Source organism: Tauraco erythrolophus, chromosome 3 (genome assembly GCF_009769465.1).
Source record: "Tauraco erythrolophus isolate bTauEry1 chromosome 3, bTauEry1.pri, whole genome shotgun sequence".
Taxonomy (NCBI): Eukaryota; Metazoa; Chordata; class Aves; order Musophagiformes; family Musophagidae; genus Tauraco; species Tauraco erythrolophus.
In genome coordinates, this window is record NC_141467.1 from 60,017,011 (window position 1) to 60,305,368 (window position 288,358).

Sequence of the window (288,358 nt, forward strand, 5' to 3'; positions counted from 1 at the left end):
TTTTAAAAGGAAGAAATCCCAGCAGCCTGGTCAATATTAAATCTCTTTCTGTTGCATACAGACGTGGAAAGTCAGAGAAAGCGTATTTTCTACAGTATCGTTCTTTTTCCTGAAAAGAAATCCGTTGTCACATGATAAAGACCTTGGGAAAGGTGAATGAAAGATTTAATGTGTTAAGTTTTCTGCATGTTCTACTGGCAGTGCTATTTTCAATGGAGAAGAAGGAAGTTAGGAAGTTTTAAATTCTTTCTAAATTTGGGAAGACAATAGATCTGAAAGAAACACTGTTAGTAATTCTGTGGTCTAGATTTTGACCTTTACAGTCATACAGTTTGCTATTTTTAATTTGCATTCAAGTCATTTGGATTCCGTTTTGAGGACAGAAAACAGATCAGAAATACAGTGTGGTTTCAAAAACTTCTTTGAAGTGAAATTTGACTCGTGCAATTACTACTACTGGTTTTGTCACTTGAACTGTCTGAAGAATTTCCTAACTAGATTTGTTGAAAATAATTTTTTAAAACCCAGTCCTTCCTAGAAAACCTATAAAAAAAACCCCAGAGGAAATAAGTATTAAGAGGGAAAAATAAAACTAAAAAATCTAATTACACTTAATAAGATAGAAAGTTATGGAAACCATGTTAATGGTGTCATTTCCAGTTATTTAGAAAGGAGAGATCATTGTAACCCAATCCTGTTATTACATCAGGATTTATGGCTAGTTGTAAGGGGAAAAGAAACGGACTTTTTAAGAATTGGGAGAAAAAACCACATCTTATTCCTGAAAATAAACTAAAGCTACTGACTGCATTGTATATGGTAGAACAATAACATGGTGCGGGACATTTAGTGAAAGACAACAATGTAACAGGATGCTTGTATGACGTGTTGATGCTGCTCCCTTGTCTGAAAGCTCATGGCCCAGCAGTACCTTGACCCAGGAAGGGACAGTGCCATTTCTTGCAAAATATATGACACTGGTAAAATTCTATTTGATGGGACTGTTAAATTCTGACTCTGGTATATAAAAGCAAAACACTTATACATACATTTTAACTTGAGTATTCAATTTCTTCCTCGCTTCCTTCACATGGAAAGATATATCAGCCCACTCTCTCTTGAATCGAGTTTGTCGCCACATTTTTTTCATTGCTGGAAAAAGGAAATCAAAGTCCCTGTCTAAATTTAAGACTTTCTTGACTTCACTGATGGCTTCTCAGTATAAAGAAAGTCTTTGCCTCCATGTATGTTTACCCACAACAAGTAAAAAATTCCAGAAAGATATTTTTAAGTCTGAGTGTAGGAACTATGTTAGTGTGGTTCCCTGCTTTAAAACAGTTGTTTAACATAAAGGCTAAGCTAAGCTTGAAGAGCTTGCGTGGCTTCTGCAAACTACAAAGACAGCTTGGTTCTCCACATTACACAGAGAGGAAGCAACACCACTGATGTGGCCAGGGGAAGAAAATAGGCAGGAAACAACAGGAAACCCAGACAAGAGAAATTGGGATGCTGTAAAGCCAGATAGATTTCAAGGAGTCCTCTGTCTTGCATGCATGATCTAAACTGATTGCTCCTCAGATTACTGGCACAGCCTGCCCTGGCCCTGCTACGTGCGGGAGGTGCCCCAGGGTCCCCAGAGATGAGGAGCAGCTCCAGCCAAAGCCAGGGTACCCAGCAGCACTGGTTGGATGCTGCAGAGCAGCAGTGTTAAGTCTGTCCCCTGGCTTTTTCCACCAGAAACTGCTGAGGGACTGCAGTTCTCACCTGCACGTGTACATCACCTTCTCCTCTGGGCTGGAGGATGGACGTGCCGGGTACCGGCTGTGTGGAGGAATGAAATGAGGTGGCCAAGTGAGTGACCTCAAATGTCTGTCATACATCAGCAGAGGTCAGGAATGTGGGGGGAATTAAGAGCAAGCTCAGGAAAAGGGGTTTGTTCCAGTGACATTTTATAGGTGTGGCAAAATGCTCGATTGTGCAGTCCAGCAGCAAGAAGGGGAAATGCCTCAGCTGGCAGGGACTACTCCTTCATAGGCTAACAGAACTAACAACCAGCAGAATTGTCATGATCAAATGCCTAGGGAAATCTCTAAAAATGGAAGTGAGTATTTGTATAGATCCATACACACATTCCATTTACTTTACTTTTTTTTTTTTTTTTAAAAGTACATGCCGTATGGACGTTTGAGTGCTTCTTACTAACGGTATGTATGTGCTGCCTGGGATCATTACCCTGGAACAGGAAAATTGGAACTTAGAAAGGATTTTGTTAATAAGCCTGTTCTAAATGATACTTTTACAGTCCACCTCTCAAAGGAGTACAGTGCCAACTTTGTTGTGAGGCAGATGGTAGTGAAAAAGGTGGATGTGACTCTGATCATTTAGCAGGGAAATTAATTTATGTGATACTAACCAGCCTCCAAATTGGGTTTATTGGCTCATTACAGTTTCTCCAAAATGCCAAAGCTTTATGTTTTAAAGAAGCTGAAGGTTATTTTCAGGGTGTATTTAAAAGAGAGAGAGAGAGAGGATAAAATTTACTGAATGACTGAGACTCTGTATTGAAGGTAAGATGATAACTTTTATGCAACTTTGGCTTTTCAGATCAGTCAAGATATTGTCCTGTCCGGTGGTAAAATGTGTCTTTATCCATCCTTGACTGCTCTAATATGAATGTTCTTAGCTTATTAGCATTGCACTTCTGACATGGATATACCTTTCATTGAAGAAAGAAAACTAAATACACTATAGCCTAATGTTACAGCATAAGGTGTTTCACAATTTCTATTTGTAAACAGGTTTTTTTATGCCCTTATAGCAGAATAACTCTGAGTCTATTTAGTTTACTAAAAAACGGAAATTCAGGATGAGAGTTGGACAGCAAACTGAAGAACATTCTCTACATTTCAGTGTTTTATGTCAGATGAATAATCCTTATACAGCCCTAAAAAAGTTCATTTCTGGATTTGGAAAACATTAGAAAGAATATAGAAGGTAACTAATAGGCATCATTTATAGCATTAATTTTCCTAATTTCTGCTTGGGAGTAATAAGTCAATGTCTATCATATTTCTCATCCCACATTGGTGTGTTGACTTTTTTTCCCGAGTACTATGTTATAGCTCATCAACACAAGATTGTGTATTTTATCACTACTTGTTGCAGTCTATGGTACACTGTTGTCCTAAAGATGAATAGATGCCTTTAGTACCAGCCTGCCTGAGGAAACAATTAATAGTGTTCCTAGATCTGGTGCTTTAAACTTCATTGCTTCACTTTCTTCAAACTAGTTATTTGTGCTTTGATTTTATGTAACGCATTACGATATGCAATCTGATGGAATTTGTAAAGATTCCTTAAAATTTAGTCCTGAAGTTTTATTGGGCTGCTGTAGTCAACTGTTATCTTTAATAATTTTCTAAAATTTCGTGTAATATGTACACTGCAACTACAAGACTAATAAAACACTAGTCTGTAATTTGGTTTCAGATCTCTTTCCTCAGTTTGTGTTTACCTTAGTATAAATTATTTTAGTGATATAAAATTAATTTGCAATAAATTTTTAATGAACAAGTGGTTTTTTAGACTTTGTATTTTTATTGCAATCATTCTTTCTAACTTCATGGAGCAGAGGCTTTAAAAATACCAGCAGTTTGGATCCAGGCACACCTGCACTGAAGCACTAGTCATGATGTTGGTAATACTTTCAGATTAGACTAACTCTTTCATATCTGTTGGATGGGCTTTTTATGCACATGATTGCTCTAGCCACCTGAAACAGGGGCACTCTCATGGTTGCCTTGTTTTCATGTAGTGAGCTGGTATTTATCAGCAGATAAAGAATCATATAAAATTCCCAAAAAGGACAAGATGCTGAGAGCTAGAAACCAGTTGTTGAGGCTTTTGAAAGTTTTGGAAAGGGTTACTTATATTCTCAGATGACCTCAGGTTCCTTTTAACATAATGAGCAAAAATTTCTGATGATTTTTGCAGATGGAAATGTTTCACAGACACTCAGATGTGTCTCCTATTACATTTCAGTCCTGTACTAATACTCATTTTCTCCAGAACAGATTGTCTGTAATTAGTTGAAATAAATACCTGGTATGGAGTTTGGGAAATCCTCCAGAAGGACTTGGCTGGAATGAAGGGTTCCCAGATCTCAAATTGAGACCTAAAATAGTCATCCCTAATCCTGGAGATATTTGTGTTTGATAGCTGCAACCCTGTTTGACTTAGAAGTTTTCACGGCACCTAGAGCTCTGCTTCCAGTCCCAGAAATGCTTTTGATTGTGCAATGCAGTGTGTCTTCTGTTAGGATCCAAAAATTAAGTTCAACTTCACCCCGATTCTGCCAACCTGACTGATATTTTGGAAAATCTTGCGTGCAGGATGTCCCCACAAAAACAGCTGTCATCACTTCATGCAGCAAATGGGGGGCAAGCAGTAAAAACTGTGCCAAAGCTTGGAGATCGAAGCATCTCCATAGCTGACAGACACATCTTCTTTACAGGAACCACCCCCTCCCCTGGCATTATGAAGATAAAAGCTTTTTCCTCCAGACCTGCTGCAAGTGACGGGTGTAGATCAAAGTGGTAGAGGTGGTCAAGACACATTGGGCTAATAAGAACAAGAATTTCCTCCCTGTTGATTAGGCTTTCCTTTCAATTACAGCCTAATTCTTCCATAATTTATGCTGGCGACGCTCTATCTCTTCCAGTTGCCCAACTTCCTCCAAAAATCAATATGGTTGTAAAGTTTTAAAGGGCAGTTAGAGACAAAAGAATTACATATGAAAAAGCCTGGTGAAATCAAATGGATCTTCTTATCAAACATTTTCCAGTAGTGCCACTGGATTGTGGAGTAGCTCACTGTGAAAAGCTGTAGTAGTCCAGTGATCTGACTAGAATACAGTTGTGGTGAACAAGGGCTGCATGAGCACATCTAGCAACATTAGTTAACCCTGGCAATGAGATGAGTGAGAATTATTAGGACTTGAAAAAAACTAATGCCTTCCTGCATGCCCAAGACTCACCACAAGTGGGAAGTAGAAACAGAGTCGGTTTATGGCTCCCCACAAAACATTAATCCAAAGCTTTATAAATATGAACTACTCATAAATCTCCCATGCAGTAGGCAGCTACCAAACTAGAAGATTCTGAGGCTAGGTTTAAAATGTATCTTAAAAAAATTATTAGTGAAAAAATAATTGTTTCAATAACCTAGGTTGGTGGGCCCCAAATGTTTCTCTTTTGCAATCCTACTTTTGATTGCTGATCCTGCTTTCCATCAAGCTAGCATAGGTGGCTGCGAAGTAAGTGGTGCCACTTTCTTTAAGGTCATAACCTCCAGCCTGAGAAGAACATGTGCTACTATCCATAGCCCAGACTTCTGGAGCAATAACTCTATTTTATTAAAGATTTAACTAAATTTTCAACAACCTACTCTAGTAGTACTTTGAAGGAGAATAGGGAGTGAGGACAACACTTCTCTTTTCAAGATAGAGACCTTGTGGGCCAACTGTCAGACTAGAGTTATCCAAAAGTGCTATCAACACAAATTGTGTCACAGGACTAATCAGTGTCCTGGTTTTGACTGGGACAGAGTTTTGCTTTTTAGCAGCTAGAAGGGCTCTGTGTTTTGGGATTAGTCTGGGATTTGTTATGAGAACAATGTTGACAGCGCACTGATGCTTATAGTTGACACTGAGACCTCAAGGACTTTCCAGGTTGCCGTGTTCTTGCCAGTGTGCAGGAGCACAACAGGCTGGAGGGGACCATGGCTGGGACAAAGGGCCCATAACTCCCCTTATGATTTGAACTTAGACAGAATTGAGGGCCAATTTGGCCAATGAAATATTCCATATCATGCAATGTCATTCGCAGATGAGGGTTGACTGTGAAGTTTGGAATGCTCTGGCTTTTCTGAGGGCTCTTTCTGTTCTGTGGGACTCTCTTGGACACTCGGTCTCTCGGAGTGCTCTCTCTCTCATTCGCTTTTCAGGCCTCTCACTCCTCCAAGATTGCAGTGTCGGGGCTGATCTGTTGTGGGATTATTTGCTGGGATGGGATGGGTGTTAGTCGTGGAGAGGTGAGCAATTATACTGAGCATCACTTGTTTGTATATATTATTATTATTATTATTATTATTATTATTATTATTATTATTATTATTATTATTATTAAATTGTTCTTATCTCAACCCTTGAGTCTCCTTCTCTTTTCCCCTTTAATTCTCTTCCCATTACCCAGGGGCAAGGGAGGGTGAGTGAGTGACTGTGTGGTATTTAGTTGCCAGGTTAAACCATTACCATCAGAAAGCAGTTTCCCTCCACATCAGCTCACAGCAGGTAGCTTCATTTCTCTTTTCCCAGGTCAGAAAGTTTTCATCTTGCCTTCATCAAAAAACATGCAAGATGAGGCTTGAAAAAGTAACTTCTTCCTCCAAAATAAAAAATGACTGTAAAGTAGAAAATAGGCGATTTTCAGTGCAGATCAGACTTCTCTCCTCCTTACCTGTGAGATAATTAAGGACTGGCTTCGAATGCTAAAGATCTGAGTCTCCAGGTTTTGAGGTGGGACTTGGAGGAATCCAGTAACAGCACCCAAAACACAGCAGATAATGGCTCACACTTTACGGTGGAAAAGATGCAAATGAAAGGGCCTGTTACATGAAATTCTGTAGGCTTTCCGTTCCCAATGAATCTATGGCAGTTGCCAGTGTTCACTGCCTAGAAAAACTAAACAGACCTATGATATCATACTCTGAGATCCAATGGGAACATTTTGGGGGACAGCGTAATTGAATCGGTACAGAGTGTGAACCCTCTGGACCGAAAAGTCTACATACCTCTTCCAGATATCGCTCCGTTCCTGTTCCAATGCCAATCTCCACTTGCAGTACTATATTCTCATTTGACCAAAAAAAAAATCAAATACTTTAAAACGGCTTTGAAAAATCCTATGCACCATATTCTGGATGATCATAATTTTAATAGATTATCTGTTAGTTAAAAGGGTATGGCATTTCATAAAGTCCAGGCTATGCTTCTGAGAGTCATCTAGTAGTTACCGCCACTCCAGGTTTTAAGTGACTATTTGAGGCACACTAAAGTCAGACTTTCAGAAAATGGCAACCTTTTGTTTAAGAAGTCAAATCTGTTTAAAATGGGTCACTTTAGTTACCCCAGAACATTTTCAGTGAGATTTCAAAGTAGCTCAGTGACAAGTGTACTCACCTTTTCGCATGACATTGTTTAGGCATATGCTCCAGCAAGGTTTACTCTGTGGCTGCAGAAGACCTGTGCTGATAACTCACAGAATTATTATTTCTTTTTGTGCTTTACAGTGTTGCAGATCTGGGAGCATGAACATCCAAGGAAGAGATGCAGAATGAGGTGGGTTTCTTGCTAGTGCTGTAGGGAGCCCTGTGCAGACACATCAGAGCAGCTGTCTGCAGAGTCGGACAGTGTCTGCTATCACTGGTGAGATGTTAGAGCTGGTGGGATGAGGTGCATTGAACTACCTGATTCCCACTGGATCAAGTCTAGTTCCTGAAGGGTCTTTGGTTTGCCTTAGCACTACAGTCCATCCTGTCACATGTTCTGGGAGGATTATTCATGTCAGGGCAGTGTGTGATTTGAACTGGCTCCCTGTAGAGGTGCCAAGCTTCAACAGCACCTGTCAGTCTACCTCTGAAGGTAAAGTGTCGGCTGCTACGGGAACCACATGCAAAAGTAGCTTCACAGGACCCACTGGTGTCCCGAAGCGCTGGCAGTGAGCCAGCACTAAAGAGCCCAGCCAGCACCATGCTGGTTTTTTTTTTTTTTCCCCCAGAAATTCTGCAATTTTTTCCAGAAATACTCTTCCTGGTATTCTGCTGTTCTGCTACTATAACACTGCTCTAGTAGTCTGTGATCCCTTGTGCTTTTTGCAATATCCCCATTAACTCTTCCGCCATCCCATTACTGCTTGTGCCTTAGCAGCGCTGACAATAGTAGCTCTAAAGTTAATTTTGCTTCTTTAACCCCAAGAAAGAATATTAACCATGTTTTTTCATTGTCAGGGACATATGCTATCAAAGTCCTTAAACTTGAGTATTTATTTACCTTGGTATATAAGGTTGACTGTTTGCTGATGCTACAAAAGACATGGGAGTCTATTCATTAGTGAGGGTTTTTTTTTCATATGTATCTTGGCTTCTTTTAAATGGGCTAAAGCCAACTAAATTCTTGACTATCAGTCACCCATTGTCTTGATTTATTACACAACCCATTTCTTAAGGCTCGCCACAGCAGGAATTGTTTTCATTTTTTTTTCTGCTAATGGAACCTGATTTGGAAAAACTCAATGGAAGTAATTTAAGGAGCCTTAGCTTCAAATGAAAAATATGAAGCAATTTACTTCCCAGTGGGGAAAAATGTGGGTTGGAGAAAGAAAAAGGCAGTGAAAAAAGAAATGCAGATAGATACAGAATCACAACTCAGTCCAGAGTGTGGGAGCCTGAAACACTGCAGGAGTAATCCATGTAATGAACCAGCACTCTGAGAAGCCCACAGGGAGTTTCCAAAACATTTTACCTTTGGAGAAGATAAAAATAATTTCCATAAGAATTATAGTCAGTGGTTTATAACCAGGACAAAGATGGTATACTATGTTTTTAGCCAACTGTTTCTCCACTGGGGCTGAAAAGTTGGTAAAGCCCTGCTTCTGCTCTCAAATAATGGACTTTGTTCTGCAGCTCACACAGCAGAAATATCCTTGTTTCAAGTCTTGTTGTCACCTTCCTAAAAGGGTTGCTGTCTCTCTTTCTATCTAGATATCTTGACATACTTGCATATATCCAGGTGACATAATACCACTATGTTTTTTTTTTTGTTGTTCTGAGTACAGCATGACAAATCATTCATGGCATCTTTTAAAAGTTCTAATTCATATTTTTCTCTCTTAATAAATTTTCCACAAACAATTCTGTGGGGTTTTTTTTTGCATATTCTTTTTATTTTAAAATATTCCTTAGCATATGAGTTGCAGCTGAAGCAGGACATTCACTGTTTGCAATTCACTTTCTCTAACTCAATAACTAGCTGTTTTCTTTAGATTCATGGATATTCAGCATTGCGGTATCAAAACACCTCGTGTCAACAAATTTTTGCTTTCAAGGGTTAATTCTCAGAAGAAAGTCAGGAAAACATCACAGTTCTTAGGATTAGAAAATTGTGGTTAAATGGTTGCATTATTGCCAGTGAGAACAAAGTACAACATTCAGTGTAACTAACTAGGTTGTAAAGAGCTTCATCCATATTTCTTGTGAATTCTGTGAATTACTATGGCTTTTTAAAAAAACAATGGTAGCACTGGAAATAGCATGTAACATAGCCGGAACTTAAAAACTAAACAGATGGGTCAGCTAAAGCCAGTGTTAAAAGCAAAGCAGTGAGTACTGAAATATTTGAATTCTTCTCTTAAGATGGTGGTTGGAAATCATGAGGAAAAAAGTTTAAAAAAAACCCGCAAATCAGACCCTCTGTACTGCTTTCTGACCAACCCATTAAAGGCCAAGCAGGAATTATTCCATGCTCAGAAAAACTGGGAATTTCTTCATGTCCAGCTCCACCACTGCACTGGCAAATCTGACGCTGAACTTCCACTCCCTTGGTGAGGGCCCTCTTGCAGCTCCTCATATTGGGAAAGGTCCTTCAGCGTGTCTTCAAATCGTGACACCACCACCATACCCCCCCCCATCAAGTTTCTGCATGCAGCAAAATCCAGATGGACTCATGAGTCAAGAAAATGAGGTAATTAACCTTGAAATCTGTTTCCGTCCTCTTACTTTGAAGTCCCTTATTCCCAATTGTCAAAAAGTACAGGCAGAAATACTGCTGAAAACATGAGCAAATACTTTCTGTGCTTGATGCAACCAAGGTCGTTCACTATAGAGTACCTGCTGTAACCGTGGAAGGATACATTGCTTTGAACTGAAGGAGAAAGAGTTTGCAAAACTCAGTTATATTGGTATTAATAGAATACAGCCAGATGGTGCAGTCATCAATAATCTAAAAATATCCCTGGTGCATAGTCAAAAGCAAAGTAGCATGAAAATTAAAATAAAAAAATTGCACTCACCAATATTGTCCTAAAATACCTTTAGTGGCAGCTCACCCTGTGTTTACTGAAAGGTCAATGTGTAGATACAGTGAAAGCCTTTTGCAAGGGGATTTGTTTAGAAATGCAGCTTTTTGATATGAGAAATCATTGAAAGAGAATTTTGTCATTACCTGACTGACATAACTTAATGTTATGTTCTTATGCAACTCAGTTAGAATAAATACTTTGTACAGTGGCTTTAAATCACACCAAATTTTTATTAGAAAAATGCACTCGTCCTCCTGTATGCATGGTCTACTAATGAGATAAAATTCCTCTGACAAGCCTGTTTTGTCGTTCCTGTGTGAGTTTTGATATTGTTCATACACCCTTGTGCAGAATGGGTAAGAATTTACCATTTTGATCCGGTCCTATTTGTGCAACTATTGACACGGCTCTAAGGTACAGTGGTAATCAAAGCAACTTTTGTTTATATCTATAATGATATATATTTATTTACATTTATATATAAAGATATGAAACTACCATAACTGATATATGTATGATAGTTGCCCAACTAATATATACATATGCATACATATATTTGTAAGCAGTGATCCACCTTGCCATCTAGTTCTAGTCTGCCAATAGTTCTAGTCCTCAGCTGCTACATTGATGACCTCTCCATCTAAGACCATGGCTGACAGCTGAATGAAAAAGAGTGAAATAAGCAACTTAGCAAACATTTATTTCAATACTAATAAGATGTTTAATACTTTTACAGACACACACGAGAAAATGGTACATATGTAAGACTTAGCAATTAGTTAATGCAAAGTTTAAATTTAGTGATAATAACTAGAAAAAAAATATTTACACATTTACACATATTTTAAAATCCTTACCTGGGCATAATTTGGAGTTTTGTTTTTCCCTAGGCCCAGGGGAGGAAATGCCACCAAAAATAAATCAATTTTCTCTTCACTGTGATGCTGATACAGCACATTTTTATTTTGTGCGCATAAGCTATTTGTCACTAACTCAGTCTTTTTGTAGAACATGTCAAAAGGCAAGTAGGATGGGGATTTTTTTGGTGTTTCCCATGCTCTCCACCCCCCCCCTCCCCAGGTGTTCCCAAGGAATTTGGGAGCTTTTGTTTACACTAAGCCAAACATCTACTCTATGCTTTCAGAGATCTACATGCACAGACTTTGTAAAAGACAGAGTACATATAGAATTTCTTAGGGCATGCCAGCTTTTATGAGACCGAGCATCTCTTCAGGAACAAGAGAAGCAAACAGAACAAGACATGGCAGGAGATTATGCTTGTCAAGTGGAGGAAGCAGCACAAGTGCCTGCCACAAAGCCACCTCAGCCCCACGACTGCCTGTATGTCTCAAAGAGACAACAACGTAGACTAACAGTGCTTAAAGTGGTGAAGTATAGGAAAGACTCAATAAATCTTCAGAGCAGGAGAAGATCTAAGAAAAATTTTCTTCTTTTGTGTTGTTTTGTTTTGTTTTGGCTCATTTTGCCTCCCTGCTCTGCACTACCTGCCTTCTCACAGATTCCCCTTCTCAGAGGAAGCTCTGACTTGGATTGCTGAGAGCCACGTGGGCTGCAGAAGAGAATGGAGCACATCGCTTTGGTAGTGGTGGCTTTCCTAAAGTGTCAAAAATGATCTTTTTAAGGGGAGTAGACACCATAAAAGTGGGATGTGAGTTAGAGGTTTGGGATGTACAGTATGGGGCATGCTAGTGTTTACAATACAGGTGGATATTCACATACATGACCGTAAAAGGGGCCCAAGTTATTAAAGAAAAAAGCCCAGTTTTAAAATGTTTGAGAGCTGCTAAGAAAGGCATTTGAAGGAAATGAGTGGATATGCAAAGGCTACTTTTGCTCAAAAGAGCAGGCAAATGCTAAACAATACTAAAACAAGTTGTTCTGCTTAGCCTATCCCACCGCAGGTGTGTCTTATGGAAACACAGCGACATCAGAAGCATGTACAAAAATGAGAGTTGTGCTGATTTTTTCAGTGGTTGTAAGTAACACCTGAATCTGCTTCAAATTTATCCAGTTCTGTCGGTGATCCTCAACAGCTACTTCTGAGGCTGATACTTCTTTTCCTGAAAACTATTCACTCCTTGAATCATTTCAGAGTAGGACACATCATTGAACACAAAAAAACTAGCATCACCCAAAATGGAGGCAAAACACATCATTTTTAGAAACCTTTATTATTTTTTCATACAGAAGTAAAACTTGGGGTGTTGGGAGTGTTCTTACAGTAAAATACTTCAGCAGTTATGAAACACGTGAAACTTCTGTTTGGCATCACTCAAGAAAACAATTTAAAGGGCCAAGATATCCTCATTACCAAGATCCTTTAATCAAATAGCCAAACTACCCATCAGAGGTACTTAGAAAATATACTGGGTTTATATGTTAAAAAAATTAGAAGAAACACGCTATGTTTTTTTCTATAGCCAGTGAAAACATATTCCTTTTAAAGTGATTCATTGGAAAACCCCAAATACCAGAATGGTTTTGGGCCTGTTTTATGCTTTCTTTTTATTTAGACAGATGGTGATACCCTAATTTCTATGAATAATTTTTATTTATGCACACTTCAGGAATAATTTCACAAAGTTAACAGTGGTACTTGGGAAGGAAATCACTTTCCAGCATCCTCCTTTTAAGGGTAAATTTTTCAAAGGCACATAAGTGACTTAGGATCCTATGTAATTTTCAAAAGTGATTTAAGCCCCCCCTTGCCTAGTTCCCACACAGCCAGAAAGATTTAGGATTTGAAGGGATTTATTTAGATGGTTTTCAGTGTGGTTTGGCAGAGGAGCACACAACTCCTCGGCTGCTCGCAGCTTGGAATTTCAGCACCAACTTGAGTGCCTGTTCACAGCTTGGGATGCCTACACGGGAATTGTTAAGCTTGTAAGAAAGGGATTTTCAGCATTTTAAGGCAAACAGCTGAGCAGGGAGCTGCCTAAATTAGCCAATAGTGCAAGGCTGAAGAATGGGGCTTATGTGTCTAAGCAACTGATGTGATGCCAGTTTAGAGGTGGCTCCCCTCGCTCAGGATCCTTGGCCGCGAGCTCTCTGCCGGGTGCGGGCACCTCAGCCAAGTCAACTACTTAAGCAGCTTGTGCCCTAGTTGTCAAAACCTCTGCCTGTCTTGAAGGCCATCTCTGCTGAGCTTATTCTATTGTTCTTATTATCCCTCAGCTGTCATGTATGCTGGAGTTGGGCTTTCCTTCCATCTAGAGGTGGCCCGTATTTATTTTTCTGCCTGTGGTCCTGAGAGAGAGCATCTACCAAGCATGCTGAGGACACTGCTGGATGGGTAAGAAAGACGTTGATGAAAGGACTGTTTTGGTACCTGGGCTAAAACCTCAACATCAGGGCTTGCAGGACCTCTGTTTGAGGCAGGATGTGGAGGAGCTCATTACTGCGGTGCTGAAGTTATGATTAGGCTGATTTGAGTGCATCTGTTAGCAGTGGGTGGGAAGGTATTACTGCTGATTTGCACTGATGGTTTCACTGTGATGTGATTTTAAAACTCAGTGAAGCTTCTTCAGGTGCTTAACTCGCTCTTACAATCTGGTTTGAAGCAAATGAATTGTTTTTGAAATTGGGATTTAGTATCATAACTTGTTTATCCTGAGATACCTAAAGGTGATCGGTACTATGTCAGCATAAGTATATTTAGTATCTAGGTATTCCTGCAAATCTCAATCTTACATGCTTTAAAAATCAAGAGTGCCTATCAGCATCCTCTAATACCTAAATGCCCTTACACATCTTGCCCATAAATCCCCTGAAACTTTGTTTTGTTTGGTTAGTAGGAAGTTTTTGTGAGTATCTGAACTGCAGTTCACAGACTGAACATTGAATAACTATAAACATGTTAAAAGAACACTAAAAGGAACTTCTTCTGAGTTAGCTGTTACGCTGAGACAGCTGCACTTTCTATTTTAAGCTTCGTTATAGTGGAACATGGCTTGATTATTTCACAGTTCGCTTTGAAGTCCTGCCACCTATTGGTTTTTCACAGCAATGATCAGACCGGCTGGATTTCTCCCTGTGAAACCACAAAGGAAAATGTGTCTTACAACATCAAACCCCTATGCAGTAAGAAATCTAATAAGTGATCAGAAGTAGTTTAGCCCCTTTGCCATTGCCAGATAATTTTCTAGTGCTGTATTAGCAGCCCATCTGGACAAGGCAATTGCTAAACTTTAGTTTTTGTCCATTTAAATTTGGAAAAAAATCCAACCCTCTTCAAAGATCGAAACATTGAAGCTGGAATCTTATTCAAAGCATTTTCAGACTTCCCTAGAAAAGAGTACATATGTTTATTGATGCAAAATAGATTTAAATATACAGATATGCGTGCACTACATTTACTTGTTTCAAGCCAAGTTGCACATAAATAACTCATTTCGTAGCTGCAAACAGATCAATCACTCTGCCTTTATTTGCAGATGCATTCTTCTACATCACTACACTGTGAGAATATTTTAGAATTCTCTTTTAGCTTATGTTATCCTGGTCCTGCATTACTTTCAGAGTCCCTACTACAGACTCGAAAACTGTGTAGAGTGTCAAGAGCATTTGGGGAATGACAGCAGAGCACAGAGAGAAGCCAGGAGGTGCATGAGCAGGGCAAGATAAAAGTCTAAGTAGTAAGGAGTGAGCAACAACTGTATGGAAGCAGAAGTAAAAACTGAGCAAGAAACTTTATTTCTAGGCCTTCTGATACTGAGATTTTTGAAATTTTGTTAGGAAATTAAGAATTTTTCGAAACATAGCTGAACCTGCTTCTAACTTTTGCTTTCCTTAAGGCTTTGTTCAGGAGATGCGTCACTCTTGGATAGTTACCTTGTTGCCTCTGATACTCGATTTCTGCCTGGTGTCCTCCAGGACAGAATAAAACAAATAACCACCTGAGGAGAAAAGCTTTGCATTTAATGAGGGTTAGCCAGCCAGCCAGCCCACCCTCTGCTTTTCCTGCTCATAGTGAAGCAGCGTAGGCAAGGAGGGTTGTGCAGAGGAAGCAACGATCAACTTGTCGCAGCTGCAACATAGGCTGTATAAAATAAGGCGTCATTGTCAACGTAGCTTGCCCCGACAACTCGAGCAAGTTGTGTTGTGATTATTCACGCAAAATGGTCTGGATGGAGAAGACAAAATATTTTAAGAAAAGGGCTTGAAAAATCTATCACCAACAAGAAGCTTCCAATCTGTTAACATTTCTTTAAATATTGGGGACATGGAACTGCTTAATTCACAAGCCTTGCTGTCTTCTGTTCATTATTTTGTGTACCCAAAAGAATTCACTAAAGTGCACTCCACACGATGACAGTGTGACAAGGGCCAATTTGTGAATAACTTGTCAACAGCTTGAATGAAACTCTAGAAATCCATAACAGGTGCTCGATAGCTATAATCGAGTGACAGATGGATTAGATACATGAAACCACAACAAACTGACTGAATAGCAGAGGGAGAGAGAATGAGGGTGAGAGTGGGGGAGGTTCATTAACTATAGAAGAGAGCAAAAATACATGAATTATTAAAGAAGCGGCGCGAGCCAATTTGCATGGATGCTTCCTGCTCATCTTCAGCAAGCCTGGGAAGAGGAGCTGCAATGCCAGCTACTACACACAGCAGCAACGGTCTAATATCTTGACTCTAGGCAGGGATGTAGCAGAGCTTGGCACTGGCCTTGATTGCAGAAATCACTGTTATATTTTAGTAGACACACAAGAGCTGATTCAGCAGTGTACTTCAGCGCGCGCCTTGCTGTACGCGTGTGAATAGCGCCATTAAGGTCAGCAGAACAACTGTGTTCAACCCGCGCTAACACGCTTAAGCATCTTGCCGAATTTTCCTTCTCTGTTTTGGGATTTAAAATACGATGAATCCCAGCTGGTATAAATTGTTACAAGCCTCCTGAAGCCCTGGGGACTGCTGCCATAAGAGTCTTGAGCGCCACGCGGGGACACATCCAGGTCCACGAGCAGCGATGGACCAACGCTTCTCTACAGGCTATATGCGAGGGAATTGCCACACGGTCCAAACCTGGGAACTGCAGATCTGTCCCTGTGCCAGAAAACCCACCCTGCCTCTCTCGGGAGCCAGAGGCTGCCCACACCTACCCCGTAGGCTTTTCCCAGCGGAGGGCGTGCAATGCCATCCATGCTGGATATCCTGTGCTTTAAGTACCCAGTGTCATCAGTAGGTGCCTGCTGCCCACTCACCTTTGTGCCAGGTGTGTCAGAAAATTATATTTGAGCTCAGCAACAACCAGTTGTCCTTAGTCCGTGCCCAGCCTGTGTCTTTTATCTGACCCGGACTCCAGGCAGAAGTGAGGCTCCCGTTACGGCTCTTCAGCTCACTCCCTCTCCCTCTCCAATGGGTTTTCCTTTAAATTAAATTTTTTCCTTTAAATTGAACCTTCCATTTCCTTATTTTCCTCCTGTGCACATCGTGCAATGCCACAATCCCAGATTTGCAATCATTCTATCCAAACAATGCCTTTCCATAGCTACCTATTAAGGGAACAAGCAAAGCCTTGACAGCTGGTTTGCTTTTATAGAGTGACCTATCATTTTTTTTTTTCCACGCAAATCTTACTGTGCCTAGTATCTTCCCTCAGAGAAAAATTTGTGAAATTTTGGAACCTGTTTAGGTAATGAATAAAATGCTGTTACTGAATATTTCAGGTGCAAAAACAAGACGTGCTGTTAGTAGAAAAACACTAGCAACTTGATTTCTATCCTCTTCACCACAAATGTCATGTAATCACATGAACTAAACTACTGCTTGGAAAAGGAATTTGCTGTGTGGTCATTATTGTACCAGAAACCCCTGTGATAATAAAATACAGCCATTTTGCAAAAAGATACAGGATTTGAACTCCTGACATAGTTTAATCTTCTTGTACTTTGGCATAATTCTTATGTTTTATGATATATTAACTCCTGCCATAGTCCAAGCTGTTCTGTTTACCTGGGGTGAGACTGTGCTCTCTGGGTGCATGGACAGTGATCCCCAAAATGTCACACTAACACACTCATACTCAAACAACAAATTTGAAGTGTCAGAATTAACCCAAGGAAGGCACTGTTTCATACTTGAATGCCTTTTAGCTCCTAGCAATGAAGAGCAAAGTTGAGCTCATAGATCCAGAATGTAGGGAAAAGGCAGTCCTGTACAAGCACACAGGGCTTGTACGTTAATTAAATCCCATTTTATCTCGTTTCAGCTCAACTTCATCGGCTTTCTGTGGTGCATAGCTGCTTGCCTTGGGTGATGGGTGAGAGAAAGATTTAATTGTAAGCTTTTTTTTCTTTTTTCTTTCTCCTTTTTTTCATTTTTCTTTCTCCTTTTTTCTTTTTCTTTTCTTTTTTTTTTTTTTTTCCCGGCTGCAATAGTGTTGATATAAAGATATGACCAAGAGGCTGAAAGAGCGTAAGATAAGAGATGAAAAGATCATGAGCTCCGATAAGGATGCTCAGCTGTCACCACTAACCTGGTGGTAAGTAATGATAATACAATGGCTAATGCCACTGCCTCAGATAGAACAGGCAGGCACTTGTAGTGAGCAATAAAAGCATACTAAAACAAATTGCGAATCCGTAGAGAATCAATTATATTTCAGTCTCTGGAAGAGTTTGGGTGCCTGGGGTAGTCCTTAACCATTGCTTCTGTTTGCTAGAAGCAAAACTGAGACTGGAAAAACTGACCTTAGAAATAAGTTTCCTGCTCAGTAAGTGAATTTCCTAATCTCTTTCAGATCTGACTAAATGGTCCTCTGTTTTAACTGACAAACCTATTTTATGTATATTAGCCTTGGATCTAGCAGAGTTGCCCTGTTCCAAAGTTAAAAAACAAACTGATTGCATGCTCTTATGACTATGCCTCCTTTGTAATGCACGCTGTAATTATCACCACATAGAGAATTTTGCCTGTCTACTCCACAGCTGCTTGTGGGTGAAACAGCAACTCTACGTGAGCGAGTGCACAGATGTTCAGCTATTGAATCACTTCTTTGTAATCCAGGCCTGACAATAATTTGGATGTCAGTGATCTTCAAGCATCTGATCCAGCCTTGATGTTCTTATTTTGAGAAATCAAATCAAACTTTGGCCTTGCGGATTTTAAAGAACTGAAAGAAAAAAATGAACCCCCATGACAACTGTGTAGACTGGGAGAGATTGGCAGTTGCAGCTTGGAGAATGGAGAGAGTTGCACATTGGAGAGATGTTTATTTTGAATCTCTCTACTTTGCTTAACCTTTTTGAGGAACATCAAAAACACAAAGTAGGCAATAGGGTGCTTTCACTGGAATGAATGTTTACTGAACAAGCACTGCATAATGTTTGTTGGGTTTGGTGTGGGGTTTTTTTTTTTTGTAGCTGATAAGCCAGGTACCAAAGCTCTGTCTGAACTCCCCAAGACTTTGCGAATGGCTGTATCACCAATTTACACTTACGATTTAATTGAGAGCATCCTAGAAACAACTGCAGACCTTGCTCAAGTCTACTGCTAACAGCAAGATGAAAGGAACATTATTAGTCCCCCATTTTACAGATGGAAGGTGAGACAGAAGAAGCACCAACTTGTTCACAGTTGCAGATTCATGCACTTGTGTAAACAAATGGCAGACAAATGCTTGCACAAATCTTTCACTTCTCCATAAACAGAAGTGAGAATTTGTACATGCACCATTTGCACATAGTAAACCGTTTGAAGTGTAAATGGTGTTTAAACCATGCAGATTTGTTTTTCAGACTCATCCTGAAAAGAAACTTCCCCAAGATCTGTAGATTGTAAGTGTTGGAGTCAGGTACAGCTGTGAGGAGAGGGCCTTTTCCCTGGCATCGTGTGAGCAGTTGTTGAAAGAGAAGGTGTTCTCTTGATTGGATACTATAAACAGAAACGAGAGACAATCTGAAACGCTTCACATTCCAACTTTTGCAAAATCCGCTCACGTAGATGATTAACCTCCTAGTAGCTCATATGAACAACTGAAGGACTTTAGAAAGCTATTACTTTATCTTAAATAAGTTTTTACTTTAGCTGTTCTGACCTGAGGACATCAATTTCTCTACAGTTTGATTTGGGTTAGTGCTTTCAGCTTGAGCCAAAAGGGAAAAGGATTAGAAATGTCACAGAAAAAGTTTACCACATAATTCACAATCTTCCCAGCCAATTCGTGTATACAATTTCTATGTCAAAATAAAAGAAGCATGACAGCAGTTTTCACCCAAATAAATTTCCTATAGAAGTTGTGTCTTCTGGGCAGAAAAAAACAAAAACATTGTAAAATCTTCCATTAAAACACTCATTCTTTATTATTAGCATGTGTCACTGATGTAAGGATTCACCCTAAGTAAGGACTGGGTCTAGGTTCCGAATTTACAAGAGTTGTTTTTAAAAGACCATGAAGCCAACCATAATAAGTGTGACCAGACATCCTTATATTTAAATCTGAAGCTGAAAGCTGCCCTTAAGCAAAAATCCATGTGTAAGTTGTAATTTCTAGGTCAGTTTTAGAATAGGAATAGTCAGGGAATAGCAATGCTTTGCTGGATCCTACATTTCAATGTTAGACCTGTTCCTGTGTTAGTGGGGTGCACGTGCAGAAGTGCATGAGAGTGTATTAAGGGAGGTGATGCACAAACTTCATGCTAGTTTGCAGCTCTTCTGCATCTTTCTGGGATACTTTAACTTACTGACTGGCTTTGATATTACAACTCACTCTGAAGTGGACAAGAAATCTAAAAGATGAAAGACCTGAATAAGATTTCAAAGATAAGTATTCATTCCATAGGGGAAAGAGAGAGATAGCATTAACATTTTGGAGGCTGAACTCTTGTGCCCTCCGGCCGACACTGTACATTTAGCAGCAGGCTGTCACACCCTAATTGCTAGTACCCCTTTGTGAATCAACATCTCTGAGAAGCCAATTCTCCGAGATGCTTCTTTAATATACATCTTCTCATCTGCCCCACGTATATTTCAGTTTGCCATCTGATAATTGGAATTGTGTGGGTAGCAGCCAGTACCATCTGGCTTGTTAATAAGTGGAGGATAAAAATGTCTAATGCCTTGCTCTACATAAATACAAGAATTACCCTACAAATAAACAGCTCCCTAAAACCTCAACTGATGAGAACAAAAGAAAATAGTGTGGTCGTAGCTCATTAAAAAACACTGAAGAGAGAATGAGAGAGCAGTGGGAAAGCCTCGTCACTTCCCATCTGAAGTTTTAATGTAGCTAAAACATATGGGAAAAATAATGCAAAATTAAACGTGATAATGCACTTTTCACACCAAAACATATTGGGCCACTATAAAAATGATGCAATTAAAACTGCTGCCTTCAGGAGCCAAAACCTAAGCTGAATAAGTACGGTACAATTAAAGTTTTTGATTTAAAACCAGTGAAAGATTTATCATAATGAACCTCAGAACTGAGATAATATGACTTGGGGGCATCAAAGCTGAGCTATAGAAAGCCACATGTCCTACAACTTGGAGTTAGAATTGGAAGACTGACATCAGCAGATTTTAGGGCACAGAAAGGCTTACACGATCATTTGCATGTGAATGGCCAAGACCATGGAAAATCTTGCATGTAAACAGCGCGGTATTGTAATCAATACTTTAATTAACGGGAAGGCAGCGCAAAGCTGTCTGCATTGGGGAAATAAACTCTGATCCCGTAGGCTGAATGCGAAAGCCGCGCCGTTGTGTTTGGAACCTGCTGGAACTTGTACAGCGCCTTATCTGAAAGGCCTCATACGCATCGCCACAATGTCCCCTAATCTGGTAATAAAAAGGCCAACGAGAACGGCGGCAGCCACGCCAGCCAGCGACGGCTGCGGCCACGCTCTGCTCCCGAGACAGGGAACGGAGATTTAAGCCTCTTGCAGAAGTTAAAAAAAAAAAAAAAGGTAAGGCTTGTATTGCCTACACCCTTTGACGCTGCACCGGGCACAAGAGCGCGATTCTCTGGCCGACCTTGCGCTAGCTCTTGCTGCTGGTCTGGGCTGTGCATCATGCTGATCAGGAGCCGGCCCTTGCCAAACGGAATCCGTGACAGCTGAGCCTCCCTCCCCCTCCCTCTTACGGTGAATCATAATTTTTTCTCTCGTAGCAAACAGCTGATTTTTCACAAAATCTGTAGGAGCTCCGTTATCTCCATAAAAATGCTTCTGCTTTTGTAGCCTTTGCTTCTGCGGTTTCGAAATTTAGTTTCTGCGTTTCGAAAATTTAGTTTCACACTGACCAGCAGCGTTAACTGGAAAACATCTTGATGAGAAACAATGTAGGAAGTGTAGGAATAAAATGAGGACTGTAATAGTGCCTTAGGAGGGGGAAAAAAAACCCTCTGAACCTAGATAACAGGCTGTGCATAAGTACCGATAATGTTTGGAATAGGAAAGGTGAGCATGTCTCATGAAGCTGTGGCATACAGAGCGGAGCCGGTTCTGACAGGCAGAGGAACCAAACCAGGGGCAGCAGATCCGCGTGCCGTAGCCGGTACCACGCAGCACCTCTCAAACGCAGCGGACGAAGTGATTGCATCAGAGTTATAACGACTGACATCATGACACTTCATACGTAGTGTGGTATTGCAGATATCTCTCATCAAACACAGCAGTTACTACTGTGAAACTGATAGTGTGCTGTTAGTCGTATATCAACAGCTACTATATGCTCTTACACATGTTCTGTGGCTCTTTCTCCCTCCTGTACTGCGTGCTCCTGTGTAACACTGGCATTGCTCATTCTCAAAACACTTCAGAGTAGGTGACTCATTTTCTCATTTCACAGATGTGAAAACAGAGCTCAAATCAAGCGTCTTGCCCAGAGTTACCCAAAAGGCTGAGCAGGGCCTAGAGCTGGGTTTCCTTGAGGTGCCGTTTTGTCTCCTGCCCTAAAAGATGTCCTCTCACAGCCTTCAGCACTGACGCTCTACATGCGGTGCCTCCGCCACACGTGTCTGTGCAAAGAGCTCAGCTCTTCGGTCTGTGAAGATGGCACTGCATTTTTTTCTGAAGGAATTCAATGTACACACATCTTCTGTTAAGCTTTTATGAGCTTTTTAAAACCTTCATTCCTTCCCTAAAATCTTTTTGACCAGACATCAGGATTAAAGAAACTGACTCTCTCTCCCAGTTCTAGGCAATTCCCTCCCAAGGGAACTAAGCTCATCCTACTTCTAAAGGATCAAATGAATTTCATCCCGATAAATTTGAAATCAGCATAGAACCTGGCTCATAATACAGATTTTGCTTATTGTGTCAGAAGTAAGCAGGGGGTGCACATGAGATGCTACATAGGACTGTAATTAAAGAAGATTGCAGGCCAGATACCTTAAGCCTCAGCTCCAGCTTCAGCAGCAGTGACAGGGAATTGTTTGGGCAGATGATATCTTCAGTTAAATAAAGAATGAGGTTCGATCCTTTGTTTTATCTTCCTGTTCTATTTTCTGTCAGAACCTTAAAAAAGATGTGCATAGACAATAAAAGAGGAGTTTGGTAAGTGTCAGAATTAGGCTTCGATTAACATCAATGGTGTGTTTTTCTTCAAGAACTAGGATGGGTACAAGTACCCACCTGGAATTTTATGGTGCACTGTACATGGAAATAGGTGTTAACAGGATAAGTATAACAATTCAATGAAATAATAGTATGAAAACTTAGTAGCAAGTCATTTGGATTGGCCAAAGAAAGGAATTTTGAAAAGACCCTGCTTGGCAAAAATAGCTGTGCATTTAGCTTCTAAAAATGAGGCCCCTTCAAGGGATGTGAAGCTGGGCACCAAAATCTGGTGCTGGGCACCAAAAGCTGGTTTGGAAAAATCTTGTGCAGTAACAGTTTTATGAGCTGATAGCAGCAACCTAAATAGTAATTGTTATCACATAACTGAAAAGTCCTGAGATTTACTTGGACAATGTCCCTGGGAACATTCGTTAAGAATGAAATGCGGTTGAAGCAATTTGTACCATGAAGTCAGACAGGAAATCAGACTAATCCTTGATGAAATTATGTGTAAGCTTGGCTGTCTAAGACTTACTAGAGCAAAAGAGGCAGAAGAAAACCAAGCCAGAATGAGATATTGAAAGGTACTGAAACTAGGTCACTGTCCTACATTACACAAAAGCTAAATGGAGCTCTATCATCCCACCGTATCCCGAGCAAGACAAACAAAGGACTTTGTCTGGTGCAAATCTCTTAGCAGCGCCTAAATTATGCAGCTGCATAAATCATAAAGAAACTTTAAGCACAGCAGAAATGCCAATACAGGTAGAACGTATAGCACTGAAGGAACACGGGAGGAAATGAAGAGGATGGCTTCTGTCATAACTCCGTGTCACTGCGTGATAACAAATTCTCATCAAGAAATCCTGTGATTTATTTATTTAAAAAAAAAGAATAAAAGTACAGTATGAGTAGGATGAAGGGCCACTGAGTGGAAAAGCCATGGTATAATTAGACAGATCCACTAAGCCAGCAGGAGATAAGAGGTGCTTAATTAGTAAATAGAAATAAGATTGCAGTAGAAAACAGAATTTGTTTTCTACATCGTAGACTCAAAAACCTTCGTCATCATTAGTTAAGAGACAGGATAGACTTCCTGAGCCGATAGGCAGCAAATATTGACTGTTCTTGCTCCCCTTCCTTCTCTTTGATATTTAAAGCTTCAGTGCATTCAAGTTAATTCAATCAATGGAATTTATATATTTTTACTAAATGAAGCACTTTCCCCTCTTCTATAAGCATAGATACAGAACAATTATTAAAAATGGAAACATCAGAAGATGGAAATAGTTTGAAAGGTTATTTCAAGCACAATGTTTTTTGTTGTTTTCTTCCCCCCCTCCCCAGCTTATATTAGTTTAGTAATGAATATGGCTTAATCGTTTACATTATTCTTTTTTAATGGAGAAAGATCGTCATTTCAACACTGAAATAAACATTATCAGAGCAAGTTGTTTAAAGATGGGTGCAGGAACAGTCTTCAGATAATACTAATTTAATCAATTCACTGTGGTGATCATGTTTCCTATAAAAAAACACTAGGAAGAGTGTTTCTTTGCTCACAGTCGCTGTCTCAGATTGTTGGAAACATTTGAGAACACCATTGTTTTCTTAGTGGTATGTAGACCTAACATCCCCATATCACTGCCCTCCCCCAATCTTATAAACAACAGATAATCAGAATTAGTACAGATCTTTAAAAAATGAGCTGTGGGGAGCTGCCTATCTGACAATAAGGACTTCTAAATTTGTAATTTGAATTCAGGTAGTCAGACAAAATGAAAATGTCGGCCTTGGTCTTTATCTGTTTAGCATTAAGGCACATTGCTAAAAGAGACTTGTTTCTGCTTCGTCTGTGATGTGTGAGAAGAGACTATCCCATTAGCGTCTGCTGACCTGAAGGTCTACAGCTGAGGTTAAAAGTAATCTTATAGGGCGCTGAAAAAATACTATTTTATATTCATTAGGAAATATTACTAAATAAACTATTAATTACTTTAGAACCAGTTCATGCTGTCCTTGGATAAGTGTCCTAGAGCGAACGAAACTCTGAAGCCCAGCAGAGCAGAGCTTCCCAGGACAGGTCTGTCTCCATCCCAGCCCTTTGCTGACTCTATGGTTTCAAACTTGGCAAGATTCATGAGTATCTAGGATTCACGTCATGATCCAAATGTTAAACCTTTGCTCTATTCATATGCAGAACATGCCAGTTTTTCTAGCGTGAGAGTCCATTTTGATTTATCTAAACGTCTATTCAAAAAAATAGTTGCCAGCTACCTTATGGGCTTTAAATTTATCTTATTTTCCAAATGAAAATTATTCTTGGTCTATCCATGGGAAGTTGGAATCTGAGACATGAAATGCTCCTGAAGACATTAGCATGCATCCTAATAAAACTGTCCTGGTTTTGCTACAACGAGCAGTGAGAAAAGAAAGTCCATTAGATAGTGGAAATACTGTCTTTCTAAAACCAGCAGATTTTTATTTGTGCAACATCTAAGCACTGCAAATCTCAGCAGAAAATTGCACTGGAACAGTGGGCGGTTCCAAATTGCTGGAAACTTTACAATGGCTTTTATGTTTAAACATCATTTAGCAGCTGTTAAAGGTCAGCACAAATCCTGTACTTTATCAGTATAAATGAAGTCTGCAACTGCCAAGAAAGGAATGCATTAAATAATGCAGTGATTATTATCTTGATTTTTTTTTTTCCCTTCAGAAGTGAAAAGGACCTCTTAAGCAGTTCCATTTTCTCCTCCTTATTTCAAATTGATGAAGTAAAACACTAATTAAATTATTTATACCAGAAATTTACTTACAGGGATGACACATTTTGTACACAAAGCAAGGAAAACATCTGACACATTGTATAGTGCCAGGTGCGGTTAAGAAAGTGTAATACAAGTCGGCATCTAGAGGCTAAAAAACCCAACAATCTTGCTGCAATGTTTCATTATCAATTTTATTTCCTACCATACACCAAATGTACAGCACAGAACACAATTTTGTTGTTTTGATGTAAGAAATATTAATTGTATGAAGAAACAGTATACAAACTACTCCAAATTAAAAAATGCATACATCATTGCTCTTTACAAAAGGTCTAATTTACAGGATAGCTCATCAATGCATTTAAACACAAAAAAAAAGAAAAACAGAAAGAAAAAAAATCAGTGCACGTTACAAAACACATCGAGTACAAGGGAGGCAAATAAATACAAACATACTTCACAGAACATCCTGAGCAAACAACCAAACACAGATAAATTAACCTGAAGCCATAGTAAATCATAATAATAAATACATAGGTCAGTAAGAGATTTTTTTTTACTTAAATAAAATATATAACAAATTTGTTAAAATATTTAGTAAATTAAATTTTAGTCTTTGTAATGAGTGAACTCACTTTGTATGCATTTAACAAGTATAACAAATGTTTGCTTTTTGCTTTTTTAGCAAGAACAATAACTTTAATAGCAAATTTTGTTTGGTGTCCTCCTATTTATATTAGACAGCACATATGGTAGCTTTTGAAAAATTGATTTAAAAATAAACACAGCTTCTAAGAACATACATTTTCCCCAGTCTAAACTAAGATCGGAGAGTTGAATCAACCCTCAAACAAAAAGCAAGCCCCACCTAATGCAGAACAGTGACCACAGTGCATGAGAGTTGAATCACTTTTGAATAGTACTTTTGTGCAGGAACAGTAATAATATAATTGTATATGTCAAGCCTGTGAATGCCATCATATTCAATCTAAATATAAATGAGGCTAATAAAAATAAACACTTTCATTATAGCACGGAAAAATTAAACACACGCTAGATCCATGTATACATTTACACTGAGGCACATATGCACATGAGGTGTGTGTGCATACAAAAAAGGCAGTTTAGCTGGTTGTTTATACCTTTTTCTTAAAAAAAATAAATATAAAAAAAACTTTTGAAACAATGCTTAATTACTTACAATCCCTGAAATAGACATTGCCTCTGTTGTAGCAACCGCTACTTTCTGACGGATGCAGAAGCTCCACAGCCAGGCTAACCAGGTACCGAGGCGCACGCCGGCACCTCCGCCCAAGTGCTCGTCTGTCCGCATCTCCGTCTGTCTGTACGCTCTGTAGCACCTGGTACCCTACCAAAAGACTGGTAACAAATTCAGTATCAGCCTCGTCTTCGGGAGTAAGGATGGGAGAAACCAGTCACGGTGTTGCTACCGTTGGTTCAAAGAGAAAAGCAACCACCGCTGCGCTGGAGCGGTATTATTCCTCTCCAGACCGCTGCCTTCTCAGCTGCCGTTAAGTTCAAACCAGTATTAAATGCCATTTCAGGGGAGATGTGTTTGATTTGTTATGTACAAAGCCATCAGCTTGGGATGTGTTTGCGTTTTTCAAATCCAAATCCATAGCAATACTGGTCACTTGGTTAAAACCTCAACGCCTTGTACTAAAAAAGTACCAGTCCTATCAAATTATCCTTCTTGTTTAGAGATAATTGTCGTTTCCCTCCATGAGCTAACTCTCAAAAAAACTGCAGTGGTAAAATAAATCTGAAGTTCTCTTGAAACATTTGAAATAATCATTCGCATAGGCTAAATCACACAGCCAAGTCAAGTGCTTTGCTGATTGCTATATTTCATTATTGCTAACATATTCTTTAACACACTGTTTTCCAGCATACTGTGCTTTTAAGAGCCCGCATTACCCACTAGTGGGCACCATTTATCTTCTCATTCCATGCATCTTCACATCTCATGTTACCGCAAATCCATTTCTGATACAAAGCCATTATAAAAAAGCAGGATGTGAGGAAAATAAAACTAGAACCATGGTTCAGTCATTTGTTACTTTCATAGTTTTTTTTTTTTTTTCTTCCTGTACAAACCCAGCAAGTTATTTAATTTACAGTATAACTTTTCAGTCTATTTAAAATCCCATTGGAAAATAAATTAATAAACACATTTGTAAAAATATGGCAGGCCGCAAAAATGCTGTTAAAAGATAAAAAAAACAACTCTTTGATTAGAAATAAATAAAAAATATAAAAAATAGTCGCACACACTTTTTACATTCACTTTACAAAAACTGAGTGCAAAAGAAGAAAAAAAAAGGAATTGTACTGAAATAAATACAATATACTAACAGAGTGCATTGCTGTTAATACAAATAGTCTGTTGTGGTTTTATTTTTTTTTTATGTCAGCTGGGAAAAAATTAGTGCAATGTTGCAATTGTAAATGCAGCATGGCAACCTACACCCCTTAGCAGTACATGAACTCCTAACAGATCCATCTGGAGTTTACTGCTGTTAAGTAATTTCTGTTGCCCAGCAGCTTTCACATCCTACACATGGATGCCCTTCACTGCCTGTTTGATACTTTCCAGCAGAGCTTTGCATTCGGGGGAATAGTCCCGTTCCAGATTGCTGTACATGTCTGTGAGTGTATTTACATATGCTTCGAAATTCTGCTCACTGATTGGCCCCTAAATGAAGACAAAACAGATTATAATTGTAAGAGAGAAAATTAAGGCCAAAAAAACCCAAACACCCAACCCCAAAGCATGGTAAAGAAGCGATATGGCAACCGGGGAGAAGCCATAGACAGGGCAGCCATCCAAATTAATGGAGGGCTTGTAGAAATGAAGGGAGTTGCATCTGCTGGGGGAACCACACGCTCTCCAAGCAAGGAAAGGGGTTGGAGATATTACTGTCAGTGTAACTTGCTTTTTTTATTGTGGCCTGTTTGGCTTGGGGATTGTGGCTGACATCCCCGTAACTTTTCTCACCTCACCTCACCTCACCTCCTAGCGGCTCTCTTAAGATTGGGAAAGGGAACTCTAACTCTGGAGATTCAAGTGCCTTTGTGGATTTGGCCTGCGTTTGCAAGTGAGACATCAAGGATGTGAAGTTTTTGAGAAGGTAGAGCTTTGTTGGCTCCAGAATTACCACCTGTATGAAACAGGTTAAAGTTTTGATCTAAGAGCAGATTAGATAAGGATTCTTGGTGTGAAGTTTTCACTCTTTGTGCAGAGTGGGCATTCAGATAAGGAGGCACAGTGCAGTACAGGGCACAGATACCAGGGCTGGCACAGGCAGATTTCATAATCTAGCATCTCTGCAGAGCGAATTAGGCTAAAAGAGCTCTCTGCTAATGCAGATCCAGTGCTCCTGTGGGTCTCTGAGCTTGCTCGTCTGCTTCAAGTGCTGGCAAAACAGTGTCAAAGAAGGTGCGAAGCTGCTGGCTGTGGTCTTACCATCTGTGGAAGCTGAATGTCAGCAAGGCTGGAGATGAGGGCTTGGCTTAAGCCAGCTAACTCCTTCAACAGGCTCTCGTTGTTCTGCTCTATGAGTTTGTTCTCTTCTTCTATGGTTTTCAGATTGCTCTCCATAGATGTGATCTAAAAGACACAGGCAGGCACAAACATACAAATAGACCCTTGGCAGCATTGTAAATGCGATTTGAACCCAAAATGGCAATCACGTGATTGTGAGAGGGGCCACGATGGATCTGAAACTTAGCTATATGTTTCTTGAGGATAGACATAACTTTTCCACAGAATATTCACAGTAAGGACAAGGTCATGTTTGCTCTGAACCAATAGATTTTGCTGCTGGTTTGTGGGAAAACTCTACGGCAGTGAGACACTGGACGGTTCCTCGTGTTGGGAGGAGGGAAATGAGCTCAGGGAGGAAGGTCAATGTGGAGCTGGGATGGGGAGTGTGGCCCCAGGGCTGGTGGAGGGAAGGAGAAAAGAGGCTGATGTTTACACTGCTGTCCTGCTCTTACAGCATCCCTGCTGATCAACCACAATAACAAGGTCACGGATATTAGCTGTTGTGCTACTTTCCTGCCCTGCTCCTGAGCAGAGGGTAGAGCTGTGGACCGGCTGGGACTAGTGACAGGGCTGTCACTGGAAACAATAAGAGAAAAATGGAGTGGAAAGAATCTGAGAGGTTGAGCACACAACGATCATTGCAAAGACCATCTCTGACCGACAGCATGGAAATGAAGGTTTTGGAAAGTGCAGGAAAAAGCATCCGAGGTAAAAAAATGGTATCTTTTTAGCGTAAAAGCGCTGGGAATATACTCAGCTCCAGAGGTTTCTATGCCAAAAACAGTGCTGAAAAACTGAAGGCAGCAATGGCAGGGCCTGGTTCCCCACAGCCCAGCTCCTCGTCTCGCAGTGGGGCAGCAGGACAGGGCAGAACTGAGGGCTGTCAGCCCCGTGCCTGGCCCTGGCTCTGCAAGGCACAGAACGATGGAGTCACGTCCACAGATGATATTCCCACTCTCTCCTCATTAGGATGCACATCTCTGCACTACTTAAATGTCTCTTGCTGTGGCCATGCCACTTCCTCACACACCGTCGCACATCAAAACTATCCCTGGGGGGAAGAACTGGTGCTATCTATCCCTTTTTGGGATACCAAAACTGCTATCCACTGCCTGCCGTCCACTGCAGCCTTTCCTCTCCTGTGAATAGGTTGTCCAGAGAAGCTGTGGATGCCCATCCCTGGAGATGTTGAAGGCCAGGTTGGATGAGGCTTTGAGCAACCTGGTGTAGTGGAGGTTGTCCCTGCCTATGGCAGGGGGGTTGGGGGGTTGGAGCTAGATGATCTTTGAGGTCCCTTCCAACCCTAACCATTCTATGATTCTCTGATTCTCTGGAGGATTCTCACAGCAACCTAACACCTGGCCAGGCTAGATTAAAAGGAGATAGAGCAATCCGTGTAGGGGATGTGTTGCTTCAGCTGTAGTTCAGTTCAGACTTTGCTGGTCAGACTGCCTTCACCAGGGAGTAAGTCGGAGGAGAAGAAATCTGACCATGTAAATCGGTTGATCTCTGTGCAAACAGCACAGTGATCACCACAGACAACTGAAATAAGTGTCCTGAGACACTAAGCACCACTGCCACCCAGGCCCTCACTGCAGTGCAATTGGGGATGGATATCCCCACAACCTTTGCAGTGTAAAGCCAGATCACTCAGATCCAGCACAGGTGGCATAAACTTCACCCTTATTTAGACCATGCAAGTGATGACTGTTACAAAACCTGCATGAATCAATAGATACATTCCAGTGTGGTACAAATACAGAAGGGTACGGCGACACTCAGTTTGTTTTAGATCAGTTTAGACTTACATTCAGTTCCCAGATCTCATTTAGGAACCTTTTTCTTAAACTCTTATTCCTAAAAGTTTGAGCAAGCTTCTGCTCTTGCTTTTACCCAGCCTGCCCAGGTTAACTCCCAGGTGCATAGAGGAGTCTCTGTAGGGATGAACATATTCAGCTCACTCTATAGAACCACTAGCAGCATCTTAAAGTTAATTTAATCTCTCCAGTATACAAAAGAATAAAAGAGAATGACTCTTTTCCATGGCTCCTGTCAAACAAATTAGCAAAAGGGATCCATTCTTTAGCAGGTGTTGCCTGGAGGCAAAATTCATACTATTTGAATAACTGACAGTGGGTGAACTGAACTAGGGAGATTTTCTTAGGTACATATAAGAAAAAAGTCAACTCGTGTTAGGAGTTAAAGAGTGCTGGTAAGAGGTAATAGCTTCTCTAGAAACTGCAGTCATGGGATTCTGCACAGTTTGGTCAACAGAGGTTTGGTCAACAAAGGAAAATGAATGTTTTGTTTGGTAAATATGTTTTTTCTGCTTGCCAGGATTAGCTCCAAACTGCTTTGAATTTGTCATTCACCAGATCTTTAAGACAATACCCAGGAATCTGCTGCTTATTTACAGAAAATAAACAAATGAAGACTTGACAAAAAAGCATTTAGGATTTTGGTACTTTTAAGTGCCACAGAGTGATGGGAAAACTATTGTGCAAGAGATTAAATGTGTTAAACATAGCATTTACACCACATTTATTTATTGTGCTTAAACATAGCATCAGAAAAGGTAAAACTTTCACGTCGATGTCATACCTGGGTTTGAAGTTTCATCATGTCAGCTTCAATTTTAAGATTGGATTCATTCAGTTCTTTTATTTCCTCATCCAAGTGTCTGATTTCTTCATCACTCTCAATACCTGCAAATAGTTGAAAATATCAATATCAGGTTTAAAGTGTCCACATGTAAATGGATGCATGAGTAATACGCTGCATTACCTGTTACTGAAAGAAGAAGATAAAAGGCTTTTGTTCAAATGATTGATTCTTAAATTGCCTCTTTGCTTTTACTGTCAAGATAGTTTCCTAGCTGTAAAACATCTATATGAGCTGAAACATAGAAGGGGCTTTCTGAGTCTTTGTCTTTCACAACTCTTTTTTTTTTCCAGTGCAACATGCAACTACAAGCTAGAGGGTACAGAAAGGAAAAATTGCCCAGAAAGAGGAAAGTGTGTCATAAAACATGATGGGGTATTTACAACAGGGATTATTCCTTCTAAAAGAAATACAACAACAACCTTTCTTTTGCAGGGAACACCTCAGGGTAACATCTCCACTAATATAATTGCTGACTTTAGTAAGCTCATCTGTACCTGCTTCTGATCTTACAAGAACTTCTGTGGATGCAAATATCTGTGCAGAATAACTTCAAAAGGCACAGCCTTAGTTACATGTGATAAATAGTGAAAGTTAAGTAATAGCAAAAGGGAAATTGTCAGGAAGCTAACAAGCATTACAGAAAAAAAAAAAAAAGTAAGGCTTTTACATTTGCACAAGTCAGATAGCAATGAAAAAACCTTCAGGTCTTTAATGAAAGCCTTGTCCTGAAAAATAGTGAGCAGCTACAGCTGCTGACAATACATGTCCCTCTTTCTGCTTAGTATCACTCTGAGACCAACTCTGCCTAGAGATTTGTGTCACTGTTGTTACTGCTTTAAACCTGAAGCCCTGAACTTAGTCTACTGGGGAGCCAGCCTGGGGAATCAGTAAGCAGCAGTCCCTGCCCCAGTGAAACCATAGACACAAGGAAGTAAACATATTTGCTTAACGAAACACAACCGTTTTGCTCAGCAGTTGGAGGCATAAGGGCTGAGATCCCTGAATCCTGGCTCAATGCCCAACTTTCTAAAGCACGCTGTATAAGAAAGGAGACTCCTACATATTTCCCCCTATAACTGTTTGATAATTGTTCCTTCGCACTGGAGTTAGCAAAATTGTCTAAGTACTACACAGATAGTAGACCACGTAGTATTGAAGATAAGAAGAAGAGTCAATTTCTGTACATGATGTTTATCCCTTCTTACCTTAGTCATCAGATAGCTAAGTCCTCCTGATCTGTAACTGATAATTTATTAGTAATAACAATATTGAAAGCATCTCCAAATCAAAAATAATGCTCTGAGATGAGAGCGTACCCTCAATGTCAAGTTATCATGATATAAATGAGAATAATTTTATAATATCTCATGCTAATAGTTTTTTTATTCAAGATTTGTTATTGCTAGAGACAACTGAAAGGAGTAAGAATTAATGCCAGAACGGCATAAAGGGGCATAAGTATAAATGGGAGTCAGGGCCCTTCTATCTAAATAAATGTCATCATCTTTTACAAATCTCCTTACCACCACTTGCTTTGAGCTTGATAGTCATTAATTCTTCCGAAATTTTGCCCTTTTTTATGGCTTGTGCATTCAGAGGACAACCAGACAGGCTGAAACAGATCGGAAAAAAAAAACATTAGCACCCACTTGAAAATGGCAACAATCCTTTCAGGCAATATTATCATGCACTTGGACAGACCTCTGTACCTAAGGTCACGTCAGTATCTCCATTATAGCATAGCTTCGGGGAATGACATAACTCATAAAGAGCCATTTAGCTGTATATTCCAGCTTGAAAATTGGTGTGGAAATCTCAACCTATAAGTAAACAACTCTTAAGCATATTTCAGAATAATCAAAATAATAGTGGCAGCTACTGTTAAGTTATGTAAAGATGCATTTACAGAATTCTTGAAGTTCCAACATTTATAAATAAAAACTCTCGATTGTTTTTATAGAGGACTTGTGCTCCAGAGGAGAGGAACAGTATAGTCTTCTAAAATGGCAAGTTTACTATCCTAAAAAAAAAAAGGTTAATGGGATGATTTCAATGGTGCACAACTTTGTATCATTTTGTTGATACATTATAATGATCAATACATTAATAACTCTGGATATACCCTATAGACTGTAATAGCTTTTTTGAATGGTTCTATTATATAGTCAGTTTGCTTTTTAACCACTGTTCACATTAAATTACGTTTCGCTATTTCAAAGCTTACAATTTCATCAGCTGGTAATTATCTGAGGCAATTTTTATAGCCCACTAAAGGGCTAAGATGAATTGCACTGTCTTAATACTATCTTTATAAATAACAAAGAAGAAATACACATATGCTGAAGAACTGGCAGAAGGATTTGATTTCAGATCTAGCCGAGTAAGGAGTGAAGGAAAATTTTATTCCACAGGAAATGGTTGATTTTTGTGTGTATGTAAAAATTAAAAACAAAAATCCTAACAGACGTGGTGTTTCCACATGGGAAAAAAAAAAAAAGCTTCCGTGGGTTGAAGTTAGCTTCATACTGGCATAGCTAAACACTGTACAGAGAAATACAGTAGTTCTGCAGTTCTAAAATGCTGCTTAGTATCTCTGCCCAGAGCAGATAATTAACTAGAAGAATGTCTTAAAGCAATGGGTTACATGTTAGGTTTCAAATATCCTAGGAAAGGATCTAACACAAAGCTATATTTATTACCTCATTTTAACTAACATGATCTTGAGTGTGATCCAGCGTATGTAGGACAGAAATTATCTGTAGTATGAGTTGCAACCAACTAACATAGTTATTTGTTATTTATTTAAATGTAAATGTAAATGTAAATGTAAATGTACATTTATATTTATATTTATATTTATATTTATATTTATATTTATATTTATATTTATATTTATATTTATATTTATATTTATATTTATATTTATATTTATATTTATATTTATATTTACATTTACATTTACATTTATATTTATGTTATTAGCCAAAATTAGTAGTAGTGTCCTAATGTAAAGACTTTAACATGGGATGTAGATCCTAAAGTTAAGATAACACTGGAATCTGACTGAATTTGTTCAAGTCACCTTGGACATTCTTGTATTGGAGAAGTTGGTCTGGAGTGTTAGAAAGAAAGCAGAGGTACAGAATATAGACTTAGTAGTTATTACAGATAGAAGACCAAACTTTGCCAGATATTAATTCAGAGCCTATAGACAGATTCTTTGAGTAATATTGATTGAATGTAATCAAATTATGCTAGTGTTTTCACAGCAATGTATAAAAGCATAATGTTTATTGTTGTTGCTTATATGTGTGTGATTCTTGCTTTGTAAGGATGGTTTGCTTTGTAAGGTTGTTATAGCTTCAAACTAGTGTAATCCATGAGTTCTACAAAGTTTATGAAAACAACTTTTCCACTAGTAGAAAGATGAAATGAATGCAACTGTTGCTCTTGCTGAATCTTTTCTAGTGACATTTCAATGATACTTGCATTTTCTCTAAAAGATATACAGATACAACTCCATATTTGCCTAGGAAAGCATTCTATTAAATTTTAAATCCTATAGAAACTGTGCTAATCTGAAGAAAAGACTCTGGAAAGTCACACTGCAATGGAAACACAGAAAAAGAATAAAAAGTTGATCCCAATGCTCTGAGAGTTATTCTGACCCGTATTTCTTCAGCTGCAGTGTCGACTATATTGCTACTTAAAAGACTTCAGCACAATTTATTCAGACTGTGACCTCACATGTTGCCAATTCAACAGTGGAAGGTTAAGGGAAAATAAAAAGAGAAAACACAAAGTTATACCTTCTGTGGGTGACAAAAACATTATTAACATGACCCAGTCCGTTGCAGCCTGGCAAAGGACAGTGTGGCAGCTCTTGTTTGTTCAGTTTCCAGGATAGTGAAGACCCATTGACAGGACTCTCCTTCTGTCTCTTGGCAGCCAAAGGACAACCAGAAGCAGTGCGATGAGAAGTGTATTTACCTGATATGTGACCTTGGCCATCACAGCCTATCACTGGACATCTACAGAAACACAGCAAAAGAACCCCTGTTTTCACTGGAGTGAGCAGGCGAAGACAGTCTCAAGAAAGTCTGAGAAAATAATTCCAGCTGCCTGTGCCATGTTGCATTAAGGGATTAAGACTCAGTCCCTGGAAACACACTGTACCTGAGCATCCAATCCATGTCAAGCTGAGCTATGGGGGTTCAACTGATCCTAAGCTTAGGCAGTTTAAAACACAGTCATACAACCTAAGAAACTAGACCACTCATTTAGATATTATTTTACAAGAAAAGAAAATTGTTATTCTATCACAGGCAATAAGTCACACTTCTACAAGTGTGTAGAAAGTCAACGTTTTCTCCTCTCTATCTAGGTTTCTGGCATGAAGCAGAGGGTGGGTTCCTGTACCTGGAAAACTTGTATTTTTATATAAAAATATATAAAAATTATTATATATTATTATATAATATATAATTATATAATATTATATATAAGATTATATATAAAAATCTCATGCAAATATTTGCAGAGAAAGGTTTGGGACTTTTTTGCAATCCTCTGTCAGTGTTATGCAGCCTGTCATATATCATTAGCAAGTATTAAGAACCAGATTGTGTGCAACTAAATCTTCATACCTATATTCTGGCAGTTATCATTTACTGATTTTAATGGAATATGAGTACAAGTCAGAAATGTGGTGAATCTCTACTGAGTTTCCAGTTTTCACTTCAAGTGAAATTTTAATTTATTTATAGAGGAAAGACATGAGAGATATATTTAAGTTCTCCGGGACATATTTTTAAGGTGTCACTCTGATTTAATTAGCTGATGTGTTTAGATTTCACTACAGGCAGAAATAGTTTATTTCCCTTCATTTTGCCAAATTTTTCAACCAAGTGGCACTTTCATAGCACTGTTTAAAATAATTGAACCAATGCAAGCGAATATAGAAATCCTTCCTCGCTGTTCAAGCTCCAACGTGATGGGCTCCACGAGCTTCACTAGAAGAAGAAACAATTGGTTCAGCTCCAGCTAAAGTCCTGAGCTCTTACTGACTTTTTTTCCCCCTTAACTGGTGGTACAACCGTGCTTTTGTACTCACTTAAGTTCAGGGTCTTCTTTTTCTTCCTTGGTAGGAGTCACTTTAATACCCCCTTTCCTGGCACGAGGACAACCAGACAAACTGAAAGAAGCACACAGAGGAAAAGCCACCTCTTTCTGCTGCTGCTTGCCGAGAACCCCGAGCGCTGCAGCCCCATACTGGGGCTGGGGTGGTTTTTACCTTCTGTGGGATGCGTAGTTCCCCGTCACGTGGCCAGAGCCATCACAACCAGGTGTTGGGCACCTATAAAGTAACACAGGAAGCTTACAAAATACAGCTTCAAAGGTACACAGTAAATAACCTGTACCTTCTGTGTTTTCTCTAGGGTGGAAGAAAGAACAGCAGAGATTTTGTTGAATAATTAAAATTAGTTCTTGCTTTTTTTTTAAAAAAATGAGCAGACTCCTTTCATGTTATTTTTTTCTTCTATAACAGAGTTTTAGTGAGGAGTGTGAAATATATTGCATATGATGTGTAGATTTAATTAGTTTATAACACTATTTGCACCAAACATTTTTCCTTGTACAAGATCAACATTACAAAAAAAAAAAAAAAAAAAGGCAGCTTGATATAGATCTGTTTGTAAATTTACTGTTATGTGTGTGTTTGTTATTCTTCTGATGTTTTCAGGTACAGATATAAATAAACACTCTGCCAGTATTTACAGAAAGGGAAACAGAAGCAAAGAAGCAATTTTACTTTTGGGCATCAATAGATGATAGCCAGAATTTGAATTTAACAATTTGTGTATTCTAGCACTGTAAGCATACAACAGGACCATATCTTGCTAGCACTAGATTCACTTGGGTATTCAGCCTGGCGATTGGATTACGCTTATGTCTCATAGTTAAGGGGTTATTGTGTGTGTATGCAACAAATAAGCCTTTTCAAGTGTGAATGTTTAACACTAAACCATCCATAAAATAAAGAGAAATAAAAAACCTGCCTGTTACTGTGTTTTTGCCAGTGGTCTGAGAGGGCGGGCTTCTTACATGCTGGTTGTACTTGAAGGATGTGCTCCAAAAGCCTACTGGAGTCAGTAGGTCTTTTCACTGACTTCTGTGGGGTTTGGAGCAGGACCTTGCTGGCAGCACCTTCTGTCTCAGAATTTCAGATATTGTTTCATTTTTTATTTCATTTAAGGGTATTGTATTACTTGTGTGGTTTTCTGATTTGGTTTGGTTGTTTGGTTTGGTTTAAGAGAAGAGAAACACACCTCAGCACACAAAGCAGCATGAGCAAAATATTTTCTTTTAGAAGTTGTGCCAGCCATTTCTATGTTTCTGTATTATACAGCACAAAGTTCTTATGCTAAGCATCCCTAAGGGGTTTTTGAATGCTATGATTTTTACAGAGTTTTAGAATTACAGAAAGAGTTGTGCCAAATAATGTACTGAACCACTAAGGAAACTTGCATTTTTTAATAGTCTCTTAAGGGTCTCAGTTGTTACTGAATCTTTCTTGAGGTGAGGAGATGGATGATTTAATCTAGTGAATGGTAGGCTGCCATGGAAAACACCTACAAATAGAATTGTAATTCACAATATCACATCTGAGTGTGCAGGTGTATCTCTTCACAGAATATTTAAAAGTATTTGTCTGTGAACAATTAATTTGTCAAAAATGTGATTTCTTTTGGATATGACCAAATTTATTCACTGATTCAAGTAGAATTCAGCAAATAATTTCAACTGAAGAAGGGGGAGACTTTTTTTTTAAAGGCAATGTCAAAACATTTCATGATGACATTTTCTGAACAAAATATTATGACAGAATGACAGGTCTCACATTGACAGCAAAGGTAGAGGTGTGAGGTGCAGAGAGCCAGATACACCCGACTGTGTAGAGCTAAATGTTGACCTGAATGTGGGACAAGGACTGGGCACAATGTCATGTGAGGCAGGCAACAAGGGCAGATGCCTGGAGAGTGTGAACTCTCATAAGTAAGTCCGGAACACCTGCCAAATAGTATAGGTATTAATTTTGGCTACTTGTTTTATCAGGTGATCATAGATGGAAGAGCTGTAGACTGGATGTGGATTTTAATTCAGTAAGAGCTCTTTGTAAGAGACGTTCCGATCATGAGTCTGAGAGTTATGGTCTTGAAAAAGACACTTGACTAAATTTAAATCTCCCCATCCATATTTATCACTTCTGGCAGCAGTTGATATTTCAGGTGGCCTACTGACAAATTAGTAAGAAGCTTCACTAGGAAGACTTCTAAGCTTGACCACTGGGTTGGGTTTTCCGAATATTGGTTATATTTTTGCATCAGTTGTGAAATTCCACATACAAGATACACTAATGACGTATTATCTTACAGTCAGTAGTACTGTTGATCTTCATCAGCTTTTAACTGGCTGATGAGCTTGGACTGGTGCTCCTCCGTTATGGATTCCTGGTGCAGAGCCAAGGAAATTGGATTTACATTGGAGGGCCAGAGGCCTCCGGAGCTCAAGCGAAAGGATGTCAACTCTCAAGTGATTGTAGGTTACAGACGCTTTTACAATTCATCAAGGTTTTTTTTACAATTCATCAAATTCTTGTAACTGTCTGTCGAACACCTGCTATTTTGTTCTGCTCTCCAAGAGAGTTCTTTAGGTAGATGAACTACAACTGCTCATAAAATTGATGCACTAAGCTGCAGATCTAGGAGCGTTTCTGGTACTTTCACTCCCTAGAAAGCTCACAGGGATGGTCAGATATGAACTGTAGTTAAAACAAACTCACAGAGGTCAGCTGAGAAAATTGTTGACTGAAATATATCATGCTGCCTATGGAATATTGATCAATATCAACCTGTCATGTGAAACCTATCTAGAAGAACTGCTAGAATCTCTCCTAAAAAATTGACATTTAACCACTGCAACAACTTGTCTAAGAATAGGAATGACTACATATTCCTTAAAATTTCTGAACTGTAAGTAAACATATTTCTAAAGTACGTTTTTAAAATTCTTTAAGGCTTGATAAGTAGCTCTTTGACGAAAGAAGATAATAAGTCATAATTCTCTCTTATAGCTTCAAAATCTATGAGTCATCATCAAGTTTAAAACTTTGGTTTTAATTTGACCACCTTAGACTGATCTGTGCAAGCAAGAATCCTCAGATAAAAAAATTCTTGAATCTGACTCAAAGGCTCACTTTCTCAACAGATCTTCCTTATTTCCAAACTGTAGATCGCATGGAAGCCTTGTATCTTTGCTGGCTTAGAGTTTCATAACTGAAGCCAAAATCATATCTTGATTCTGGCAAATTAAACATGAATAACATTTGGAAAAAATACACAGCTTTTTCATATTCATGCCTAACTACATGAGGGTACTTTCATGGCCTGATTCTATGAGCATTTATGCCCTCTGCTCACACAGCAATAGTAAAATTAACTATTGATATCACTGTACTATACCATTGCAGGCACGATTGCAGTTTTTGGCATATAATTTCATTTAGCCAGCACTTAATAAAAGCAGAGGTTTGTTTAAAATTTCACCTGAACAATGTTCGCAGGAAGCTAAAATAAGGTGGTACGTTTGTGGAAAATAATTTTATGTAGCCCTTTTTCCTTTTGCAAATTGTCTGTGAACAGATTTAGATTTTTGCTCTTTTTCTAGTTAATTGAAATTAAATGCTAAGTGCGTTATGCAACATATTTCTGTCTGTGAAATGTTCATGAACTTTGACTTTGTCTTTCACAACTCACTTATTATACATGGCGTACAGTGTGCAGTTTGTCATTTAAGTCATATGCTGTTGCTCCTCTTTCCTTATGGCATGACCAAAACTCTAGAAGCTCTAGTGGAAAAATAACCATATTGGTATGCAAATTTCCTTATTCACACATGAATATGGGAGGGGAGAGCTGCATGAGGAGCAACTATTCAAAATATTTGTGTGAGTGTCTATGTATGGCAGAAAGCCAACAAAAGCAGGGACAAATATATATGACTCAGCAAATGATTTCAAATTTGTCAGCATTTTTGCAAGCCAGTTCCTTGCTTCTTGTGCTGCTCTTTTAAAACAAACTAAACCTAAGTTTTATACTTTTGAGACTCTGAGATGGAAAAACTGAAGCATTGCGCCAGTGTGTCAGTTTACCTACTGGCTTTGGGAACTGCTTTGAACAGTTGCCCATATAAATGGCCTTTCTTTGCCATTTTACTGCATCTCCAGCAGGTTCAACTCTGTAACTACCACCAGTTCAGCATTTGGTTTGTAATTCAAGTTGTCAGACTAGAAGATGAGACCGCTAACATTTCATCTGAAGAAGCTAACTTGTGACTAAACACTGAGTCAAGCCTAAATGTAGTCACTCCTACTATTAATGCCATTAGAAAAGCATAATAGTGCCATCATCAGATTTTATTTTCCTTTATCTGGACTGGGGATGAACCTAAAGGACAGAAAGGACAGTCACAGGATTCTCCCCATTTACACGCATTCATGAGTTTTTCCAAGCCATCTATTACAGGATCCAATTTACAAGTTGCAGAGGGAAAGCTATGAAAGAACTCTAATTATCCTTTCCTCTTCCCCACATCCTTATTGACAAAGCCAATTCAACAACTAGATGACTGGTTGCCAGTGCCTCTCTTGACTACAGATTTTTGAAATATTCATATGTCCCTATACATCTGTCTATATAGCAGAGCCTGCACAGTCCTTTTGTAAGTGACATTTCATGGTGAGAATTATGCCAGCACAAAATCGTATGACTTGATGTCTGCTTCAGTGACATTAAACTCATAGTATGTGGTAATGAATGACAAAAAATTATTTGTGGGAGTTCTGGTCTCGTTTTTAGATTTATTCTATCTAGATTTATTTCTAACTAAATAATTCTAATTTATTCTAACTGAATCAGACTGAGTTATTTGCCAGATCTGTTCTTACATGTTAGACATTTTCTATTTCTCCCTGATTGCAAAATACTGTGAGAGCAGCATCTCTTGGTGTTTACAATTTTTTCCTCCAGGTCCTGGTTAATTCATGAAAATGAAGGGGTACAAAAATGAAGAAAGACAAATGGACAAAAGTAAACTATTTCACTCAAAAGCTTTCATACCAATTCATTTCAAATTTTGGACAAAGGTTTGATGTAACTCAAAGCAATTCAAATAAATGACTGCATTAATGTAGGGAACATGTTGATCAAAGATAAATAATAACATTTGTGCTGTTATCAATACTTACTTAAGCTCCTGAGAGTTAGCAGCCATAAGGGATTTTAATGTCTTGTCAGCTAATGGGCACCCAGAAACACTGAAAAAAGAATGATGTGAAATGTTTTACTAAAACAGAACTTTTTTTTTTTTTCTTAAAACAGCAACCTCCAGACAATTTATGACTTAGGGAAAAAAAGAGATCCTCAAATATTTGCTCTTGGCAGAGTAGGAACAGCCAGTATCAGGCTGTAGTTCTTAAATTACTGGAAAGATACACAGTCAGGGCCAAAGGTTTCTAAGCCCCTGTAAAGCTTTGCATGGGGAGGCAGTTGTACACAGAGTTCTTCCTTTATATTGCCTACATGAAGGACAGGTAAAGCATCTCGTCCACGTGGCTGGGAAAAGGCAGAAACTGCTTTTATCCTGCTTCCTAAAGGAAAGGCAGCTTTCAACCCTGAGGTTGACAGTAGGCTATTCTGAGAAAAATATCTAGCATCCTCAGATTGTGTTCACAGATCTATGAATTTCAAAGCCATTCATAGAGATATCTGCAGAAACTTCATTAAAATCTCATGCATCAGCAACTGTATAGTGTGTGTACACTTAGGGAAATGAAAACTTTACTAAATGACTTATATATACATCTCAGATAAGACATGCAGCTGTAGTAGTAAGCATATGCTGCTTAACTCCATCAGTCTATCGAGCCCAAGCCTCCACAAAATAAAACAAACCCATGAAAACCAGTCACATTTCTGTAGGGATTATTTTCTGCAAATTACTTTTTAATTCTTATCTGTGGTTAGTATAAAAATGTTCGAAGATGACAATAGCTAAAAGTAGCTCTATTTCCTGCTTTAGGCTTCCTGTTGATTCTTACCTGCGGTGTGATGCATAGTTTCCTGTTACATGACCGCTACCATCACATCCTGGAGTTGGACAGCTGTGTAAAGATGATGCAATGAGAAATTAGAGTATGTACAATACACCACATAGCTCACTGTTCTCTTCAGTGAATTACATAATGATCCTTTGGGCAATCATATCCATCATTATAAATCTCAAAGCTATCATGACATTACAGAAAACGAGCAAAACTTACACGGTACTTCTAGTTTACAATCATTACTTGAAGCATAGATGGAAAAAAATTTTCCTATTTCCACCAAGCAAATGAGTCAAAACCTTATTTTTTCTTTTTTTAATCTATATAATGTGAAACCAGCATGCTTTGCTTAGATTTTTAGACTTGAGTGCTTAAAAGGACAGTTTCATTACTGGTACCAAATTTTGACAGATATTCATAAATGTTAGGGATGAAGTTTCTGATCTGACCTCCTGTATAACACAGGCCACAGAAGAGTAATATTCAAAACAATTCCCTTAACTTCTGACTAAAATAAGGCACCTTCTTTAGAAACATATCCAGTCTTTATTTGCTGACATAAGTCAAAAATTGGGTGTTACAGTTGCTTGCAGAACAGAAAGCATGTCAAGCTCCCACAGCTTAAGTTCAGAATGAGCACAAAAGTTTCCCAAGATGTTTCTCAGCCGAACTGAGAAGCGATACAAAGGTGCTGTACATTTAGCACAACAAATATGTCCCTTTATGCCAAGAGATGGAAATATATTTGACCCGGAGAAGATGTTATAACTTCTGTTTTTCCTCAACCCTTCTTCAGTCATAGCACTGAATTCATTTATCAAATTGGGATACAGTCCTCTGCAAAAGGGCAGATATACCAAGAAATGCAATTTGTGCGTGGAGGGGGAGGGGTGGGTGAATTAAGTATACTTTTCTACAGTATTTTACAACACTAAGACCAACCCTTCAGAGTCACCTTGTTAAAGGACTGTATCGTCCTTCACTGGACGCATGGATAAGAAGGGCAAGCAGAAACTGTACAAAAACTTTTAGTTGGTGCTCCATAGTAATGAGGAAGGGGTACCTGAGATCCTCACCTGACAAATTTCTCTGAGCTAGCAGAGTGCTAGGAACTTTTTCAAATCTGTAAAGAAGCCTTAGGAAGACATCAGCCTCATTTCCACAGCCCAGTTCAACCTGAGCAATGTAGTTATGAGCAAGAGAATTAACGTGAAAAACTAGAAAGCACATGCTAGGAGGTGGTTTTTATAAATTAGTTCACTGCAACTGAGCTAAGCATGTAAGAAGTTTTTTTGCAAGTGATTATGTCATTTTAAAAACTTCCTCATGATGGAGCCACCTGTATTGAATTGTTCTGTACAAGTTCTGAGCTCAAATAGATCATAGAAGTGCAGTCTGTTCCCTATATTACCATAGATTCTTCTGATAAATTAAAACTTTTTCTTAATGAATTTTCTAGACAGCTACATTTTAGATACTTGTTTCTATTCATTGTTTGAAAATAATACGGTAAAACCACTATAAGCTGATCATTGCCCTTGTAAATACTCTGGAAATTATTATTTAGGACAGTAGAAAAGTATTTTGCAGACATCTCAAAACAGGTCAATATCACAAAGGAATAAATATTACAAAAGAAAAGCCATTAGTCTTCAGCAAATAAACTCTCCGTGATTTTTTGTATGCATTTGTTTTAGAAGAGGCATAACAAACCTGACCTGTAGCAATTTAGGTCATGAACTACAACTGCAGATATAATGTGGAGAGTAGACAACATGCAGACGGCACGACATTAGGAAAAAGAATCACTTTTCACAGCAGCTTGCCCCAGGGAAATGTAGTTTCTAGAGACAAGAGGCAGACCTAACTGGTTCAATGCCACTGAGTCTGGGGACCAGGACATGAGATGACAGGATGAGACTCACTTATTTATGGGTAAGTCTGCAGTGATACATTATGGACTATCATCACTAACTGATACAGAGTGCCCTTGTCTAGAGAGACCTACTCTGGTTTGGAACAGAAAGAAAAGTGATATAAATGCTTGCTAATTCCTAGTTGACTACTACAGTGAAAACACTCTATTGATGTTATAAGCTGGTTGGGACAATTTTACTGAAAGGATTCTAAACTGAAACAAGCTGCTGCATGCAGAAAGATTTAACAGAATTATCCTGTTTCCTTTGTAGTTTTTGATAGTAAAGTTTTGGAGCTTAAGACAGAGCGAGTGAGTCTCTGTACTTGGGGGAAGAGAATATTATTCTGTTCGTCAAGAGTGTGAATTTGTGCATCCACTGAACTTTCAGCAGGACAGAATAACTAACTCGCTTTGAAGGAAGCAAATGAAGGACTTAAACACAGATTTTGTACAGGTTGGAAATCCCTAGGGCAGCTTCTGTCTTGTGTTTTATATTTTTATGAACTTTGCATGTTTCCTATCTGAGAAATTCTCAGCATTTTTCTTCAAACTATCTATAGTTTATAATGATCTATAACAACGATAGTCCAAATAAAGTTCATTTAAATATCTGAACATTAGTACAGCCAGTCTGTAGCACACTACAAAACTGTGTGTTTTGAAGAAGGAGCTGTTGCCTATTTGTTACCTATCTGTCTGAAGAATAAGGAGTGATACCCAGTGTAACATTTGTCATGAATCTGTCCAGACCCCCAGGCCTACCCTGGCTTGTTTCAGCTCCAAACTTCATGTCTACCCGGTTGCATAGACACAACAGAGACTTAACTACCGGAAGTGAACTGACTCTTCTCAGCTCTTGTAAATCTACTCCAAACCAGCCCTCAGAAAAACGATGTGGTCAGTCTTTAGCAGCACAGAGGAAAACATGGCATTTTTTGTGACTCACGTGATGAGTTCCTTTTTGAGATCTCTTGAATGGAGCTTGGGTTTAGGACTTGGTATGGAGACATCTCCTGGATACTTCTTTTCCTCCATGTTTTCTGGAGAGCTCACTGGATCTTTCTGAAATGTTAGACGAGAATGTGACAAAAGGTTTCTCTCTTCAAGGCCTCTCATATATTCAACAAATAACTTGCTGCAGCAAGAGGAGCATCTCTTGGAAAACATTAAAAAAAAAAAAGGTCTTAAGAAATGATGGAGATCAAGAAAGTTTAGTACATCATAATTTCAGGATCACATAGGTAGACTTTTAAAAATATTGAACTATATATTTGTGAAAGTATTTCAGAAGGTGGATGCTGTTTTCAGCTGTACATAGGGAAAATTTGGTTTAGATTTATAAAATAGTGATAACACTATTTATACACAAATAAAAACAGTTGAATATATAGAGCAAAACAAGACTTCAACAAGTATACTCTTGTTTTTTCTGTGCAAATACACCACTGAGTTTTGTATACAGTTGAAGTGAGTACCACTGCACAGTGAATTACAAAATTGCAATCATAAATTAAAAAAACTTATTGTACATAAACAGATGTAAATACAAATCTTTTTAGGTCTGTAGAATGGAATGACTTATTATTTTATCCAAAGAGCAGAGTCTTGTTAAAATAAAAATCATAAAAATAAACCACTTTAAAGTTTTCTTAGCAGCATGCTACTAGGAGTAGTTCTTGCTTTCTGCTATTTGTAGATTAAAATCTTCACTGCTACAGTGCTGTTTGGTGGATGGTATGGACCATGAGTGTTCACTGCCTTGGGAAGGCGTTTTGGAAATCTGAAGTCCTGAAAGGAAATCGCATATTTGTTTTCTGAAAAATCTTCTTTGATCACTTCAAAATAGCTTGATTTATACTGTTTTGAGGATTAATGCCTTCGATTATTATTATTATTATTATGAAGGATAAGTATTTCCTTTCCAGAGGGATGCTCTGTGGACGCTGAATTCAAGAATTCTCCAAAGTCCATAGCATCAATTATCAAATCTCTATTAATCCCTCCTGGGACTTCATGTTGATTTCGGGACTCCATTCCAAAACTCATGTAGGTATCGCCCAGAGCTTACTGTCTGTAGGAACAGAAACTGTTGTCTGTGGTTGAGGGGAGAAGCTCCCAGCTCCTGCTAAACTCATGGGGTTGGTGCCATAGATGCTCCAGGCTTGTGCAGCTGATGAACGTGCCAGGACAGAGGGACAGGGATGTCTGCAGAGCTGTTAACACAGAGCGGAGGGCTGAGGAGAATCTGGACTGAAAATGGAGATTCTGCCTAACGGGACTTGTAAGCTCTGCGGGGGTGTTTCTTCTGATAAAGCTTCCATATGGTCCTCAATTCTGGCAGCTCATCTTTGCCTGTTTGGAGACTAGATCCTCAATATGACTTCCTTCTGCTTTCTGGTACTGGCTACCTACTGCCTACTGAAACTCACACTACACATTCATATAGAAACCATGCCATATTATTGCTATATCAATTACTACGGATTTTTGCAACCATATTTGTGGGGTTTGTTTGGGAATAATCTCATCTGCTACAAATATAGAAAGAAAAAATCCATGTATTCAGCTTTTCTAAACACTGTCATAGTAATTTTCAAGTAATTATTTTAAATTAAAAAAATCTCTGATATATTTCAGGCTTTAAAAATTTTATTTCTAAAGAAAAATTTCAGATAAGGAGTAAGAGAGAAAATTAAAACCCATCATAGGTATTGCTAAAATGTTAGTACAGAAATAATAAATAGTTGAAAGTCCTCCAAACATGGAAACTAAAATGCTAAAAAACAAAAGTGGAAAAATTAGTGCCAGCTTTGTTCAAGATTCAAGAAACCTCAAGGACTATTTTCCAACATTGAGTTAAATCCTGGTTCCAGTGGCATATGGGGGTGTTTTTGCCACTGCAATCTGCAGAACGAGGATTCAAATTCCTGACTCTCTCTGTCCACAAGTTCTGACTTGCCTTTCTTATATACACATAAATGCAAGTTCCTACAGGAATCATCACCAGTGTAAGTCACTGTAAAATCAAAAGCTCCCAAACGAAACAATAAAATGGTGACCCTCTGTTGCCAGCTGGAAGGGGTCAGATGTCAAAATAACTTCAAAAAACCCCTCTGGCACTACACTGGGATCCTGAGCCATGTGATGCACTTGCAGCAAACAAGTGTATCTGTAACTGTTCATGCTGCAGGACTTGTTAATATTTTCAAATACATAGCTTGTGTTCTTTATCTTAAATGAAAGATATCTCTTCATCTTTTGCTAGTGATGGACTTGCTAGAAATTTATGTGTGTGAGTTATTCATCATGTCACAGTCTGATACCTGCTGCACAGAAAGGACTGACTGAGAATTATGTATATCAAGACTTGACAAAATATTACAGTATTGCAGTTCACAGCTTCATTTAATAACATATCACTGAATCATTTAACAAAAATAAGATTGCAAGATGAAGGTTGACATGAGTACATCTACATCCACCAGCACAACTGGTAGCAGACAGTTTAGAATTGCAGAATTTTCATTTTCTATCTTTGAAATAATTCTGTTTTTGAAATCTCATTCCTGAGTTTCCTGAATTGACTTTTACTCAGATTTGCAATTTTTTTAAACCAGTATCTGTATACACACGTGCATAAACAAACACCTACAATTTCATAGTAACTGCTCTTTCGACAAAGAAAAGATCTAATAAGCACCAAAGTGGGAATACAGTTTGTTTCCTACTTAACATCCATTAGTATATTTCCCAGGAATGAGTGAGACATATAGGCATTTAAGCAGGTGATTTCTTCAGCATTGTCTTAGCACCTTGTGGAACTCTTGGTATTATTCTAAGAGCATGAAATCTTCAGATGTGTAGAAGCCACAAAAGGAAGACAGTGCAAAGCGAATGCAGGCAAAGGAATACTGAAATTTTGCCTTTCTAGGACCTTGCATCGGTATGTGTGGCCCAAAATGGGCCACATCTGTCTGAAATGAGTAGGTCAGCTGTAAAGACTAAATATTTTTTGGTCCTTCGCGCTTAGGACTGAGAGCAAAGCATCATGCCTTGGCTTGTGTGTTTCTCCAGTGATTTAGCTTTACAGGGGGAAATAATCCTTTGGGAAAACTACTTTAGCACTTCTCACTGTTTGGTCCGTTAGGTGATGACCATCACGGCTAGTCAAGTCCAACCGTAGGTATAATTTTTCCTTTCCTATCTGAACAGATTTATAACTAAATTTTATCAAAATTCTGAAGAATTCCAGACCAAAAGGAAAATCAGAACCAGCCCAATAAGTCCAAACACTACTATTTTCTGCAACGAGCATGTGTGTATTCACGCATGCACACTACAGAAAGCAAGCAAGCAATGAAACTCCGTTAATGTACAGATGGAAGTTTATATTGGTTTCAGCAAAGACCAGAACATAATGGTAACATGAATAACAGATAATAGCATCTGGCACTTTTAACATTTTTAAGCCCTGAAATCTTTGGAGAACTGACAGTTGAACTAACTGACAGCTCTAGTTATTTCTCGGCGCTTTCCTTTTGGAGAGATTTTGAGCTTTTTCCAAAATCAGGATTTTTTTTTTAAGGGGGCATCTGGACAGGCTATTTCACTGAGAGAGAGAGAGACAATATTTTCTGAAAATTACCACCAAAATTAAGCAACTGTTGTGCATATGAACCAGATAACAATGAATTAGAAATAGATATAATCACTCATTTTCTTCGCATGAGGATAACTGCCAGTCTTCGATTTGCAAAACAGAGCCTCTGGCCCTGAGATCACTGGACACGTCAGCACTCCCTGGGATGGCAAAAGCTCACAGCAGAAGTCTGGGGCCAGATCCTCAATGATAGACGAACGGCACAGTGTCAAAGCACCAAGTGCCAGGGGCGAGAGCGCGGACCTTTGTGTCCTGTCGGGTAGTCCGCTGATGCCTCCAGCTCCCTGCGCTGGTACGTCACGGCCTTCTGGAAGCCGAGCAGGGACCGGGAGGGATGCGGAGGTGCTCCTGCCGTAGCTCTTCCACGGAGCCACAGCAGCAGCGGGGAGGAGGAGCAGCAGAACAGGCCCCCTGCCAAGTCTGCCACATTGACCGATCCCCTGCAGCAAGGCGGTTCTCTCCAAGCTGGGTGTGCTTGCTCATTATGCGGCATGAATGGGGAAGAGCCTGAGTAGCCTCAGCCTACCACCCCATGTCTAACCTGCACCAAAACCCTGATACGGTGCTCTTGTTGCTGAGAGGGAACAGTAAAGTGCCCTTCAGGGCAACCCAGCCTCCGCGGAATGATCCTCCATGGTGCAAATTCTCTCAGAGGTCTCATTACCACCCAGTCCTGACAGACGTTTTTTTCTTCACACAACTGAACTATCTTTTATTTCCAGGTATTTTTGGAATTGGAGGCTTGGATCCTCTAACCTCAACCCTAAACGGATTTTACCTTTGTCTAAGTCTTCTTGAAGTGCCAGTCTCAATATTTGAACAAAAGATAATTTTGTAATAAATGTAATTTTCAAATGCTGTTATTTGATATATAAAACCAAATAGGGAGTAAATGTATTTGAAGTTGAATAAAATCTCCAGATTGGGAGATCTTTTATTCTGCTGGAGAAAGCTATCACTCAGGCTTGTCTATGTTAATTACCAAGATTTTATCTAATTAGCCTTTAAAGGTGCTGACGGCCCCTTCTTGATTTCACAAAAATGCAAGCGATCTATATTCTGACAACTAGAGAAAAAAGTAAAAGCAAACTAGACAGCAAAAATAGAAGTATATGAAAGAAAGACAGTAGGAGACTATGCTGCCATGTTGCCAAGATAGGGGAAATGAATATGAAAGAGAAAAACAGAAACAAAACTAAAATGAAGACAATTATCGAGTTCGAAGTGGCAGCCTAGAAGATCAGCCATAAAAGTTGGAAAGTTACTAAATAAAAGTATTTGATGAAATTTTAGTTCCTCATCTTTGTTCCCGCAACTCTGTTTTCAAGTTTGGGATTTACATTTCCTAGGACAGGTAGAAAAGGGAAGACACCTGTACATAATCATCTAGTTTTTCTATGCTGTTTGTTATGGAATAAAAAATAACACAATTGGTGGAAATTATGTACATATCTTCTTGTGCTACTTGTTGTAGCCAAAACCTTCAGGAATTCCTAACAATTTTTTATTTGGGAATTTGTTATCTGAGACTGATTTCTGGACCATGGACTACTAGACTCACTTGTCAGATCTAAGACTCAGTGGCAGAGAGTTCTTGAAGTTTGTTAAATATAAAATAAAAAGCTTTCCACTGAAAGAATATTGCAGGTAAGGGTCTAAGTATGGGTTTAAATACTTACATAATGAGTTATGTAGAATTATAAAGAGTTGGTGTGGAAAAATTACTTTTTGTTTCAGCATGAAAAAACCTGTCTTGATTTGGTTTTATGGGGTATGTGCTACAGGACTGAGCCATTAGGAATAAAATATAAAAAGCAGTCTCTTATGGTGAATACCTTTGATTTTCTTGTCTTAGAGACTCTGACATTCACAAGTAGGCTCTGAGAGCAAAATTTTTCAAAAAGTGAGTTGTGTTTTTTTTTATGCCATATCCAAGAGGTCGTTAAAGCCAGCTCAATGTTCACAAACCTCTGCCTGTGGAAATTGATTCCCTTTATACTGCACTAGATTGGTTATCCCAAAGGGATGGCCACTCATCCAAGGGAAAAAGTCGCTCAGAAACTGAAAAAATACCTCTTTTTCTTCTTCTTTCCTGCCATGGGTTTTGCTGTAGTTGATTGGTGTATCCCAGCCTTCCTGTTCACAAAGAGCTTGGTAGAAGGCTGCATTTACCAGGATGCTGCTCGTTTTGAAAGGAGAAGAGGAAGGAGTGGGAAGTGCTGTGCTGGAAGAAGTGAGAGGCACAACTTTGTCTTGGCTTCGGTTCTTTTTCATGCTCAAATCCAGAGTGCCATTTTCATCCACTTCTATCTCAGTTCCCTGACATGCAACAGGAGAGAGAGACATGTTTAGATATGGACATGGTGAGGCTGCTACATAACCATGTGGTGCTTTTAAAGGATAAATATAAATGCACGCTTTTATTTAAATTTATCTGAATCTAAAACCAGCTTTTCGATTTATATCAGTTAATGTCCAACTCTTAGGCAGACTTAAGAGTAGCTTCAGTAATGGTATCCCTGCATCTCAGCTTAAACATAGTAAGTAGAATTTAAATAAGATGCCTGTAAACCGTAACCTATACAATCTAAATCTAGTTTTATTTAAAAAAAGTTTAGCTTTAAATCTTCTTGATCTTTTCACTCTTACAGAGAACTATGACCCCAATTCACAGTTAAAAGCATTAATGCATTGTTTAGGTCATCAACTGCATTACTATTACATATCCTCCCTTCCCCCCACACCCCGGAAACATTACAACATCTGCATCATGAGGGGGGAAGAAATATGCCTAAAAGAAGCACAGTAGGAGAAATTTTCACTAAGGTTTTGTATATCACTCAGAATAACATCTTTCCTTAATCACAGTTTAACTTGGAAATCACCTTTTGGAAGATTTGGCACAAAATGAGGGCCCAATTAAGCCACTAAGGCACAAGTTTGCACCAAGAGCACTAGACTGGGAGCCACAGGAGGGTCTTTAGGAGGTTCTCCCTGATGGGAGACCCTCAGCATGAGTTAACAAAGTCTTGGCTACCTGAGAAGTACAGCAAACAGCCACCTCTGATTGCAGGGGTGTCTACAGTTTGGAGAGAGACCCAACTTCTCTTTCCAGGCTGGGAGAAGCTCTCAGAGCAGCTCCTACTCACAAAAAGGGGCAAGCGTTGCTCAGCTGTACAAGAGCAAGGAAAGGAATGTGGAGAAATTTTCCAGCTGCTGCAGCATCCTGTGAAAGTTCTTTCCCCATGCAGGCTGGCTGAGAAACACCTGTAGCTTGTTACACTGGGAAGGTTGTTTTGAAATATGTGCTGTAGCATTCAGCCAATCACTCTGGGAGGTGGATGGTCAAGCAACCAATAGCCTTAACCCATCTGGTGAACCACATGATTTGTAATTAATTAAGGTGGGCCATTTCCTCCTAGAAGGTGGGGTGTTTTTTCCTAGAAGCAGGGCATTTCTCTCCTGGGTGCTGGAGGTGCATTGGCCTGCGTTGGAGCTGCAGCCTGAAGCCCTCTTGTTGCGACAAAGGAAAGCTCACTGTTCTGCCTTACACTATCTGATCACAGAAAAAGAGTACAAACTCCTCTTCTTGGATGAAAAGCTTCTGAAAGTGCAGCTTACTAACAGAAGCAATAAAAAATTTCCCCTCATTCTCTATAGCATGTTGTGAGGGTTCACCCTGAGCTTTTTCTGCACTGAGGGACAGTATCTTTCTTTCTGCTTCTGGGCACAGGCCTGAGTAGACATCTGTCCACATCATCCTATAAGAAGCTGATAATCTCACAGTCACCTATTGATGAGATCCTGTTCCCTTGTCCTCTCCCCATAGATAGAAATCTAGTGATCTACAGCTGATTTTACCACTGTGAGCTTCTCTGTGGCCTTTACAGTTCCAGTCTACAGCTAATTGTCTGAGGTGATCATCATCTAGGAGGGTTTTTTTAAATCATTTGCTATTGCTATTTCAAATACAGAAACACTGTCTGGAATTAATGTATTAGGTCGTAAGCAGGGAGCAACACTGCATATCAATATATTGTGTATATAGCAATGAGTAAAAGACTGATCCTTGATATTGCCAACAGTTATTAAAGTCAAGTAAGGAAAGAAGTGAAAGAGATGGCTTCTGGAAGAGCGCTTGGTAGTCTCACACTATATGTTGCCCTGAATAAGCTGGAAACCATTCAGAGGCTATAGGGATAAATGACAAATTCATAGGATATACACATGTAAAATGCTATAATTAACACTGCTCTGTGTTTTCCTGTTATTGTCATCATTACTATTTTTCATTTGCATCACCATAGAGCTCAGAGACAATTTGAGAACTTGTGGCTAGATGTGTTAGATGCTGTATAACTGTAGGAGGCAGACATATAAACCCAGATTGAGCCTTCCTAACTTGAGTAGTATAAAGGTAAACCTGTAGCATAAGTGAATCACCTAGACCCTCTGTTGTAAATAGAAAAGACAGAAATATGCCCAGAAGGCAAGTTTTCCGTCTTTCTTAGGCCTCTTCCTTAGGCAGAGGTGAGACACTGATGAAACGAGTCCCTTCCTTTTTCTTCCCATTAACTATTGCTGGAGCTTGAATGATTAGTCAACCATTCAATGGTTAACTGTGGTAAGGCAGTGAAACTTATCCTTGCTCGAGGATCTTAAAAACAGTTATGGCGAAACAGAGAAGTCTTTCCCTGTGCTGAAAGTGTGACATGGCCACCCTGGTTGGACTGAAGGCAGAAGCTTCTTTCATGCAGCCTTGTCTTCTACCATTCCCATTGGCAATTCATTTAGAGGTAAAATATATCCAACAAAATCTTTTTAATTAGAAGGAAAATGTTGATAGAAGATGAAAAATTAGGGCCCAGCAATCTTGCCTCACTCAGACATTCTGACTCCGGTTTATGTCTAGGGGCCCAAGACAAATGCCCGCATAGACCAAAGCCATCTGCTTGCCCTTGGTTCAGAAATGTAGGCACCTCTTGTGTTTGTTTCTCCTGCATAGCAAAGTTCACGTTTTCAATCACACAGCTTAAAGAGAGAGATGTTTTATTATATTTATGGGAAGTAAATACACTTCTAATATGTTCATACTAAGACGCTTTGGTTATATCTTTCTGCCCCTTTTTAGTAAATAGTTTAATCTCCTGTGATAGTTTTAAGCCCTGAATTTGACAGTGCAGCTTATCCTGGATAATAACTTAGTAACCACAACATCTTATGCCATCTGTATAATATCAAATACATTTTTATACCGGCATTAATAAACCTTAGTTACAAAAATCCGAGATATTAACTATATCAGTGCCAAGCACACACTCCAGGATCTGACAGTATAGCTCTGCCATGATCGCCCCAGTGTTTTTTGGCTTCATTGTTGATAACGTAACTATAGCAATGAAACAGAGCTACAGTAATCAAGTTTAATGACCAATGTAAAGTAAAATGCTAAATATTGTAGTTGCTGACATTTTTCATAATAAAAAAACTTGGGTTAAGTCTGCACAACCAACATTCACATAAAATTCCAGACCTCTGTGACAGATGGCTTCGGAAAGGAAGCCATGTGACTGGGCTGCAGTAGTTTTATAGTGCAAAACCCATAAATAGTGCAGATTCTCTGTCACTGACAAAATATCAACTACTCAGAAGGCAACAGAGACAACAAAAAGGACCAAAATCAATCCAGGTCCCCTCCTCGATGACATTGTGTGTAGAAACATATCGGGAAATATATTGTCTCTGAGAAACAGATAACGTTAGCCACAACAAGAAGCTCTAGCTGATAAGCAGAAAATTTACTAACATGGATATTTAAATCTTCCTCAGCTCTTTCCTGAAACTCACGTAGAAGTTGGATTGTCCAACATGTACCTAATTCCACTCAGGGAAGGCTGGGTTGTGTGTTTGTGAAGTAGCGTACAGATGGGGTTTAAGTGAGCTCACAGATGCACACAACAATTAAATATAGTCATGGAAAAAATATCCCCTTTTGCCCATCGCAGGATGGATCACACGTTTACAGCATGGCGTTTTATTCAGAATGGTATAAAAGAGCTATCACTTCCTGCCTTTGTAGCAAACTCCAAATGGCAGAGTAAAAAGGGAGGATAGTCAGAGATACTGCTCCAGTTTTCATTCCTGCTCTCATCCCACCCTCCTCTCAATATGTCTCCTTTGCTTGTTTTACCACGTTTATTTTTACATTAATTTTAAAATGGAACTAAAAAGACAAAAATGGCAAATAGCAAAAAACACTAGAGCAATGCTATGACATGCTGACAGAAAATGGCACTTACTATGCTTAGCTCAGACTTGTAAAGGCTGTGTTCTTCACACTGAAGGCAAGATCTTATTACTGTCAACTCTACTGCACGTGAGAACGGGCCTATATTTACCCATTTATCATTACATATTTAAAATACGGCTACCAAAACAATGTAAACTGTTCTGATTCCTCCTTTAAAATGTGAGTGAAGTAAAGATGCAAATGTATCTCTTTTTTTTCCTGACATATTACTTTGCTGCTGTGTAACTCTTTGGAGCCTGATTTTGATCTTATTTACATTTATATTTACACTGGTGTAAACCAGGAAAAAATTCACTGAAACAATTAAAAAAAACCAATGAGAGTGAGGAATACACAGTGATTAAACTCGGGTTACTCCTTAACTACTCCCACATCAGTGACAGTGTAATCACCCCCACAGGTTTTGCAACCAACTGGAAAAAGGATTCCAGAATGAAAAATGAGAGAAAAATGACTGAAGCATATTTTCTTTATTCCAGGATCTATTCAGTGAAAAGATAAGGTACAAGTAGTACTCTACTATGAATATCTATCTAAAATGAAGATTAATATGAATATGTACACACAAAAAATGGTCTCGATCCTCTTTAAGTGCTATGTACTTTAAAGTCAAGCTTATTCAGCCTCCTGTATTTTATGACATAAATATTACAGAATATTTTCTAGTACATTATTAAGTGTTTTCCTTGGAACCGAACTACATCAGCTAGGACAATAAAGGATGTTTTTTGGGATAAATTGCTCCTCCATTTTTTCATACGCTTTTGGTCCATCTGATCACTCACGTTTAATACTCCGCAGTGTGTCTCCAGTAACGATTACAAGTTAAGCTTTATCTGATAGCTGGATCCAAAAGAGTGAATTATTGCATTTGCATGAATCTTATTTCAAACCTGTGACATTAGGGAGGTTGTACCATTACATATAAGGAGCTTTATGTATTCTTTGGTTGACACCAGCCATACAACTTAATACTAAGTAAGTCAAAAGAAACATTATCAATGATTTTGCATTCCCACTAACAGTTCAGTGTAGTTTGGAAAGATCAAAAGAGCTCTTCAGTTCTGGTATTGGGAGTAACTCTGAAGTTAGTATCGTTCCATGTGTACAAATACTATTCTTAATGCAACTCCGTCCAAAGGAGTACAACCTTTTCTATTCCTAGCCAATAAAAATACATGCACCTGGCCCTCAATTCTTCAGGTGAAATTTAAGCAAGTCAGTTATTCTGCAGCAAATTAAAATACTAATTTGAGTCAACATAAGAAAATTTCTAACTGCCCAGCAACATCTGAGGCACAAATGAAGTCACAATTTCAGCCCATATCAATTCACAAATTAAAAAAAGCCAGCCAAGAATGTACTCAAGGAGCAATATGCACAGCAGTATAACAGGATGGTACCTAGTGATATTCTTGGCTGATTTTTCATCATGTATTTAGGCTTTAAGGTATTTGGAGTAAACGACTGCCTGACAAACGTGCTGAGCTCTAACTGCATTGTTGAAATAATTGATGTAATTATCACCATCGTCAATACTCAAGAATGGAGAGATGACATAATTTTGTTCAAAAGCAGAATTTGAACTTTAAACATTTTTAGCAAGTGTCATTTTTTGTTTTCTTTCAAGGCATAGTGCGCATATGCCATTTTGTCTAAACAGGTGGGAAAACCACCAAAATAGTCAACAAAACGTTTGGCAAGCAGTAGTGATGAGGATACAGATAAACTGTATTGCTTGCAGCTACCTCTGTGAGATGTGAATGTGGTGAGGGCTGTAAACAGGGAAGATCCCTGGATGTTATGATGATGTAGACTCTTGAACTGTGCTAGAAACTGCAGGCTAAGCCTTCTAGAGGAATCCTTCTGTTGACTTCAATGAGAGTTGAATGAAGCTACATAAGCTGCAAAGCAAATGCAGCTGGAGACTGGTTTGGGTTACTGACCACAAGAGAACTGGCTGATCAGGATTATATTCAGGGGAAGAGTTTACTACAGTCTCAGGTGGAGGTTGAATGGCTCAGACAATTTAACATCAGTGTGGTACTAATTATTCTGAAAACAGTATTATCAAGGTATCTGATGATTTTAGTATTTTTTATGCAGCTGATAAATAATTTATAGAGAAAGCTTAGGATCCATTTTACTGCTCATTTCAGAATAAATTTTTTCTTTAAATTGCTTGATTTATAAAGTAATAATTTTAATCTTGAGATATTTGGCAGATCATCTTTGTACATTAGATCTCTTCGGAAGTTTTGCTTACCAATAGTGCTGTTAATGTGGAATCTGATTTGTCTACCCTTGCTACTCTTCTCTTTCTCTTTTTTTGGTTTACACTTTCCATTTTGAACTGATATATAGAGAATGTGAGATATATGTTTGAAAATCCATTAAATTAATGAAATTTGGAACCGTGCTGTAAAAAACATTTACTTTTTCATTTGTTACCTCTATTTAAAGAAAAGTGGTGAACATTCAGGGTAAACATCCAACTACAAAACAGACAACGCTCTAGAGGTCAAGAAATAAAATTTGAGAGAGAGAAAGAACAAAAAAACCCTTCAGGAATACGCTTGAGCTAAAAAACATTCTGGTGTTTTCCTCACCTGTTTAAGCAAGGCGACATTTGTGATGACAAGAAAATGACACTTGCCTGAAATGTTTGAAATTCAAGTTCTGCTTTTAAAACTTAGAAGCACAATATTTTTACAGCTCTGACAATTGCGTAACTTGCAAAGGATTTCCTGCAAGCCCAGGAAATCCTCTGCAGTCCCACTGGTACTTGATCTACCACCACACTGTCTCCGTTCTTCAAAGTGTCATGGCTTGGATTGCTGGGAGGCTGGCTGATGCTCATGTAAGAGCAAACACCTTTACAAGTCAGGAACTTTGATCTGCTAAACTATGGACTATGCTAATCAGATTTTCTTAGGCAAAGGAACGAAGGAATGTGGCAAGGGGCAGGGCTAAGCGATCTGATACTATGGGCCTCTCAACACAGCCATGTCACACATGTATTTTCAGACCTGGTGAACATATGTGCTATCAAGAGTAGAAAAAGGAAATCATTAACTCTGTAGTTGTCTGTTGATGCTGCATTATTTGAGTCCAAACATTGATAAAGTCTCAAGAGATGCTTTTTATCATCTAAAAATTTGTCAGATATTCCAGCTGTTAAACATTTGCCTTTGCAGTCAATACCAGCCACAGAACAGTTCAGAAATATTGATAAATAGATAGTAGTCTCCTTAAAAATAGCCTTATTTTTTGTTTCATATTTTAAAATAGAAAAGCATCTTCATTGAAGAGAGTTTGGAGATTTATTTCCACAATTTTTTGTTTTAATCCTGTATGATGAAAATAATAAATAGCTAAAACCAAATAAAATTGGGTTTTATGTGGTTTTGGCTACCAAATCTGTTTGGGGCTTACTTGCCTGTGTTCTGGCCAGAAGCTAAATCTGATTCTTCTGTCAGATGTTTTGTAGCAGTATGCCCTCCAGAAAGTCTGGCAAAAGTAGAGGCAGGCAGATAGCAAGGTACGCAGGTGATTTTCTTTTAGGCTGGATTCCTGGCTGTGAGAAAGGAGTAAGCTATGTTCCCCAAGTGTCCCTCCATATCGTTACTATTATGTTCCCTTCCATTCAAACCTTCCCCATGATTTGGCAAATGTGAAGCAGGTATGGAGGAGAAAATCTTTGGGTTATGCCTGGTCCCTTTACTGCTCTTCTCTGGCAAGAAGGTCTGTCGCTGAGGTCAGCCAAAGGCTGCGGCAGTAATTTAATCCAGCCATTGGCATCACTTTCCATTTTCCTGCTAGAAGAAGCCTCTGCTGAAGACCGATTGAAGGAACTTTCTGCAGCAGATATCAGAGAAGGATCTGTTATCTAGGAAAGTTTCTGTGAGCAATTTTTGGGATGGGTAATGTCTATGTTACAGAGGATGCATGTAGGCACACTGTAAAAAGTCTACTCTAGGGCATCTCACAAAGTTGACTTCAAGATCCAAGACTTCACAATTGGAAATCAAAGGAAGCAAACGGGTGGATATCACTCTGCAAAGAAGCAAGGCTTGGAATACCTAACAAGGTTTTACGCTGGTGGTAAAATATGTGATTCCCCTCAAGGAACAATACCTAACCTATTAACAATGATGAATGAAGGCCCAACCAAACTGTAGACCAAGAGCTGTGGAAGCCATCTCTAGCCAGACTGAGCCTGGTGCTACAACAGACAAGGTAGAGTGACACTGACTGGCAGAGAAATAGGTCATCTGTCTTTTGGAGCACATCATGACTCAGAGTCCCACAGCAGAAATACACCTGTGTTTTGATAAATATACACCTCTCTTCACTCCCCACGGATTTCTTCTCAAGTTCTTGTAATGGCACCCTCTCAGCTACACAGAGCTTTCAAAAGTTTTGTTGCAGTGGAGCATGTGTGACTTTAATACAAATAATGAACAACAGTGCTCCCACAACCACGATCATCAGAAGAAAATCTTGCCTATTTTCATCAGCAATATAATACTATGTAATGGCACAAAAAATAAGGCTCATAGCTCACACAGTACCATTTGTAAATCATAAAGATCTGTGAGGAAACGCAGAGCAGAAACCAAAACATGAAAGCCTCACAAACATCTATGATATTAGGCAGCTTTCCATTATGACAGACTTGCCCAAATTATCTATCTCCAAACGCTGTGGGCCTGATTCTCTTCTCTTGCCAGCACAAAGGAGAATTTTACCAAAGTCAGTTGTTATTTCCCTCCCTACACCTTGTCAAACTGTCATGAGCTCCAAACACAACAGACTCAATAGGTGTAGTTCTGTTCCATTGCTAGAGAAATACCACCTTGATGAATCACATGATTTTTCTTTTTTTTTAAATCAACCTCCAAAATGATCGCTTATGGCAGGTTTCAGAGAGAGGAAAATTCCCCCTTTAAGCAGATCGAACTCATTATCCACTGCAGATTGTTGCTGGATTTCAAATAACCTTTTTTTCCTCCCACAGAACTCCCCCCCTGTATTTAGGGCTTAATTATGAGTTAACAACATAATTCCTGCTATTTATTTATTTTTTGTCAGAACTGGTCACTACATTACTGATTTTTTTCTCTGTCTCTCTTCAAAAGAGCATGCAAACAGAAGTCTCCTTTTTGGGGATTTAATGCAGGCACTAACATGAAAGACAGTTTATTCGCACAGTTCAGTAGCTAGCACACCCTCCAGGTTCTTGGACTACCCTACCTTGGCAGACAGACTCTGTGGTTTGTTGGAGAGGATCTCTGCTGCTTCCCTGCAGCGGGTGGAAAGGTTCAGGATAGCAGCAGCTGCTGCTATGTGGGTGTCTTCACTACATTGACCGTAGCTATAAGAGTTGGCATGGCAAGGGCTCTGTGTGTGGGCGCTAGCACTAGGCAGTCGATTAGAAAATTTCACTGGATTTGAAAAATGCTTTGCTGTTGAAGAGAGATTTGATTAGCAATTGCACGAATGAGATTTTTCCCATTAAATAGTTTTGTTTCTCAGACTACAATTTCATACATTAAAATATTCAAAGAATACATTTTAAACAATCCATTTCCTATTGGCAGTAAGGGTTTGCTGTAAAAACGGCTTCAGAAACACGACGATTTAATTTTTACCTGACAAATACACATCTTTCAACAAAGCATCCAAGCCTTTTACTCAGATATTACTCATTCTTTACTCAGGCATTAAAAGCAATGATGTCCAAGGAAAGACTGAACAAGTGTTAGTGTGCTATCTGTCGTGATATGACAACACTGGTGGGCAAATGCAATTGTAAATGTATCCTTATAAAGGCTTTCTCTTGAAGCTCTATTGTGTGAAAAAACCAACAGTGACTTGTCCAGTCTTAGCTAGAACAACACTGCTTACCCTTACTTAAATGAATAAGTCTGTTACTTAAATAGCTTTGCTTATGTGAGTAAGGAGAACAGGACCAGCCTCTTGAATGAACCGGAGCAATCAGATAAGAACATTACCTGTTAGGAATATTCAGTCCTGATTCTGTGGACATTTTTAGAAATTTAAGTCTACCCGTTAATCAATTAAAAAAAAATACAATGAACATTCAGAATAAAACTGATCTTGTCTCACTGTCTTATGTCGGCTGTCATTTCGAATAATACACAGATTTATCAGGCACAAAGAGGTGAGTTGAGAATGAAAAACTAACAGGTGAACAGAAAAGCACTTTAACGGACTAAAGTGGTTTGTGTGGTTCTTTGTTTTCTGCTCCATCAGCAGCACTTACTCTAAAACAGGTAGAAAGAGCTCTGCTCTCTGTTCTGGATTTTGGAGCTTGAGATGTCATTAACTGGTGCAGAGAGAACACGGCACCCTGATTTCAGCTCTAAGGAAGCAATAATCACTTCTTTCGTCTGTAACTCTCACAGTGTCCTACAAAGATAAACTAAGCAAAATCCAATTTCTCAGCCTACGACCAGATACACCAAGATCATTTCTGTGTACAGCCATCTGCTCGCTCCATAAAGATCTGAGCCCCAAGACTCTGGATCCCTTTGGATGTAGAGCTTTGGCTGAGTTCATTTTAATGCTAAGACCTACACAAGACATTGAAGAACTCATCTTTCCTCAAACTTGAGATTCTCTAAGAGAAATGTTTGTTTATGTGCACTGGCTGTAGCTGAATGCCGTATTCAGTTTTTCTAAGTACTGGAGGCATTTCAGCAGAGCAATACATAAAAGCCTCACGATTCAGTTCTCCCTTTCTCCGGTGCAAATGAAAAAGGATTTATCTACCCTGCTGTAAAACTGCGACACAAGCAAGAGGGTTTACTTTTTTCGCAGTTACTATAGCTAACTTCGAATTATATTTAAAGAGCAAAAAAGAGCATTTTCCATTATCTACCCTAAAAGATTAAGAAAAAAAAAATAAAGCAGGCTATGAAGTTTGCATGTTTTGTTAACAAATCAAGATTATAAGTGCAGAATCCCCAGAGGGCTAATGATGGGCTTTTGGCTAGCTACATATTTACATAGGACATTGAACCAATTGCTACATCATCAGCTTCTTATTGCCAACTTCTGTATATCTGCATAGTTAAAGCACTCACCTGCTCTTACTTTCACCTTTCCATTAAAATAGTAGCTGCACACTGCAATCTTTGCAAGAACAACAGGCTGTAAACTTCAGCCCTGATATACATTATACATAAATTGCTTATGTATGTATTTGCATTTGTATAAAAACATTTCAATCATTTTTTCCTTGAAGTGAACCTGTGAAATAGACATACATCTGTACAAAGAGACAGCTAATAAGGAATGCTCAATTTTACAAACAAAATTGGAAAATCTGCCACCCAAGAAGCTGGCAATGCACATATTTGCTTTCATTTGAGCAAGCCCATTTTCCAGGCCAGATAAATATCTACTTTTCATTTGCAATTGTAAATAGGATATTTATATATACACACAAACACATAGATACCTACAAACATATATGTGCGTGTGTACTCAGACACATACACAAATAAATATATAAACATGCATTTTTATGAATATATAAACCATATATAATATTATTTAGTATTAGAAGTATAATATCTTATAGTATATTATATATGTATATATACCTATGCAACATTTTCTGCTTTTCTGTTCACCTTTGTAGAATGAATGTTCTCCTTTGTTGGGTGTTGTGGTTTAACCCAAACAAGGACAGTTGGGACAAGTGAGATGCAATTTATTTTCCTTTTTTGTTTTCCCTTAATAAATATTTTCTCATAAATGAAAGAAAAAACAACTAAGGAGTCTTTTGTCACATTGGTTTGGATCTATTATCTTCTCAACCCAAATATGGTGCAATGAAACTTTTTTCTCCATTTCCATCAGGGCAACAGAATTTTTTGCTTCTTTGAACTAAAGAACATTGTATGAGGGTCAATATAATGCCAGAATCTTGCTGAAGTTTCCCATGCAGATTGTGAAGAGCATCTGCAGTAAATAATCAATGTTCACACTGTGGTACCTCGTTTACAAAGAGTAGTACCTCAGCAAATCTGTAAGTGATGCAAGCAGAGGAATCTTGGTGACAATTTAATGCATTGGATATGTCTGTGCTACAAATATGATATAGTACAGAAATATGAGATATCGATCCTGATCTTGCAGCCAAGGCATATGGTCATGTAGGAGGAATAATACCTATATAGATGCATCTAAAAGGTATCTGAAATGCCTTTGAAACCTAACTCGGATTTCTCTGTACTACAATTCATTATGTCTTGTGCAGATACATTCCACGGGACTTCCCAGGGCAGCATCCTATCACATAAAGATACCAAAATTTAGCCAGGGAAGAAGGTAATAGATAAAACATAAACCATTCCTTTTTACTCCTCTTTTCCCCTGAAAATTGCTTTTAAAAGAAACATCAAAAAAGTAAACCTTATAGTGATGATACTTTGCATTCTAGCATTCTATATTTAGCAAACTAGTGATTATATTCAGCATTCTGGCCACAAGCAGTTAAAGATGCTTCCTACTGATATTTTCTGAATTCTAGATATTTGAAAGCAGAACAAGGAAAAAGGTAAAAAAAAAGTAATTAACATTTTGCCCATTTTCCAAAAGATAATGGAATTTCAAGCTTACTTTCAAGGAACTGGGGTGTTTTTCGTCCTTGTGCCACAGGTGCTGTTGTGCGTTTGCCAAAGACTTGTGCATCGAAGCTGGCATAATCGAATGGTACTTTCCCAAACTTCTCCTGTTCTTTCCCCAGAATGACTCTGGAGGAGATGACTGGCTGTGAAGTTCTGTAATTGTACTGAGATCCCTCAGGCTGCTTCGCTAAATTAGTCCTGCAGAAAGGAGGAAAAGACTGAATCAGAAAGACAAGAATATCTTTAAATAACCTTTTCTTGAAAAATAGAATACAGTTGCATCTCAGTATCAGAAAGTGTGCTGTTTTCACATTACTGGGAGGTGTATGCAGGAAATAAATAACATAAATACGGCGACTGACCTAGTAGTCAAAGAGTACTTTGACTTCATACAAGTTCAAAGCTGAGAATATAAAAAAATCTAGTATTCTTTAGTAACGGTGTGAGCTATTAACAAGAAAGATACTGACTGACTTCTATATTACCACTGTAGCATGATGCTTCCTTTATTTCTAAAAATTGTCTTGATTTTTGCTAGTCAAAGGATAATTGTTCTCACTTTACTGTGAATGAGTGTGGTGTAAATACAATATAAGATGATCCAAAATAATTGCTTCTGTTATTTGGGAGGAACAAATGATTTATGGTGTGTTATTCCATTTAGTTACTGTTCAGTAACTACTTGTCTTTAGTAATTTCCTAAGGACTTTTCATATGTAGAGTTAAGGCACGTGCAGTTGGCAGACACATGGACATAATATTCTGTAATGGCTCTGAAGGAACCATTAGAGCTGATCATGTCAATAATCCACAAATTAAAGTGTCCCCAAATAGACCTGAATATAATAGGTTGTAATGGTCGTGGTGCCAATGATGTGCAAATTATGCATGTCTGTAGGGTCCATATAACTCTCAAACAAAATACAATTGCAATAAAAAATGTTTCTCCTTTTTGACGCCATTGTATATATAAAAAAATTAAACTAATTAAACCAATAAACTTAAAATAAAGAAACTCAAAATACGAATTATTCAATGGTGGGGAAACAGAACGAGCAGAGGTCTCAACACTTTCAGATAACATGCTACTCACTGGATCACTGGAAAATCCTCTCAAAAGAATCACAAAATAAATGAAGACTGACCTGATAAAAGCGCAACAGAGTCAAGGAGATCCTTAATCAAGTTACACTCACCAAAACATTGTAACCAAGGAACACTTCTTAAAAATTGTTTAAAACGTTTCGATAGGAGGCTTGGTTTACAGGAGAAAGACATTTGAAAACCATGAAGTTATTTGTGTTGAAGTAAGATTTAGTAGAATATATTTGATTGCCTTTCAAAAGATCAGCCCCGTGCACAAGAACCAGCAGAAAACCGCCTGTTAATTTTGACATATGGACAAGTTATTTAGCTTTGCGCAGGTTCATCTTGGAAAACTGAGTTACCCCTGTAGCTGAAATCTGAAATGAGAGAAAGACCTGAGGACTGATGAACAGAGTTTGTGCAGAAATACTTTGGAGAGACTAGTTTGCGAGGGCTCCTACCTGTGAGTCTGATCATGGCATTGCCCAGCTTTTGGAGACTCCAGCTGATTCTTTTCCTGGGACATTGCCAACTTTTCAGCTGCAGCAATCGGGCAACCAGAAAGACTATTTAAAAGCAAGGTGAAGAAAAGAAACAAGAAGAAAAAAAAGAAGTTAAAATAAAATCTTAAGTAAAGGCTGTGAAACCCAGCGACTTCAAACTCTCTGCTGCCCTGTAAATCCATGGGAGCTGCTGCTACTATAGCCCAGATTCATCTGTTTTTCAATCCTTAATACAAAACTGTGAAATCTGTGTATTTGAGGTGATATATCTGGAAATGGAATCATGTAGGAGTTTTCCACAGTTCAGCTTTGATGTTTTGTGGCTGGCAAGTCACTAGTAAATTTTTTGACAAATGACATTTACTTTATCAGCTAAACCATGCATATAAGCCTCCTGCTGATTAAAAGGAAAGTGAATTTGGGAAAAAACAGGGGTATGTGAGTGGCTGTTACCAAAGAACACATTTTGTCATTTCAAGTTGTGCTTGCTTTTTTTTTTTTTTCTATTTGCTTTATTAGATTAGAATATGTTTTCTCATCCTATTTATGGCTTGCTTATGTTACAGCTGATGTGCTGCAAAGATGGCCAGGGATTTAAAACGGGTAACACAATTTAAAAATATTTACTGATTCCTTATATATTCTTGTAGAGGATCTTGTAATCTCTCTCTGGTAAAGACTAACTTTTCGTATTAAAGATAGTAACATAGCATGATCATCTTTGAATTTGATGTGCTCATACAATAACCAATCAATCAATCATCAGCAAGAAAAAAGAAAATCTCACAAAAATTCTGTTCAACAAAGAAAGTTGATTTTGAAATTTTTATGTCCCAAGTTTGATTATAAGATTGACGTTACGTTTTTCCAGAAGTGCTATGATGGAATATTTTGTCTTGCTGGCTTCCAGCAGAAAGCAGTACTGACAAGAGCCGTGCCGACAGCAGTGGCTTGCTGGAGACAGAGCGCGTCGGCTCTCTGCCTCACCTGCATCCCAGCTGTGATTCCCCAGCTGCCTGTCTGGAAGGCTTTTCTCAATTATACTTTCTCCCTGCAGGCAGCAAGTTAAACAGATAGGAGTGTTCCAAGCGGGAAGATGACATTCCTGAGGGTAATAAATTGAGTTAGTTTTCACAGGGATTCTAAAATATTCCACTTAAAATTTTCTGTTTTACTAAAAGAGAATGTGCCTGGATGGGAAGTTCCTGCCAAGGACTGCCATGTATGCAGTGCAAAATGAAGAGGCTTTGGTTTCCACTGGATTTTCCAGTTGTAGCAATAGTACTGTATTTCTTCACTCCTACCCCTTTTACATAATGATGTTTCACTGTGCAGATTGTGATGAAATTGTAGTTTGAAATCTCATCTGTGAAAAATATTAGTGGAATTTGCCATCCTCTGTCCTGCAGCCATTTTTTTATATAATGAAATTAAACACAATTATTTGGTCATAAATAATACAGAATACCCTTGCAGATTATAGGCATTCTGAAGTGTAGTACATAGCATCTAATTCCAAGATGTGATAACAATTTGCTCCCAAGGACATGTTAGATCTTAAGCAGACAGGAAATTTTCTGATCTACCTTCTGTGCGTGTTGCGATTGCTATTGACATGTCCTCTTCCAGTGCATCCTGGGGTGGGGCACTTTAAAACATTTTCATGCATGGCAAGAACTAAATGGGAGTAAAGAAATAAAAAAGGTGATAATAACATGCATCAATTAAAAATATATATATTAAAAAAATATGAACATTTCTTTATTGGACTCAGATTCTCAATTCTGTCACATTTTGACCACAAAAGAAAAAGAGAAGCAAAAGACCTAAAACACAGCAAGGCTGGTGCCTCCAGCATATACCGGTTTATCCCTATATTGCTGTAGTATGGCTTCCCACAAGCACATCGTTGTTTCTAGGGACTTTAAAAGAGCAAAGGTGGAAGTTAGCAAGGATGTTACATCATGAAGCACTTTGCCTTCTGATTCATGCTCCACAATCTAGAAAAGACGTGTGATAGAGGAACCCTGGGCCACACACGTGTTCTGTGTAGCTGCAGTCTGTCTCAGGGAGGGCAAACTCTCAGATACAGGAAGGCTTGTTATGCCTTGCACGTGAGTAAGATGATCTGATCTGAGTATATCCCCTTTGAACTCTGATACCTTCTGATCATCCGAGCTAAGCTGAAACTACTTTAGACCAATGGGTCATGATCCCAAGCAGCAGCTTACACTCTCAGCAGTGGTTACAACCTCTTGCATGTACATTTCTTACGTCCTTTGATGTGAATCATCTTTACCAAGACTGAGATGTGTGCCTGTGTTAAAGAGAATATGTCTTTGTACATCTGCCCTCGTGACTTCAGTACTGCGTTGCCCCTTTGGGTGCACAGTGCTTGAAAAAAGCTGACTGTTCAGTCAGCTGGTTTGTTCTGTCAGGAACGAAACTATGATTTATTTATTCTTTTGCCAGCGGGACAGAACGCATCTGACTGGAAGTTTGATAATAATACGGACTTGTTAATTTTAACTTTTTAGAAAGTTAATGCTGCTACGGCCTTCCAAATGCAGCAGCCTGTGTAACTCAGCAGATGTTTCCATAAATACAGTTTAGCACCAGATTTTAAAAAAGAAGAGAATTACAGTTAGGAATAGTATGTTGGTAAAGTGCAAGTATCCTTTTAATTTTTTGTTATGCATGCTAACAAATGCATGCATAACAAAACCAATCTGACTAGGTTGTTTAAACGAATAGTTTCACTTTAGGCTTTGGCTTATTATGCATCATTTCATTGCATCACATTGCAGGATTATACACACACACACACAAACCAATGTAATCAGATCAGCACAGTTAGAAATAAGCAAGGAAATTCAGGCTAGACTGGGCAAAAGGCTACGATACAGCAAGATACAGTCATATGAAAGGGACCTGCTGTGGACCAATGCTGGGATGTACTGATGAAAGTCATCTTTTTGAGCTTGGTGGTAAGGGGGACGCTGGAAACATCTCTGAACAAGCATGCCCGGGCCACTCAGTCATTGGCAATGAAAATCAGCAGCCTGGGTGTGTGATTACGGCAAATCAGGTCGCAGCTCTGAGACAAGCAGGCGATTTCTGTGCTGCATGCCTCAGCAAAGGCATGGGCAAATGAGATCTTGAAGATTCATGAGACCACAGCATGCGGGTCTGCTGGCAGGGTGGGGGTAGTTTGGCTCTGATTTTACTCTTCCCAGGCCACCCAAAGAGCCTGCTGCTGGTTGTAATGGTACTGCTTAGGAGTACTTGAGCTTCACAGGAACTGGAAGTAGGGCTGTGACAAAGAGCTGGAGGGTAAAGAAAGTGAAGGCTCCTCTCAGCCTCGTTTGCAATCTCACATAGAAAAAGTGGGTTTCTCCTCCAGCATGAGCACACACTACCCACAACACTGGGCTAGATCCAGTTGTTATTCTGGACTGCAGGGAGTTGATACTCACTTTCTAGTGGCACTCTAACTTTATGTGGACAGCCTGAGAGACTGCGGTGGTGAGGGTACAGCCCAGTCACGTGCCCTGTGCCATCACATCCTGGGATGGGACATTTGGTTTCTCTCTTTTCAGGCCTGGGTGAATCTGCAGAGAAATCAGATAAGGATTTTGTTTGTGTTTAGCCCCTGTCTGCACTCAGCTGAGCGATCCTAGCAGCGTGATACTCTCTATTTTGTACTTCAGATGTAATTCCTAAACAAAGTTTTAAGAGAGACATATGTGATTTAAGCATCGCCTTAGATTTTCACAGTGTCCTTTAAACAACGGCTCCCCCCTCCCAATATGCCATTTATGTGCTAAACTACATAGCTTAAGGATTGTGATGTCATTTATTCCATTCAGAGCCTCAAACAGGACAGAAGCCACAATCCAATAAGCCAGAAAACTGGCATCATCAGCCAACAGCAAGATCTATAAAGGAATAAATAAAAAAGCAGAAACAATCTTTTACTCCTTTAATGTCAGACTCCAGGAAGCTGGGACAACCAAATAAAAGCTGAGGTGTGAAATAAACAAACAAACAAACAAAAAGCATTTCAACCAGAAGCCATTCCTTAAATATCGCAGATCTCTAGGCTGTAGGTTCTTTGTTAGGAAACTGAATACATGCCACTTTACATTTGAGAGGCAAGGCAAGCAGCTCCCTCTGGTACACATGGCAATGCCGCTTTGTGGAGCAGCCCACAATGACAGTGAAAACATGGAGCAGCCGATACCCTTTCAAAGGCGAGGTCTCAGCCCAGCCCGACAGCTACCACTCTGTAACGGCCGCAGCGCATTCCCAGTTTTTATTTCAAGCACCTAGAATTGTGCAAGAAGCACTGGTCAGAAAGCCTTTATTCGATTTCCAATGCAGGATCAAAAGTCTGGGCGAGAGAGGAATGAATCCTGGTCCAGAAATTCTCTTGTGAGAAATCTGGAGGAAGCGGCCGCATAAATTGCTGAGGATGGTTTTAGCTCCATCTGTGATTGGCTGCCAACAGCATTCGGCTCTGGGGGAGAAAACAGCTGCAGCCAGCACAGGGAGCAGCCTCCTTTGAGCTCGTTTTGTTGGACCGCTTAGGGACAGGATCGCCAGAGACAGCTGAGGGTTAAACTTCCTGGCAAGACTTTAAGTTAATAAAAAAAAAAAAAAAAAGAAATAAGGAAGGAAGAAAATAGGCTGAGTATCTACAGGAGACCACATGCTTTTTTAGAGTCACTGCAAATGGAAAGTGCTGCAATAGTGGACAGAAAATAAAGAGGGACTCTGAAATAGGACTTAACTTTCCCCCCACTAATTGGAAAGGTTTATCATTAAAAAGATCAAAAAATACACATTTAAGGCATTTTTTTTCTGATGTAACATCTAAATAGAAAATTAGGAGCTGATGGATTTGATGGTTGATTTTTCAGAAATAAAACCCAGTTAATTATGCAAAGTGAAAAAATTATGTGCCTGATACTATATTGACTAAAATCATATGGTGCTTGTACAATCTGAACAAAGCCTAGTTTGTTCCTCCATGAATGTTAACGCTAAACTCACCTGCAAACTGCAGCTAATAACAATATGAGGCAAATCAGGAAGGGCCAAATTCTGCTGTGCTTACTTACTATCACTGCTCCTTCCTATGTGTGCTGTGAGAAAGTCACATTGACTCCAATGTGAACCTGGTGAACACAGTTGATCTCAGGACAAGAAAAGGTATCTGTAAAATTCCTGCATATACCATAACCATCTGAGCAAATAAAGATTCACGTAGTTTAGCAAGGAGTTAGACTAATACTTTGCACGCGCAGCTTAAGACATGCTAATGCAAATGAGCTGCATGCATATTCTTCCCAAATGCTACAGGAAATATTGTATAGTTGCAACTCCTAAAAAAATTTGTCAGTTATTGTATAAACTAAATGCTTTAGATAACTAAACTATGATATTTGCAATGTCCACAGGGGCTACTCTGAAGTAACACTAGAAATATCAAAGTAAATCTTTCATCAAAAGCAGAAATTTCAGCAATGCTGAGGTGACCTCATTATATGTAGAAGCCTAAACGGAAAAGTCAAAGGACAGATGAATGTATTGTTACTTACTACAGCAGCCAGTGTGCTTATAAAATGACATCTTTTGGTGTTCTGTAATTATTCTCAATTGAGAAGTTTCATACGAGACAGCCCAGTTTACAAATCAAACTCAAATCTTTTAGATCTCCACTTCTGGAAGCCCAAGTATGTACCGAAAATGGAGCAATGCTCCTACAGGTTCATAGGATGCTGCAAATCATCAGAAACAATAAAGATTTTGGAGCTTACTGATAATTCTGCTGGTGGTGAATGAGGCAGAAGAGCACGGCTTGTGCTTTCCTGGCTCAGTAGTGCTGGCTGTAGCAAAATGTAATGTTGATACGTGAAGCAGACTGAACTCGGAAAACGCATGGCTTAGGAATTAGGTGGTATGTTTGGAAGAGGCCAATTTTTCACCCTAACCTTTCCTTAAGCACCATTTTAATGCTTTCCCTCTTGGCTGCTGAAATTTAGGAGGTACGTATTAGCGCTCTATGGAGGAGGAGGCAGAGGAGGAGGAAAAGGAGGAGATGGAGCATCAGTGCCAGCTACGCAGGCCTTTTAGTAGCCGTTACTGATCATTTCGCATAGCGCTTTGGCAGAAAGCCAAGTACCTAGCGCTTAACCTGGTTAGCTGTAAGGCACTAGTGTGAAGGTACATAATTAACAAAATTACCAGCTAAATTCTAGATTCTTTACTGTTGCAATAAAACCCAGCTCAGAATCCTCTATCAGTCACAGGATAAATGCTTAAGCCAGTAAGAACAGCCAATTATACTTCCTTACGTTTGTTGCTAAATAGCTGTCTCCCACCAAGGTCAATAACTTTGGTTTGTCTCCTTTCCCCTGCTAGGTGCTCCAGGAGAAACCTATCCAGTTCCTTGTAGGTGCTGTGAAACACGTGCCCTTGCTCTGCCTGCAGAGCGATTGCTTGTTCTAGCAAGCTCAAGTTCCCTTTTGTTTTGTCCAGCTCAACTGACACTTCTGTGGTTTCTGACAGGCACTCGTTGTCATCTTCTTCACTTTCAGGGAAGGGATTCTGAATTCTCTTCTCGAAAGGATCTGGGTGAGACTCCTGGGGTGCTCTTAACTCTGTTTCTGAGTCACAAAGTGTTTCACAAGGGCCAAATTCTACTTCTTCCTTCTTAATTTCTGGGACTTCCAGGATGCTAGGTTGATTACACTCTACTATATACTTCTTTACATGAGGCTTTACACTAGTTTCTTCTGACAAATTTGAGGAGCTGTCCCACTCGTCCATAATTTCAGAGTTACTTTCATTTTCCTCAGATGAACAGTATTTTGGGTCAGAAATAACAGTCTTTTCCTTTTCTTCAGATGAGTTAATCATGTAACATTCATCAGTGTCATCACTTTCTGTTTTTAAGGATTGAATGCCGCTATCATTTAGATTTTCTGTCACTGTTTGACTGGGTGCATCTTTTGCTAGTTTTCCCATGTTCATCAAAGATTTGGCTACTGCATCTTGATAGCTGGAGTAGTTATCTTTTCTTTGACTGGAATTTTCTTGCCCACCTAAATGAAGGGTTTCCTCAGATGATTTTGGAGTACTTTCTTCTGCATGAGAAAAAAGAAAAGAAAAATATGTAAGAATAACTGTTTTTTGTGTCTTGCAGAAGTGATATGAAGATATTTACTTACCAATCTGTTTCTTTACTCAAAGGTACTCTGAAATGATTGAATTCACCAAGACTGTGTTTGAAATAACTGCTTGTAGCATCAGGAAAAGCCCTTCTAAGATTATATCTACTTTATATTATAGCTCCAAAGCTATGTGAGAAATAAACATGTTGCCTTTTTTCACTGATGGTGAAGACATGTATTATTTTAGGACACATACACATTCATGTAAGTTCATATAGTTATAATGTGCCATATATAGATAGATATTATATATACACACTTTCTATATAATAAATGCATATATATATACAAGCATGCACACATACAATTTTAAAATTCCTCTGATGTATTTTCACTTTTCTTTCATATAAAATTCCCAAATATTTTCTCAAAATAGACCCTAATTACTTTTCCAATCATCCCAGATCCTATGAAAGACCTTAATGGAAAAAGACTCAATACTTCACAAAGGGCAAGCTCCTGGTCACCGTTGCAATTGCCACATTAAGTGATAGATCAGGTCATGCACAGGCAAACAGAAATGGTTGTTATGTACGGACTCATAAAGGACTTGTTAAAGACACCACTGAAGTGCATCCTGTCTTTATAAACATCTTTCTTCAGAAGAAAAGCAGCAGCCAGCAGGTAATAAAGGCTGCATGTACGAGAGGTTGTCGGTGTGGAAGACAATATGTCTTTTGTATCTCATTTAATTTTTTATAAACATTTCCTCTGACAAGGACACTCAAAAATACATCTCCATCATCTTCCTTTCTGGTAATTATCTCTCTAAAATCAACACTGGTTTGCCAGGATCAAGTAAATATTGCCATAGTAACTAAAAGCATTTTTGGATGAAGGGAAGAATTTAGTCACAACACTAGCCCCTTCAATAATGCTGATTATAGGGTACATTCTTTTGTTGGGATCTATTCAACATAAACTGAAAAATTTAACATTTTACTTCCTAGAAAGGAGGACGAATAAACAAGCACAGACTGTTTCATAAGATGTGTCTGTCCTCTCCTGATTCAGAAGAACTCCAGGTTTAAATAATAAATTAAGCATAGTCTAAAATGCAAATGAAGTTTCTCTCAATAACACAGTGAGCTATTAAGAGAAAGTGTAAAGGGTTATGATAATTTTAAAGTATTATGAACTACAGAAAACAAATAAAAAGCATTTTCAGTGAATATGTCCAATTCATTGAACTATTCTCTCAATCCACTTAACTACCCACATGTGTACAATAATGATTTATAGACATTATACCTAATTATGCATATTTGGGCTGTGTTAGAGTGCCTAACAAAAGCTCTAGAAAGCAACAATTACCTCTGTTGCTTAGCTACATAGTTTAAAATATTCCTATTAAGTGCAGATTATTGTGGAGGGGAAAAGGGGGACAAAAATGCACATGTGCACCACAATGCATTTCACTTTACTGCTGCCAAACTGTTAGCATTTTGGGTCATTTCCAGTTTACATAATTGTTTGGTTCAACTGTTTGTTATATGTTAAAAGAAAATATTGATTAATTCTTATTCTCCTTCAGAAAATTGGACTCATGCAGGGAGAGGTGGCCTTGTGTACTGTGTGCGTAAAGTTGTGTTTAAAAAAAAATGTCTGTAAACCTTAGTGTAACTTTTTAGCAGCTGGTCTAGTACCACACACATTGCAGTATTCTGAATAAAGAAGTCTGCTGTCTTTTCACATCTCAGCAAGTAAGAATGATGATTTGACTCTATAACCAGCTTTAGTCAAATGAGTTTTTATTATTTGCTCTTCTGCCATTTGGAAAATAATAAAATCCCATTGGTGGGTTATTTCAGAAAGTAAGAAGTTCTAATTTGAAAAGAAATCTCCTGCCCTTCAAAACAAAACAAAATAAACAAAACTTGATAATAGTAACAGATCTTTTCTGTCCTTTTTCTGTGTGGAAGGTGAAAAATAATTGAAATTGACAATAACAGATTTTAGCTCTTTAAATAATCAGCAATGTTTAAAACGCAATATTTAAAAATTTGTTGTTGAACCAGTCGTAATGGTTCAGCTGTCCCAGCTTTGCTTTTCACTTCCACAGGCTGTAAATTTACTTTAAAAATAATCAAAACTCAGCTTAGTTTACAGTTGCATCAATCCATGAACTGAAGCATTAACTGATCAACCAACATGAATCATGAGTTCATAATAAAATAAGCAATATTACACTAAGAAATTACAAATTAACCTACATATTCAGTCCAACTGTATGTTTTAGCAGAAATTTGTTTTGTAGCTGGCAAAATTAATGTAAAAGGGACAGGTTGTATTACTGCTGACACAAACAGGTTGCGAGAAATCTCACTGATAGCAAATAAATCTTTTTGAAATAAGGAAGCTTTTTTCTTTTACTGAAGGACTAGATGCAAATAGGGTTCCCCTACATTTATATCAATGGACTTCGCCCAACACTTGCCCTTTTTTTAAAAAAAAGAACCAGTTAAATAACTTAGGTTCATCTGTATAAGCCACAATTTCTACCTTTGCACCCATCATAGTAACTTTTCCCTTCATCAAATTCTTCAAGCTGTGCAGAGAATAGACACAAAGGAAAGAAAAACACGTTACTGAAGGAAGCTCTGGATGGTCAGGGACCAGGCTGAATCAATACAAGAAAAAATAGCTAAAATCTATATATCTCAAAAAACAACCAACCAATGAACGACAACAATATCAAAAACTGAAAGCCCAAACCATACAAGAACTCTTACAGAATCACAGAATCACACACAGAATCATAGAATGTTACGGATTGGAAGGGACCTCAAAGGATCATCTAGTCCAATCCCCCTGCCGGAGCAGGACCACCTAGATCAGATCACACAAGAACGCGTCCAGGCGGGTTTTGAACATCTCCAGAGAAGGAGACTCCACAACCTCTCTGGGCAGCCTGTTCTAGTGTTCTGTTACCTTTACTGGGAAGAAGTTCTTCCTCATGTTTAAGCGGAACCTTCTATGTTTCAGCTTATATCCATTTCCCCTTGGCCTGTCATTGGATGCCACTGAGAAGAGCCTGGCTCCATCCTCATGACAATCACCCTTTACATATTTATAAACATGAATGAGGTCTCCCCTCAGTCTCCTCTTCTCCAAGCTAAAGAGACCCAGCTCCCTCAGCCTTTCCTCCTTTACTCAAACAGCTTCCCTTTAGATTTCTGGTCTTAGGAGATGGAAATGCTCCTTGCAGGCTGGACAGACACTGAGAACCATGGAGCTTTTTTATTAATGAATTTAGCTTAGTAATGTCAACCAAAAGACAGAGACACTGGGTATCATCTTGTTAATTAATGTTCTGTTTGAAGAGGGAGTTCCCTTCTAGACTTTCACACTGATGGGATGTAGATCCCTAGAAGACACTCCTCCTAGAAGACTTACAAGTGACAATTGGCTGAAATCCTTGCTGTATAGAAATGACACGAAGACAACCACTGATTTTGGTAGAAGCAGGATTCGACTCTTCAATCTGAAAGGCAGCCACTTTTATACTACTCTATAGTATTTGTCTGTATAAAGTCTGGGGGTTTTATTTTGTTTTGAGGAAATGCTATTTGGAGTGGATAAAGACAAAAATTCCTAGTCTCAGATCATTGCAGAATCATAGAACAACCTAGGTTGCAAAGGACCTTTAAAGATCATCTAGTTCAACCTTTTGTGGGAGAGGGAGCCTAGACAAGACTATCTAGCATGCTGTCCTTCCAAAATATTTGAGAAGTTGGTACAAGAAACTGAGTGAAAAATAAATTCCCTTTAAAATCCTGTAGCAACAAGCAACTAAGTGGAATATAAATTCATTCTGTTTTCATAGTACTTATGACTACTGAATTCCCAGAGTCAGATCATGTTGCTTTTATCTTGACCTTTACTATCTAGTGCTCACTCTTCCCTTTAAAACATATGCAGAATGTATTTAATTGATTTCTTCTCACTTGCTTGATTAACAAATTGTGCTGGACTTCTTAAATAATTATGTGACAGCCAGTTTAGTTTGATATATTTTGTTCATCCTTAATATTTAGAAACATATATTACAAAGAAAAAGCAATGAAGACATACTGTGGCTGTATCTTTCTGTCTCCCTGTTCTCTTTCATATTTTGCAGGACACGTGTTGTAGAAATTTCTACAAATTGTTGGACAAGTTTGGCTCAGCAGAGTTGGAATAACAAGTATAAAAGTGCTGAGTCTAATAATCGTGTTAAACAGAACACATGTAGCAGTCACATGCATGAAATTGCTTTGCTAAATGTTAAAGTCAACAACGATTTGCTAAGCGTTTTTTTGCTCTTCATTAATGTGTTTTTTCTCAGTGGTGGGCTTAACCTTGTTCTTTGGCAGAGCAAGTGGAGAAGCAGACGCTGCTCCATATCTGACCTGCTGCAGTAGTTGTCTCTCTGTGCGACCTACAAAGCATTTACTAGACCCCAGGATGAGTTATTGTAGGAAATAATTGGAAATATGATGGTTAAACCTAGACAGAAATGCACCATTATAAGTCTGTTAGAAGTCAAACACATTCTGCATCCTTTTGGAAAATACTGCTTCATACCTCCCTTCCTGTGGAATTCAGATTCAAGTGGAGCCACACTGTACAACTACCTGGAGTTGAGCCACTTTCGAGGACACCGATCTCTTCTTGTAAATCCGTCCTGTCTTCATTTTCTTCTTTGCATTCCAAGCTGGGGCTGTAGTGACGGGGTTTCATTAACAGGGACTTCCTTTTGTTGACTGGAACGCCTGACACCTGTTCTTCGGCTTTTCTCCTCTTAGCCATGGAGCATTTGTAGGCACTGTAAGGATCAACCGCCAATTACAGAGAAAAAAGCAGAGGAAGTGAGGGATAAATTGTTTAAAAAATAGCACTATCCTCTAGTTTAATTCTAAGTATAAAAGTGGGGACTGACAAAACATGAAATCACTTGCAGTTTCAGCAAGTTGAGTTTAGTGGATATTTAATTTTAGCTCATATAAAGTTCAATGCAACGGCAAGTCCAATTTCTTTTTGCTGCTGCCAAAATCTGCTTAGGGGAAGGAGGAGGAAGACAAAACCAAAAAAAACACCATAATGCAACATCCTTAATCCTAAATAAGCATCTGCTAATCTAATCCCTGCTCTGCAGTAAAATAAGTACAGCCGGGAAAGGATGAACAGAATTGTAGTCTAGGTTGATAATCCAGAGAAACAGCTAAGGGGAAAAACACATTACCAGTTATACTACAACATCCTAAGCCTTTGGCTCCATTACCTTTACATCAGTATGGATATCCAGTCACACACCTGGAGTTCAACAGCACAAAACGTGTGAAACACAATGTACCCTCAGAAAATTTTGCAGTCTAGGTCCCACTTTCAATATCAGTCTCAAGCGCCGGTTTCATTTAATTAACTCCAGCCATAAATGCCTAGTTTAAGCTCTTCTCAGTTATCTATATCGACTCTGGAAAAAGGCTCCTCCAGAGAGCAATTCATCCCACTTCAAAGTAGATCTATCTGACAAACAGGGTGGGCCATTCCCTGGGAAAGGCCTTGCCCAGTCTGGATACCTAACTTTCAGATGACCTACATGAGAAGAGAAGGCAGTATCTTAAAGAGGAAGATTTTTAGCAAATTTTATATACTTCTTTGAGCTCCTGTAAGATCCACATTTTGATCTGTACATTAATTTGCTTCTACAGATATTTCACAAAGCCCTTGCTGCCATGCAGCTGATCTGTATGATGTATAGATGTCCCATCACATGATACCTCGCTGAAGAGGCCTGGACCTTCGACCCTCTTTTTTAGATAACATTTTGTATAAGTGATTTGGCATGATTTTGTTGTTCTCTCACGCACAGTATTCTAAGAAATGTATGTAGTACAAATAACATTGCTTATATTATATCTGTCAGAGATGAAAAACCTACATATATGAATCTGTGTAATCCACTCAACAGTTTCTTGACCTTAGAAACCCCCCAGGGTGCATTACAAATCTACACAATGCCCTTAGGTGTTGGATTTTACATTTGGCTCATTAACTTAGCTGCAAGATTTGCAAAAAATCCAAGTATGCAGAGAACTCTTATTGGTTACACATATTACAAGCTCAACAGCATAAATTAATCCTTCCAAGGTATCTTATGTGCACTAAATTGGCTCAGGTTCCGATTGTTTTGGATGAAAGCATATGACTAACTTGAGCTTTTTGTTAAAAGAAATATCCATTTTTGGCTAAGCATCTTTTTGGCAATCCATCATTGCAAACATGAAGGACATGGAAATACGAAGATCTGCATTTTAGGGAGAATGTTAAAATTCTACCATATGCATCTTAAACACAGTGGATATTCTTGATCTTCGGAAAGCTAAAACGCCATGGGCATCAGGAATACTGGACGCTAAGCACCTGCTGTAGTTGAATATATTATGGCTTCTCTGTTATTTCTCTGTTTATGCATAAAAAGGATAACATGAATATCATATTAAAGGTCAGAATCACAACAGTACAAGAGTCCCCTTGGAAATGATGATGTATAACAGACATCAGGGATGGATGTAGAGTAGACAAGTATGCACCATTTATTTCTAAGAAAATATAAGAAATTTCTTAATTCATATTTGTGAACAGCAGTTCATACCATTCACGTTGTTTCAGGAAAATTGAATAAATGGCAAATATTTGAAAACCCTTCACACACAGCTGTTTTTACAAACCAAAACCTTCACCAAGTTTGCTTTTGATCTTTCTCACTTATTTGTCAAGCTTCAAGTTTACCTCTAGTAGCTACTGTGAGAGTGTTTAGGACAAGATGATTTTCCAGTGTTTAATTCCCCTTTGACGAAGCTGCAGCTGTTTCTTACACAAGCATAATTAGTAATTTTTTAGAACAGAAGATCCAATTATATCACCTAGTATGCCCTCCTGTGCAACACAGGTCGCAGAACTTCATCTAACTCTTCAGCTTTAATCCTGTAACTTCTCTGACTGTTGTGTATCTTCCAGTCAAGTTAAGGAAAAACATGATAAGATGGGAAGATGATGGCTGTATTCTTGCTCACTAAGCACAACTTTTTCTAGTGACATAATGTTATAAGCTCACTGCTGTGAGCTGGCTCAATAGCTGTTAAAAACATTGGTGTTTCACCACAACTGTGAAAGATAGCCAAACTCAGATGTTAGCAGATCATGGTCAAGACCAGTGAGGGGCTACTGCTGCCACCTGCCACTGGCAGATCTGCTATGGGAAATGAGAGCACAGGAATTCCATGTGTCTGTAACTACTGTAACTACCACATGTTACAGCAGTAAATCAAAAGCTGCTGCGTCGGTGTCAGGACCTGAGGTCCATAAATCTGCCTGGAAGCACATTGCCCATGTTAGAAAGTTTCTCCTCTATGAAAGACTGATGCATTAGCTTGTCCTTAGCATATCTTTTTCTATACATGAGCGGCCACTCACCCAGATTTCCTCTATAGTTCTTATCATTTAAAAATAAATGAACACATAGATTCAACTTTAAGTAATCATTCCTGACACCTTCCACTTTGATTACAGGAAGATGACAGAATATGGTTGTTGTTTCTTTGCTAGGAAGTGCAAATTGCTCTTCATAGTCTGGGAAGCAATTTTTCGACTCCAGCAGAACATACTCTTGCTTTTACTGGCGACTTTTTACGCTGCTGGGTTTGAGTTTTCACTGGAATCTATTACTTTGCAAGAGTCAGTTTAAAGATCTATCATGTACCAACAATTCCCCTTTTTTTCTTCCTTACAGTACTTAAAAGTAAAAACGACACTAAAACCAGAAAAACAACTTCACAAGTGGTAGCTTTTTCAAGTACTTTTGTATGATTTGTTAGTGGACACTTGAATTTAACTACTATGAAAAGAATTTACTTATGACTTTGTAACATTGATGGCATGTTGATATCACCTTTGTCTTAAAAAGTTTCTATTTCTCTCTTTTGCTTATGTACGTTCACACATACACACATGTGCGTTAGCACAGATTTGTCAAGCTGTAGTTTGTCAAATGGTAAACCTATAATTTAGCTTCTCTATTACTCATCTCATAAATTCAACGTCTAATAGTTTTGTTGCTATTTATCAATGGCCTGCTTGTTGTCATGGAACACTGATTCAGCTGTCAAGGTTATTTGGTAATCTGAGGCTCATAAAACAGGAGAAGCTCTTTTCGTTATGAGCCTAAAGCCAATACATGTTTTTTTTTTCCCCAATTTAACTGTACTTAAATTTTATGAATAATAAATCATTTTAGTACTATCTATAATGAACAGATTTTTTATTATTTTTTTTTTAGTCAATGACTCCCTTACCAAAACCAATCTTGTGTCCTTTACCATAGTATGAGCCAGGAGGCTAAAATCTAAGACATGTAAGACCTGGTTGCATGTGTTGAAAAAAAAAACGCATGATAAATCTTTCATATGTATTTCATTTGTAAATACTTTTTCTTTTTGGAATTTACTGGGTCCTTCTCTTTCCTTTATTTCTACTCAGAATATATCTGGTATGGTGCGGACAGACGCTGATAGGATACAGACAGAACAGTGCATTGGCTCCCGACAACAGAACAACGCCTCAGGAGAAAGAGGGAGGTTTTAAACAGTCCTAACCACATACAGCTTTACTTACTGCTAAAAATTGTCATGCTCGTCTTTTTTTGTAATTGGTTCATCTAAGTGATGTATTTGTCAAGCATTTAACCTGACCTTTAACCATTTTGTAGCCAGCAAGGATTTTTTGTTGTTAATCTGTTGTTAAGACTTGCAGATCTCTGGGGATTTTTTTTATTCACAACAGCCTCCTGATTGGTCAAGTGTGATAACAGAGCGAAGAATTGCCATAGTGGGTAAAACCAGGGGTACATTCAGCCTGACAAGTGATGTTTGCTAATGCCTGTAATGGATGCCATGTAAAATAGTAAGAACAGAACACACTGCATCTCATGTACACTTCTAAGTATCAACAAAGAAAATAAATGTCTTTGAATATCAAGACACTTTCACTTATTGTCTAACACTATTTAAGGAGCCGCATGTGAGTTTGTGCAAGAATAATTAGTGAAACATTTTACTTTGTGGAGAAAACAATTTTAAAATCTCGACCTGAATTGCCTGTTCGCTTAACTATACCCCAAAAATAAATATTATATCATTGAATTACAACTAAAGGAGACATCATCTTCTGATCTGCAAAACCATTTAACTTCACACCAGTAGTTAAAAGGAGAAGGTTAGCCTAACTACTCTGTAATCATATTGTGAGTGTTGCCTGCTGCTTTAGGCCATGATTAGATTTTGATCACAAACTTGCAGATGTCATGAGTCATTATGTAAGTCAAATACTATATTTTCCTTGCAGGAGGGAAAAGTTGGTATTCAAAGATTCAGGGACACTTATCACTCACAATTGAACCAGTAGCTTATAAATGTCTGTCATGGTTGGGCTTTCTTCTAAGAATTTCAAGACTGTACTGAATCAGAGGTACTTAAAAGGAACAAAACTTCTGAAGGTATCCCCACCCTAGTCCTCTTCTACGTCTCCTTGTTCTCTAACAAACAGATGAGCTGGGTGCTGTCTAACTCTCTAGCATAATGGCTTCCGAACTTTTAGGCTGTGGCTGAAAGTATCTGATCCCCAACAATCACAAAAAAGTCCTGAGCTCCTCATAAGCTGATGATGCCCAGGAGAAATTACTAGCACTGGGTATAGAAAGGGGATGATCTACTCCTAGGGTGGATCACATGTCCATTGAAATGACATTGGTGTTATTGTTTATGTCAACCATGAATGCTGAAAGTTCACGAAAAGATCTGGAATGTTGGGAGCCCAAGGAAAGAGAGCATTGGTAATGTGATCATTGTAATTGAAAAGCCAAATGAGTGCTGTTAATTACAGCAACTTCAGATGAACAACAGCGGTTGAGGGGGAAGGTGGAGAGTGTATATGACTCAGTTGTTTACTTTGTCTTCAGGTAAAGACAGTCAGATTTATGTTCCATTTCCTTAACTAACTATGTTCTGTTTGCAAAGAGTGCATGTAAATTTTATAGCTCAGTGGAAGTGAGAGTGATAATGTTCTCAGCTCAGGTTGCTCTAAAAGCAAGAACAGACAGAAAGATGATATTAACGCACTGTCTCATCATAGCCAGACGTTGGAGTCTCCACAGAAAGACTGAAAATTCACAACATCAGTCAGGTCTGCAAGAACTATTCAGCATCCATGGATTAGGGTGGTGTTTCCAACATCATGAAATGACTTACTGAATATGAAAGAATTCACATATTCTGACTATATACAAAGACAAATCTTACATTCAGAAAACTAGAGAGAAAGTACTTTTAAGACACATGGATTAGTCCTAGATTTTATACAAAGGAATAGAAGGTTTTCTAAAGGAAGAAAGTAAATTTCATCACTTCTGACCATGGATACTGGAATACAAAATTTATAAGATTTATGCCCTTGAAAAAACAACAGCTAAAAATTAATTTAATCACTGCATTCCATTCTAAAATCCATTCTAAAATAGGAGCTAGATGAAAAACTAAACAAAATCTCTCAAAGGAAATAAAGAAAATGTCTTGTGTATTACATAAACACTTCTTGATCAATGGCTTTTTTTTTTTTTTTTAAAGGAAGGTAGAGAATGGCAGTTCAGGAGAAGGCTCTAACGACTTCACTCAGTCTCTGTACCCTTTAACTCTCATTCTTAAGAAGATCTGTAAGTTTTACAATATCTTCTATCTTGTCTGCTGTATGACTACAAACATTCCCAGGATTTCTACAATATTGTATTCTGATGCTCCATCCTGAAATATACTTCCCATTTCCAAACATTTTTCTTCTCAATGGGGTATGAAAGTATGCTTACAGATGTTTTGTTCGTCCATTAATATCTCCCCGAATAGTAGAACATGTTGGAGCACCGATTAAATGAAATGACCATTCTTCCCATCTAAAAATGTAAAAGTGAGAAAGATGTGTGCATTGTCAGGTGTGGGGAAATTGTACATATCCAGAAGCAACTGCTTACTTTAGAAGTTATAGGTGGCAACACACTGACCAGCTGAAGAACTTGAAGGAATATGACTGTGCAATTGAGAAACTTGTAATCAAAAGTTGAGCTACGCTTCATTAACAGTCTGAGTTAAGACTGAGTTAAACCAGAAAAAAAAAAAGTTTTCTTTCTAGTTCTTTTAAATAATTCTTATAAATATCAAAATATTTTCAAATATTATGCCAATGAAAACGTAAGGCTTGTGTGACTTTTTACAGATAAAATTTTGCAGGCTAGTCCTGGAAAGGACTGCTGAGTTCTCATCACTGACAAGAAGTTAAACATGTATTTGCCTGGATTGCTAATCTGAAGTCAGAGCTATTAACATCAATGTTTTCTTATATTTTGTAAAGTAAGTTGAGCCAAAGTAACTTTTAAACAATCTACAGCATTTGGACTCCATGGCAGAGTGCATTGTATTTCAATCAGCCTAGATGATAAAAAATAATCTGGAAAATAGCTCCAGCTGGTAATTCCCAAAAATTATTTGGGAGACAATTCATCAGGTAAAAGTAATTTCCTTCCATCAACAGTTTTAAGCATTAAAGTTGGAAGAACTTAAAACAACAAAATGTGTCAAAAAAATTGCTCACCATTTAGTCCTAGTGAATCAGCTGTAATAGAAGCTCAGAACTAGCATGACTTACTCCAATGATAATTTAAGAAAATCTGTTTCTCACTTTTTGCCATCACACACAACACAAAAAATGCGTTCACCCCTTTCTAACAAACCCATGCACTTGGCTTACAAGTTGTATCTGTGAAAGGGACAAGGGCTTTTCCTGTGTGCTGTAGCAATTGTTCCAGGGTTAAAGGGCCTTCTACAAATAGAAAAGTTTACTGCCATACATGGGCAGTCCTCTTTTTCTAAAATGTCAGAGTCGTGAGAAGTTCAGTCCAGGGCTGAACCAAGATGAAAGGAATGCACATGGGGTATAGATGGGAAGAAAGATAAAAAGGAAATTTGTATTTATGAGCACTAATGTAGAGAAAAATAAGCTCAGTAACTTGGGAGTATTAAAGTATTTGTCTAAATACATAAATGAAAGATTTAGCTAGGAAAAAAGGAACAGAACTGGACTGATAATAATGTGGAGAAAATATAGTATCATAACCAAAAGCTGTTTGGAGCATGATATTAAAAGATATATCTTATTTTAGAAAGACACATAAGAAAAGCAAAAGAGCTGCCATGTCCTTGTTGGTGAAAGAGGATTTATTAGTCTGCGTAAGAAGAGGCTGGGGAGAAATAGGTAATGGTGTTGAGTCATTATGTACTGAGCTTGGAGATGTTTCAGACACTAAACTAAATGTTATAGGCCACCTGACCAAAAAGAACAACTGGACTGTGAAACGACTGAGCAAATAAAAAGAAGCATGTAAAAAGAGTGGAGCAGTGGTAAGTCAGCAATAACATTGGAAAACCCATACAGTTATGGCAAAATCTACCCATGCCTCAAGCGTTCTGTGACACCTGAGGCTAAAGGACAAAGATTTCAGGCTGCAATTGGCTCATGAAATGAGGGGGTTTTTTAAACCTCTTTTTCCGTTTTTTGTTTGTTTGTTTGTTTGTTTGTTTTTTACCTCTAGTTTATTATTTTAGCAGAGTTCTTCCCACAGGAAAGGCAACTCATAGGACAGCAAAGATTTAAATTCTCTTCTCTGGTTTTCTTATTTGCGGTTTACCAGCTTGTAGCATCACAAGGATATTCAGTTCATATAAAAAATCACGCATATAAACCCTCTAATTGAAATACTATGTTAATGAAATGGATGACTTCTTCATGGCATCATTCTATAGCTCATAGATCAAGAACTCTGTATGTCTAGAATTGTATATTTGAACCCTTTTCTAACAGGTAAGTTATTTTAGTAAAAGCCAGTTTGGAGGAAACTTAATTTTTGTTGTGTGGAGCTCAAGAAGTTCTTAAACTCGGTAATATGAATGAATGGCCAAGAGCTGGGCCAAATCCAGCCTCCCTAGCCTCCTTTTCATTTACTCACTCAATCTGTCCAGGTTCAGTAGGTCAATAAATTCCAGTGGGACCCAAGCCAAGAATTTGGCTTAGAATGGATTAAGTTTCTAGGCAAATCTACAGATCATCCACACAACCTTTGCATCCAGAAAGCCTTGCACATGAGTGATCAGCCTGCTAACACCAGTAAGTGCTTGAATAAAAAGCATACTGGTTTGAGAGTACGTAAAAGAATATAAGCTTTTTTTTTTTTTTTTTTTTGACAATAGACAATGGGACTGTAAGCAACTCATTGTCAGGAGTCAGTATCTGCTTTTAATGTAGCAGGAGGTCCCATGGCTGCATTCTTTTCAATTCCTTGCTATCTCCAGCCTGTCCACAGTCTGTTTCGGCATGATTTTGCTTGGCTGAATCCACCCTTGACATCAGTCAGACAGAGCAATTCAGCCAGCTTTAATATTTAACTCATGATTGATATATGAGGCAGAAGTCACCGGTTGGCCTTTCAATCTCTATATGGCTTGTGGTCATCTACAGAGAAAAGATGTGCCATACAAGGAAACAGCCATTTGGGGTTATGATGTTCTGATGCATTCTGTCACCCAGCAGAAGGCATTAAGGCATATGAAACTCTAAATTCCTGTATGGGGTTGGGATGATAACATCTGCTGTGTGCTGATGAGCACAGAAATTGTGATAGAAGACAACAACTCCTGTAATATATTAAATAATGTACAAGTTTTAGTTCAAGGCAAGGAATGTTCTAAGATGCAGCAAGCTCTCAGGTAGAAAAAACCTGCAAATTATTAACTGCCAGTCTAGGAGCCACAATTAAAGTGATATGGATTTGACATACACTATAAAGCTATTACAGAAAAGTGTACGTTGAAATTAATTAATCATTGGGTTTTTCTTAAAATATATATTAAAAGAAAGCTTTAAATAGAAAAAATTTAAAACCACAATCAAATAAAATAACAAAGAGAAAAAAAACAGACTGAAGGTGTTGGCCAGAAATGAACTTTGTAGACATTAAAAGAGGCCTGTAATATGCTAGAAACTCATCTAACGCATTTGTTATTGAAGAAAGCTATAAAAATAACCTATAAAGCAAATGCACATGAAGTGTCAACTAAAGCAAACTATAATGGAAATCTGAACATGAAATGCAACTTTTAAATATTCTAATTAAACCCAGGAGGAACAGGTAGAGGTCACAGTGCATATATCAAAAGGTTTTAATATGTACAGGAGTTAGGCAAAGGATTCATCGTAATTAAGAACTCCAACCACAGGTGTCTCAGAAGAAGTATGAGAGATAGTTCCTATTTCAACCGTCTTAATGGTTATTCAGAATAGTTCATTCAATAGTTAAGTCAAATAACTGACAACCTCAGGGTTACCTGCAGATGTTAAAGTCACTACTTGTGGTCATTCAAAACTGTATGGTATTACTTCTCTTCACATAAACAATGACAATTTTTTTAAGAGTGGAGGTTCTTATTGACTTTTATAATCTCATTCAAAGAATGACGCTTTAATGGAAAAAAATATTTTATTTGATGTTGTCTATACACTAGTTCCAAACAATTTATGCAAGCCTTAACGCATTCACATGAATGTTTGAAAGTAGAAAACTTCAGGTGGAAAATGTTTAAATTTTGAATTTATTTCTGTGTTTATTTGTTTCTTGTTTGCTGTTTCTTGTTTACTGGTTTAACAGTAGTGAAAGAACAACCTGTTTCTGAAATATGAAAGCATATTGAACTATAGAAAGGCAAAAAAGCCTGTGGTCTATCAACTCATCAGAGCTCTGGGAAAGGGAAAGGAGAAGAGGAGAGGAGGGAGAGGCAAAGTGAAGGGAGAGAACTGCAGATTTCAGAGTTTCATGGCTAATTAGAGGGGGACTGGAAGATGAAGGAGGAAACAAGGGAGGAAGATAGACACTACAGACCTATATATAAATTTGATTGCCACTACAATTTATATTAATGCGTGTTTTATTAGTTATGATGAGAATGGTTGGCATACAGGATGTAATCATAAGGTCAGGTGAATTCCAGCACTATTATTCTATTAGTTCTTTGCACATTATATACTTACCTTTACCTCACAGTAAACTGCACCACGTACTGATTGTTCAGTGTTTGTTTATGCTTGACTGTTCAATGTTTTCTCTCAAACATTAATTACAAAATTATTTTTCCTTAGCATAAAACGGATCTCCACAGATACTTTGAGGAGAGTACTGACTAGCACGCCAGTCTAAATTCCTTAAGAACCTAACAATGTTGCTAGAAAAGAGCAAGAAATGAACAAAATTTATTGGGAATTTAAGAAAGTATCATTGATGGCGACATGACAGCCTTGATTATACTGGAAATCATGAAGTAAGAGGCAGAAGTTAATATTTTCAAGCCCCGTAACCATTTCAATTTCTACAATGGCTAAAGCAGGGAGGAAATTCCTTTTCCAAGCTCTTAACTCATCATTCTGTTACCAGACCTTGGGAAAAGGTACTTTTAAGATTAATACCGATTGTTTAACTGAAGATAAGTTATCAATAGAAACAGCATGACACAGATCTTTCCCTCAGGTCAAAAGCCTAATCTAAATGTATCATGGACAAATATTTGAATAACAAGTTAGCACAACTCTGTCCCAGCTGATTACCATCATAGGGAACACTGGGGAGGAGAGCTGGGAATGTATGCTGTCAACATCCAGTCTTCAACTGCAAAAATACTTTTTGTCAAGTTCAGACACGTCTGCACAAGATCAGGATAAATATCCTGGTAGTAGACATAACTATTGACCATGTTCATTTAGCATTTACTACTAAGTCTGTTTGAACTCAGGGACACACTTTGCTTCAGCAGAGCACATTGAGAACTGTGAGGGTCCCACACTCTCCACCAGTGGGAGACAAATGAGTCACCAGGAAACACAAGAGCCCACCTCAATTCTATTCCAAATGTGCTTATACAGGATTATGAAAAATGTGCTTTTTTCCCAGCAATTTCCAGAATATTTTGAGTCTATGACCAACTCCTGTGGAAACAGAAACCAAGCCCAAAGGGCAAACCTGACCGTTTTTCCAGATGCAGGCTAGGAACAAACAGATTTCTCAGTCTCATTTTGAAACAGTGCTGTGGGATAAGAGTACTGTGAAGGTGATAGCGACACAAATCAATCATAATCTCAGTTCTTACTGAGGAACGTCTTTGAGCCTTTTTGTGTGATTTTGTTGCATGTGCCCACTTCTTCCACCATCTAAACACTGCTTTCACCTCTTTCTCAGGTTATCTGCCAGACTACGGCTTTATTTTCCTACAAATACTTCTTAAAACCTGCTTATTTTGTGACACTCGCAAAAAGAGTTACCAATGAATCATTCCTTTTTAAATGCAGCTAGGCATGAATAGTCCATTTCTTTTATGCTATGAACTTTTCCTGAGTGGTCAAATCATCTTCTGTCTACCAAACTGTCTACTATCATTCCATTACTGTCTGAAACTAGAGTTCAGATATAATTGGATACATATCATATACCAGTACTTAGAAGAAGACAGCAAAATATTCAGGATTGTAGAATAAGTAATAACTACAGTTAGCAAAGCGTTTTTTAGTATGCTGTCAATATTGTTATTTGGATATTTATTTATTATTTATTTGGATAAAGTTAAGGAATACATTTTAATAACATAAACCTTCTGAAATGCTTCAGTACCATTGATCACAGGGTTGCTTTACCGGTTTCTCACCGTCCTAATCAAGAGACAGCAGCAAAGGGTGGACTGTCCAGTTACTCCTATCAAGAGACATCCAGACAGCTTTGCTCTATCACTTCTCTCTCTGCTAAAGCATTCAAGATACTCATGTCTCTATACACTCACACTGAACAGTTCAACTTATTGAATATCTAAAATGTCACAATATCTGGAACAAGAGTGCCTAATAAAAAGTAACTTTCCTTACTTTTGAAGAAATGATCCAACACTACAGAAAGTAAGGGGAAGTGTAACGACTGTTCTCCGTGCCTTGAAACACCAGTGCCTTGTGGAGTCTTCATTGTTAGTGATAGAAGCCAGAAAGTCTTAGTTTCACCTGTACTTAACCCAGAAAAGGTATCTTTTCTATTAGGATATGGATTTAGCCAAACTGATCTATGCTTTTGTAATCCCATGCTTGGATCAATCCAATTTGCTCTTCCTTGGTCTGACCCAGATGCCACTCCATAACCTACAGATGGTTCATCGTACTGTATCCCATCTGTTAAATAGAACACAGTAATGAGAATACATCACACCAATATTCCTCACTTCCCTTTGGTTTTCATTCTAATCCTGAACACATCTGAAGGTCCTGGTCCTTTCAGTGGTCCATGACTAAATTATCTAAGAGAAGACCTTTTGTTTCTACTTCTTGCAGAAGATGGATACAACAGAGACGTTATGCCCAGAAGGCGTCAGATTGAAACTTAGATGTATGGAACAGAGATCTCCTGGCTTCAGCACTCACGTCTACCACATACTGTGTTTTGCTATGTTTAGGTTGTGATAAAAGATTCACCTGTGAGTAGTTTAGCTACTAATGAAAATCACCACAGCACTACATTCCTAAATGAATAACTAAACCATGTTGTTCATAAGTAAATAATTAAGACTGGAAGGAGAAACTGTTCTGTTTTCAAGAACTTATGTGAGTATATTATGCTTCAACACTACAGCATATATAGTAGAGGTAGTAAAAAAATAATCTTATAAATCTGAACTAATAACACAGCAGTATTAATATTCATGCATAAAGAAAATGATTTCGTATGATGTTCAAATTTGGTCTTCCTTAAGGCATACAATTACATTAAATCAGTGCAAGTTTGACACTTAAATAGAAGTTGTGAATAGGCAGTCAGTATCTGGAAGAAAAGCATTGTCCTCTGAAAACTCAGTGCAGTGCAAGAGAATTTTTAGTTATTTTACTGAACAGAAAAAAATTAAAATCCAACTTGGCCCTTAAGGTGATGTTTTTCTGAAAATATACTTTTTATGCAGCAAGGTGGTCCTATTTCTCAGGAAAAGATGGACGATAACAAAACCATTAGCCAGAATACTGGGTAAAATCTTGTCTTTCTTGAAATCAGTAGATTTTTTTTGCATTGAGAGAAATTGTAAGCATTGTTGAATCTAATTGGTGATTGCAACTCTTTGTTTTGCTTTTCATTTATTTCATTCTCTACTTTTGTGAAACACAACTTGCAGAATAAGAAAAGGCTAACAAATGCTCTAGAACCAATCAATGTTATGAAACTAATAACAATACAATATGAGCATGTAAGCTTATGTAGTGCCTTTCATGTAGAAGTATCCCAAGGCACTTTGTAACAGAAACTCAATAAGGAGTGCAAAAGTGCTTTGTCAGATAGGATAAGCCAGGGGAAAAGGGGAAATTAATTAAGCATGGATTTAAATTTCTCAGCCAACATAGCATTTAGAACCTCGGTCAGAAAAGACAGTGGTTCCAGTATCTGTATCCAGGGAACGCAGCAGACTATTTCAGTCTTTAATTCTTGAGGAATGTTTAATAGTTTTTTCACAATAATATGGGTGTAAGTAATAAAAACGCAGTTTGTAGGCTACATTTTCAAAAGGGATCTCTTGCCTCTCTTCCTCTAGTTTCTTAAAAACAAATAGATTCATAAAAGTTGATCATCTGACTTGTAAACCAGTAAAGCCACTTGACTATGGAGATACCCAATATGGAATTCAGTCCTGTAGAAATTACAAATACCAAGTTAAGGACTGGAGAATGGCTCTTCTGGCTGTTTAGCTCACTGTTTTAAACCAAAGCATGTTTCTTTATGGAAGTAGTCCACACCTCTGATGGAGAGAGTAATCTGTAACACAGTAGTTCCTAAAATAGCACATATTTCGCAGGGAAAAGCAAAATTGCTTAGGAAAAGCTATAGTAATTGACAATGCATAAATTACAGCTTCCCTGATGTTGCAGAAACTTGCACATCCTCTGTTTTTCAAACATTTTTCTCTTAGGAACACATGGACCATCCTCATTTTTGGATGACTGCCTCTTCGGATTAATGCATCCTTCTGGTACATAAATTAGGGATGCACGGAGGAAAAAGGAGAAGCACTAAATCTCAGGAAACTGAAGCCATACAGAATAATGAGGTTCACAGTAGAGCTGAATGAGTGATCCACCATGAATAATTTATACAAAAAGTTAGCCTTCACTTCTGTTCGTGGAACATCTATAAGAAGCTTATAATTTCCTCAGTTTTATTATAAAACAAAATCTTAAAATATTGTATATCTTCACTGCAAATAACTTCCTGTAAATATTTCATGTCCTATCTTAAGAGACAGTGGCATTCTGATTGATCAAATAAATCACATGATGATGTTTCTATTCCTGAGATGGATGAACCCAGAAGAACATACTTCAGATTCCTGCTGTGGTTAAGAAAGCTGTTCAGTAGCATGTGATGAAAGGCGAGTGTAGGCAAAATAAATTAAGAAAAACTCTTAAGAGTTTTCACAAAAATGTTTTCAGTATTTATATTGTAGCTGTAGTCCATTGTAACTTTCATTAATAACTCTAGGAATTTGTAGCTACTTGTAAATATTTCCCTTGCAGAACATGAAGAGTGAACTTGTCCCAAGGAAAACTTGAATTCGACGACACGTGTTCTTTTTGAAGATTTGGTCCTGAATAATATACCAGTCTTTCCAGGGTTTGTTCTAAGCTCTTGGACCAGTTATTAGGAGTTGATGCACACATTAGTGAAATTAAAGCAGTAATGTTAAAATTTTACTAGATTATTGGTGACCTGAAATATCCTTGCAGAATTTCTGGTTTTGAATGGACTGCTATGCTTTACTCAAATTTGAAAAGTACTCTCTGCTCCTTCAATAAAATATGGAACCTCAGCAAGTACTTGAGGCAGAATGAACCATTAATGCATTTAGAATTCACAGTACTATACAGAGACTATCAGTTTTATAAAAGCCGTCTAATAAAACCTTGTAAAGGTTAATATCCCTTAGAATGCTCAGATGTTAAAATACTATAATAATTATTACAGGAAAAAGAAGACGAAAAACTGATCAGAAGCTATACTCTCTTGTTTTGTGCCCTGACACAGGCTGTAGATAAAGACAGCATACCAGAATCCTGCCCACTTTGCATTACTTTTGGTTATGCTTGCATAATTAATGCTAAAATTCTGCTTTTATTTTTGGTATATCTAAAAAGTGAATCTGCATCAAGTACCTTTTGTCAGATCTATGCTAAATCTCTACATAATGCATTATTTGCTGAGTCTCTATTTCATAGCAATACCATGAAATTATCGATATAATAGAAAATAAAAATGAAAAAATAAACAACGTGAGTTCTTACCTGAGCTCTTGAGCTATAGAGTCCACTTGAACTGTTAATAAAAGCAGGAGAGAATGAATTAGTTTACACTTTCAGACTTGTGCTTCCTACAACCTTGCACCTGCCTATCTGTGATGACAGAGGAGCGGCCACCAAAACACAGGTGATTATTTCATGCCAACCACAGGACCGTAGCTACTAGTGGCAAACATTAACTGAATGTATAATTCTCACAGTCATTTTAGGGTGCATGAAGCCTGAAGTATCATGTTCAGTGGAACAATAAGAAAAATAATAAGAAAATATAAAAGTAAAAGAGAACACACTTGGTTTTATTGAAAATAGAATGACAAATATCTGCTTTTTAAAAAATTTTAATTCAATTTGGGAATAACAAAGGCTGGTGTTTATAAATATCCGCCCACACAATGATATACAGCGTATTGACCAAGCCAACAGGTGGTTCTAAGGATTACTCATATTGCACAGGCAGCTTTTGTTGTTTCCACTTCTGGGAAAATGTTCCTGATCTGTTAATTTCTATAGATGTGTGTGCATGTGTATAAAAAATATAGAGAAAGAAAATCCCTAAGTTTTAAAAATGTATTATTAGCTTTTTGAATGAAAAGTATGAATCCCCTATTAAATACAATTAAAGTCTACTAAGCCAGCCAGACTGTTTTAACTCACCAAAAAACTTTGATCAAAAGAGAAGACACACTCTAATGCTGAGGTGTGAATAACTTCCTTATTCAATAACTTTAAGTCCTCTGATCTGGTACTTTTGAAGTATTTAGGAATTTTACATTAATTTCAGAGAACATTACTCAGGGATGCATCAAATATTTGATATGACAATGCTTATGGCTTTTCGAAAGGCTTGTCTGTATTTAAGGCCTTGTCTGTGGGCAGTTTGTGGCACTCTCAATCCCTTCCTTTGTCTTTTCCTAAGTGAACTCTAGTACTTCTCACCTCTTTGATCATTTGAAACTAGAATACTAAGTCAAACCACACTTTAATTTTTCATTCTGACCACAACTTGAAGCTGAAGGCACAGAATTAACAATCTAGAAATCCTGAGTTGTGATGATGAATCAAACTAGTCTGTTTTGCACAATCCCGAGCGTGCACGATTCACATTAAAATCAGAGTGAAGGATGGGTGCTTTGCTCCTCTGAAAATAGTCATAAGCAAAAATACTCACACGGCAGGCAAAACTTTGACATTTATTTTTAAGTATCTCCATTTCTCACTCATTATCAAGAGTCACAAAAAGTGTTATGAATTAAAATAAAAAGTTATTTTCCTGGAAGGGCTGTATTGCTAGTCAATCATGTTTTCCAGATGTTGAGATCATTAAGGGCCTGTTTATCTCTCAGTACTGCATTTCCATCTGTTCCTTACGAAAAGAAAGGAATAGCTGGGAAATACAACTATATCATAACTTTGCAAAATAAAACACAAGTACCAGTACTTAATAAAAGCACAGGGTGTTCTTCTGCCGAACAAACCTGCACCTTTTGATTGAAGCAAATTTACTTCTAGACCATTTACTCAGCTAATTTACAGATAATTAATGGCAATAGACAGAAAAACATTCAGTTGGCTGAGACAAAGTTTTGTACATTATTTTCAAAGCATCAGTTCAATATTGTCTAGCTCTACTTCCTATGGAAAATCTTCGTTTGGATAGTAAAAAGTATAACTTTAATTTTCTTCAAGAAATAACTCAAAGAAAATAGCACATAGTAGATTTTTTTTCTACTTTTCTTTAAACCATAGCTAATAACATCGTGCCTCTTAATGCCAGCAGTCTATGCCCTGCCTTGATTAAAAAAGCAGCCCTAAGGAAGCTACACACTCTCTTACTGCACATTAGGGGCTGTGCACAGGAATATTTCATGGTGTGTTGGGCATAGGGTCATGGAACGTGCTTGCGAACTCACCCTTGGTTCCTTTTGAGCGAGTGCGCAGCTTTTTATTTTCCCCATCTGCATCCATCTGTAATATTAACACAAAGTCTTTAGTTCACTCCTTTTGCCATTGAGAAAAAAAAATCTCAAATGCTTTTTTTTTTTCACATTTCCAAAGGCTAGACAGTAATAGAAAGAAGAATAATCATGCCTTATTAATCTTGTCAAAGAGATAAAAAGCCATCTGTGAATATCTAGTAAATACCTAGGAGATACCTTTAATGATACAGATTTGTTTAACAAAGTGATGGTTATGAGTGACTCTGTAAGGTTTAATGACAAGGTCTACAGGTGTTAGCTGAAGGCATGAGGTGAGAAACAGCAATGCTGGATAAATGCTGCTTTCAACACCCACCTCCTGGAAGAAAAGGTCCCAGAAAGCCACAGTGCGTACAGGCACTCTGCATTGTTGTTGTAACTGAAGCATATCTTAATAGCTGCGTTGGAACCTGCATTTCTGACCGCTTCATCCTTTAAGTGTGAAACCCTCTTGCTTGAATGTGCATAATTGCATACGTATAGCTTTGAAATACTTCACTACTTAATCAACTACTTACAGAAGTTTTGGTCAAAGAGATGGTTACAGATTTGTATGAGTTTTTGGAAGAATTCATTGTCCAGATTTGTATTTCACATTAAAAAGGAAACAAACCAACAGCCGAAAAATTCCACCGAAAAATTCCAAAAAAGTCAGCCTTTACTGTAAGGTTTCTAACTGAAATAGAAGACACCTTTCAAGATCAGTTGTTCTCATGACACTTTCAGCTACATCTGAACCAGCACTGGAAATAGGCACCTTCTGGTCTTGGATCTGGCCCAGACCCATAATTGTAGGGGCAGGTTTTCAATCCATGGATTTTATTACAAACCCTTGAAATTCAAAAAGGATTAAGATTTCGTACTCTGGTGCAGAGAGTTGCAGTGACATACAGCAGGTTGCACAACAGTGTAATTTTGACCATGTCCAGGGAGGTAAATTCCTCTTCTTTCTGAAAGTAACTCTTCGTTTTTATGTAAGCAAGACTCTCTCACAAGGAATTTTTGTCTAGGCAAAATGTCAGGAACTCTGAAGTTATTTTCAGTCTATGGTAGTATGTTACTATCTCTCTTTGCTTTGAATTTCAGTTTCTGTATTTGCAAAATGGTGATGATCAAACATACTGTAGATGAAGTAACTCCCATGTGCTCCTGCAGATCAATATGCAGGAACAAATGCAGACATTGGCATCTGATTTATATAACTGTGTTGGGCAATAGGTAGAAAGGCATTCTGGGGATACCAGAAGTTGCCTATGTCTGGCATCTTTCCCTGCAAAAGGTCACAAGATAAAAAATCATGTAATCAGAAGATCCTGTCTATTATTTCACTCTTCCTTTCTGAGGATCAGTGCAACTGATTTGCCTCTCTAAGGGAAGGTGCAAGAAGGTCTGTTTCTGCCTTTTTCTATTTATAGAGTTTGAAGATCTGAGAATGCTTTATTTTTAGCTTTATATGACTCAGATAACTCAGATGTTTTGAAGGTCTTATCTGAAAGAACATGCAGAATATGACAAAATTGGCCTAAGAAAGGAAAAGAGTAGAGTAAAGTCAGCCTTTCTAGGGGAAAAAAAAACATTTCTCTAATTTCCTGTTTTTTTTTTTTTTTTCCTGTTTGTTGCTAAATATGGTTACGCATTATATACAGCTACTGGAATCAAAATACCTATTTGCAAGAGAGAACACAAGCATCTGAAAAGGGTATTTGAGTACTTGAAGAAGTCTAATTCTAGAACACAGGTTAGTGATATCTGAAATGAAAGTATAAATTGATCGAAATGCATCTCAAAGCCAGACAATGATATCTTTTCTTTGTTTAAATTTACATCTGATGTTGATTATTAGCAAGAAAGGAACATAAGTGGCTTGTGTTTACATAGCGGGGCTGATGGCAGCCTTTACTTCTTACTATCCTTAAAACCTGGAGAACGAGTTTTTGCAATGTGACTGCAATGGTAATGGGAAACATGGCTCTGTTCTCTGATGCTGAGTTGTGATTGAAGGCACTGACCTGCCATAGACTTATAATAGGGGAGCAGGTGTGGCAATGATGGACTTTAATTTCCTTTAATAAACCTTTTATGTGCCACACTTTTACTGCCATTCTATGCTCTCCAAGGTCCTGCACATAATAGGTTCATTACTTTTGATTACTATAGTCTATTGAGACAAACAACTCCAGAACACACTATATATTATGTTCAGTTAAACCAATATAGACTATTTATCCACTGTGCATTATTTCACCTGCAACTCTACAGACAAAATTAACAACAGCTCCTGTAAGCTAAAACTATTAAAACCACTGGTACTCCTTTGTCATCATTTCATAATAAATACCACACCAATCACAGTGCTGCTCTTTTAATTATGAAACAAAAAATGTCCACTGCTTCTACTGAACAGCAGTTACTTTGGTCTAAATAGCACATTGCATTGTGATGAATATTTAAAACTGCACAATGAGTGAAAACCAACAATAAAATCAATGCAGGTGATTTTTTCTATTGATTTTCTTTCCTGGTAATAATTTGAAACTACGAGGGATGTTTAATCAACTCAAATCTAAAATTTATAGGACTCTTTAGCCTGGTTCATACCACATATTAAAATAATCATTGTGTCTGTATTGCATAAAAACCACCTTCACTTACCAAAAGTGCCATGCATTAATTTGAAAATTATACAAAAGTAACTGAATTAAATTTTGAAATATTTTAAGTGCATCAGCACAAAGACCTCTCTTGCTCAAAATTTGACTGTAATATCTTTGGGTTTTGATAGTTGCTTCAGAGACTGCCTGATACTGAAAAAAGTGAACTAAGTTTCTAACTTCTGATTTTTATCTACATAGTGATTTACATGAAATTACAGCCACAGATGATCAGCAAGAAGTAGTTAAACTTTTAAATCACTCATGGAACAACAAAATAATTAAACTCTAAGCGAGAAATTCCATCCGAAGTTTTTAGAACTAGTTGTTATCCAGGTGCTAGTTTGAGAGACACATCTTATTACCGCTGTGTAGTAAAGATTGGAAGGATTCTGGAAGGTGCTTCATGCTCTCAAAGCTGGGGATGGTCAGCCCTCCCTCCCAGTACATATGTTATCTTAAGACAAGAAGCCATAAAAGATAAATGGAATGGTCATAAATGCACAAAATTCTCGCACAAAGCTAATGCTTTTAGCCATCGGGACCATCAGGATAATATGTAAGTGCTTGCCAAGAAAATTTTATTGGGAATTGAAGTCCCATGTTTTTAAGGGCAAGATTCATAAAAACGGCAAGTGAACAGTGGAATTAATTCCATTTTATCTTTATATCTTATACCTAGATTCTCTGATTTGATGGGGTTTTAGCCCCTCTAAACATTTTATTTTCAAAATTATTTGAAACTAGTTGATAGACTCAGAAAGAATAAGTGGGAGATATACAGTCATAAACACAGTGACAGAGGGACAGCAGTTATCCAGTCCCAAATCATTAGGCAATCAGGCTAAGAAATAAATGCTTGCCTTGGAATTCCTGCAGTTATGCTATATTTCTGTGATGTGGAAGTTTACTGAGGATGTTAATGCTGAATTATTTTCTGAAAGTATTTTCCAACAATTCTCACTAAGTTTATAAACGCTCTCGGTCTCACTTCAAGAATTTCAATATGATCCTCTATCCAGCTTTCCTTCAATATTATTTGAAACTTGAGGGTAAGTCAACAACTAGATCTCAGAAAACTGATTGGACTCACCAACGATACTACAAATTCTGCTTGGCTGAAAATGGAGTAACTTGCTATGTGACTGCTACAGGGTATTCATGTTTCTCCAGATGAATTTACTGGTGGAATAGCAGCAATCATGCTTTCTGAGCAAACTATTTCAGAGTTCCTGGCTGCAGAAATCAAATGTTACTTCTGTTTGTACCATTCCACTGCAGTCAGCGGACTGGAGAGCAGCACCTGGAAATACTTCCCTGAGCGACAGAATCAGGATTTGGCTCCGAGTTTAGTTTTTTGTGTGCCTGGAGTCTATCTGTGCACATGTGCATGTACAGATATTATAATGGGATCCAAGAATATGACTAACAGCTGAAAATAGGGCATGTGCAAATAAATGGTAATAATAATAATAACAACGACTATTTCAGTTTACTTGCACATTTTTAATTCTGAATTTCAGAAACTAAATTGATACTACTATCTTGGTAAAATAGTTTCACAGCACATTATTGTGAAGTAAACTACAACTTGAGGAAGTCAGTACTGCTGACATAGGTAAAAGTGAAATGCACCTCCTGGAAAGAGCTAATGTAAGAGCAGTACGTTTTCTAATTTATTTGTACAAGCATGACTTGTGTGGATTTCACACTCTGGGAATGGTAATCTGTTTCCTTTTGAAAAACTAGCTAGAGGAAAAAAAAATATCGGTTTATCTAGATACAAGGAAGATAAAAGTTGACATTTCGTTGTGATTCTCCAACTAAAAGTTACATTTGATTTTCAAATTGAAACTTGGCAAACAAATTCCCTAGGACAAACCTTAACTGATTTTGAGAGGTCTGAAAAGAAAAGTTTTTCTCTACTATTTTAATTTGTAAACTATTTTAGTTTTTACAGAAGCAACAGTTACATCTGTCACTAAACTAAAGGAACTTATCCAGAAAAAAAAAAAACACCTCAATGATTTTTAAAGCACACAAATCCATCCTCAAGTCTCAAAAACAAGTCACAAACTTCAAAGTTGGAGTCAGACATTGCTAAGCACTACAAACACATCTGTGCTGCATTGTGCCCCAAGGTGACATGACACTGTGGGTGTCTCTCCCTACAATACCCTCACAGCAAGCTTTTCAGTGCTTTTTGGTATTCATGTTTTAATGTTTCATTTCAATAACTCATATAAGAATCTAACACATAAAAAAGGAATACTGTCATAAAGAAAAAGACTTTTTAAAATAAATCTGAAAGCAGGATTTCTTACAGCCTGTCCAGAAGTATGGAGCAGTATGGCTGTCTGTGCATGTTTTTGTACTCACTACATTTTTCTGTCACTCTACGGTACCTTTATTTAGTATGAAGTATTAACGGCAGATTGATAGTGAGAAGTACAGGGCTAGGAGAAAATGTAAAGTACACATATAGCAACCTCTAGATAAAGCTTGTATATTCCGAGTGCTGGTAGCAAAAAGATCCATAATCCAAAGACAAAATGTTCAAGAACATTGCTAGTATCAGGTTAAAGTTTCTTGTTCTTCTTCTTTTATTTTTTTTTTATACAATATTTACAAAGTAGATGCTTTAAGGACTATTAATGAAAATGTGCCTTGTTTTGCAATTCTGATCATTCTTAACCAAGGCATCATCTTATCTTTATTTTTGAAACTTTTACTTCAGTTTGCACAATGCTATTCCTCATTTCTCTAGGAGAAAGTTGAATAACATGGAAATAATTTGTTCAGATGTATCCATTTCTCAGAAATTAAAATAAGCAAGTATATCTACTGAATGCAAACTTTAAAGTATGTTTATAACACATATAAACCATGAACAATTTGGCATTTTAGAGTGTGGTTGAATGGTATACGTTTTTGAGAAGTAAATGTTTTTTATATTGAAGTCACTACTTGAAAATATGCAGAGACAAAATAAACCTTAAAGCAGAGGCAAGCTTGAATAGATTTGTAATGAGGATGATTTATTTTGATTCTCACTTTTGATTTCTGAGTTGTCACTGCTGTTGTATACTTCATCCATGCAACTTTGCACAACTGGCAGTGCTGAATATAAACCAAAGCCATATGTTTATGTCCTTTTGCCAAACGACTACAGCAAATAGTTCTATTATTCCCTTAGGTAACGAATGTGTGCCAAGTATTTCTATTAGTCTGCTTTACCAAGGCTTTAGAGGGCAGAGCCACAGCTTTATGAAATTAAGGGGTAACTGCTAGCTTTTTAAATTTAGAGAAAAATTACATAGTCTACCATGCTGAAATGCAGCTCAATGCAAGCTGATGTGTGATCCTTCTTTCTAGTTTTTTTTTTTTTTCTGGATTTTGAATTTTGACATAGTTCGACTTCTGTCACTATTTCCTTGGCTACTGTGTACTAAATATAATTTTTTAGAAGAAATAAAATGTCAATCTTCAAAAAGAAAAAAAAGCTTTGACACTTTGAGATCTTTTACAAATACGTCAAAATTTTTCATCACACTCAACTGAGATCTAGCTAAAAAAACCTCAATAAGCATTATATATAAAAAAATCATAAATAAGCTATCCCTCACAGAATAAATTTAAGCAGTGCATTCTGAAAAACATTCTTCCTCCCAGAGTCAGATAGATTCAAAGATAGTTGTGTTCTCAGTATGTAATGCTAAAGCAGTGTAGTTCTGAAACTTAAAAACTAGAATTTCTAGGTATTTGCAAAGACTTATATCTTTTTCAATTGTTCAATAGCGTTATACCTGAATGTTGAAGACTGCTGTTCTTAAAACAGTAGATGCTGTGCCAGAAAAATAGTTATAGTCATGAGACACTGCACATGAAATGACATAATATTTTAGTACTAATACAGATACATATTTTGACTCAAATTCATTTTTGCAAATAGATTATCCCACCTTTGCGTGTTTCCAGGTGAAAATATGTGCAGATTCCAAAGGATCAAATTCCTCTCTCAGCCCAAGATGCCTTGTCTGATTTAACAGATAACCCTGAAATTCATTCTCTGAAAAAAAAAAACAACAAAAGAAAAACAAAACCAGCTGTACTAAACAAAATGTAGATGAAACAGGACACTCTTTAAATCAAATGAGCAAATAATCCAGAAGCATTTTTATCTTGTGTGGTTTTTCAAAGATGTGATATAGAGGCTTCAATTATGCTTCTAAAAGGCAGAAAGAAAAGTTTCTTCTTACACAGACGAAAATTCAGTTTCTATGTGCAGAAAACTTCAGCCAAATGTTTTTCCTGCATCAGAACCCCATTGATCAATGGTTCAGTACATGATGTGAAATAAATTAGAAGCATTCTAAAACCTTTTGATGATAGTAGAAAAACTCTTTTTTTTTTTTTTTTTTCCTAATTTTGAGTATCAGAGCTTAAAGTTTGGTAGACTCACAGCTTTCTTATCAGAAGATTTTTATTCCTTTCTGTGAGAAAACTCCCGGTAAAACAACAGTAACAGTGAGGGAAGAAGAGCTGCAGAAGTTTATATCTAAGTGTACAATACTGAGGGCCTTGTATTCAGAAATAATGAATGCCTAAACCCTTAGAACACTTAAAGTTGTAGGCAGATGCAACCTGGGAAAATCTGGCCGTGAACAGTTATTATGGTCAGGCTTTATTTTAACATCACTCCTGCCAGTAGTGACCAAAACATAAAAATTTTTCTATCACTTGGGACCTCTCAGAGAGTAGCCGGTGTATTTAGTAAAATAGATCTATTCATTCAGTGTATTCCAATTATGACAAAGTTTGCAGGTAAACTTTTGGAACTTGAAGGTGAAACTTTAACTATTCATTTAATGATATCTGATGAAGTTTTATGAGTAAAATTTGTGATGTTACATTTCTGAAATTGGAAAGACTCATTCTAAACAGATTCTCAGGGAAGCTGGATTTTATTGAGTGACTAATTTCTGCTTGAGTCCCAAAAGATAGAATATTAGTTGCATCCCATCAATAACTTTTAATTAAAATAAACAAGCTTTTATCAAATAGCAAAACGAACAACAGATGCGAGATGATAAAGAAGGGAGAAAACTCAGAACAGAACAGCCCAGTACCAAAAAGATTTTTTTAAGCAGTTTTCTAACCAATATGTTGCTGGAAAAAGATGTTTATCCTCAAAGGCCTCTTTCCCCATTATTCTATTTCAACATCCATGGAAAAAAAAAAAAAGCCAAAAAAAAAAAGCAGTCTTAAAGCTTTCTACCTGCCTCTTCCTCTTTGTTCAAAATACACTATCCTAAAACAAAAGATCTCTGAGAATAGCTACCATGGTGAACAAAGCTCTTTCTAAAGCCTAAACCTTAGCAGCTTTTGTCTAAAATCCTATCATGTTATGTACTTATTAGCAATATATTTTTCATTTATTTTCTCAAAGATTGTCAATAAAGAACTAAATCACATAAGGGAGTAGCTGTAAACCCTTTGAGTTCCCTAATGTCAAACTCATTAGCATCCGAATAACCACACAGCAGCACATCATCTGCACAATTGCAATTTTTTACTACTTTTAATAGCGTTTCTCAAAGGGCTCATTTTCAACTTTCTTCAGTGGTTAGTTGGTTCTCTGGGGAAAAGGAGCTTCCTGACGCTCACAGCTTCCACTCAACTACCAGGCCGTTTGCTGTCAGAAGCATCAGCCCTCTGCCCTAACCCCATCTGCTGTCTCTCTCATCCTAAGGGACCGAGAGTTAAGACAGCACAGCTGAGATCCACTTGGAAAAGTGCACAAAGGACAGGAAAATACACAAAACTTTTCACATTTAACTTTACATAATAAGCTAATACATTGACAATCCTCCTTTTGAGAAAAGAAGTCTGGGCTGGGTCGGGGCTGGGGGGTAGCTTTTAAAATTGTACTGGAAAACTACATGCAACAGTGCCATTTGCTATTTTACTCCCATCTGCCTTGCACACGACATCATCAGCTATCTTTGTAAAGCAGAGAGTGCCATAGTAGGACAAAAGCGAGACTTTATATAAAGCACAAAACCTGAACCCCTCTTCTGTGTGTAATTACAACAGAAGTTTTTAGTTAGTAAGTTTAAATGTGCTTTTTTCTATTTCTTTCACATAACAGGGTGCTGGCTGCCATACAGCTGATTCGTGGGTGAGTACCCACATTTGAAGATATGGTGTTTCATAAAAAGTGAAATACAATGTCATGCTTCTGTCATCTTATAAACAGGGTGTGTAGGATTATGCTGTGTCATGGGATGTGACATACCCCTAATGCAATATAAACTATGCGTCATCCCTGTCCACACTCCAAGAAACGACTTACATTTCAAATATAAGTGCTAGGATCTGATACTTCAGGTAGCAAAAAAGAGTTAATGCTGATTTCACATTAACATCAAGAACTTATACAATAGTTATTGAGAAACACTTTATTTTAGTATATTTTGTGAACTATAAAATTAATCATGGGCCAAATTAAGAGGCATTGCAAGAAGTGAAGATAGCAGTCTGCAATGCCAACTGGAAAAATTAAGACCTCAGCCTCAAGAGCCCATAAAGAATATTCATCTAGGTTATCGGCAACTTTGATGATAAGATCATTGCTGATGGAAATCAGGTAGAGCTAACTTACTTATTTGATCACCAAGGTTCTTTGGTGGCATCTCTCTCCTTAGGTCCAGACATATTTTCATTGGGCCCAATCTATTCTTAGCTTCCATTAACTTATTTGTCCATTTTAGTAAAGAATTCAGAAGGATTTACAGGCTGCAAATTATACCTACATTTCAACTCCTTGTATTTCTGAACAGAACTTTTTAATCCTGAAGGTGAAGTCTTCCTGCCTACGAAGAAAACCTCCACCCTTTTCAGCCAACACCTCAATTCAACTAGAATAATAAACTTTATAAACCTACAAAGATGGAATAAATGACTTGCTTGATTTGTCAATGTAATGGTTCAGTGAAGTCACCTGGAACCTTTGCAACTGATTCTTTGGTTTATAGCCATTTCCAGTGCAACGTGATTTTGTACTGACTCCGAAGTGCCATCCTACTGAGATCCATGAGTCATACCAGGATACTGATGTGAATCACCGTTTGGGCCCTGATCCTTAACATCATATGTGTGTGACAAATCCCTTCAAGCAACCATTCTCGTTGACCCATTGTCTGTGGGTAAAAGTCCACTGATTCAGGTCAGATTATGCGAGAGTTCCTTAGGATTTAATAATGAGAAAAGACATATTCTGCAGTTAAATTTATCTCACCAAAAGTCCAAAGTTGTTTTCTCTGTCAGAATTGCAGTACACAAGGCTGTAATACATCTGTAAACAACCCCTAAGAACTTTTTTTGAGCACAATGGATATCATTTCCAACAGATGAATTTGATTTTCTCTCATTTACCACATCACTAGTTGATACATTGCAAATATGAATATGAAAGATCACAACAGTTTACGATTTGTTAAGTCAGGATGGAAGTAACAGATAAGGAAACAAAATCCAGTGTGTTCACCATTATGATCCCTAAATATTTCTCGTGCTTCTACAGTGACAGTGATTCCTCTGTCTCAAGATAAAATGACACAAACTATTTCGTATTTGAGAAAAAAAATACGTGAAAATGAAGGATGCCGTTACAAACAAGTGAGGATATATCAAACTCTTGACTGCAGTCAGATCTTTATCCCACACAGGCTGAAGTACATAACTTTACACATTAAGTTCTGCACCAATTTACGGGTCACCTCAATGAGACCCTTAAGAGTGCGTGTAATGTTCAGCACATGAGTAAACAAATGAATTTCATTTGGCCTTCTGATGCTTCACTTTAACGCCCTCACTGCAGTACACATGGGCAGTCTTGGAAATCTGAAGGAGTCTACTTGGAAACATCATTTTTATATAACTTGGGCTTCAGAAAAGAATTTCCTTGGGGCAGAGTACTGCTCTTTTCACTTGTTTTATTAAGCTCAGAATACACAAGAAAGAACTACTGCTGTTTCAACTATAGCATTTTCTTTCCCAACTATAAGGCTAAACTTTATCTTAACTTAGTTCTACCCTGAGGTGAACAGGAGGCCACATTACCAGTACAAGACAGCCTTGTAACACAGTCAGTTGTCCTTCCAGTACCTGTAGAAACACATCCCTTGCACTCATCCTCCCTTTTAAACACGTCAGTAATTCCAATGCCATGTGCAAGATCGTATTTCGCCTGGCAGAAGGGTTTAACTTTCACCTGATTTAAGCAACAAACTATCTCTCAAAGATGCCTGAGGCTTTGCTGTAATTAACATAACTGCATTTAGATGCTATTCATGACCGATAATTCCAACACCTTGTGAAAAAAAAAAAAGGTTGCATGCTGTAAACATTATAAACATATTCAAATAAGCTTAACACAATCTGCCATGCTTATTTCTGCCTAGATCATGGACCAGCGAAATGGTTAATGCAAATGGATTTATAATTTGCTTTGGGGGGCCAGTTTCTTCTCCTTATTTATTAGCCCAGCTGATGGGGCAGATTTGATGAGGCACTTCTGGAATAATTGAGTCATCACACAAAGAAGGCTGCTAGCATTCAGAGTGGTTTTATCAGCAGCAAGCAGGCCTGATTACTGACAATTACACTCTGATCCGGTGATGGAGGAGAAAGAGCCAACGAGTGGGAAATGTCCGTGTTTCTATCCAGGAATAATTTCTACATTCATTTTACATGCTAAGTGTTTCCTATCTCTGCATAATAAACTGTAAACAGGAATAGATGGCACAATGTCCCTTAATATTTCCTGGTAATGAAGACACAAATGTACAGTGAGTGCTGATAAATATAGATGAAACATAAGCTATTCTCTGAGTCTGTATTGTTACCTTTAAAATAAATGCATTTTGGTGGTAAAAGCATAATCATAGCTAATGCAAAAAAATGACAGAAGATTGAAGCTGTCCTTGTAACTACACAGAAACTTTGTAAAAGTCCTGTTAATCACTGCTGCTCTAGAGGCTCATAAGCTGAAGGTGATATACTGGAAAGAACATCATTTTGTTTCTCAATAGTCAACTATGTAGGAACTCCTTTGCTTTGACACAGTAAAGGAGAGCAACAGCAGTGACCTCCATTAACACTTCAGGGATAGAACACATCTCAATGCTAAACTGAAAAACAATGAAGCTGGTCCTAGAAGACATCTTCACTATGATAAATTCTCGTTTTCCCTCTCATCAGCCTTAAGATAGTGTTTCTAACGAATAATAGAGCTAGACAATAGATTTCATGAGTTGTGTTTAGCAATGTATTATTGCCTTTAGGACATTATTTTTTTAGCAACCAAGAGGCTGTAAAATGTTGGTTAGTAACAAAATACTGAAAGCAGAACTTTGGAAAAATCTGTTTCTTTGACTCAGGAAAAAACATGGAAACAGACATACTGAAGAGTTGAAATGTAATTTTGTGTTTGTTGATGGGCAATTACAGATTTCAGCTGGAAAATGTTAATACCCTAGTCTAGGGAGAGTTCTTTTTTAGAGCTGATCAGGCATGAACACTGAATAATAAACTTCTGCATGCTTGTTTATTCCTTTTCCTCTTTTTAAAACTAATTCATAGCTTCAAAAGAACTAAAAGTTATTCTCTGTTCTCCTGCGGTAACTATGGTAACTATGTTTCATTAAAGTAGCCACTTAACTTCAAGGCTTGTGTTACAATGATATGCATTATTTTGAGTAAAACTACACCATAACAACCTTATGATTTCAGACCAATTTCAAAAGAAAGTTCAAAGAGCATGCGTCATTGACTCTGGAACACAGAGTTTGTTTTCTTTTAAAACGTGTTTACTCTTTTTCAGCCTCGATGACTTTTCCTGCACGGAGTCATCTCTCTTGTGCGGTACTGCGTGGGGGGACTGCTACTGACTTCAGCAAGAGATGACCATGCTCTGCTAATCGAAGGGGTGCTTAGTAGTTGCAGAATCGAGGCCAGCGGGAGACACCTGAGCACACAGATCCATATAACTAAGAGCAACAAAATCGTCTTGTTTTGATTACTCTGTTATAGCCTCCTTCAGCACCAGGAAGATTCTGGTCCAGCTCTGGTATTGCTACACACTTGGTGTTTAGCCACTGCTGTTACAGTCCATATAATGAACATGGTTTCCGGCAAGTTGGTTAGGAATCAATAGGTTCGAAGGGCAATTTTATGGAGGTGCTAATTATGATTTCATTGAATCTCTACAGAAGTTATGGAACCGATTAGGTTCAGTAAAAGTGGTCACTTCTCGAATGCTTACACACTTAATCTAGGTTACTATATGCCTTCCCCGTGATTTCTGACTGTTCCAGCCAAATTTTTTGGGACTGGCTTAGTAGCAAGAATTAGGACATCATAATTCTTATGCTGGACAAAACCCATGGCTAATTAGCTCATAGAACATTCTCTGACATGGAGTCAAAAGGAACAATGAGCTTAAAAATACTCTTTTTACAAAAAGAAATATAACCACCATTCTGCTATCTTATGCGCTCTTCCTCCCCTTTCTGAACAACAAGCTCCCTTCATTAAGCATGACAGACATGTCCCAAGAAAGGGAAAGTCACACAAAGGGAAGAAGTGTGCCTTCCCTCAACATGCAAATCACATATGTTCATTAACTTCAAGAGTGCCATGTGAAGTACAGTCTGCCACCATCTAAAAGACTTGTAATGACCCTAACTACTGAAGATAATGGGTCTTGCTTGCACTACTGCACTGCCCTGAAGATCCTGGGAATACACTGAAAAGCTCCGGAAAAAACAAGTCAAGAACAAATTACCGCCTTGAAAATCAAGCTAATAAAAAATAGGCAAAAAATATTTGTCAGATACCAATATGTGCACGTAAAATGATTACTAGGACAGACTTTCTATCTGAAAAGGTTTTGCTCAGCAAATATTTGGATCAGGTGTGTGGAGCAAGGAAAAGGGTGATCAGTCTGTCTGAAGTTAAAGAGGTTAGTGGCACCAGGGATGGCAGTTTAAATTATCTTTTTGGAGCCTTTTATGACTCTAAGGTGGAGCGAAGATTATTTCCTAAAATGGCACCTGTCTTCTGTCATAGACATAAACAGAAGACACCATGATTGAGCAAATAATTGGGAAAAAAGAGATTCTGGAACTCTCTTCCTGCCTCTGCCACTGATTTATTCTGTGACCTTCAGTAAGTCTCTTAACCTTTCAGCTACATGTGGATAACCACATATAGTGCTGTGAAGTGCTTTTGTGTATTTCTAACCATGGTTTAAGGTAGTGAGCCTTATTTTCATCCTCATGCGTTCATCAATTTAATAGCCTGTGCATGCTTCACTTCCTCTGAAACTCAACCTTATACTTCAAGTGCATTTTGTTACTTGGGATTTCCAAGAAAAAAAATGGTTCCTCTTTCTCTACAAGTTTTTTATTAAAAAAAAAAAAAAAAAAGAACAAATAAAGAAGGACAGTTCCGAGAAGAATAGGTACTAAGTAATGTATGATGAATGGCAAAATAATTTAAAACATATTTCTGTTCTCTCTCAATATACTAGGCCATCCAGAGGTAACTGTACTCTTGGCATGCCAGATCTTTACCTTAAAAATCTATTTCACTTGTTTTCCTGTAGAAAGAAACTTTCTTCTAGAAAATACCTTTGAATGTTTTTGCTCTCAATGTTGAAAATGCCAATAAGGTGTGTGTATATGTATATATCTATAAATTTAAAAATGCGTGTGCATATATATATATATATATATATATATGTTTGTGGTAATGTTAAGTCGAAATAGTGTACCCAGCAAGCACTGTATTTCATTTAAAAGAAATTGAAAGAGAAAAGTTTCTTTCAATGTAAGCATATGAGGTATGTGGTAAGAAAATGGTCCAGTGTACCACTAAACAATACTGAGTTAAAAATAACACTACAGAAACATATATTTGTAATATTACTTTATATTTATAATACAATACTAATCCATTATTTCTTCTATTGCAGCACCTTTGACTTGAGCAAGATGAAAAATATCATCCTATGGAGAGATGTCTTACAAACTTTATCGCTTTAAACATAGTTATCCTTCAGACTCCCTAGTGCAAGCCCGGCTCCGTTGAAAACAACCAGAAAACTGTCAAGGACCTCGATAATGCATGTGATTTGCATGTGAAAGCACTCACCTATACTTGGCATTAGCCACATAGGTATACAAAGATACAGTCCTGGCCAGAAGATCTTACAAAATAAGATGATTAAAAACTGTTTTGGGTACGACAGCTGTAAATAATCAACTGCACTTTAGAAATTCCAACCGCACATTACTGAAATTTTACTATTTTAGTTGATAGTTATGTCATTCTTGATAAGTAGACTTATATCAGGTGACTGAATATATATGTGATAGGCTGTCTTGTTGTTTGGATGTCACCTTAAATCATGGGTTCTGCCTCTTCTGTTGGCACTTCAAATGCCAAGATGTGTGAAGGAAAAGGGATGGGCTGACGGGCAGCTTTCATGCTCAGGGCATAAGCCTTTTTTCATATGCTGTGCTCACCTACCCCAAGAGACAAGTTTTTGTTTTCTTTTGAAGAGATCTGCATCATTTTGCATCAGAACTATGATACAAGGAGTAGTAGTTGTGACTTTTAAATAGCCTCACTAAATACGTTATTATGGCAACCAACAATGTCCTACCTTAAATCATTTTGACAATGCATTGTCTGTGCTGCCCATGGACTTGAAGAGTGTCCTCAAAACATTCAAAGCTGAGGCAATATTCGTGGTTAAGAAAAGTCCAGAAGCAGACAAACAGGTGTGTACTTCTCTCAGAAAAGGCTTTTTTTTAGATAGAAGACCTTTTGTACACTAGTTCTATCCTAGGCCCCTTTTAGAGGCCACACCTGAGAGAGAAAGTGAATTATCAATGACATTTTTTTAAAGAATCACTGGTTTAACACTAATTTCTAATCAGATCCTACAGAAAGGAACAGCTCGCATGGCAGCTGTACTTTTCCCAGGGTTAATTACCTTTCACTGCTCTCTACTAATGAGTCAGCTGTTCCTGTCATCACACAACTACACTGTGTTCATCTGTAGCTCTCGCTGTGGACAAACACAGTAGCTAGAGCCCTGTTTACATATTGGTGAGGTTTGTTGTGCAAAGAATTTGCAAAGCAGTTTAAAAAAAGAAACACGTAAAACTCCTTCCATTCCCATGTCTCTTTTCATGGCAACAACTGTATTTTTCAGGCCAGCACTGTGTTCTCAAGGTTACTGAATTAATCAAAAAGACTAAAAATCTAAGGACATGAAAACTAATAAAAATTCATTTTTGAAATATTACGCAATAGTTTATATAAGGAAGATTAGATCCGTGTACCTATCTAGCTTGTCTTACCTGATTGTTGGGTGAGAATGATTATTTATAATTTGCTGGTCTGTGAACTAGAAAGCTTCTTTATAAAATATTGTTTTAAGTGGTAGACAGATAATAGTGCAAAAATTAATGCACTTAAGGAAAGAGTTTGTATTATTTTATGACAAACTAATAAGACAATGATTTAAGGCTTTCAGCAACCTGCTGATGTTTTTACATAATAATTCTAGAAGGTAATGCAATTGCAAGTAAATAGAACACATCATTTTCTAGCTGCAGTGAACAGGATGTATTCTTTATAGCCATGTAAGATCTAGAGTGATCCTCATGCATCACTTTTATATGTCCTCTTAAGGACTGTATAAAACTTGGGGAGTATTTAGCAAGGCTAACTTTGATAGAGGGCACTCACACCTGGCTTTCTTTTACTGTCAAGAAAGTAAGGGCACGGGTTCCTCCACAGCAGCAGCGAGCACCTACAGTTAGTCACTACTAGTTATTCCAGCTTTCTTGTGGGACGCTACAAAGACTATGGCTAAAGACAGGCAATGTGGCAGAGCTTCCAAAGCTCAATTCCTGCAAATCCTGTTTGGTTCAACAATCAGAAAATATTTGCTTTTCTTATAACTGAGGGCAGGACTCTAAGCTAGCATATTCATTGTCTTCAAAACATGATTCTATGCTAAAATTGTCAATACAGATCTTACCCTGATCTAAGCAGATTTCCTTGGGGTAAGATCTGCAAGTGTTAGCAGAGAAAGTAAATTTTCACCATACACCAAAGGGACACCACATAATACATGTTTTGTGAGAATGAGCTCAACTACTCATAGTTGCATCTGCAACAGACCTGTTCACAAAGATATTTGGCGCTGAACTCCTTGCTAGCTGTCACATGACATAATGGTAATTGACAAATGTAAGGCAGGAATACAGTAATACGATCTTCTGAATATCATGACGGAGGAAGAAAATTAAGCTTTCCAAGTCTGGGTTAACCTTGCAGGACTGGCAGCTGAAAATATGACAAATTTGCTTTTGAAAATACCAAGTCAAAAGCACCATGGGATTCCAAGGGATCACTTGAATGGAAGTAATCATTTCCTTTGAATATGATTGTAATGAACCACCTTTTTCTCTCAGCCACCTTAAGTTGTGCAAGCTGTATTGACAACCTCGGACACTCTGAGCCATGAGAAAATGTGAACTGTGTGGTTATGGTCTTTTAACAGACACATATTTATTTATTACTCTATTAGAAGCAATTCTCCTGCTTGGTTTTGGAATTTTATGCGAAAGTGAATTTCCTGAAGGTGCATTAACTGGGCTTAATGCTTCACAGAAACATCTGATCACTCAGGTCAGGCCAGGGAAAACTGTTGTCGTGTAATGCCCATTTTGTCTCAGATTCCCTCTCTGCTCAAGAGATTATTCCTTCTTCCCACACACTGTATCCTACTCACTCTTAATGTTAAAGAAAATATTCTGAGGGATAGCATGGTATTCTCCTTTTGCTCGAAGATCTTCACATGCTACTGGGTTGTCTTTTCATGAGTTCTCAAAAAGGGACACTATGCCTTCTTCAATCCATGGACAGGAAAACCAGGAACATGTCCTCTACACTTGGTGAATAGGAAAACTTAGCCCTTTGAACTGAGCTTTACCCTTTCCTGAGACGCAACCCGCTTAACTTGAACTCAGTCAGTAACAAGGTTTACTAGCTCACTATTAGAAGTAGACTTCATGCTGTACACTGAAGAATTTGGGATGCTAGAAGACAGCTTTTCTAAAGAGTCTATTGGGTTGATGATAGTCATACCGTGGGATGCCTCTTGCAGGTTCACGAGGGAGGAGACGTACCAATGGCATCTCTGAAAAATGTAGGGCCAAAAATCATGAGATATTCTGTACTGTGCCTGCTTAAAAACTTGACTTCTTTACTTTTAAAATATTCTCAAAATAGTCATGCACTTCTAAATTTAAAAGACAGGGATCATCATGCAACCACAAAGAAATATCAAACCCCCATAATAAATAGGAAAACAAGCTGTATGACCTGAAAACATGTCCACAATGCTTAACAAGCTTTTTGAAGGCTGCCATTCATTGACTGAAAGCAACTTACACTTCTGCAATATTACAATATTATTCCCTATGATCACAAAATAGTAGCACATTATTCACATTTGATAACGATAAAACAAGTGGTATTACTAATGTTGCTATAAATAACTCTGGGCCCAAAGCATACAGAGATAAAGCTATTTATTCCCTTACACTATTCAAAATGAGTTAGGCATTTTTAAGAAGACACTTTTTAATGACAGCCACGACAATGTGATTGTGAGGGAGAAAACTCCGAGAATATTACATGTGAGCAGGTTAAGCTTTTCAGGATAGTGTTAAATCAGAATAAGTGTTACATTTATTGAACTGATGTCAATTTATACCGTAATGAACTTTTGATGTCCACAATTTTGGGCACGTTTTCATTGACTTTGAGTCACTTCTGTGGAAGTGCTACTGGAGACACATTGTTACTAAACCTTTGTAAAACTTACTGTTACAAAATTAGACTAAGCTGAGCCTAATCTAGAGCAGAGTTTCCTTCTGTGGCTAGCCTCCCCTCAGGGAAGAGTATGAAAAGTCAGAGGACTGTCCAAGACCTAGCTATGATTCCCTGCCTCCAAGGCCAACCTGTGCAATGTATAGCCACATGCTATTCTATAGGGACCATTCACTACATGAGGGTTAGAGAAGCTCAGTGGAGCTTCATCCAGCTCCGATACCTGAAAGATTCTGAGTTGCCTACTTAGAAATACGATTTAAGCACTTTGCCTCAATGTGAAGAAACTTTGAGAACCTATACCTAGAGATTTAAAGGATGAAGATTTGTTTGAAAAAATCCCACATGTATATGATAAAGGCTGTAGGTATTACAATAATCCTCTAAAAATCAAAATTTGTGTCATCGAATCTCTTTAAACACAGAAAGAAATAATTGACATCTATGCAAAGTGTCCACAGTAACTGAAATTTTGAACTGAAAGCTTGCTTGTAGTTTTGCGATCACATGAGAAACGTTGAATCACTACAATCACCCACAGAAACAGCGCAATACTGTCATCTAATCTATCCTTCTATTATCTCAAGCTTGAGAAACAAAGTCATGAAAGCCTGAGGAGAGAGGTAATCACAGAGGCACCCCTGAAAGTGCCTACAGACTCCTAGTAGTGACCAATGGGAGAAAGAAAATGTGGAGCTGAGTCTGGAAATGCTTCTACCAGCAGTGCTTAAAAAATCCAAACGGTTTAATGTAGAAACCTCTGCTGCATTTTGCAATGAATGGATATTGTTAAATCTTTATCGCGTCATTTCTTATTTTTTAAAAACTAGTCTTGAGAAAATAAATCCTTTTCTGAAAGGAAATAGATTAACTTCTAAGAAATAAAGCAGGAATTCCCTTCCCTTTTGTAAATATCACATTTCAGGGGCAAATTCCATCCTCTGAGCTCCAACGGCGATACTCAGTTTTGCTCTCCATTAATATCTTGAACAAGCACCAGATTTCATCAATGCCATGTATATGCAAGAAGAAACTTTTGGTCTAAGATATTCTTCATATCATTGCCTTGTAGGAAATTGTGAGAAATAGTAAGTTTATGTGGAGACAAAATATGAGAAGAAATCAAGTTCAGTTCGAAGGCTGAACAGAGAAGACAGGATTCATTTCCCTAACTATACATGCTTGAAATGCAGATATATATTTCTGAGGTAGCAACCTCTGGCTTCATATAGCATCTGGGTAGCCTGTTGGCAACCTGCAGGCATTTCTGCTGCTGTGTAGATATGTGATACATCTTACTTATCTCATATATCTACTCTAGGGTGAGATGAATTGCACCCAAGAAATGACTCTTTCTTTCCCCTGCCTCTAAAGGGAATCTGGCTGACTGGCTCAGGTCTAGACACTTCCGCTGTGCATATAGACTTTCACTGGAGGTTTCCTAACCAAAGAACCTATGGCAATTGCTGAGCAGCATCCTACAGCTTAAATAATACCTATGCTATGTGGCTCTGAGCTGTATTTTAAAATAGGGATGAAAAAGTAAGAGAAATAAAGTAGGATACCATACTCCAGGAATAAATACAGTGCCAGTCCTTCTTGGAAAGAACTGGCAAACACAAACAAAGCTGATGAGCAAATTAAAGTGAGAACTAGAGGAGGTGTAAATTAAAGAAAAGAAGAGCTAGCTGCAGCTTTGATATAAGCAGTGTGGCTTCAGAGTGACAGCAGAATCCAGCATCAAGAGGCAGAGAAATAAAAAGGTCAACACAATATGGCAAATATTTTTTATCTAGATATAGAAGAACAAAGACAGTCATGTTATAAGTACAACAGACAGAAACTCAACTCTAAGAGTTGATATGGACTGAAATACCACCTTTTAATATTTGGATTGGACAATATTTTATGAAGGAATAAAAGTTCTCCTCATAAGTAAAGGTGTCATATGGATTGGTGTCTGATAAATGGCAAGTGTCTCTCAGCTTGAACTATTATGATCTGATACTGAATACAGTAGTTTTCTCAAACATAAGTTTGCTGTTTAAGCTTAACTGTTTCTTCCTTGATTTATTATGGACTATTGTATGCTTGAGAAACCTCATCTCACCAATGACAGTGGCTCTGCATTTAGTTCTTTTTTTGGTTTGTTTTAACTATACATAATGCCACATGCCCTGTTCTATCTGGTGTCTTCTGTTAGTGCCAAGTTTTCAACCATGAAATTAAAGAATTAGAAACCAAATTCATTTTAGCAACTTTTGCTGGCCTTTGAGAGACAACAACAGGAGCTAGATTTCAAAAAAATGATAATGTTATTGTGCCTACATGGCTTGCAACAAAAATGCCTTTTTTTACAGCATAAAAGGTGAGTGTTTAGGCAAAGAATTCTTAACACAAATGTTTGTCTGATTTGCAAGTGCCAAGCAGAGCTTTTTCACATGCACTGAGTGAAACCTAATTTAAAAAAAACAAAAAAAGCCTTTATGTCTTTTTTTCTTTATTTTGTTTATTTACTCAAAAGAAAAAAAAAGGTCTTGTGAGTAAAATTCACCATATCCAAACAAAAGACTGGCAGCCTAAGTAAGTCTATGAACAGGGGGAAGGGAGACTTATTTCCTGAGTTTCAACAGATGTCATACTTAATTGGTTGTGAAATAAACCAGAGCTACTCTCGGCCTGTTTCCCTAGTTTCAGCTGTGAAGACACTTTCAAACATGTGCATTTCCCTCCTGCTTGTCATAATGAGGGTGTGGGGTGAGAATCAAACCTCCAAAAGGAGTAAAGCAGCATGCATGCTGCATACAGGCCTTCACATACACTAATTAAGCAGAAGTGAGAGTTGCATCTTTTGTTCCTGCGAGATACGCGTCAGTACAGCATTAAGCAAGACAGTTTTGTTGAGGGGTGATTGTCTTTGCCTTCTGCTAATATCAGGAAGTCAGTGGACTATCCCATTCTGCACCACGTTTTTCCACCTTTATGTATTTTCTCTCCAAAACACCCTTTTACCTAATTCAGAGTATTGAAAATATCCTACAACTTGGTGAAATGCAATCATTTTTGTATTATGACAAAGAGAGCATCTCCTAGATATCTTTTTCCATTTTTTTCTGCTAGAAGTAGCAGAGCAACACCACACATAACACAACAACAACAACGACGGTTAAAAAAAAAGAAAGAATTGTCAAGCATGAAGTAGTTTGGCTAAAGATGGTGAAGGACACAAGAAAATAAGGAACAAGAGTTCTCATAGGCAAAAAGCCCAAACATTTGTAACTGTGGCTAACCACCAGTCGACGGTAGGCTAATATAAATAAAGGACTATGGCAAAGAATGTTAGCCACTCGTTTTATGCCTTATTGTATGTAGCCCTCTAAATTAAAATACTCTTATGAGCTTCATGGGAAAAAGCTAAACATATGATAGGTGCTTTCTGTTGAACTCAGTACGACCAAGTTCCAAAAAAAAAAAAAAAAAGACACTAGTGTTCATTAAACCATTTCAAATAGAAATGCAATGAGAACTGCGTAAAAAAGAAAATTAAGGCCAAGGTCAAATATGTTTATTTCACCTGTGACAACCAAACTGAACAATATTTGTTCTTTTAGTTTAGACTTGGAACCCAGATCCCAGGAGTGCGAGGAGAGCTTTAATCCCTAGAAAAAATTCAAATTCCCAAAGTGCGTGATGGAAACCAATATAATCCTTCCTGAAGTCAGAAATAAAATAGAAAATACTTTCTTTAGTATTAAAGCAAGAGCAGTCATCACGATCTTTATTCTTTTAATGTTTTACAGGTCTGACTTTCGGCAGATGACCTCTCTTGTTTGTCCCTACATGTTTTCCAAAATATAAAAGTGAAATAGAGTCCCAAGGGCACTGTACTTGAAAGGTTATGAGAGTTAGAGAATTTTAACCATGCCTGCCAAATCAGCAGATGGCTTGTGATTATAATTATATGCATCAATAAAACGAATAATCTTTACAAAATTTGAATTTCTACTAAAGTAAGGGATTTAGTAAGCAGATGCAACAGAATGCATTTTCTTTAACCCTTTTTGTAGACAGTACTGTTTCTCACAAAAATAATGGGAAGGCTCTCCATAAAGTAGCTTGTCCATACACTTAAGCCTTAAATATATGGGTTTTTTTACCAAGTGTCAAAGTTATTTAGAGTGATTTATGCGTTCAGTTGCACTTTGTTCACTAAATGTTGAATGCTTATATATAGGATGATTCCCATCAGACCCATACTTCAAAATGATGTTTAATTTTATAAAAAGTTAGAGGTACAATGAAAATGTCATGTGCACTCAGTCTCTTCATTTGTATCGCGATGGTAGTTCTTTCAGTTTAGGATTTGGTGACTTTCCACACCTTGCACGGAGGCCAAGTTAACCATGTTGTTTAGGGAAGAAAATATTTTTCCCAAAATATAGGAAATTTATTAAACGTTTTGTGGATTTTTTTTTTAAATGACAAGAAATTGAATTACATAAAAGAAAATCAATTAATACAAAAATCACAACATTGGATTTCTATGACTACTGTCCTTACTTTCAAACTTACTTTTGTAACAAGATCTAGATTATGTGTGTTAGATTGTGTGAAACTTCTGCCTGAAGTAGGAGAAAATCACACAGTAGAAAAATTCAACAAAATAAACAAAAGGCCCCTTAGGCCAATCTATTTCTGGACTACATCACAAAAATGCTATTTGAAGACATGGTGAAAATATCCTATACTTTTCTAATATAGCAAGGAAGAAAAGATTTGAATACAATAATAAATATGTTTTCACAAACGTCTCAATTTGGAACACAGTAGCTGCCTAGCTACAGTATTTTAACGTTTATTTTATTCAAACATTTAAATATCAACTTTTTTTGAAGAAGGTATATGTGCTTCATTTTTTTTTTTTTTTTTTTTTTTTTTTTTAACTACCATAATATCTTTGATGGGAAGACTGTAAAACAGTATTTTGATGCTCATTAAAAAGTGGATTTTTACTTCAGAAATGACAGAGCCATTACTCTGTATCATGTAAATCCTTCTTAGCATAAGGATTATTGACCTGGTAGTCCATAGCGGTGCCTTTGGAGCCATCACTACTTTGTTGTGCCAATCCAGCTGCTGTACGTGTGCTCTAAGTTGTGGTGGGAGCAATGAAGGTGTCGAATTTTCCCTGAGATTTAAGGAACTGATCTAGTGACTTTTATTGTCACCTGAAGAAACATTGTTAAGGAGAAGCTGGAATCTCCAATCAATCCTCACATGAAATGATGTTTTGCGAAAGTTCTAAAGCTGTTTATTGTTTTTTAAATCTAATGCTTCATGGAGCAGAGTTCAAATGCATGTCTTTAAACGAAAAGCAAGCTCCTTTTAACCAAAGTTCCATAATGGAGGGAAAAGCTAACATATGAAGTCAAACCTGAAAAATGAGCTAGCAAATGTTACCCAAATCTATTAAGGAAATCAATAAACCTCTCATCTTCAAACACTTGCACACCTGCTTTACTGTATTGAAGTGAGTCATCAACCTCATCTCAGTGGAATCACTCAAGGGTACAAATGCTTTTGTAAGTGTTCACCTACCCAAAAAGGTAAACTCCGTTTTCATTGCAAAGTAACTTTTACTGTTCGGTTGTCAACTTTTTCGAACCAGAAATCTGTCATTTAGAATGGCAAAAGTTGCTAGTATTATTAGAAGTCTTCTACAAATATAAATGAAAGCAATTCTCCTCCAATGAGATTTTATGTAAGTACTAAAAAAAGTTAAGAGCAAGACATTCTTTTTTACCACTAATTAAACAGTATCTTTAGTCTGAAGTGATTCAAGATAATTAAAATTCAGAGGTACTGATTCTGCTGATGCAGTTTTTAATAATCCCAAACTATGCACACATAAACTACCAGTGACCTAGTTCCAGCTGTATATGTGTACTTCCAAAATTAATGAGTTAAGTAACATATAGATTTTTGTTTAGATGCTCCAGATAGATATGGATGGAGTAGAATATAAAGTTTACTTTGTATATTATTCACTATGTATCATTTTGGAGTGACTGAGCCAGGCCTTCAGGAGGACTGTCTGTGACTGACCTTGGAGATACTTGTTTATCAGGAATATCAGATATTTTGTGATTACTGGCTCAAAAATCTATAAGCATGCGAAAAAAACTGAATTAGAATTATTCAAATCAACTCTGCAATGCCATAAATTTTTTCAGATCTGCATGCACTGCTGACACCTGTGTCACCTGGAACTGAGCACAAAGGTAAGTGCAAAGGCCTTATGTTTGGTTGTAAGGTCCAAAAAGTCTATAGAAAAGCAGTTTCTAAAAATCTGTTGTGTTACATAGTTTATCAAGAGATCAGAAGAACAACAGTGATTATCAGAAATTAGGTTTTCTTTGCCTTTTCTCTTCGATCTACCAAAGAAACATGAGAAAAATAATAATGAAACTATGAAAACCTACTGAAACTTATTGTGATTCAATATGTCAGATTACAGTGGAAGTAGCATGATTTTTGTAACACTGATTTATGTGCATTACACCTATGAAATCACTCTCTACTTTTAAGATGATAAAGGACAGCTGAACTTATTCATTCATGTGGTGAGTGCTGAAATATCAAATACTCTCTACTGTCATCCACATAGGTATATAGAAGGCATGATGACTGTGTGATAGGGATGTGCTCATTTTTAAAAACTGTGGTGATGCACCTGAATATGAAATCCTCAAATCTTACCTGTTAAAATGAACTGAAAACTTAATCTCGATTAGCAAAGTTTAAAGCAAAACTGCATCGTAATGCTGTAGCTTACTAAATCTCTGCTGATCTAGCAATTAGGTATGAATTATGAGACTTAGCTAAGAAAGCAAGCTTGTTTTCTGATGCCTACAGATCTCATATTTTCTGGGATAACATAAGAAAAACATGTTTTTCTTGAGTTTGTTTACTTCCTCATTAAATTTCCTAAGTTGGAAATATCAGGCAATGCAAAAACAGACGTAACTGTTACATATAGTTTCAACAAACTGAAGTACTATATAGGTGAACATAGTTTTTTGCATATGCACACTTTTTGCATAAATATGCACATGCAGATTCATATATGTGCATGCACACACACCACCCCTTGCAAGGAATCACCAAATACATATGTTAAAATGCTATTTTATTTTGGTTTCTATAAGCTGTGATGATACTTCTATTGTCCATGCAGTAAAAAAGACATCCCAGGGTAAGCAACATATTGTAGTGAACAGACTTCTGTGACCTATGAAGTTTTAAGTGAACAGGTTATCCTGACATGTCTAAATACACATATTTTGACAAATGCTTTCCCAAATTAAATAACCCTTCCAAAAAACCACAAAAAAAACAAACCAAAAAACTAACTGTAGTGCAGGCTGATCTTTAAACTCACTTCTTTAACTGTCTATATTTGAGAAACATTCTTAACCTTAATTTTTATATGGTTTTCAGTGGGGGGGGGGGGGGGGGGTGGGGGGGGGGGGGGGGGGGGGGGGGGGGGGGGGGGGGGGGGGAGTGGGAGCGTGCAGGAGGGAGAAGCATTACTTAATTCACGCAATAATCATGTTGTTTGAACTTAATGTGTCCTGAGCCTCCAAAGAGCAAAGCAGACAGAAACATTTTAGCAATGCAAACAAGACTTTCTGGCAACTTCCTGTTGTCATTTTTCATCAAATAAAGGGTTCTGAGATACTAACTGAAACACTGCTAGAAAAGATTTTATCATTGGATACACAGGCGTGCACCTGCTATTCTAAGATATCAGCTGAATATTTTGCTGCTGTGCAAAGAAAATAAGTAATGACTGTGTACTGTCTAACAGCAAGTCTCCAACTCTTTAATTTCAGCTCACGTAAAAGACAACACCAAGAGTCATCATGTAAAATCTGTTTTTTTTTTTTTTAAAAAAAAACACCAACCAACCAAACAACAAAATTGTAGTAACAACTTCATTTATACCTACATAGTTGTAAAACTGTACCAGGTATTAGGGATGTAAGTTGCTGGCTAGTGGCTTGAAATGGGTATTCATAAACATACAAATTTCAGCAGATTTTTACAGAGAAGTATAAGAAACTTTCTGTCTGTAAAGTTCATCAGACGTTAATGTACATCTGAGGCGGTGCTTACTGTGTGGCAGTTCTTACAAAGAATATTCTCTCCTTACACTACAATTACAATACTCAGTTCACAAAACTACTGTTCCATGCTACTTTTGGAATTCCAGAAACTTTTATAAGCCGGGAAATCAGACCGAGAGAAAAGGAAACAAACAAACAAACAAGAAACAAACCCACCTTGATTCCGGAGACATTTTCTCCCCTTCCTGAAGTGACAAGAGGGGGGGAAAAAAATCCCTTCATTATGACCTACTTGTCTAGAAGCGGACTTTCAACCCCATGGTTAGGCTAAGATTTGCTCTACTTTCTCCCTAGGGCATAATTGTCAACTGACTTACCGTGGTGCCTTTAGCCTTTGTTCTGCCTCTCACGCTGACATCAGGGAAGCAGTGATGTAGTAAAGCAGGTGGGCTAGTTTAGTCCATGTTTGTGTCGTTGTGTGGTGTGCAGGGACACTCTGTGATACTCTAGTGAGCTGCTAAGCTTTTTTTGTAGGCTTTGTGTCATTTACTTAACGACCAATCTCATTAGCTGCCAGGTACAATGGGCTGATGCATTTCTATGTACATACTCTACACAGTGACCCTCAAGGTTGCCGAAGGTCTATTTAATCAGTCAAAATGCTGATATATTTGCAGTAAATCACTAAAAAATACGGACCACAGAAGTATCTCGTGAGTGTTTACTCTTTTCTGGGAGTTATTTGCAGGTAATAAAGTGGTAGGAGATATAGGCAAAAGCAAGGGCAAAGAAGGAAAAGGGCACTCTCTGGTTTGCACTGGTCACCTTTAATTTAGGGAACCTTGGGGCCCTGCATATCCCCGTGTCTCTGCTTGTTAATTTCTCCGTGCAGTTCATGCTTCAGTGTAATCATGTTATCAGATTAAACCCCTTTAAATAAGAAGAGCCGCACTAACAAAATCACAGCCTTTCGCACATTGGGGAGGGGATACGTGTGTGTGTGGGGGTGATATTTATTTATTAACTTCCTTACTACAGGCAACCTCAGGCTGGCATCTTTGCATTTCTAACCTCTCGTCAGTTACAAGGTAAACCCTTTTAACTCTTATGAAAAATGAAATGCTGAAAAGCCCTATGAATCCGACAGCTGTTCATAAGTAACAGGGAGTTCTATTGTCCAACTTGTCCCTGGATAAAATGATACTTTCAGCAAGGCTGTTCATGGCTAAAGAGTATGGGAGAAGGGAGAGGTCACTGGAGATTTCGCACACTAATTTAATCTGGGAAAAGGACAGGCACTGCATCTCACTTGAACAGACTGGCGGCAATCTGGGCTCCCACAGAACTATCTCCTTTTGCCTGTGCTCTATTTATTCCTTATCTCTGTTTACCAACCGCTAGGTCCCTTTCATTCACACCACGAGGCCGTTCTCCTACTATCAGTCAGCAGCTGACACTGTGGAAGAGCCTCAAAGGCAAAAAAAAAGGGATCAAAACTAAACCAAAGCTGTATAAACATGCAACAGTAAAGTAAATGCATAAATCCTAATCTTAACCCAACCCACAGGGTGCGAACAGAACCTTTATAGTAAATCCAACAAACCCACCACAGTGAGCTATGGGCTACAGAGGAAATGGGGAAGCCAAATATCATTCATGAATCACCATCTCGAGCAAAACGTTGAAAATAGGCATTGGCAAATATTTACTGGTTTCAGGATAACAGGTTCATCATCCTGTGTGTCCCTCAGCAAATAATGATGCGCACGTTTACCTGTGTGCCTGTTGTAAGGTGAATAAAAGCCCTTGCCACTTGACCGCCTCACAGTTCAAAGCCTTAGATAACTTTGTACTCACTGCTTGTGATTTAAATTGAAAGAAGTAGAGGCAACCACTGTTTAAAAAATGTGTAGCTATATCGTGATATCATTTGTATAACCTTTGGATACTTCTAGAACTTAAATGTCAAAATATTATTGAAGCATTTCACCAATAAATTTTGCCTTTAAAACTCTGGATATTTCAATATTTCCTTTCTCAGTCCTTAATCATATTTTCCCCTCTTACCTAAGTTTTAGCCTTATTATGGAAGAAAATGGGTGAATAAGAAAGAAAAGTGAAGCTTGTGACTCTAATAGAAAGTAAATGAATAATAAACTCTTTACGTTTGACATTCTGGTTTTGGATTATTATGGTGACTGAATCGTGAACAAGTTTATTTTCTATTTTAATAGTACTTATTTTATATTCCAAACTGGCTGAATAGGAAAGAATTGCAAATCCGTAGAAGAGTAACATTTTCAGTGAAACTTTACCTTTTTAACTTGCATAATCTCTAACCCCAAAGTAGGGATGTTCCTCCTGGAAGAGGGTTATGTTTTTCAGAACCGTTCTCAACTTTTTGAGACATATCGTTTAAAAGGATATAGTCAATATACTGTCAATCGCCTGATCAAGATGATTATAACAATAACAAAGAAAATGTCCTCATTATCAATATGATCACTGGACCTATTTCAGTTTTGATTTCCACTATGTGCATTATGAGCAATGAAGTCTTTACTACTTGGATCCTTTTTCCAATGAATTAATGAATAAATTTATCCTTTCACCAGCTGCTAGGCAGCAGATGGAACCATTTCTGAAGCCTTGTTGAATTCAATCCATAAAACTCATTTCCTAGGATTAGCAGTCCAAAGTTTCTTTTAATGTTTATATACCGCTTGGGATTTTGAATTTCATGATGTTAAACTTTCAATTTAACTATTTTTTTCATTTCATATCAAACATATGATCGTTTTGATTTCTATAGCTTTGTACTACACTTTCCGGTCACATAAGACAAAATTCATTTCAAAAGCATCAAGTAATGCAAGATTGGGATCTGGGGTTTTTTTTGTTTGTTTGTTTTTGTTTACATTGTGCACTACCATAGAACCATTTGTGTTATACTCACAGATTAATTCAGGCTGGAAAGTTTTATTGTCTGTATCTCTACAAAAATCTTCTCATAAAGATTTCGTTTTAATTAGCAATTTGTGAAAGTTATTGTGATCTGACGGTGTATTTGCTAGTCACAGAAAATGGCAAGCTCTGAAATAAGTTTTTCATACACACATTTTTTTATAGTTATGTCAAAATAAGGTTTATCTAGTTTGGGGCGGGGGGGGGGGGGGGGGGGGGGGGGGGGGGGGGGTGGGGGGGGGGGGGGGGGGGGGGGGGGGGGGGGGGGGGGGGGTGGGGGGGGGGGGGGGGGGGGGGGGGGGGGGGGGGGGGGGGGGGGGGGGGGGGGGGGTGGGGGGGGGGGGGGGGGGGGGGGGGGGGGGGGGGGGGGGGGGGGGGGGGGGTGGGGGGGGGGGGGGGAGGAGGGGGAGGGGAACCGTAGCAAATGGTGGCAGTTTTGTGAACACTTCATAAACTTTTTTTTTTTTTGTGTACCGTAACAGGAATTAATAATCAGCTGCAGTACCCTGGACAGCTCCTTTTCTTTCATTTTCGTTTTCTTACCTCTGCCACACACCTCTGAAACAATAACCAGAGACCAGGGGACTTTAATTTCATTCACAAAGGTCTCTATTTACAGATCTTTGAACGAACCACTTCAGAATTTGAGCAAACTTTTGACTTACTAGAGACCACAAAACAAAAAGCAAAACAAAAATATGCCCTCTCCTGCTCAAAGAATATTAGATTAAAGTCTCAAGAATAAAGCCTAATGATGTCAAAGTCTTCCTGTTATTCAAACAAGTAAATAAAACTAAAAAAAAAAAAAGTGATTCGTTGTTGTGTATAAACAGTGATTTCCCTCCCCGCTAATTTGGCACAAGAAATCTATATTAATATAATAATGCAGTAAGCCAAGAAGGCCACATAATAATTTACCATTGAGTAATTGCATATTTAGAAGGAGGAAAAAAAAGGAGAGACTGGTAATCTTAGCCTGCAGGCAGAAAGAAAGTACTATAATACGTAGATGATATTTACAATAAAAATAAAATGTTCCAAATTGGGAAGTTGTGAGGTAAAGTCATATTTAGAAATTCTCATTCTGAATCTGGATTATTTGTTATACACCTTATAGCAGAAATATTATTGTCTCAGAGAAAGCTTTCATCACACACGCTGTAATTTTCCCCCGGAATTACAAAACCATTGCACAGCGAAACCAAAGAAGACACATCTATGCAATTAACTTAACTAATTTAATTGACAAAAGAGGTAATAAATGGTTGTTTTGAATCCTAAAAGATCCTTACTGACAAAGTTCACCCATACAGTTTAGGGATAAAATCTGGGATTTGTGCTTTTTATAATCTATCAAATTAAAAATTCACAGCACCTTGCAGAGATTGTCTGCTATTTACATATGAACGAAGACAAACATCTGAACTAAGTGCTTTGTAAAGACAAAGAAAGTCAGAGAGAGCGAGAGAGAGCTATAGCTGATCAGTGTTAAAAACGACTTTCTCTCTATCAAATGCTATTTCATAAAAATCATCCTCCTGCAAAATGTTGTCCCAGAAGGTCCATTTCATTCCTTCAACCTGCCTGATATTACTGTCATTTAACTTTCTAAAGATTTTCCTGACACAGACATTCATTCTGAAGTACAGTATTCGCTTTTTAATCAGGAGCTCTCAGTTCACTCTCTGAATCCCAAAAATTTAAAGGACTGAAATGTCACACTTTGAAAGATCCTTTTTCATTTAGAGTAATGCTATTAAATATATTGATCAACAATCTTCATTTAAAAAACATTATGCCTGATTTTAAAGCATTCTAAAACATCACAGAAAGCTCTTTGGTGTGTAATAAGAACGCAAGTGAACCTGCATCATTGAACAGTTGTTACAAATACACTGGTCCCACTCTCTCCTCTCTCCCGACTCGTTTTTTTTTTTCCCCCTCTCTTTTTTCCTATGCTAGTATTTTAAGTTCAGTAACTTTTCAAAATGAAGGAAAAGTGTCCTTGTGACCATTTCCTCAATCAAAATAGCTAGAGCTGCAATTTTGCACGACTTCTAAAATGTATATGAACAAAGGCTTTACTGAGCAGTATAAATGCAATTACACCATGACATTTTATTCAGAAAGCTTTCTCAAAGCAGTTACAAGTAGCTATTTTTAATTGAGGCCCAAAATTGCATTTAAGATGATCACCAAGCATACATTGCAGAAGAAACAGCATTAGAGTCATTTAAGCAAAAAGAAAAGTTTGCAGAGAACATTTTAAACATGGATTAAAAACATCAAACTTAATACAAATCTCTCAAGCTTTCAGCATTGATATATGGACAGGTTTTTTTGCTTTTTGCAAAATAAGAGCACAAACAACAGAGAAAACAGAAAGTTACTAATCGTACAAGTTGCTTAAACATCAATGTGTTCAGAATAGTGTTAAAAAGTTGTTAAACTTACTTTATTTTTGTTTCCAAAACTTATATGTTTCTCCTCCCTTGTGTGCTGAACTGTGCACTAAAGCTGTGTCTTTGAAAGGTAGTTCCCATGATATGACATCCAGTGCCTTTGACTGCCTAGAGATAAGCACCTGCGTTTGTGTCCCCTCTTTACGTCACACCTCCCTATTCAAACCTTCTCAATATGATTCACATTTGCACATCAACAGCCTCATGCGCATACACAGATTTTTTCGGCTCTGGGCCCAAAACTTTCACTTTAATTTTCATCACATGATTGCTGTGGCATATGTCCTTCCAAACCTCCCATATATCATCATGCAAATGAGATGGAATATCACTCCTCTGCAGCAGATGGCCAGGGATGATAACAATGGCTCAACAGAGGAGATTCAATGTCCCTGACTTTATCGCCACGGCAACAACAACCTAAAATATATGTAATGGAAGTGGTGCTTATTAATTTTGCAGGCTCGAGTGTTCTGATTTTGTGAGTGAATGGGCTGAGTTAAAAAGGGGGCTGTGTCCTCCTGCCTCTAGAAGACTATCTATAAAAGCCAGGGACCTGGAAATTATTTTCAGTGACTAAGAAGGCAACAGCCTAGCAATTATTTGAGTAATTAGGTGTAATTCCTCCCTGTAGGCCTTGTACCCTCCTGTGCTTGTTTCACAGAAGCTCACGAATTAGACAGGCACAGATACCGAAAAGAAAAGTGCCTCAAGATATAGCAGGAGAGCTTGCAGGAACTAAGCTTCAGTGATATGACACTTGGCCTCCACCAGGCTTGGTAAACACAAGCCCCAAGCCATAAGTAAATAGAGGCCCCACTCCACAAACACAGACCAATTAAAATTACAAAGGCAGCCACACTTCTGGGTGGGGTTGGGGGAAGCTTTATTCGGTTGTGGTGTCACTGTGAGTTGCACACATAATGGCCTCTTAGTTCCAGCACCATGTACTGTACTTCCATCGCTATCTGTCACTATCAAATCCAAGCACAAGGCTCTCTCCAGGCTGTGAATTTCTGCCTAGGGATTTATCATGTGCCTTTAAGGAAATGTTTCAAAGTGAATTTTCTTTGTGTCGTCCTCTAAATGCAGACCAGGGAGAAGGAATAAATGCGATGATTTGTTATTTATCTTCAACAGATTAACAGGAAGGAGTGGAGATCACCACTTTACCTCTGAGCAGACAAAATATCCACAGCCTTCCTTCACTCTGCTCATGCCATGACTTTCATGTCCTTTAATGTTTTGAACATTTGACTCCTCGGAAATAAAGTTCAGCTATGAACTGCGTGTTCAACTAAGAAATCAAATGTACAGAAACTGCATGTGTCTTTTGTTCTTTTCCCTAAGGGGCACCTTAGAAAACAGTGAATCCTTTGTCTCCCTCTGCAGTAGAGGGGAGGATGTTAAGTAAAACTGATGAAACACTCTGGGAAGTGGCGGCTCCATCATGTGCTAGAGATTTGCTGCAGCACTGGACCGAGGAAGCTTGCTACCCCTCACAGAGAAATTTTGAGAAATTCCTCAAAATTGATGGATTGTTGGAAGTAATTTCAATCCTCTTCTTGGAGCCCGCACATCGTGAACACAAGTGGCATGCAAATTTGAAGCCAGAGAAGAGACAATCAAATGGCATTATACCCCCCGGAGGAAAATGAGATGGTGAGAAAACACTTGAAGCAAGTGATACAAAACTCCAGAGGCAGTGCTGGGTCTGTGGATCCTCCTCTGGTTTTGGCAGGGCTCAACACCACCTCGGCATGCTTGTGTCCTGTTTAGCATTTTCCAGTGGTTAATTTTACAAAGGTAAAGCTTCAATCTAAAAAAAATGCAAGCACTTTTCTGTTGCGCACCAATTTTGTAAACTTCCAGAACTATTATTTATCTATCATATGCTTGTACAGCACACAGCACTCACCTTCTGCCCTAGTAACAGATGCTACCAGAATATGAATGTTCAGTAATGAATGACCTTTCCTTTTTCATTACGAAAAAAATATTCTGAAGGTGAAAATAGTGCATGGCCGGTTTAACCAAATGAAAACCAGAAGTGTTTCTTTTCTTTTTAGTATTGCCAACTACTTACTAGCTACCAAAAGAAGTGTTCAAAATACAAACAGTGTAAACTGAAGCTTACTGTTCATCTTTACCTCATACCATGGTGTGGAGTTGTGCAGTTACATTTTCCAGATACAATGTTACGGATGAGTTTTATTTTCCTGTTTCAGAAAAGCTTGGCTAAAATGAAAACATGGATTTTTTTTTTTTTTTTTTTTTATGATGTGTGTCTGTGTGAACATGCATGTGCAACAGGATTCTAGAACTGTGTATGTTCATGTTCTTTACTTCTGTACTAAATTCTGTACTTCTTACTTCCCTAAGGTGTCCCCTTAGGGAAAAGAACAAAAGGCATTCTCCACTCTGCTAATTTGAGAATAACCCATGAATGTGGCTGTTATGGACGGCTGAAGAGAGAAGTGTGGTCCAAGCCTGTGCAAAGCTATGAAGCTCCTTGTAGTGGATCTGTAGTTGACAGAAGGCCAATACACAGAGTATTATAGGAATGATGTTTTCCTGACAGCTTGTGTTATTTATGGGACTGGCCACTGTCTTCTGAACCAGATGGAGCTTTTTTCCTAGTCGTCTTTTTTTTTTTTTTTTTTTTTTGTGATCTGCTCTACAAGGCCCTAATAGATCATGCAGTAAGATTGGCATTTAGGCTACAGTCTTTACGTTTTCCAGTGTTAATATAGTCTTGGGTTGCGAACTATCTCATTTATCTTAAAGGTACAGCTCATTTAACAAAGCTGTTCGATCCTCTCACATCATGGAATGAAGATGATGGGATGAGGGGATGAGAAAATCTGTAGATACAGATTATCTTTTCTTGTCTGATTCTTATTCGTATGGTTGTAGTGCCATGATATTAAGAAATGCCTGCTGAAAAAAGGGGTTTGCAAGGTATTTATGACATTCCACTGAGATGCATAAGTAAAAAAAAAATAAAAATCTTGTCTTTAAATCAATCCTAAGTAAGTTTCAGATTTGTCATGGTTTACCCCAGCCAGCAACTAAACACCATACAGCCACCAGCTCACTCTTCCTTTGGTGAGATGGAGGTGAGAATTAGAAGAGTAAAAGTGAAAAAAGTCATGGTTGAGATAAAGACAGTTTAGTAGGAGTTCAGTACGTAAAGCAAAAGCCACGTGTGCAAGCAAAGTTAAACAAGGAATTCATTCACTCCTTCCCAATGGCAGACAGGTGTTCAGCCATCTCCAGGAAAGCAGTGCTCCATTATGCCTAACTGTTACTTGGGAAGGCAAATACTGTAACTCTGAATGTCCCCCTCCTCTTTCTCCTTCTTTCCCTCAGTTTTATTACTAATCATATGGTGTGGAATATCCCTTTGGTCAGTTGGGTCAGCTGTCCCAGCTGTATCCCCTCCCACCTTCTTGCACACTCCCTAGACTACTCGCTGGTGGGTGGCGTGAGAAGTAGAAAAGACCTTGACTCTGTGTGAACACTGCTCAGCAGTAATGAAAACATGTCTGCATTATCAACACTGTTTTCAGCACAAATCCAAAATGTAGCCCCATACTAGCTACTATGAAGAAAATTGACTCTATCCCAGCCAAAACCAGTGCAAGATTAACATAACTTTGCTTTTTGCATAGTTTACAATCCAGTAATGACTAAGTGAAAAAGACTGGATTGTTTGTGTTGAGAACTCATTTTAAAAACCAAAATATGTACTTAGGATGTAAGTGCTTCAAAGTTAGTAAAATTTAAGTTGCAGCAGTCATCCTATTTTGACCCTCTAAGCAATAGGAGACTCAAAGTTTACAAGAATAACAAGGAAAGGATAAAGAAAGGGTTAAACTATCCCTCAAACTGCTCTTTTAGGAAAAAATAAAATCTAATAGGAGAATGATGACTTGTTGCAGGAACACAAATGAAATAAATGTGCATTGCAATATGCAGTAGCTACCATTCATACTCATAGCGGTAAGAAATTGTGCAGATTGAATATGAATGCTGGGGTACAAGACTATTTATAGTCTTTTATAGTCTTCTATTGATAGATAAAATCCTCTTCAAAGAGGATAAACAAAATTGTATATTAATGGTTGTAGCATGTTAGATAGACCACAGCAAAGACTGACAGAGAAAACTTCCTTGTAGACTGTACAACAGTTATTTGGCTGCTCTTCAAGTTCAGGAGAAACCTCAAAATCAACACTTTATATTAGTACTATGAAAAGTTTATTAAATAGTACTAAATTTTTCAATATTTTTACCTGAATTTAGCTTATCTTCACAGTTAGGAAGAAGAGACTGCTACAATAAAAAAAGAAAGTTTTCATTCTTCTGCAGAAATACATGTACTCTATGTATTCCTACATCTTGTCAAATAATATTCCAGATATATTTTAAAATGACAAAACTTGTTTATGATGCCTAAAAGACCCCACAAGAATAAAAATAAACAGTGAAAATTATATTTAAAGAAACTTCAACATATCAGATATATTTCCATTTCTAAGAACAGCTATTAACACAGCAGGACCATAACTGAATATTCTGGACATGAAGAGGTATCAAAAAAATCAAAGAGATTACATGAGACATACTGGATAACAGGCAGTACAGGAGATGAAGTTTGATTCTTCATGAAGAGATAAGGGAATGAAATATTCTCTGCTGGTGCCAGTAAGTTCATTGCACACATTGACATAATCAAGCATCGAGTGCAGAGTCATTATAGACAATAGCATTATCAAAGTTGCCAAACCCATGTAGCACCTGGTTGAATAAAAATAATAAATCAGCCTGGAGTGAGCTATGTTAGCAGGCTCATCCTGAGGAAAACTGCCAGTTATATACATAGCAGAAAAACTGCAAGTCATTAAGCATTCAACTTTGAAATGACGTTTCAAAAATATATTAACTATGTTTGTACAACATATTACTTCGAAAGTGTCAATTTATAGTAATAAAAAGGATGAAGAAGAAAAGATACCTGATCTAATATTAAGAAGGGAATGATTATCCAAATAAAATTATATATTTGTTTATGGGAGTGTTAAGGTTTTCAGCATGTTCTCTATGAATATCCTATTCACTGAAATAACAGAAAATTTCATCTTCTCTCTAGCCACCTTCTTTCTTAAATGTTTGTTTAACAGTACCCTAGAAAATCCAGGAAAATTTGAAGTACTTTTCTGCAAAGAGATTCTATCATAGAAAGCTAGAAACAGACTTTTCAGGTGAGTTTTGTCATTCTTAATGGGTTTTATTGTTGGGATTGTACCTCACCGAAACAGAGATTATAGTATTACTGTTTTGAGTTACAGTTTTATGAAATTCAGGCTGATCTAAAACTGGGAAATTAAAATATTTTCCTCTTAGCAGTCTTATTTACTTTAATATATAGCCTTAATAAGTAACTGAAAGCAGTTATTTAATAAGCACTGAAAATTAGATGTAGGTGATGTCAAATATGGATTAAGCCTTTCAAAAAAAATCCCATAATAATGCTAACTATTAAGAGTAACAAATTTTCTCAGCTCTTGCAGCTAATTAAAAAAAAACCCCTCAAACACATCTTTCTCCAATCATTGTATTATTAAATGCATAAATAAAAAAAACAATAATCATAATGCTGTTATGGTAAGAAACTTTCTATCATGGATATCGCTAGATTTTCATTTGCAATTTAGATAGCTGATCAGCTGGGTAAAATTCTTTTGAGTCACAATGTCGGGTCATGCAATAATTTAGTAGTTTTCAAGTTATTATGCATCTTGACTCAAAAAGCAAAATTACTCTCTTTAGGTCCAGCTTACTTTGGAAAACTTTCAACTTCTAAATTATTGATCTGATTGCTGCCTATTTTATGCATTTGTGTCTGTATGAGACATTCCTGCCTTTCATACATCATCACAAAATAGGGGTGACACCTCTAACACCTCCAGTGTCAGTCTCTGAAAACTTCACAGTAAATATTTGTAGCATCAGACTAAATCTTGTTTGGGAAAATAATTCTTTTCAACAGAGCAAATGGATCCCGGAAATCTTAACACAAAGCTCACTTATCTCACTGTCCATGTAGTCCTGAGAAGTAAAAACCTCAACACAGTTGTATAAATATCCTGAGCTTTCCCTCAGTTCCCGTCGTATCTTTCCCTACAGCCTTTTCACTGAAGCCTGCTTGTGGCCCTCAGAGGATGAGCATTCCAGGTTCTCTTCAGGAAACATCCCTTCTCTGATTTGTACTTGTCTGCAGGCTTCTGCTTTTGTTTCTGTCTCTCACATACCACCAGTTTCCAGAATAGAGACATCAACAGGTAAACACTCATCTGCTGAACACCTGCTTTTCAGCCTAAGTTCTTGTTCTCAGATCTCCCTAGGCTTCGAGCTGTGGTTCTTCAGAGTTTTTTATTCTGATAGTCATGTTTAGGAAGGTGCCTACACAATCTCTTCTGCTGCTGTCTCAGCAACATACACAAAACTCCAGCAAGCTATTGCCACCAATGTCTTACCTGATCCCTAACAGCTGCTTCCTTCAGGGAAAGCCTGCACATCGGTTTTTGTTTTCCTCTATGCTTATGTGCAGCACATACTTACTATCCAAAGAAAAGCCTAAGGACATTGTAGAAACAGTGATCTTGGTGTTCCTAGGTTTTAAGAAGTCTGAATGGCAAAGCAAAATTCAGATGGATCTGAACATTAATTACCACAAGGAAAACAGCCAGTTAAAAAAAAAGAATTATTTAAAATATCTTGTGTGGCTATAAAGAGAGAAAACATTGACTTTTTTTCCTCTCTTTCACTCCCAAGTATTTTGGAACAGCATTAATACTTTTCCTGCTGCTCCTAAATTTTTAAGATTTATTTTATAGATATTGAAAACTGTCTGATTTGTTCAGAGCCATCTTCCTAATACAGATTTTTCTTACATATAAGATGTTTAAAACGCTGTTGAATGTCATTGTTTGTTAAAATCTCTAAATTAATAGTGTAATTTTTTAAATAATATTCCATTAATCTTTTAAACTTTACTATAGTATGTTCAAAGAGTCAAGTTATACCATAAGACACACAGTGATCTCACATGGACATGTTAAGCATTGCATGAAGAGAACTCCAAGTCAGATTCAACTGTGTATGCAGTATTATGTGTATACAACCACAATTGGATCTAAATTTACATTCTGATGCATCTTATCAGCATTTTAAATACCATACTAATACACTAAAGAATTACAACACTTAATATTATAACACAGTTATACAACAAACTTCGGGCTGTCCAAACCACTATAAATAGGTATATGCAAAATAATCTCAGGTTTTACATATCTTTACACAAATGTGTATTTTATATATAAGCATAAGCACACATATGCAGCAGGGAAGAAAAACCTTATTCTTTCTAACGCTGAAGAGATGATTTGAATAGAATGGAAATAGTACTATAAATCGTTTCTAAACAGTTTGCACAAAAGTAAGGGAAAGCCATAAGATTTGGGTTTTTTTAACCTCAGTAATCAAAGAGATCTGCAAGAATGCCAGATCTTTAATCGTAAAGGCTTTAAAATGCTTAGATTCAGAACGGGATAACAACTATCTGAAAAAAGAGGGAATTTCCATGGACTATGCTTGCTTTCTTTTCTTACACAGTTTGTTGAACAGCATACATGGCCAGAGGCTATTCTGGATCTAATCCTAGGAAATGAGCCAAACATGATAAATAAGGATGAATGCTGGGAGTGGCTAGTGTTCACCACGCTGTCATTAGGCAATCTAGATTGCAGTCAGTAGCCCTCAGTATCTAAGTATGTATTTTCTTCTGGCCTTTCTAAAAGCAGTCTTTTAGCTTAACACTCAGTCACTCCCTCTGTGCTGGAAATTTCAAGAATATGTGGAGATCTCTAGAAACTAAACACTTGTTCAAAAACTCCAGGTAGATCAACATGTACTCTATACTTCACATTGAGGTATGTACCAGGCTAACAGATGTGAATTGCTTTTGAAAATGTTGATCAGACTGCCTAATCCTATGCCCATACGAGTCGTCAGCAAAATTCTCTTATTGTAATCATCAGTAGAAAATTAGGCCCATCCCTCCTAATAGAGAAAAGGCAATGGGACTATCTTGCTAAAATATTTGCAAATAATTTCAACTAATAAAGACAGATAAGATGGCAACATAAAAAGTGAAAATTTTGGATCAGGTTAATTTTTTCTTTTTGACTTAACTTTGTAACTATTGAGCAGTTTTTCCCCAATTTTGGAGAAAAAAGTAAAAATAAAACCCAAGCCTCCCACCTCACCACATAAACAAACAATCCTCATCTATTCTTCTTTTCTTTCGGAGAAAATATGCCAATTTGTATTCCAATTTTTCAAGCCAAAGTTACAGGGGGCTAAAATAGGGCTTATAATGGATGTTGATTGCAACCCTAACTATAGAGGGGCTACTGCCTTTCCATAATAAAGAGCTGCACATTTCCAAGGAGAGAAGGAGAATACTGCTCTGTGTGACTTGTAATTTTTCTTCTTTAAATTAAGGTTGTGTCTCAGGAACTTTCTTAGTTCTTTTAACATGAAGTTTGATATTTCACTTCATGTGGTTTTAATTTTGATCTAGCACACTGACATTTTACAGTTGATCCATTTTAGAAATGGGGAAAAATATGAAGCTTTGCACTTTGTTAGAGCTGTGATCTTAATTTAGTTTGGAGTTTTGTTTTTTTTTTTTTCTTTTTCTATGAAAAGGCCATGCAGGCTAAAGCAGCAATTTAAATGTATTTGGATTTAGCTTGCTTGCTTTGTGCTGTCTTCTTGCTTAACAGTAGAATGATTTTTGGCTGTTTAAATTTCAATCTGGAATGAGCGCTGGCTGTTTTACCTTTTTCTAGGCATAAAACGGAGGAAACCGCAGAGACAGTGTCAGGAATGTAAACTGTGGTCATGATAACCAGTGCCCAAGTATGAGATGATGAGCCTCAGTTTCTATCACACAAAGGTTTAACTAGCATTAAATGTTTTTCAATTGACTGGATGCTTCACCACCATTAAAGACTGCTGAGAAAAGAGCAACAGGAAGTAAAAGAATGAGATTATGTAAGCATAAATTTAGATTTTTAAAAATATTTAAAAATCAACTTTTTTTTCCAGGTGTCTTCAAGAGAGTGCAAAAGATATAAGATCTGGTAAAACGGACATCCATGGAGCAAAGATTTGAGTACATATAAATCCAGACACATTCCCTTGTCTCTAAAACTTTGATGTAGATTCAACTCCATTTTTAACTGTTGCTCTATTGCTACTAATATCTGCATAAACCCGTCAAGCTAGCATTTGTATTGTGTTTATGATTAGTGAACTCAACTCTTTTAAATGCTTTCATCATACTGATAGGTCAGAGTATCCTTCCTAATTTAAGAGCTTTGCATTAAGGCATTAAATTTACGAGCCTACCATACTTACAAGCATACCTACTGAGTATAAAGTATTTCACCTTTTTAGGTACAATAGGCAAAAAACTTGTACAAAAGAGGAGTTTTTTCCTGGTAGATTGAAAACTCTTTGAAGCAGAACTATAATATACCAATGAGTATTGCTAAAAGACTTGTGCATTTTAATTCTTTCCTGCAGTATTAACATCTTAAGTGACTATGGAGGAAATTAGTTTGAAAATTTAATTCTCACACACTCATATAATAATTTGAATGATGGTATAAAGAACTGTATCTGAAGACAAAATTTACTTTTTAGCATCTAAAAGGTATGAAAGATAATCCACACTGCATTTTGACACCTGATTCAATAGTAATTATCTCCTAAAATTACTGCCTAAACATATAACACATCTATTTTGTTAGCAGGTATTCATGAATATTCCCTTTCATGCTAAACTTATCCTTTCCAAATATTACTAAAAACAGTAATATTGTTGCTCAAAAGTATTGTTCAGAAAACAAGAGTGTGGCATTTCACACTTGAAAAGGGTGCTCTTACATTGCTAGAGAAGAAAACTGGAATCATGTTTTTCACGTATCCAGGAAGAACATTTTCTTTCTGTTTCAGGCATTTGAAGTGAAAAAAAATCTATCAAGTCTTGAAGAAGCAGTAAAACTTGTTTTTATCTTCAAATTTATATGTGAATTAATGAGTGAAAGACCATTTACTAGTCATAAAACATTAAACCACACATGGACCACATTATACCTTTTTTTTTTGTTTTATAAATTAGTTTTCAAGGCCAGGTTGGATGAGGCCCTGAGCAACCTGATCTAGTTGGAGATATCCCTGTTCCTTGCAGGGGGGTTGGACTAGATGACCTTTGAAGGTCCCTTCCAGCCCTAACCATTCTATGATTCTATGATTCTATGATTCTATATACAAAATGTTTCAACACTTTTTATAATGTATCTAAAACATAATTTTATGCAGCAAATGTAAAAGCAATGTCTGATTATATATGTACCACATTGAATTCCATTTCCATGCAAAACCAGCGTGACTCAAATTATGAGGGTAAAAATTTAAGTCCCTTAAATAAAAAATAAATACAATTTTCCCTTTTCAAACAAAATGCACAAAATACATAACTGAAGAAATGTACATTCAGATGATATTATTTAAATGTGAAGATAGTGTACCTTCCAGGTTGTCAAAAAGAAGTAGCAAATGTAATATAAGATTCACGCTAGTTGAAAATCCGCTTCTTTGCATTTGTACCTTGCATTAAGAAAATAAGTACAAAGACAATTCCTTGAATTAAGATTTATTGCTCATTTATTCAAATGACAGTAAGAATTAGAGATTTAAATCACTATGGTTTGCATCTATCCATACTCATCTAGGTTCTGCAAGAGTTGCCTAAAATATCATGAATTAAGCTATATAGATCTCTAACTCCACAGAGGTTACTGATATTAGATTAAAATTGAGTAAAGCCAGAAAAAATTATCAAACTGGGAACAGATCAACTGATATCTTTAATTCTGCTTAGTAGGTGTGATTCACTGAAAAACAAAATAAAATCACAAACGCACTAGGAATGATGTAAAAATGGAGCATTTGATTATCTTCCTAATTAACTTACTAAAGATATGACTAATTTTATAATGTTTTAAAATATACATATGCATTAATTTGCATGTTGCTTTGTTTAGAAAGTCAGTTAAGTACAGAAATTCTGGTGAGTTAAGCACTGTCAAATACAGAACAAGAACCCAAGAGCCCGTAAGTACCAGTATAATGACTTCTTCTCTAAAAGTCATCTTCAGATAAATCTGTGATTAAAGCCAGAAAGTGCATATCTAGGCCTCTGATGTCTTACTCACTTGCTTAATTACTTAGTTCTGTTGAAAGTATTCTGTTCTTTGTCTTGGAGGCTTAAACTTTCCATAAAAAACTGTACATCCAGGAGTTTAAAACACTCCTACCTTATTCATACAACCCCACTAGACCTGTCACTAGCATGAAGCCTGTCACTGGGACTATAACACATCTCAGTGTGGCTGACAGCATTCCTAGGGAAAAAGTGCAGTTCATTGTCAAGTATCGACCAGGAACAACACACCACTAACTCTTAATGGCTAGTTTGAGTGTTATAACCAGTCTGAAATGAACTTCCCAAAGAATAATAAACACAAAGTAGTCGCTTTCTATTAAAAGAACAAAATAATTAATGGTTTAGGGGACAGTAGCAACATCTTAACAGTTTTTCCAAAAATCAGCGGATAGCCACTGCTTGTTAAGGAGAACAGGTTCAATGTGCTAGCTGTGAGTCTAATGACTTAACAGTCATTTACTTCTAAGTTCCCACATGAAACATTGCAAAGGGCTAGCTATTCAAATAGCAATGCTGAGACTCAGTGCAGAAGTGATACCTAACAAGCTCAGAATTTATTTTCTTTCATTAACTTTAGACCTTAAACATAATATGACATTTTTTGTGGCTTAAAAGTATATAAGCATCTGTTAGCAGAAGCCCTTTATTTCACATAACAAGAGAATTCTGTTTATAGTGTGTCACCAGCTGCTCAGTCAAAATGGATTCTATTAGAACTAATTTAATTTTACATAAGTTGATCTATTTGCATTCTGAGTCTCCAGTTAAACGGCTAGGTACTATTTTGTAGACTGATCCCGCTTCAAGCCTTAGTGTATGGACAATGCTTAATCAGTGTGTACATCAGGAAATAAACATAATCAGCAAGTGCACTAATTACACCAGGAAAATTTTGCAACATGCATACACTGTATGGATTAACAAGGCAATTCATTAGAAATCTTAATTATGGAATATTATACTTTCCGTACATTTTATTTTATGATGCTTCAGATGAGTTTTCTCTACATACAGAAGCCATTCACACTTCTCAAAGTAGACAGTGAGATCGTTTTAACTCAGGCACATCTGTGTAGCCTCTAGTCTGGAAGCCTCTATGGAAAACATGCTTTGTTATCTCCAGCCAGATAACCTGATATGCTCTCTTAAACAAGTAGTTGCTAATCAAACGTTAATGTGCGGATGATTGAAAAATAAATACAAAATAAAACATATAGATAAAAATGTCATTTGGTGATATGGAGCTTCTCCTCATCCTTAAAACCAGTTTTTATTGTGTTTATTTCTTAAAAGTCAACAAATAAACACCCAGGGATTGAGACACAGCACTCAGGTTTTAATGAAAAAAGATTCCATTGAACTCAGCATGCTTCAAGCTTTTAGTGTAAACTGCCTGCAAAACTCCAGTCTGAAGTAGAGACGTCAATAAATTCCAAAAGTGCATGATAGTAAATATATGGGCTCTTCTTCTCTGGCAAACAATCCTGGTTAGTTGACTCCCTGTCTAACAAAAGGGAGCATCTTATTATACAACCTCACGTAAACTTCTTTCTGAAGGGGTTCTGCATGCGGAATAAAGGAGTCTGGTCTCATTGGAAGTATAGGGAATCAGTCAAGCTGTTTGTATTGACACTAAGTGAACTTATACAAAGCACTTTATCTGTCAGGCAGAAGTACTATCATATAACTGACTTCGTCTGAAGTTGTTCTGTACCGATGGAGGAGGCCTCCAAAGGTTATCACAGCTTTCTTCTGTGTAGCCAAGAAATAGGTTATTTCAGAGCTGCACATTAGTAAGCTCATTGTATTATTTCTGAGTCTCACACGTACAGCTTTCATTTTACAGAGAAGACTACCATGATTTTAAATAATGCTGAAGTGGTTCCTACAGCACCTTCTGAAGAGGGAGACTGGCACTGTTTCCAACAGTAAAAGAACATGTAACTATGCTTAGGAAATAAGAAATATTTAACAGGACAGAAAGCTTTTGTAACTCTGCTCGTCTGTCAGGTTGTCCTGGTTTCAGCTCCACATCCAGATCGTCCAAGAACATCCCTTAGAGCACGTGTACATTTGACTCAATATTCCAATGTTTGAATGGGAGAAAAATAAGAGTGGAAAGTCCCCTAGCACATTCTTTTTAAACTGCTGGTTAGCATGCTTGAGAAGGAGGTTTATACACAGGCAGAAAAACATGGACCATCTCCTCTCTAACATGACATAAGGCATCCTTGTTGCCCTTTTAGGAACTCTGTGCTCCATTTCCATCTTTATCTCAAAATATCTTGTGGGACGTGCACATATATTTTCAGCTCAATAGATGCAATCTGCATAAACCATCAGCAGATTCACCATTGGGAAATACTTTAGCCATCACAAGAATGGGCGAAATGATGTTATGAATCTTTGCCATTACCATAGTCTAGTTTATTTCTCAGAAAATAAGCGTGTCTGAAGTCTACTGTTAATTTAGTTTAGGTCCAATGGAAAGGATGATGTCTGAATAGTAGCAAACGGGCACACTTACATGTTTTCCTTTTGCCACAGTACAGGACAAATTCTGTTCTTCTTTATACTGTGCTTTGGATCTAAAATATTAATTCGAACTGCCAAGGTTGCCTACCCTTTGATATCTGTAATATTAAGTGGAATAAGTCAGTTGAAACTTTAACATCACCTTACCTTAAGATGAGTAAAGTCTATGGGCTTTAACTGTAAACTTAAAAAATGCTGTCAAATAAGAGTTACACTCTGGCTTGTTGCTAGCAGAAATGCCAAGCAGTGCCCATATTAGGATGGTCCCTTGGCATCTGCATGAGTCATAAACGTGTCTTTTGGCCACTGCTTCATTTGTTGCTCATTATGTTTGTTGTGGACTGGTAAAGGCAGATATAAATAGAAAAATGCTTACGTAATATGACGGACAGATTTTGTTTAAACATTTTCAATAGCCTAGCCAAAACCTGACAAAGTAGCTATTATTGGCATCTGAAAATTCCCATCCCATAAAGGATTATTCATGTATATTTAGGCCACAATTACCATTTTATTTGTGGCAACAGGCATGACAAAAAAAAAAAAAAAAAAGTAGTGAAAAGCAGGGGCTAATATATTCAGTGAAAGCACTTAGTAGATATATGAAATATTCATGTAGGGGACACAGGGCTTAACAGCACAATAAAAATGCATTCCCAAAACAGAAGCCAGATCACTTAAATGAGATGGAAAAGGATATGTGACAGCACCAGACCCTTGTCCAGAGTACTGGCCTAAAGGCAATGAAATAAGTGAATTGACGATTTGGGTAAAGCTTTTGTTGTTGAGAGTAATAATTCACATATTCTTTGTATGAACATGACAAGAGAAAATTACTTTTGCATTCAGTTCTTCCTTCTGTCCTAAATCGGCCTATGATACAGCTCAAGTTTCTTAAAAGGACATTGGTCATCATCATAGTCCAACAGTATAGAAAATATAAGATTAAAGTTCTCAAACTTCCCTAATCCTGCAGTAATACTTCTTTTCACTTCAGAGATGATTGTACTTATTGGTTTCTTGAGACCACTAAATTATCATATTGCCTGGCTTTTAATTTGAGTCAAAAAATAAACTAAGATGCCTTTTTATAAGTTCACTTGAAGTATAAATTAATTTGCATTAGTTTATCAGTTACAAAGTATATTTGCCTTTGAGCAATGACTTTGTCACATCATCAAGTCATGGAAAATTCAATCTGTCATAGGCTGAAGGGCCGAACTATAATAACTTCATTACAGCATCACAAAGGGAGATACAGGAAATTATATTGACGGTAAATTATTTCTCTCAAATCTCAACAGTTAAAGGACTTTTCTAATAATATCAATTTAGAAGAATACAATCCTATGTCATTGCTGATTTCACAAAGTGTAGAGGTCATACTGAGCAAATGTGGACAAAACGGTTATTCCATTTGACTGTATGCTATAAAATATGAGATCATCACAGGCTTGGTTCAGGGAACCCTTTTCTACTGTTATCACCTTAGATCTGAGTTATCAGCAACGGTGATAAACAGCAGTTACTTGCATTTAAACAATACAAATTGTCAGATTTGTCAGAATTGTCTTAAGAAATAATTGTTAACATAAGCCTTCATAGGGCCCAAAGACTTTGTTCAGGACTGTGGTATTGCTAACTGGGTTTATATATAACTACATATATATATAATTGCTGCACAATAGATATTATCCTGAACTACATAGCTAGTCCTAGTAAAATGATACAGCCAGGTAGAAATGGCTATCGATGCAGTTGTGAATGAAAAGATTGCAGAAGTAGTTTAAGCTGGTACCTGAACTTAACTCGAATAGCTAATCAGCGAATTTTTCAATTGCAGCAGCTTACCTATCTCACTCACTAAAGCATCTTATAATCACCCATATTTGCACATATAAATAAATATTTTGCATGTGCAAGATACAGTATTTCCAGATGCCAAGTGCCGACATTTGAAAACGTGGCCCTAAGTGTCATATACTACACTTGATTGATGCACACAAATCAAAATGACTTCAGAGAGAGTTCTACACACAGATTGAGGGTAAGATATGGCGGTAATAAAATGAACATTAATCTATGAACAGTGTTGTTCTCCACCACAGGGCAATGATAGATTCACTGTAAACCTTTTCCATCTGTCAAGTGCACTGCAGCGTTCTTGTGTCTATACTAATATTCTTTCATATTTATGGCCGTGCTTTTTTGAACACCAGTCAAATTGAAAACAAAATATACTAAATAATGATACAGGTGGAAAAATCCAGGAAACTGGCTTGGGGAAAAAAAAAAGACATAACTTGCAAATGAATCTGTCTTTAGGCTGAATGACGAATTCCAACTAATAGCATTAATATAACTAAAATACAAATATTGGGAGTCTGTTTATTGAAATGCTTGTCTACAGTTCTTCGCACTGGAGAGAAAAGAGCATATGCTAAACCACTAGCAGAATCATGGTTTAGAGGAAATGGTCAACCTCCGCATCAGCAGTGGAGGAGGACTGCAGTACTTCTCCAGCCCATTAGATTTATTCCTCAACCTGAGTTTACCTTAGTGTTAAATTGAAGATGAAACATGATGTGAATGTACAAAAGATTTTACTTTTACAGAAAACATCTCAAAGCAGGTTCATGCCATAGATAAATGCATTGAAGCAAATAATGAAAAAACAATACTCTAATACTTATTGCTTCATTTGCCTATAATAACTGAATTTAACTTAATAATATTATTTGATCATTTAAAGAGCTGGTTGAATAATGAAAACAATTACTCATGAGTATTTTAGTATCAACTGATGGAAAAATGTGAATAGGTCACATAATTAAACATTATTTGACTATCTATACAGCTAATTGAATAATGGAAACATTTATTCACAAATAATACATTCATCTATCTACAGACGAAAGGAAACAAATAATTTGTAAATCAGACATATGTTCAAAGGATCTGATGAATATCTGTAATATTGTCCAAAATTTTTGTTATTGTTACAAAGAATATGAAAGCTTGTTGAAATAATATTGTCATTTACAATGACAGAACCTCAAAAGGGAAATAATTTGGCTAGAATGCACTCGTATCATTAATCCACTGTATATTTAACTTGATGAATGGGATGACATTTCAAAGCACAGAAGCAAGAATAATCTCATATTTTAGGTAAAGGACCGAGAACTAGATGACCTGCTTTCTACCTGTAGTCCTATCATCAATTATTTTCACCTCCCTACCTGGAAATTACTTGTTTCTGAGCTAATTACTTTCACCTTAGGAAAAGCTATGAGCTTTATTCACAGTCTAGTGAATAACTGAATACTCTTAACTACCTTTGAGTTAGGGTGACTACAGTAACAGGAGTATAATTAACTGAAGCTCAGAAGAACAGAATGTTTGAAAGAAACAATATTCTTACAAGGAATCTCAGTTTGGCTTCTCAAGGGTCCTTGTGAGGGGAGCTTTCACCAGTGGGTGAAATCAATGATTAAGTGTGAATAACTTCAGCTATTTTTGGTGTTACTTGACACTCTACAAAAATAATTGGCTTGAAACACATGAAACCAAAGTGGTTGGAAGCACAAACATAAACCATGAAAACCATCCTCAGCTGGTGTTCTATGCAGTCTTTGAGTTCACTTAGCTAGTGCAGAAGCTGAGGTGATGAAGCAGCAGGGAATAAATCCCTTCCTTCAGGAATCTCTCTTTATTGAAAATGCCAAGTTCCCAATGTCCTTACCTATGAGCAAACACCAGTCTTTGGAAGATGCAGTGGGCTTTCATTATGAACATTGTCTGTAGGGACTTGGAAAAGCGGTGAACGACTTTACCCTGGATGAGCAGCATTCAGCTCTTATCTCTGTGCTTTGTCTCCAATTATTATTAGCCCACTTATTCATAAGAAAGGCTTTCCAGGGCACGGTACTGGGTGAACTTTATAAAGGATTCCTGCCTGATTCTCTTCAGCAACCCCAGTTCTATTCTTGTTTTCTGCTCCTGAGCAGAAAGCAGACTTAAAGGGTGCAAGGTATTTGCTGGTACTCAGCAGAAACAGGATACTGAAACCACAGCAGAAAACTTGAATTAAGAAAAGGGAACATTGTTGTAAAATAATAAAAAAAAAAAGAAATTGTTTTTCATGCCTTGAAAAGAGACCAATTTTATTCTTGTAAGGTCAGATGGCTGTTTATTTTCGTCTGAAGAGGTCACTTAAAACTATGTAAATAAGTCTAAGACCATAAATATAGCTCTTTCTCAAACTAAAGCAAAGGCTAACACAACCAAAAACTCAAATGCTAATTTCTGATTATTCAGAAATCAGGTGAAACTGTGTTATTTTGTATTAAGGCACAATACTAAATGTCAACAAGAAAAATCAGCTTGAAGTTAATTTTTTAACCTTTTCTGTTCTGTCAGAAATGGAATTTCCCCCATACTTTCCTCATTCAAATAGAACTCATGCACTTTAGTGAAACATTTTAACTTTGACAGAACTGCACATTCTCTGAGCAGCAACACTGGTCAGCCTTTAGCTATAAAGCTGCATATAAATGAGTTACTTGAACTAGCTTGCAAAGCCAAAACCTGAATTTTAATATAGTTCTGTACTTTTTTCTGTACCGTTCTCTTCAGAGTACAGTATAATAAAGTACAGGTGATGAATATTTATTCAACCCTGATTATACTTGAGCTGCATTAGTGTACTTTAGATTAAAGCTCTGTTGTTTCTACTGCCAATTCTCATGCATGGTAATTTTTTACATTTTAGGTCTTTTGATTTACACATAAAACTGTACTTATTATAATGTCTGCCTTATTAACCTTCTTTTCTGTTCTACATTCTATTCATAGTGGTATTGTATTCATGCAGTGGGTTATTATATTTACAAACTTGCCTTATTTAGTGCAAATGTAGAAATTACTATTATTGACTATGTATTCAGTACAAAACTTGGCTATTAAGACTGAAAGTAAGCTCTTATTCTGCTTAAAATATTCCACTACCAAGAATCTGAATACATTTATTTTTATTTTTCAATTAACAGAAATGAAGCTCTTGCTATTGTGCAGTAAAAAGTGGTGGTGTCTCCACACACAATGCATATCTTACAAGATACTAGCAACTGGAAGCCTGACCATGCAGCACCTTTAGATACCAAGAATACAACTTACTGAAGCCATTAATTTAGTAATGCATCTGGGAAGGCCACCCAAATGTCATCCATATCATTCAAGACATTGTTTCCTTAACCAGTCCTTTCAGAGTGTATTTGACTCATGGACTTGGTTCGTAAGATATTATTGAGAAGGAAGTTTCCCAGTTAGACACAGTCTGGTCTGACTAGGCAAGAGACATGAATTATACAACTAGGTAGCTGTTATATCAGGTAATGCCTCATGAGCTGGTGCTACAGGGAAGTAGCAAGAGTAAAGTCATCTAAGTCCCACTGTAGCGAGTTTGCTTATGATTATCTCTTGACAGCACCAACATCACAAACCTTGGGTGTTTTTTTTCCCAGCTTTTTTTTTTTTTTTTAATGGCATACTAGAGAGAAGAACAAGCCTCTCTTGATAGACATTATCATCTACTAATCTGAACCAAACTTTAGCACTCACACATCTAAGACCTGCAGAAAAGAAGAGACTCATCTACATGTACCAGTTCAGTGCTGAGGGAAGCATTTCTTCCCAGTCCCAATCAACAACTAGTGTAATGGCAAACAGTAAACATAAAGCTCACTGTAAACTGAGTAAGAACAGAGCAGAGCAAAAGCATTGTCTCTACTCAAGTACTCCATAGTTAAACTATTTTTCATCCTTTTCATACAAGTTACTGGATAGGTGTCAGCATTTTACTCTATCACCATAACCAAAATCTTGGGGGAAAAAAGCAGAGAAGAAAAAATGGAGAGGAAAAAACACACTGAAGATGTTATCTCTTCTGCTGGCTTTATATGTGCTTTTTCTTCTTCTTCTTCTCTCCATTTCTCTTCCTTTCTCTTCACACGGTGAGGTTACAAAGACTATAAACATATAAGGACAAAAACCCAGAGTTGGGCATATACATAGAAAAGTCTAGGTAAGCATCCTGAAGCCAGACAATAAATGTCATGTCAGAATCTCATAATCCTGCAAGATCTTACTTTCAGTGCACGCAATAAAGTGCTTTCAAGATACAAGCATATCTCAGTCTATTGAAAACCACATACATGTTTGCTAGACTGCCACTGCAAATACTGAACATTATCTATGGTTGTGCATCTCTCTGCCCATGGCAGGGGGGTTGGAACTATATGATCTTTAAGGTCCCTTCCAACCCTAACCATTCTATGATTCTATGATTCTATCTGTGAGCGTCAGTTCCTTCAACCAAATTTATCATGGTGCTCTACAGGACCAAAGAAAGAAAGTAACAATGTTAAAAATCACAATATCTGAAAATGGAACGATGTGAGAAGTGAAATGATATATGAAATGAAGAAAAAGGAAAGGACTGAAGGGAGAAATTAGATAGCTCATTATTTGTTATTTAGAATTCTACATTAACACCTATTTTTCTCTTTCTGAGAACATCTTGTAATGCCAATTAGTCTGTGTACACACACACAAGCACACGCACATTTCCTGATCGAAGGAACTAAGAGACAGTCAAAGAAAAAGAAAGAACAAAGCTGTGGCAAAGAAAGTGATATAGTACAAGAAAGGCAGAGTGCAACAATAATACAGCCACTTAAATAAAACTCAGGTAGAACCTATGCAGGTTGTTTTGATCTAGGCATTTGTAGGAGGCAATCACTTTCTCAGTTACATTTCTTAATGAGATAGAGTAGAGGCAAAGTGAGTAAGTACTGCCATACCAGGGGGCGTGTTTCTGAAAAGTGGATTTCAGCATTCCCTCAAGAGAGCTGTCACCTCACTGCAGCTGAGCGACTTAAGAGCACAAGTCCATTTGGACAGTCAGTTTGTCTTAGAACAACAAAAATGACAGATACACAAATGTCAGCTTATAAAGAACCTGGAAGACCTTGAACATCCTCAGAGCCAACCCAAGTAGTCAATTATCATCCCCCAAGAGAAAATTTCCTTCATGAGAAAAAATGCAGAGTAACCAACTTGATGATGATGTACCTTAATGACAAAGAGCTTCAGAAACTCACCAAACATGAAATATTAATGAGGCAGTAGATCCTAGAGAAATCAAACAGTATGCACTACCAGAAATTAAATTGTTAAATATTTTGGCTAACTGCCATTTCAGTGATCATTAGTCTGAAATATTTGGCTAGTAAATTCAGTATCTTTAATTTTAATCAGATTTGAGTGTTTGCAAATGATGCAGCTGTTGCTATAAAGATAATTAAATAACGAAATAGCCAACAACTTTAATTTTGGTAGTTTTTTTTGTGAGATTTGAAGATTAGAGTTATTTGCAAACTCCTCAGACCCCACTGCTCTCAGTACTGAAAAAGGAACAATTTCAATGCATGATCTGTGAAATATATTTGCAGTTTTAGTCCAGTTCCAAAGTATGACAGATCCACAAATCTCACCATAATAACAGGCATCTTTGTTTCCAATCTCATCAGACAGCCAAAAGAAACCACAGAGATGTAATTATGCACCTCCCCTCCTTACAATTGGTCCCACTATGTGAAAAGCAAGCTGATGGCATGGATCAGGAAGAAGGAATTCACAGTTCTCGCCATCAGTACTGTCTGGTTTTGGTTGTTAGTAGTGGACAACACATCTGACTTTAAAGCTACCATCATGCCTCTACACCAAGTTGTGGAATTATAAAAAAGCTTGCTTTTCTTATTTTGATTATGATGAATGTACTGAGTCACATTCTGCTCTCACTGCAAATCAATATATATTCAAAGGAAATCAACTGACCCCAATTGAATTACCCTAGATTTGTCTTGGCATAGTAGTAGTGATCATCAGCTCTACAGGTTGCTGCTGACCTCTGGCTTGGAAGGCAAGTTTATGTTTAGTCTTTAGCATCAAAGGCAGCAAAATGATTATTGGAAAATAACACAAAATACAACTCTCTCCTCAACTTTGTAATGTGTTGCTTTTACTATACTTAAATCTAATATCTTGAAATAAGAGTCCTATAATGGACTTTAACTTTACCTGGAGGGATATTCTATCAGGGAGAACTCCAGGAAGCATTAAATCCTATGAAAAAAAAGAGTTGCTCATGCAATTGTGGATAATGTTTCTAGTCTCCAAGTACAGTTGCCTTGTTTGCACACCTATGACTTCAATGAGTATTCACAATCAGCCCACAGTATGGTAGCCCAGAAAAGATCCAATCTTTAAAAACTCTTCATTTTTTTTCTGTAAAGTAGCACAAGGCACAGCATGAAATATTCCAGGAAGTGTAGATACAACCTGACTCAGTGGTGATGGCATTTTGGTTCCAGCAAAACAGGAGGTTTTTATGCAAGAATCACGTTCAAAATCACACAGAATTTCTCACTGACACTGACATGAAAGTCAAAAACATGTCCTGGGTGTCACCAGGGTAGCCACATTTTTTTTTTGTTGCATTTATATGCTAATCACATAAGAAGCAAAAATAGGCTTAGATTGGAAATCAAAGATTGGTTGTATACAGGTAATAGAGTGCTCGAATGCTTTATTTAAAGATAGAAGGCTCTTGAACCAGGCTTTATTATTGAACTAAGACTATCTATCCTTTTTGACACTTTTTAAATTAAGTTCTTCCTCTAATTTATGTTTTTGTCAGCTTTCCTCCCTTACCTGGCTTTAAACTGATTTTTTTCCTCTCAAAGTAATAAACTACTTCGGAGAGGAGAGAAAAAAATTTTAATGACCCTAGGAATTCAGATTAACAAAATGGATCATTTGTATACAGCTGCAGAATTATGAAAGCTTTTGAAGCAGAGAGAGTCTATAGCATTTTACCAGCAATATACTGCTTCTACGCATTGTCACAAAATTCTTGCTCGCACTCCCTACATTCTCAATTCTCGGCATGCTTAAGCGGGACCACATCCCTTTGGTGCAAAATTAGGAGGTCAAAGTTAAACCAAAGGGATAATGTTGAGGTCAAAGCCATCAATGTACCCTTTTTTTAATGCTGTGATGGATAAACCCCACCAGTCCTTGTATCGAAGCAGCAAACAAAAGCCTGGGTGAGCCTGGATTTGCACCACCAGTCATGTTTGACTCTTTACTGGCTGCTCAATCTGCTTCCTTATTATTGCTAATCCAACTTGCTTCCCGGCACGGTCTGCATCCCGTCTGACTTCAGCAGAGATATAGGGAGCTGGTTCAGACAAACAGAGCAGGGTAGCAGCTGCAGCCTGATGAGGGGTGGCAGCCAGATAATCTACTGTGATGTCTTGTTGGAGAAAATTTGGGACAATGTAATTTCCCCAGTTTGACATGAAACCCTTGTCAGAGTAAGAGGAGACTATACGTAGCACAGCCAGCCTTCGGCTGCTGTAAGCAATGTTTGTTTCTCTCTTACAAGAATTAAGATGGTACATGCTTGCTTAAAAGGTGGCTTCAAATTTTTAATATTTTTTGCTTTAAAGATATGAATACAGACTGAAAAGATGAACTAAATTTTCAAGAGGAGAATGATAGCAGGTCACACTTCTTCCCTGTTTCACTTCTCTCTCTTTCCCTGTCTCCAACGTGATCTTAATTCTTCCTATCACTGAGTCATGCTACAGGCATTTTTTGAGACTCCTTTAAAAGTAAATAAAGGCAAAATGATTTTTGAAAAAGCAGTTACTGATGTGAAAAGTGATCTTGTTTTCCTCCATTAAATAGAGTTACATTCACTAAGTTGTGCGAACATCCACTTCTCGTACTCATTCACTTTTCAAAATGGCATCTTATTTTGGCACATCTTGCATGGCTCGTGATTTAGTTTGAGAAAGAGAAATACAGGTTTCAAGAGCTCTGAATTCTTAAAGAACAAGGCTTCATTAAGGCAATTTTGCTCAGAGAAACATCCAATAATGGCTTTAATGGAAATAATATTTCCAGCCAGGACTCTCTGTGGACATTCTCTTTCTATATTAGAATGTATATTTTCTATATTAGAATGTATTTTCAATATAAAAAATAAGTATACTTAACTAAAATTAAAGCAGCAATGAGACAGGATCTTAACTTGCCTTCAGAACCTCAGTGTGTCCTTTAACTTTAAATAAAGTTTCTATGATGGGCTGAAACTCATGTTCCCTACCTAGATTTTTCAGCAGAAATTAATTTAAACTAATTTTTCAGATTTATTTTGTACTGATGTTGCATGCCATTTTCATACCAATTTTCTTCAGCTTTGGCCTTCAGAATTTAGATAAATATAAAACAATGCTTCAAGTGAAGAATATGAATGTCCTATATGATTCATTATTGCAAATGATGTTCACATGCCTGATTATTTCTAAAAGTTTCTCTGTGAGTCCACTTCCATAGATACAATTCTAGCACTGGTATTTTTTTACTTTCTAATATTGCAGCAACACTATCTGACTCTGGTATGGCATAAAACTAACCTGTCCCATGGGTCCAAGTTTCTCTTCTGTAGAAGCTGGACCATGAGGATGGATGGGAGAGCTGAAGCCCACTGTGATTTCACTCTGGACCTGGCAGTTCATAAGTCTGGGTCTGATGTTGTGGAAGCAGCCTAAACTCACCATTCTCATTTCTCTGTTTATACCCACATGAAAATAGAAACCTAAGTATTCAGAGAATGATCCTTAAATGCCAGACACACAAATAAAGATTTAATAACCTGTGTAAGTAGCTTAATTTAAAAAAAAAGTGCTGAAAGTGTGCAATGCCCGTTACAAGTAATGAAAATTCGTGAGTGAGAATTAAATGTAGTTTAGGTACCACAATCTAAAACTTAAGTAATCAATGTTAGCTTCTGAAAGTTGTGTCAGCTAAAAAAGAATACGTTCAAGTCATCTATTTGTCTGTAGAACAAGTAAACAGTGATTTCAGAAGCTGCCTAAGCTTTTCCTGGCTACATGCTTCAGATGTGTTTTACCAGCATACCACTCAGTCTGTCCTGGGTTTGGATTTGATGTTTGAGTTTTGTCAGTACATGGATGTTGCCATTTTGGTGGAAACAGGAACATGGAAGTAAATTAATACTGCATTTGCAGTGGTGAACAAAGAGCAGAAAGTATTGTACATTTACAGCGGTCGCTACAATGAATGGAAAAAGAAGAGACAAAAATGAACAAATGCAGATTTCTTTGTTACTATGCAGTTACTAGTAACAGAGTTCCACTTCTTTTTTTTTTGTATGCCATCCTTTACCTCATTTGTCTAAACTAAATTAATTAACTTTTAACTACATTTGTCACTAGATTCTCCTTAAAATACTCAAGCATGGAGTCAAGCCAGAGGGGAGCTCTGACTTAAAATCAGATTTCTCCTGCAGAAACAGTTATCTTTGAGAAGAAAAGATTGGAACCCAATATGACTTCATCAGTTGTAACAGCACTTTTAGATAACTAAGTGTTTACAAAGAAAGGACTGTGAAACATGCTTATGCGTTGTAGCTGCTGTTCTCAGTCTCCCCATGAGTCCTGACTTCTGAATGAAATCAAAGAGTCTGGTGTTACTGAAGCAATTGAATTAATACTTCTGGGGCTGAACAGATCTGTCAGGAAGAGAGACAATGCCATAGAGTGTCATTGTCTTTTCCACTTCATTATTGATTCTCTGTCAGCATACAGTGCCCCCGCCTCACTGCATGGTGTGCACTGGTGTCATGTGCCATGTTTAACACCTGGGCTCATGATAACTGAAGAAATGCAGCTCGACAGTCCTGTCATTGCATTAGCTGTACCAGAAATATCATTTATTCTTTCCTTACAAAAAAAAAAAAAAAAAAAGAAGGACAGGGGAAGCATGGGGTTGGGGTTTTTTTTTAGAGCCTTTACAGTAGTTAACTACAGATATGATCAATTTGCTTAATTAGCATTGATCTCTAACATGGCTGATGGCAAATTCTACTGCGAATAACATGCTAGGCTATTTTATATTATATTGCACCTATATTATCTCCTGTGCAGACAAGGAAGCTCTCAGTTGAATTTTTGAGGCAGATTATGTGCCACACTCACATACAAAAACACACAATGCAGAAGTATCATTACTCAGCAGAAAACATGACCTTTTACCATTGTAGAAATATTTACATCAAGTGTCATACATACAGAATGCCTAGTGAGGCCAAGAGAAATTACACATCTGATCATAAACAACCAAGTCCATGCCCTAGCATTATAACTGCAAGGCAGCCTTGCTGTGTGACTCTGAGATGCTAGCTACTAGGCATGCATGTGCTTTTGGAATAGGTAATAGTATATTTTCAGAATAACCTGACATGCAGTATATGATACTAGGGTAGATGTTTTAAAAGTGTTAAAAATTTGTCCAAGCTAGATGGGAAATATCCATGATACATCACTAAATACCACATACCTTCAGATAATCACCAGTCAGGCTCCTTCACATCTATGTTGCTGGGCAAAGTGCATTTGAAAATAAAAGTGCATTTTGCTCAGATCGTGTGCAAGTCACCACAGAGGACATCCTCCATCGGCACATGAAGGAGCTATGCTTATGTCATTGAGCTCTTGATTTGTATTCTATTCAATATGTTTTCTCAGTTCCACAGTTATGCTTCATGTTCATGAAATTGCAATGCCTGGAATATAGAAAAGCTAGGGTCTCATTTTTCTTTCATATAGTATAATGGGAGTGGTGATGGCAAAGTAATTACGCTTCTGGGTTGCTGTGTAGATATCATTAGTATTAGTAACAGAGATACAATGTGTAAAGCTGCTGAGGTACTTAATGCCATCTCTGTTAGTGACAGCAAAACAGCAATACAGTTGCATTCAGTTTGTTCACACACCCAATTATTACAATGTAGTGCGTGTCACAGTACGTTAGAGTAGTTCAGGATTTTCATTAAGGTTTCTCTTTTCAGTATGTTGCAAGGTGATCCTAATCATTTGCTTTGGTCTCGAAGCAGATACATGAAATCTCAATTCAAATGTGAAATTCATTTGCATGAGTGAATATTTCCCAGAATAATAAGTGCAAACAAAAAGGTAGATGCCACTCGCTTTACTGCAGTAACTAATAGGTATCTTTAAGAACTTTTCTTTGGTGGATTTTCCAACATGAGATCACCTAGGGCAAATTTGGGTGTGAGGAACAGTATCCAGAAAGAAGTATGACTCAAAGGAGCCACAATTCCCTGTCCAGCCATGCATGTATGGGGAGAAAAAAGGCTGGTAACTTGTAAAGGCCTGTTGCCATATACTGCTGATCAACTCTGTCATATGGAGGAGAAAGAAGTCACAGACCTATGCGCTCACAGGTAAATGTCTCTGGGCGGAACAAGGTGTGAAGCCAGTGGGAAAACATATGTTACAGAGTACACTATTTGCTCTTCCTCCTGTGTTCAGGACATAGTCAGGCATTTGCAATATGAATCAGGAAGTTAGAAGAGCTTTGGGTTTTACAAACCTACCTTTTCACTACATAGTTCGCCAAAATCTAGCACAATGAGACCGAAAAGGTTTGAAGGAAACTCTTCGCAGAGTTCACATCCACACTTTTTATCACCATTTTGAAACACAGCTTGTGGGGCTTTTGTATTTTAATTTGTGTGTTTCATAGATTTTTAATCAAGATGTGTGAACAAGATAGAATAATAAAAGTGGTGGAGTGGTTACTTTGATTAACTCCACCTTATTTTCTTTTAAAGTATGAATTACAGTGTTTGCTTCTGTCAAACAAAAAAAAATTACAGTGTTTGCTTCTTTTGCCACAAAAAAAAGGCAAAATATGCAATTATTAAAACCAGACATATTTGCAAAAAACCTGAAAGATCAGTGAAATCAGCTAAATGGCTTCAACACTTTTGAACAATTTCGGACAAAAATCTCTTTTAATCTGAGAATGTGGTTTTAACTAAAGTTAATGAATTAGTTTTGTGTTACCCAGTCCTCTCAATACAGTTTCATCCAAGTTATTGTCCCTTTTAAAGGGGAAATTAGTCCTTCTACTGGTTCAGTGGGAGAAACGTGATAACACATACATGTCTTGTTCATCCACCTGTAAATAGCTACTTCTTTAGAGAGGCACAAATTAATTTCAGTGAGCCATCTTTTTATAGACCAAAAGTATAAGATCACTTACTGCTTGTTGTTAGACCAGTTTTAAAACATCTGTTTTAAAACATGGTAAATTATTTTTAAATAGTAAGTGCTTTAGATGTGATTTTAGAAGCAAATATTTGCCAGTAGCTGTGAGATATAAACCTGTCATTTCATGAATACACTGAGAAGAATCTCATCCTTTACCACCATCCACTGAATCATGTTCAGTAACTCAGATTGACATCAGAGGATTGTGATTAAAAAATTACTGTTATGATCACCTAAGTTTAAAGACCATGTCTATAAGTTAGATAATGAGGGCTTGTTACTCACCTATACTGTTGAATAGGTTACTATGTCTCTTCTTTTATCTATGATGAGACTAAAAGTGGAGAGTTATCATGATAACTGTTATCGTGATGTTCTGTTTACAACAAATGCAGAAATGCTTGTTTGACACGTTAAAGGGATTAGATAACACATGCATTTGTAGGATTATAATTACTGAAGAATCTCTCAAAAAGTTTTTTTTTCTGTTGACATTAGTTTAAAAAACAATAAAAATGTTAACCAATGCATTAAAATACAAAATTGTACCAGAAATGAGCCCATAATAAAATATGTGTTAGAAATCTTCAGAGAATTTTGCATTCTAAAGGATTTTACAAGAAATTATTTGTTAAGGCTAAATACAATGGTTTGCAGCATCATTTGTTCTAAAAAGTTGAAAATGGCCCTAGATATATGTGACTGAGTGACTACATGAGACTACAGTATGGATCCACCTACATATGATGTCCTGCCTTATCTATGACCTATAGCCTTTACACCTAAAAGAGCTCAAACATTTCCGTAACTTTGTTAGTAAAATATTTCATCAAGGAAAATCTTTTGGAACCCTGACAAAGTACTTAACAAGGCCCTGAAGGATGAGACGTTATTAACTACAAACCACTATAGTAACTTCCACAGCAGAAAGTCTTATTAAACCTCCATGAACTCCTGTAGCTCATTCCTCTCCTAGAACACTTTTACAGAACGCATATTACATGAGGTTTTCAGACCAGGTTTTATAGGAATCTTACTCTTGATCCCAGTAAAATATTTTGTTACCTTCTCAGTTACATAAAGGCAAATCCTGCAACCCTTATGTAAATTAAATTTCTAAAGGAAAGGTCTAGATAAATACAAAAGAGTAATTAGTTGACCCAAGATTACACTGCAAAAAGTAGCATGAAAAATTAAATGCAAAGAAGAGTTGTATACAGAGTGGAACAACTTGTCATTTGTACCCTGAAACAGTAGAAGGTCATAGTTAAAATGAGGAATGACAACTGAGGTAAAATACATGCTATCATTATCATCACCTTGGATTAAAATCTGCCAAGAACTGTTTAGCATTAAAACAAATGCAGAAAGCTGGAACCCAAATTAGCATTTTGTTGGTATTCACATGACAATTAAACAAAAATTGTATGAAACATATTACGCAAAATCCCTACTGAATCAGTAAAACGTAACACAAAAAGAGACCTCTGCATGTGCTTGCGTAAGAGTCCAACAGCCAAAGCATGTATTTTGCCCCGTGTTAAAAAGTGGGGAAAGAATGATTGACTGGAGGTAGAATATGTGCATTATCTTTGTTTAACAGGTTAGAATATTCTCCTGGCTGGAAGCTCCCTGACATATGTGAGGGTGAATCAGGACATGTAATTCTCAGCAGTTTCACAACTTGGTGGCACGCTGCCAGAAGAGCCAGCAGGTCATTGATTGTTATTGGGGAATCCCCTGACAGTTCCAACCCCCAGGAAAAGAGAGGGAAGGCTGGGCACCCAGCCAGGACTCCACTCCTGCAAAAACCCCAAATGCTGCTCTCTGACTAGTTATGCAGGAACCACTCAAACCTTGGGTACTGTTGGCACCCATGATAAATCGTTTAGAGGAAGGCCACACAGTTTACTTAAAGGTTTAAATTGTCAGCTGGTGTTAAGACATGAATCTTTACTTGACTCAGAGCTATACTTCATTACACTAACAAGAATACTGCCTCAAAGGGGCATGATAATACCTTCTAGTACACACCTTCTAAGGCGTAAGTATATACTGTTATATGTTACCTGAACCTCCAAACCAAATTATTGAATAATCTGAGTACATTTATGTGACAGTAGGACAAGTGATATAGTCAGTGATTGTCACTCTGATCATTTCAGTGCTACGTGATGTAACCAACGGGCATGTGAAATGTATTCCTCTGATGCAGGTGGATGTATAGGTTACTGTACATTTTGATATTTCATCCAAATGAATGATCAATTTATTCAAAGCTGTGGCCACTGCTAAGTTGTGCTTCTATCCTCACAGCACTGGAAAGGTTAACAGTGGTTTTTCATGGAAACAACTTATGCACCGTAGAAATACAGTGTCATGCGTCTCCACATAAACAGCAGCAAGTAGAAAAGTCAATAATTATTTTAAAACATGACTGAGCAAAAAGAGCACTTCCTGGTTTGAATAACACCTTGTTTGCTCAGTGACTGTAAAGAAACAAAGAATTACCCTGTCTAGTTCTTCAGTCGAACTTCTTTGTCTTGTCCTTTTAACATACTCACTTTTCTGAACATATTCAAGTGTCCAGTTCTCCACACAGAACTCAGAATAAAATGCTAAAACTTTCCATATAGCAGCATTTCAAGATACATCTCCAAGAGCACAGATGGGAATTGTAAGAAGATAATAATCTGGCTAAATGATTATGAGATCAGTATTTGGGTTGGTGGTTCTTAGGACTGTACTGCCTGGGAATGTGGTCCACAAAGTATTCCTTAAACTGTGAATGAACGCAGAAAACAAGATGAATGTTACTTTTTAAGAATGAATTTCTTCTTGAGTGCTTCTTTACAGTTCTGAAGTATCTTGGGAGAGATGATCTTCTCATAAGGTGTTTAATATCATCATCTAAACCAGCCAGTTGATGGACTTTGGACTACTAAACTATCTAGTGATGATTGATCTGAAATCACTGGACTATGGTCAGCAGAATTATTAAATTTTCAGGGAAATACAGAAATAAAAAGAAAAACAGTTACTAAACATCGAAAAATGATGGGTTATGATTGTGTATTGCCACGGAAACACACTAATTAACAATGTCTTGCAGCTAAAAATCAATGCTTAGCACAAGAGTATGTGTTTCAGCTCAGCATTTCATTCCATTCAACTCCCTGTTGAAGGTAAATAATAAAGATTTCTTTTGAGGTGGTGTAACTCTATTCACTTACAAGGCAGTGATGGGCAACCAGAGGTAACAAGGCAGTGGTAGCTTCTTCACCCACAGCCAGCTGCAGACAATGGAGCACATCTAGACCTTTGACTATTCAGAGATCCAGATTCAAAGTAAGACTGATTGTTTCTGATGAAAAGTTTCCTTCAGAATACTTGTAAATTTTCGGCAAGTATTGGACTCAATATGCCAGAACCCTTCATATTTTAGTGATGTGTTTTTAAAGTAGTGGAATCAGAAAACTTTTGAATAAGCAAGCTTTGTGTTTATGCTTTATCTAAGCTAGTTTCCTAAAGTCTTGCCATTAGATTGGCATACAAACAAATCCCCACCTCCCATTTTATTAGAGGTTTGTATAGCATGGAAAGAGTGACCAATGACTGTACTTTTCTAAAGATGTCTAGAAATAATTCTACTTCAGAACTTTACACTGAGGATCTATTAAATGTTTATTATGTGCATTAAAAGCAAATTCCCAACACAGTCTTTGATTTCATCTTCAACATCAGTATCAGAATCTGCAGGTCTACTTTTTTCTTCACCTAAACTGTAACTGAAATAGGTTACTCTCCTTACTGCTTTAGAAATGTTATGCCAGAGAAAAATCATGGTAACACACTTTGCAACATCAGTGTTGGAACTAAGAGACCAAGCAGAAAAAGAAACAGAAAACATAAATCCTACTGCATTTTTTCTATACCTAGTACTCAAGTCTCTCCCATTCAGCAGTTAGCCTCCTCTTTCTTTCCTCCCCCTCCCAAACCCTCTGCATCGAAGTGATACCAAAACTGCGGTTGGCATCACCTTGGCAGCTGATTTCAGGCTTGAGCACGCGTAGCAGAGGAGGAGTCAGACAACGATTCCAGGTACAGCTGCGGATGGCGAATCAGTCCCTCTCTATAAAAGCATTTAGTCGACTCACATGATCCACCAAGTGCCAGTGAAACCAGACGATAAAGGACTTGGCCTTCTGCAGATTTTCTGAGAGTCATCTGAATTCCCTGATAAAGTGACAAAATCAGCTTTCTCCGAGATGTAAAGTCGAGGACAAACTAAACTCTCTGGTGGAAATACGAGGGAGAAACCTAGAAAAGTAACCTATGAAGGAATAAACAGAAAGTGATCCCCTAGAAAAAGAGAACATTGGAATGTAAAATATCCTACAGACAGCATCATGTAGCCAGTCCTGTTTACAATGGTGTGCAAGCACAAAAAAAAATCATGTAGCCCACTTATGCAATTAAGGCTTGGCAATTTGATGAAAATATCACGGAACAGAATTGATGTGAATTTGAGCCCCCTGCCAGCTCATTGGGATGGAATTGGCAGTCAGGGGAAGAGACGGGTGGTGTGATGTGCACGCATAAGCCTGCAAAGGCAAACTCTGGGCTCCAGGGCAATTGCCAAGAGTTGGTTATCCTGCAGGAAAACAGGGATTTTAACAACAGTTAAGCTCTCAAGGGAGAAAGGTTTTTCCAGGCTTCAAATAATTAAAGAAAAAATAGTGGGGGGATAGATGTATTACAAACCTCTAACAATCACAGTGCCCACATAGAATTAGAGACATTGCTGTCACACAGATAGTGGCAAATTAAGTGATTTTTCTTCTAGAAGAAATTTCATTTAGTTGCAAAACTTTATATGCTTCACAGTAATGATTACATCTAACTCAATATCAAATAAAAATAAAATGCATCACACAGCACTTTGCATATGCATGATTTTCTTCAGAGATTTCAAATTTATGCTAGATGTTAAAGGAACTACTGAAGTGATTAAATCAGTTGCATGTCTAAACATTTTCAGAAATTACTCAAGCACATGAAGAAAAAATATTATAAAGCAAGAGACAAGTAAGATTTACGAAATGCTTCTTTAGGATTTAGAGTTATAGCATTGTGTTTCAGAAAGAACAAGGAAGTCTCCCAAATTACAGAACAATTATTATAATTATAATAATATTTTCTAACAAATCTTTTCTCCACTACAAAGCTCTTTACTCCACAAAGAAGCAACAACTGACCATTCCTGTAACAGATTTGGCACAGCACACAAAGACAATGAAAAGTTAATTATATGCTGATGTAATAAATGTTCAGGCATCCTGAAAAATAGTCTTGTACTACATTTCATTTCAAAAAGGAGTCTATTTTATAAGGATATTTTTTACTAGGATTCATTACTTACTGTCAGATAGCAAGCACTTACTGTCAGGCCTCACATTGTGCATTTTACTGTATGATAGCAGAATGGTCACAATTCTGCAAAAGCTTATAAATTGTGCCAATAACTGGACTTGCTAGTCAAACCCAATTAACTTCTAACACCAGTTTGCCTAGTAAAGCATCCACTTAGTCAGAATTCATTTGTGCTTTAAAACTGATGCATCATACATTTTTTGAAAAGTATTTTTTTCCATATTCCATTAGAATTAGAAAACTATATACAGCAGGTTAGAAATTCTAAAGTTACAAATAAAATTAAGCTGCATACTTAGAGTTTACAACATTTGAATGTGCTGTAATATACAGTATTTTGAAGCATCAAGCAGTTCTCAGCTTCCTGCTGTGTCCCATATAGAGTCTCCATCACTATCATCAGTCATGCATAAAATAATTGTTTTTCTGCTCTTACAATAGGACCAAGAAAACCCTGCATTCTGGTTGAAATGAAAATGAAGGCAACATGAGTAATCACATCATGATGGGTCAGCTGCTGAGTACCGAACATCCTTAAAAGCGGTTCGATAATGGTACCTTTAACAAAATGTTTATTTACATAATCACATAGGTAAAAATGTCTAAGTGAAAAAAAAGGCATAACATTTTAAAAGACATTTTGAATTAATTATTCAGAAAATCAGAGATGAAAATAAAAGCTTCTTGACAGTGTCTATAAAAATTGTAAAAAGATATTTACAAAGAAGAAAAAAAAGACAATCAAATTTACACCCCTGAAACAGGATGAATCAAGAAATGAACAATAAGTATTAAAGTATCTATTAATGACTGAATTGCATACTTTTTTTTTCTGAAGCATATCTGAAACAAATAGACTTTATTTGAGCAATCCATTGTTGCTTATCTGTTACCAGAATATAAGAAACATTTCTGTAAAATTTTTAATTGGTAGTCTGCTTTCACTCTGACTATAGAAATGTTGCTGTGTATCTTAATAAAACTTTGCAAGTCAGTGAATCAAAATATATTCCAGTTATTGAAAAAATAAATGAAAACTGGATTAGATATAAAATCATTTCCCTCCTCTCTTCATGAGGTGACAGCATATCAGTGATGCAGAATATTAATATTACAGGTTCTAGTTCTTCATACAACGGTACATTTGGATCTCACATCTGAAGTGTAGATCAGGAAAGATTTCATTTCGTAAGAGAATTCAGCTATCGGCTTACTGTGCGTTTGACTGAAGTTGGCTCTTCAGTTTGGTTTATAACAAGTCCTTGACAGCAATATTTGGCCTTAACCCTTGAAATGCTTAAGTACGTGCATTGCTTTACACACGTGAATTGTTCTCTGAAATGTAAGTCAATTTAAGCATGCAAGTAAGTGTTTGGAGGATAAGAAATTAACAATTTTTAAAAGCACCTCAGTGGCATGAAGAAAAAAGCAAACATCATACTGTGATATATAAATACAATGATGGAGAGTCAGTGTACAAATAGGAGTGTCATGTTAGATTCATGAAGTCATCCTTCCACTCTACTTGGTTCTGGCTGTATCACATGGAGTCTTTGGCAGAGAGATGTAGATCAATTGGAAAGGATCCAGAGGAAAGCAACGGCGATGAATTAGGTTTAGAAAACATGATTTAGAAATAAAGATTGAAGAACCTGAGTTTGCTTAATCTGGACAAGTGAGAAAATTCAGAGAATGCAGGTTATTTGTTAGACTTCTACAGGCTTTATGTGAGACAATACTGTCAGAACTTCAGTCTAGGTCATTGATGTGTAGGTTCACAGCTATAAGGACACATGACACATCTTCAAAACCGTTCTCTACCTATTTTATGTGTGAAGTCCCCCACAAAAATCCCACTTACATGCTCAATATATTAGAATAAAAGTGTCCAAAGAGTTTTTGATTTTGCTTTTGACTTGTCAAAATTCTATAATCCATCAATTTCTCCTTTGTGATAGGTTCCCAAATAACATTCAGAATTACACTTAGATTTGTTGTTACAAATAGCTGTTTTTCAGGTAGACTGAGGGGTGGGGGAGGGGGGAATATAAGGGGAAAAGAAAGGCAAATCAGTTATTTTATTTTCCTTTTTTGGATTGTTTTTCTAATTTATAGGAAAATAAATGCCTCTGAGGTAAATAATTTGATCACAGTACACAACTGTGGTGAGTCACTCCCACCATATTATCTGTGGATTACTGAAGTTTAATATTCTTACTTAGAGAGATTAGGAGGAGATCAAAACCCAACAGAATGGGGATGCTCATTCCTAATTATCTTTATTATGACAGAGAATCATTGTTTCAAGTTGCAAGGTTATAGCTTATGAAATGGTTGTGTATAAAATATTGATATTACAGGGATACTGTATTTTGACTGTTAGCATGGTGCATGCCGTCTGTATGAAACATAAGATCTGGCAAAACAAAAATGTTTTTCTAAGAGATTTACAAAGTGACAAGTTTTTTTTTTATTATTTAAGCAATCTTAAAGATGGAGTAAATACATATTTTCTTGTAATTTTATTCCAAGAGTAAATGCCTCTGTACCAAAATTAATCAGGAAAAATCTGTAATCTGTACTATTTATCATGTAATTAAAATGATAAAAAGCCGATAAATAGAAGGGAACTGACTGTCTGAAAAGAGCTACAAGTAGGCAGATATCCAGCACGTCCTCCTATGATGGAAATCATAAATTAATGCATTTAATAATTTTAAAATTCTAAAAGCAAAAATTCCTCAAACAGTAAATGTATCTGGAAATATCTTAAGGGTTCCACCTACTGATTTTTCCTTTTGCAGTTCCTGCAATGTACTTGGGTGCTATCTGGGTTTTATTCTAACCTCTGTAAATCACTGTGCTCCAAGAACAGTTCTATCTTCCTTTCTTTTGTTGTTGTGTTCCTCCTTTAGCTCAGTATACATTGCAGGTTATCCTATTATCCTACAGCACCTCGCTGTCCATCTTTTATGCTTCACTGTAGGAATGTATTCACATTTAACCTAGATTAGTTAAGTGCTCTGAACCACAAAGTAGAGTTACCCTTCCCCAGGCAACTAGTGGAGAGTGGTCAGTCTTCAGAAGGTGACTCAGAGCTCTTCAGATGTAATATGAAGACTATCTTTGGTATGGCCTACTTGGAAAATGAAAATTTTCTTTGATATTAAATGATGGCATGGAATTATTTTCAACCAGACAAAGAAAGAAAGAAAAAAATAAATGAGGAGAGACAGAGAGAACGGGAAAATACTTCAAGAAACCTTAAGCTGGTATCTGATTCAGGTCAACAATTTGAAACTGTCTTTTACAAGTCAGGCACAAAACACACTTCCTAGACAGCTTTTCTGTAAGTGGCTGAATATTTAACTATTTATATCATGCTTATAATTCTAGTTTGGTGGTGGTGGATGGGAGGGGGCACAGTAGATGTTTCTGAAAAAGGCAGACAGGGTATTTCTACATTAATATATGTAGACAAATTTCTGGTTTAGGAGTTTCGCTGTTACCATAGCACTCTATAAAGCTGGAATGAATATATCTTCTCTCATACATTAGCAAACAGAGAGAGGAGCTCTCATCTGTTTATATGTTTTCACATAAATATATATATTGTAATCACCTGTTAATGATATGCTTGAAACATAGAACTACCCAGGTCCCAGTCCCCACTCAGATTAACCAGTAGGGAGGTTCTAAATCTGATACTACACATCCATGAGGAACTCTCTAATTTGGGGCATGTTAGGTATTTGAGGTTGACAGTCTGCAGCATCTCCACTTTTACCAGAAAGTTCACTCCTGACGAAAGTAGTATTGTCTGAATTTTGCCCCCAGCAGAAACATTGGTTACAAAAAATCCTTGTTTTGCAATTGATCCATTCTGGAGAAGTCCTGATGGTCTCTAAGTATGGTCCTGCTCATGCTCAGTGAACTCCATGGTGGGACATTGTGGCTCACACGAAGACCCAGAGTAGTCAGTTGTCATTATTGCTCCAATGCAGTCAATGACAAATTTTTTTCTGCTATACTACATACCCTTTCGGAGTATACTTATTAGGGGTGTCATATTGAGCTGTGGGTGTATTCAGCACAGACATATTTCAAACAATTTCTTCTCAAAGTTCTGAAACTCTTTGAAAAAGTTTCTATTAATACCTTATTATTAATTTCGTTTCTTCTGCTTAAATCCAAATGGTAGGGGACCAAAATCCAAAACTATAGGGGACCCTATATATCAAGGAAACATTCAATGTATCCTCAAGATTATATCACAAGCTGCAAGGCAAATTACAATATAAATGCAAACAACATATTTTATAAGCAAACAGGAAACTGCCAGAATTATAGTAATTCATGAAAATAACAAGCTATTGATCTGTTGAATCTAAGTAAAGAGCCTAACAATTGACTAACCATTTGGTATCCCATTTCAATCTTTTTATGAACAGAGTTGTCGTTAAAACTTATTTACATGTACCCCATTTTAATACATAATGTATAGTTAAATAAGAATGAACATTTCTAGGGAGAAAATGGAAAAAAATATATGTTTTTATCCTTACTTCAATGGAATAAAGTAGAAATATGATTGGGGAAACACAGGTCATTGTGGGTGTGTTGTCATGACTGTAAATGACCTCCCTCTTCAGACTGTACCATAGTTGTGGGGTTTTTTTAGGAGAGAGAAAGAATGAAAGGTGGGTGTCAAAGGATTATATTCAAAATAGGAACCACAAGAAACATCCCTGGTTCTTAAGCAGTATGCTAAGGAAGTGTTTGCTTACACAAGCATGCACTATTTTAAATGGAAGATTCAGTTTTGCTGGCCTATATAAGACCAAAAATGCAAAATCACTGCTTAATTCTGAATTTAAAAGGTTAAGGCAATGAGAAGGCACAAGTTATACACAGTAGGAGTAAAAGATGGTGGTTGTTTTTGAATAAGTAGGTATGTGGCTAATTGCATATCTATCCACATGCTTCTAAGATAAAAGTTATTGTAAGAAGCTCAAAATGTTTTCAATGAATTAAACCCCTCCATCTAGCACTGGCCTAGGGATAGACACTAGAAGTGAATATATTATATGAAGAAGTAAAATAGGATTTTTTTAAACTGCCAAATAAAGCTTCAGGGAAGTCTAGTTTTACTATCAGATTTTACAAAGCACTATGCCTTAAACTAGCCCCAGATGCACAGTTCAGGTTCATGCACCTCATCTCTCCTTCCTACTTTATATGAGGTGATAATATCTTTTATTCACAAAGTGCGAAAGATGTCCTTGAACGTACCAACCATAGACATTTATGTCATTAAACCTCGATTATAAAATTCTCCCTCAAGATCTGATAGACAGGGACCAATCCAGCTTTATAAAAGTTTCATCAGCTCTGGAAAAAGCAGCCAAAATAACTTATTTAGAACCTCTGCACAAGGGCAGTATTTATTAGCCATAATGTAAAGGGCAGATTTGATCTATAGATTTTTGTTTAAGGTAGATTAAAACCAGGAACATGTCTCAATTGAACACAGTTATTTTTGTATTGTAGTAGAGATTAGAGATCTCAGCTGTGGGTGGTGCAGTCTGGGAGAAGCCCACTTAACGAGGCGGTATGCACACCATTAAAAGACAATCCCTGTCTGTAAAACCTTGTTGTGAAGAACCCGATCGACAGCATATTGTACTCTGATGGAGCTCTGCGCTCGTCTTCTATAAAGTTTTTCTAAGTGCCTATCTAGCCACATATCTGAGAAGAAGGAGCTATACTTACACCTAGAGCTAGAGAGAATGAGGTGATGAGACAGACAGATGGGGGAACACTGTGGCATCAGAGAGATTTATGACAAGTATAACACAGAGTAATTAATCAATTGAACATACATTTCTGGGGAAAAAAATGTTAATAGCAAATTTTCAGTGGTACAGTCCAGCTTTTCCAACCTGTTTAAATACTTATGATTTAAAATTAGCAATCTGGTTGCATTCATAAAGGTCATGAAAATATTTATAGTTCAGGCCTCTTCACATTAACTGCAAGGCAAGTTGGCACTGCTGTAAGGAATGCTTTCGTAACAATAAGGGACTCTTAGGCACTACTACTAGACAAGTATGATTGTGCTAATGAAGTATCTGCAGGAGAAGGAAAACTGCCATTTCATATAGATGATACTATAATGTTTCTGCTTAAGCCAGTGAAATAATTTCCTCATTTATTACAATAGCTGTAATTATAATAGCTGTATCATCATTAATAGCTGTATAATAGCTGTGCAGTTATTAATACTGAGGTACAAAATCAATTTAAATTGTCAGAACTTTTGTTATTATCCAGCAGTTATTAAGACGTCTTTTACCTAGCACTTTAATTTGCCCCCTAAGGGTACTGAAGAGTTGGGCTTGTCGATATAGAATGGAAGATAATAAAATCACTGAAGTAAATTCTAATTTTTTGGAAGACTTAAGAATAACTTCAGCAAGTAGTTTTCAACTCTTTTGTATTACAAACTCACATGAGTTCAGCAAACCTGCCTGTCTAGTCATTACAAAAGACAAGAGTTGAAGTTGCAGTGATTGTCCCAATGGCCACATCTAGAAATCTGCCTGTTCTGCTATTCTCCCCTCTCCCTTTGCAACTTTCTTCTTTAGTGAAGCTGTTAGGGTCTTTTATTCTGGCAAATAGAATCTAATGAGGAATGTACTATCTGATTTTCTCCATGAATCAGTAAACTACTCTACCATGTCCACCTACCTCCTGAGGCAGAGTGACTTCACTGTCTCTTATGAAGGCACTGGATGCTCAGATTTCTCACCTGTCACATGAATATAAATTCATCAATCCTGTGCACAAAATGCTGGTATTCAGTGTTACTGGAAGAGAACATGCCCAGTCGTACTGTAAAAAGGGTCTGTATTTTGGACAAGTGACAGGTTGCATTCAGTTGCATAGAAAAGAACACGGCTCCAGCCATGAGAGACCACAACACCACCATTACATATCAGGAACTCTTCTTTGAATGAAAAGCATGTAGTTGGGTCACATGAGAGACATACCTTAAATTCATGCGTACAGGTAGGCATGAAGAACTTTGGAAAAAGGAGGCCAGAAGCAAATACCCATAAAAATTAATCCGGATAACAATTTGCTCTTTGCCCCTCTCTGAAGAGATCAAAGGAAAGAGAATGGTGACGAGTACGCTGCAAGCCAAGTGGCTTTTTTTTTTCTAGTGGCCTACATCCAGTATATGAGAGACATTCTCCCAGGGAATGGATCAGATATGTTTATACAGATAATCTTTTAGAAATCAGAACCGTATCAAGGGACATAAATATCTCCTATCATTAAGTCTCATATTTAGCTTTTACCTTTCAGATTATGACCATGATCTAAATTGACAAATATGATTTTTTATGAATCATAAGTCAAGTCATTTACATTCCTTCTTATTCTAAGACTATGCAGTGAGTGTGTCTTGGAATAAAATCTATCTATCTTAACCACATCTCAAGGACAGTACAATCTTATTCTCACATGTATTAAAGCAGGAACAGACGTGTGTCATGTGGTTGGGACTGGCCCCGTGAATTATGGGACCTAAATTGGAGCAAAGGATTATCACCGAGCGGTGGTATCTCACACCACAAGAAAGAAGTAGTTGTGCAAAGAGTAGTGCAGGTCAGAAAGTAGTTTGGCACGAGGCAGAGAAATTTGCTATGCTGGGGGTGTTATGCTGGCAATTTAATCTACTTTTTATTTAATTCACTATGGTTGTCTTGTCTTTTGCCTTTCGACATCCAAGATTCACAGGCCTGTAATGACATGCATTAGTTAATTAGTTAATGTTTCTAAAGCACTTTGAAAATGTAAAGCACTGTGCTGAGTACTACATATGAGAAATTGATATGAGGATACATTTAACTGTGGGAGTGGGAAATATACTTTTCAGATATGGTAATAGGGGAGAGATAAATATTTTTGCATAATTAAACTAGACTGGATTCTGCTCCCTGTAAATATACAAGAGATATATTTGTGTCATACCATATAGCTACAGCATCACTTAATTTACATAAGAAGAAACGCACTATTCATTTGCTCATTGGAAAGAACATTACAAATCTGTGGTTATGTGTAAAAGATGCACAGGTTTATGAAGTATGAGAGCAGAAAATTGTTACGAGACTATAGCCCATATACTATACATATGCTATATGGACATAATATGAGATCGCAGTTGCCTGGCTTTTCTTTTTAGTGCTATGAGATAGTACTTACTATTCATTTTGTGGTAAGGAGAGGGTTAAAGGGGAACAAGAAGAAAAGAAAGGGAAATTTTGTATAGATTTATGTTTCCTGGCTGCAATAGTCTTTATGTTACTAAGACTTTTTAGGAAGATCTAAAAAGTATCACCTGAGCTAAGGTGCTCCGAGGTGGAGCATTTAAGATGTAGACACCTGCATGCTGGAAACTTGTACAAGAACCTGCTCTGTCCAGCAATTTAAAGACATGCATGTCGCACAGTGCAGTGATGTGCCTGAGTTAGATATGGAAATTGTAAATGAGGGTGTGACCAGCAGGTACATGAAGCAACATGAGTGTACTATCAGCCAGCATCAATCACACTAATATAGGGCAGCCCATATTCAGTCCAGAGTCCAGTACTAGAAAGTTTTGACAGCTCCATGCAGGATAGCAGCATGTCATGTAGATGTAGTTTAAAAAAGAATTAAGAGAGCTGCTAAACATTTATCAGAGTTTCTAGTACAGAAGTAAGTCTATTAATATGCATTTTTCCCAAACAACCACCTCTGTGTTCTAGATTTATCAGGCACTGTTAAGATCAGATAAGATTTTTTTTATGTTATTGCTGAAGATAAAAAGTGTAACTGTTAGGCAATTGGTAAACAATTTACAGCAGTTGCAGTAGAATGGGCGCACACATAGTGTTACCAACACATAGTTGGGCTACCCAATCTCATATTCTGCTTGAATGTCCATGAAGAAAAACAAAGTTGGACGCTTGTATCCACAGAAAATAGTTTAAGCAGTCTTCTAAGTGAGACTCTGACCACTCTTAAAACTCATAATCTTGTTTCTCACAAAACACAGTTTGCTCTTAAACTGACACTGCAAGGAAAAAAAAAATCCATTTATGAGAAAATAAAAGAGAAAGAAGAGGCAGAGTCAAAACAAATAAATAATAACCTGGGAAATGTCAAAGATAGTAAAGTATTCTTTCGTTACAATCAAAATATTTTGATTCTATTTTTGTGAAATACTATCTCATAATCTGGAAAAAAATACTGTGCAGGAACAGATCAACGTCTTGATTTAGGTAAATTTAGCTGGCTTGTATCTATCTATCCACTGATGTTCTTCAATTTCATTAGATGAGCAGCTTCTGATGGAAAAACATTTGATTTTTTTTTCTAACAGATCAACTCATCAAAACTATTTTATATTGATAAAAAATTAAAGTATATCACAGAGCTTTGTATTTGCAATAAGTAAGTATAACAATGCTAGGTTCATTAAATGTTTTTTGATCCTGAGGGCTCTTTAGTGTCAAAGTGAATGTACAAACGACACTGACTCATGCTACTTCTTCCTGTGTATCATTAATTGTACCATCTCCTTACACAGTTAAAGTTTGATGTTTATTGCAAACAGTGTATTCAGTCCTCACTTTCTTTAAAAGCTGAAGATGGACCTCATCTTTGTTAAGAAGTACATCAGGTCTTATCTACATTTTCAGTTCACTTTTTGCTAATGAGAAAGGAGTCAGACTCTACAGCATCCAGGGGCTAAGTTTCCATTAACTTCAGTGAGATCAGGATTTTTCCCTTTGAACTTTTGGTATTATTATTTTTTTTCCAGAAGCATCGATGCCTTCCTGTGGGCATTGTTAGAACTTGATTTTTATATCTGGTAGAGGGCACGACATGTTAATCTAGCAGGAATGAGTGTGGTCATATTCCAGGAGCTATAGATGCTGCTTCATACACAGTCTACTCCAGAATCACCACCCTTCTGTAAAACAGTTTTAGTCATCTTGCCATAAATATGTCTTTTCAGATATAAGGAAACTATTTTGCAATGTTAGGAGCCTCTCTTGATAGTCTATTCTTTCCAGTTTTCTTCATAATAGTGGTGGATGTAGCACTTTCTATTTCCTCTTGTGCTGTTTCAGAACAGGATGTTGCTTGTTACCCTTTCCTACAAGTGCTGTTTGCTCAGTGTCTCACCCACACAAGCGTTTTCAGTCTTCCCTCAAGTTAAGAAGAAATAAACCGATGAAATTGCTAATACTGAAGAATATAGGAATGAAAATTACATTCTTGACTGAGGAGCACCAGCATAAACCCTTTTAAAATAGTTAATATATTTTGTCATCATTTTTCTTAGTGCAAAAAGTTTGCTCAGTTTTACAAAGATATATCAATTGATAAGTTGACAGTGTTTAAATAAAGGACATTTCTGAAAATGAATGGTAGAAGTTTCTTTCTTAGCATTTTTATAGCAAACAGTTAAAATATAGCAGACACCTACGGCTACTCTGAGTCACTTTTTTCTTTTGAAAAATTTTGAAACAAATGACTGTAATCATCTAGACCACAGCAATAAATGTTGAACTAGGGAAAGAATGTGTAGCCAAACCTGCAGTTTTCCACAGTCTTTGTGACTAGAGCCGCTTTATTCCCAGCCCAGCAAAGCTGTTTCAGAGTCCTCTTCTCCAAGTGAAACCACGTCTACCTTTCTCTTCTTGCTGTGAACCGCTACATAAAGTCAATCTGTATATTTGTGAAAAGAAAGACACTAGCCTTCCAACTGTGATATATCGTATTTTATCCTGTGCTTTCCCTGCACCACTCACTTTGTGACATCTGTTACAGTTCATCCACAATTGGAGATTGTAATATATCTGCTACTTATCCTTGGGCAGATATCCATTGTAAATATGCTGCCAGATTCTACAAAGATATTCTGTAAACATATCTGGAACAAATAAAAGACTTCTTTTCTGGAGGCAATCACATTCTCTGTCTTAAGGCTATTCAAGCTTAGTTTTAGTCAGACATTTCCTAGAAGGTATTAGGATGCAAAGCACTGTCCTAAACATTTTTTATGTACCTTTTTGATCTGATGCTGACCCAGACTGTAAAAAGTCAATTTACAGTAGCAAACATTTCAGCACGTATCTGTGCAATAAGGGGGAAGAGGGTTAGTGTAAAAAAATAATAGTTGAATATCACGGACCAGTGATGCTAAAGAGTGTAATGTACAAGAATGATACCACCATTGTGAATTCTGAGAATGCGTGATGCTCATGATATGAGTTTAAGTGGCAGACTCTGTAGCAGGTGCTCTTTAGTATGGCATCGTAGACAATGGTGGTGAAAAACCTGTTTCAGAAAAAAACAGTGGCCAAGAACATTTTGGGATCTATAGTATCATACAGGCAGCAATGCACAAGTAGTGCATTATTAACAAAGGCCCTTGATGATGACAGTCTCGTTATGTAAAATCTACTCATCTCTCTTCTAGCCAATTGCTTACTCACTCTAGAGATCCTTAGTAATCTCCATTTTCTTCACTGTAACCAATAATTTCCCGTACTTCTCTAAAGGCCTGACAAGTTAGGCTGACTTGCATTTCTCTTATCCAAGTAATTAATTATCTTACCTGAGATAGATAACAGATTGATCTGAACATGATCTATGAGCCCTTTATTTTATGCTGTTTACTTCCATCTCTTCCATATCTTCAACATTTTCTAAATTTTTGCCTGATTGAGTCACACTGCTAAGCCTGTATTAGCCTAAGCTGCCTATATTCTTTCCTGTCTTATATGTAGTTATTATTTACAACACTCTGCAATTTTATGGTGCCACTCAGATTTGTTATTACATTCTGTCTATGATTTTATATTCCAATATTTTGGGCATTATGTTATCTTCTTCTCCCCCTGTCTCCTGTACACGTGTACATTAAGCTCAGTGAGCTTGGTTTCTATCTATCTTTTAGAAAGCCTGCCTTTGCTTTTGTGCTCAGCATTGGTCCCTTTAAAAACTGAAATAGATATCAATTTTCAATCTCTTCTAGGTAAAAGATAATATTAAGCTTATGACAATCCTCTTCGTTCCTTGTCCTCTGTTAAGGAACAAAGAACTTTCTTTCTAAAGCAAAACTCTGATTTTAAGTCTTGCCTTATCCCAGTATTTTCTATTCACCAAAGCACAGAATTCTTTGTTGTTTTATCACTCTCCCATTCTTTACAGGTTTTCTACTTAATGTTCTTTTTAAATTCATTATTCAGAACAAAATTTGGAAGCATTCCCAACAGTTTTACTTCTTTGGCTGGAGTGTGAATTCTAGGAAATTTTTGCACCTTTGACTGGGAAAACTTTAGCTTCTTGGAGACATAAGTTCCTGATCTCTTGATTCCAGCTGATTTATCTTTATTTCATAAAGTTTTCCCCTTTTAACTGAAAATATATGCATAATGAGGCTAAACTAAAATTGCAACAACGAATCAAAATTTCTGAATGGTTATTTTGAAAATTTATGCTTTAAATGTTTAATATTTAGCAGAAAAATAAGATATTCTGTGTGACCTTCTGGGTTTGTGAGAAATTAGAAGTATTGATAGTACATGCTTTTTCTACTGTATCTTTCTACCGGAACTCCTTGATGGGATTATCTTGCTGTCACAGTTCATAGTGAACACATGTGCGTGTTTTCTCTTTAAATAAGAGTTAAGCATAGATGTCCTAGAAATCAAAATCTTTCATTTGTAGCTTGATCTAATAAAATACAATTACAATATCATCAGGATGGAGGAATCTCCCACACAGCCTCGTAAGCACCCTGGGGGGTATGTTTTAAGCGTGGTACACAGTAAATTAGCCGCTAAGCACCCATTAATGCTAATGAGAGCTCCATGGTTAATTTCCTGAGCACTGTGCTGAAAAGGTACCTGTAGGTATTGGTTTTAAGCCTGGCTACCATGCATTTAGACTAATAAAATGTACTGTAAAAAAGGAACAGACCATCTAATTAAACTATTAAAGCTGTCCTTACAGAGTAACTTACACAAAGCAAGTTAGTCAATTCGCGAATTAAAATAAGATCAATGTGGATTAATAGGAGACGCTTTTCAAATATAGAGTAAATATAATATTTGCATGCAAGAGACAAATGAAGTATGCAAAAGCAACCAAAAAATATGTTTTAAGACTGTGATTAAAGCTTTTCTCTCCTGCTGGACAAATTTCTAATGCACAGCATAAAGTTTTTATAACTGGGTCTCTCAGTTCAACTGAAGATGGATATCCATCATTACTTTTATTGTTAATTCAATTTCAGTCATGTAAGTCACTTAGCCGAAGTTTCTCTTCTCTTTTAAACTGTGTTTTGAATGTTTATACTTCAAGATATAATGACAAAATTGAAGCGGAAGGTGTAGCTGTTACATTCTTAACTGATATATTTCCAACTCGTGCTACAACAGCCATCTCTGATTACACTGGCATTAGCTAAGTTGTCCATAAGATGAGACAATGCTATTAAGCAACAGGATCAAATCTCGAGGAAATGTTTTGTAATTTAATTAAAGTGGAATATAATTTTTCTTCCCATGCATTGATCAGGACATGTAGGACATCAGTCCCAGAAATCCTTGCAATTTAAATAGCTTTAAGTTAATTAAAAACTAAACACATCTTAAAATATCTCGCTTACATATAGACTGTGTTTGTATTTGTATGACTGTCAAGTGGCTGCAGCTTTCTATGGACAGTTCTACCACTGCTCAATATCTGTGGTGGTTGGGAACTAGCACTCCTGTACGTTGGCTAGAAAATTTTGCATCAGAGAAAGAAGGAAGCTTTTTAACATTTTGCTTTCATTCTGAGCATATTTTTTTCAGTTATGTACATTACAAACAGGCTGTTTCTGTTTTCGTCTGGCTTATAATGGCCACGTTTTTAAGATTCTCTTGGTGCAGAAAAGAACACACCTGAGTTTGTATAATTGCAGAGGTAACCATTTTACCATCTGCCAGAAAATGAGAAGCGCTACTGTGGAATCTTCAGCAATTGCCCAAAGTAAAAGCAAATTCATTTGCTTTGTTATTTCATTAATAAATGAAAAAATTCATTTATTTTGTTATTGATTTCTTTCAACATAGCACTAATCAGTAATCAGAACAACTGTACAGGTGGCATATAAGTGAAGAGTCTTCCCAAAAAACTTACTCAACATAATTAGTTCAGTGGAAGTTTGTTGGTAGAAGCTTTAACACAGCTTCACTAGTGGGCTTCAGTTATTACGTACATCATTCTGTGCTCACACCAACTGTGATAGTTTTGCAGCCCGCACACAGCCTAGAGTGGAAATACTCAATAGCCAGAGTCCCTCAAATGTACATTTGGGCAATCAAGTTACCAACTGATACCATTTTCAAAACTGTGACATTTATATTATGTTTAAATATATTTAATATTGTACAACTTCTCTATTAGGTACTAAGTAAAGTTCTAGTACATTCAATAGTATGTGGAATATACATTTAATATGATATTGAGTCCCTAAGAGTCATTTAAATAATCCTTTAACATGTATTTGGAGGTGCCCTATTTCTGAAATAGTGTACAAATCCTGCAGTGAGAGTGTGAGCTTTTGATTTTCAGTGTCGTCTCCAAGAGGCTTTTTAAAAGGCTTATTGGCTAGCAGCTGTTCATGAAATGAACCCTCATGGTTTTATGCACATAAAGAATCCTTAGACTTCACATTAATGTCACTCCTTTTAAACCCAGTCATGCTATTCAATTTCTTTCATGTATGAAGTTAGAGCACCACACAAAACTACACATCTCTCATGGTAGAAGAAACAGATAAACAGATATTCAGTGTACAATTCTCTTTACTAGTTCCACCCCCCCCGCCCGCCCCCCCGCCCCCAACGCCCCCCATCCCCCCAGTCACATCGCTACTTAAGCTATTTCAGTTGCAAATGAATGTTTGGTAAATAATTGGGTACTGAAATGCCAGTTTGAGACGCCTCTGTCTGTACTGTCTTCTCATTTCTTACAAAATTTTCAGATAGATTCTCTTCACCTTTTTAAATATTCCCTCTGCTATATTCTTTCCCATACCTGCTTTCCAGTAAGTCAGACACAAATTTGCCAATTTTTCTTCGCTCGATCACACACAGACCAGCTCCAGAATCTTAGTTTAACTTGTCCTAAAACAACTTAAGAAACCAGGGATTCAAGGGATTGATCAAAGCTACTATCTTTACCTTTAAAATACTTAAGCAAGTGTTCATCGGATTTTTGCTTTCAGATCAAAGTGATACAGTATATGAAGCATTTCAGCTAGAATAATGCAAAGGTGCCCTCTGGGAAAAAGAGGCTAGATTTTCCATGTTAATGCTCATCCATCCTCTAGATCATGTTGCAAAGCAAGAATTCAGGATGTTAGTCACACTTCAGGTTTCTCACACCAGGTTGGATTTTTCCATGCCTGCATGGATTGAATGTCAATTATATACCTTATCCACAAGTAAAGCTGATTCTCTAGGCTTACAAATACAAGCGTAGGTGATCAAATAGAATTTCATAAGAATAAACACCAAGAAAAGTCAATATTTCTTGACTGAAACCATATCTGTTTCTTAAGACTTTCTAGACCCGTAACGGTAAAGTAGAACTATTTTAATAAACATACAGCAAAAAGATGCTGAAACAAGCTTGTGAAAAAATTGTTTGGGAGCAAGAAATAAAATGTACAAATGTACGTTATTCTTCGTACAACAATCTATTTCCAAGATGCTCCATCAGAGAACACTAAATAGTTTATTTTGTTCAGAAGAATAAAGATAAGAGGTAAAATAAAGACGTAGCAATTCTTCTGCAGGAAACACAAACTCAATGAAGGCTAGACTATTTCTTAGCAGTACATGCTATGCCACTTCATAGCAAAAGGAAAAAAAAATGCTGGCACTTAAAACTGGCAGTGTAGCTATCCATTTAAAACCCTGTATCAGATTACCAAAGCCATGTGATGTCTTATATAAAGCTGGATAACATTCATGATCAGTTTGTATCCAGTACAAAGCTCCTCATAAATAAATAGGGCTAGAGGCATGTTTGGATGGCAGAGGGCATCATAGTGCTCTGTTCTTATTGAAAGATGGCCCTGGTTTAGTAAAGATATGTTTTGTTGGCAAAAAGTCTGCTATCATCTGGTTAAGTGGAAGGATGTTCAGACATGAAGCTGAAGCAAACATTTTAGCTTAATCTTGAAGGCAAGTGATTTACTTTGTAGCATTTCAAGGCTATTTATTTTACAGTACAGCAGCTTGTTTGCCTGGAATCAGTGTGACTCACAAAATCTTGTTAAAATGGAATGTTAGGAGGAGGAAAGAGAAAAATAAAAAAAAAAAGGGGGAGAAGAAACAGAAAGAGTTAGAAGGAGTTAGAAACATAATAAGAAGAAATCAGGATTAAAAGAAGAGGAATGTTAGAGAATAGGAATCTATCAAGTAAACATAAATTTAACTTTATCTTCCATTTGAACCCTTTAATGGAGCCCTTGCTTACTCTGGCCAGCAGTTTCTCTTGCAAATAACTTCATAGGCGTCAGTGGGACAATTTCTGAGACTTACTGCATTTTTATGTCAGTAAGAAGTGGGCTATATCGTCCTTCAGACTATAATTAACAGAAATGACTGCAGAGTATTCAGAAGGAAGAGAATATATATTCTGTAAATTCAGATATCTGCGTACCAAAAAAAGGGGGCTGTTTTAACTACTGGGAATCTAGCATTAATCAGTCTTTTAACACATTTGCATTTATTTGACACACACATAAATCTTATTTTTCATGCTATTTTACTCATTGTTTTTCTATGATGAAGCTGATTAATTTACGGAAATTCTAAGTCTTAAACTTCCCCTTTCCTCCTGTTCCTCCTAAATACATATCTTTTTTTTCCATTAACAAATGAGAAATCATAGTACATCTGCTTTTTTAAATGGAAGAAACTACTAATCTGGGAAGATACTGCGTAATGTATGTACGAGCATTCAACACTGCAGCTTTTATAGTTTGTTACATGAACATGGCTAGGTCTTTATCTACAAGTTTGACCTACCATTTTGTAGAGACACCTTCATTGTATTATCTAAATCCTCATAAAATCTATCAGTAATGTTACAAAGAATCTAACTTTGTTAGCAGCTTCAGTTAAGGAAATATTAGACAGTCACATTCTCAGAGTCAGATTTCTGGTAATACATATTATACAGCAATGACTATCTTAAAATTTATCTCATCTGAAAGATATGTTTAATTTCAGATTTCTATGTATGTTAATATTACATTTTGCAAGACACTTTCAATATGTATCATACATCTCCCTAGTCTTGCACATTTTTTTTTGGCGTAGCTTCTTTTTATATGACAGTTTTGCTGTGTAACTGGCTTGGTGCTGTAGCACAGTGAATCAATCATGACAGCTGAGGATCTGTTTTTCCATTTTCAGCAACTGGTGATAGTGACACCATCCTTAAAAAGAGCTCCTTTGATGTACAAGTTAAAGATGCCTCTGTCACTGCAAGTCAATGGCCAACAGCCATCAGTTCTTCATCATTTGTATGTAGGTGTGACATCGTTCATCTGTCTCTGTTGCCAGTTCCTGAGTAATCATAGGATTTAGGGAAAACAGGTAGGTAGATAAAGGAAAAACATAAGATCTGTACAAAGGATGGATTACTCTCTCATCCTCACTGATCGCAATATTAACTGGTGGAATGAAAATATAACTAACAGACAGAAGAAAAGGATTCAGAGCAGTGAGGGGGACAAATGAAATAATCCCACACAGAACACGTTGCTGGCCAAATTGATCTCAGTCTTATGCAGAAGTTGCGCTGTGAGGTTCACATATGAGGCTGTCAACCACGTGAAAAACTACTTTTCCCGCCACTGAAGACTATCATAAGAACAAATTTTAAGATCAGTTATCGAACTTCATACTGGGTTTGGCTAAAGAAACTAATCAAGCTCTGTCTGTGCTAGTCCTTACACAGAGGAACAACTTATTCCCACTAGCTCACAGTCTCCCCTTCCACATTATTCCATGCTTGAGCTCCTCCCATTAGTGAAGGAAGAAAATGAACATAGGAGGTTTGTATGTGCACAGTTTTTTTGTAGACAGGGCCCAATGACATCTAACAAAATAAGAAACCAATGAAAACTGGACGTCTTTAAGCAAAAAGATATTTAGTTAAAACAAAAGGATATTATAGGAATCTCTGAAAAAAAGCTTTCTACATATACACTCATTTTACTCTCTTAACATTTGTTATTCCAGTATTTGCAGTTTTATGGCATTTGCTTTTGTTATTTTTCAAATAATTTTACTATAATTTGAATTATTTTTATATATAGTAAAATGGATATATTAGTCAACAAGAAAAAGAAAAAAATACAGGAAAAATATTTTACTTCTAAAATACTAAAAAATAACACAAATGACATTGTCTTACACTGTTTATTCATAAATGAAAGGCAATATTTTTCTTTCAGTTTCAACTAGGAGCAATTATTCAGAATTTAAGTATACTTCCTGAGCACACAAACTGAGATGAATTTTTAGAGGAAAGCAGCAGCACTATTTTATATATGTTAAAATACTCATATAAGCAACCAAATGTGACCCTTTGAGCTCTATTCTGCCTACCACATTTGATGAATTTATCACTCCATCTTTTTATTTCAACATTGTCTTGAACATTGAAGAAATTTTTTGGTTTCGCAAGGAGTAGATATGAATATTGATTCAATTGCAGCACAAATGAGACCAAGTTGCTCCTAACATCTATGTATAAAGCATCAGAAACACATTAACAACAAAAATAACTTGCAAAGACAGAACGATGTGATGGCGTTAAATAATATGTGCTGACATCTTAAGAAATTGGTGAAGAAGCAGAAAGTTGCAAGTCCTCCGTCAGCCACTGCTCAGAACCACTCTAGGAGGTGCCAGGTGTGGCTCACAGTAACCTGCAGCCTCTTTTATCTGCAAGGCCTTCAGAAGTCACAGGTGATTTAGCAGCAACAAATGCAGGAGTCCTGAATCTTCAGTAAATGCATGTAGAGACAGGAGGCTTAGGCACAGAAAAAAACTCTTTCTGAGCTCGTGTTTGCGGATAGCCACAGTCTCCTGTCTCATGTCCCCGAGGACATGTACTTAGTTATTGGCTGGTTTAGATGTTCTGCAAAGCTCTTTAGACTTCCAGTTCACACAGAATCACAGAATCACAGAATCACAGAATGTTAGGGATTGGAAGGGACCTCAAAGGATCATCTAGTCCAATCCCCCTGCTGGAGCAGGACCACCTAGATCGGATCACACAAGAACGCGTCCAGGTGGGTTTTAAACATCTCCAGAAAAGGAGACTCCATAACGTCTCTGGGCAGCCTGTTCCAGTGTTCTGTTACCCTTACTGGGAAGAAGTTCTTCCGCATGTTTAAGCAGAACCTCCTATGTTCCAGCTTATATCCATTTCCCCTCGTCCTATCATTGGGATGCCACTGAGAAGAGCCTGGCTCCATCCTCATGACAGTCACCCTTTACATATTTATAAACATGAATGAGGTCCCCCTCAGCCTTCTCTTCTCCAAGCTAAAGAGACCCAGCTCCCTCAGCCTTGCCTCATAAGGGAGATGTTCCACTCCCTTAATCATCTTTGTGGCCCTGCGCTGGACTCTCTTAAGCAGTTCCTTGTCCTTCTTGAACTGAGGGGCCCAGAACTGGACACAATATTCCAGATGCGGCCTCACCAGGGCAGAGTAGAGGGGGAGGAGAACCTCTCTCGACCTACTAACCACACCCCTTCTAATGCACCCAAGGATGCCATTGGCCTTCTTGGCCACAAGGGCACATTGCTGGCTCATGGTCATCCTGCTGTCCACCAGGACCCCCAGGTCCCTTTCCCCTGTGCTGATCCCCAACAGTTCAGTCCCCAACTTGTACTGGTACACGGGGTTGTTCTTACCCAGATGCAAGACTCTACACTTGCCCTTGTTGTATTTCATTAAATTTCTCCCTGCCCAACTCTCCAGCCTGTCCAGGTCTCTCTGAATGACAGCACAGCCTTCAGGTGTGTCAGCCACTCCTCCCAGTTTAGTGTCATCCGCAAACTTGCTGACCATGCACTCTATTCCCTCATCCAAGTCATTGATGAATATGTTGAACAATACCGGTCCCAGTACCGACCCTTGAGGGACTCCACTGGATACAGTACTCCAACTGGACTCTATCCCATTGACCACTACTCTCTGGTTTCTATCCTTCAACCAGTTCACAATCCACCTCACTATCCAATCATCCAGACCACACTTCCTCAGTTTAGCTGTGAGGATGCCGTGGGAGACTGTGCCAAATGCTTTACTGAAGTCAAGATAGACCACATCCACTGCTCTACCATCATCCACCCACTGGGTGATGTCCTCATAAAAGGCTATCAGGTTTGTCAAGCATGACTTCCCCTTAGTGAAGCCATGTTGACTGCCCCTAATGACCCTCTTATCCTTGATATGTCTAGAGACAGCACCAAGGATGAGTTGTTCCATTATCTTTCCAGGGATGGAGGTGAGGCTGACCGGTCTATAGTTACCTGTGTCTTCCTTCTTGCCCTTTTTGAAGACTGGAGTGACATTTGCTTTCGTCCAGTCCTCAGGCACCTCTCCCGTTCCCCATGATTTAACAAAGATGATGGCGAGTGGCCTGGCAATGACATCTGCCAGCTCCCTTAGCACCCGCGGGTGCATCCCATCAGGACCCATGGACTTATGGCCAGGTTGCTTAACTGGTCCCTAACCAAGTCCTCATCAACCAGGGTAGACTCCTCCTCTATTCTGACTTCCTCAGGAGCCTCAGGTTTACGGGGCTCATCAGGATAGCCTCCAGCAGTACAGACTGAGGCAAAGAAGGCATTCAGTACCTCTGCCTTCTTCTTATCCTCTGTCACCAGGGCACCCTCTTCATTCACCAGTGGTCCTACATTGCCTCTAGTGTTAGTTTTATCTGCAATGTATTTGAAGAAGCCCTTTCTGTTGTCCTTGACCTTTCTTGCAAGGTTTAATTCCAAGGAGGTCTTAGCTTTCCTAGTTGCCTCCCTACATCCTCTGACAGCAGACCTATATTCCTCCCAAGTGGCTTGCCCCTCCTTCCATGATCTGTACACTCTCTTTTTCCACTTAAGTTTGCCCAACGGTTCCCCATTTAACCATGCAGGTCTCTTGGTGCCCTTTCTTGACTTCCTACCTGTTGGGATGCACCGGTCTTGAGCTCGGAAGAACAGGTCCTTGAAGGCTAACCAACTATCTTGGGCCCCTTTACCTTCTAGTACCCTGTCCCATGGGATTTCTCCTAGCAATCGTTTGAAAAGATCAAAGTTGGCCCTACTGAAGTCCAGGGTTCTAGTTCTGCTAGATATTCTCTTCCTGCCACATGAAATCCTGAACTCCACCATTTCATGGTCACTACAACCAAGGCTACCCTCAACCTTCAGCACTTCAAGCAGACCCTCCTTATTAGTGAGAATAAGATCCAGCAGCGCTCCTCTCCTAGTAGGCTCATCCACCATTTGCATCAGGAAGTTATTGTCAATGCACTGAAGGAACCTCCTGGACTATGGATAGCTGGCTGAGCAGGCCTTCCAGCAGATATCAGGATAGTTGAAGTCTCCCATGACAACCAGGACCTGCATTTGCGAGACCGCTATCAGCTGCCTGTAGAAGGCCTCATCAACATCCTCATCCTGATCCAGTGGTCTGTAATAGACACCAATAACAGTATCACACATTCCAGATTGTCCTTTGATTCGCACCCACAAGCTCTCAACTTGCTCCTGATCTGCCCCCGGACAGAACTCAATGCACCCTAGTTGCTCCCTCACGTAAAGAGCAACTCCACCACCTCGCCTTGCTGGCCTGTCTTTCCTGAAGAGGACATAGCCATCCATGACCACATTCCAGTCATGCAAGCTGTCCCACCAAGTCTCAGTAATTGCTACCAGCTCATAACCCCCTGATAGAACACAGATTTCTAACTCCTCCTGTTTGTTCTCCATGCTGCGTGCATTGGTGTACAGGCATTTCAGAGAGCCAACTGACCACGCCGATTTCACCCTAGGGGGGTGGGAGACCTTATTCCCTGGGCCTAGTTTACTGAGCCTAGTTATATCCCCCTCCCCCTTCAAACCTAGTTTAAAGCCCTCTTGATGAGCCCCGCCAGCTCATGAGCAAGAATCCTTTCCCCCTTTGAGACAGCTGAAATCTGTCATCTGCCATCAGACCCGGTTCTGTGAAAGCTTCCTCATGATCAAAGAACCCAAATTTCTGTTGGTGGCACCAGCCTCTGAGCCATCTGTTAATCAAGTGTGTTCTCCTGTTCCTATCTGTATTCTTTCCTGCCACTAAAGGGATTGAGGAAAACACTACCTGCACTCCTGACCCTTCAACCAATCGCCTCAATGCCCTGAAGTCCCTTTTGATGGCTTTTGGACCTCTCTGCTGCTACCTCATCAGTTCTGACCTGCATGACCAGTAACAGATAATAATCAGAGGTCTGTACCAGACCAGTTCCTCTAACAGAAGTGTAAATTCAGTCAAGACCAGATAAGGCTGACTCTCCAGTGCTCATAGGTACGTGCAATTCAGTGTAATGAAAAATGCCCTTGGTTATCTGCATTTCAGATGCAACCCTGCAGATGCAAGGGTAGATGATGGTAGTATGGGATTTGGCCTGGCTAGTAATCAGGTGATGTCTAGTGAAGGGATATGATGATGAACCACAAGGGAGGGTCATCACATAACACTTGTCTACTGAGCCTCACAGTGGGGAGATTTAGCTGCATATCCTTGATAGACATAACTTTGCTATTATGTGCTTCCATCAGCTCAGTCCCTGGGCTCTTCCTTGATTAACTGAATAATTCCATTTGCAGGACATGATGCCTAGGTCTGCAGTACTGGGGCACTGTATGTTACTGGCACTGAAGTTATGATAATCACAGCTGAATGGTCATGTAGCTTGTCTACATGATGGCACAACCCCTCAGGTCATTATTTGCAGAGGGTTCCAATCAGAAACTCAAACGTTACAATAACCTTAAAGCTAATCTTATCGTGTAACACACAGACTTTTGTGGCAGAAGATTACTCCTCTGTCCTGGCAAACTTGGATAATATCTCTATTGTTGTACTGAACTGTTGCTATGAACTCTATAAAGCAAAACCAAGAAAAGCAAATAAAAAAATAAGCACTCAATAATATCCTATCTGCTCTGTGATATAGCTCTATACCAACCTCTGCTCTCACCTTAAAATTTATAAAATATCTTTTATGAATAAGAGATACTGGAGCTATGGTAGTTTTGAGAAGATACTTCATCATCACGCTGACTGGCAACAGGGCACAGCAACTTAGAAAACTGCTTTTTCATGGAGTAGGTGAGCAATAATCTAACAGGAACAAACTGTGATACTGCCGCAGCAAATGCAGGAGAAAAATTTCAGAATCGTCACACAACTAATTCAGATTGAAGGGTATTAAACAGGATTTGCCCACAACTAGCTTGCACATTTTGTACACTGCATTCTTAAAAATATTCCTTCAAGATGTGCAACTAGGAAGCTAAATTGATGAAACTCAGATATCACGCACGTATTACACGTTCTGGATGGATATTTTATAGTTGAAGTTTTTACTGCAAACCAGAAATGCCAAATTTACAATGGCTGAGAAGAAAAAAATAATTTTTTCCTTTTCTCCTGCTCAGTCATGAATATGCCACCATAATCTCTTCCCTTTTTACTCTACAGCTTTATTTCAATATTATAAAGAGGCCTTTTCTAGACATGAAAATGTTGTTGGTAATTGTTTTTTGTATTTATGAAATGATAAATTCTCCCTCTCAGGTCTTCATTCTCATTGTGCAGAAATCTCATTGGAAGATATACTCATCCCAGAAAGTATCCCTGTTAGAATCCAGGTGTATGGTACAGAATATGCTGCTGTTCCTCGTGATCATGGTAAAAGGACAACAGAATGCATAGTCTCGCTGAGTAGTGTGAGAAGTTATATAGGTGACCTATCTTTCCATAGAGGGTTTATAAGGGCATGATTACTTTCTATAGAAATATTTTAACATTCTTTTTAACTGTTAGGATTATGCATGTTGAAGGTTAGAAAAGAGTGCTTTGATTTTCAAATGTCTGTTTGAAATTTGCCACTAATATGATGTGATTATAGCTGAACTGAGAGGTTCATTTCATGCATTTCTGTAATAGGCACAAAAATTTAAGAAAGGCAACCTTACGATATCATGAGACAAATGAACAATACTAAATTGTTCTTTGTTCTCATGATATCACTTCTGTCAATTGTTAGGTTCACAAACCTTCACGAAACTTAAAAATCGCCGGTGCCTAAGCATACTTTTCCATTTGCTTGGCATTTGTTTCACTCTTCTGCTGATGCAGAAGGCAACACTTCCTGTGCAATAGTAGCCTCTCCTATTTCCCACACCCATCGTGCAGCACTGATCAAGTCAGCAGGAACGGGACATGCTGCACAGCTCTGGGCTACCAGCCATGGGCCAGCAGGCTCCTACAGCCAGGACTGCATTTATTACACCCTGTTTTACTAGAGGTGTCTTTGCTGGGAACAACTTCCTCTTCCAACAGAGCGGGAGCTCAGGTAGCACGAGATGTGACATTTTCGGAGGAAACTGTTTTCCTTTTTATCAAGCATCTTGATGCTAACAAACAAAGCTAGCAAGCTTATTCCAAAATGAAGCTCACAGGCTGAGAGGAGAGGAAGAACATTTACAATATGGAATCGATCCATTTTAAGCATTCTAGTTGGCAAACGCCTTAGAGGGAAAAAAAAAAGAAAAAAAAATAATATTAGAGTCTGCAACAGATAATCTGGCATGAATCAGGAACAATATTTTGTAGGTGGGCCCTGCACAAAGCAAGGTCCATTAGGCTCAAAGGACACTGCAATGGAACAATGGAAGCAGACAGGAAGTCTGCACTAATAAATATGCCCATTGGGCCAGTGCCACTGCCTAGCATGGCATAGATACATACAGAAGGATTATACACTAAATGGTGCAAACATAGTCCAGTCCATCTGTCATAAACATTAAGTCCAAAGGCCACAGGTGCAGATGGCACTAAAAAGTAAAAATTACACCCAGACAGAGACCACTTCATGTAATATAGAGAAAAAAAAGAAACAGCAAAACATAACAAAACAAAACAAAAAAGATCCAGTGATTTGTTTCCAATCAATAAATGTTCTCAGAATGTACTTGGCAATCTCTGCTTCTTCCTTTCCCTCTGTCATTGTACATGCGTAACACACATTTTATTTCATGAAAGTACTTTGAGCATTCAGGACCATTTTTTATTCAGTTAAATAAATCTACTTGACATTTGGGCAAAACAGCAAATAATTTAAAGTAAGTTTCAGGCCTTCATTCTAGTGTGTTGAGAATAGAATGTGTTTTCCCTTTGGAGATAAAATCTATTAGGCCCCAGGTATATCTTGTTTGAGGAATGTTCCAATACTAAAAATCTAAACAAAAAGGAGGAGAATTTGTTTCTCTCTCTCATAGTCTAGGTAAACAGAAAGGAAAGTTGCATCCTCTTAAGTTCCAAAAAGGAACAAAGAATTTCTGTTCTTCAGCAATTTTACATAACTCTTGTACATGACGCTGATTTCTCACATTGAAATATCTTCAATATGTTCACTATATTTTTGTAGATTATGCACATAAAGATGTCTACACACCACAGAAAACACCTTATAGAAGGGTTTAGTCTGCATAGCTTTCTTCTTTCACAATCACCACAGGCTAGTAACCAAACATCCAGGGCTAAATGGCAGCAGACCATCAAAAAAGGGCTCTAAGAACAGTCGATCCAAGTGAAATGAGTCTCCAGATGAAACACTGGCACTCCAAGCTTTTATCTTTAGTTGTCAAATCAACTGTATCTCAAACCTGTCAAAACCAGAATTTCGAATTTGTCCTTTTTCAGCCATTCTTTGATACAGCTGCAGAACTTGTACAAGCACTTCTCAGGTTGTCAGCTGATTAAATGAGGGACGCCAATTCTTTAGCAGCACTGACAAAACAATTTTAAAACTATAATCAAATGCAATGCTTCTTTGGTGGAATGTTGGATAATGTTTGATCCCTGGTTTAGCAAAGAAACAAAAGCCATCCAAGAATACCATCATATTCCAACTGTATAATTCCATTGAAATTCTTGGTAACCTTAGCATTTTTTCAGAAACAAAATTAGTTCTATTCACACAAAAATCTCTAGAACTTTTTTTGACTACAAGAACAAGCATTATCTTTTCATCTTTAGTCAGCATTGCCCATTGTGCTTCATTCACTTCGCTCATGAAATCTGGTCTCCGAAAATCACTGAATAAACCTGATGCCTTTGTGATAGCACTAGCCATAAAATTACATAAACAGGTAAATAGGATGTGCTGCATTTTCTCTTTCTTCTGTACGGATTTTTTGAAGCAGAAATGATTAGAACACACTATTTCTTTGTTGTACTTGCAGCCAAGTACTGTAAAGATTTAATAATACAGAAATGAGTCAACTGAATGCTATTTCCAAAACATTAAAGAATCATTCAAAAATCCCAAGTTCTACAGTTTTTAATTTTTAAGAAGTATACACGCACTAAGCAATGGTTTGAATTTGATTTCTACAAGAGATAAGTGTGAGTGACATCAATCTCATTTTCCTAAAGTCTCAAGTTAAAACCATGTAGGAAAGTGTTTTTGTTTTGTTTTGTTTTGTTTTGTTTTAAAGATCAAATAGTTTAAACAGTGGTTCTGAAAACCTATTCCTTTACTTAATACCAGAGGATTATAGTATTCCAGTTGTGATTTTTGCCTTCCAACTGTGGTGGGGTCCAGCCTTTTATAAACAGAGCACATTCCCATTTGATTAGCAGAAGACTACCTGAAGTCATCTGGGTTAGCCATGGATTAGAACTAGGTACTTTTCCAACATCCAGTTTCCAAGTGCTTGTTCCCACCCTGATGCTGCATCAACAGCTATGACTTCAGCTGCTCATACTTGCTCTGCTTCCCTGAAGTATGAGTCCTGAAGTATGGCTGTCCCACTGCACTGTTAATTTTTAAATTCTATGTTTAAAACAGAAAACTCATATAAATGTGTTACCATTTTTCTGAAAGTGAAGATGCTACATAGTTCCACCAATTACTCCTTAATTCATTGGTTTACTCCCTAACTTTTCTGCTACTATACACCAACAGCATCAGCTAAGGATGATGCTGTTGGTGTCAAGGCTCAGGAAAACAATGAGGCTGCTGCCTGGGCCCTGCCTGGAGTTAAAGCTAACTGAACAGAACATGCTAACACTACCCACACAAACATGAACAGAGAATGAGAAACAATTGAGAGATAACAAAGTGAGAAGCTAATAAACTTTATAGATAGTGCAGTGAAAAATGCCTAGATTTCACAAGCAGTTGAGAGACAGTTATGTGATCAACAGCCAAACTTCAGAGATAGTTGAAGGGAAGCACTGGGGACCTTCTGGTGAGTACAGTCCTGCAAGGTCAACAGTACCCAGACAACTGTAGCAGAAATTCCACTCAAAGTCGTGAGTATATCAGCAATAGTATCAGAAATACTGAACTGGCAGAGATTTAGCAAAGCTGGGACCAGTGGGGAGAAAGAAATTGGGTCAGGCTGTTTTTTGGAAGGAGACTGAAGCAGGAAAGAGTTAAGCAGAGAGGTGAAAAGGAACATCAAAACATAGAAAAGGAAAAAGGTAAGAAATAGAAAAAGTGATTATAAATTACTCAAGTCCTATGAGCAGTGCTGCCTGCTGGGTAGTCCTGCATTTGGTCAACACAGACCGAGTTGTGTATGTAAACATACAATGCATATATCAAACTTGCTTCTGCAATCAGGAGTAAGTGAGCAAGGGAGGTACTTTCCCTGGCCTAACAGGAGAACATCTGAGTGGGATAGATTGAGCATTCTGGTACCAGCCTGTTGGTGTCCATTTCAGGGCTGATCACATTGATATCTTCCCAGCCACTTCCTAATACCTTCTGGAGTATAAATCCATACAGTACAAGATTGATTACAATGTATTCCACATTCTCAAGTAGAGTATTTTCTGCCAATGACACAAGAGCTCACACTTTCCCTTTTAGCCCCCTGTCCTCACTGTTTGTCACGTTGGCATACGGAAAAGAGAGGCTTACGAATATCTGCTAATCACTTCTTTTTTTCTACTATTTTCACTTCCAAACAAAAATGCATCAGATTTCTTACAACTTCCTTGACACACTTCTTTCTTCCTGAGCAAAAATATTCACATCTAATTTCAGGGGAAAAGAGCAAAAACAGGGCATAAGCACCATCAAATCAAATTGAAGCACAGATCAGAATTCATAGGCCATTGGTACCCTACCGACAGTGTTCACCATCCTGACCGAACACCTGCACTCAGTAAATTTCCAACAACCCAGAAGCAATGGCAAGGATTTCTCTACAAGAAGAATCCTCTCAGCAGACACAGAAGGTTCAGAAACCTGGACAGACCATCTGATTACATATAGAATGCCATTTTTTTATATTTTCCATTATTACCCATGTGAACAAAATACTTTGCCCTTACAAAGTACTGCAGTGCTACATCTACTGGCTAACTGCAAGGGAACCTCTTGCAACATTTAGAGATTCATTAGTGCCCCTTAACAACCCATGCTCATCTGATGCGTGGAAATGGATAAGCTTCCTCAGGAGGCAGAAGTTTCTATTCACTTACAAGAAAAATGTTATTTCAAAAGATGCAACACTATTTTCTCAGGATTGCTCTGTCTAAACATGATCTTTTTCCTCCAGGCATCTCTTCCTCAGATTAAACAAGCACTTGGAGTCACTTCACAGGGCATATGCTCCTACCTTCAACCATCTTGTTAGCTCTCCACTAAACTTAGTCCAGTTGATCAACACCTGTCTTGTATGGAGCTACCCAACTGGATGCAATGTTCTAGACGTGGCCTAATTAGTACCAAGTAAAGGGAAATAACAACTTCCTTTGATCTCCTAGCTATTTTGCTGTTCATACAGTCCAGTGCTTTGCTAGACTTCATCACTGTCAGCATACAATGTTTAATACGCTGTTCACCAATACACTTATGAAGTTATTAAACAGGATGGTTTTCTGGACAATCACCTGAGGAACTTAGGCATTGAGGGAGAGTATGAACCATTAGCCACTACCCTTTGAGTCTGATGATCTATCCAGTTTTCTACTCATCTAGTAGTCCATTCATCTACTCCATAACAAGCCTGGTTGAATATGAGGATGTGGTGCTGAAAACCTGGCTAAAGTCAAAGCCGCTGACTTTCCCTGCTCCCCTTAACCATGAATCCAGTCAATCCAGTCATATCATTGTAGAATGCAATTGGTTTGGTCAAGAATTGAAATCCATGCTACTTCAAATAACTTTTTTTGCAAGCAAACTTGGTATAAGAGTACCAGGTATAAGCATTCACATGCTCTGTGGTCATCTTTTCCACCAATATTAAGCTACAAGAAAATCTTTACTCATACGTTTTCTCTGAAGCAGCATAAATCTGCTAGCAAAATGCGGTATTTTTGACACATGCAATCACATGATTAACACTTCTATAGGAGCACTACTAATAAAATTATTACTGAGAAAAATAGATAAAATTTTTCTGTGAGTCAGGTTCATGGGAAATGACATATGTTTCTGCTTCATGCTGTTTAAAGCCTCAGTTAGTATTTTTTAAGATTTTTATCCATATTCCATTTAATTTTAATTAAATATTTTCTTAAGTTTAACAGCTTAATTCCTAGAACAAAATTAATGTCAATATGAAATTGTTTAGATCATAAATAATATTAATGAGCTCCAAAGTAGTTTTTCCATGCAGAAATTTAATAATGTTCTGTATATATTAATGTACATATATGTATATGTATAGATATAAAATACGAGTGTATTGATAAAAACACAATATATATAAACATAGATAAAAAGTTTTCAGAAAGGCACATTTCTTTTTCTGGACTAACATAACACCCCCAAAGAACAGTCAGATAATGTAGTCAAATAACATTGCTATTCATTTTATTTTTATAGTGTTGGGAAAACCCAGGACGTACAATCGAAATTGAGATTTGCCCTTAAAGTATGAAATAAAAAAGTAAGACTATGTACTTGTTAAATATTTTCTATTCTGTGAAGCCTATTCTTAATATCCCCTTGCAGTGTACTGAGTAGTCACAAACACACGCTATTTAAGATCTTTTTGATGTATTACAATTTGATCATAAAATAGTTATTCTGCAGAGTAGAGCCAAACATAAGATTTGTCTTCAGAAATTACTTTGCTTGTAAACATATTTATGAATATGTACTACAAAAATTGAATGCACATTGATTTGGTTTACAGCAAAGGTGATAGTGTGAATATTGACCTCTTAGAATTACATAGGTATAAGAGAAACGATTGAGAAATTTTCTATGAAAAGCAAGTGATTTTCAAAGTTTCTAAAAAGCCTTAACTCCACCTATACCTCAGGCTTAATGTTGACGTTATAAAGGCTGCAGGTCCTCAGCCTCAGGCCACCACATGCAATCTTTTTTTTCTTTTTGTTATCAGGATATATAAGATACTCGAGACTTGGGTTCAGCATCCCATTGATTTCAGTGAGAGGTAAAGAATATCAAGGGTAGACTGGAGACTAAAGTTTATTCTTGACATATGAGAAAGTGAAGAAATGAAAAAGAAAATTCTAGTATTGACCTGAGCTATACAGTGAAAAGGACAGGTAACAAATTCCCAGTAGAACTCCAGGATAAAGTGAAAAAAACCAAACCCAGCTGCATCATTCAATCTAATATAGGCAGGGAAAAGCATCATTTTTGATCCGTTAAGCACCTGAGAAGCAAATTTGCCTCCGAAGTTGTGCTTCACTAACATGGAAGAACCACCAAAAATGAAACTGTTATATTGACGTTTTCTTGTGATACAGAGTACATTTTCCAGAATTATACCAATTCCTTAGGCTGCTCTTTTATTCCTGAAATGGATGAAAAATCTATCTTATTTCCTCCCTGTAGAACGTTTGAAATTACAATTTATTTGCCTAAATTTTTCATTCTAATTTCTTGGCTTTAATTTATTTTAGGTTATTTTTGCAGGTTGATAACATAATTACAGGTAAGGAACCTTAATTTATTCAATTGCTGGTGCAAATGCCAGTTTCCTTGTTTATACAAAGAGATTTTCACAAGTGCTGCTATCTTGATTACCGATTCCCACTAACTGAATTAGTACTATTCCCATTTGGACACAAGCCCACAATTTTTTGATACATGCTTAAACAGAACACGTAGCTTTATGGTTAAATGACAAATACTTTCGTATCAGGTTATGCAAAAGTGTTGGAAGTCACCCCTGTACACACATGCATTAAGAATGAAGAAATTTATCCCTGATTTAAGCAAACATAAAACCTAGCTATATAGCGATAGGATAATTTAACTATGCATAGCTGCTTTCCAGGGAAGAATTTTTAAAAAACAGCAAACGGATAAATCAAAGACATCAGAAAAGAGGGACAAAATGAGACTATAATGTTACTATACCTGTAACAATATATGAATGTAATACCATAATCAAGAAAATATCAAACATTAATCTACCAAGAGATTGAGAACTTCAGTGATGAGAGACCTTTTGTTACTTAATCACGAACAGCTCTGCTGTAATCTTCTATCTTTGGTCTGGATACAGATAAGAATAGCAAACATCTAGTATAACATTATACTTGATTGAACTGCACATTTCCAGCAACATTATTTTGGCCCCTGAATTTTAGGGGTTTATATCACATATGTTACAGAAAAAAAGCAGACCAGATGTTCATTAAATTTAACATGTAAACGAACTTAATTGAGGCAATAGAAATATTTGGACTTTTGGACTTCAACACTGACTGGCTAAAACCAGAACATTTAGTATTATAAGAACTACCTCAACTTCAACCTTTGCACTACTTTTCAGGAAAAGCATGTGAGGAGGAGAAATCTCTCCCAAAAACAACTAAAGAAGAATGTCAGTTACTGTAAATGAACAGTTCTGCTGTGGCACAGAAAAATACAACGTCTCACACTCCTTTTACCCATCAAAAAATGAGAGAGATGTGAAAAAGGCAATAGGAAAATATTATGTACCAAAATGGTATTGACATCAGAAGTTTAGCTGGGGAAAGAAGATGGGTTTGACTTTCAGATTTAAGCCTGTTTTCTGAAAACACTATTAAATCCAAGAACGAAATCAGTACTAGAAGTTGTTTCTTTACTTCCCTTTAAATGAAGAACTGAACTGAATTGAATGGAATTGAATCCACGCCTTTGGTAAGAAATTTGGACTCAAAATGGAAATTGTCATTTAACATACCGTTACTCATATGTCACGCTGTCAGATTGAACCCTGTGTTATGAAAGAAATGAGTTTATTTCTAAGTTTCCTTTGCCTCAGTGAAAAAAAAATGTTGAAACAAGCCTGTAGATCTCCTGGTTCTCACCACTGATTCAAACATCAAGACTTCCATTGACTTCAGCAAAACCAGGATTTTACACTACACCTGTAAAGGAAGATCTTTTGCAAGATCCATGATGTGATGTTACAGTGACAAAAGTGTGGGAAAAAATACATTGTGGGTCAGATATGCAACAGCAGCTTATGACATCTCTGTCTCCTTCCTATCTCAGTTCATACTGTTGATAGCTGTTACAGTTATCAGGGAATCGCTCCCCCGCAGTAATCCTCTCCCACAGCCCTCCAAACTGCGTTCACATTTATGCCATCTGACTCTGATGGCACACAACACAAGTGCCTGTGAGAAACAGTTGTGGAGTCTCTGTCTAATATTTGTCACTTTTAAGTGCACGATAATGCACATTAAAAGAGAGTACGGTTTCCGATGCCTCCATAATCAATTTAAAGAAGACCATGACAGACAAGCAGAAGAAGTGAAGAGGATTTTCAAAAATTTTCCCCATTTATGTGGTTCTATTCTTTCTGAATATACTGAGAAATTTCTCCCTAAGTTCATAGACAGCAGATGTAAGTCAGTATTGAAATAAAAACAGAGCATATCATCTTTATCTAGTGATAAATGTATTTGGTAATTCTTTAATATTCAACAATTACAATTTAATAGGAGAGTAGTTTTCAAAATGCTAAGTTAAAGTGCAAGGAAACAGAATGGGGACTGGCAGGTTGCTCTTTCTAGAGCCACAGAAGAACAGAGGCTTTTCAGAAATGAGCTTTTGCAGCTAATATATGTTGAAGGATCTTTTCATGCACAGACTATACGCGGTGATTCTTTTCCTTGCTTTAAATCACAAAAGGAAACCACGAGCAAACAATGGCTTTAAAAAGTGAAACAAAAGATAATTCAACTTTATATACAGATTCTGTCTGCCTCTCTCTCCCTCTCTCTCTGTACATATGTTTATATACACAAAGACCTTTAAAACAACACTTAATTATCCAGACTTGTTACCTAAAATGAGAAAAATTCTTTTGTTACTTTGCCTTCAAGTATGTGAAAACTTGTTCCTAAAAGTTATCCTCTTTCTCTTAGGTTTTTTTTTCCACATAACCATAAGCTGGACACATTTGTCACTGCAATATATGCAATAAGTATTGCTCATTGATTTCAATAATGATTCCACAAAATACGGTTTCCAGCATCTGTCCGCAAGCTGTAACATACTGCAAAATGCATGCTGTTGCTTAAAATACTCTGTTTAAGTAATCTGTCATTATCATATTATCTCAAGTATTTTTAATCTGTCTTTCAAAGAGGACAGGAATATTGATCATAAGCCACTGTAAGCCTTTACCACATTTTAAAGGAAAAGTTAAAGCTCGAAAGTAGAGCATAAATACAAAAAGCCTCTGCACTCCGCTTCAATTTCAGCACTCTGTACTGACCTCTACCGGTTTATTCATCGTAGCTTTCATAAATATTAAACAGCTTACTTTTATTGAACTTTTGCCCTCTCTTGTTCAAATTCAGGGATAAAGTAAACCGTATCCTACCCTGTCAACTTCTCCCTGACTAAAGATCAAAACGCAATCAAGCTTCCAACTACTGGCAGGAGTATACCTGTAGTAGGTGAGACACTATGAAAAATCATCAGTTAAAAAAAGCCTAGCAGTACATATACAGCTATAGAAAGATATTACAATCAGAAAACCCCTAACACTTTGCATCTACTTTTTATGACTGAAGAATTTATCACATTTTTTTTTATTCAACTGCTGTCTCATGTATGCATCATTAGCTGTTTGGTATACAAAATCTGGTTTTGCATTGTGCAATATCCGTCATCTGACACACAATGAGGACCAGAAGTATTACTGTAACACAAATACCAAAGTTGTGAATATAAATTCATCTTCAATTATCCCCATTTGACAGACTTCTGCTTCATTGAACACATTTGCCTCTAGAAGATTCTTCAAAAGAAATATTTTCTCTAGTTAGGACAGAGCCAGAAACTTATCTACTATATGCCAGTGGATCAAAGCACAGAAGCAAGTTTGACATTACAAAAGTATCGCTGTAAACACTTTGTCAAACTAAAGCCATTACCTTGTCTTACTGGAAGCAGTGACGCACTCATTGCATCTTTTATACTACTAAATGAAGTTCAACTCATCCACTTTCAAAGTGATCACAAGAAAAAGCCAAATCTCTAGTTTTTTTATGTGCCTTACAGTAAAGCGTAACTCTAGTTAGTCATAAGTAAATGAGCAAACTTTTCCATCCTCGTTTACCAAAGAACACTTTCATTGTCAGCAGCACCCAAAACTTTCCAATTTTAAAGGTCTATTTTTAGAACTCTTTGTTATGCAAGTCTTTAAGTATGAAAAACAGCTTTAAATATCATGAAAACTTCATTTCCTCTCACTGGTTTCCCAGTGTTTCCAAATAATTTTCATTATTTTTTGGTAAGTCACCTGTGCTGGCTGTAAAGTAAAAACAATTGTTGATCACAAAAACAATGCAGCTTTGTTGTTTTCTTGGTATACATAGTAAAGCAGACCACATATTGTTAATTCAATATCAAACCAGCAAGATGCCTATTATTCATGAAGCTGTTTAGTGTAATAATGCATCTTCCTTTATTTTTTCATAAAAACCTTTGTAGATCATGAATATAAACAAATCAGATCATTCAGCACGAATCTATAATATTTTTATACTGTATAAATAAATACCTCAACTACATCTCTGTGTTTGTTGTGTTTTATTTTTAAATAATCTCTCCCTGACTTGTTGAGCTCTCAGGTTTCTCTCCTTTTACTGCCGCTGAACCTTGCACCACTGCATCCATGAGCAACATGCCAAAGAAATGCTGTTAACCATGAGCAACATGCCAAAGAAACCCAGAAGAGCTGCTACAAGCAGGGCTTTCCCCCACTGCGGCAGAAAGGTGCCAGGTCTCCCCACCACCAGCAGCCACCTTTCCCTGGCACTGAGCAGCAGAGGGAGGACAGGGGGTGCCCGCACTGCCCCGCATCATCCCCCGGGGTACCAGAGCCCCCTCTGCCCTGCACCCGAACAAACCTACAAGCAGCGGCTTCAGTTTTAATGGCTGTGATGAAAACCCACACATGATCTTACCCAGAAAATACACTGATACTGGTTTAGGGTTTTTTTTCATTCTTACCTTCACCTAGTGGTTGAGTACAGGTGTCCAGAAGGTCACTGTGTCCCGGTCTTGCTGTGTTTGCCACTGCTCCGATTCTTGCACTGGTGCTTCTAGGACTTGGATGAACAACTGGATCTGGTCTGCTTATTCTGTTCTGTGTCAGAAAGAAAACATTTTGATGTTCTGTCACTAAAACTGAGCCTCTACTCCACGCACTAGAGCAAGCACATATTCATTCTGAGACCTGCAAATCAACATCTTTTTCTGTAAGTGGGAAATAGAAAGTCTTATTAAGACTTCCTATAACTTACAGAGTGAAAGACACTGATTTTCACTGAACAAGGTGTTGACCAGATCACCTTGAAACCATCTTCCTTCCAAAAGGCATTTTAAAGCAGTTATTTCAGACAGTTCTGTGCAAAATATTCCATAACAGCCCCAATAACTTTTTTCCTTACCTCTGGTATCCCAGTGAAGTCACATTCTGCTAAAAACATCCTGTCAAGCTTGGTACAAAAAGGCTCCAAAGAATCAGAATGCAGAAGCTATGCAACTTGCTGACTAACTTTGCTCTGTGTTATTTACCAACCACACAAAGAAAATGCTGTCTATTCAAAACACAGTTCAAAACTCTCTTCACAGAAAGTGAGTGAACAAACAGTCCCATGTCCGATGCTGCAGTCACATCTCCCATGAGGCCCGGTGATAGCTCTGGGGCATGGGACGGAGTGACACCACCAGCAGTCACTACAAGGCACTTTTGTAAACAAGTTGTGTGTGTGTGCAGAGGAGGAGGAGGAGGAGGCGGCGGGTGTTACTTTTTCTGTCTTAACATTGAGATATATTTGCTTTATCATCTCAGAACTTCAGTCTTGCTGAGTCTACTGGGTGCGTTTGCTCTAGCACTTGCATTGATATTTGACTCACTATAACCTGTTTTCTTCCAGAAGGGATCTGAAAGAACATCTGGATTTAGTGCAGGACCCAGATTTGGAACGCTGGAGCCAGGTTAAGCAGCAGAAGATATATTTCAGAGTCTTCCAGACCCATCACAGAAACAAATAAAGAAACTCAGTGGCTTACTCTACTTCACCCCCAGTAAAATTCAAAACACCTGTGGCAAGTCTTTTGCTTTGGTTCGTTAAAGAAATAGGCCTCAGTTATAAAAGCCATACCCAAGTTTCAGTATTCCCAAAGCTCAAAGTGGGGATTCTGACCCAACTTCACAACTTTGCCTCGTTATACAGCAGATATCTTAAAGCAAGTTGGGATTACTCTAAAAATCAGAGAAATTTCAGATTTTGCATTTCAGTTCGGTAGTTTCAAGTATTCCTGAAACCACAAACCCTCTCCACCCATCTCCGTTATTTTAAATCCATCTGTTCTTTGAAAACTTTTACCCCACTAGTCACAAAGCCAGACTTTGGCAGAGAAGCAGAAATTTCTTCAGCTCTCTAGAGAAACAGAAGTACCATATAGACCCAATGTTTCCAGTACTGGCCACTGGCCTCCGGTCACACTAAGCCACTCCAGTGCTTTTCTTAATACAATAAATCACAGACAACAACTATTTCTAGATGCACAAAAATGAAAAATTATTCTCGTTGATCTCTTTGTAATTTTGTTCTTTAAGTGTCAGGCCAGCATTGGAATCTTCTTTCTGCCACCCAATCCAAACCATTCTTCTTTCTTATCTACATGGCAGCCTTTGCCATGCTCACTTTTCTTTATAACTTCCTAGTAACTATTTTTTCTTATGCTTTCAAAGATCTAAAAGACAGGTGTTATAAAACACCTGGTGTTTATGTTTGTGAAAGGACAAGGTGAGACATGGTGACATTATTTTGTAAAATAAACACTAGTCTGCTTTTCGTTTTGTGGGATCTGGTTCTGCAGCATAATCATGTATTCTGATCTCATCCCAAGTGAAACACCTTTGTAAGCTTTTACAGGTGTGTGATGTAGGTTCTTCAAAATCTTTATTCCAGGAATAAGGATCATTACAAGTACAATATAAAGGATATGCAAGTGCTGATATACTTTAACAACTGAGTGATTCATGACCAACAATTGGATGACAAAAATATAGCTTTTAAAAATTTATGTTTTCTAGAAATATACAAAACCTTAAACTACCTAGCCATATTTCATTTGTCAATACTTGAAAATAACGCCTTTAAAATATGGGTGGTGAACGATTTTCCAAGTAGAATTGTTTAAGTATACCTCAGGATTTTTAAAACAAATGTGTTTTTTTCTCAGTACCCAACAAACATCCAGTCTTTGGTCAGAGTCTGCAGTTGTGCCTTGTCAAACAGTACCATTCTCCAAAAGTAAGAGGGGTCAAATGAAGTTTCACTTCTCCATAATAGCTGAAGATACTACCACTGTTTCTCTTGCTTTTTAATGTAGTCTTATAAAGCACTGGAGCCAAGAGGAAGTTGTCCACTGATCTTTGTGTACTTGTTTTATTTTTATTCCAATTTTACATTAAAAGTTGTCCTAATCTTATTAAAATTAGTAATATGTTACAGTACAGTACATGCATATTATTTCTCCTTCCCAATAATCTTAATATTTCAATTAACTATCTGCTTCTCAGGAACACATACCCTGCCTACTAAAATACTGCAGTACACAGTAGAGTGTTTCTTTTCACAGTATTGCCATAATGTCAGAAAGTTTATAATTCCTGTTTTATGGATCCGGAAGACTTCAGTTAGGACTTCCTCTTCAGCCTTTTCTGAGCTCCAGTATCTATTTTTGAATAGGTCAGAACCAGCATGTGGAAGACTGCATGCAAGAGCAAGGTCTACAGAACATTAAGCCTCCTAAGTCCAAATATCTGACTGATTTTCTCTTCTCTATTAGGGATCCTGCAAATAGATTTTAAAAGGTATGTCTTGCTTTTATAGGGAAACCTACCAAACTACATGGGTTAATGGAGTCTAGCAATTTTAAAACTGTTCAGATTGTACTCCTTTTCCTCACTATTATAAGAGAATGAGACAACTCCATATTTTTGCTTAAAATCAGCAATACCATTGCAAAAGAGCAAAAAGTGAAAATGTCACTGTGTTATGGATACAGTTTCAGATTCTTTTTTTTTTTTTTTTTTTGCACTGACTGTCAGTACATTTCTCTGTGGTGGCTTTGATGTGCCTGAGATTACATGTGCTAGAAGCTCTTTTTGTCATTTGCAACGTGACATTCCATATCCCACACATAAAACTGTACTCATCAAAGGGCACCCACTAGGCACTGTCCTTCCTTTGGAGTCTGTTTGGAGATGGACACCTCTCCCTTGATTTTCTGAGGTCTGGACTGTCAGTGCCTCCATTCAACTTAACGAGAAGTATCAGATTTTTTTATTTATGAGTTTCAAAACTGAGACAGTGAAGTCAAGCTTAGGTTCTTGGAAGTTCCTCCTGTCTGCCTCTTGTGATCTATTAATTCTTTGACAATACCAACAGCTGTCTATATGTGTGCTTTTCAAAACCTACCATATACCTCAGTCTCATGGAGAAGGAGGGTTAGAAAGTTGAAGTTTTGATATTGATTCACTGAATACAGTTCACGTGGGAGCTAAGATGTAAACTTAATAATGCATTTAATGGCAAAGATTCTTCTCTCTCTCCCCAACAGCCCCATCAGGGAAAGGAGACCAAGCAAGATTTATACTAATTATGCACACAAAGGAGCCCTAGCTACAATCGCCAGCCTGCTGCAGAATTCTCTGTGGACGACAGGCAGAGTTGGCAAACAAAAGTGGAAGGGGATAGAAAGAAAGAAAGAAACAAAATGTTTTTTTCTGGCTATTCACAAAATATACTCACTACTTAAAAAATAAATCTAAATGCAATCAAAAAAACCAGACAGGCCATGCAAAAAACATTTAGTTAGGTGTCTAATAACTGCAGGAGCAATGTTGGATAGCAATGAATCACGTGCTCCCATCAGGTGGTTTAAAAAAATAAAACAAAAGAAGATTTTAAAAATCCTGTGCTTTTCCATGTAATTACCATGAGTTACAGTTAGGGGTGATGCTGTAGAGAGGAATGGGGGAGTGAGGTGAATTTGAAGCAGATAAAAGCTGGGTAAACCACTCCAGTAGTCAGGCTCATGCAAAAGTACTTAACCAGAAACAAATGCTGCTGATGCTTTTGTTCTGGTCTTTCACTGAAGCTTATTCTGGCCTTCTGATGTGCCTCCTATAGGTTCCCTCTGCCAGGCAACTGTGCATGTGCTCACATAGTCCCAACTGCTAGCAGCACCACATTTATTTATTTATTTTCAACCCAAATAAACCCTTAATGGCTTGACATAAAACATTTTGATTTTTTTTTTGATGCACACAAAATAATAAAAAAGCCAGAAGCACAATAGGCCATAAGGGAATGAAAAGGATGATTGTTCAAAGCCCTATTAAAAGGTTTGTTGTTTTATTTATATATTTTTTAACCACACAGTTTCAAAGCCTTTTAAAGACAACTCCTCCTCCCCAGTTGCCTGCCAAGATAGTACTTAGCTGAGGGAGGGAGTGGCTGCTCTTTAAAAGATTATATCTATTAGAGAGCGAGGGAAAGAGAGATATATAAGGCTTTCCCTAAAAAACAGTTGTCCAGAAGGACCAATGAAAAGAAACAAAAGGTATGAGATGAGGATTAAATGGAAAGAAGATGGGAAAATTAAAACAGAGAGTGCTGAGAGAGAGAAGAGATTTTTAGAGCAAAAATGGTTCTGTTAAGGTTCTTTCAGCTACTCTATTATACTAACCCTGCTACATATTTAGGCATCTGTCAGGTAGTAATTGTGAAGCACTTCACAAAAATTAACTCTGACAGCGCTCTTTCATGAGGTAGATGAGGGACAGAGACCCGCTCGCACTCAGGCTGAGACCAGGTTGTACAGCTGGTTTCCACAGAAGACCAGAAAACTCTCTGACAGCATGCTACATTACAAAGCAACAGGCACAGAAAGGTTATTCTTCCCCTTGGTGTGCTGCATTATTTCATCACAGGTATCAAGTGATGTGTCTGGGTGGAAGACATGTCATGTGCAGTTGAAATATCTGGAAATAAGCTGAGGACCGTGTTCGCTCTCCTTTCTCTTAGAAGCAAGTATTACAGTCTAGGTCTCGCTCTTAGCAAAACTCCACAATCCTCCTATTGTTTGAGTGCCTGTTCCCTCAAAATGCTGTCAGCAATCACCATCACAGATGTGACAGCAAAACCCCAGATAACTTGTGCAAAGCTGAGTAAAAGCCATCAAACGAGGTTCTGCATTCACAGCAGGGAGTCAGTGCAGTCGCCACTGGTGGTATGTCAGTGGTATGTCCATGGTGACCTCTGTTGCTAGAGAGATGGTCTGTAGTTTGCTCTGGCTGGACTTTTTCACAGCTCATGGCACCACTCCTAGAAATTAGGAACGATGTATCCCTCTTTTAGGTATGACAAGTCTCCTGTGCAGTTAAGGAGGAAGGGCGAAGAGCTCTCCCTTTCCTGGTGGGCTACAGACAGCTACATCAGCTTGCACTATCAGAGACATTGGGCTCTGAGGCAGCCTACATCACTAAAGTCATGCAGAAGCCTTTGATACTTTCCATCTATAAACAACAATAAATTAGTGCAAGAGGTAGCTTCATTGTAACAAAAATACCAACCTCCTGAGGATAGCTGTGTAAGAAAATCCCCTATTTCAGAACTGAAATTTCATCCTGTGAAACTAAAGGTAACTTTCATTTTCATTTATATGTTTTTGGTATGAAACACCTGTTTCAATGGAAATCTCCAAATAAACTCTACTGAAAACACTTCAAGGACTCTTAGGTGCTTAAACTGAGTCACCAACCTTAGTACAAATGCTCTAGATCAAGGTGCAGTTAGGATTTTGGACACTATGTTTTTCCCTATCAGGTTATTTTTGCCTGGGTTTGATTTTGTAAATCTAACATTGAGTTTGGATATATGAAGTGGAAAAGACTGTGAAAAGTGGTGTACAATGCCTCTTTCTGCATGACACAGCTCTGAAGCTGCTATAATGCTGACTCACAGTTCTGAGATCAAACCAGGGCTGACTCCAAATCTAGCATTTTTTCAGTGATACACAGTTTACTCGGCCTGTCTATAAGAAAGAGGATCCAACCTTATTTATCCCCTAGAATCAAAAAGTACAATCTTTCCTAAAAAAATTCATGAAAAGGCCTGAAATATCCCAAGGTTACATATCTTAGATTAAAATAACAGACTTGTATGGAAAAAAATATTGCTTGTACACCAGTCCCGTAAAATTTTCTCTCGTATATTATGCTCTTATTCAGTGGTGAAACAGAAACTAAAATGTGATATATGCAGCAAGATCAAGCAACTTTTTGAAAATTCTGTTATACTTACCAGAAAGAGAAGAAGAAACTGTGCCCAGCAGAAAGTACAAAAACACTTCAGGTACCTAAAGGAAACCTACTCTTTAGGTTGCATGGCCGGGACACTGCGATTTGCTTTACCGGCCTGAAAAGGCCATGGGATCCTTGACAACTGAAGGAGTTGTGACTTTTGTTTCTCTCTGGCTGGAATGACGGAATCCTACCAGTGCATCCCTCACTAGTGTCACACGAGGAAAGACACACCAGTCCCTCTCCCGGGAGGGAGCTCATAAGCACTAGCCAGGCTTATGAGACTTAGAAAGACTGCAGTTGAACAAACAATAGTAATTACTGCAGCCACAGGCACGAGCTTCCTCGAAGAGAGGATCAAAAGTTCTATCTCTAGCTGCTGTAAAGATCCACTTTCTTCGGTGATGCTTAAGCATGCTTTAAAATACAAGGCTATGCGCAACACACAGTACATGATTTTTCCCTTAATTTCCAGATAGGCTGCTTAAACCCATTAGATGCCTCCAGTGAATTCTGTGGGTAGCGGGTGTTCGTGCTGAAGGTGTTAATTTCAGAAATCCTGATTTTAAAACACAGTTTGCTTGAACTAATCGTAATCTAATTAAAACACAATAGGGGAACTGCATTTTGAAGTGCCATTAGCAGAACAGAGACCATCTTGCTACGGGTAATCAGAGAGTCCCTGAGGACAAGAGGTCCAATACCTGACTCACTAGATGTACGGAAAAGTCTCATGAGTTTTACAAAGTGCTGAGATGTGAGAGTGATGCTGTTTTTTGCAGCTCAAGAGAAAGCCATTGCTTTCAGGTTTGAGAAGAGCTGGAGCTGCCACCCAGTGGAGGCAGGTACCAATTTTGTACTGATTTAGCCTCATTTGCTCCCCAAGTAATAGCAGAAAAAGGAACACCTTACTGGTGTTATTGCTTCTTGCACACCAGTTATTCTGGATCAATGTATTCCATCTAGAAATCCAAACAATGCTTTTCTATGTGCTAACCTAGGATCTTAGAGTCAGACTGAAATTTTGTCTTGCTTATCTGCAGTAATAGTTTTCTGTGGGACACAATTAGACAGATTGTTGAATAAACTTCCTAAGGAAACAATGTCAATATACTTGCTATATTATGGTTTCAGCTGTAGTATAACTTTTCTTCTAAGTTTTCTTTGGCAATCTTATTGCTATTAATGAGCAAATATGTGGCTTTTACACAGATGAGTTCACTTGCAATGTAATTTTACTAGCAAAAAATGCACTACTTTATGGAAACATACAGCAAGAACAGCACAAATTCCTATAAAACATCTAGATCAGAGTTCTAGTACGGCCAAGACAAATGAGAAAGAGATGTTAATCTTCATGTATTGACAATTAAAGAAAAAACAGGCACAGTTCAACATCTAGACTGACTTATGTAGGTGCTACATCATTTTTCTCTCTTGTAACTCCCATCTGGCATACTGCCCTCCTCCAAGAACTAGCATAAGCCCACTTCCTGACTGGTTTTCTTTGTAGGCATGCTTTACTGCTTTTCAGTTAGTATTTCAAACATCCTTCTTATGTACAAGAACCAGAAAGTGGAACTTAACCAGGAAGAAAGTAAAAGGAACTAGTTTCTTATCAAGATATGAATGGGGATAAACTGACAATATCAAAAGGTTTTCTACACAACACATTAAAAGTGCTTACTTCAATTTATATTTTGTCTTTTCATAATCAAAATGTTTTTTCTCACATATTGTATAAATGTAAAGAAAAAGAAATAAGTTATTATAAGAATGCCTATAATAGCAGCGGAGTATCCAGGCTTATGAAAACCCTGAGATAACTAAAATATCTGATCCCTAAAACACCTAAAACAGTTCACAGCATAACTCACACTCAGTCCATGGTCTCAGACTGACTTAGATATTATCCTGTCTCTCTTACCTGCAATGCTTAATCCTGGAAAGCCCAATTGTCAGACCAGGTATATCCACTTTTACGGAATGCATCTGGTAACATGTTTTTTTTTTCTCTTTCTTTGACAAGTGTGCAAATCCTTTATGTCTGACTGCAAATAAGATCATTTTCCTTGTAGGCATTAGTCTTGTTTCCAAATCTCCACTTTATCTGACTTAAAGCAAGTGATGCTTAGATTTCTGAAACGCCTGTAACTACCTGACTAAGAATCCTGTACTTGCTCATTAGCAACCTATTCTATTAAATTAGCAACCTATTCTACTTAAGATAATTATTCACTAGACAAGATGACGATTGTCTACTTTATAGCCGTATGGTTAAGGCATTCACCTAGGACACAGAATCTTCAGACTCTTCTCTCTCTTGTAACAAGACAGAGTGTTTTGAAGCCCATCTCCCATTCTTTCAGGGTATGCCTCATGTAGTTAAAAAACTGAACACCACAAAGCCAGAAAAGGTTCACAGGAGCATCCCTTCTGTTTCAGGTTACCGAATAGGAGGACACATCTTTTCTCAGAATGTAAGAGAACAGGTGGGTCCTTAGGACTGCAGCTAGAGAAACAGACAGAGAAAACTCTTTGGCCCAAAGTGAAAGGACATTTTCCCTTGTTTGCTGTGCTGTTTCTAAACTCTGGAACAAAATAGCACCCTAAAGACTTTCTTTGCTATTTTGAAATGGGAAACTAAAATTCTGTGACTACGCTGGCCACTGTGGATATGTGGTTGTTCTTTCCTAATCATTGACCTACAAGGACAGTAGTTATTTAGGGGTCTAAGAGTTTACTGCTGCTGAATTTTGCGTGCTGATCAGCCTCATGTTTGAGGGGCAGGTCTGTGCCTTCACTTGCTTCTGAACTATAATTCCTGGTCGCACAACAGTTTCGATAAACTTGGTACTTGCAGACATTTTATTACCTTTGAGCACTATTCATACTCAGCTACATGGCATTGATTTCTTAAGACCTAGTTTGTTCTTCCAATGGCAGGTTATGCTTAAAGAAATCCACCTTGAACAGAGACATCTATATTGCTTTTTGTCTTTGCTGTATGTTTATCTCCAGTCTTTTAGGAGGTGTGATACAGACTTGATAACTGTCAGCCCTGTTTGCCTGGGGAAAAAGTGTGGTTAGGTGACTACATTCAAGAATGTGGTCTACCAAACTACTGCTAGGATGTATCTCTTTTCTGCCATTTTTGCAAGACAATGAATGTGTGCAGGACTGAAGACATTCAGCATTTTGTTTTACATGGGCTTTAGTAAAAGAAGTGTCTAAATATAACTTCCTTAGATAGCTTTGTACACTCCTGGGTCTTCACTAAAAGTTGCCACTATATATCACTATACCCTGAGGTAGAGTCTTCAGTATTCCTGAAACCTCCTTAAGCTTTGAGATGACGCTTGCCATTCCTGAGAAAAATCATACTCCTCCATTACATGCGCAAGCATTTTGGACTACTCACTAAGTAAAAACTGATAGAGAACCAAGCCCAAACTGACAGGTTTTGATGAGTCGTTAGATCATTGAGCCTACAGGACTTCAAAACCAAAAGTTAAAATTAAAACAAAACTACACAAAACCCAAAACAAATCAAAATGTCTAAGAACAAAACAAAAACAGATTTTGAAGGTTTTTTTCTTAACTATCTGAGGTGGGTTGATTTTTTTGAAGCTTAAACACATTTCTACTGCAGATGCAGAGTAGAGACACCTGACTTGGTATTTGTTACAGTTCTCTTGGACACAGAAGCCCTGGCAGGAACGTTGCAGGGACATCTGAGTAAGCTGCGTACAGACTACCTTGGTCCAGAAACCAGATGGCAGGGTCTGTCAAGTATGACATAGAGCTCATAAACTGTTCTTTCTGTGAGAAAATGAAGGTCTTCATATTAACTGGACCTTAAAAGCTGGGACTGAGTTCAGTACAAGAGAACAAAAAAGTTCAAAGTTACCCTGTTAAATGAAACTAAAGCACTAAATTTGTTTTTGAGGAATAGTACAGTACAATCCCAGGGAGTTTCATTCTGGCCAAAATTTTAACTTGAAGCTTTCACTGCATCTCTAGGAGAATCTTTAACAGTTCTATTAAAACATCACACAAAGTTAGCATTAAAAAATGAATAGCAATGGGCAAATCTGAAACCGGAAAAGTCTGTGCTCTCTTCCAATGGTTCAGAAACGATTAACAGCTTCTGGTCAAAATATCTTCCTGCCACATGAGGGAGACACAGACACATAATTGCTTTGTTAAAAGTGAGTAAAAGCCTGTAAAGCACATTTGCCAGGAAAGTTGTCTACCCTGTTTGCTCTCTCATGAACATAGAATGAGTTCTGGATCTGAAGAGGTCAGCATAGAGGATTTTCTACTCCACACCAGCAAATTATAGAAAACAGAATTAAAATTCAGAGACAGCACGCTTTCACTGAGGTACAAGAAAGCAAATATGTATGAAAACTCTAAACAACATTCCAAGGAAATGATACAAAGCCTGAACTTCTAAGCTATTTTTGGAGAATAAGAGTTTGTCCTAGGAATTTAAATGTGGAAAAGATAAGTAAGTTTCCTTTAAACTTATTTTGTTATTGTAGAAAGTATATTAGCTATCGGACCAGTATTTTCTTTTAGCCATAAGGGAAAGTATTTTAAACTGCCAAGATAAGGAAGAATGCTTCTATAACTGCAAGAGAAAAGAAGTTAAACTAAGTGTGTGATGCTGTTAATATAACTATCAAGTTTCATAATAATTTGTACATAAACTTTTGTTAATGGAACAGCTCACAGTCTTACAGAATACAGAACCACTCAATATATTGATATCTGTAAAGCTGGTTTGCCTCAAGGCAATGCCTTGAAATTAATTCCTCCACCACTTTTGTAGCTGAGCTGCTCTGAGTCGCCAGTCAAATGAAATTTAGCGTTATTTGTTCTCCAGAACTTCTTTATATCTCAGTTTTGTTAAATGCTTCACAGGAAAAATATTAAAAGATGCACTCCATGTCTGGAAGCATTTGCAAAACAGTATCGATAATGATATAAACTGAGATAAGGGAACACGGGGGTATCGAACAACTGTGTTGACAGCAGCACATGAATCCAAACAATTAATTCAACGCTGGTGCTTGACACAGGAGAGCTAGAAAGTGTACTTGTTCTGGCAGCTGTTGAAACACGTATCTGTAATTTCTAACAATCTAAACTGATTAAAGAACAAGATAGGAAAGAAAGAAGAATGCAAGACAGAAAGTAGAAAAGGTAGAAAGCAAAACAAACACTCTTAATGTGAGTTATTCGAAACTAAGGCAGCCCCTTCCCTGCAGTCATCACATTGAGTTTAATAATCTTGAAATCATTTTATATTCCCCTGTTCTTCAAATGAGTGATGCTTTCTATGAAAATCAGTACAGGGCTAGCACTGTATAGTCTTTAACAATTTTAAGTTTGAACACATAACAAAAGCAGTTTGTCTTGTATATTGTTTTGATACGAAAACCCCTCTTTATAGGTCAAATGCAATAAACCTGTTTCTTTTAAAGAGACATAAACTCTGGTGTTATTCAACTTGTTCTCAAAGGTCCTTAACATAATAAGTTGCTCTGCTTTGCAAAAACATTTGTTAACACTGAAATAAATTAGCCTCTTACAAGAAATCCTTGCAGATTTTTTGAGATGTTTCCACATCAGGATTTGTTCTGTTATTGCAATGCATTTCAAAGAGGTCAAAGTTATTGAAAGCTGAAACTAAGTTGCTCAGGGGGCTAAATGGAAAGATATGTTTTGTAATGACAGAAACATGTTAAGCAGAGGGGAGAAAGACGGAAAGCAATGAAGGTCCATCAGGATCAACTTTTTTTAATGGGAATGGTTGGTTTTGAAACTTTTGAAATTGAAGCCTGTGATGGTAAAACAGTTCAGAGTAAACTGCTTTGGTTAATTTAAGTTTTCAAGATCTGCATTTGTGATGAAGTATTTTTCTTTATAAAGTCAAAATACTGATGTGATAAGAAAATTATTTCAGACAAGTTCTACACTGCTCTTGCAAGCATACGCTTATTACGTGGTTGCGTTCAAACAGACAAGTAATGCCCTGTGATGCAAACGGTAAGATGACGTTTATGATAATTTCACTTTCTAAACACTACAGTAGAGATTACGAATATTGTTTAGTGTAGTGTAAACTCTACAGTGAAAACACTACTACGGTATATAATTCAATGGCAATTATACAGAACCCAAAATGAATATTAGACTAAAAAAGAGAGGGAGGATGGATGGATTATGACCAAAAGCCCCACGTCTTCACAACCCAAACTTGAGTATGAGTTTCATAAATATACTGTGCGTCTAAAAACAAATAAAAAAAAAAACTAAAAAAAATTTTAGAACATTGTAATCTGAGAAAAACCCTGAATTTAGATGTGGTTTTGAGGTCTATAGCTAAATATTATAGACAAAACGTATCTATAATCCCTAATGACTGCTCCCTTCATTTTATTTTTTTCCTAGTTTACTACCAAGGAGCATTTACACTTACTGCAAATCTTAAACACAGTCTCCCCAAGATGTGTCAGAAAGCAGTGAGGAACTGTGAACAGATAAAAAAGCAGCATTTTTCTGGCATGAGAAGTCTCATAAAAGAAACAACATCCCCTATGCATAACATCAATATCCTACTGACCCTAGAAATCCCCTTTATTTGCTTATGAAGAACACAAATTTCTTTCCTTTGACTGCGTTTTCCATGGTGCGTTTTTCTTGGTTTCCATAATGTTTTTCCAGACCCATAGGTCACCCTTAAATAGATCAGTGATCCATTTCACCAGAAAGAGCTACTTCATATTTCTTTCCACCTTCCTTCCAACCTCTGTTTACTTCTTATCTAGCAAAATCTCTGAGTCTTTCCCCACCATCTGAAGAGACACAACAGTAGTCATGCCTCAAGCTACAATTAGGAGCTGAAGATCCATAAGGTTTCCTTACTGCACTGTCAGCATCACTAGAACTGAATATCAAGTTATTGCCAAGAAGCTAATCAGTATGTGCTCAGCTGAACACAAGAAATGGATTAGAAAAATAGAAGCATATTGAATGGTCAAAATATTTGTTTTTGACTACTACTACTTCAGGTTAGAATACTATGCTAGTAGATTTATCACAGGTTTTATAAACCCAGTTGGTGCCTAACTCTACCTGTATTTTAGACCTAGTATTCCAGGGTTCTGCTGTAGCTGCCATTTTTTCCCTTCCTCTTCCATTGAGCTTGAAAAAAGTTTCCCATGTCCACTTCAAACAATTTCTCTTCAAAATCTGTGAAAACACAAAGCAGAATGGAACATTTGTAATACTTGCTTTCATTCCAGACTGATGAATTAAATAAATTCAATTATTTTTTTCCAAGTTACGTCTGTTTTGCCCATGACAGTATTCGGTAAGGGATCTCCCTGTCTTTATCTCAACCCAAAAGCTTTTTCATCTCATTTCCCCCCCCCCACCCCTAGTCCTATTGAGGAGAGAGTGAGAGAGTGGTTGGGTGGGCATCTGGCAGCCAGCCAAGGTCAACTCACCACAATCACTGTCCCATTTCAAAAAAAAACGGAGTTGTTAAAATCATAGCACATTTGCAGTAGGATTCCAAGTGTCCATGAATATATCTTCTTTTCTCTCAAGGTATATATGCATAGCAATGCAGTGTTACCCCATACAGCAACTAATAGCAGATTCTCAGGCTGTGCTGGCAACCATAATGAAATTTTGTGTGGGACAGACTTACAGCTTTTTGATCAATTTATTTAGAAAGAATTCCTGAAATGTTATTTTGAAAGATAGTATTAAGTGAGTAACTCTCTAAAGAAAACAAAGTATGAGTAAAACTATATTCAAAAGTTTGATAAAACTAGTAACTAGAGGAACGCATATTTTCACTGACATGTCAAAACCCTATATAGCTTCTTAGACGCTCTTACCTACACATATATTGTAGTATAACCATCATATTCATAACAAAAAGTTAAAACCCAGGATTTATTACATTAATAGCATTATACTGAAATATTTTTTCTTCCTTTGGGGGAAATTAACACAGCTGTTCCTTGGTAACACAGCCTATGTAATACCAGCAGGTACGTAGGGATGTGAGTGTGAGAGACACATGCAAATGGAATACCCGAAAAGTGTTCTCGGAGGTGCCTGAGAGGGTGCTTGCCCAGCCCTGGTAACTTTAAAGAGGAAATGAACAATGGTCAAGCTTCATAGAACAGCTATCAGATGGATGAAACAGTAACCAGGAGGTCATCCGGGCTTTTAAGAAATGGAGTCAGCTTGACAAGATGTATAAAAGACGTGAAAATTTGTGATTGTGAGGAGAGACCTGGGAGTGGGAAAGCACTCAGAGCAGAAGTCAAACTGTGTCTGACACTGGCAGAAGCTGCATCACAACCCTGTCTAGGCCTGATGCAGCATCTCCCCAGTCCCATGCAGAGAGCAGGCTGCACCCCAGCTGGTGGGCTGACACTATGGGCTGAAGTGGCAGAAGGACCCACAGATCAAGGTGAATGCAGTTCATGGGGTGTCATCCCACCAGTGCACAGGTTAGCAGATTGTAGGGAGCTGCACAAAGTAAGAACAAACCCATCTCCAGCAGGGTAAGCAAAGAGGGAAACCCACACTTCCCATGAGAGTGAGCATGCAAGCAGCCATTCATATAAGGTGTGTATGGGGGGGGGGGGCAAGTAACGTATGTGCAAGATGACAAATTTTTGGCATTACTTTTAAAAAGGTTCTTTAGAACCTTGTAAACATTCATTAACATTTTGTAAGTATTGAGTGAGGCATATGTGCTGTACTGTTGATATTGATCCTGAATCAGTCCATTGATTTCCAGTTAACTATATGTCATTAATTAATCAGAAAATGTTTCATTGCTGACTTGATTTAAACCACATGAACTGATGATTTTCCTGTGATAACTTCCCATATGAAGAGAAGAACCTAAGCAGAATTGCTGCACAAGCTCCATATATTAAATGATTCATATGTGATTCAACTGCTCTATGTGCATATCTAAACTGGTTAAGTTAAAAGATAACAATGTTAAAGGACTTGGCACTATGGGATAGATGATGCCAGGCTGAGTCAAAAGACCAGAAAAGGAAATGCTGCAGCATTTTTCTCTATTTCTGTGTTCAGGGCAAAACGTTAGACTGGAATTTCTAGGCAGCCTTGCCTAGGAATTTCAGGCTCCTTGGACGCATTCTGTCTTGGTTCTCTGTGGCACAGTCATGTCTTGTGACTTGAAGATAGCAAGAGTTGCATTCTTTGCAAAGATCATACGTAAAACCTGACTTTGACTGCAGATCTTTCTGGTTTAGCTTCTTACCAGAAGCCTGTCAATTATGAACACTCACTCAGCAAAAGTTTGCAATCTTCAGGTCACCCAGCAAAACTCTCAATCCTTTACTCTCATAGCCTCTAAAAGCTTTGAACAAAGAAAACAGAAATAAAAAACAAAAGCAAAACCCAATGGCAGAACAAAAGAGTGAGAAGGGAAGGAGAAAAAAAAAAAAGTGATTTCGAGGGAAAATTATTGTCTACTAATAAAAGCCATCAGATAAAGGAAACGCTTTAGAAATTAGCCCTCAGATATTCAGGGGCAGTGTATTTGTATACATATTTAAAATCTAAAATGAGTACATACTCCAAATACAGAAAATCCACTTGAGGTAGAAGGCGACTGTAGGGTGAGGCAGATTCCCATCACCTCCTGTGTGATGACTAGCAGTACTTTTAAGTCTGAATAAGTACTCCAAAGACTCAACTCAATTTATATTCCCCCCAAACCCACAGCAGAGAAGTGAAAGACTTCAGACTTATGCTGTCAGTAGCAAAATAGGAGTACAGGATTCAAGAGCCCTTTGAGGGTGGAGGGAGAAGAGAGGTCTTATTCTTTGTTACTGAGCACAGTGAGCCAATCTATTAATAGATATTAATAAATCTATTCTCACAGGTTCAAAATTGACTGGTGGATCCACCCCGTGTATTTTTTGCAAGCCCTGCTAATGCAGAATCTCTGAGTCAGTGTAATTTTGATCAAACAGGCTGTGACAGTGACTAGAGCCTTACTAATAAGTTCCAGAAAACAAACTGCTTGCAGTGAGAGTAGCAGAGCCAGACTTTGATGAAAGGGATTAGAGATGAACCTAAGAATAATAGCTGAGGCAGGGAATTAGCATCTTTTTAATCATGACCCCAATTACAACTCAAGACAAATTACATCCTTTAATACAACACCTGGTACCAAATGTGGCCACTTTAAATTTCACCCACAAAGGAGCTGACAATGATTTTTGGGCTTCATGTCAGTAGTTACTAATTTCTCTTCTTATGACAAACTTCTCTGAAATCGAGACACTACAAAGACCTTTTACATTAGTACGGGCAGGTAACTGAGGCATTTCTGCCAGTGAGAATACTTTAAGAAATGTAGAAAATACACTGGAGTGTGTTGGTTTAACACACAATCATGTTCAGTGCTGTCATAAATATGCAAGATTTTTTCTTTGGCATATTTATACACAGAGACACATACACACACAAGTGACCACACAACACTAAGTCCTCAGGTACTAGCAGATAGTTTTCTTATTTTTTTCCTGCATTTATGAACTTTTTCTGTGAAAATTACAGATTTCTCACACAAACAGAACGACTCCTGTGACTTAAAGAGACTAGGTTTTCGGCAGAAATCTCATATGCATTTCTACATGAAAACCTTTTAGTCATTATTTTTCAGGTCAAGTTGTATGGCTTAAAGCAAAACACCAGCGATTTTTTTTTTTTTTTGTCAGTTGAGATTGCAAATCTTATACTCTCTTATACGCCTAAGCAGGTTTGTTGAAGATAGTAGGTACAGAAGACCTGTCAGTATTGAGTTCATTGCATCACGTTCTAGACATGTGTGTGCAGACAATTTTTGAGAACACACAGTCAAATAATCCAAAATAATCAGTGCATGAGGTAGCAGATTTCCTTTAAAAGTAATACTCAGTCCCCAAAGAACATTGCCTTTATGCCATAGTTTACAGTTTGTGTCACAATCACCTTAAACAACTGACTTGTGATGAGAGGCTTTGGTTCAGTGGAGCACCAAATGCACATACGAATATATATATATATGTATCTCATTTAACATAGAAAAGCTTTTAGAAATTTTGTGTTCTTTAGCTAGATATCTCAAAAGTATTATTACAGGTGGTTCATGTTAGAATGATGTATTATATATAAACATACGTGGTATATATTAAACTCAAGTATTTAAGAAATATTCAAAAAAAGGGTTTTGTTTAAATCTTACTAAATTTACTGAAAAAGAAGTAATGATAAGAATAATTGCATGCCTAAGAGTAGAGATACTAGATATTGCCTGGAAAATGCATTAAGACTGTAATTACTGTTGCTCACAATAAAAAACTCAAAAGAAACCACACCTTGTATGTTCTCAGGCAGCGTTTATGACTAAGTGAACAAGAATTGTCTCTAGACAGCAAAATGCAGATCCTGAAAAGGCCCAGAGAAAATGGAACTTGAGCAATTTCGGTTGATGGCGTACAGAATACAGAAAACTTGGTTATATTCTGAAAACTGTATAGATATTTATGCTCTGCCAAGATAAGCTACAAAGATTTACATTTCACATGATTCTGCTTTACTCCTTCCTGTCCTGGTCGTCTCTCTTAGTTGTCATGAAGGAAGAACAACAAGCAAAGAAGCCTTGGAATGGACATGCAAAAGTCTTTTTTGTTTGTGTGGTGGTTTTTTTATTTATTTTTGTTTGGGTCTGTTTTTTTTTCCCCAGGTAAAACTTTACTGTTTCTTTGCCTCTGCTAACACTACTCACAGAACTGACAGAGGAAAATGGAACATTTCAAAGGATCAGGAATAGAGTAGCAAGGAAAGTGGCAAACTATTCTTTTTTAAGGGCACAGTGAATGCTCCCTTCTGGAGATTGCAGAGAGCACTCAACTTCGTTAATGATAAACGACGATTTTAACTCAGACACCTTAGTATTCTTCTTCACATTTTAGACGTTCCTGAGTTTTGCATGGACATTTATTTTGGATTATATCTTGACAGCTAGGAGATTACAAATACGTCACTACATTTACCTTCCAGCATCTAACAATATTTTATTCCCTGGGAATGTCACATCTAGCACTTTGGAATGCATCATAATTTCAGAAATGTTTTCATTTAATCCCTGATATTATAGTAGTAACAGCTGATGTGGTCACCTTATACCATTTGATTTTAACGAAAGGAAAGAATTCCTTCATTGCGCTGGCTTTCATACCATTGCTCCCTGCAGGATTCCTGAGAAATCTGGAAGCAAACTCACTGCAAAACATCTTTCAGTGTAATCTCTCTATTTGTACAAAACTTTACCTGTTTTTAAAATAACACTCATATAAAATATTTGTTACGAAGTTTGGAGGGTTGTTTGTGAAAATAAAAGTTTACAGCATAAAATAAAAATTTTCGAGACTGTTTAGCAGTATCACATCCCAGAAGAAGAGAAAGAATAATAAAAAAAAGACATTCAGTGTGCTTTTCGTCCTCAGTTGTTTATGATGCAACACCAAATTCATCTGTCTTCATGAAAAGGCTACCTCGGCTTTGTAATTGTAGTGCTGTAAAATCCAGTACTGAGAAAACCAGAAATACCACCATTCTATAAAATGCAAATACACCACCATTAACTTCAAAAAGTCACAAGATCTTTTTTAAAAAAGTTTTGTGGCACTCAACTGTTTTCCACTATTAAAAAAAATTACTGATTCCAAACATTAATAAAGGAGATAATCCTATATAAATTTACTAATTATAGTTCACATCTACATTTCACAGTAGCAATTAGAAAAAATGTGTTCTTTCTGTACAAGATCAAGTACTGCTTTAACAAATATGATAAAGTATTTACCTAAATGATATCTGAGTAATCTAATGGTTCAATGTATTTTGTAATAATACGAGTTTGCATAGAGTAATTCCTATCAATAAATATACATTGGTGTGTGGGTTTTTTTCCCCACACTTTATGAAGTGTATTTCAAGGAAAGAAAGCTAACTCAAAATACAAGAGGTCAGGAATATATCTGGTTTATGACACTTGTGTTTAAATGTTTATGTAGCAAATTTGTACCTTATTACACTACAACTTCAGTAGTATTCGTTTTGTACCACTGAAGATTTATGGACCACTACACACATCGGAATTCCTTGTATGATTGAAAGTTCAGCTTTAATTAAAGTTATGCTGTGAACAAAAGTTATCTATGAAGCAAGAATTTGATCATGACAAGTTATTTTTACTATAATTCCTCTACTCTCAGTGTTTTTAAAACAATTTGCAAAGCCAGAATTAAAGACAGGAATTTCAGAGGTCTTAGTAAAATTCTCAGCCATAGTCTTCTACAAGTCATCCCCGAGAAACTACACAGTGAAAGCAATAACTAGAAGCATGGTTCCAAATCAGGGGGTTGGAGTGTCATCAATGTTCGTCAACAGCAAGTTCACAAAGTGAAGTGTCTGTCTGATAGGAAAACCAGAATTTCCACCATTGCACCGTCTTGCAATAAGAAGAAACCTTAAAAGCTCTTCTCCAAAACAAATGATCCCTGTAACTTCTTACACACTGAAAGTCTTCAGAAAAACTAAGCTATAGAGGACATTTTTTTTTTTTTTTAAACAGAAGAAAGTATTTGTGAGAAAGTGATTTTCACTACAAGATGTTAACCAGAACTTTTTTCATTCCAGCCTACCTTCACTGAGACAATAAATAAAAAACGTTTTAAGACAGAGGATGGGTGGTCCAACCTGCTTACAGAAAGGTACATTGGAATAGAGAAAAACCTGACTCAGACAGACATCTGTAAGGCATTTATAGTCAGGTCTTCTCAGTGCTGCAAGTGTTCACCATGCTTTCCTCCATCACCACAGGTGTAGCTAAGTGGAGTCTGTATCTGCCATCTGTTTGCCTCTCAAGAAGAAATGGTCCCTTCATCTTTCAAGCATCTGCTAGAGCAACTGAAACACACACTGATATAAACACCGCAGTCACTCAAACAGGTCGTGAAGAGATTCAGCTAAGGCACACATTACAAACGTCTGTTTTCTTTCTTCAGCTGTCATACTGCAAGAGGGAACAGCTAAGATGTCCCTTTCCCCCATGACCATATAGCAAGGCATGCCCTCTGCATTGACTGGAAGGATGGTGCAGAAGACCAAGTAACCACTTAGTGAGATAACACCTCCAAAATCTGCCCTGGACAGAGGACATATGCAATCCTGTACTCACCACGTTTTCCAAACGCAACAGAATCTAGCTGTAAACAGGGAGGCATGTCTCTACCTGGTGTAGGCAAACACATGTTGCCATGTCTCCAACTTTGGCATACAATAGACTAGGGAGAAGCCACTGAAGCAGCTAGTGGCTTCGCAGTGTCTCTCTCATCTTGAAAACTGTGTTAGATAGCTGCCAGAGTCAGAGTAGACAGTCACCACACTTCTGAGCAGTGTGCTTTTGGGGCAGAAGTGTTTACAAATGGACTCTGCTAGCTCCCTAATGAGTTTATGCCAAAAACTTATCCAGCTCTTTAAATGCACACAGATCAAAACCCAGATTAATTAGGACACCTAAGAGTAAGAAACACTGAAATAAAAATAATAAAATATAACATCATTCATCAGCAACTGGAGCCACAGAAGCTTTTATCCCTAGAGATGAACCAGTATATTCACGACCACTTTCTAGAGCAATGAATAAGATCTCTTGGCTCAGTAAGACAGCAAGGATGGGCCTTGTTTACCTTCACCATCTGTGCAGTCATCATGCATGTCTAAGGCATAGAAGAAAACCAGTGACAGAGGTGGCCCAACACTTTCTGTTTTTCTCTATAACAGTAAGCTGTGCTTGTCTCGCTCCCTCATGGCTTCAGAGCCTTTCTGTTAGATGACAGGACCTATTCAGAATTCCTCTACACACCATGAAAAATAATCTGTTATGTTTGCCTTGTCGGTTATACCATTTTTATTATCTCATCAGTTAAATAGCTGAAAATTCTTCAACTTTATTTAGATGCTATATAAAAACAAATGTTTCTCCTAGGAATGAGGTAAAAGTATTTATGTGCAATATAAAACACTATTATCTGTCTGTAAAGAGGAAGTTGCAGAGCTATAAGCAATGGCAAGATTGAAAATTAACCATGAAAGTTGCATTACAGGAAGAACATGAATCATTTGTTGCGGAAGCGGGATTTGAAGACTCCAAAGACGACTCAATATGAGTTAGCTGCAGGAATCTCGTTTATTGCACAGTTCTTATTGCTTATATAGACAACTTTTGTCAGTCATTCTGAGCACCTTTTCTACACCATTATTGGATGATACATATGCTTGTCATGTTTAACAGACTATTTCAAACAAACACCCGCCTAGCGAAGCTCTGCCCTAAGCAAACACTACTCCCTTATCATACAGCACTGTTTTCTTATCCTTTACTTCAAGGGCATTCTGCCCTTGAGGCCTAACTTTCGAGCTCCAGTCTTTATTTACACAGGGTTTTCTTCGTGCAGTCTCTTCAAAGGTCCACACTCCAACAATTTGTCAAAAGAAAATCAGTCCATTACGTATCCCGTCATTAATCTTGTTATCTTGTTACCTTTGAGGGTTTAAGAACAATAAAATAGTGAACACTGAGGCAGTACTCAACTTTTATGTCCTCTGACCTCTGCGGAAGTTTATATCATTCAAGTTCATTGCGTGGGAGACAAGAATGGAAACCCACAGAGTGATTCAGTTCACGCCACCAAAGTCATGCATATATTATATGCATATATGCGTATATTATACGAAGAATGCCAATAGTTAGGACCTGACAAAGGTGCTGAAGGACATTTACTATACAAATACCAAAGTAAAACACCTATTCTGTGCTGTGACAGGACTTACTAGTCTAGTAAACTGGTGAAGGTAGAAGCAATGAGTTATTCTGAATATAGTTCAACACATTCAGAAATAAATAAATACATATTTGATACTGTAGTGTGCGTTTAAGTCTGTGCAAAGTATAAACAACCATGTCTTGACATTTATTGCCTTATCTCAGCATTTGACTCCTTTTCCAAAGGAGCTTCTCAGTGCAATCAGGATTACCTCTGAAAGGAGTTTTGATAGAAGGGGCACAATGCTGCACTCAGGGAGCTTGCTTCTACCAAGAATCTTGATCAACTTCATTTGGCTTCTCAAAAAGGAAAGTCATCAAAGGCAGAGGGTGTTTTTGTTTTGTTTTTGAAGCAGGACCAAGGCCTACCAGAACAACTGCCAATGCATGAAGAAATCAAATATCCTGTGACAAACCCTGTGAAACAAGGTTACAAAGTAGCTATGTGTTTCCTTTTAAATACTTATAAGCCAGGCCTACGAGACAGTAACACAAGGTGAAAGTAAGTTAATATAAAAAAAAATATTCAGGAGCTAAAAGAGTTGCAACAGTCACAGTGAGCTACCTAAAAAACAAAACAAAACAAAACAAAACAAAACAAAACAAAACAAAACAAAACAAAACAAAACAAAAAAACCCCCGAATTTTACAGGAATAGGGTAGTTTAGAGGAACTAAACTCTGGAGGGAGAATTTAGTTAAGAAAAGCTGATATTAGGACTGAGCGGTGTTTCAAATGCATGTTCTCACAGTGAAGACAAGTGGCAAATCAGAAAGGAAAGAGATAATCTTAGTAATTAAATACTGCAGCAGTGGATATTATGGATACAAATACATGTGTGAGTAGAAAAGCAAAGCTCAGACTTAGAAGACAGGTGGTGCCGAAGTATTATTCGTTGTGGTGACCTTGAGCTGAGGCAGCTGCTACTTTCCTGGAATACAGAGTTGTATCATTCACATATCTGACCTCTCTGCCAAATTGTAATACGTCATCCTGCTGCTGTCTGATGTCGGAGGAAATGGAATTTCCTGACTTCTCCCTTCAAACACCCACTAAGAAAAATGGTACTTAACGTCACCACTTAGCGCCCACACCAACAGATGGAAGTTGTTGAAAGCCACAAATTGACACAGAGGCAGGACAGATACTGATTGCACCCTGACCAAAGATGAATAAGTTTAATGAAGCTGTTTGGGAATCAGCCTTAGATGGAAGAGGTGTATCCACTCATAATGTGGCAAGCTACTGTCTCAAAACCCTATATCTCAGAACATGGTGGTGAAATCTTGTAGGAGGACACTGATTCCAGCTGACTCATCTCCACCTTAACAGATGGGAGAGGATAGTACTCTCAGCAGAGTGGGAGTTCAGAAAGAGAGCATCTGCAAGGAAGCCTTTATTAATAGTTCTGCAAATTGGATGCAATCATACATGTATTATTTCTGCTAATGTTGGTGTTTTATGGGATTATGTTGAAAAGCTAAACATTCTAAGGGTGCTGATTTTGAACTCTGATATTAATAAGTGCTGCTAGTATTTAGCATGAATTCTGCCATTCAACATTTTGTTGGCATGGTCATTAAGAGAGTACAACCAATAACAAAATGTGAAGCAGAAAGAAGACTGCACATAAATGATTGATGTGTGAGTGAGGTCATTTCATGAGAGAGGTCGTAACTGAGTTAAAATTTTTGACTAACAGTATAATTACAAAGATGGTAACTCCTCCACTTCTCAAATACATTCAGATCAGATAAGGAAAGTTCTTTTATTTCAACCACTTTCCCATTTTATTGTCTACCAAATGTAAAGTGATAAAAAAAATATACCATGGATCGAGATGGATGGGGAAGAAAGACTTACTTCACTTTAGAATCATTGTTATCATTATTTTACAAATCATATAATAGCATCCACTGTTCCACTTCAAGGATCCTAAAGAATTATTAATCTACAAGTAAAATTAACATTTTTGAGATTCTGCATGGTATAATCAGGAAGATTTTCCAAGGCAAAAAGTTAATAGGTGCAGGTGACAGATTATTGCAATGTTTCTATCTTCAAAGGATTGGTAATTTCTCCTTAGCCTTTTTATTCAGCCCCAGTACTATGTCTCTAGCACTGCTAACATAGGTTGAAATACTTGCACTTACCCTATTTCTGTAAAAGTAGCTTGAACAAGAGAGAAGGGAACATACTGAAGATATTTTTTAACAGTGCTGCAGGTGAGATCTTTCATAATGATGTAAAATCTGTAAAGCTGCCCTTGCCAAAGTAGTGAACATCATTTCATCTCCAGTTATAGTGCAGATAGGAGTCAATAACTTGATTAACAACAAAAACATAATAAGAAAAATATTGCAAAATATTATTGACATGCAAAACACACACCAAATATCTCTAATCTCATTTTATTTGGACTTGAAGATTTGGAGTCTCCTGTGCAACTAAACTGTCCTCTGCAGCACAGAATTGGAGAAGACTAAACATAAACCATGCCAAGCTCTTTATCATCATCATAGTCATCTGATCCAAGATTTGCCAGGAGTGGCATCTCCAACCAGTCATGAAATTACAAATGTTTTGTACATGTTCTTGTAGAAGAAAATTTTAAAAGAATTATTTTTAAGACAATCATCTAGTCCTGCCTATGAAAATTCTCCATCTTCATGGTGTGTACATGTGATAATACAAATGAACTTCCTCAATAACTCCAATCATTCATCTGTTATCATATACTTAAAAAAAAAAAAAAGTTGATAATTGCACTGACAGCTGATTAAATTTCAAGGGGACTACAATCTACAAACTTAATTTCTGAAACTAATTGAAAGATTTGGAGACTGGAGGACAACTCACCCTCCTCACTTACTGACAGTTTTTTATGTGGGACTGCAGCACAGTGACAAAAGCATCTTCTCAAAAAGAGGGCCATTAATTTCACTTTTGAAATTCCTGCTTTTGTATTTCAATTCTGTAACAAGAGGCTACATACACCATCTGAACCACTTCCTTAATTCCAAGAGAAAGGTTTCTGCTGTCACCCATCAAACTTAAAATTAAAAGTATAAATTTCCTTCACTGATATCAAGGGGGAAGTTACCACTCCAGCACCATAGGTCATTGGTTCATGTTTTATTACCTAAGGAAAAACAGATCCCATTCATTCTGAATATATAAAATTTCCTAACTGGATCTAGGTAACACCTTTTAGTTATAATTGCCTACAAATACCAAGAACAGCATTAAAGTTTCTGTCATGTAATTATAAAATCACTAGGTTACTGTGTTTCGCGTTAATTTTTTCCCCTTTTTCTTCAGCACTTTCCCCTAGCTCCCACCTTCTTTTAAACACCTGTAATAACACCATTTGACATGAAATTTCTTTTCCTTTAAAAAGAAATAAAAGTCTTACTTGTTAGAAGTTAGAAAAACAGCTCCAAGGGCACGGTGATATTATGCAGAAGGGAAGTTTATACTGACAAACTTTTGAAGAACTCTGATCTTAAAACCTGACCCTTACACAGACACACACACACACACACAAGTTTCCACAAACTTTGAACTCATGTGACCAACTTTATCCTCAGCAGCAGCTTCTGCTTTTCTCATGTACTCATATTCAAAACTTCCACTCCAATGTACACAGATTTACTTACTGCATGCAGGTTACTTTGCATTTACTTCTTCCTTGTGATCTTTATTGTTTATTTCTAGTCCTCCAGCCCTACAAGACTTGTATATGTGAATGTAGTATATTACTTACCTAAGAATTTTCTCCTAAATAACTTCAGCTTTTTGGGGATTACATCTTAGGAAAGTAGAAGCAACACCACTAAACTTTTATTATGTAAATAAAAATTGATTTTCCATTGGACTTCATGATCTTAAAGGTCTTTTCCAACCTAAATTATTCTGTGATTCTACGGTTTTATTAAAATATTCCAGGCAAAATACAAGTGAAAATCCATGACATCTTTTTTTGGACAATATCCTTATAAACTGCCTTGGAAATCTGAAAGTCAAATGTAAATGTCTCCTTGATATTATCTTAAATTCAATATTGAATATTTTTTAGAAATTATCATTTTAATAGTTCAGTTAATACTCAATTTTATGGTTGGTTTATGCAAGATATAAATCTTCCTTCAAAAAAATCCTCTTGTTTTTATGTTCTTCAGAATTTCCTCCACTATCTTCTTTTGTCAAGCCCTGCTTGATTATTTTATACTCATCAAACAAATATCCAGCTGAAAAAGGTTAATGAACTGTGAATTTCAAAAGTTATTATGCATATGTTGAATGCATTTTTTAAAATTGTAGAATTTTGGTTTGACTTCATCTGTCTGGTTTCAGTGTCCTTGCCTTTCTATACCAAATAGCACAAAATTCCTACCTCACACATGCACTGTAATGATGTATTCTGTTTTGGGGAACTCTCCTTATGTCCAAACTGGTCTACACCAGAATTTAAACATCAGCACAGCACATCATATGAGTATACAGTAATATAACTAGAGGGGAAAAATGTACATTCATACATTCTTATTCATATATGACTAACTAGAATTGCCTCCATCAGATTTACTTAAGCCAATGCCAAAATTAGTCATAGTCTAACACAGCATTACATTTAACAATTTAGTCAAAAAAAATTTCTACTTTATGTTCTAATGCTCAGAATGATTTAGAAGTGACTTATTTGTTATAATTTGATATAAAATCTACATATGTAGGAATTTCTCCATTGACGGTGCTGAAATGGGCTCCATGTGAAGAGTTTCCCTTTCCAAAAACTTCTATGTTGAAAAGTACACAGGAACAAGTTTCAGCACTTTGACTTTGTGTATCTTAGACACCCTGCTTATACAAATCATGCAAATTTTTATAGGAAAATTAAAATGATAACATTTGCTTACTGAAAGTGACATATATGAAGAGCTGGAAGAGTAATGTCTGAAATTCTGTATTAATTCTTCCTCACTCCAATACTCTGATTATATTTGGTGTCTTATTAGTCATACTGGACACAGACTGAATTTATTTTACACATAAAGAAAGTAACACTAACTAATAAAGTTACTAATTTTTTAATGAGGGGAATGTTGGAATAAATCTCAAACCAAGATAGCAAATTTAAAGGATTTTACATCTTCCCTTGTTCCCCACTCTTAAAGGCTTTCATTTTTATTGTTTTCTTACAGATAAAATACAGGAAGTGATCTTTAATCTCTTTAATCTTTGATCACATTTACATGAACTTGTGAGACCAAACATACCCCTCATAAGGTCTTCTGAGCAAATACACATTACTGGCAGAAGGGAATAAGTCTGATAATATCTCTTCTAACCTTCACCAACCAAAATTCTCAGTTGTCTGCAGATTTTTACTGTGGGTATTAGTGTTGATATATATCACTATGATTACCCTATGTCACATGCAATAGTGACTGTCTTGAAGTCATAAATAGGAACAAGAATAACAGGTCTCATAGTAATATAGTAATAACCACATAATAAGGATGTTAGAAGTCACTGAAACAGAGAGGGTGGAACTTTAAATGAAAATGTGCATTAAATAGAAGAACCTTAAGGGACACTTAAAAGTAACAGAGAGAGCATTTGAAGAAATGAACAGAAAGCACCAAGCAATCATAAGCAAGTAAAATGGAAGAGTAAGAAACACGAAGAGGTGCAAGTATTGTAGTCAAGTGAAAACATGCTTATGCAGTAGTGAAAGACAGAAATGAGGAAATAAGAATAAATGTAAATCTATTGTGGATTTTGCTTTTAGAAAGGACAAGGGAGAAAGCAAGAACTTCCTGTATAATGGAGATTAACTTTTAAACCCCAGGTGTTTGTTTCTAAATGGTATACATCTCTTGAAATGGAATTAAACAGAACTCTTTTTGTAAAGTAGGCAGCCTGTACTCATACTGATTTTTTTTTTTAAGGTAAGGCACTATAAACTATTACTGATAACACTGTGCAATTCAGGTGCATGCACATATGGAGAAGAATACAAGCTGCAAAGATTAAGCTTTGAATTCAAAAGTGGATTCGTTGATCAACATAAAACACATATATACAAATTTCATTAAAATCACTCCTAAATTTGTTTAGGAAAAGCTCATATTTTAAAACTCCGAGATGAAAAAACCAGGCCTGTCTGCTTTATTATTTCTGTTCTTCTCCAATGTTCCAGTAGAATTTTTGTTGCGGTGAACTAGAGCATTTCTGTGAAAGTAACTGACACCTTCTGAAACGTCTAAGCTTTTGTGGGAGTTGGAGAGAGAAGGAAGTGAAATGCTATTCAGGGAGGAAGTGACTCTCTGTCAGCAGCACATTGGATTCTTACCCTCACTACCTGTGCTAAGCTGTGCAGAACAAAATCTCTGTGGATCAGGTTCTCCAGCCTGTTATAGCTACTCCAGAACTGCTTCTCAAAAATCCCAACGGAAGTAATTTTTCATAAGAGAGGAATGAAATATGATCATTCTTTCCAGTCTCTTAAAAAAAAGTCGTAGCAAGCTACATCCGCTTACAAAAGGCACCCTAGGATCACAGGAGAAGTAACACAATATCCTTCCTCCCCTGTTATTAAGTCTTTCAGATTTTGCCCAGGAATCTAGGTGTCAGAGATCAGAACCAAGAACTGTCAAGTCATTAGCTTGAAGAGAGAAGAAAGTAGCAGAAATACATTAGTATAAATCCCCTTTTATGCTGATGGGAAATTATCCCATACAGCCAAGAAAATAGAACTGCCGATAATTGAATGGACTTGGACATAGTATCCTGGTTTTATCTCCACTGATTTCAAAATGGCAGTCCAGAATTACACAACCAGAATCATAGCTGGAATCAAATATGCATTAGTATATTTTCTAACTGAAGCACTGCAAAACATCTTGGTAGCATTAACTACATATAAGTTCTTCCCTTTCTTACAGGCACATTATATCCTTGTTTGGGAAGATGGCAATGGAGTAATGGAAAGGTGAAATAAATGACAAGATTTTCTGAATCTTCAATTTCATTAATCTAGCCCTCCAAAATACTAATTAGATAAATTAATTAGATATTAAAAATTTAATTTAGTCCATTAGAAACTATTAAATAAAAAATAAAATTTACTAGAGGAGATAAAATATTCTATTTCTTGTGGTTAAATTAACACACAACCCTCTTCACAATCTCTGTTTATTATAGAATCATAGAATGGTTGGGGTTGGAAGGGACCTCAAACATCATCTAGTTCCAACTCCCCTGTCATGGGCAGGGACACCCTCCACTAGATCAGGTTGCCCAAAGCCTCATCCAACCTGGCCTTGAACACTTCCAGGGATGGGGCATCTACAACTTCTCTGGGCAACCTGTTCCACTGCCTCACCACCCTTTGGGTGAAAAATTTCTTCCTTATATCCAATCTAAATCTCTCCTCTTTCAGTTTAAATCCATTGCCCCTTGTCCTATCACTACACGCCCTTGTAAAAAGTCCCTCTCTAGCTTTCCTGTAGGCCCCCTTTAGGTACTGGAAGGTTGCAATAAGATCACCCCGGAGCCTTCTCTTCTTCAGGCTGAACAGCCCCAACTCTCTCAGCCTGTCTTCATAGCAGAGGTGTTCCAGCCCTCGGATCATCTTTGTGGCCCTCCTCTGCACTCGCTCCAGCAGCTCCATGTCCTTCTTGTGTTGGGAACCCCAGAGCTGAACGCAGTATTCCAGGTGGGGTCTCACAAGAGCAGAGTAGAGGGGCAGAATCACCTCCCTCAACCTGCTGGCCACGCCTCTTTGGATGCAGTCCAGGATACAGTTGGCTTTCTGGGCTGCCAGTGCACATTGCCGGCTCATGTTGAGCTTCTCATCAACCAGCACTCCCAAGTCCTTTTCCTCAGGGCTGCTCTCAATCCATTCTCTGCCCAGCCTGTACTTGTGCTTGGGATTGCCCCGACTCACGTGCAGGACCTTGCACTTGACCTTGTTGAACTTCATGAGGTTCTCACAGGCCCACCTCTCTTATTCGTGCTTTACAAGGAGGAAGGAGGGATTCATTCTTTTGTTTACTTATTTGGCAACAGCATTGCAGTAGAATTGCTCTGTTGCCAGACGTACTCAAACATGCAGATGGGAGAAGTATCTGTACATCACCTTCTTTTCTGAGTATGCACTTAAAGTCAAGTATGATCTCCACTCTTCCTTGTCAAAGGCTGGTGGTTCCATCACTAGTTTAAAATAGAGAGACTGTTATCTCAGCTCTGCAAACAGGGAGAGTTACGAAAGGCCAATGCCTCTGACTGTGCCCCTGAGCGACCATGAAGCAGACAGAAAAATGAGGACTTTAAATATACATTTGGCCATCCCTTACCCCTCACAGCTGCATAACCTTACTTCAGTTAGAGTTACAGTTTCAGGTATTATCAAATAACAAAAGAACAGATACCCCTCCTATTACTTTGCCCCATTGCACCATGAAAGAAGGCAACATTTTCAATACAAACCAGATTTATCGCAGTAAAGAAAAACACTTTTATGCCACTTTTGTAATGAAAATGTTTTTACTTGCCTGGTGAGTCAGTGGAACTCTTAGCCCTTCTGGACTCTTATGCTAATTTATGGCATGTTTATCTGAGTTGCGTATGGAAGGCACTGTAGAGATGCAGATTTTCTTCTCTAAGACATAAGTTCTTCTCTGCCCTGCAATTCTAAATTGTTTCCCTAGTGAAATATCACATAGAATTCCTTAGTTTAGTTTAATAACCAAGTGCTCTGAGATTTCTGATTTGGAGCTGAGATACAGGCATACTTGGGCAAGTCTCATACTGTGGTTTTGAGAATCAAATTTTAATTTCTTCTACACTGATACACAGCTTCTTGATTTCAGTTCAAGGATCACTATGATCAGAAGAAGCTTGGAGTAAAACAGAAGAGTCAAATATAAAACTAGCATGAAGTCTACCTGCTCTGAAAATTATTACACATATACATCAAGATTGCATACAGCTTAAGGTTAACATTATGTGTCATATTATATTGTAAGAAGTTCAAAAAGTTTTCCTGAATGATTTCTTAAGATGCTTAATGTTTAGCATGGTTAGAATATGTGGAAAAAAAAACCCCACACTAATTTGTAAAAGAGAATAGACTCCAAGTGAAAAGAACTCCTTTCTTCACTCAAGTCAGATAGAAACTAAATACTAGATATTCATCAGTATTTCAAAAGAAACACAGAAAACATGAAATTGTTTGTTAGAAAATTAATCAGGGAAAGACATGATTTGTAAACATTGGAAACATTAGATAATACTAAAGAGAAAATAAATGGTCTTGTATTTTCTTGATTTTAAAGCAGAATAAAGCTAAGGGCTCCTTGATAGATAAATATAACAACTTGTACTACTCTAATATGTATTTACTTTTAGAATTAAAGAATTATGCATTTCCTGCTGTCAGTAAAGAAACCAGGTTCATAAACCTTTAAATATTGAATACTTACTTTTTATATTCCCCTTAAGAACACCACAAGCCTCCTAATAGCAAGAAAAAACTTGTAGTAACAGTTTATATGGGACTTATTATGTTATTTGCTGACATTTCTGTTGTACATTTAAACTTTTTCTAGTCTCAAATGGACTACTCTATGGGGCATCTGTTTGCTTTCCTTAATGTAGCATTACTGAAGACCTGTCTTTTGTTCCCTGAACTCTTTGCATTATAAATAGTACTAATTCCATTTCACTCATTTTTTGCTTTGTAGAGTGGGATTTGGGGTTTCTGAATTTTTTGAGATGACTGTTACTGCTAACAAAGTGTGCCTGGCATAATTCCAGCTCATTTCTTCCTCTGTCGAAAGCTCATTTTCTGTAAGGTTTCTCCTTATTTGTTTCTGTCACTAGATAGTCACCAGAAAGCACCATTATATTGGGTGTTGCAAATGCGTTTTCTCAGAATGTTATTGCTAAAGGGCCTCTGACAAAATTCTGCAGTGCTAGTGGGCCACCATAAGCTCCTAGGGGGCAGCTATGAGAAACAGCAAGGCAGCTCACTTCCAGCACCAACCTTCCTAGTTAAGAGCCAAAAACGGGTAGCATTGGCATGCAGTTTGGGGTTGCAAAGGGAACTGTGGTCTGGAGCAATGTTTTGGATCAAATTTGTTCAAGAACTGGTGCATACAGCTTGAACAAGCAAGCTTCATTAAAAATATGATTCTTTTCAACTAACTGTGTTCTTGTGCTACTATCTGTCATACACAGGATACAAGTTAATTCAGCATATCAGGTTATCCATTAGATATTTGCATTCTGCAGATGTCTGGCAACTGTTTGCAACTGCAAGTTAATTGCAGAATTACCATTAGGAGCTCGTACAACCTCTTTCATACACAGATGGTACTAAGTTTCCAAGCTGGTGGTGAGGCAAGAAGAAACTGAACGATCTTCCACATTGTGGATAGGATCTTCTTAGAGACAAATTCTCAAGTAAAAAAAGAGCACCTCTTTTAAAGAGAGAACTTCACCTGCTCAAATTTGCTTTAGATATTTATATTCTGGACAAAACAGAGAGGTTTTTCGAAAGGAAATTAAAGATAATTTTATTGGAATAAAAATCAGTTTAGAATTATACAAAAGTGAAGGTTACTCACAGTTTTCTTATACAAGTTAATCTCCATAAAACATTATTATTATTATTAACTTAGACAGGCTTATTGAAAGGAAGATGGTCCTTAACGGATTCCACAGTAAAAGAAATTAAATCCAGCTTAAATATAAGGAAGTTATTTATGATTAACTATATGAACAGACCAGACCTCACAGGCAATATAAAGATTACTGTGCAAAGGAAAAAACTAGTACAACTATAGAAAACATGTCAGATGGAAAGTAAAAGAGAATTAAAGTAATAGTTTCTGAGTGGAGGTTATTTTTTTACTCTAACGTCTCCTAAAATGCTATCATTCATTTTCATGGGCCTCATGAAAAGGCAAAGTACGTGAAGTTAGGTACTTGAAGTAAGCATACAGGTGAGACTGTGATGGTTTCTCTTGCAGCAGTGGAAGGATCATGGAATGTCAAACTGTAATCCTGCTCTGTAAAACAACTACATAAAGCAATAGCAATTTCCTTCTCTGCTTTTATCCTGAACCACTTAACAATGGCCAGTACACTTAGCTCTTGATAACTGTTGTGGTTTAACCCCAGTCAACAACTAAGCATCACACAGCCACTCGCTCGCTCTACCCAAAGTGGGATGGGAGAGAGAATCAGAAGGGTAAAAATGAGAAAACCCAAGGGTTGAGATAAAGACAGTTTAACAGGTAAAGCAAAAGCCACACAAACAAGCAAAGCAAAATAAGTAATTCACTCACTATTTCCCATGGACAGGCAGCTGTTCAGCCATCTCCAGGAAAGCAGGGCTCCATTACACGTAACAGTTACCTGGGAAGACAAACCCCATCATTCTGAAAGTACCCCCTTCTTTCTTCTTCCCCCAGCTTTATATGCTGAGCATGATGTCGTATGGTATGGAATATCCCTTTGATCAGTTGGGGTTGGCTGTTCCAGCTGTGTCCCCTCCCAACTCCTTGTGCACCCCAGCCTACTCACTCGTGGGGTGGGGTGAGAAGCAGAAAAGGCCCTGACTCTCTGTGAGCACTGCTCAGCAGTAATGAAAACATTCCCGTATTACCAACACTATTTCCAGCACAAATCCCCATATTAGCTACTATGAAGAAAATTAACTCTATCTCAACCAAAAACAGCACAGTGAGACCAAGTGGGTACATTGATGACTGAACTCTGTTTCAATGAGAAGATAACAACAAATACATAAAAAGTCTGAACCCTATGTGTCTCCTTCATGGGAAGATCCTAGCCATGAAACTTAAGAATCATGCTCCTTCTTAACATTTGAATACTCCTCAGGGTAAGTGACATTAATCTTGTTAAATCATCTTAAAATGAATAGCCTCAGCATACAAATTGACAGCACACTTGTCCTGGTTTCAGCTGGGACAGAGTTAATTTTCTTCTTAGCAGCTAGAATAGCACTGTGCTTTAGATTTAGTATAAGAAGAATGTTGATAATATACTAATGCTTTCAGTTTTTGCTAAGAAATCAAGGACTTTTCAACTTCCCACTCTTTGTCGGTATGCAGGTGCACAAGAAGCTGGGAGGGAACACAGCCGCATCAACAGACCTACTATCCCTGGCTTAGGATGGCTTAGGCCCAAATTGACCAGCAGAATATTCCATATGATGCAATGCCATGATCATTATAAAGTTGAGGGTTGGCTAGGAAGCTTGCTTTCTTTTCCAGGATTGCAGTTTCAGGATTTGTCTCCTCTGGGATTGTTAGCTGGGGCTGGGCCGGATGTTGGTTAGTGAGTGGTGAACAATTTCACTGTGCATCACTCATTTGTATAATTTATTATTATTATTATTATTTTTTTCAATTATTTCAATTATTACTTTTAATTTTATTTTATTTCAATTACTAAATTGTTCTTATCTCAACCGTGATTTCCCTTAAGCGCTTCAATTCTCTCCCCCATCTCTTGGGGGCAGGGGAGGGTGAGCAAACAGCTGCATGGTGTTTGGCTGTCAACTGAGATAAACCACGACTTGCATCATCCTAGAATATTTCGTAACACAGGAATTCCCCTGGCCACAACATGGATGTTTATGGAAAAGCACCTGTCCTTTCAGATGATCGAAAATAAGAGTGGGTTATAACTAAATGTAACAGCTCCGCAGGTTTTTAATTCTCAGTCTTTCATTTCTGTTCCAGTACTCTATAACTGTCTGATAATGCCTACATTATATACCTTTTAACAGGCTAGCTCGTTCAGAGGATAACTACCTGCTTGGTCCCAGCATTTGCTTATATGCCAGAGAAGAAGGAAGTTATTTGCAGTATCCAAAGGTTATGGTCCCAACACTGTAACAAAACATCGAGATGAAAAAATCTTATATAAGCATAATAGCTAAATTAATTTTGCAAAACATGATATTTAAAAGTAAATATAGAAATGCTTTTATCCAGCTATTGCCTTTTTGCTATATATACATCAGTAGCATGCATTGTCCCTGTAAGAATATAATAAAAATATTCAGATTCACTCTTCATTTTAACCAAGCATGGAAGTTCCATAAAATGTTGACTTTGAGTTAATAAACCTCTCTTTTATTCTGAAAGCTGTCATGTCAGCACATATGGGAGGAACAAGCTGAGTTTTAAGACAGTATTAAAGAGCATAAATGTTTTCAAGTGTTTCAGTTGGTGATAAAACCTCTTCCAAACTGTCCATTTTATGGATGTCTGATGGACCCTCTGTAAGATTACTGTCCATCTCATTTTCAGCAGCCACAATACAGACCTGTCACCATGCTTGTCACTTCTGTGCACCTTTCAAGATAGATAGTCTCTCCTTTTGGCTTTGTACAGATGGGTTCTCTAAGGAGAAAACACCACGGTAAGACAAAATCTCAATTCATAAAGACCTGCACATCTTCCAATGGCACATATACATTTATTTACAGCAAGCAAGGGACAGACAGAAGACAGATCAAAATATACTACATTTTAATCTCCTGACTTGTGGTCCAATCTCTTTAAACTGTAAAGGTAACGAGCTGAAACCTAAAAGATGCTAAATATTAAATCATTTATAAGCAGTCCATTAATTCTGTCTTGGCTGTCTTGGTTTCCTGCTCAAAGCATCAGTGTGCTTCCACAGCACTTACCAGTCAAAGCCCTGGAATCAGAGAACAAGTGCATGAATTTGAACATGGTGAAAAATTACTCTGGGTCAAAAGTTAAATCAGTCAGCATAGGATTTAAAATAACAATTAAAAAAGGTATGTTTTTCAACCTAGTTTACTTTTAAAATTTCATACTTTTGAGATATACCAAAATATTAGTCACTGTAGTGATTTAGTTCATTTGAGTGTTTCTCTTTAAACAAAAGGTTAGAAATTCCAGCTGGAAAGGTTTTTTGTTATTAGTTGGTTAGTTGATTGATTGGATTATTCCTTTTTGAAATCATAATTGAATGTGTGTGACCTCACTGCTTCACGATAATAAATCAAAATATTGCAGCAAAGCGAATACAAGCACCACAGAAAGCACAATGAACACATTCTTCATATGAAGACTACTAGCAATAATAAGAAAGGAGAAACTAAGACATGAAACATAATTCTCTGAATAGAACAGTCCTCAATATTTCCATGAACTGCTAGCAAGCCTTCAACAAGACTGTGCTAATTCATATTTCCCTGGCTAGGAAATTAATGCAATGTACTGTTGTTGGAGACTGTGCATCACAACATATGAAATACCTTCATACGAAGAGTTTAACTGAGGAGAGTAAATATAACTTGCCTAGATCAAAACTGTTCCCAGCAGACTGCTTTTTGTGATCATCCCTCTCAAATCAATGTAGAAGTACTTCCATTGACACCAGAAACAGTTTGTGTAGAAGGCAGTCACAAGAACAGAATTCAATTTTCCTTATTTCTAAGGAGAAAATCCAGTGTTCATTTGTAGTTGCAAACACACAGATGAAGGTTTTTTTTCATTGGATTGTAGGAATTTTGTAAATTTTATCATAAGCTTTTTGGAATTTTTTATACTTAAGCACTCTTTAATATTAAAGCAACAGGATGTTCAAGAAAGCAAAGTTTCACTTCCTTTTTTTTTTTAGATGAAAATGAAACAAAAATATACAGAGAATTGTAAAATGCTCCTTCTCTAATGTTCTTATCTCTGATTTTCAACATTATACTTGGTGTGGACCAGTAAGTTACACTATGAAGGAAGTACTAGAGTTTAGTGTAATGTTTTAGCTGGTAGTAAAAGTTTGCCTTCAAGTTTTCTTCTACTGTGAATGTATAACAGAAAACAATATTTCCATTATCTAGATTACTTGCTTCTTAGGTTCACTCAAAATACAGCAACAAAGTTCCCCATCAGGATTCTCATAAGGAGACACACAGGAAGGGTACATATCATAACTTTTACATCAGCTCAAGTTGTTTGGGTTTTTTTGTGTGTTTTTGTTGTTGTTGTTTTGGTTTGGTTTGGTTTGGGTTTTTTTGTGTTGTTTGGTTTTTTTTTTTTGTTGTTGTTTTCTTTTTTCAGGAAACTCCTTTTGCACTTGTCCAATTTGTTGGTTTACATTGCAACAGCACATAGTGATTCCTTTGCTCCAAATTCAGTTTATCTGAGTAGTAAATCAAGTTGAAGAGCAGTAAATCAAGGATTAGCAACATTTTACAGTTGAATTCATACCTTGCAGAAAGCGTAATAAGATGATCTAATGTCTAATTCCACAGGTCATTTCACTCTGAGTACACAAGGTTCCGTTTCATGAAAATGGTTTGGCTTTTGCCTATATGCAAAACCTGGGAGCTCACCGTTTCACCGGTTTTGCATATCCGGCTGCCATTTAAAAGCCACAAACAACACTCATCAAACATCTTGCATTGCCTACCATGGACTTTTTTCATAGTATCTGTAAACTTAATGAGGACGAAGATCTAGTATTAAACATGAGATCTCTATTATTAATGGAAAACATTCATTTTGTTTTATACTGATGTCAGTGCATTTTTCTTAAGAGTCATTCATTACAACTTCCTTACGTGTTTATACGTGACAAAGTGTACATGAAAAAGACATGGGAAGTCTTTAATGAAAGCTTTTTTCTTAGCTATTAAAAATAGAGAAAAGCAAGGTTGTAAACCACCATAGAACACACTAATAAATATTTTTGGCTTGATCAAACTGCAGATAACAATTTCTTCCTAACTTTATGTTACAGTATATTTAATTAGAAAAGGTCAGGGAACTTCAAGGTATAAGCTGCCTAGTTTTGTCGGGTACATTTTTAATGTATGCTATGATATACTATTGTCGTAGGTTAGGCTGATCCAGCAACTAAACCTCACGCGGCTCTCCCACTCCAGTAAAATGGAGAGGAGAAAAATGTAATAAAAGAGCTGAGGGTTGAGACAGGAACAGAGGAGCACCCACCAACCACGGTCTTGGGCAAAAGAAGCTGTTTTCTTAAAGCAAAACAGTTTATTAACAGCTACCTACAAAGAGAAAAGCAAACAAAAACGGTTACTTGAGAGGATAACAAGAAAACAAGGCCAGAACTTAAAATCAACATCACTCCCCCCCACCTTTGCCTTTTCTTCCCGGCTCTACTTCCTCCCCCCAGCGGCGAAGGGGACAGGGACTGGGGGAGTGCAGGTCAGTACATTCCATGCTGTTACTGCTGCTTCTCTTAAAGGAGAAGGAGTCCTTACACCATCCAGTGGATCTCCTACTCACGATGAAAGCGTGAATCCTACCCTCAGGAGGCAAATCCTTACCCCATCGGATTGCCCCAGGTGCGGGCTTTACCAGGCCTGGACTTTTAAGGAGTTGTTGCCACTCGCTCTGGTGTCACTGCCGTCTCGGGGACGGAGAGAAGAACGACACAGAATTCAGGTGCAGGAGAAAATGCCAACGCCAACAGCAGGAGCAGCAGCATCAGTATCAGCAGCGGCAGCAGCAGCATCAGCCGTTTATTAATTACAAATCTATATATATATATAATATGGTTCACAAGGATGGCCAAGGCAATTGGTCGCTTGACCATCCACCTCCCAGAGTGATTGGCTAAATGCTACAACACCCATTTCAAAGCAACTTTCCCAGTGTGCCATAAACAAGACTGCATAACAAGCTACAGGTGCAAGATAAAGTCTTAGTTTACAAAAACCTCAAACTGTTTCTCAGCTAGACTGCCTGGGAAAAAGAACTTTCACAGGACGCTGCAGTAGCTGGAAAATTTTTGCTTCTAGCCTTTTTGTATCCACAGCTCTGGCGTGGGCCATCATACAGACTTTAAATGCGCTCCAGCGTGGGTCGTCATATCGACCTGAAATGCGTCTCCGTACAGACTTTAAATGCGTAAATGCGCCTCGACCTGTGCCCAGGATTCACAATAGTCTCAGGCTCAGGCATCTCCTTTAACGAAACACCTCCCCATCGACGGGGGTCATCCCACGGACTCTCGATGTGTACCGTCCTCTGGCTCTGGCATCTCTTCTCGACGTGGATCCGTCCACGGGCTGCGAGTGGGTCTCTGCTTGCTCCACCGAGGACTGGTTGCAAAGGGGCTGCTTGCAAGGGGGACTGAACCGTGGCACACGTTCCGTCCCATCTTCACTGACCTCTTATCTGTGTGGCCGTTTCTCAGATCTCAGTCTTTTCTGGGCGAACTCGGCCCGGTGGGCACCCCAGCAGCGGGCTCTCCCTGAGTTCCCCAAGCGCCTCCGCCGCCGCCATCCTCGACAGGGCAGGCACCGGCCCGGCCCAGGCCACTGGCCCGGCCGGGCGCCGGGAGCGGGGGCAGCGCCCCATTCCCTTCTCCTTGCTCCTGGGCAAAGGCACACCTTTCCGGTTCCTTTGTCCCGACGTAAATAGGGCAATTCGCAGAGGCGCCGATTGGCTCAAGCCCCGAGGGGGATGGGAGTCCAGTGTGATGGGCAGCTTCTGCCACCCAGACCTCCCCCCCAACTTCAAACCATGACAACTATATAAGGTCCATTGAAAAATGCTTTCTTCAGTGTGGAATATCAAATAGTCACCTAACAAAAAAGAGAAGGAAAAGCATGGTTACTAATCAGGAAAGCCATAAGATGACTCTTATATAGCAGAAAACATATACCTCCTATTTAAGAAGCAGTAAGCAGCAGCATCACTGCCTAGGAGGAGGTTTGAAAGGGGGAAACTGGTTATAAAAGTTACCCTCCAACAGGAAGGAGAAGTGCGGAGGCTAAGACCCTGAGTATTACTGGACCAAGAGGGAAAGAGATGGATGGCTGAGGCAAAAAAAAAAAAGGCTTTACTTGGTACATTCAAATTAAACACAGATTTTTCTTCTGTTAATCCACCTGCATCACCTTCCAAATTTACAGACATTTGTAACTGTGTTGCCTCTTTAAGTTGCTGCAAATAAGTGCTTGTGGACTTTAGCCTGACTTGAATAAAAGAAAATAAAGTGTGTCCTTCATCCAAGCTGTGGTGAATCTTTCAACCAGGCCTGTGGCACAAGCGCTCTGCCTAGTGTATCTAAATTCAATTACTGAAACTTGCTAGCAATGTAAATTTGGATTAGATTTATGTTTAGTTTATTCCCTCTTTAACCTTTTTAATTCTCTGGAGACAAACACTTTCTCTACTACTGCAGACCATAAGCACACGGTATATAGTCTAGACACACAACTTTTAGGCGACTGAGGTTAACAGAATTCCCATCTCCTTCTAAAAGCCATAGTTAAGGAACAAAGTAAAAAAAGAGTTTCAGTATTTTGATTGTTCATCTTTTGAACCTTTAGGTCATGTTTTAATGCTATTGCTGAAAATGCATTTTTAAACAAGAGATACCAAATTGGAAGACGTTGTTCAATCATAGACAATAAACATAACAGAACACAGCCAGAACATAACACTCCACCACATCTTTTTCCCCCACTTATTAATTAAGGCATTTTCCATTGCTAAATTCACTGATTGAAAACCTACATACAATCCTGACATTTTAATCTTATGCAATAGGTCTGAATGTGCATGTTCAATGCAGTGATCAATTCATAATGCAAACAAAATACAAAGGAATAGATATCCAACCATCACTTGCTGAGATACAGATTTATTGTGTTGACACAATATGGACAATGTTATTTCATCATCATTTGTTAAGTATATTTCACTGTAATATACTTATTAGATAAGTATACTTATATCTATTAAAGATACTGTATTATCGTGGAGCAGTTAGGAATGTTTGAAAATTGAAATATTTAAAGTGTGCTAAAAGTATATTTGAAGAATGAAGAAGGATGTTTCCACATTTCTAATAGAAGATTTAGCAAGTGTTGATAAAATGCTGTTCTATTTTATTCAGAACAGGCACACATTAATCATCAGTAATTTATAGTCTGCATGACTAATATAATCGGCCACAAGAAAGTAACATTTTCTATCTTCTTTCATTCAGCATCCATTTTCAATATTATTTATAATTATCAACTACTTTAATCTGAAATAACCATCGTACAGAAAAGAAAATTTCTGATTATACAAAGCATCTTTTTATGTCATCTTCTGACCATTATTTACCAAGTTAGGATTTTAAATCATTATTTATGATATAAATAGACTATCAAACAGATGGGCTGTTACAGTTTCATTTTATGTCAGTTTGGAAAAATAATGTAAACAAATCTTAATACACTATATTACTACCATTCTGTTGAAGCTCAACCCAGGAGCTGAACTCTAAAAGAAAAACTTGTACTTGCAGAAATGTAAAACAAAAGCTACTGAGTTCATCAGTCAGAAAACTAATTTTGTCACTGTCATGACCTTAACAGATGTCACTTACTAATTTCATAAAGATTTAGGAGCCAGTAACTGGCCTAAGAACTCTGGCTTATAGTGAAGAAATAGTCAATTTTAGCTCCTAAAATGGCTCATTATTAATCATCTCCTAGGGTGAAACTGAAGTAAATAACTCAATCAGAAGTCTGAACTTCAGTTATAGAATACAAAATATTTCAAATATTTATATTAAGTTTTATTGTGGATACCTGTCTAAATTACTTATATTATGCTACACTTACCTTGTTTTTAACATAAAATTCATATATATATGTATTTAAAGGCTTTGGCCTTCTACATGAAAGTATAATCTTTTTTCCCTTAAAAATTATATATGTAATAATCAACAGTACACAAAACCTTAACAAAGAAGAATGACATATTCTTCCTGAAAACTTTGGACAGTAGTAGTGCCACAGAAAGGTTAGAAATATCAAATCCTCAACTTTGTGAAGCTCAGTAAAAACTTGGTATATAGTCTGAGTTATACAAATATCCACTTTATGAAATCTTCCTCTTCAATCTTGAGGGTTTTTTTTCACTCCAAGGTTAAGTTTAGTTGCTGTTGCCAGACTAAGAGAGAAATAAACAAACAAAAAATTGTTGGAGCATAGAGTAATGTTGCTGTTCAGAGAGAAAGGATGATTGAAAGGATGATTGTGGAGCAATACAATAAATACATTTTCAGGAAAAATCTATGTTTCCATATAAAATTAACCTGACAGCAGAACAGTTTTTAAACTGCACATTTCTCCATGAGGGTACAATGTTCCCACAAGTGAACTTCACTACAACTTGTTAAAAGAAAACAATACATAAACATGATTTGGTTTGTTCTTGTTTTTTGTTTTTTTTTTTTTCCCCTCCAAATCTGTACAAGATTGAACAAAAGTACAAAGTAAAGCACAGCAAGACAAATGCTGAATCAGTACTTGTCATGGTTTGATGAGGTGGCAGAAGCTGCCCATCACACCGGACTCCCGTCCCCCTCGGGGCTTGAGCCAATCGGCGCCTCTGCGAATTGCCCTATTTACGTCGGGACAAAGGAACCGGAAAGGTGTGCCTGTGCCCAGGAGCAAGGAGAAGGGAGAGGGGCGCTGCGGCTGGCGGCCCGGGCTGAGCCGGTGCCCCCCTGCTGCAGATGGCGGTGGCAGAGCCGCTTGGGGAACTCAGGGAGACCCCTGCTCCAGGGGTGCCCATTGGGCCGAGTTCACCCAGAAAGGACTGAGATCTGAGAGAAACGGCCACACCGACACCAGGTCAGCGAAGATGGAACGGGACAACGTGTGCTGCAGCTGAGTCCCCCTTGCAAGCAGCCCCTTTGCAACCAGTCCTCGGTGGAGCAAGCAGAGACCCACTCACAGCCCGTGGAGGATCCACATCGGAGAAGTGATGCCAGAGCCTGAGCACGGTACGCATCTAGAGTCCGTGGGATGCCCCCCGCCGATGGGGAGGTGCTTTGTTAAAGGAGATGCCTGAGCCTGAGACTGTTGTGAATCCTGGGCACAGGTCGAGGCGCATTTACGCATTTTAAGTCTGTACGGGGGTGCATTTAAGGCCGATATGACGACCCATGCCGGAGCGCATTTAAAGTCTGTATGATGACCCACGCCAGAGCGAGTGGCAACAACTCCCTAAGAAGTCTGAGACTGTGGTAAAGCCCGCACCTGGGGCAATCCGATGGGGTAAGGATTACATCCTGCAGGTAGGACTCACGCTTTCCTGGTGAGTAGGGGATCCACTGGAGCAAGGGACAATGGTGTAAGGACTCCTTCTCCTTTAAGAGAAGCGGCAGTAACAGCATGGAATGAACTGACCTGCACTCCCCCATTCCCTGCCCCCTGCGCCGCTGGGGGGAGGAGGTAGAGCCAGGAAGAAAAGGCAAAAGTTGGGGGAGTGGTGTTGATTTTAAGTTCTGGCCTTGTTTTCTTGTTATCCTCTCAAGTAACCGTTTTTGTTTGCTTTTGTCTTTCTAGGTAGCTGTTAATAAATAGTTTTGCTTTAAGAAAGCCGAGTCTCTTTTGCCCAGGACCGTGGTAGGTGGGTACTGCTCTCTTCCTGTCTCGTCCCTCAGCTCTTTTATTGCATTTTTCTCCTCTCCACTTTACTGGAGTGGGAGAGCTGCGTGGGGTTTAGTTGCTGGATCGGCCTAACCCACGACAGTACTACAAGTCAAATACAGGCAAATGCCTTGTCTAACACACTTATCCAGATCAAAGCCCCTGTACTGGGTACAATTCCTTTAGTGTACAATGTTGTACAAGTTTAAAAGTACGATGTACATTTTTACTGAGAATATAAAGAGCTGAACTATGAAGCTACTTGCTATTACAACTAAGGGAACAGAGTGGGTGAGAAAGATGAAAAACAAGATATAAAAGCTCTGCAAAAAATAACTAGATATCTCCAATCTCTCCCAAAAAGAGCAAACTGAAAAGTAGAAAGGTGTTAATAGTGAGCCTAACTCCACCTGACATCAGAGTCCTCTTGCCCTGTTGTAGCAAGGTCCACTGCTTCCCTTCAAGATTGGGATGCCAGGAGGATACAACCAGCTGGCACCTGGGGCCGTCACCTCAATTGTGGCTGGAAAGATGAGTTGAGTAGTTTGTCAAACCATTTTAATCCCTGATATCAGCTTGAAAACTGATTTTCAGGGTCTGGAGACCATCTGCAATTTTCCTTGTTTCTGTTTTCGTATCTTGACTTTTAAGAAAAAGTCTGCCTCCCTTTTAAATACTGTGCCTATTCCTTATTTATTGAAGATTTTGATATATTTCTTATTCAAATTTTAACAGGCTGGAGTAGAAAATGTGAGAAGCTATCTGTTGCTATCAGAGCTAGCATGAACTTGAACTTAGGAAACCTGCACAGTAAAGCAGCCTCCTTTACACTGCCTGCATCAACCTGCAGTCGTAGATGAGGTTACAGCACATCTGTCCCCGGATTCCCTGTGCCTGTGGGTATCAGGCTTCACCAGCCAGAAGAGAAAACCTCTTTTCACTAAATAAATCCCAACAGAGTAATGCCACTAGAGGGAGAGCCAACCATATTTATTAACAATATCAAGCTGCATTCGGCTCAGTGGTACCACCAGCTGGATGAGGGAGGTGGGTGCAAAAAATCAAAACCCTTTGACTCCAGACAAAGATGACCCAAATTAAAATAAAAATTCTACAAACATATGTCTAAGGTAGATTATGTCAAAGTTTTGGGAGATTTATAGAGAGAGGAGTGGAGGAAGCTTAAAGAGCTCTTCCATCCACCGTTAGCAATACCAGATTCGTTTTTTGCACTCCTCACAAGTATCTGTTGAGCTCTTCCTAAGAAGCCCAGTGACGACAACTGGAGTTTCTAGATAGAACATCACTGGTTTGGAAGTCACAGAAGCCTATTTTGCTGTTTAATATTCCTCTGTACTGGAAAGATGTTTTCTTCCTGTTGACTCAAACATTCCTCAGAGTAATTTAAGCTCAAGACCACTCTTCATCCTTTCCACAGTGTCTGTGGAGAAGACTTTATATTTCTCTCTCTCTTTGTTAAAAACTTATAAAGTTTTTAAGGATATCATCAGATCTTCCCTCAGTCTTCTCCAGTGTAAACCGTTCTAATTCCTGAAACTGATCCTCACATATAACCATTCCTAGACTCCTGATTGTTATCATTGCTCCTCAATCAATGCTCTCTCGGTGATCAACACCTTTCTTAAACTTCGTGCCTCTGAATGCAGCCAGCAACCTCTCTACGCACCACTGATTATTGTTACCTGGGTGTGATATTTGACTAATTAGACTTGTAGCCTTGAAAATATTCACTACAGGAAAGGTCATCAATATGTTTACTCTTAAAGGAAGTTTGAATTCCCAATGCAATGATTACTGCATATTTGGTAATTACATCGATTTCATCTCACAGTCAAAAGCAGAAAGCATTGACCAATACTAGAAGCAGAAGAGACCTTTTCAGAGTCAAATTCAATGGATAATTTTAAAAGTGTGTGCCTCCTTCTCAATTTATACACTTGCATAGGAGATGTCAAGTTTTATTTTTATCAGGTATCCATTGCGTATGACTATGAAGAAACTGTGTCAAAATGCTTCTCACAGTCAAAATATTGTATAAATTGCTTCTCCTCTATGCAAAAGGCCTGTTGGTTTGTTTTGGAGGAAAACTAGTTTAGTTTAACCTAGCTAGCGCCTGACAAGTCCACAGTTTTATTTCCTAGGTGCCTGGCAATGATTATATCCAAAATGTTTTTATGTTTTTGTTTTTGTTTTTCCCAGGAATTGACATTAAGTTGAGCATTCTTCATATTTCCAGCATTGCTTTTTGAAACTGCAATTAATCTCATCAGGTCAAGTGATTATTAGATCAAGTAATTATTTTCTAATTTATTATTTTCCTATACCCACCAGTGTTTTTAACTCTGCTTCTGACAGTATGTTGGCTGTCTGATTAGAGCAAATGATCTCTAGCAGACAAATCTCTCATCCCTGTCCTTTTGATATATGCCTGAAGAACACCTCTTGCTGTTATTTTGCAGGTCAAAAGCTGGTGATAAAAGAGTAGTAGTCCCTCCCTGACAGTGAAAACTATAGCAATCAGCATCTGATTGTTGATCTTAGCGAACAGTTGAAACGAGCATCATGGGAAGCAAGAATTTGGGATTGGAATAACTGAGTGAAGGAAAAACTCTTGATGATACTGTGGAAATTCACCAGGAGAGGAAAAACAAATAAAGTTGCAATTCCTATGAAGAAAGAATGATTAAACAGCCACTCACTCTCCTTAAGGTCACTAAGAAGTTAATGGCACCAGGATTTCCAGGAAGCTGTCCAACAAGTCAGGAAAGACTGAGGAGAAGTTGTGGATTCTTTGATACCTAGAATTAAAATCATACTCACTTGCTAACCAGCAATCCCACCCTGAACACTTAAAATTGTATCCAATCATTATGGGTGAAAGACACATACAAAAAAACCCAAACCAGACCAAACAAAAAAGCTATGTCAATGTCAAAGTCCTGCTGAAACCCCAAAACCCAACAATTATTTCTGCTGTTCTGAATGACAGAAAACTATGAGTTGTCCAGAACATCTTCTGGGAAAAAACACACAAACTATCTTCTTTATCTGCACATTTTTCATGCTTTTAAATTTGTTGCTTTTAAAAACCACATAGAGAATAACAAAGTATGTCAGCACACCATTCGTTCTCTGTAAGCCATTTTTAATGTTAAGATTTATATCATAGCATAATGTTCTGATTTTTTTTTCCTGGAAGAAGAAGGATTTTTTATTTAATTATATTTCCTTTATTTGATTTTTGCATTTAAAAAATCATTATTGTAGAATTCCTCTCTTTATATAGGTTGAAGTCCATCATAAAATTGTGAAAAAGTTTTCTCTTTTAAATTTGATTTCCCAAGAATGCTGACATTTAAGAATTTTGGAAGGTAAATAATAATCTCTTTTTCATTTTGTCTATGCAAGATGGTCAAAATCTCCTGAAAAGAGCTCAGGAGATTTTTTGCTCAGCCAAAGCCAAATCAGAATTTTGTCTGATTTAGCCTTAAACCGACAGAAATGTTAACCTAAAGCTGATCCAAAGCAAAATGCTGTATTTATATCTCTTTCCTATTAAAACCCAAGGCTAGTCAGAACAATTCTCTATTCGTGTTACTATTGTTTGGGAAGATTTTGATGGTGCCTTCTGTAATCTTATTCCACAAAAGCAAGAGTTGAGAGTATTTATATGCTTTTGAAATTTCATGTTTTATTTATACTATTTGTGTATTATACTTCTGGGCTACTGTGATATCAACCCTTGGGAAAATTAAAGCCTTTTGCTGAACGGACTCCAAAATAGGTTTGGAAAGCACTACCACAATCTGTGTTTACTGAAATATCACCCTTATTACTTTTTTTTCCATTATTAGTAAGATCAGTGATGGATTTGGCTGCATGTGGAGCAAGGATTTCACTTTCTAATTTAAAGAATGATAAACAAGGGGAAGATAAACAGCTATGCAGAAGAACAAGGTAACATGTTTTGCGTTAGTTTAACCATTGCCAATATGGTGAACAGAGGGAGTTAGACAACTGTCAGCAAGCAACAGATGGACTAAACAGCAGCAGAACATTTTAAAGAGTTTAGATTATTACAAGAGTCAAAGGATCTACAGAGTAGGATTGGGGAGAGGGGGAAAGACATGGAAAGGGAAATAACTGGCTCTTCGAAATTGTTCAGCAGGCAGCCAACATTATGTGGTACATGTAGTGTAAGAGTTATTGGTACTCTGCTTGGTAGAGTACCATGGGAGAAAGTCCTAGAGGGAAGAGGCGCCCAAGAAAGCTGATTAATATTCAAGGATCACCTTCTCCAATCTCAGGAGCAGTGCATCCCAACAAAGAGGAAGTCAGGCAGAAATGCCAGGAGGCCTGCATGGATGAAAAAGGAGCTCCTGGACAAACTCAAACACAAAAAGGAAGCCTACAGAGGGTGGAAGCAAGGACAGGTAGCCTGGGAATAGTACAGAGAAATTATCTGAGCAGCCAGGAATCAAGCTAGGAAAGCTAAAGCCCTGATAGAATTAAATCTGACCAGGGACATCAAGGGCAACAAGGTACATTGGTGATAAAAAGAAGATGGGGAAACCTGAGATACCCAATGACTTTTTTGCCTCAGTCTTCACTGGCAAATGCTCTAGCCACACTGCCCAAGTCACAGAAAGAAAAGGTAGGGACTGGGAGAATGAAGAACTGCCCACTGTAGAAGATGAGGTTTGAGACCATCTAAGGAACCTGAAGGTGCACAAGTCCATGAGACCTGATGAGATGCATCCCGGGGTTGGGTCCTGAGGGAACTGACAGATGAAATTGCTGAGCCACTATCCATCATATTTGAGAAGTAATGGCAGTCTGGTGAAGTTCCCACTGTCTGGAAAAGGGGAAATATAACCTCCATTTTTTAAAAAGATTAAAAAGGAAGACCTGGGGAACTACAGGCCAGTCAGTCTCACCTCTGTGCCTGACAAGATCATGGAGCAGTCCCCTGGTGACTATGCTAAGGCACAGGGAAAATAAGGAGGTGATTGGTGACAGCCAACATGGCTTCACTAGGGGCAAATCCTGACTAACTAATTTGGTGACCTTCTATGATGGGGTTACATCACTGGTGGATAAAGGCAGAACAACTGACATCATCTACCTGGACTCGTGCAAAGCATTTGACACAGTCCCACACAACATCTTTTTTTCTAAACTGGAGAGACATAGATTTGACAGATGGACCACTCCATGGATAAGGAATTGGCTGGATGGTCACACTCAAAGAGTTGTAGTCAATGGCTCTATGTCCAAGTGGAGACCAGCAACAAGCGATACGCCTCAGAGTTCAGTATTGGGTCCAATATCTTTATAGGCAACATGGACAGTGGGATCAAGTGCACACTCAGCAGGTTTGCTGACGACACCAAGCTGTGTGGTGTGGTTGACACACTGGAGGGAAGGGATGCCATCCAGAGGGACCTTGACAGGCTGGAGAGGTGGGCCTGTGAGAACTTAATGAAGTTCAACAAGGCCAAGTGCAAGGTCCTGCATGTGGGTTGGACAAGCCTAAGCACAAACACAGACTGTGCAGACAATGGATTAAGAGCAGCCCTGAGGAGAAGGACTTGGGAGTGCTGCTCGATGAGAAGCTCCACATGAGCTGGCAATGTGCACTGGCAGCCCAGAAAGCCAACCGTATCCTGGGCTGCATCCAAAGAAGTGTGGCCAGCAGGTCGAGGGAGGTGATTCTGCCCCTCTACTCTGCGCTCGTGAAACCTCTCCTGCAGTACTGCGTTCAGCTCTGGGGACACCAACATAAGAAGCACATGGAGCTGTTGGAGTGGGTCCAGAGAGGGCCAAAAAGTTGATCCAAGGACTGGCTATGAAGACAGGCTGGGACGGTTGGGGCTATTCAGCCTGGAGAAGAGAAGGCTCCGGGGAGACCTTCTAGCAGCCTTGCAGTACTTAAAGGGGGCCCACAAGAAAGCAGGAGAGGGACTTTTTAAAAGTCAGTTGCTTTCCAGTATCTATTTTGGCTACCTGTTCAGAAGGAAAGCATGTTGCAATTAATGTTTTGTTTAGTGTTATGCACAGAACACTTCTCAAGGAGTCTGAAATACTGAAAAATATAAACTAAGTTCTTAAGAACACTAAATTGGAGAAGCTTCAGCATGTCTGCATAATCCAAAATAATGTTGAACAATACGGTTACCTTTGTTAAAACCCCTGGACTGGATGAGCAAGGTACCTCTGAGACTGTCAGGCTGACTTCCTGGTTGCTGTCAACAAGCATATGGTTCATTAAGTCTTATTCTTACAAAACAATATGTCTCTGTCTTTGTTATTCTTATTAGACTGTTGTTTTGGAACCTCACTGCTGTGATAATTGTGTAGTGCTATCTAGTTCTCAAGTTCAAGTAATTTCTGATGATCTTGCACACAGTTCCTGCATTGTCTATGCACCTTATCTCGTATACCTCTCCTTCTGCTAATGTATTTTTAGGCAGTGTTTAGAAAAATGAAATTTGATAAGGCTCTGGTCAAACAAGAACATTCAGATCTTTTCCCCGCTTCATCCTAATAGTCCTTCCCCACACTTACTCCAAGCTGAGTTAATCTTTCTTGTGTATCAGTTGCTGTAATTTTGCACAGCATTTCAGGGGAACTCGTGTCTGCTCTTTCTACAATAATGCTACATGTGCCTACCTTTGCTGAGGTAAATAGAAATTGAATTTACCATCTCATGGCATTACGACATGACTCACGGTCACAAGATAACTGAATCACTGCTTTACATCCTTCTCTCCAGCTGTTGAAAGCCAAAAGGCGCCTACTTTGCATCTGTTCTTAGTAACTTTTCAGTTTAAATATTACATTTTATACTAACCATTTTTATTCCAATTTTGTTCTTTCAGGCTTCAAGATTGTCTAGATATTATTTATCTTTGAGATCTCGGATGTGCTTTATATTGATCACACCTCCTAGCCCTACACCCTCAGCAAATTTCACTGGCACATGCAGTAAGTGAAAAAAGCTGAGTTAAGCTCTCTGAGGATTCTTTTTAATAATAACTTTTCTTGCAATCAATATTCATCTTTCAGTACTGCCATCTTTCCCCTCCTCATTAGCTGGCTCCTAAACCATGTTATTTTCAAGAATCTAATGTTCTCTGTCCTAACTAGTGTTGCGGTTTAGTCCAACTGGAAACTAAACGGTACACAGCTGCTCTCTCACCCTCCCCCACCCCCCGGGGAATGGGGAAGAGAATAAAAAGGGAAAAGGGAAGGAGACTTGTCTTGTGGGTTGAGACAAGAACAATTTAATAATAGTAATAAGAAATAATAACAATAACAACAATATCAATAATAATAACAATGTAAAATTTAAAGTATTATTAATAAGTTAATGATATTAATATTATATGACTACATCTATAACAATATATACAAACAAGTGATGAACAGTATAATAGCTCATCACCCAGTGACCAACACCTGTTCCATCACCCAGTGACCAACACCTGTCCCTTCCCAGCAAGCAATCCTGAAGAAAATAAGTCCTGACACAGCAATCTTGGACAAGTGAGAGGCCCAAAAAGAGAGAGAGAGAGTGCGCTCCGAAAGTCTGAGAGTCAGAGGGAGAGAGCTTGGAAGAGAATGCTCAGAAGAGCAAAAGCCCTTCTTCTTGGTCCACCCTCATCTATGTACTAGGCACAACATTGCATGACATGGAATACTTCATTGGCCAATTTGGCCCTCAATCCTAGGTCTAAGTTCAAATCATAAGGGGAGTTGTAGGCCCTTTGTCCCACCTATACTCCCCCCCAACCTATTGTGCTCCTGCATACTAGCAGAACATGGGAAGCTGAAAGGTCCTTGATGTCTCAGCATCAACTATAAACATGAGTGTGCCATCAACATTCTTCTCATAACAAATCTCATATTAAATCTAAAACACGGAGCTCTTCTAGCTGCTTAAAAGAAAAACTAACTCTGTCCCAGTCAAACCAGGACATGTAGTCATTCCTCATAGCAGACTGAAATTTTGGCCGTAGCAGCTTAAAAATGTAATGAGACAAGACTTAAGGGAAGGTTAATATTTCTTACTCAGTCAACTGAACTGACCATGGGCAATAAGGGAAACACACAAGCATTGCGACACTCAGGTAGAGACCAAAGAAGCTTCTCTTCTCATTACTCAAGAATAGGCTTTGTGTGTCTCAAAATACACCAAATAGTTTGTCCAATAAATCATTACATACATTCCACTTCTCCCTGCAAACAGAACCTCCCTTACTGCAACTCAGACTGGCAAATCTATTGCATCTGTCAAAACTTTCATTCAATGTATATAAAATTATCAACATTTATTCAATAAACAATACATGACCCCTTGCATAAAAAGGTAAAGATAAATCAAATAATTTGGCCTTCAATTTTCAACTTAATTCTTTTCGTTAGAAAGATGGAACTATCCTTCGAAGTATCAGTTACTCCTCTAGTTCCTTTTCATGAACATTCATTTAGAAATACATAAAAGGTGTAATAGAAATTGTTTCAAAAGGGTCTGTTTATTCATTATCCCTTTCAAACCAGATTCAGTCTGCCCTGTACTGCACAGACCACTCGATAGTCAGCAAATTGTTATCTCCTCCCATTTTCTCTAAAGTGAAATAAACTTATCAATGGCATTTAAATAGCATAAGTCTTTCAAAGATAGGCTACTTTTGGTCAAAGAATGAGGGGGGAAGAAAGAGAGGTCTGGACAGGAAGAAAGACTTACTTTGCCTTGCAGTGGGTAAAACGTTTTGTTCCTTCATAATGAATTACTACGTTCTTTCGACTACCAGATAGCTTAAGGACTGAAGGAAGAAGAAAATTAGCATTATATGGGTTGGTGTTTTTTTGTTTGGAAAGAGGGACAGCCTGTAGGAGAAAACGTTATTTTCCTTTACAGTCATATGCATACTGAAATAGTGTTCACACTTTTCTAAATGGGTCTTAACCGTGTTTGTTTTCCTGTTTTCCCTCACTCTCTGGTACTTATATTTCAGGAGCACATTTCTATTTCCCATTGCTTTGTAACATTTTACACATTTTAACACTTGAAAATAAGTCCTGACAGAGATATTTATACATCTGAAAATACATAAGAGAGATGTGAAGTTAATAAGTACATCACTACTTCTAGAATGAATTGTTAGGGAGTTCAAGTTATTATTCCTTCAACATCTGCATAAATAAAATTGAAAATTAGTTACCATGTACTCCTTCTTATGAGATACTTCCAGCATTTTAAATGGCAAACAGCCCATTCAAAGTCATATTGCTACCTATCATATTCCACAATAGTAAATAGGAAGGATATTTTTAAAAAGTGTGAAGAATTATGCAGTCTAAGGTTTCTACATTTACTTTGTTTTTCAAAAGATCTCATCAACAAACATTAGTAGTCAGTACACCAGTACTCAATTGTTACATTAGTATTCAGTCTTTAGAAACTCAGAATAAACAGGGAATAAGTAAGCTCTGCCAATCAAATTTCAATGGCCTCCTTTAGAGATGCCACAGACTGTCTGGTTGGGTAGCTTTATACAACATGACACAAAACAGAACTTCTTCTATCCTTTTCTCACCCCATCAATGGCAAAAAAATATCTACAGCTAAAATCTTCAATGAAGTTGAGATCCATGGTAAGCCCATTAGAGTTCATGGCTAAGTCACCTAAATAAAGACCGGATAAAACCCTTACCACACTGAGTACCAATGTCTCTAACAGCAGTGTGTCAGCTCACAATTTGAAATAAAAGGCAATAATGCCCTTGAAAATCATCTTTAATTTGATAACAAATACTGAAGGATGGTAAGGAGGTAAGGAATTCTTCAGTCTGGAGTTGGTGGAAAATAAATATCATTTCAATAATATATATTGGTATTGCAAATATTGTGGGGTTTTTTAAACAAATGTTAAAATGGTTACTGCAATGGATTCAAAATTACACTAACAGCAGTTCATCTATGCCTGATTTTTTTTCTACAGAATCACAAAACTCAGCTGCATGTTTTCACAGCTCTGTTCCAGCCTATTGCCAAACCAATTGACAGTTCTTACAGTCTTGACAATGGTGATATAGTTGCTAGTTTCAGCTAAAGAAGGAATTTTTTCAGTGAAAGTTTTTTTCCAGTAGAAAGAAGGAGGAGGTAGTTACGTTGATTCATATTTACTTTTCTTTGGTATCTGATTTTATTTAAACTCAACTACATTCGATGTTTCTTTGTAAAGAAAAAAAATACATATTTTTTTCTTAGTAAGCCTTTTAAATTTCCTATCCCAACACGGAACTCAGGTTTTACTTAACTTATCTCCTTTCATATGTAATTACCATGTTCTACATTCTAAACTTCAACAATTACTGAACAAAACCCAAAGAAACATCAGAGCAAAACAAAACTTGCAAAGTTTGCAGCCTAAAGATATATTTCTTGTTTAGCCAAACATCTAAATACCCATCAGTAAAGTTATTTTTCCTTCATTTGACACGTTTATTCATGTTTATAAACGTTTATTTACCATTTACTCAAGTTTTCACTAAAACTGGTACATACGGAACACAAGATACTGCCAGTCATCTTCTCATAATCTCATGTCATTGGTTCTGCATTCATTTCCGTTCCTGTCTTTACCATCTCACTCACAAACTACTATGTGCAACGGGTATGAGTCTTACCTAAAGCCTCTGGTGTTAGTGCATGTAGTTTTTGCTGTTTGGAACATCAGCTTTTCTGAAATGCAGTCAGACTTGGAGCATTAACATGGACAGATGCTCATAGCCATTATGCTGACTGTGTCATGGGATTTTTTGTCTTTTTCCACACATCCATTTAGACCTGCTATTTAATCAGCACAAAATGCTTCCTTTAGCACTTCTATGATCTGAGTGTCTGGCAAGTCCACTTTGAAATTTTATCTCTCTCTTCATAAACACTAGAGAAAGGGTGGTTCCACCCAGTGTTTGTATACTGAGTGTAGAGATGTTTTCTTGCAACTAAGAAATAAAACTCTTTGAAATTAGTTTGAATTCTATAAAGATCAGATGAGCTCAAAAACTCAACACGCAGCACAAACCAAACTAAAGGAAAACATTATGAACTTTTTGAAGATGAAGGAAGTTAATTTTGCTCTGAGGAATAAATTTTACAGCAGCAAAGTAAGTATTTTTTTATTTAAAAAGAACAGCAGCTTCCAGAAGTATTCAAAGTATGCATTGCATAAAGTGAGAGGTTTGAGAATTGCAATAAACTTTCCTGTGTTTGGTACATTTATGATCCACTATTGCTAATCGCAGAGTATTATTTTGTCAAAATAGACAAAAGAACCGAGTTCCAGTTGGGCAACCTGGTGCAATTCCTTTCCTTTCCACAGAGTCTGCAACTGGTGTAAAGCTATGAGTTAGAGCTTGAGGGTGCATTTTTTCACATGTTCTTTTAAGAATTTAGAGACGAAATCAAGTTGGCAACTCGGCGCTCAGCAAGAGATATTACAATAGATCTCAGAATATTCTTGCTCAAGGGTGGCCTTCTGCTTGTCTGAACACCTTAAGCTGAAGCTGCTTGAACAGACTGTGGTGTTCCTGGAGGGTTGGTACTTCAGTACTTTCCCGGTACACAGAAATTGCCATTTTTGTCATAGTGTGACATCTTGTGGACTGCTGGTAGTACTGCGAAAGGACTCACAGTTCACCCAAATACTGCTCACCTCAAGTAAACTAGTACATGGAGTGCCTGTTTCTTTTAAAGTTGACTGGGTTATATACACAGCTGTCATCTATTTATGGATAAAAAGCATTGCAGAGGATAAGCTTGTGAGAAAGGAGATACATCGGCAAAACCTATTTAATGTACAGGCACCAAGCCCTGTCTGTGATGGCAATGTGCAGAGCTCAGGATAAGAGAGAGCGCCTTTGGTCGCTCAGCACCTTACTGGCAAGGGGCGAGCTTCCAAGACTGGCTCATTCCCGTCTTCAACCTACTTTTTTTCTTAACACAGTTTCTGGCAAACAGTCGGAAAAAAGGATAAGCATCCCTTGACATGTTGCCTGGCAGGCAGGCGGTAGGTCTCTCTTTCCAAACCTCTGAAGAATGAAGAATGGGAAAGGACAGACAATATTGAAGAGCCTGAGGTTTTTTTGTTATTCCCTTCACTGCTAAAAATGGAGAGTATTCAAGATTATTTTAAGGTTTAGAGCATGACTAAAAAGATTGCTTACAGGACATGTGAGTTTGCCTGTTGTATCACTGGCCCTCATCACTACCTCCTGATTAACAGTAACGGAAAAAAAATCTGTCTGATCATTAAGCTGTCTGACTACATTTAAATACAGCCCCATATACACTTCATTTAAATCTTTCCTAACTGACATATTCAAGGAAAACTTCGTGCTCTGTTTCAAATAACAAGAGAGCTCTGAGTTATGAGCCAGTAGAAAAATTAAACTGCATGAAATCTATATAGTTATTTTTTCACAGGAACTAAGGCCTATAGTTTTAGACCAAATGTTTCTTTGCTCTCAGATCCCTCTGTTGCTTTTTCATTTTGCACACTGGGTCTCCAAATCTATTGCCTTTGTCTCAAGCTACCTGTCAGCTCTTGAGATGTAAGAATATGCCATACACTGTTCCAAACGGTAAGATACTGTGAAGTGTGAATATGGACAAGGAAGGGGAAAGGTAGCTGTACTTTACAAAAGAACAGCAAAACCAATCACTATCATTATTCAGCTGCTACTGTGAAAAACAAAGATCATGAACAGATACATTCCACTGAAATTATGACACATACTACCATTTGTGAGGGTGGATGACTGAGATACTGACTTTTCCACGATAGTTGAACTTACCTTTACATTTTTGACTAAACAGGGAAATGCCAAAAAGCTCTGAGAACTTGGCAGGAGCTTCCAATTTTATGGGTTTGAGAGAGTTGGAAGTTTTGGCTGGGTGTATAACCTCTGGATCCCTAGTCTAAATGAAGGGAAATTCTGAAGCTTTCTGTCGCAGCTGGAAGGCTTCAGGTGGCTCCAAGTAGACCAATGCTCTAATGTGAAGGCTTCAGGCTTACTCTAAGGAAGGCCCACACTCCTCTAAGACTCAAGAGGAAATGCCTCACCCTTAGAAGTAAACACCCTGCCTTAAATAGTCAGGAGTCACATGGTTTGCTAGATGGGTCAAGGCTATTGGTCACTTGACCATCCATCTCCCAGAGTGATTGGCTGAATGCTACAGCACCTGTTTCAAGGTAACTTTCCCAGTGTAACGAGCCACAGGTGTTTTAGTTAACCTGCATAGGGAAAGAACCTTCACAGGATGCTGCAGCAGCCAAAAGATTTCTCCACAATTCCCCCTTTTTGTTTTAAGATTAATTTGAATCAAGCAGGGAGATTTTTCAGCAATACCATGGGAGATACATCTAGCAAACCAGTTGTACATTCAGTTATTAATTCTGACTCCGACGGAGACTTGAAATTTAGTCTCTGCTCGTGGAAGGAACAGGTTGATGGCCGATGTCATTATTTCCATTAGGAGGGTCATTTGATGGATGATCTCCATCCTGGCCATCGTTCAGATGTTGCCTGTTCTGTTTCCGATGTTGCAGGTCAGGGCGGACGCATCTTGCGGGCAGCCATCGTATCCCAGTATCTGTGGAAACGCAAGCATACCCACGACCCCAAGCAATAAGCTCATACGGGCCTTCCCACGTCTTAGTGAGTAGGTCCCGTATCCAGACTTTCGCTCGGGGCAGGTGCGTCTCGCCTGAAGACTGCAACGAAAGAAAGTGATTCAAAATAATGGGATTATTTGAATTTGATGGCACCGTAAGATGGTTAATTGTGTATAACGCTTTTTCTAGGCGACTCTGTGGGGTTTCTCCATGCATTCCCCCTTTTTGTTTTTCTAAAACACGCTTCAAGGTGCCATGAGCGCGTTCAACAATGGCTTGGCCAGTAGGAGAATGCGGAATAGCCAAAGTATGATTTACACCCCATAGTTGTAAAAACTGCCGCGTCTTCTGTGAGACGTAGGCCGGGCCATTATCAGTTTTTATAGAAGAAGGCACGCCCAAGACCGCAAAAGCGAGTTTCCAATGGGCAATGGCATCGCGACTTTTCTCCCCAGTATGAGCAGTTGCCCACATAGCTGAGGAGAAAGTGTCAATAGACACGTGCACATACTTAAACCTGCCAAATTCAGGAACATGCGTTACATCCGTCTGCCAAAGCTGCAGGGCCTTTAGGCCTCTGGGGTTTACCCCCGATGGCAGAGGTGCCGCAAGTCCGTGGCAGTCAGCGCAAGCGCTGACAATGTCCCGAGCCTCAGTGGGCGTTAAGTGGAACTGCTTCTGCAGGGTATGTGCACTTTGATGGAAGAAATTATGCGATGCCTTGGCTTGTGCGATCTTATCGGGCTGAGGTGCTACCCATGCGGGGTTAGCTAGCATGTCAGCCCTGGCGTTGCCTTCCGTTATAAAGCCTGGCAAATTAGTATGACTATGGATATGCAGGATGTAATATGGGTGAACTCGATCTTGAATTGCACACCATAAGGTTTTTAACAGAGAAAACAGAGCCGCATTATTCACTTCTTTCAGAAGTGAACAATCTAAGCGTTGCGTTATATCAGCCACATAAGCAGAATCGGTGACCAAATTCAAAGGTACCTGCGAGAACCGTTGAAAGGCCATGGCAACAGCCCTTAGTTCAACCAACTGGGCTGAGCCTGACTCATGGCCTTACAGCACCTGCCACTCAGATTCCTCCTTCCAGGTAACAATAGCTTTCCCAGTTTTCCCAGACCCATCAGTGAAGACAGTGGGTCCTTGTACTGGCACTCGGCTATTTTTTGGCCGCAAGGTAAAGCTTGTCGATCTTGCCAATTGCAGCAATTTATGGCTAGGCAGATGGTATGCAATTTGTCCTGAGAAATTTTCCAACGCACTTTGGAGAGGAGCACTGTTAGTAAGGCTCCACTCAAAGTATTCCTGCTGTACTGGCAGAACAATTATTGCAGGATCTGCTGCCATCAATTGTAGACAGCGCTGACGGCATTTGATTATCAGACAAGCAATTAATTCAAATAGCGTAGATGCTGTCTTTTTTGGTTGGTGCGGCAAAAAGACCCATTCCAGAATATGCAAGGGGTCAGACCACTGTTTGTTCCATTGGCCAATGATACCTGTAGGATGAGAATCTGGAGTGGTAATAAAAACAGTAATATCAATGGAGGGATCTATTCGGTAAACCTGACAAGCAGAAATGGCCTGTTGAACCTCCTCTAGTGCCCGTCGCGCTTCAGGAGTCAATTTTCGAGGTGAATTCAACTCAGGGTCCCCCTTTAAAATATTGAAGAGCGGCGCAAGTTGCGCCGTGGTTAGCCCTAGATAGGGACGTAACCAATTGATGACACCCAACAGTTTCTGAGCGTCATTCAAAGTCTTAATAGAACTCGAGAATTGCACCTCTTGGTGTTGTATAGTTTGGTCCAAAATTTTGACTCCTAAATATCTCCAAGGAGGATGCTGTTGAACTTTCTCCGGAGCCACTTGTAATCCATAAGAATGCAGAGCAGCGAGCAGTCGAGGCTGTATCTTCAGCAGCTCGTCCTGGGTGGGTGCTGCTACCAGGATATCATCCATGTAATGATAGCAGTGTGCTTCAGGGAACTGCTTACGGATTCCGGACAAAGCTTGAGCAACGTGCCATTGACAGATAGTCGGGCTGTTCTTCATGCCCTGAGGTAGGACCTTCCATTGATATCTCTTTGCAGGTTCAGCGTTGTTAACCGCAGGTACAGTAAAGGCAAATTTTGGTTTGTCATTAGGATGTAAGGGGATCGTGAAAAAACAGTCCTTCAAGTCAATGATCAAGATTTCCCACCCTGCTGGAATCATGGTGGGTGAGGGCATACCAGGCTGCAATGCCCCCATGCTTTCCATTACTGCATTGATTTTTCGGAGATCTTGTAGCAATCTCCATTTTCCTGATTTCTTCTTAATTACGAAGACAGGCGTATTCCAGGGACTGGTAGAAGGTTCAAGGTGTCCCTGTTGTAATTGTTCCTTAACTAGTTGATGAAGGGCGACTAATTTTTCTTTTGGTAGGGGCCACTGGGGTTGCCAGATGGGTTTGTTTGCTAACCATCGCAAAGGCAACGTAGGATATTGTGCGCCCTTCAGTACAGTGGCCCCCATCAAAAATTTGTCCCGATACGTACTCCCCAGGCTGCCAAGACATCTCGCCCCCAGAGGTTGAGTGGAGCTGTAGTGACATAGGGCCGAATTGTAGCTGTTTGACCCTCTGCGTTCTTTACCACCACAGGTCGTTCGCTTCAATAACTCTGTGTGGTTCCTCCCAGTCCTGCAATGGCTGACCCTGCGGGGGCTAAAGGCCATGTAGGAGGCCATGCGGAGAAGGAGACGATTGTCACATCAGCCCCTGTGTCAATCAAACCTCGGAGCTGAATCCTGGACGGCTGGGCATCTGGCAATATTAAGGTGCAAGTCATCTGTGGCTTTTGGCTGGAGATATCCGCAGTCCAGTAAACTTGCGGAAGTCCTGTGGAACCAAAACCACCACCTTCACGACTTTGTCGTTTTGCCTTAGGGACGCTTGATTTGAAGGGTACAAGTTGAGCGATCCGAGTCTTTTCCGGTATTGTGACAGGGGGGGTGGGCGTGGAAATCATCGCACAGATTTGTCCTGTGAAGTCGGCGTCAATAACTCCTGGGTGAACAAAGATCCCTTGAATGGTGGTACTAGATCTTCCCACCAATAATGCACTTAGCCCATGTCCTAGAGGCCCAAATGCATCCAAGGGAACCTTATAGACCCGACAGGATTCTAAGACGACTGTTGTTGCGGTGCATACATCCACCCCGGCTGATCCCTGGGTGCTGGCTGAAAGCTGGCTGAGTAAGCCTGGGTTGGTATCATGCCCTGGGGAAACATTTCTGTCTGAGCGCACATCCCCATTGCGCTCCTGGGGAAGTTTCCCGAACGAGTCAGGGGTCGGCCATTGGCATGGTATAACGATTCACAATATCTTGCAGAATGGCCTGGCTTATCGCATCTTATGCAGCGAGCAGGTCTCCTGTTATCCTTGTTTCTTCTTTGTCTCGTCTGTCTTTGTCTATTGTCCCTCTTAGGTTGTCTTTTCGGTTCCGGGTCAGCATTTTTGGGTTGCATAGGCCGTAGAATTGTGGCCAGAGCAGACTTATAGCTTTCAGATTCTAGCTTAGAGCATGCTTCGATCATTTCTGTTAGTGTAGGCTCCCCTGGCATGGAATTTATGATTTTTCTACATTCTTCATTGGCATTGTCTTTTGCCAGCTGCTTACATAGTAGTTGTCTCAGGTTTTCATCTTCGACCTGTTTTTCGAGGGCTGCAGCAACTTTCTCTACGAAAGTTAAAAAGTGTTCTTTCTGCCCCTGATAAATCTTCACATACCGTGTTTTTGGGGCAGCCATATCTATGCCCTTTAATAGAGCTCCCACGCCGATCTTTTGGGCTTGCTCAAGAACTTGGGGGTGCCATGTAGCTTGAAAATCAGGGTCAGCGAAAGCATTGGCTCCCAGTAGAGCATCTGCTGGAGCTCCGTATCTGGGGTCAGTTGGGGGTAATTGCATATTTCCGGCTGCAGCTCTCTCAGCCATTCTTCTCCAATTGGCCTCAAAGACCGTATATTGTACTGGTTGAAATAATACCTGACCTAGATGTTTAATGTCGAATGGGGAGAGTAGGTCAGTATTTAATATCCTGATGATCTGCATGACCTGAGGAGAGTCTAAACCGTATTGTGCTACCTTGGTTTGCAGGTCTTGGACTACCTTCCAGGCGATGGTTTCGTGTTTGTCAATTTGACCTGAGTTAGGAAGCGCCTTTTGTACTGGGAAGGCTTGGATAACATCCTCTGTTCGTTCATTACTTCCCTGAACAATTTGCTCAGACCCCTTTTCAGGCAACCCAACTTTTTCTATTAGATCCCAGTCGCCAGCCTCCAGAGCCCGCCTCTTGACTTCTTCCCAGAACCGTTTTGAATTTTTTGGACGCACAGTCACCTTGCATTCAGGAAGGGTCCAGGGACGGTTGTGGGTCGGCCATGTTTGTTGTTGTCTGACCGTCGCCACGGCTTCCTGCAGTGATGAAACATCATCAGGCAGGGGTGTGTCCAATGGCTTCTGACAGGATGCAGACGCTGGGGCAATGGGTCGTGTAAAGGCGGAGGCTGGGGCCGGTTGTGGAACAGTCCATGGAGATGCAGTCTGGGTTGCGGAAACTTGTGTCGGCACCACTGTCCGTGAAGGTGCCACTGCTGTTGTCAGTGGCATGCTTGGCACCACTTCCGGGGTCGTTGCTGGGCCGGTTGGCACGGCCAGCCCAGGTTGTCCCGGTACGGATTCGGCAGCAGTAACCTGCCGCAACATTTCCATCAATACTGTTAGTTGTTGCGACATTGCTTGCAAACCTGCCATAACCTGGTGTATTATGAAATGCGTTGTTTGGGGTTGCTCCATTTGTGCCCGTGGCAGATAGCCGGGCACTATGGGTGATGCTGCAGGACATGAAGTTGCGGAAGACCAGGGTGCCATGCCCGGGAATGGTCCTTGTGGTGCCTGGTCTGGTTGAGGGGCAAAAGGCGGAGCAGTAGGAAAAACACGTTCCGTTGTATTGGCCGAAGTAGCTGGTTGAGATGCAGAAGAAGGGGAGGCTGTTGGGGCGAAGGGTGGGGGACGCTCCAATGCTTTGTCTTGTCCAGAGGAGTATTCCGGCGTCAAAAAATCACGAGGAGGACACTTGGGTTGGACATAATCTCGTAGGGAGGGGTAAAGCTTCTGTGCAGTCCCCACAACTTTCTCCATATCTGAGGACAGCGGGGGCACAACTGGTGCACTACCCGTGGTCAGTCCCCTTTCAGATAATTCATCGTCCCCTTCAGAAGCTTCACTTGTGGATTCATCAGAATCTGGCAATACTTTTTCCTTCCTTTCTACCGTCCATGTCTGCATTACATCATATACAGTTCCCCAAATACGTAGCAGACCAGTCAGGTTCTTTCGTCCAAATACTGTTTCATAGATTAGCTTATCCCCTAGCTGCTTCCACGCTTCAGAGCTAAAGGGGGTGTTGAGGTCGGTCAGGCATTCATGCTCTGCCGCCCAATCTAACAGCTCACAGAGAGCTTCATCACTTATTTTAGCCCCTGCGACTGTCATTGCAGGTTTGAGAATGGAAAACATCATGCTTTCTTTGTGGAGCTTTGTCCCATCATTCTAATTTGCAGTTCGTCCCTTGGAGCCCCGTGTACGGAAGCACGTACCTTCAGATCTTAGTTGTGGCTGGATCACGTCGGGGTCACCAGTTGTCGCAGCTGGAAGGCTTCAGGTGGCTCCAAGTAGACCAATGCTCTAATGTGAAGGCTTCAGGCTTACTCTAAGGAAGGCCCACACTCCTCTAAGACTCAAGAGGAAATGCCTCACCCTTAGAAGTAAACACCCTGCCTTAAATAGTCAGGAGTCACATGGTTTGCTAGATGGGTCAAGGCTATTGGTCACTTGACCATCCATCTCCCAGAGTGATTGGCTGAATGCTACAGCACCTGTTTCAAGGTAACTTTCCCAGTGTAACGAGCCACAGGTGTTTTAGTTAACCTGCATAGGGAAAGAACCTTCACAGGATGCTGCAGCAGCCAAAAGATTTCTCCACAGCTTTCTCTTCTCCATCAGTTTAATACTTTTTTTTTTTTTTTCTAGTGAAAAGATTCATCAGGTTAAGAATGACTTTCAAGTTAAAGTCTCAGCAAGTACAGAGCAAATGCTTCAAAACTAGGATAAGTTTAGGGGTAGGATTCAGCCCAAGATTAAGACCTTGTTGGTAGTGACTACACCTCCACAGTACTGGAAGGACAGACAGCTGTCATGCTTTAGAAAGCTAATTCAACCATCAGTCTCAAGCTGAATTCCTTGCTATACTGGACAGAGAGAAAAAGATGTGTAATTTGTTAAGTAACTGTCAGTGCTGTACCAGTTTTGCAGATGCATAGATTAAAGATGACCAAAAAATCACCAGATTAATAAAGTACAGTATCAGAGTTAAGTATGATTATTAAAGAAAAAAAAAAGAAAGAAAAAATTTATTTTCAAGGACATGCTATCACAGTATGAATTTGACCCACACTACATATCAAGCGTAGCACAAACAAGTATGAACATAAGGAGAGGTAGGAATGATGATGTAAAACTCTACATCTAGCCTTCAGAGGAATCTACCACTCTCATAGGTTCAAAAGCTGAGCTTTTGAGACCAGGGGGAAAACTAGCTTTTTTCTAATATGCGAAAAACTAGAATGTTATAAAATCCCTTTGACCCCCTGCATTAGCCATGCTTTCTAGTTCTCAAGCGATTGCTTAAGGGAGAGAAGTGAAAAAAATCGTGTCCCGTAGCCTATACATATTTATTTCTAACAGGCAGTTGAAAGTTGAATACTTGCAGTTACATAAAAAATGATTGTAATGACTTAGGAATCAGTAAAATTATAAAGACCAGAAGTATTATACAAGAAGTGATCAATAATTATTACAAAAAATAACTCCATATTTCCTCCCTTCCTTCCTTTTCTATGATTTTTATTGGTTCTGGTAGTCATCTATCCCTTCTCCCCCTCTCCCCAACTCCTGGCTGAAGTTTACACTGACCATTGGACTTGATCAGACCAGTCTGCTAGCTGTAAGGTCTAAATAACATTAAATCATTTTGTCGCTACTCCTAGCTGGGTGCTACGTCTTCTGTGTCCTATGAGGATCTGAACCTGTATCGCCATTTCAGAAATAGATTTCCCAATAAATTTGAAAAAGGTGCAGCACCTCATTGAAGCAGTTAAGTCAGGGGTGTGTACCCGCTCAGCTGCCCACTAGCCAGCACAGACTGACTTTGTGCCTAGGAGACAGTCAGGCTGTAATTCTGGACAACCTGCTGAAGACAAGCCACCAGATCAGAGCTTCGCAACTGTGGTTACAGAGGTGTACTCTGAACCTATGTGTGCACAAAAGCCTTCTGAGGACAAAAGAGGCTTGAAAAGGCCTGAGAGACAGCAAGTGTTTGGGAGGGAAAATATTGGTAGCTGAGTAGTACGCAGTCTGTAGCTGAGTTGTTTGGGAAAAAGTACCAGGGAGATATGGATAGAGAGAAGAGGAGGTGTTAGGATGTAGGGAATGTGGGGAGGGAAGGAGAGATGACTGATAACTATTTCTCAATCCAGAGTGTGTCTCCTGAATAAAAATTCACTGTCTGTTAATAATCAGCTGTTACAAGCAGCTCTTGCTAAGTAGTCACCAAAAAAGGAAAGCAGACAAATACATTTCCAACAGTTAGCTGCTCCAAGCACCAGGATGAAACTGCACACAACATTACAGCGTGTCGTGGTTTTAGGCTGATCCAGCAACAAAAACTCACACAGTCTCTCCTTCTCCAGTAAAGTGGAGAGGAGAAAAATATAATAAAGGGACTGAGGGATGAGACAAGAACAGAGGGAGCACCCACCAACCGTGGTCCCGGGCAAAACAGACTTGGCTTTCTTAAAAGCAAAACAATTTATTGATGATTACTTAAAAGGACAAAGGGAAACAAAACCGGTTACATGAGAGGATAAAAAGAAACAAAGCCAGATCTTAAAAAACGACACCTTCCTCCCCTCCCAGCGGCGCAGGGAGCAGGGACTGGGGGAGTGCAGGTCAGTTCATTCCTTGCTGTTACTGCTGCTTCTCTCTTAAAGGAGGAGGAGTCCTTACACCCTTTTCCCCTGCTCCAGTGGATCCACTACTCACGAGGAAAAATCCACAAACTTCTCCAACGTGAGTCCAGCCCACTGGAAACAATCCTTCCCCACAGATTGCTCCGGTGTGGGCTTTACCACAGTCTCGGATACTTAGGGAGCTGTAGCCACTCGCTTCGGCGTGGGTCATCACGAAGACTCCAGATGCCTCTCTGCCTTGTCGTGCATCCCAACACGACCATCCTCGGGCTCAGGCATCTCCTCTCCACGGGCTGCGAGTGGGTCTCTGCTCCACCGAGGCCGTCCTGGTTGCAGGGGGGCCGCCTGCCATCTCACCACCAGCTGCAGGGGAAACTCGGCTCCGGCACACCTCCTCCCGCTCCATCCTCACTGACCTGGTGTCGATGCAGCTGTTTCTCTCAGATCTCAGTCCTCTCCAGGTGAACTCAGCCCAGTGGGCACCCCGGGAGTGGGTGGAGCTGGCTCCGCCTCCGCCATTCTCTATGGGCGGTGCCGGCCTGACGCAGGCAGCCGCCCGGCCGGGAGCCAGGGAGCAGGGGCAGTGCCCTCCTCCCTTCTCTGCTCAATCCTGGGCAAAGCACCTTTTCCGGTTCCTTTGTCCTGACTTAAATAGGGCAATTTGCAGAGGCGCTGATTGGCTAAACCCTGAGGGGGATGGCAGTCTGATCTGGTGGCCAGAACCAGGTCTGACCCGGTTCCAAAACCGGGGAGGTCACACGGAGCAAAACCTCTCTCCTGCCACCAGAACCTCCATCCCCTCCACATCAAACCATGACACAGCGGCACATCAAAGCCAAAATAGTTTCTTGTTCACAGGCAGTTACACTTTGCAGTACCCAGATGTTATCTGCTGCATACTAGCACAGGGTATGCTCACTTAAGGTAAACAGAAGTCTTAGAATTGTTCGGAGTTCTACAGAGTTAGCTTACTGGTGGAGATATGCTTAATACAGACATGCTTTAAATCCCAACTATTAAACAAATATGATCCAATAAAATTCTAAAGTTTTCTAGGGTTTGTGTAAGAAGCTGTAAACTAAATGGATAACATCAAGGGGAAAAACATCCCTTTGTCTATAACTTAATTCCGTGCAAAAGTGTCCTGATTTCAGCTGGGACAGAGTTAGCCCTTCTTTTTGGCAGCTAGAAGAGCTCTGTGTTTTGGTTTTAGTCTGAGACCACGACAAAAATGAACAAAATCAATCTAGACAACATAACACTAGATATTGAAGGACATCTGATTTCAGAGAAAAAAAATCTATATTCTTTATCACCAGCAGTGTGATATTCATAGAATCACAGAATCATAGAATCATTTAGGTTGGAAGAGACCTTGAAGATCATCGAGTCCAACTGTTAATCTAACACTCCGAAGTCCCCAACTAGACCATGTCTCTAAGCACAACATCTATACATCTTTTAAGTACTTCCAGGGATGGTGACTCAACTGCTTCCTTGGACAGCCTGTTCCAATGCTTAGTAACCCTTCCAGTGAATAAATTTTTCCTAATATCCAATCTAAGCCTCCCCTGGGGCAACTTTGGGCCATTTCCTCATCTCTTATCACTTATTACTTGGGAAAAGAGACTGACATCCACCTCACTAAAACCTCCTTTCAGGTAGGTGTAGAGAGTGATAAGGTCTCCCCTGAGCCTCCTTTTCTCCCAGCTAAACAACCCCAATTCCCTCAGCCGCTCCTCATAAGACTTGTTCTCTAGACACAAGTTTTCCTTAATTCATTATTTCACTCTTCTGAACAGATATTAAATGACAGATCAGGTTGTACTTCATTGGCTTATCATTTATATCAGTGTTATATCATTATACCAGGGTCAAAGGCAATGTTTAACTTTGCATGTCTGTGAAGTCTATGATTTTGCTCTAAATTTCTGACCAATAATTGTTTTTAAAGGCATATAATAGAATTTTATTTTTGTTTTATTAAAAAGAAAAGCATAACTTTCTAGAACTACAGAGAAAGTGATTGCTATAACATTTGGATAATAACTGTTTCTGTCTGCATTTAAGCAGAAGATCCTAAGCATTGCAATAGGTCAGGAGTACCATATCAGTCATTTTTCACAAGAAAAGAATTAAAACTCTGTAGACATCTCCTGACTGATAGACACAGTCAGAAATAACAGAATGAACCTCAGTATCTTTCCCAAATAAGTTTAATCACTCCCATATGTTGCAAACCATGCTTTTTTTTTTTTTTGTCTTGGCTAACAAAATTGTATAAGCATTGGTTTAGGTCTAGTAAGGAAGAGATAGTTCTCACCCAAACATGTTTTACACCTGAGTCACTTTGTGATCAAATCATTTAGTCTTAATTGTTTGTTTTAAAACCAGGTCTTAATTACATTAGGAAGAATGTGGTTCTGTTAGTGGACACAAACCAGGCTGGAGTCATCACGAAAGACGTAAACAAACTGGATAGACTCCAGAGAAGAGTAATAAAAATGATAAGAGGTGCAGAAAATGACCTATGAGGAAAGGTTGAAATAATGGAGCTTGTTTAGTCTAGAAGAGTAAAGACTGACGTTGGACATGATCACAGTCTTCAAATATGTATAACGCCCTTTCTATAGAGGAGAATGATCAACTGTTGTCTGTGCTCAGCAAGGGCACTGCAAGCAATAATTTACAAAATTGGCAACAAAGGAGATTGAAGTTTGATATTATGGACAGATCTCCAACTAGAGTTAGCTAAATCACAGGATTTCTGGTTTGGAGAAATTTCAAAAGACTTTTCAACAGTAAATTGAAGTTTTGGTCTGAATGAGAATACTAAAACCAGTACTACAGAAAGGCAAACAACAATAAGTCAAAAAGGATTAAATATGATACAATTTATCTTAGAGAGAACTTCTTATAGTTGCTTTAAAATTCTATTAAACAATTAAAAACAGTTTTAACTGCTCAGAAAACTTGGAAAGGCTCTTTAGGGTCTGGAGAAGCATTTTAATGCTTGCTTTTGTTAAACCTGATGGGATTTCTCCTTATATGGCATATTTTATGTCTTATTCACACAAATATATGGTATATGGCTATTGACATAGCAGAGTCCTTTAATATACACTTAGAAGTGGAACCCTTTAAAATAATAGGACCGTCTTTATTCTTTAATACTGTACAATAAAACTGCAAAAAATATCCATATAGTTTCATTATCTTATAAACAAAGCAACTATACACATAAAGTGATCTCCTTTGGAAAGAAAAAAGATTCTGTAAGTCTAATTCCACCAACTTATTATAAGAATCTATGTGTATAAATTGGGAATAGCCTATGAAATACTTATTTAAACAAAAGTCAGTTTTGCAGTTAATTCAAGAGGACATTAAACTTAACTGACTTCAAAAGCTTCTCTCCTCCATAGATAGTTGGGATAGATAATGCATACATGTACATATTTAAAAAGCTGTACACACACATTTCTAATACATATGAAAATATTAGGTGGTATGCATTACATAAGCATTTTCTGTCCTTTCCCCAGAAGGTGTTTATATTCATTTCAGCTGAAGAGGAGACAAGGGTATCTGATAGAAGTCTGAAGATTAGCTACAGTCCTATATAGACACAGCATAAATCATGCATGTCTATTATTAAGTATACCATCTAAAAGCTAAAAAATACTATATCTTCATGGGAGCACCTCTGCTATGAAGACAGGCTGAGAGAGTTGGGGCTGTTCAGCCTGGAGAAGAAAAGGCTCTGGGGTGATCTTACTGCAGCCTTCCAGTACTTAAAGGGGGCCTACAGGAAAGCTGGAGAGGGACTTTTTACAAGGGCATGTAGTGATAAGACAAGGGGCAATGGATTTAAGCTGAAAGAGGGCAAATTTAGATTAGACATAAGGAAGAAATTTTTCACTCTGATGATGGTGAGGCAGTGGAACAGGTTGCCCAGAGAAGTCGTGGATGTCCCATCCTTGTGACAAGTGTTCAAGGCCAGGCTGGATGAGGCTTTGGACAACCTGCTGCAGTGGAGGGTTTCGCTGCCCATGGCGGGGGGGTTAGAACTAGGTGATCTTTGAGGTCCCTTCCAACCCAAACCATTCTATGATTCTATGACATATTTTGAACACAACTATATAATGTATGATTCAGAACTATAAACCAATTCAAACACTTTTTCATCATGTCAAGCTGGGAAAAAAGTATTTAATTTTTAGCATCCAATTTAAGCATTCACAGAAAATTTCTTATACTTAATATGGATATTATTCTTGGAAAGATAGCCTAGCACTTGATAGATGTTAAAACAGAGAACATGGCTGTTAGGATAAAAGTTATGGAAATTAATGGCATATGGAGACATGCCAAACCAATATTCTTGTACACTAATACTCATTACAACTTGTTGCCTGCAGAAGGAATAGGTTTCATATTTGGAATTAAAAAACTTTCATTTTGATCATGGACATGGAAGCTGGAGTTAGGATTAGCCTTTTATAATAAATACTGGAAGAGTAAGTATCATCATCGAATACAAATGTGCCAAGTAACATTCATTATGTGAGAAAATATGCTCCATAAACCCATCTGGAATATAGTTAAACTTGGACTGTTTACAAAAGTTAGGTTAAAGATGGAGAATCTTACAAAAGTTAGGTTAAAGATGGGGAATCTACTTACCAGAAGCAGGAGCTGCTTTGAGATATGCTGCTTGCATGTATAGCCACAGTAGACACCCAGCATTTAACCTAAAAACTTTTAACTGTAGCTACAACCACAAGGTACTCTACTGTAGTTATGGTCTATGGAGAGCGATTACTTCTGTTCTCCTTGCTCTGGGAATGCCTCTTACTTGCTTAGAGAGCATGCAGGAAAGGAGGAACTGTTCCACTGCTCTGCCACAGCATGGATCTCACCTGTAAGCCTCCCTTAAACCTTAGAAGCTCTGCAAACTGTAGATTTAGGAACACACATTATGTCCTGTGGTTTCATTTTGCTGTGATGAAAACACCCAAAATCCATTGAGACACCCAAACTCTGCAGCAGGAATAAAGTGGTGAAAGGATCCTCAGAAACACTAATGGTCTGTCTAAACAGGAAGTTCAATGCATGTTTAAACATTTTGATATATACAATGTTGCTTCTGTTATAGATGAGCATTTGAGGAAAAAGGAACAGGAAGCATAATCACCGAACCTAAGTGAAATACAAATACTATATTTGACAGAAATTTCAGAAGATCACAGCGTACATCTTTATCTTTCGTTCTGATGCTTAGGTACTCCAGTGGTGATTAGGAAGTACTGGGATCTCCCCTAGAGATTTATGCTATGTTTAAGCAAGGGACTAAGGAGAATTTGCTGAAGTCTCGGGTCTGTATTGACAACTTAAGTGTATCTTGACTGCACATCAGTATCGAATCCAAAAGTGTACACCTCAGTCTACATCACACTTAGGTTTCTACTAAACCGGGAATCAGGACTGTGCAGTACACCTACTCAAGTTCAGATACAGTTAGAGAGTTTGGTTTGAGCATATCTCAAGGAAAAATTAAATCCTTATTTTCCAAAGGCTCTTTTCCTCTGAGAGCACTACTGATATTTAATGGCAAATAAGAATGTTAAAAATCTCCTCTTATATATTCCCAAGTAGCCTTAAATTTCAGGAAAAATCTAATGAAGAACTGTCACCATATGTCATAGTTGCTCTTTGCTGCCCTGCTAGCAACTTCTCATTCATTAAAAAAACCCAACACAACAGATAAACATGTAAACAGTAATATTCAGACAGAAGTTCATGTAGACACAATGATTATTTCTCAAAACATATTTTTTTATCCTTTTAAAATTTTTTATTACATTCTATACGTTTGACAGCATTAAAGTTCTGGGAAAGGAACACACATTTTAAAAATCCCTGTAAGACACTTTGCATTGTTCTATAAATACAGAAATGTTCAATAAGAACACCTGAATTTAACATAAGAGAAAATATGGAAACAAATTGCTGAGTTCCAATGTACATATTTATAGCCTTGAATAAAGGTCCTTAAAACGTTCTTGAAATCAGAAGGTCATTCACCTAGGCAGTCTGAACAGTCCTCTATGATGTGATGCTTTAGAAAGCTAGAAATTTACAACTCTACAACATTCTATAAGCTTTAGTTCATAATATTAGATTATAGTAATTTGGAAGAGTGGCACATTGTTAGTACATGTTTTATAACATTCTAACTTAATTTAGCTTTAATCTAAACTACCAGAGTTCAACTCTGGTGTTACATATTTTTTTCTCGATAATTAAGAGAACTAAACTAACAGAATAACAAAACAGTTCCAAGGTGAAGTGAGAGCCCTGATCAGGTACGAGTTGCTGGTTGGTGAGTGCTTAAGTATACAGTTTATTTTATGCCCTGTAATATTTCAACATTGCACAAGTGTGCAGTTCACTACGGAGGACATGTTAAACAGTTTGTTTCTTAAGGAACACTGTCCTATTGTCATTTAAACTTATGTAAACACACCAGTAATTTAAATGGCTGCTAAAGTATCCCTTATATACATTGTAAAGCTCTCCTGTGTTGTCACTGAAGATAAAATTTGCTTCAGACATGACAACAGCCCTACGTAACTTTCAGAGATGGTCTATACATAAAACATTTAGGGAACTCCACAGGTAGGAAACCAGACAAAACCCAACCAGACCGACATTTTGGTTTTCCAGCACTAACTGCAACACCTCCCCTTCACGAAAGATTTAACAAGTTTTGTGTTGAAGCATAAAAGATATTTGTATTTGCACAAAGGTCTACATATAAGAAAGCCTAAAAATACCATTAAAAAGATTTAAGATGAAAAAGATTTTTCTATATCAGCAAAAGCTGAAAGAAACTTTGAATATAACAATTACGTTACCAGATCATTTTGGTAAATCATAGGCAGATTGCTGTAAGTGGAGGAACATCCTCACCTGCAGAGTTCATACGAGACACATCTGGCCAAATTAGTGACAAATCCATCTCTGATTAATTCCAGCTGTGGATCTGGCCCAATGTCTTTGAGTTAAATCCTACCTTAAGAATGACATTCACTGTTAGCCTGAAAGTAGTTATAAGTGCTGTTTTTCCAGATTTGAAAAATCCTAAGTTACTCATCAGACCTCCATATTCAGCCGTTGGACAAATTGGTACAGAAGTACACTGTACGAAATGTAGAGTCTTGACCCTGCGTTTTTCAGGGATAACTGTGTACATAAAATGAAAAACAGGTACTAGTTCTTAATTCTCTGTGTGCATGGATATGGATGGTTGTAAAAAGCCAGTTAAAAAGTTGGTTTCTTGGCAGTTTAGCATATGTGGGAACTAAGTAAAGGATCTATTGTCCAAGTAGATAAATGCATTTATTTGCATTTACACTCAGTAGAGCACCATTAACAAGCCTGCCAGTAAAAATTTGCCCGTGAATCCGTACCTATTACAGAAATTGATGTAGAGAATATTCATACTTTATCTTCACTTTTTCTTGATGTTATTTCTGTCATTAATTTGTTTTCTTAAGTTGCTACTTAGTATATTTTATCTTGCTTTCTTATCTAAAGAAATAAATTCTTTCATTCAGACATGGAGAGGGAATCCAAAGGCAACTAGAAGTTTTAAATTCACCTGCTTAATCTTGTTTTTCACATTAAGCTTCCCATAGCTACTCAAAAAGGCTATAAACTCATGAAGGCTAAGGGGGCACCTCTGACCAGTGACCTTCCTTGAAGGACCATAACACAAGCTGAACAAAACCAGACAGCTACAATCCCCCAGAGAGAACCTTTTTTTTTACATTTAAAAGTTGTCATCAAAATCTGTTTCTACTTTCATAGCCATTTTAAATTACTTCAGCTCTGACGGTTACAGGTTGGTACTCTCATATGTGTCACAGCAAAACTGCATCCAGGTAAAGAATCAGATGCAGTTTTGAAGGTTGTCAATGTAAATGCATTCCAAAAGTCTGCAAGTTTCCTTCATGCATCACATTTTAGCTGTAGCTTATTAAAGATCAATTATTCCTGTAATGAATGCTTCCACTAATCAACTCAGCTAAAGAAATACAGAGTTTACTTGACATTTATCTTGTATTTATTTACAAGATAGAAGAGATCATAGTGTGACAGCTTAGGGCATTTATTAACTATTTTAATACATCATCAATACTATGATTAGGGCTAGTTATGACAAGTCTGACCTTGATATAGGGTGTACTGTCAGTTATTCTATAAATTAGTATGTTATGCATTCTTACCAATGTATTCACATCAAAACACTGCCTTAGGGGAGCGCAAAAGAAAAAACAAGGACTGAGCACAGTAAGATATAAATATAACTTTAAACAGAGTTTAAATATGCTGTGAATCTTTTAAATAGCATATCACTAGCAATGTGGATGAAGAAGGATCCACATATGCTTGAGCTAAAGCAGATGAGCGCAGTTATAGCTTGCTGTGTTCTTTCCAGGGTTCTTGGTGCTAGACCTCCAACAGCAACTGTACCTACATAATAAGGAATATACCTCATCCTTAAAAATCAAGAAGAATGTAGCTCTGTAGCCAGCCCAATTTTATTGATAAAAAAATAAGGTACAATAATTCCAATTCCAAGGTACAATAATTTCCTGGACTACTAGCTTTCTTATGCGTTCTTTCTTAAAATTTGAAAATTGGTCATTTGTTAAACCATGTTGACTTTTGATGAGTTTTTGTTAAATAATTTTATTGAAAATACTCATTCTCATCTATCTCCATACGAAAGTATCCTCGTGAATATACTAATCTGCACTACTTTTATTTTTTTTTTTTTCCCTAAGAATTTTAACCCTGTACTACCAAAGTCAATGGATAAAGGATCTGGTTTGCAAAACAACAGTAGTAGAGGCTGTGTCTCAGAGAAAAGAGAAAAAGAAAGAAAAACTCAAACCTAACTGTGCTATCCCCTTGTCTCTCCAAATACAGACTTCATACCATGCAATTTAGAATTAGTTATTTAGACATATAAAGAATAAAAAGAAGATCTTGGAATTACCACAAGCAGTTCTTTAGAAACATTAGTCCAGTTCTCAAAACAGTAAACAAAATATTGTGAATCAAAAATTGGACAGTATGGAAAAAAGATGAAGGGTTAGATGGATCTGTGTGGCAGCTGAATCTTTAATTTTGTTTAAATCTTTAATTATTTTTTATTCCTGTAGCAATGTATGTATAAAAGCTTTGAACCTATGCTTTGCACTACACTTTGAGAGTCCTCAGACATAGTCATCTCTCCAAGGATGTATACGTGACACACACAGAGATACTGTTTCAGTTCTTTTGCAGTTAGCCAGGCTGACTGTTGAAGATTGCTGACAGATCAGGAGTTTAAGAAACATATATTAGAATTAATTCTAAGGTCATGTGTCTACAAAGAAGATATGGTATTAGGACTAAAGTGTATTTGATAACGTAATTAACAAGAAAATTAAGTAGAAGATCTGTTTTCCAACTTGAGAAAAGTGACAGACCTGCAAGTATTTCTTACTGCTCAGAGAGCAAGTTATTTCATATCTTTCACTTTCTCAGCCTTGTTCAAAGAATTGAACTCGAAATCTTTAAGTTAGTGAAGAGCCACTTATGTTAGAGAGTAAGGAAAGAAGAAGTAAAAGATAGCATACAGATAGAATAAATCTGTCACATGAAAAAAGAAAGATATTGAACTGAATGTTAGAGCCAATTTGAACCCTGAATAACCTGTGTTGCTTTCTCAAAGACTGGAACATGATTCTTCAGGAAAGCCAATAAAGATGACTTCTAATGGCAGCAGCAGCAGGAAATTGGAATAGCAGCTGCTATCTGGAAGCTCAATTCTTTTTAGAAGTAGGATTCAGGGAAGAAATTAATTGCAAACAGATGAGAGAAATTGTCTCTTCAGTTATGCTATCCATTAGATTTGTCTACGTTTTAGGTCCTCAAAGACGGCAAATTCCAGAGAAGCTTTATTCAGTGTATAAAAATAAGTGCTTTGGCAGTCTAATCAGCAATGTGTAGGTAGTTACTGATTCATTTTGCATGATTTTGAGACACATATCGCCTGTAAATATTGGAGGAAGTGCCAACTTGATTAAAAACTAGACATGCCAAACTATCACTGGTTTGGAAGATACTTCACAACCAACAGCAAAGGATGTTTTAACGATCATTATATCATCATATATAATCACATTGATTCTTTGAGAAGCACCATCAGTAGATGACTAAATAGTAAATCACTGGTTTTGGGAAAGCCTGTATTTTCATCTTTCCTACTCCTTGGTAAGCAAATGCCAACAGCTTTATCGAGTGATGGGACTGCCTTTCTGAAAGTTACTTGTCCCAATATTCACTTGTGCTGGTTCAAATGTGAAAGTAACTGCCCATTACACTGACAAACATTATCACCTGGAATTTCCCATCAGTCCTGACCTAGGCATAGTCTTATGTTTTATGCTTACAGTTTAGATTTTTTTTGTGAACCTAATTGTTTGGCAAAGTATTTGTAGCATGTGTATACACCAAGTATAATACTAAGGTACAAGGTAAGAAATGGTGTTCCAAGATGGTAATGTAGTGAAAATAATATTTTAAATTACCTTCTTCTTTATTCTGTTCTTTACAATTTGTGCTAGTTCCGTCCCATGCGTTCTGTATCTTTTGTATGACCTGCCCTTTTCCTACAGCTGCTACAACCATCATTAGAGAACTATGTTTTACTTATCTAGAAAGCCATGTTTTCTACCAAGACTAGAGTTCAGTGTGACTACTTGACTATTTTGTAGTGTTGACTACCAGGTTCTTTATCTTACCTCTAAAAGAGCAGCCCAGTACAAACAGTGAATCTCACAATTCTTTTCTGTTTCACAGATGTGAATCTGCTGACAGAAATTAAGAATTTGTATATCTTTAAGTTTGCCATTTAAATTTTCAAGAACTTTTTCTCTCATACTTAATCTTAAGTAACTCTTAAGTCTGCAAAACTATTTGCAGATTCATCTCCCTGGTGTCTACCCTAAGTTGTTTTACATTCTCTGGTGAATATGTGTCAGAGAATTCTGAGCCACATTCATCTGTATAGGTTCCATTAAACACTTTAACAATAGAACAAGCAACTATGATACCACTACGAATAGGCATAAAAAAAAAAATTCCAAAATTATAAAACCTTAATTCTACAAGAAGACTGTATCTATATCCCGTTCCTGTATCACATGTATCACATAACAATAAAGCAATCTATGCTGCTACAGATTTCTTGCCACATACAGAGAATCCTTCTGCAACTTTTAAGAGATACAATTGAGATTTTGAAATTAGCAGTTTTATGTACCCAATTTCAATGGCATTCAATAAAATATTTGACCTAAAAATCTGGTCCTTAGCATGCTTCCAGAGTATACAGCTATAAACATATTCAGAAAGGAGGAGAGCTATGGATGTCAGGTATTTCATCAGATCTATTATTTTCTTCATGAAAACAGTCATGCTTATACCACACATGGCTTGGCAGGGCAACTTTTTATCAACACATATTTCTGTTTCATCCGTTCCTGATCAGACTACAACTGACAACACATTGTCACTCAGAGAATGCAACTGACCAGCCAGCCATCAAATAACCTGATACATTCTAACAGGTTCAGTGCTGTATTCTGGTCTGTAAAAGTAGAGAGCAGGAAACAAAGGGCAGGAAGGTATTTGCAGTGCTCTTAGCATTTAGTCAGGGTTGATAAACAAAAATCACTAGTATCTGGCTTTCCTATTTGATCTGTGCATATTTAATGCTGAGAGATAAATGATAGACTGGCAAATCTTTTCAGATACGATATTTTGTTTGGTTTTAATTTGTTTAATCACTTTCTCCTTTTATTTTTTTTCTAAGTGATCTAGTTTTAGCTGGAAAACAACATCCAAAACTGCCTTTTTCAGCCAGCGACTTCAGTGGAACCAAGATCCCCTTGAGCATTAAGGAGTTCACATTTCCTGCCTCTTGGAGCAGTACACTCTTTAGAAAGGTTATAAAATCTCTTTGTGGACAAGCACAGAAGGCACAGAAGGAAAATATTGTAAAAGCACTTTTCTCAAAGAGTACAGTAAAACACATGAAACCGAAGGCATGGTTAAACAGTAGAATCTCTCTGTAAATGCTGTGCTACTGCATCAGCAGCTACTTATGGGGAAAAAAATAAATAATCAAGTTTATATTTTCTCTTGCTTCCCTATTTATAAAGGCTTTGGGAGAAACACTGCTAGTATGCTCTGAAGGAAAAGACTAAAAGTAGTCAGTAACCTATTTCTCAGCAATGAGTAGCAAGAGTTTTTAAGGATATAAAACCAGAGCTTGATATGGAGACTTAAAGCCAATTTAGAAATAAAATCATTTTCATTCTTTTGCTGAATTCAGCCAATAATTCTTACCATTCACAAATAGCTTGTCTTCTTGACGCACATTTTTAAAAGGACATAAAAAGGAGCCAAAACACTTGTCTGATTTTTAATCTACTGTTTTACTCCCACAGACAGTTGTCCCAAAACACTTTCTTTCTTCTAAAATAGGATTACTGGCTTGATGAACGAGGGGAAAGCAGTGGTTGTTGCTTATTTCAACTTTAGTAAAGCTTTCGACACTGTTTCCCATGACACTCCCACAGACAAACTGAGAAAGTAGAGACTAGATAAGCAGACATTGAAGTGGACTGAAAACTGCCAGGCTCAAAGGATTGTGATCAGCAGCACAAAGCCTAGCTGGAGGACAAGCAAGGGCCCCTGTGCCCCACAGGGATTGAAATTGGGTCCAAAACAGTTTAACATCCTCGTTACTGACATGGATGGTGTGACAGAATGCACACTAGGCAAGTTTGTAGATGATACAAAGCTGGAAGAAGTGCTTGATAAACCAGATGAATGTACTACCATTAAGAGACACCTCAACAGGCTGGAAAAATGGGCTGATAGAAATGCTGGGAAGTTCAGCAGAAGGAACTGCAAAGTCCTGCACCTGAGGAGGACTGCACACCAGATACCAGACCAGGCTGAGTGCTGACTGGCAGGAAAGCAGTTTTGCAGAAAAGGACCTAGACGTTCCAGAGAAGAAGTTGAACACGAGCCAACAATGTGTGGATGTATGAGAATCACTATACTATTAAGCAGACTGTGAGAGATGCCTTCTGGAGGTACTCTGCCACATTTTTCAAAAAGGCAAACCTCTGTGACTTGAATTCTTGTATAGATAGCCCGTGATCATTGCAAAGGGAAAAAAATTCAGACTGTTTACCCCGTAATTCTATGTAATTTTAAGCAGTTAAGAGATATTAACAAGCCTCCTTAAGCACTTGCATGATCTCTAGATTATTTAGAAAATCACCACTGTTACCTCATTATAGCAGAGTTTCAAAACTTACAAAAGAAAAGAAAAAAAAAGATAATTTTATGTGCTTCGCTATTCAAGAAGAGGTAATTTCCTTTCTCTCCTCCATTAATGTAGCTGTCAAAGAAAGATGGAGAATATTGGCACTGCCAGCTGGAAAGCTTCGTGATTTTTTTTTGCCATACTTCCCTTTCACCTTTTCAACCGCCTCAGTCTGAAGGACCACGAGCTCCTTCCCTTTATGATAGAATGACCAATATGTGAGCCAAGCATGCTACTGCCACTGTAAAGTTTAACTTTAAGTCGTACCTTATCATGGTGTCACAAAAAGCAATGATATAGTCCCAAATTCTAGGTCAAAATCACCTACTTTACACATTCATTCCAAAGACTGGTCCTGATCTTAGGTATTGTAAGGACATCTTTCTCATGCTTATTTGCTAGATCAAAATTATTTATAAGGTCTCCTTGCCTTCTTAGTTATTATACCTTCCATTTTTTGGTGATTGAGACAGTGAACAAATAAACAAAAAAAAAAAAAAAAGAAAACAGAAGTAAAGGGAGGACAATATTTCAAGAGTAAATTCAACAGAATAAAAAGTCAAGTGGCACTGATGAAGGAGTCCGAGGTCTGTCATTAGTTAAAATCTAGGCATTAGTTAAAAGTGGTTTCAGTGCAGTCAAGAAACTGCAGAGGATCTGGAGGATTTAGCATGCCGTTTGTACTCTACACAACTTTTTTATGAGCTTAGAAAAGAAAGACGAACTGGTAGCTGGACCTGAACTGGGACAGCTTGCTGGTATAAAAACATCAAAGAGATGAAAGCATCAGAAAGGCTCAGAAAGGAATAGGAGAGATAATGGTGAAGAGAGAGATCACGTGGAGAGATAAAATCACTGAGGCATGAGATTGGATTAGGATACCAGATTAGCATCTGTGATGAGGAAAGGAAAGGCAAGACAAAGGGAAGAGGAAAGTTACTTAACATTTTAACAATTTTCTCTTAGAAGAAGATGGTTAGATCTTCTGAAAAAAAGAGAAACACATTCATTCTTCAAATCTTCCTCTTGTCCTGCCTCTATGCCATGAAAGAGCAAAGTGTATTGAGGATAACTAGGGATTTCGGCTTGGAATTTGGTAACACACTTAAGAATGGACAAAGCAAGGTCGCCTAATTTGGTTTTTCCACAAAGTTAAGAAAAAAAAGGAGAGGAAATAGTTACAAGAGGTGAATTTGTAACTACTTTGTCCAGGTGACTTGTAATGAAAAGGGAGTTAAAGTTGCACTGATTAGCTATAACAGAAAAAGACTGCACTAACTACTGATGGAAGAAAGCGGAGAGTGGGATATTAAAGTAAGTCAGAGCCAAAAAAGAACTCTAACAGCGATGAGCTAGTAGTGGCAGGAGATCAGTGAAAGGATTTGAAAAGATTTCACAGACAGCTGAAAGAGTCGGAGAGAAAGAACTGAGTTACTGAAAGACGAGAGATTAAAAGATCCATGTAGAAAAATTTTAGCTAACGGTGTTTTCAGTAAGCAGGAGAAATAATCCTCTGTTACAAGGAATTAAATTGAGGAAACAAGACACGTCAGAGATCTAATGGATCATCTACTCAGAAGCTAAAAATGATTAAGCAGTGAACCTGGGAGATGATGAAGGAAATAAAAAAAGATAACCGGTAAATAAAATCAAAGAAGATTTTTCCAGTCTGTGCTTCTGCTAATTTTTAAAAGAGTTTCCAGGTTGCTGTTATATATTTTAAAAACCTAGAGACTAAGAAGACACTAGACAAGATCACAGTGACAGATGATACAACACATCAACACAGATGATAAAACATTGCAATGCCACTGACTGAACAATAAGACTTGTTTGAATTAGGATTTTGCAGCAGATGATACCTTTATCATTGTGGAGAATTTAAAGCGCTGCTGCATTATAAATTATAATTTTGCTTGATCAGTGGAAAATATAGTAGTCTATACTTATCAAAGTTATTTTCTTTCCTGTTGGTGCCTAAATTTATACTATCTTTTGCAATACCTATAACTGCTGTCTCGCAGAGAAACTTGTATCATCAATTTGCAGAATTTATCAGAAGTGCCAGAGACCACTGTTTGCTGCCTTAGATTATGAATTGAATATAATAAGATAGCAAGAAAAACTGACATAACATGATGGAGTGAAAAATAGCAAGTTTGCTGACGACGCCAAGCTGTGTGGTGTGGTTGACACGCTGGAGGGAAGGGACGCCATCCAGAGGGACCTTGACAGGCTGGAGAGGTGAGCCTGTGCAAACCTTATGAAGTCCAACGAGGCCAAGTGCAAGGTCCTGCACATGGGTCAGGGCAATCTCAAGCACAAATACAGGCTATGTGGAAAATGGATTGAAAGTAGCCCTGAGAAGAAGGGCTTGGAAGTGCTGGTTGATGAGAAGCTCAACATGAGATGGCAATGTGCACTTGCAACTCAGAAAGCCAACTGTATGCTGGGCTACATCCAAAGACACATGACCAATAGGTTGAGGGAGGTGATTCTGCCCCTCTACTCTGCTCTCATGAGACCCTGTCTAGCCTCCAGTACCTGGAGTAGTGTGTTCAGCTCTGAGACCCCCAAGATAATAAAGACATGGAGCTGTTGGAGTAGATCCAGACGATGGCCACAAAGATGATCCGAGGGCTGGAGCACCTCTCCTATGATGACAGTCTGAGAGAGTTGGGGCTGTTCAGCCTGGAGAAGAGAAGGCTCTGGGGAGATATTATCACAGCCTTCCAGTACCTAAAGGGGGCCTACAAGAAATTTGTAGAGGGACTTTTTGCAAGGGCATGTAGTGATAGGACAAGGGGTAATGGCTTTAAACTGAAAGAGGGTAGATTTAGATTAGATCTAAGGAAAAAATTATTCCTGCTGAGGATAGCAAGGCACTAGAACAGGTTTTCCTGGGAAGCTGTGGCTGCCCCATCCTTGGAGGTGTTCAAGGCCAGGTTGCATGAGGGTTTGAGCAACCTGGTGTAGTGAAAGGGGGGTTGAACTTCCCTTTCCATAGCAGGGGTGTTGAAACTAGATGATCTTTAAGGTCACTTCCAACCCAAACCATTCTATGACTCTATGATTCTATAAGATAATGAGGTAAACACTAAAAATGAACCATGCAGTGACTGAACTGGGAATTTATCTGAAACTGGTAGTTCAAAAGTTAAGCAGCAGATAGTCCAATCCCCTTCCAGACATTGTGGTCAGAAACTTCGTTTCCTTATAAAGTCAGGAATCCTCAACATCCGCCCTATTCTTTACAAACCAAGTGAGTAAGTCGGTCATATACATCATACACTACTTAATCAGATCACAAACATGTTGATACACAGTATTTACTCCTCAAAGGAATACAGAAGTATTTTTAAGTGCTACAGAATGCTAGCATTTACTTATAATTTTTGTACTTTGTATTTTAGTGTAGCTTTTCTTTTGATGTTATTAGCTCATCTTATAAATATTTGATGTCCCTACAACTACTGAAAACATTTTTCTAAAGTACAAGAGCTTTTACCTGAATATCTCACCAAGTCACTTCCCTAAAACATGATCTAAAAGGCTGTATCCCATCTCTCCGGTGGTTTATTTAGACCATACTGTCCACTGAAACTATTGTTGCTGGGTCATGTTATCATACCCATACAGTTATGGATATTTATGTTACGGTTCCCTTTAAGCTGGAAGCACAAACTTCCTTTACAGATCAAGCCTTTATGTCTTGGAAACCTAATCCTTGTTGTAGCTCATTTAGGGAGATATTCACAAGGGCAAGCTGTGATTTAGTAGTCGTTTTTTCTTAGGCTTCTCTCTGGTGAATGGAGAAAGAGAAGGTCATTCAGAACCTTGTTCAAAAGATATTAAACTATAGGAGTTTGGGGTTGTTTGACTAACCGAGGTGCTAGCCAAATGTGTTCTGAAAAGAGGATGTAAGGTTTAGTGTTTCATTGCTGGCTTTTTTGTCTTACAGTACTATAAACCTTTGGAACAGTTCGCAAGGTTAGTTTGACCTCCTGTTCCTTAAGCATCCAAAGAAAACAGTAGTCACACATTATTCTACCTAGCCTGCTGAAATTGACTGGAGAAACTAAAGAACAAATGTGAAACCTACTATAAGTTTTATTCAATTTTCTATACCACAGAAGCAGTTACATGTGGAGATGTGTGAGATTTTTAGTTTGTTTGTTTTGAATGCAATGCTTCCTGACTGTAGTTTAATTTCTTGCAAATTAATTATGGGATTTATGAATGTGCACATTTTCTATCTACTCTTAATGATTTGAAGTTGCTTGGAAATCACCTCATTTTTCAGCTCACACTTCTCAACTTCATGGTCTCTAGCTGGTTATGTGTCATGTCACACCTGTTCTACTTTCCAATCTGAGGAGGGAATCTCTTTAAATATGGAAAGCATAAACAGCAAGCAATCCTGTTTATCAACAATTGTCTTTGCCTGTGTGTTATACAAAGAAAAGCCATTTTTAAAAATTTTTACCAAATTCTCTTCATCTCAGTTTTGCAAGGCAGTCTATTGTAAGAAAATAAGAATGCAACAGACATGAATTCTGACCTGCCCTTCCACGCATGAGACTTCCCCCAAAAATGACAGAAATGTCAATATAACTTATAAGGCAATACTGTATCGAGTGCTTTGTGACAGTTATTTCTGTGGCCCTAGACTGCATCCTATGTGGTTGCAACTTGGGCTACCTAGTTGAAAACACAGGGCACTACTAAAAGCACAGGAGTGCCCCTGATGCAGTACATCACTTTACGAAGTACTTGCTTCTAGGAAGGAATACCAAACAAGTGAGCAGAAGATACGAAGAGCTTAATTCTTATTTGATATGGCTCAAATGTGAGATATCACATTACAATGAAAACTTCAATCCTGAATGATGATTTGCAAAGGCAAATAGATTTGCAATTATTTTTTTTTAGTATCAAGAACTTCAGCAAGAAAATACATATAAGAATTAAAAAAATGCATACCCAAGATTTAAGGTGTAGTTTGTATCTCAAAGTTATTGTCTAGGACAATTCTGGAAAAAATAAACAACTGAAAGAGGAAAACATTAGGTCTCATTAACTCTTTCACAGTTCAGTAATTTATTAGTGGTTTATTACTACCTCATGAAAACCCATCCTTTTCCCTTCAAATTCAGAGATAAACTTCATAGCATTGACATATTGAAATGTTTTAACTTTGCCAAAAGGGAAGTGAGAGAATTGTTAATAAATTTTACCTTTTTAATTGATAAAAAAGGAAATGCTAGTCCCTGCACTGCACTGAGCAACACTAGATGCTTATGTTTTACATAGTCCTGCCATGCTCTTGTAGAAGCTTAACCTTGTAATGTCATCATATAAGCTTGTTTTTATTTTCTCTGGTTTTAATTTATAACGACATTAAAATGGGGGCTTGTAAGAAATTTTAGACTGACTTCAGATCCATACAACAGATGTATGGATCAAGGGTTATATCTCCCCTAGATATTAAACAGTTTAAACGGGAGCAGAAGATTTCTGTACTGAACCTAAAAAAGTTTTTAACTTGTTCATGGGTTAAGATGATCAGTAAAGTTTTTTCAAATAATGATAAAATATCTATAGATATCTGCTCTGGCTCCTTGTGGAAGCTTCTGTTAGCTTCAGAGCCAGGTACTGAACCCCTGGAGAGTTCAGGTTTACTGGGAACAGCAGAGAGACATGTAGTCCCTCTCACATCAGCTGATGAACCTGAGTCCAGCTAGGATGCTGCTGCTTGGCCCTGGGCTGAAGGGAGGGATTGAATCATCTCCCCAAGGTTGGGAAAGCAGCAGCCTCTCCCATGAGAAGTGCACTGTGAGTCACCAGCTGGAGGAGCTGCAGGGAGAGGTGAGCAGACCATGCAGGAAAAGTGAAGAGATTGACAGTGTTTTTGCAGAAAATCTGCAAAGACAAAAGCCTGAACCATGCAGAGCAAGCATAAAAGCAGAATGACTTTAGGAGTAATTTCAAATACCTGTTCATCAATGCATATATCATGGGGAGCAGCCAGGAGGAATCATGAGTCTGTGGACAGCTACAGATGTATAATCTCATTGGGATTATGGACATATTGTGGGGTGACTCATGATTAGAGTACTGCAACAGAGTGATGTGAGCTCTTGCAGAAAGATAGGGTGGGTGAGCATGGTGGAAGTGTTTCACTGTTTGTAGAGGAGTCGCTTGAATGCGAAGAGCTTTCCAGTGTGACTAGTGACAGAGCAGTTGAGAGCTTTTAGGCAAGGATTAGAGGACAGGCCAGTGCAGGTAAAATAGTAGGTGCCTGCTACAAACTTGGTCAAGAAGACCAGGTAGATGAAGCCTTCTTTCAGCAGCTGGAAAAGGCCTCACAGTCACACATCCCAGTGCTCAAGTGACTCTAACCACACTGTCTAATACGGGCAATATAGATATCTGGAACATGTCAAAGCCAATTTCTTGATGGAGGTGATTGAGGAGCCGATTTAACCATTCGATGATTTTATCATTCTATGATTTGGGGAGATGCTCTGATGTACCTGCCGTACGAAAACCAGGAAGAAATGCTGGAAGATTCAGCCTTGACTACAATGACTGTGAGGCTGTGGTACAAGAAAAGCAGTAAGCAAGATGAGCAGCTGAATTGCAAGCCCAAATATCAAAAAAGCAGTTTTTGGCCACTTCAGGGACTTGGTAGGATCTCATGAGAAACTGTCCTAGAGGACAAAGGGCATTAAGCAGGAGAGCTGGCTACTCTTCAAGGGCAACCTCCTCAGAGCACGAGAACAGTCTTTTCCAACACGAACAAAGTCATGTAAACAAGGAAGAAGACCAGAATGCGTGAATATGTTGCTCCTCACTGATCTCAAACACCAGAAGGAAGTACACAGAAGGTGGAAGCAGGGACAGGCTTCATGGGAGGAATACAAGGACATTGCCCTCTCAGTCATCTACCAAAGGTCTTGGGAGTCTGGGGAGGTCCCTGTTAACTGGAAGCTAGCTAATGTTATTCAAAATTACAAGAAGAGTGTGAGGGAAGACCCAGGAAGCTATAGACCTGTTAGTCTAACCTCAGTTCCTGGAAAAAATATGGAGAAGATTATACTGAGTACTATTGAAAGGCAAGAATAATGCAATAGTCAGGCACAGTCAACATGGGTTCACAAAGAGAAAGTCCCGTTTAACTAATTTTATATCCTTCTATGATAAGGTGACCCACCTGGTGGATGAAGGGAAGGCAGCGGATGCAGTCTTTCTGCCCACACAGTATCCTTCCGGACAAGTTATCCAACTGTGGGATGAGCAGGTCCACAGTGTACGGGGTAAAGAACTGGCTGAAAGGCAGAGCTTAAAGGGTTATTGTGAATGGGACTACATCTGGCTGGTGACCAGTCACCAGAAGTGTTCCTCTGTGTTAAATTCTAGGACCCATCCTGTTCAATATATTTATCAACCATCTGGATGAAGAAGTTGAATGCACCATTAGCAAGTTTGATTATGACACCCAACTGGGAGGTGCTGTTGACTCTCTTGAGGGACAAGAGGCCTTTCAGGGGGATCTAGATAGATTGGAGTATTGGACCATGATTAATGGGATGAAATTTAACAAGTCCAAATGCTGGATTCTGCACCTAGGACAGAATAACACTAGACACAAGTATAAACTAGGAAAGGAGTGGCCTGCAGATAGAGATCTGGGGTGCAGGTCAACAACAGGCTCAGTGTGAGCCAGCAGCGTGCCCTGCAGCCAAGAGGGCAAACAGCACCCTGGAGTGCATCCAACACAGCATAACCAGCCGGTCAAAAGAGGGGATTATCCCTCTGTGTTCAGCCTTGGTGCTGCCTCACCTTGAGTACTGCGTGCAGTTCTGGGCCCCACAATTTAAGAAGGATGTGAAGGTCTTTGAATGTGTCCAAAAGAGGGCAAGAAAGCTGGTGAAAGGACCGGAAGGCATGTCCTGTGAGGAGCAGCTGAGGACTTTAGGTTTGTGCAGTTTGGAGAAAAGGAGGCAGAGGAGTGACCTCATTGCTCTCTACAGCTTCCTGAGGAGAAGTGGAGAGGGATGTGAGGATCTCTTCTCGTGGGTATCCACTGCCAGGACACATGGGAATGGTTCAAAGCTGCACCAGTGGAGGTTTAAACTGCATGCTAGGAAGCATTCCTTTACTAAGAAGGTGATCAAACACTGGAACAGACTTCCTAGAGAGATGGTTGATGCCCTAAGCCTGTCAGTGTTCAAGAGGCATTTGGACAATGCCCTTAACAGCATGCTTTAACTTTTGGTCAGCCCTGAAGTGTTCAAGCAGTTGGACTAAGTGATCATTGTAGGTCCCTTCCAACTGAACTATTCTATTCTATTCTATTCTATTCTATTCTATTCTATTCTATTCTATTCTATTCTATTCTATGCTATGCTATGCTATGCTATGCTATGCTATGCTATTTGCAGTAATAGAGTCAGGAAAGCCATAGCTTAACTGGAGTTGAAACTAGTAAGAGAGGTGAAGGGCAACAAGAAAGGTTTCTGAAAATACATTGTTAGCAAAATGAAGTGTAGGTCCATTGCTTAGTAGGGCAGAGAAACTATTGAAAAGTGATCAGGAAAAGGCTGAAGTACTCAATGCTTTGCCTCAAATTTCACCTGTAAGTTGTGTTCTTAGGCCTCCCACATGCTTGAGACTCACAGCAGAATCTGTGTGGGGTGAAGCAGTATCTGCAGGAAGAAAGAGGTAACAACCCACCTGGGCATACATAGTCTGTGAACTCAGATGAGCACGCATTCAAGGATGCTTATGCTGTTGCAAGGCCATTCTCTATCGTCTTTGAGAGGTCAGAGTAACTAGGAGGAGTTCCTGATGACTGAAAAAGGCAGATATCACATCTGTCCTGAAAAAGGACAAGAAGCAGGACGTGAGGAACTACAGGACTCACCTATTTTTAGCCTCACATGAGTCTTTTGGGAAGCTATTTCTAAGTTCCAAGATATTCAATTACATTTAAAGATTCTAGAAAGTATTCTGAAAAATCTGGAAACATATTTTGAATTTTAACCATAATTTTAAGAAGTGAATATTAGTTTTATGTTTTTCTTCTAAAACTACTGTATCAAACCAGCAAAGGGGTAGGTAAAAAATTAGGTTCATTACAACAAAGAAAAACAGACAATAATTTTCTGGAAGAATAACAGATGAGACTTAAGGAGATAATTAAAATGAAATGACAAATAAAGAGCAAAGTAAGAGTAAAATAAGTAATTAAAGTATCTGCATGAATTTTCCAAGAGATTACATTACCAATGCTTATTTATAACTAGAAAGAAACATAATAGTGCTTTCTAGTAATACTAGTAATGAGAAATTGGTTTGCATCCTTTGGAAAATTGAGATCACATAATGTTATACCACATAAACATGCACATTTCTTAATAAGAAAGAAATACAGTTGTGATCAGCAAATGTATTATCTAGTTTACATTGTAATTTGATTAATTCTGTGAGTTACTTTTGTTAAACTTTCAAATGAAAGAACACTTAAAGTTTATCTGAGACACCGTGTGAAAACTGTCATATTCACTTATCTAAAGGTAACATGCAAAAGGAATTTGCAACTATGACTGAATAACTATTCATTCTTGTATTATCCAGGTATGCACACGAATGTGAGCTTTTGAAGTGCATTTGCTTTGAAAACTAAAATTATTGTAAAAATTTGTTTTCTTGTAAGCTTTTATGCTAGCTATTAACTAAATTTTCTGTTCCTTAGCCAATGAATATCACTTACCTATTTCTTAGCAGGATGTGTTGCTCCTATGCATTATCTGCCAAACTGTCTGGCATGCTTCCAGTCACAGGGAGACCCAGAATCTGCTAGTTAATTTTTGTGGACTTGACACCTATGCATATTTGCCTGTAAAAATATGGTTGCTTCCTTCCTTCATTTATTTATTTCCTGAATTTAATGGTTTTGGTTAAAACATTAGCGCAAGTGCCAGAGAAGTTATTACTTGAAGCAAATACTCTGTGACCTGGAGATTCAAAATATCAAGAAAGCATGTATTTTTACATAATTTGAAGAGAACTCTTCTTTAGCTTTAAATGCATGTATTCCTATCCTCATAGTTTGCAAAATAATTTATATATTTAGAAAATAGCACTGTTGAGGTTATTATATAAAAGTCACCAGAACTAACTAAAATGAAACCTTTGTCTCATAGAATGAACACAGTTTACCTTCTTTTGACCCTGCAAATTCATAGTCATAGTATGGCAGTGCATTGCAAAGCTCTTGAAGACTAGTACTAACAGGATCAGACACAGGCATGGGTGAAGTAGACGGCTGCTTTGGCAGCAGGACATTTACTTCTCTTGATGGCACCAAGAGGGTGATACCTGGGATGGTTCTGCAGCCTAGCTCCTGATAAAACAGTGTAGAGATGAATGAAGAACAGAATCCTAGTAGTCAGCTAATATGAGCCTTGTTCTGCCTCTTTCTCAGCAAGGGAAGACCCAGTCTAAGTTCTTTGCCTCTCTAGCTCTGTAGCTGCAACCTGGAAGAGTGTGTGAGATCATCTGAAGCAGGTGGGTAAAAGTCAGGGACAGGAGAGAAGAAGGAATATCACAGTTAGAGGAGATGAGAGGGCTTGAGGGGGCTGGGGCAAGAAAGAGATGAAAGTCCTGAGCTCTGCAGAGGCAGACGAATTAATAGAATCATAGAATGGCCTAGGCTGGAAGGGACCTTAGAGATCATCTAATCCAACCTCCCTGTCACGGGCAGGGACACCTCTCAACTAGATGAGGCTACTCAAGGCTCTGTTGAACCTGGTCTTGAACACCTCCAGGGATGGGGCATTCACAACCTCTCTGGGCAACCTATTCCAAAGTCTCGCCACCCTCTGTCATGGGTTAGGTTGAAAACTTCCTCCCCCACACAGCCGGTCACTCCCCCTCCCCCACCCCCAGGAATGAGGGAGAGAATTAAGGGATAAACGGGAAACCCGTGGGCTGAGATAAGAAAGATTTTAATACAGATGATTTAATACACAGGATAGGTGCTCACCACCCCCTCGTACGCGAAGCCCGTCTCGTCCCGAAGCTGCAATCCCGGACGAACGCGAGGCCCCGAAATAGAGAGGGGCAGAGAGAGAGAGAGAGAGAGAAGAAAGAAAAAACAGCAGAGCAACAGCGCAGCAAGCGCAAAAGAGCAAAAGTGCAAAAGAGCAAAAGCGCAAAAGCCCCTCTTCCCGACTGACCCTCGCTTTTATACTGGGCATGACGCTGCATGATATGGAATACTAATTGGCCAGTTTGGCCCTCAGTCTTAAGTTCCACACAAATCACAAGGGGAATCGTGTCCCCCTTGTCCCGTCTATGCTCCCCCCTTATCCCGCCGTGCTTCTGCACTCCGGCACACTGAAAAGTCCTTGGCAGCTTGTTATCAGCGTTCTTCTCAGAGTGAGCCTCTGAGTAAAACCAAAACACGGAGCTCTTCTAGCTGTTAAAAAAAACTCTGTCCCAGCTAAAACTGGGACACCCTTGTACTGAAGAATTTCTTCCTAAGATCTAATCTAAGTCTTTTCTCCTTCAACTGAAACCCATTTCCCCTTGTCCTATCAGTGGACACTCTTGTAAAAAGTCCCTCCCCAGCCTTCCTGTAGGTTCTCTTCAGGTATTGGAAGGCAGTTATTAGGTCCCCCCGTAGTCTTCCCTTTTCAAGGCTGGGGAAAGGAGATACCCACCTCACGTTGATTCTAAACCTTGTCTTAAGTGAAGACTACCAGGGCTCTTCCATCACAGAAAATCCAGTCTGCTACTGTTAGAAATTTGAAATTCTCCTCCTCACCTAGCTTTCACCCAAAAATCCACTGACTTTTTCCAGACTCTCTGTCTTTGTCACTGTACTGCAACCTTCATCAGCCTCTTCACCAAATCATATATTCCATTTCAGTACTACAGTGGAGTAGATTTTCCTAAAATGTAC

General features: G+C 38.0%; 1 protein-coding gene across 6 annotated transcripts; it reads right to left on the bottom strand.

The window, feature by feature from the left end:
* Positions 1-28,009: 28,009 nt before the first annotated feature.
* ST18 (ST18 C2H2C-type zinc finger transcription factor) lies at positions 28,010-197,795 on the bottom strand. 6 transcript variants are annotated; one of them, XM_086609272.1, is made up of 23 exons: positions 197,757-197,795; positions 197,317-197,452; positions 102,291-102,397; positions 95,612-95,666; positions 93,687-93,717; positions 77,825-78,015; positions 72,330-73,121; positions 69,447-69,581; positions 67,557-67,647; positions 65,929-66,033; positions 64,374-64,579; positions 60,975-61,186; positions 51,482-51,727; positions 45,695-45,810; positions 42,825-42,887; positions 41,973-42,041; positions 36,960-37,022; positions 36,780-36,860; positions 35,476-35,697; positions 33,190-33,278; positions 31,604-31,707; positions 28,922-29,065; positions 28,010-28,150 (listed from the first exon to the last, which is right to left on the bottom strand). In XM_086609272.1, the coding sequence occupies exons 1-23, from the start codon at positions 197,793-197,795 to the stop codon at positions 28,010-28,012; spliced, it is 3,438 nt and encodes a 1,145-aa protein (XP_086465398.1). The 6 variants fall into 6 exon arrangements, with proteins under 6 accessions (XP_086465398.1, XP_086465399.1, XP_086465400.1 ...); XM_086609273.1 differs by lacking the exon at positions 197,757-197,795 and adding an exon at positions 197,610-197,642; XM_086609274.1 differs by lacking the exon at positions 197,757-197,795 and having other exon boundaries at positions 77,822-78,015; positions 197,317-197,449.
* Positions 197,796-288,358: the final 90,563 nt, after the last annotated feature.

Coding starts and splice junctions, on each gene's coding strand:
- ST18 (XM_086609272.1), bottom strand. CDS start 197,795: ATGTTTTTAGCAGAATGTGACTTCACTGGGATACCAGAG. Junction 102,398..197,316: donor TACTCAACCACTAGGTGAAG/GTAAGAATGAAA, acceptor TTTTTTTTTCAG/AGAATGAATTTCAGGGTTAT. Junction 45,811..51,481: donor GGAAAGAAGAAGAAAAAGAG/GTATTTTTTCAG, acceptor CTAACATTTCAG/AAAGATCCAGTGAGCTCTCC.